Source organism: Oncorhynchus masou, chromosome 16 (genome assembly GCF_036934945.1).
Source record: "Oncorhynchus masou masou isolate Uvic2021 chromosome 16, UVic_Omas_1.1, whole genome shotgun sequence".
Lineage (NCBI taxonomy): Eukaryota > Metazoa > Chordata > Actinopteri > Salmoniformes > Salmonidae > Oncorhynchus > Oncorhynchus masou.
In genome coordinates this window covers 19,939,218-20,225,493 of record NC_088227.1, presented here as the reverse complement: position 1 = coordinate 20,225,493, position 286,276 = coordinate 19,939,218, and the positions used below count along the sequence as shown (strand labels likewise).

At 43.6% G+C, this 286,276-nt stretch overlaps 10 protein-coding genes, 1 non-coding gene and 1 pseudogene across 24 annotated transcripts in view; 4 read left to right on the top strand and 8 right to left on the bottom strand.

The window, feature by feature from the left end:
• Positions 1-32,488, bottom strand: part of LOC135557632 (mitochondrial peptide methionine sulfoxide reductase-like) — a 105,609-nt gene extending 73,121 nt beyond the window's left edge. The window contains exon 1 of one of the 2 annotated variants that reach the window (XM_064991097.1): positions 32,288-32,488. In XM_064991097.1, the coding sequence (XP_064847169.1) occupies positions 32,288-32,423 (136 nt within the window). In that variant the 5' untranslated portion in view covers positions 32,424-32,488. The remainder of the gene's footprint in view (positions 1-32,287) is intronic. The other variant, XM_064991095.1, reaches the window with a different exon arrangement.
• Positions 32,489-45,901: 13,413 nt separating this feature from the next.
• On the bottom strand, positions 45,902-73,599 carry ift172 (intraflagellar transport 172). The gene is made up of 47 exons (XM_064991094.1): positions 73,405-73,599; positions 72,353-72,496; positions 72,052-72,164; positions 71,905-71,944; positions 71,725-71,790; positions 71,528-71,607; positions 71,353-71,440; positions 70,976-71,190; positions 70,727-70,850; positions 70,463-70,558; positions 70,084-70,245; positions 69,582-69,635; positions 69,268-69,371; positions 68,813-68,898; positions 67,335-67,447; positions 66,866-67,033; positions 66,391-66,527; positions 65,502-65,609; positions 64,427-64,511; positions 63,835-63,927; positions 63,616-63,693; positions 63,224-63,472; positions 62,560-62,638; positions 62,231-62,351; positions 61,261-61,405; positions 60,932-61,021; positions 60,604-60,701; positions 59,780-59,915; positions 59,506-59,622; positions 58,203-58,345; positions 57,709-57,802; positions 57,394-57,458; positions 56,642-56,822; positions 54,092-54,201; positions 52,806-52,935; positions 52,506-52,604; positions 52,053-52,162; positions 51,237-51,300; positions 50,529-50,615; positions 50,191-50,418; positions 49,951-50,067; positions 49,765-49,860; positions 49,398-49,457; positions 48,985-49,083; positions 48,575-48,728; positions 47,148-47,239; positions 45,902-46,680 (listed from the first exon to the last, which is right to left on the bottom strand). Exons 1-47 carry the CDS (start codon positions 73,441-73,443, stop codon positions 46,591-46,593), a joined length of 5,247 nt encoding a protein of 1,748 aa, XP_064847166.1. The 5' UTR covers positions 73,444-73,599; the 3' UTR covers positions 45,902-46,590.
• A 193-nt stretch (positions 73,600-73,792) lies between these two features.
• Positions 73,793-73,864, bottom strand: trnaa-ugc (transfer RNA alanine (anticodon UGC)). The gene has a single exon. It is a non-coding gene; the product is annotated as a tRNA-Ala (tRNA).
• Positions 73,865-84,976: 11,112 nt separating this feature from the next.
• On the top strand, positions 84,977-107,093 carry LOC135557630 (multifunctional protein CAD-like). Of its 2 annotated transcripts, XM_064991092.1 has the most exons (43): positions 84,977-85,401; positions 86,255-86,394; positions 86,530-86,659; positions 86,794-86,936; positions 87,124-87,265; positions 87,491-87,662; positions 88,217-88,402; positions 88,935-89,044; positions 89,125-89,267; positions 89,374-89,505; positions 89,705-89,938; positions 90,118-90,339; positions 90,974-91,162; positions 91,769-91,893; positions 91,999-92,132; positions 92,300-92,412; positions 92,506-92,756; positions 93,042-93,288; positions 93,378-93,476; positions 93,699-93,923; positions 95,475-95,657; positions 95,845-96,063; positions 96,237-96,404; positions 96,497-96,679; positions 96,770-96,874; positions 97,027-97,272; positions 97,392-97,473; positions 97,648-97,814; positions 97,961-98,125; positions 98,215-98,346; positions 98,676-98,877; positions 99,869-100,059; positions 100,224-100,460; positions 100,591-100,729; positions 101,466-101,540; positions 101,944-102,119; positions 102,392-102,466; positions 105,241-105,453; positions 105,629-105,754; positions 105,984-106,139; positions 106,286-106,387; positions 106,471-106,565; positions 106,683-107,093. In XM_064991092.1, exons 1-43 carry the CDS (start codon positions 85,320-85,322, stop codon positions 106,780-106,782), a joined length of 6,756 nt encoding a protein of 2,251 aa, XP_064847164.1. In that variant the 5' UTR covers positions 84,977-85,319; the 3' UTR covers positions 106,783-107,093. The 2 variants fall into 2 exon arrangements, with proteins under 2 accessions (XP_064847164.1, XP_064847165.1); XM_064991093.1 differs by lacking the exon at positions 101,466-101,540.
• Positions 107,094-111,576: 4,483 nt separating this feature from the next.
• LOC135557629 (dnaJ homolog subfamily C member 5-like) lies at positions 111,577-143,106 on the top strand. 3 transcript variants are annotated; one of them, XM_064991089.1, is made up of 7 exons: positions 111,577-111,946; positions 131,942-132,108; positions 132,849-133,062; positions 133,946-134,102; positions 135,502-135,743; positions 138,342-138,381; positions 140,313-140,396. In XM_064991089.1, the coding sequence occupies exons 2-5, from the start codon at positions 131,951-131,953 to the stop codon at positions 135,738-135,740; spliced, it is 768 nt and encodes a 255-aa protein (XP_064847161.1). In that variant the 5' UTR covers positions 111,577-111,946; positions 131,942-131,950; the 3' UTR covers positions 135,741-135,743; positions 138,342-138,381; positions 140,313-140,396. The 3 variants fall into 3 exon arrangements, with proteins under 3 accessions (XP_064847161.1, XP_064847162.1, XP_064847163.1); XM_064991090.1 differs by lacking the exon at positions 138,342-138,381 and having other exon boundaries at positions 140,313-140,395; XM_064991091.1 differs by lacking the exons at positions 135,502-135,743; positions 138,342-138,381 and having other exon boundaries at positions 111,766-111,946; positions 140,313-143,106.
• A 5,920-nt stretch (positions 143,107-149,026) lies between these two features.
• Positions 149,027-158,855, top strand: LOC135557288 (tripartite motif-containing protein 54-like; annotated as a pseudogene).
• A 2,386-nt stretch (positions 158,856-161,241) lies between these two features.
• On the bottom strand, positions 161,242-164,756 carry LOC135557203 (UI). The gene has a single exon (XM_064990404.1). The coding sequence runs from the start codon at positions 164,751-164,753 to the stop codon at positions 164,256-164,258; it is 498 nt and encodes a 165-aa protein (XP_064846476.1). The 5' UTR covers positions 164,754-164,756; the 3' UTR covers positions 161,242-164,255.
• A 1,588-nt stretch (positions 164,757-166,344) lies between these two features.
• Positions 166,345-198,325, bottom strand: LOC135557628 (protein Mpv17). 2 transcript variants are annotated; one of them, XM_064991086.1, is made up of 8 exons: positions 198,242-198,325; positions 197,459-197,544; positions 185,044-185,159; positions 180,241-180,333; positions 175,978-176,073; positions 169,708-169,740; positions 169,566-169,618; positions 166,345-169,436 (listed from the first exon to the last, which is right to left on the bottom strand). In XM_064991086.1, the coding sequence occupies exons 2-8, from the start codon at positions 197,529-197,531 to the stop codon at positions 169,367-169,369; spliced, it is 534 nt and encodes a 177-aa protein (XP_064847158.1). In that variant the 5' UTR covers positions 197,532-197,544; positions 198,242-198,325; the 3' UTR covers positions 166,345-169,366. The 2 variants fall into 2 exon arrangements, with proteins under 2 accessions (XP_064847158.1, XP_064847160.1); XM_064991088.1 differs by having other exon boundaries at positions 197,459-197,539; positions 198,242-198,324.
• A 148-nt stretch (positions 198,326-198,473) lies between these two features.
• si:ch211-243j20.2 (uridine-cytidine kinase-like 1) lies at positions 198,474-227,692 on the bottom strand. 2 transcript variants are annotated; one of them, XM_064991085.1, is made up of 16 exons: positions 227,544-227,692; positions 227,046-227,071; positions 226,296-226,502; positions 223,627-223,733; positions 222,602-222,772; positions 218,706-218,777; positions 211,154-211,343; positions 210,933-210,994; positions 208,574-208,590; positions 206,888-206,986; positions 206,628-206,721; positions 206,446-206,508; positions 205,783-205,905; positions 205,225-205,332; positions 202,632-202,788; positions 198,474-200,699 (listed from the first exon to the last, which is right to left on the bottom strand). In XM_064991085.1, the coding sequence occupies exons 1-16, from the start codon at positions 227,633-227,635 to the stop codon at positions 200,638-200,640; spliced, it is 1,650 nt and encodes a 549-aa protein (XP_064847157.1). In that variant the 5' UTR covers positions 227,636-227,692; the 3' UTR covers positions 198,474-200,637. The 2 variants fall into 2 exon arrangements, with proteins under 2 accessions (XP_064847157.1, XP_064847156.1); XM_064991084.1 differs by lacking the exon at positions 208,574-208,590 and adding an exon at positions 207,755-207,774.
• A 10,731-nt stretch (positions 227,693-238,423) lies between these two features.
• On the top strand, positions 238,424-252,464 carry LOC135557287 (proton-coupled zinc antiporter SLC30A2-like). Its single transcript, XM_064990473.1, has 8 exons — positions 238,424-238,509; positions 249,446-249,657; positions 250,234-250,380; positions 250,571-250,724; positions 250,916-251,159; positions 251,485-251,590; positions 251,799-251,933; positions 252,319-252,464. The coding sequence occupies exons 1-8, from the start codon at positions 238,424-238,426 to the stop codon at positions 252,462-252,464; spliced, it is 1,230 nt and encodes a 409-aa protein (XP_064846545.1).
• Positions 252,465-257,402: 4,938 nt separating this feature from the next.
• On the bottom strand, positions 257,403-276,423 carry gtf3c2 (general transcription factor IIIC, polypeptide 2, beta). 3 transcript variants are annotated; one of them, XM_064991081.1, is made up of 20 exons: positions 276,303-276,423; positions 275,043-275,536; positions 274,622-274,735; positions 274,119-274,482; positions 273,470-273,785; positions 273,206-273,300; positions 272,990-273,067; positions 272,763-272,861; positions 272,427-272,654; positions 272,152-272,263; positions 271,798-271,915; positions 264,772-264,803; positions 264,441-264,570; positions 264,147-264,291; positions 263,061-263,324; positions 262,773-262,860; positions 262,436-262,564; positions 261,845-262,015; positions 260,044-260,151; positions 257,403-258,282 (listed from the first exon to the last, which is right to left on the bottom strand). In XM_064991081.1, exons 2-20 carry the CDS (start codon positions 275,518-275,520, stop codon positions 258,067-258,069), a joined length of 3,285 nt encoding a protein of 1,094 aa, XP_064847153.1. In that variant the 5' UTR covers positions 275,521-275,536; positions 276,303-276,423; the 3' UTR covers positions 257,403-258,066. The 3 variants fall into 3 exon arrangements, with proteins under 3 accessions (XP_064847153.1, XP_064847155.1, XP_064847154.1); XM_064991083.1 differs by having other exon boundaries at positions 263,061-263,222; XM_064991082.1 differs by lacking the exon at positions 276,303-276,423 and adding an exon at positions 275,920-276,290.
• Positions 276,424-276,601: 178 nt separating this feature from the next.
• Positions 276,602-285,118, bottom strand: LOC135557624 (zinc finger protein 512-like). 6 transcript variants are annotated; one of them, XM_064991079.1, is made up of 15 exons: positions 285,073-285,118; positions 284,108-284,261; positions 283,812-283,867; positions 281,884-281,942; positions 281,467-281,789; positions 280,667-281,362; positions 280,312-280,436; positions 280,130-280,216; positions 279,953-280,051; positions 279,591-279,758; positions 279,106-279,300; positions 278,898-278,999; positions 278,713-278,775; positions 278,414-278,512; positions 276,602-278,257 (listed from the first exon to the last, which is right to left on the bottom strand). In XM_064991079.1, the coding sequence occupies exons 2-15, from the start codon at positions 284,232-284,234 to the stop codon at positions 277,832-277,834; spliced, it is 2,625 nt and encodes an 874-aa protein (XP_064847151.1). In that variant the 5' UTR covers positions 284,235-284,261; positions 285,073-285,118; the 3' UTR covers positions 276,602-277,831. The 6 variants fall into 6 exon arrangements, with proteins under 6 accessions (XP_064847151.1, XP_064847147.1, XP_064847152.1 ...); XM_064991075.1 differs by lacking the exon at positions 285,073-285,118 and adding an exon at positions 284,424-285,066; XM_064991080.1 differs by lacking the exon at positions 285,073-285,118 and adding an exon at positions 284,424-285,066 and having other exon boundaries at positions 280,667-280,807.
• Positions 285,119-286,276: the final 1,158 nt, after the last annotated feature.

Genomic DNA, 286,276 nt, shown 5'->3' with positions numbered 1-286,276 from the left:
GAGGACTGGGAGGGGAGTCTAGTGGGTGTTGTGAGGTGTGGAGCTGAGCAGAGCAGAGCTGAGGAGGGGAGTCTAGTGGGCGTTGTGAGGTGTGGAGCTGAGCAGAGCAGAGCTGAGGAGGGGAGGGGGGGGGGGTTAACATTGGCTGCAGCCATCAGGTTTGGTTGGTTCATATGCACCAGCAATGGTGTCTGTCTGGGAGTGTAGAATTACTACCAGACATGCTGAATGAGTGTTACACTGCACAAACAGACACATATAGACACATACTAAACATACACTATATATACTATATAGAACATAGGTTGCTCACACACACACACACACACACACACACACACACACACACACACACACAGCGCCATTATCATTAAAGAGCCAAGGACCCATCATTGGCCCTATATAAGTGTGGCTCCATGCTCATCTTCCACTGTGACTAACTGTTGCTAATTGTGATGACACACTCTGCAGGGGGACAATTACTCCCTTTTCATATTCACACACAAATCAATTCAGAAAAACAACATGCTCACTAAATTAAAATTCCCCTTATCATCCCCCTTGATCTTGAAACATTCACTCACACTCCAACCCTGTCAACCCCGTCCACCCTGTCAATCCTGCCACATCGCTGTAACAGAAGTGCGGTGTGATTAGAAGCGTGTTTAACAGCAAATGACTTTCTCAACACTTCTTCCCAGTAGACTGGGCGGGGCTCTCTCTGTGTGCTGCTGTGTTAACCCAGTAGAGCTATAAACACACAGCAGAGCATACATATAGCTGTGTGTGTGTGTGTGTGTGTGTGTGTGTGTATGTGTGTGTGGTGTGTGTGTGTGTGTGTGTGTGTGTGTGTGTGTGTGTGTGTGTGTGTGTGTGTGTGTGTGTGTGTGTGTGTGTGTGTGTGTGTGGTGTGTGTGTGTGTGTGTGATGTGTGTGTGGTGTGTGTGTGTGTGTGTGTGTGTGTGTGTGTGTGTGTGTGTGTGTGTGCGTGCGTGCGTGCGTGCGTGCGTGCGTGCGTGGTGCGTGTGTGTGTGTGCGTGTGCGTGCGTGTGCGTGTGCGTGTGTGTGTGTGTGTGGTGTGTGTGTGTGTGTGGTGTGTGTGTGGTGTGTGTGTGTGTGGTGTGTGTGTGCGTGCGCGTGTGCCAAGCAGCATCGATTGCTCTGCAGTACTCTGATGGAGGATGAGAACGTGCTCAAACACCCAATAACAGCTCCGACACCTCACACACCCAGCTAGAGCTAGTGTATACCTCAGTTATCAGCATCTTAGTCATCGAGCCGTAAAGAAACTTGTTAGCAGAAATATACTAGATTTGTTTGCTTTCAATGATATCCTACTTCCGATCTTACATGATGTGTGCATTGATGACTATTCTATGGGTCGTTATTGTCCAACACCAAACAGCTTTAGCCTCCACCAAGCCACAATACATACAGTGGTGGTACGAGGTACACAGTGGGGTATTCTGAACACATACATATTAGAGTCATGTCTGGTGTGCACTGGGCATCAGGAGGCTGAGAAAGAGGTAGCTCGGCTATTGACAGGTGTGGCATGCTCCATCGCCCAGAAAGCTTGACACACTGGCTATTGATTCTGTCAGACAAGATGAGTTTGGATGCAAAATGGGTTCAAATACACAGGACAGACAGAGTTGCTGTTAGGGGTGTAGAAACAACGCACATTAGAACAGATCTGGGCAAAGAAAAAAGTCAAAGGATGGATTAATATTCAGCTTGCATATGGAGGTTGAAAAAATGAACACTGCACTATGCTTACATCCCGGGCACCACGAGCGCGCCAGAGCGAAGGAAAAACACTCTATCCACAATAAGACCCGGAAACAAACACTTTGAAAACCTACCTGACATCACATCCTCCTACTACACAAAATACTATGAAATTGGTTCAGAAGTTGAAGACAAAACAATAGCCTTCGACACCATTACCTCTGGGTAGAGTATAAGCAATGGGTTTAAAGCAGGGATAATGAGACTATTAGAGGAAGGATGGTGATGAAGTCCTTGTGCCCCCCGCCAGCATGGCTAGACCCCACCCCGCCCCCACACTCCCCCAGGGAGTCTCCCTCCCTATGAATCCAATTTAAAAACCCAGCAGGAGTCTAACCAGCGTGCCTCTAATGACTCTGCTGCTTTTAATTCAAGGCTGAAACTCAGTTAAAATGGCCGCCGCTCCTTTTCTCTTTGTTTGCTCTTTCTCTTTCCTCTCCCTCAGTAGCAAAGCGTTGCGCTGATTAGCTGTGTTGATCTCCGTTCCTCACATCCTCTCCGCGGGGTATCTCTGACCACCTTGACCTGCCCGCCGGCCGGCCGGTCAGGCCGTGGCTCGCCCTTATGACATAATCGCAGGAAAGTGGGGTTGTGGGAAGGGTCATTGGAGAAAGTAAGTACCTCCTGTAGGTTAACAAAGTATCCTGACTTTAAAGTGTTCATTAACCCTACCTACCCAGAGGATGGAACAGTGAAAGGGATGATTGTTTCAACAAGCCCAATATACTACATGAAAGGCCGCTTAACCTATTCCAATTCTGAGGATCAGATATCTAATTTCGCCGATAAAATAACGCCCTCTTGGGTCAACATTTCAGAGAATATAAATATATCACAATTATTTTTTATTTTATGCAATACCTTTTCTTGAATGATGTTTCAATATGATGTGAATATCCTTTTAGAATTGTATGACTAGTAGACTAATCTACATGGTAAAGATTGAAGCCTCGAATGTGCAATAAGCAACGTCAAACTAATTCGTCAAACTAATTGCACACCTTGAAGTGGCTGAGGGAACAATGGCCACTGAGTAGAAGGCTAAACATTACAGAAAGACTGTTGTCATGGCTGTCAAAGTATTCCCCAGCGGCATCTCAAACAATGTTTAAATCAATTGATCAGCATCTCTTTTCCTCCCTGCAGATGGGCAGACCGTTGGCTGCTACCCTCTCTCTCTCTCCCCCCCCCCTCTCTCTCTCTCTCTCTCCCCCGCCCTCTCTACCCCCCCCGCTCCCCCCCCCCCCTCTCTCTCTCTCTCTCTCTGTTTGAGCGACACCTAGTTTATCAGCTGCCCTCCGCAGCGGTCACCGCCCTTGTTCTGATTGTCAACGGTAAGGGCGGGGAGAAGGGAGGAGGAAGTGTGACTGACAGCTGGTGTGAGTGACACGCACAGGCTATGATGGATGAGCTGCAAGCGTGACTCAGAGAACCAGAGAGGGTCAGAGGTTAAACATGTCACTGCTGTCCGTCCTCTTCCCCAGGGCCCTGCCCTTTGGGCCCCCCCCCCCCCCGAAACCAAGGAGCGAGGAAGAGGGGGGGGGAGGAAGAAAATGCACTCTAGACTTAACAAAAGATGGTGGTGGGGGTGGGGGGTGTTGGGAGGAGTGGAGGGGCCGGGGTGATATGTGAGGCGCTAGGCACATGCTCTCTCTGGGTCTCAGTCAAAGCCAGGGCTGGACAAAGCCCCCACAGCCCTAGGAGCAAAGGCGGAGCTCGTCAATGGGCACTGGCTCAGGCAGGAAGGTTCCTCTGAAAGAAACCATAGGCACGGGGGCAATTAGCCGTCCTTAGAGCCACATATATCTCCTGCAGTCTCTCTGGAACAACAAAGGAGAGAGCCATTCAATTTGCACCCCACACTGCCAGGCCTTTTGTCCCAGCTAAAGGGAGATGCTGGGTGAATAGGTGCACTAGTGTATTTGCCTCCACACTGCTTTGTAGAGAGACCTAGCTTGGCCTCATCAGAAAGGGAAAGGCACAGGCAATATTCAACGGGCTCTGTTTGTGTCTGCGGCTGGCTTGCTAGCTGGCCCAGGGCTCCTTGATTAAGGTACACGTACAGGCTTGTAAAGACGAGAAGAACTTGAGCATGCTGCCGCTTTCACAGCACACAGAAAAGACTGAGGGTCGACACAATGGCTGTATGACTTTATACTCCAATGCCTCAATGTTTAAATGTTGCCATATGCCTTTCTGCACGGAAATTGAAATCATTTGAGCACTTTTGGTTGACAGCCTGTGACATATAAAAAACAGACAGGTGTAATTTAATAGAGAATCTTAGCTAAACATGGTGGGTATTCAGTATAGATAGAAGCCTACACAAACCATAGGGTTGAAGGCTAAAGGCATCTGAATGCTTCCAAACCGAAACAGTTTGTTAGAGTTCATGCATGTATTATAATTACATTTTTTAACATTTTGGTTCGTTCTGGACTTCGGTGAAGGTTTTTTCTGCTGTTTGGGGACACATTTTTGGGGGGGAGGCAAGCCGAAGATTAGAGGCGAAGTCCACGCCCCTTCGTCTGTGATTGGTCAACAGTAGGGATTCTTTAATGAAGTCTTTGTTGTCATTCAACGAGAGACAACTCGTTTTAGTGCACATTTTGTAATTGAAAAATACTGCACCAAACATCTTAGATGTAAAATTGCACGCCTACAATCTCCTTACTGCAGAAACGTCCAAATGAATGACAGATTTCTGGAGTTATCTTAGATTAATGCGGACTATTTTGAGGAAGTGTATACTGGCTACGGTGTCTCAAAATGGACACACAGTACTATTGCCGCTTTTTTTCCATATTCAAGAGAAGGTCTATTAAGGGAGTATGCAAGGCGCCAGCCGAACTGAAGCATGTTGACGCCTTAAGGGGTGGAAGTGGTGGAAACAGTCGCAAGTCTTTCAGATACAATCTGTAAACCATTTACTATCTATTTGAACCCCTAAAAACAGCAAAAATCACAAGTAAATTCTTACTAAGCGCTAACCAGTGTAGGCCTTGACTAGACCATTTTAAAGCTCTGGCGACGTTGCGTCTTTAAAGAGTGATGCATCTGCTCAGTCTTCCACAGAGCCAATGAGTGTGCGTCCCCACCCATCACTCAGGAAGTCAATAAGTAATAACCATTCACCTTGGCCGGTTCCACACCATTACACAAGGCCTGTCCTGATGATGACTCAGGAGACACGACGAACGCTGCCTGCCTGAAGAACCTACCCGCCTGCAATCACTGACAGATTGTAGTGTAAGAGAGAGAGAGATAGTGGGAGACACAGAGAAGGAGGGGGGGGGAGAGAGACGGGGAAGAAACACAGAAAGAAAGAGAAAGGAATAAAGAGAAACAAAGGGAAGGAGGAACGGAAAAAAGAGGATAAGAGAGAGGAGAGAGAGGGAGAACATGAGAGCCTTTAAAGGGCTCTATGTTATCCAAACACAGGAGCAGATCTGATGATATGATGTAGGAGCGTGGGAAGCCATGTTACAGATAGCATAGAGGCGTCGCTCTGATCTTAACAACAATCCAGGAATCAAAACAACAGCTATTGTAACACTGTGTGCATGTCTCATTGTTTCAGGTGATTATTGATGCCTTATCTGTGTGTGTTCGAACAAAGCGAACGCATTATAACGAGCCGCCAGCGAGACAAAAGCCCCCTGGATGAGCGTGGGAGGTGACAGCCACATCTACCATTTCTATCCCATCTATCTACCATTTCTATCGCCTCTTCTACAATCTTTTCTCTTTTCGTCCTTCCCTCTCTCCTCCTCTCCTCTCCCCTCTCATCCACTGTCATTTCCTCTCCTCCTCTCTCCCCTCCTATCTTCTCCCCTCTTTTTTCCTCTCTCTTCCTCCTCTCTCCTATCCGGTCCTCCTCCTCTCCTCTGCTTCCCTCTCATTGCAACATGGCATGATCAGCAGTTAAAATAAATGATGTGTGTTAGCCTTAAGACCACTTTACAGTATCCACAAGAAGGGAAACTGGCCACAGACAGACAGCCGGTGTAAATATACTGCTGACATGCCATTCTAGCCTGGCCATTCTGTCATCCATTACAGTCAATGGTGGAGTGGAGAAACGAGAAACACACACACGCTCGCCTCACAAAGGCAATGTCATCCGGAGTGCTTTTAATGTTAGGCCATTAAAGTGGTCAATAAGCCCACTTGAGTATCCTGTACTGCTTCCTCTACAGTATATTCTCCCAGCTCCATGACTTCATGGCTCTAATCCAACAAGAGGTCTGATATCAAACAAATATGTAAACTGAGAGCACTGGGTGAGTCCCCTGAAACCAGGACAAAAATATATAATAATTTGGGGGATTTTCAGGAAATCTAGGAAGGATTGCTGACATTTATTTGACATTTGTATCTAAAAGCATAATTGAGAAATTATTCACCAAAGTTGGCATATTCATTACATTTTGGCCAGGCCTTCTTTAAAGGGACACTTTGGGATTTTGGCAAGGAGACCCTGTATCTACTTTGCCAGAGCCAAATACATTTGTGGATACCATTTGTATGTCTCTGTGTCCAGTATGAAGGAAGTTAGAGGTAGTTTCAAAAGACAATGCTAACTAGCGTTAGTGCAACGGCTGGATGTCTATGGGTATCTACTAGCATGCTGGACACACAGACTTACAAATAATATCCACCAGTTCCTCTGACTCTGGGGAAGTAGATAAAGGGCCTCATTGCCAAAATCATAAAGTATCCCTTTAAGACTCAAAAATGTTTAATCTGTAGGTGCTACAAAGCAAATATTGGTGTCATATGAAGCTTTACAGCTTGCTCTGTAAGATGGGTAGTATTTTAATTACATTAATTTATGAATATTGAGAAATATAAACATGAATATTGAAAATATACCATATTTGATTTGGCTAATTTATCAACATTTTGTTGAAACTAATATATTCTATGGGTATATCAAGGTTCTATAGTGAGATCTCTGCTAGTTTTATAGTTATGGCCCATTTTATACAGAGACATTGGCATAGTAGGCAATTTAACCAATCACAGCCCTCCACTTGCTTGTATCATTGCACATCATGCAAATCACCAGCAGAGGGGGACCACTTTGAGTCCATTTTCACATTCACTCTGTTAGTAATGCTTACAAATGGGATCATAACTCATAACTGTTTTTCAATATTCATATTTATATTTTTCAATATTCATTAATAATGTAAGAAAATTGAAATCAAAATACTGCTCGTACAACAGAGCAAGCGGTAAAGCTTCATTGAAGTGTTCCCCTATATTCATTTAGCAGCAGCGCCCTCCAAAAAAATATGATCGTTTTTGGGGGGATTATATTATGATTTATTTTTATATTTCTGCCGAGACGTGGCTTTAAAAGGATTTTTCTACTTTCCCATTTTTAATGTCTCTGTGTGCAGGTTGAAGGAAGTTGCTAATTAGCATCAGTGCAATTTTTAACTGACGTTAGCGCAATGACTGGAAGTCTATTGGAACAGCTAGCATGTTACCAGTCAATGCGCTAACGCTAGTTAGCAATGGCTCATATCCAAATACCTTCAAACTGCACGCAAAGACACAAAAATGGTATCCATGAGTTCATCTGTCTCTGGGTAATTAGAATAAGGGCTTCATTGCCAAAATCTCGCACTGTCCCTTTAAGATCAGAGTGACAAGTTACAACATACAGTATATCAGTATATTTGTAAACAGAGCGATCAGTGGCTCAAATGACAGCCACATGGAACATAAATGTAAATTAATGACATTTTCATGCATTTTGGAGTAGAACGTTCTTTTAAATAGAAGGCACCTTCTCACAACCACCCTATATGTCAACAATCCTTCCTCCAAAGGAGCATTCTATGGATTAAAGATGACCGGGTTTCGTAAGGTATTACCCCACTTCACATTATTTACCATCGTTGGCTGTGTTGTTCAGGCCGGTGTTGCTGCTTGGTGTCACTGGGTAGATGGAAACATGAAACATCAACAACAATGAACCACTCAAACAAAACTCCCTGTCATGGACATTTGCTTGCCACAAACCTGAAGCCATGGAAGATGGAGAAAGAAAAATCACGCGCGAGAAAGAGAGAGAGAGGTGGTTCTGGCACCAACTTAGGAGGGCCTATAGCAGCACTTAGATCTTCTGCACAGATTCAGCCAGACCTGGGCCCGTACAGTAAATCTCAGTAAGACAAAAATAATGGTGTTTCAAAAAAGGTCCAGTCACCAGGACCACAAATACAAATTCCATCTAGACACCGTTGCCCTAGAGCACACAAAAAACTATACATACTTCGTACTAAACATCAGCGCCACAGGTAACTTCCACAAAGCTGTGAACGAGCTGAGAGACAAGGCAAGAAGGGCCTTCTATGCCATCAAAAGGAAAATAAAATTCAACATACCAATTAGGATCTGGCTAAAAATACTTGAATCAGTTATAGAACCCATTGCCCTTTATGGTTGTGAGTAGAGGTCGACCGATTATGATTTTTCAACGCCGATACCGATACATTATGAAACATGTTCAATTTGGTTTAAATAATGCTAAAACAAAGTGTTGGAGAAGAAAGTAAAAGTGCAATATGTGCCATGTAAAAAAGCTAACGTTTAAGTTCCTTGCTCAGAACATGAGAACATATGAAAGCTGGTGGTTCCTTTTAACGTGAGTCTTCAATTTTCCCAGGTAAGAAGTTTTAGGTTGTAGTTATTATAGGAATTATAGGACTATTTCTCTCTATACCATTTGTATTTCATATACCTTTGACTATTGGATGTTCTTATAGGCACTTAGTATTGCCAGTGTAACAGTATAGCTTCTGTCCCTCTCCTCGCCCCAACCTGGGCTCGAACCAGGAACACATCGACAACAGCCAACCTCTAAGCATTGCTACCCATCGCTCCACAAAAGCCACGGACCATGCAGAGCAAGGTGAACAACTACTTCAAGGTCTCAGAGCGAGTGACGTCACCGATTGAAACGCTATTAGCGCGCACCCCGCTAACTAGCTAGCCATTTCACATCGGTTACACCAGCCTAATCTCGGGAGTTGATAGGCTTGAAGTCATAAACAGCTCAATGTTTGAAGCACAGCGAAGAGCTGCTGGCAAACACACAAAAGTGCTGTTTGAATGAATGCTTACGAGCCTGCTGCTGCCTCAACCGCTCAGTCAGACTGCTCTATCAAATATCAAATCATAGACTTAATTATAACATAATAACACACAGAAATACGAGCCTTTAGGTCATTAATATGGTCAAATCCGGAAACGATCATTTTGAAAACAAAAGTTTTATTCTTTCAGTGAAATACGGAACCGTTACGAATTTTATCTAACGGGTGGCATCCCTAAGTCTAAATATTGCTGTTACATTGTACAACCTTGTCACGTTCTGACCATAGTTCTGTTATTTTATTGTTTGTTTTAGTATGGTCAGGGCATGAGTTGGGGTGGGCGGTCTATGTTTGTTTTTCTATGTTGGTTTTTGTGTTCGGCCTAGTATGGTTCTCAATCAGAGGCAGGTGTCGTTAGTTGTCTCTGATTGAGAATCATACTTAGGTAGCCTGGGATTCACTTTTGAGTTGTGGGTGTTTGTTTTCGTGTGAGTGTCTGTTGCCACACGGTACTGTTTCGGTTTCCTTCGTTTCACGTTTATTGTTTTGTAGTGTTCAGTTTGTCTTTAAATAAACGTTATGGACACTTACCACGCTGCTCATTGGTCCTCCGATCCTTCTCCTCAGAAGAGGAGGAGTGCCGTTACAAACCTTCAATGTTATGTCATAATTATGTACAATTCTGGTAAATTAATTACGGTCTTTGTTAGGAATAAATGGTCTTCACACAGTTCGCAACGTGTCAGGCGGCCCAAACGGCTGCATATACCCTGACTGCTTGCACGGAACGCAAGAGAAGTGACACAATTTCCCTAGTTAAAAGAAATTCATGTTAGCAGGCAATATAAACTAAATATGCAGGTTTAAAAATATATACTTGTGTATTGATTTTAAAGAAAGGCATTGATGTTTATGGTTATGATCAAATGATCAAAATCCGTTAAATTCTACGACCACCCAAACCTTCCATAACAAAGCCATCATACACAGAGAGATGAACCTGGAGAAGAGTCCCCTAAGCAGGCTGGTCCTGGGGCTCTGTTCACAAACACAAACAGACCCCACAGAGCTCCAAGTCAGCAACACAATTAGACCCAAACAAATCATGAGAAAACAAAAAGATCATTACTTGACACATTGGGAAGAATTAACAAAAAAACAGAGCAAACTGGAATGCTATTTGGCCCTTAACAGAGAGTACACAGTGGCAGAATACCTGACCATCGTGACTGACCTAAACTTGACTATGTACAGACTCAGTGAGCATAGCCTTGCTATTGACAAAGGTCACCGTAGGCAGACCTTGCTCTCAAGAGAAGACAGGCTATGTGCACACTGCCCACAAAATGAGGTGGAAACTGAACTGCACTTCCTAAATTCCTGCCAAATCTATGACCATATAAGATACACATATTTCCCTCAGATTACAGATTCACAAAGAACTCGAAAACAAACCCAATTTTGATAAACTCTCATATCTACTGGGTGAAATACCACAGTGTGCCATCACAGCAGCAACATTTGTGACCTAACCAATGAAGTACAAACACCATTGTAAATACAACCCATATTTCTGTTTTTTTATTTTCCCTTTTGTACTTTAACTATTTGCACATCGTTACAACACTGTATATAGACATAATATGACATTTGAAACGTCTTTATTCTTCTGGAACTTTCATGAGTGTAATGTTTACTGTTCATTTTTATAGTGTGTTTATTCGTGTTTATTATCTATATCACTTGCTATGGCAATATTAACATATGTTCCCATGCCAATAAAGCCCCTTGAATTGAATTGAATTGAGAAAGGGAGAGAGAGAAAATGAGAGAGAGCACCCATTGCCATTATCTCTCCATGCACATAAACAGTGACCTCCAGAATCCCCCCACAGTCAGCCCACTGTCATACAAAAACAGACAACATCAATACAAACACACTCAGAGCACTCCCCATTATCATGTTACATCCTGGTCTCTCTCCACTTACAGACGCCTGCTTAGCTGTTGGCCAGCCAGCCAACCCATCAACATGGCACACAGCCAGGGGAAATGGGCCCAGGCACAGATGATAAACACTGTGGCTTCACATTTCACTCTGACCTAAATCTACAGAGGGGGTCAGCCTGTCGGTCAGCTGGCCTCGAGGAGAGGAGAGTAGATGAGAATTTAAATTAACATACACTCGTGTGTTTGTGTGTGCCAGTGTGAACATGTGTGAGTGTGTGAGAGAGAGAGAGAGAGAGCGAGAGCGAGAGAGAGCGAGAGAGAGAGAGAGAGAGAGAGAGAGAGAGAGAGAGAGAGAGAGAGAGAATGTATATGTGGGTGTGTGAGAGAGAGAGAGAGAGAGAGAGAGAGAGAGAGAGAGAGAGAGAGAGAGAGAGAGAGAGAGAATGTATATGTGGGTGTGTGCATGATTGTACCCACAGGAGAGCATGTGCCCATTTGAGGCATTGTAAAAATGCCAAACTGCCTCAATGGAGGAAAAATGGGCTTATTCATTCTTTGAAAAAACGGACAAAGCATTTTAGACATCCCACAGGGACCGAGAAAAGCCCAGGTTTGTTAATAACAGAGCTTAGTAGTGCAATAAAACCTGCTCAGCTAAGAATCATTAGAAAATAGCCTGACTCCGTTTAATTGTAAATCAAGTTCAAGAACTGCCTGGAGAGTCATCACTCAGTGCATCCAATTAATAAAGGAAAAATCCATTATCTGGCAACCGTTTTATGGAAACAAAAATTCCACAACAAATGGGGATGAGCAGGGGGAGAGGGAGAGAGGGGGAGGAAGGGAGAGCGGGAGGAGGTTTGGCCATGCGGCCCGGGCGGATCCTGAGGGCGTGAGCGTTTTGTGCGAGAGGGAGTGTAGCCTGGACTCGGCAGAACACTTGGCATGTGCCAACCACTCAGGTGACAGGCCATCTCACTCCAGCTCCTCTCCTCTCCCCTAAATTCACGCCCTCGCGTCTTTTCTATGTTCAGGCCATTGTCTGAACAGGGCCAGCTGGGTGGGTGTTCCAGGGCTCCAGCAGGACTGCCTGGGTTAGTGGCTGGGTCAAACGGTCAAAGAGGGGGTGCTTATATTTGTCCTGTTTCACTGCATGTACAAGTGCTAACCTGTACGAGTGCGAGGTGTGAAATGGAAGTGTGTTTTGTGCATATCCCAAATTCCCCTGAGACACCCTCAGAGAGTAGCGTCACGGCCAGGGATCAGCCATTATTGACGGCGACCCTGGAGCAATTGGGGTTAAGTGCCTTGCTCAAGAGCACATTGACAGATTTTTCACCACGGGGATTAGATTACTGGCCCAACACGCTTAATCGCTAGGGTACCTGCCGCCCGCCCTACTAGAGGGCTACAGGGCCACTGCCGACTGGGTGGGGGGCAGGATCCTCGGGATCCTTGTTCAGAACAGACAGACTACTACTGAGCCAGCCTGGGGGACAGAGAGCAGAACAGAGGGAAGGATGTAGGACTGGGCTGCCATCAGGGTGGACTGGGGCTCTCAGCTTCTCTTTGAATGGAGGAGTGAGACAGAAGAGCAGTGAACGTCTGATGCCTTCTGGCAATCGGCTTAATATGACTTTGTTGATAGTCCTTCTATTCATAACACTGATGATTAATGGAGTGAGTGAGCCGATTGCATCAGCGAAGGAGAAAGTAGGGATACATTTACCTTGTGTGAATCCTCGCAAAATCCTTCAGGTTTCTGAGTCTCTGGTTGACAGTGAAAGATTCTTCAAAGATAAACAAGGACTTATCGGGGGGGGGGGCTTCATTTTTGGAGACAAAAGAAAGAAAAGGTCCATGTCACTGGTCCCTGTGAGGCAGGAGCCTGGGAGGGGAGCGGAGCATGGCACTGAGGAAGGTGGAGGCAACAGCCACAGGCTCTGACATGTGGCACCCTGCCTGCCTACCTGCCTGCCTGGCTGCCTACCTACCTGTCAGCCTGCCTGCCTTCCTACCTGCCTGCCTACCTGCCTGCCTGGCTGCCTACCTACCTACCTACCTACCTACCTACCTACCTACCTACCTACCTACCTACCTACCTGTCTGCCTACCTGCCTGCCTGCCTGCCTACCTGCCTGCCTGCCTGCCTGCCTGCCTGCCTGCCTGCCTGCCTGCCTGCCTGCATGCCTACCTGCCTGCCTACCTGCCTGCCTACCTGTCAGCCTGAAATGAAAGCAGCATCACATGCAGGTTTTCTTTGCTCCCCTCCTGCCATTGTGTAAAGCTTTCGGCTGACGGGGACTGTGAATAAACAACAGTGCTTCTTCTGCATGGAGAAGAAGAGGTGGAGAGGAGAGGAGGAGAGGAGGGTGCTGAGGCGGGCAGCAATCACACAGACTTTGTTCTGCTGGGGAATAATAGACAGTTTAACAGCCAGTGCTTTACCTGCAATTAAAATAAAAAGATAATTGTGTTAAAAGCATCCAGTCTGTCAGCTGCATCTTGGGATATTGTCCCTTTGTCGTGGCGCGTGGAAGACAAGACAACACATTCCACTGTCAGTGATATATATACTGTACCTCTCTGGGCTGTCACACGTTATTGAGCAAACAGGGAGCTATGACAGGGCGGGGGTGGGATAATTCCTCTTAAAAACATCGCTGGGTGAACTATTGTTCTTTGGTTTCTCTGTGAAGGCACAACACTTCTTTACCTTTCAGATCTCAAAGCACTGCACTCCTACTGCACGCCACCATCTCAGGACTCCAATCCAAAATGTAATAATGGTGCTAGCGTTCCTGTAATGGGGGGGGGGTGAGACAGAGAGAGAGAGAGGAAAAGAAGAGAAAGAAAGAGAGAGAATGAAGAGAGAGAGAGAGACGGAGGAGAGAGTGTATTTCCCAGGATGGGTTCTCTCCAGGGCCGACCCAACACTTCCTCAGACAGCAATATCATGCAAAATGGTCCAGCTGTGCTTTCATCTCCTAATGTCATTACAGTGAGCAGGTAGAGATCAGGGATTGCATTCTCCTCCTCTGCAATGTGGTTCACAGGCAGCCTCTCCGCTGCACGGCGCCTGACACACTCTTTGCATCTCCAAAGAAGCGATAGCTTAGAAAACATAGGAGAGGAATCGCTTCCCTCCTGTGCTTCAGACACATCTCAGAGTCTCCTCTTAACGCATGTTCTTCTACCCATAATTCAGCAACACATGCATTATAAGCAAAGCAGAGAAGCAGAGATCCGTCTCATGGGGAGAGAGAGAGGGTTGTCATGCGCTGCCAAAGCTCCAGATTCACATTCTCATATTCATATGTAAGACTGACTGTTAAAATAACCCTCTGTCAAAGAGCTAGAGAAACATATCTCAAATATGCTATGTTTGGTATTTCATAACCTTGCCCTGGGGCGATGTAGGACGACTGGTGAGTTCAACCTGCCCTGGGGCGATGTAGGACGACTGGTGAGTTTAACCTGCCCTGGGGCGATGTAGGACGACTGATGACTTTAACCTGCCCTGGGACTATGTAGGACGACTGGTGAGATTAACCTGCCCTGGGGCGATGTAGGACGACTGGTGAGTTTAACCTGCCCTGGGGCGATGTAGGACAACTGGTGAGTTTAACCTGCCCTGGGGCGATGTAGGACAACTGGTGAGTTTAACCTGCCCTGGGGCGATGTAGGACGACTGATGAGTTTAGCCTGCCCTGGGGCGATGTAGGACAACTGGTGAGTTTAACCTGCCCTGGGGCGATGTAGGACGACTGATGAGTTTAACCTGCCCTGGGGCGATGTAGGACAACTGGTGAGTTTAACCTGCCCTGGGGCGATGAGGAACAACTGGTGAGTTTAACCTGCCCTGGGGCGATGTAAGACAACTGGTGAGTTTAACCTGCCCTGGGGCGATGTAGGACGACTGATGAGTTTAACCTACCCTGGGGCGATGTAGGACAACTGGTGAGTTTAACCTGCCCTGGGGCGATGTAGGACAACTGGTGAGTTTAACCTGCCCTGGGGCGATGTAAGACAACTGGTGAGTTTAACCTGCCCTGGGGTGATGTAAGACAACTGATGAGTTTAACCTGCCCTGGGGCGATGTAGGACAACTGGTGAGTTTAACCTGCCCTGGGGCGATGTAGGACGACTGGTGAGTTTAACCTGCCCTGGGGCGATGTAGGACGACTGGTGAGTTTAACCTGCCCTGGGGCGATGTAGGACGACTGATGAGTTTAACCTACCCTGGGGCGATGTAGGACAATTGGTGAGTTTAACCTGCCCTGGGGCGATGTAGGACGACTGATGAGTTTAACCTGCCCTGGGGCGATGTAGGACGACTGATGAGTTTAACCTGCCCTGGGGCGATGTAGGACGACTGGTGAGTTTAACCTGCCCTGGGGCGATGTAGGACGACTGGTGAGTTTAACCTGCCCTGGGGCGATGAGGAACAACTGGTGAGTTTAACCTGCCCTGGGGCGATGTAGGACAACTGGTGAGTTTAACCTGCCCTGGGGCGATGTAGGACGACTGGTGAGTTTAACCTGCCCTGGGGCGATGTAGGACGACCGGTGAGTTTAACCTGCCCTGGGGCGATGTAGGACGACTGATGAGTTTAACCTGCCCTGGGGCGATGAGGAACAACTGGTGAGTTTAACCTGCCCTGGGGCGATGTAGGACAACTGGTGAGTTTAACCTGCCCTGGGGCGATGAGGAACAACTGGTGAGTTTAACCTGCCCTGGGGCGATGTAGGACGACTGATGAGTTTAACCTGCCCTGGGGCGATGAGGAACAACTGGTGAGTTTAACCTGCCCTGGGGCGATGTAGGACAACTGGTGAGTTTAACCTGCCCTGGGGCGATGAGGAACAACTGGTGAGTTTAACCTGCCCTGGGGCGATGTAGGACGACTGATGAGTTTAACCTGCCCTGGGGCGATGAGGAACAACTGGTGAGTTTAACCTGCCCTGGGGCGATGTAGGACAACTGGTGAGTTTAACCTGCCCTGGGGCGATGTAAGACAACTGGTGAGTTTAACCTGCCCTGGGGTGATGTAAGACAACTGATGAGTTTAACCTGTGCTCTCACCATTATATTCGACATGATGAAAGCTGAATCTGCAGCGAGGAGGGCGATGATAATTAATGTGAAGGTGCCAGGCAGGCTGTAACTCTCTCTCTCACGCACATACACACGCACGCACACCACACGCACTGACACCCCCCCACACACACACAGGAAATGGCAGAGTGGTGCTAGCGCTGCAGAGTGAGAGTGACTGAGGCAGATCTGGAAGTAACCGGTTGTAATGAGCCAGTGAGGCAGGGTGAACAGGAACGGGAACAGGAACAGGCCAGGCCTGGGTAGGATGGAACAGGAAGAGGAACAGGAACAGGCCAGGCCTGGGTAGGATGGAACAGGAAGAGGAACAGGAACAGGCCAGGCCTGGGTAGGATGGAACAGGAAGAGGAAGGGGAACAGGCCAGGCCTGGGTAGGATGGAACAGGAAGAGGAACAGGAACAGGCCAGGGCTGGAGAGGATGGAACAGGAATAAGAACAGGAACAGGCCAGGCCTGGGTAGGATGGAACAGGAAGAAGAACAGGAACAGGCCAGGCTGGGTAGGATGGAACAGGAACAGGAAGAGGAACAGGTCAGGGTAGGATAGAACAGGAAGAGGAACAGGAACAGGCCTGGACTGCGTAGGATGGAATATGAAGAGGAACAGGAACAGAACTCTCCCTAGGACGCTGAGCTCCCCTCTCCCTGGGACACTGAGCTCCCCTCTCCCTGGGACACTCAGCTCCCCTCTCCCTGGGACACTCAGCTCCCCTCTCCCTGGGACACTGAGCTCCCCTCTCCCTGGGACACTCAGCTCCCCTCTCCCTGGGACACTGAGCTCCCCTCTCCCTGGGACACTCAGCTCCCCTCTCCCTGGGACACTCAGCTCCCCTCTCCCTGGGACACTGAGCTCCCCACTCCCTGGGACACTCAGCTCCCCTCTCCCTGGGACATTGAGCTCCCCTCTCCCTGGGACACTCAGCTCCCCTCTCCCTGGGACACTCAGCTCCCCTCTCCCTGGGACACTGGGCTCCCCTCTCCCTGGGACACTCAGCTCCCCTCTCCCTGGGACACTGAGCTCCCCTCTCCCTGGCACACTGAGCTCCTCTCTCACTGGGACACTGAGCTCCCCTCTCCCTGGCACACTGAGCTCCCCTCTCCCTGAACACTGAGCTCCCCTCTCCCTGGGACACTGAGTTCCCCTCTCCCTGGGATACTGAGCTCTCCCTGACCCAGTTTAGGCTAGCACTGAGCTGCTCTGGGGGCTGTTCTGGGTTTTTTTTGGATGGGTTTACATATGTCCCGTCCAGTGGCATCACAGTGCTGCAGCTAACAGGGGAGGGGGCTAGACACAGCATTCAGCTGGGCCCTGTCCCAACGCAGCAGCCCCTCTCTCTCCCTCTCTTTTTCTCCCTCTCTCTTCACTCATCGACCAGCTGACAATTATAATAATGCCTACAGTGTGTGTGTATGTGTGTGTGTGTCTACAGGATATGGGAAAGGGAATGTATAAAAATTGGTGAGAGAGAAAGAAAAAGAGAGGGAGAGGGAGAGAGAAAGAGAGGGAGAGAGAAAGAAAAACAAAGGGAGAGAGAAAGAGAAAGAGAGGGAGAGAGAGAAAGAAAAAGAGAGGGAGAGAGAAAGAGAGGGAGAGAGAAAGAGAGGGAGAGAGAGAAAGAAAAAGAGAGGGAGAGAGAAAGAAAAAGTGAGGGAGAGAGAAAGAGAAAGAGAGGGAGAGAGAAAGAGAAAGAGAGGGAGAGAGAAAGAGAAAGAGAAAGAGAGGGAGAGAGAAAGAAAAAGAGAGAGGGAGAAAGAAAGAAAAAGAGAGGGAGAGAGAAAGAGAAAGAGAGGGAGAGAGAAAGAAAAAGAGAGGGAGAGAGAAAGAGAAAGAGAGGGAGAGAGAAAGAAAAAGAGAGGGAGAGAGAAAGAGAAAGAGAGGGAGAGAAAAAGAAAAAGAGAGGGAGAGAGAAAGAAAAAGAGAGGGAGAGAGAAAGAGAGAGAGAGAGAAAGAGAAAGAGAGGGAGAGAGAAAGAAAAAGAGAGGGAGAAAGAAAGAAAAAGAGAGGGAGAGAGAAAGAGAAAGAGAGGGAGAGAGAAAGAAAAAGAGAGGGAGAGAGAAAGAGAAAGAGAGGGAGAGAGAAAGAAAAAGAGAGGGAGAGAGAAAGAGAAAGAGAGGGAGAGAAAAAGAAAAAGAGAGGGAGAGAGAAAGAAAAAGAGAGGGAGAGAGAAAGAGAAAGAGAGGGAGAGAGATAAAGAAAAAGAGAGGGAGAGAGAGAAAGAGAGGGAGAGAGAAAGAGAGAGAGAGAGAAAGAGAAAGAGAGGGAGAGAGAAAGAAAAAGAGAGGGAGAGAGAAAGAAAAAGAGAGGGAGAGAGAAAGAGAAAGAGAGGGAGAGAGAAAGAAAAAGAGAGGGAGAGAGAAAGAGAAAGAGAGGGAGAGACAAAGAAAAAGAGAGGGAGAGAGAAAGAAAAAGAGAGGGAGAGGGAAAGAGAAAGAGAGGGAGAGAGAAAGAGAAAGAGAGGGAGAGAGAAAGAGAAAGAGAGGGAGAAAGAAAGAAAAAGAAAGGGAGAGAGAAAGAGAAAGAGAGGGAGAGAGAAAGAAAAAGAGAGAGGGAGAAAGAAAGAAAAAGAGAGGGAGAGAAAAAGAAAAAGAGAGGGAGAGAGAAAGAAAAAGAGAGGGAGAGAGAAAGAGAAAGAGAGGGAGAGAGATAAAGAAAAAGAGAGGGAGAGAGAGAAAGAGAGGGAGAGAGAAAGAGAGAGAGAGAGAAAGAGAAAGAGAGGGAGAGAGAAAGAAAAAGAGAGGGAGAGAGAAAGAAAAAGAGAGGGAGAGAGAAAGAGAAAGAGAGGGAGAGAGAAAGAAAAAGAGAGGGAGAGAGAAAGAGAAAGAGAGGGAGAGAGAAAGAAAAAGTGAGGGAGAGAGAAAGAGAAAGAGAGGGAGAGAGAAAGAGAAAGAGAGGGAGAGAGAAAGAGAAAGAGAGGGAGAGAGAAAGAAAAAGAGAGAGGGAGAAAGAAAGAAAAAGAGAGGGAGAGAGAAAGAGAAAGAGAGGGAGAGAGAAAGAAAAAGAGAGGGAGAGAGAAAGAGAAAGAGAGGGAGAGAGAAAGAAAAAGAGAGGGAGAGAGAAAGAGAAAGAGAGGGAGAGAAAAAGAAAAAGAGAGGGAGAGAGAAAGAAAAAGAGAGGGAGAGAGAAAGAGAGAGAGAGAGAAAGAGAAAGAGAGGGAGAGAGAAAGAAAAAGAGAGGGAGAAAGAAAGAAAAAGAGAGGGAGAGAGAAAGAGAAAGAGAGGGAGAGAGAAAGAAAAAGAGAGGGAGAGAGAAAGAGAAAGAGAGGGAGAGAGAAAGAAAAAGAGAGGGAGAGAGAAAGAGAAAGAGAGGGAGAGAAAAAGAAAAAGAAAGAGAGAGAGAAAGAAAAAGAGAGGGAGAGAGAAAGAGAAAGAGAGGGAGAGAGATAAAGAAAAAGAGAGGGAGAGAGAGAAAGAGAGGGAGAGAGAAAGAGAGAGAGAGAGAAAGAGAAAGAGAGGGAGAGAGAAAGAAAAAGAGAGGGAGAGAGAAAGAAAAAGAGAGGGAGAGAGAAAGAGAAAGAGAGGGAGAGAGAAAGAAAAAGAGAGGGAGAGAGAAAGAGAAAGAGAGGGAGAGACAAAGAAAAAGAGAGGGAGAGAGAAAGAGAAAGAGAGGGAGAGAGATAAAGAAAAAGAGAGGGAGAGAGAGAAAGAGAGGGAGAGAGAAAGAGAGAGAGAGAGAAAGAGAAAGAGAGGGAGAGAGAAAGAAAAAGAGAGGGAGAGAGAAAGAAAAAGAGAGAGGGAGAAAGAAAGAAAAAGAGAGGGAGAGAAAAAGAAAAAGAGAGGGAGAGAGAAAGAAAAAGAGAGGGAGAGAGAAAGAGAAAGAGAGGGAGAGAGATAAAGAAAAAGAGAGGGAGAGAGAGAAAGAGAGAGAGAGAGAAAGAGAGAGAGAGAAAGAGAAAGAGAGGGAGAGAGAAAGAAAAAAAAGAGGGAGAGAGAAAGAAAAAGAGAGGGAGAGAGAAAGAGAAAGAGAGGGAGAGACAAAGAAAAAGAGAGGGAGAGAGAAAGAGAAAGAGAGGGAGAGACAAAGAAAAAGAGAGGGAGAGAGAAAGAAAAAGAGAGTGAGAGAGAAAGAGAAAGAGAGGGAGAGAGAAAGAGAAAGAGAGGGAGAGAGAAAGAAAAAGCGAGAGGGAGAAAGAAAGAAAAAGAGAGGGAGAGAGAAAGAGAAAGAGAGGGAGAGAGAAAGAAAAAGAGAGGGAGAGAGAAAGAGAAAGAGAGGGAGAGAGAAAGAAAAAGAGAGGGAGAGAGAAAGAGAAAGAGAGGGAGAGAAAAAGAAAAAGAGAGGGAGAGAGAGAGGAAAAGAGAGGGAGAGAGAGAGGAAAAGAGAGGGAGAGAGAGAGGAAAAGAGAGGGAGAGAAAGACCTGCATCAGATCAAAAGTAATTATTCACAACAGGAGGCTGCAGAGTTAATTCAACCAATCAGAGTGCATGTGGGGGATGGGGAGAGAGAGATGGGGAGTGGGAGAGAGAGATAGAAATACATATCTATATATATATATAGAGAGAGAGAGAGAGAGAGAGAGATGGGGAGTGGGAGAGAGAGATAGAAATACATATCTATATATATATATATAGAGAGAGAGAAATACATATATATATATATATACAGAGAGAGAGATAAATATATATATATATATATAGAGAGAGAGAGATAAATACATATATATATATATAGAGAGAGATAAATACATATATATATATATATATAGAGAGAGAGAGAGAGAGATAGAAATGCATATCTATATATATATAGAGAGAGAGAAATACATATATACATATATATAGAGAGAGAGAGAGAGAAATACATATATATATATAGAGAGAGAGAGAGAGAAAAATACATATATATATATATATATATATATATATATAGAGAGAGAGAGAGAGAGAGAGAGAGAGAGAGAGAAATACATATATATATATAGAGATACATAAATACATACATGTATATATATATATATATATAGAGAGAGAGAGAAATATATCTATATATATATATATAGAGAGAGAGAGAGAAATACATATCTATATATATATATAGAGAGAGAGAGAACCCCTGTTTATAGGAATCACTTCAAAGTTACACTTGTTCTAGTTTCTCTTCACACAGCACACTCCAAAAGCACCATCCTATAATTGAAAAGGGTAATGATCATGGGTAAAACTCTCTGGCCTCTGTATTCAGAATGTTAACAGTGCAGTCATAGCAGGTTCATGAGGAAGTGGTGATTCCACACCAGGAGCTACATTACAGCTATCATTTCTAAAATGGCTGGTACCAGTTCTTTTGTAATGTCTTCACTGCTAGCAAGTCAGGTGATTTGTCTAAGAGGAAGCTCTCTTTGCTTCTGCCCAAGGAATATGTGATTGACTGCCTTCCAAGCACCAACACACACTAGCTTTACCCTTCACTATTAGAAAAAAAGGTGCTATCTAGAACCTAAAAGGATTCTTCGGCTATTCCATAGGAGCACCCTTTGAAGAAACCTTTTTGGTTCAAGAGGGAACCCTTCTGGGTTCCATGAAAGACCCTTTCCACAGAGGGTTCTAGATGGAACCCAAAATGTTCCTATGTGGAATCAAAAAGGGTTCTACCTGGAACCAAAAATGATACTCCTACCCTTTTGGAACCCATTATTTGACAAATGTATCTACCCCTACAAAAATGTCTATAAATTATAATCCACATAATAATTCACATTTCCTGTTGCTGCGGGATTATTTTCCTGCTGTAGCAAACTGGCTCAAATTAAGAGCCGACATCTTTAAAATTAAGTTTTGCTTCCCCCAGAGGTAGAAACACTGGAAAGAAAAACAGTTCAGGACTCAGGACACAAGCTATCTTTAATTGTGTCAGTTCTTTGTTCAGATGTGGTGTATTTCTTCAAAAGGATGGTGAGAGGAGAGGAGACTAACATTCTAGTTGTACTGTCTGTGAAGGCCAAATCCAATACTTTACTTTGTGTTATTCTAAACCCGGTGAACCTCCTCCTCAGGGGTGTAAATCCAAATTCAATCAAGGGCAGTGCACCATTATGCTAGATTATCCACACCAGAGAACATGTTGATAATGCTAAAGAGATATGTGTGCTTTCCGAGCCAACACACAAAGAAAGTGGATATAACCTGTTAAGCATGAACAAATATGCATATTTTGTGACAAAGAACACAACGTTTTTACCAACAGCAACTCTAAGTTAAGAGTAATCAAGATATCGCTTCAATGGGGACATTTAGTTTACAGTATATACCATCAAATAATATACCCACAAAACTGTAGCAAACACTTAATCTGACCCCATAGCTCTGGATACTGCACAACACAACAATAAACGCCAGAACATATGATTTAAGAGCCTGGCTTCCAGCAGCACACCACAGAGCAGCAATAATCCAACCCTTCACAGTCGGCAGCAGCAGAACTAACTACTGCAGTAGAGGAGGAGGTCTGGGTCACAAGCCAACAGCCAAACATTCAACCAACGCTTCGTGTCGATGCATCAAAGCATCGCTCTGTTCTAAGAGGACACAAAACAGAGTAGCGAGGATACACAGGTAGCCATCAACCTTATGTGTAATGGCAATCCATTATGCGATCAAGAGAGGTTACGCAACGAGGGTAACGAAGGGTTAATCAGCCATCATGCCACTCCACCAAGCAACGCCATAGCAATACCTCTACACATGGCAACAGCACAGCATCAGTTGCTATTGGAACTCTGGAATGAGTGCATGGGCTGAGAGGGGGAGAAAGGTATGTTTTGTGTGTGTGTGTGTGTGTGTGTGTGTGTGTGTGTGTGTGTGTGTGTGTGTGTGTGTGTGTGTGTGTGTGTGTGTGTGTGTGTGTGTGTGTGTGTGTGTGTGTGTGTGTGTGTGTGTGTGTGTGTGTGTGTGTGTGTGTGAGGATGAGGAAGGCTTTTCACACAGGCCTTCCTAATGGCATCTCGGGAACAGTATGCTAAGCTCACACTGAAACCTCCAGCACTCCCGCCCACTGACAACTAGAGTAGAGTTCAAGTAAGTTATGCAACAGACAGCCCTGCTCAGAACCATCATGAGAGACGAGAGATGATAAAGAGAGATAGAGAGAGAGAACGAGAATGAAAGAGAAAGAAAGAGTGAGAGAGAGAGAGAGAGAGAGAGAGAGAGAGAGAGATAGAAAGAGAGAGAGAGAGGGAGGGAGAGAGAGAGAGGGAGAGAGAGGGAGAGGGAGAAACAGAGTCCACTGAGCTATAATGAGAGAGCTCAACAATGTCACAATGTGTTGAGGTGAGAGCCCAGTTCTTTGACAAATTAACCAAGATCATTAGGCAGATGATCCTCTTAATGATAATCATTAAACAAATTATAAGAACCAGGAAATGGTGCTGATTTGCTTCATATGTTCTTTATCCAACCAGATGGTCTCTTGAGAAAATATGCTGCGACAAAAACATCAGTTTCCTTAGCTGGAACCGTGGTGTAATAGCAGAGGGCCGTGGTGTAATGGCAGAGGGCCGTGGTGTAATGGCAGAGGGTCGTGGTGTAATAGCAGAGGGCCGTGGTGTAATGGCAGAGGGCTGTGGTGTAATGGCAGAGGGCCGTGGTGTAATAGCAGAGGACCGTGGTGTAATGGCAGAGGGCCGTGGTGTAATGGCAGAGGGCATTGGTGTAATAGCAGATGACCGTGGTGTAATAGCAGAGGGCCGTGGTGTAATGGCAGAGGGCCGTGGTGTAATTGCAGAGGGCTGTGGTGTAATGGCAGAGGGCTGTGGTGTAATAGCAGAGGGCCGTGGTGTAATGGCAGAGGGCCGTGGTGTAATGGCAGAGGGCTGTGGTGTAATAGCAGAGGACCGTGGTGTAATGGCAGAGGGCTGTGGTGTAATGGCAGAGGGCCGTGGTGTAATAGCAGAGGGCCGTGGTGTAATGGCAGAGGGCTGTGGTGTAATGGCAGAGGGCTGTGGTGTAATAGCAGAAGACCGTGGTGTAATGGCAGAGGGCCGTGGTGTAATGGCAGAGGGCCGTGGTGTAATGGCAGAGGGCCGTGGTGTAATGGCAGAGGGCCGTGGTGTAATGGCAGAGGGTCAGCTAGTTAATATAGGGCTAATATGAGCAGTGATATCCCGTCTGTGTAATCCCTCTCAGTAATGAGATGAGCCAGGTCACATAAATATCTCTCACGACCACCGCACGCTAATGAATACAGAGCTGTGGCTTTCTGAATATCTTTCTTCCAATTTGTTTTTAAGAGACTTTTTAAAGACTTTGTAGAATACCATTAGCATTATCATAACATAATGAATCGTATTAATAACCCCCACCTGGTGGGTTTGAGGTTAATGAATGAATCTATAATTTGTTACATATAATCTTTTCATTTAATTAAAGTTGTGTGCCCAGGGCTAACATAATGAATCTTGATTACACTCAACTGTTTTCAAAGCGGGGGAGTCGTCGTTAATGTATTGCCCTCCTACAGCACTTCCACCTCGGTTTCAGAGACATGGACTAGGGCAACCAGGCTCACGAAATTATTAATAGATACACCTTTTTTGCTTGGTGTTTGTATGAGTAGACACCGAAAGTCCCTTCTTCCAATCCAGTCAGACACAAAATGTAAAGAAACTGGTCCCAGTTGGGTTAGATTCTACATGGGACCATTCTGTCCGTAAATGTTTCCTGTAAGCTGGATCGTATTGTTTTGATGATTGCGTTGTACTCTTCAAATGTTGTAATGTTGTATCGATTGCAGCTGCCTGCTTCGCCAGGTTTCCCTTGCCAAACAGACCGTGTCTCAATATGCTTCTCATTGGATAAATAAAGCTTCAACTGAATAAAGCAATTCCTGGTTCCTGAGCATCTAAAAAACTGGATCTAGCCTGAAAGACAAGACAACCATGACTAACAGACATCTTAAACTGAGTTTACACTCAGTAGATGGCCAACTGTGGTGGAGAGGGATGAACCTCAGGTGAATGACAGGTAATCTACATTCTCTGAGGCGTGAGCGGCAACTATTTTGTCTCCCGAGGTCATCCGTGTCCGTGTAAACAAGGGACATTTGTGGCAAAATCCCCTGCATGTCACCAGAGTCTACGCCAGCATTAGCCAGGATCATTACTCAGCCTGTGACAAATTAAGACAGCTCTCGGTACAACAGAGGCCGATAAGCCTTTAAATTCACTTAACATGCATGCTCAAACATGATAAACTCTGTAATATTGCTCACGGGCAACCCAAGTACTCCTTCTCTGTCACTGGATTGGGGTGGAGATTTGCGCTGTGTTTGCCGGGAAAGTTCAAGTCAAAAGGCAGAGAGAGAGAGAGAGAGGCTCACAGAGACTGCTGGAGTACAGTGACCGGTGGAGATGAGAGCTTTGTGAATAATTCATAGGCAGGCGGAGGTAGCCATGCATGCATGGGTGGACCTGAGTGAAGCCAACCTTGGAGAAAGCTGAGTTTCCTCCTCCACTGCGTCATCTCCCTCCACATCAGTGAGCACTGGAGGCTAGAACAGAGCTAAAGTCCAACCATGACCATCAGACACAGTCACTCACAAACCCAGCAACCAGCCCTGCTATCTGGAGACTTCAGATTCTTTGAAAAAGTCAACCATTCTCAAGTTCACTGGACTTCTTAGGTTACTTGTGGCAACACTTTCATAGCAGTCGAGACTTTCGATAGGGCCAGAATCATGTAGCTATTTTTTTAGCGTTAAATAACAAAGTAGACATAAGTCTGCTAAGCAGGGGGAGTAGCAACTAGCTGGATAGCTAGCCGAGCTAAAAGACAAGGCCCAGTATGTGCTAGTAGTGCTCGTAGTCATGGCCTAACTTCCTGCCCTGAACCTCCTTTAAAAGGCTGACCTCGTGTGTCAGGTTACTTGGGTCCATCAGAAAGCCCATCGGGAGCAGAGAGCTTGTGTGTTAATGCATCAGCACTAGGCCTGTGTCTCCCCTCATCTCCCTCCCCATCCTGTCAGAGCTGGAGACTGAGGCCCTCAGCCCTACATGACCCTGCACTTCTGATCAGGAGGACAGAACAGCAGCACTCCAACTCTAAACAGCATCTCCTCCAACCTTTATGTACATGTACGGAACCTAAATCTAAAGGACAATGAGGAACTTCTTAATCACCATTGTCTTGATTCTGTGATTCGAGACTTTGGAGAATTGTGATGTATTAATGCTTCATCAGTACAGTTATAGCCTAACCACAGTCTAACCACAGTCTAACCACAGCCTAACCACAGCCTAACCACAGTCTAACCACAGCCTAACCACAGTCTAACCACAGTCTAACCACAGCCTAACCACAGCCTAACCACAGCCTAACCACAGCCTAACCACAGCCTAACCACAACCTAACCAGTCTAACCACAGCCTAACCACAGCCTAACCACAGTCTAACCACAGCCTAACCACAGCCTAACCACAGCCTAACCACAGCCTAACCACAACCTAACCAGTCTAACCACAGCCTAACCACAACCTAACCAGTCTAACCACAGCCTAACCACAGCCTAACCACAGCCTAACCACAGCCTAACCACAGCCTAACCACAACCTAACCAGTCTAACCACAGCCTAACCACAACCTAACCAGTCTAACCACAGCCTAACCACAACCTAACCACAGCCTAACCACAGCCTAACCACAGCCTAACCACAACCTAACCAGTCTAACCACAGCCTAACCACAGCCTAACCACAGCCTAACCACAGCCTAACCACAGTCTAACCACAGCCTAACCACAGCCTAACCACAGCCTAACCAGTCTAACCACAGCCTAACCACAGCCTAACCACAGCCTAACCACAGTCTAACCACAGCCTAACCACAGCCTAACCACAGCCTAACCACAGCCTAACCACAGCCTAACCACAGTCTAACCACAGCCTAACCACAGCCTAACCACAGCCTAACCACAGCCTAACCACAGCCTAACCACAGTCTAACCACAGCCTAACCACAGCCTAACCACAGCCTAACCACAGCCTAACCACAGTCTAACCACAGCCTAACCACAGCAGTGAGCTGGGCATTACTTTTCATATCACTGCTGCCTGCTTTCTATTGTCCATAATTTGAATATAAGCTAAATATAAGGACAAGTAATGATAAAATCACTGGAAATATACCAACACGACAGAGACAAGCAAAATATGATGTTCCCACAACAAACTTTCATAATTATGAGAGCCAGCACAGTACACCTGCTAACTCCACCTGCTATCTGCCGAAAACACATCTGGCAGAATCTAATTTGCCTTGGCAGCGGTTCAATATAAACCTCGAGGCGAACATTTCTTACTTTTCTATTAGCGTTTCCCTACGGTTATTAATCAAGCGCCAGACACGAATCAGAAACCATCATGCACAGCGCTTACCAAGGACGACAGGGGGGACAGGGCACTGCTGTGCCCATGACAGATAACAGGAAGGGAATATCAGCCACACGGTGGAGATGAGAAAAGCCGCAGGTCTGGGGGGATTCGGAGACAGGGAGACCACTCTTTCTGAAGGGGCTGCAGTCAGTGTGAAATTCAGAGGCGAGGACGTTGATCGTGGGAAAGCGGTAGAATGGTAGACACAACCGGGTCCTCTGGGGAGAGATGGACGATCCTTAAGGAAACGTTTTAAATCGTCCCTGACAATCCCCAGGCTCTGTACGTTAAGTGCCTTCCTTTTTCATATAGCAGGGAAACACTGCTAGACTCACTTGTGAAGTGCCCCGGGAACAACAACACAGCTGGCAAGGAATAACTTACCACGGTGGGAACACCTATGGTTTATTTCTGGTCTAATGGGGGTTTAAGTAGAAATCTATCTGTAGAAAACAGATATAACATATAACTTACCTTACACAGTACCACACTCCCAATGTGAAGCTGAGAATTCATTATTTTGAAAAAAAAACATTATGTAGTAGCAAAACAACACTCAGGCCTGCATAACTCCAGCCATTTTCAGCTGAGAGTAGGCAGCTTGAGGCAACTGCACTAGTTCAGTGCCACCCTCACATAAACTATTATAGATCCATTGGCCTCAGATCTCAAATCCAAACGCTGGAAAATCTCAGTCCTTTGAAGGCGAGATATCTTCACATTTTCTTCAGATAGTCCAACTGTGAGACACGATGGAAAACTAAAGCTTGGTCAACGAGCACTTGGCCTGAGTAACCAGTCGCTGTTGCGTTGCTGTAAAGCCCTCTCACAAAGAGGTCAACTTAGTGACAACAGAGGCAGTTAAGTTGATGTCATCAAACTTCGGACACTGGCGGCGTATTGCGGTCAGCAAATTTTTACAATCACAATAATTTTGAAGGCGAAATCTACTCCGGGTGATGTACTGATGGAGACTTCAAGTTCGATCAATGAAAAGGCAAAAAACTTTTTGGGCCACAACAGTTCTGGCAGTCCTTGATGGAGAAAATCCAGGTCCACTTTTGAGATTCCTTTTGTGTTCAAAAACATAGACCGAAAAGAAACGCGGCAGCTTCGTTCAACTTGAAATTACAAAGAAAGATTGAGTTCAAATGATCATGGTCATCTCTTGGCTCAAGTAACTTGCTCCAGTCACGAAAAGAAGCATTGTGAAGTGTTGCTGGATGTTGAAAATCGCTTTTTGGTGACTATGCTTGCGCCCCATTCGCCCTCGGCGTCCTCTAATTTTTCTAAGTAGTTTTCTCGCCTTGTTTTCTTGTTTGGTTTGGGGGGGGGGGGTTGCGTTGAAGCAGAGCTCCTACACCCTGGGTATTTTGGATTTCCTTAACGCAAAGCTGAGCAAACAGACAAAGGGAGCTGCGATAGAACCCTGCCAAGTCTCGTCTGGCTTTTTCTCTTCCTCTCTTCTCCCTCTCTGCTCTCTCTCTCTCTCTCTCTCTCTCGGCATGGCAACCTTCCCGAGAAGCCTTGGCAGAGCTCCAGCCTGTCTGCCTGTCTACCCCCCAAACACCCACACACCCCCTCCGAAATAAAACTGTCGATTTGGGCAAATATGATCAAAACGAATCTTAGATTAATTTTTCAGCCACGCCACTCCCTGGCACTAGACCATTTCCTGCATCCCCCCCTTCCAGATGCACACAATCACACAGTGTGGTACTTGGTATCCTTGCCAACCAATACTTCCCAATGCCTACCCACACACTCCCTTAACCTCCCCACACCCACACAACAGCCCATCCTCCTCTCCTCTCTCCATCCCACCCTCACCCAAGCAAGGCACCCAGGGAGTTCCTCCATGTCTCTCTCGAAGACACTTCCCGAAAAAGTCTCTGGGACGTCTTTACAAGTCCTGAAGCCGCTTCGCTTTTTCAATGCCGGGGTAGTCTATTCATTGTGTGCCAAGGCACAGCACCTCATGTCATTCTGAGGGGGGCACCTCGGTGCCCACATCGCTGGTGCCAACTCACCACTGTCTGTCTCCATGTTCCCACCATCCAGTACCACATACCCACACCCCCTCACCATCCCACACCACAGCCTAGCCTGCTGGAAGTAGGGCTGGCAGATGCAGGAGCGGTCCTATAGGGAATACATAGGACAGAGCAGAACAGAGGCTGTTGATTGGCTGTCAATTTCTCTTAAAGGCATTTTACTACTTTATTCATTTGTGGATTTCCCCGAATGTTTGGGACATTAGATTCAAATGGATGTTAAGCTGTGTAGCTACTAGACTACAAAACATGCAAATGTTTACAAAAGGTAAAATCCTTTGTAAGATATCCTTATGTCCATTCAGTGACTAGAGGTGATGCAGCATGTTTTTTTTTGTGAGGTGGAAGGAAAATATGTATTGCCTTGCAATTTCCAACTATGCAGCTCATTATTCCTGATGACGAAATAAAACTGACAACACACTATACAACAGGCAGACTCCATCAGTATCCCTGACTATTCCAGAAGAGGACTGTGGGTGGTATGGTGCAGTATACACCTTTACACAATCACACTATTTCAAATGACCACATAAATCAGGATTTACCACTATTCTCGTTCAGTGGAAGCTGCACTACACAGAATTAGAGTCATCTGGGATTGGCACAATACCAAACAGCCAGTCATATGCCTCTCAGCAACCACTGGGATTTGGATGAATTTCACCACGTCCATAAAATGCCTAACAGATAACATGACTACTCTGTTATCCAGGACATCATAAGCCACTTAGTTCTGACCCGTCATTCCTCTTTCCTCACAGCTCCACCGCCCCGTCATGTGTGACCTTCAGCAGGCTAACAGCAACATCAGGATGTCTTGACAGAGAGAGCAGAGCCACGTGCGTTGGTGTGGTGCCTGTCTGTGTTGCAGTGCGTACGTCTCCTGGCAACCTGCCAGCTCTATAGTGCAGTGCTGTTGCCATAGGGAAAGCCTGGGACTGAGGAAGGAGACCAGAGCTGTATGGGGCTGGGGCTGGTAATCAGACCACTGCAGTCCTGCGGGGTGGATCCCTTCGTGCCATTGCACACAGTGCCCATGTGAGCCGCATCTCAAGCAGCCTGCAGCTGCTCCCGCCAGCCAGGCCTTTCACCCTCTCTCTCTTTCTCTCTGCACACACATAGACACACAAACGTTTTACAAGGGCTCTCTGCTGGATAGCCCGGACAGCCATGTGACTGCGATATGAACGTCTAATTTGGGGCAATTCTAAAGAAAGGTGAAATGCCGTTTACAATATGACGGGTTAACTAGGTATTGTGTTAGACATCCACTCAGGTGGCGCCCGTTTCTAAGAAATATGCAGGACTCGAGACAAATTACAGTTATCATTTCCCTTCCTATGTTGACAGGAACCAAGCAACACAAGGTACTGCCATCTTTTTTCTCTCTCCTGCTTTTTTCTTGCGATCGATGTTTGATGTCGTCTGGATGAAGCTCATGTGACGAGCTCCTAGTTCTCTCTCTCTCTCCTCTCTCTGCCTGCAGTGCATCAGCTACAGTGGCCTAGGCTATATGTTCTCATTCTCAACACTGCAGATAGCACCCCGCTACCCTGCCTGGTACATTTCCATTTTTATGGAACTCAACTTGTGTCAGCCGTTAACCATCAAACTGGAAGTTTTTCCTTTTTTTCCATCTTCTGAGAGTCAGACAGGAAACACAATTCATCTTTAATCCAAATGGAGTGTTGGAGATAGCATTTTTCTTTATAAATACCTGAAAACAAGTTCTTGTCATTGGGATTCAGTAAATATTCAGTCACTTTGAGGGCAGTGATATGCAATGAAAATCTCCTAGGTATAAGACCTACATATTTGCAATTTTAATAGTGATATACTGGGGGGGAAAGGGGGGGGTTGATTCAAGGTACAATTAAGGCAACCAGCTGTAATAGGATTGTGAGTTTGCTCAACAACATTTTCACACACAAGCTTTTTGTTGTGAGTTTGCTCAAGACATTTTTTGTTGCGCAAACTCACCAGCCTATTGCATCTGGCTGCCATACAATTGCACGTTGAGTCAACTTCTTCTTTTTTTGTTACAGTGTATGCATTATCATTTCCCACAATGGTTTCACCTCTTTTAACAAGCTTGTGTACAGGTTGCCTCAGTCAGGTGTGTGTGTGTGCGTGTGCGTGTGCATGCGTGCGTGTGTGTGCAGGGAGGAAGAGACATCCACTCTACTATTTCACTTGTTTTCCATGCCAATAAAACTCTTAAATTGTATTGGGAGAGAGACACGACTACATAGTGATACAGTTTATGATAATTGCAGGAAATAGTCCAACTGGAAACTTTGTGATGGACAATGTCTGTGGTTAAATCAGCTCTTCTTGCATCCCTTCGTTGTGGCAAAGAGTTGATTATCTACCCTGATTATCTAGACACTTTTACACAACATTTAAGACATTTAACAGAAGCTCTTATCCAGAGCGACTTACAATAGTGGGTACAAACACTTTCATACTGGTCCCCCATGGGAATAGCACCCACAACCATACCGTTACAAGCGCCATGCATTACCATCGGAGCTACACGCATTTCAATGGAAAGTATACACCTGGCGCATGTGAAAATATTCAAGTCAAATGAAATGAAATTGTATTTTTCACATGCGCCGAACACAACAGGTGTAGCTCCTGTTGCTCTTTACAGTCATAGCGCCGCATAAGTGTTGTCGAACTCGCGCAACACATAAGTGCAGTCTTACAACAAAGGAAATAGGGCTTCTTTGCTGACAGAAATAGAAGCTATTCGCGCTTTGTGTTTTCGTTTTCTTTATGCATTATATAGGCCTACGTTTTGGGAAGCTACTCTGTAGCCTAGCTGCTAAAGGCTATGGTTATGTTATATAGCTACCGAGGAAACCATGCCGCACAGACACGGGGGAAGTCGCCCTACCTGATACTTTTAAACTTTCACTTCTCCCGGGGAGAGCGGTCTCTGGAGTCGGCATCTGTGTTTTGGAAGACATATCTCTCGTTCTACTGTGGGTAAAATGACGCCAAATCAAACGGAGTCTAGTCGTTGCGACCATTGAGCTCAGGGTTGGCAGTCCAACACTTCCTGGTGCAGATTCAAAGTAGCCTATATAGCTACATAACAACTTGTGTAATGCGACAGTTTTATAAACGTGTTATACAACTGGCAGAGCGTTTCCGATTACCAAACCCGTACATCATTATTTATTTTATTTAGCTATAGGCCTCTGTAGGCCTGTCTAACTCGTTTCAGCAAGTGTAATAATTGACAAGTTGAGTTTACACAAATACTTTATTTTATGAATAGGCTGTTATTATAAGGTCTACAAATGGCCCACAAAAAAATACCGAATGAAATGTCGACCTAAATTATGTCATTATCAGAATAGAACGTAACCACTTGGTCAAGAGCAGCCTTAAAATGTGTCTCTGCTCATCTGTGGCTCAGCATCTTGTGTAGCAATCATGTTTCAGTCTAGAGCCTACTGAGCCACTGAATTCTTCATGATCATTAGGCTACATTGTAGCAATTACAATAGCCTACATTTTAACATTACTAACACAACACATTGTAACCATCTGTTCAGACACAAGTCAGGTTCTGGTCGTTTCAGTAAGCTACTTAAAATAGCGAAATCCATGACCTGACAAAAAATGTAGCCATGTAAAAAATATTGCTAGTCCTTTCATTTGAAACGTTCTATGTTCTGAATTAGGCCACGAGTAAATTGTCCATGTGACATTATTATGAAATAAGCATGTTGCCAGAGTTGAACCACTGCAGTCCACAATAGTGTGTTCTATCAGGCATTGGTGAAAATGCCATGTGGGATGCGGGGGACATGTCCCCCCAAATATTCAGAACAGGTCGATTCCTCCCCCACAATCATTTCTTTCAAATAAAATGACAAAAATTGGGTTAGGGGCCCGATAGCATATGAACACATCATAAGCAATGATAAAATGTGTAGAATTGCAGGAAATTTGCTTTAACCGTGGACAAAAAATTGTCAACTCCTTTTTTTCCCCCATTTTTTTCAACAGAAATGGGTTTGCCTTTGGTGTGTCTATGTGTCATTCTGGTCATGTGCGCTGCGACCAACATAGCTAGTTTGTTAGCTAAGCTAGCCACGTGTAGCTAGCCAGTAACTCCTCCAGTATGTGTTGACATTGTTTCACAGGATTTGTTTTCGGACGGAAGCGGTAGAGATCGGTAAGAAATGGCATTTCTGTAGCCAAATATCTTATTCATAAAAAAGCATTAATAAATGACCTGGTATGATGGTGCATTCATCAATTATACAGTTTAAAGGCATTATTTTTTGCGTTTTTGCACCAAGTACATCTTTAAAGTAACGGTCCAGTGTTTCCAGATTTCTATGAAATAAGATCTATATTTAATTACAATACGAGTGAAATATTTTTCCTTATCAAAATGTTTCATTAAGTATGTTTTTCTGTGTTGGAATAGCTTTTCTGTGTTGGAATAGTGTGGGCGTACCCCAACAACAGAACGGTGTGGCCATATAGCAGTCATTAAAAATATTAATGCGAGTAGACCGCTGATTGGCCAGCTCGCATCATCCTCTATGAGGAAATAGCAAGCACTTTGGCCACAAATACGAGTAGAGGATGAGTCAACAACATTATTTGGGTATGAGTTAACATTCACTTTTTAAAGTGAGATTTTCACTGGACAGTTACTTTGAAAGTGCAAAATCTTCTCTCATCCTCATGGCAAAATATGAAGAATAGCACGAGATGAGCTACAAAACACTTTTTTTCTCTCTCTGCGACATGGCAAAATGTGTAGAATTGCAGGAAATTACCTTTAAAACTGCAGTTTTCTCTCAGACTCATGACTAAATGTATAGAATAGTATTATAAAACTGCTCATTTTTCTCTCTGCCCCATGGCAAAATGGGTTAAAATGCATTTTTTATTTTGTCCCCCCAAAAATATGTTTTAATTTGGGGGTGGGGTGGTTGGTGGGCCATCCACTTATCCTTCCACTTATACTGTGTTTTCAAAATTCCCCACACGTAACACTCAAAATACCCCTCTGGAGAGGCATAATAAGTCACGTCAAAATGTGTAGAATTACAAGAAACGCGTTTTAGAATTTTTTACAAATTCTCTGGGGCCCTACGTTTACTGTTTGTCCACCCCGATATCTACACCACAATTTCGCCCTTGCGTTCAAGGGATTTATTATTGCATTTTGCATTCGTAAATCATTTAGAAATAGTATGCATTTAATGATGTAAAAACATAAATAAAGAAAATAATACATTGGGAAAGCTTGCCTATCTGTTTATTTATCAGGCTTTATTTGCTGATAAAAAATAACCTACTGGGCACAGAGGTCAATCCAACGTCTATTCTACATTGGTTCAATGTAATGTCAACCAGTGTGTGCCCAGTGGGAAGTCTGTCAAAGTTATTAACAAAGTTACTAAAATGAATATGAAAGAGGGTTACAATTGAGCAGGTTTGAATTAAAAAGGATTTGCCTCTTCATGTGTGGAGAAACTCGAATGTAGCTTTCAGTTCAAGGCCCTTGAACACAGCGCTGTTCGAGGGGCTTTGGGTACCATGCCTGAGCAGGCAACTAACATTGCCATTTAGAGATTTGTGTAAACTCGTTTTCAGCAGATAAATATGCAATAATCTGGAGTTAAAGTAGACAATTGTGAACGAGTTTAGATCATGTATAAACTTCAATTGCATTTTTACTTTATTGTTGGCCTTTTAAAAAAAATGATATTATTTTGCCTACATTTCTCTGCGTAGCACTCACATCTGTATCCATGAAGTGCTTTGAAAGTCTGGTCATGGCTCACATCAACACTATCATCTCAGACACCCTTGACCCACTCCAATGTGCATACTACCCCAACAGATCCACAGGTGACACAGTCTTTATTGCACTCCACACTGTCCTTTCCCACTTGGACAAAAGGAGCACCTATGTGAGAATGCTGTAGTTGACTACAGCTCAGTGTTCAACACCATAGTGCCCGCGAAGCTTATCACTAAGCTAAGGTCCCTGGGACTGAACACCTCCCTCTGCAACTGGATCCTGGACTTCCTGACGAGCCGCCACCAGGTGGTAAGGGTAAGCAACAACACATCCGCCACGCTGACTCTCAACACTGGCACCCCTCAGATGTGCGTGCTTAGTCCCCTCTTGTACTCCATGTTCACCCACGACCATGTGGCCACACATGACTCCCAACACCATCATTAAGTTTGCAGATGACATGACGGCGGTAGGCCTGATCACCGACAATGATGAGACAGCCTATAGGGAGGAGGTCAGAGACTGCCAAGACAACAACCTCTCACTCAATGTCAGTAAGACAAAGGAGCTGATCGTGGACTACAGGAAACAGAGGGCCGAGCACGCCCCCATTCACATTGACAGGGTTGTAGTGTACCAGGTCGAGAGCTTTAAGTTCCTCGATGTCCACATCACAAAGGATCTATCATGGTCCACACACATCAACACAGTCGTGAAGAGGGCACGACAACGCCTCTTCCCCCTCAGGAGGCTGAAAAGATTTGGCATGGGCCCTCAGATTCTCAGAAAGTTGTACAGCTGCACCATCTTGGCTGACTGTTTCACTGCTTGGTATGGCAACTGCTTGGCATCTGACCGCAAGCCGCTACAGAGGGTAGTGTGTATGGCCCCGTACATCACTAGGTCCGAGCTCCCTGAAATCCATGACCTCTATACCAGGCAGCGTCAGAGGAAGGACTCCAGCCAGCCAAGCCACGAACTGTTCTCTCTGCTACCGCACAGCAAGCGGTACCAATGCATCAAGTCTGGAACCAAGTGGACCCTGAACAGCTTCCACGCCCAAGCCACTTCTAAACAAGACTGCTAAATAGCTAATCAAATGGCATCCGGACTACCTGCATTGATCCTTTTTTGTATTAACTCTCTCGCGCACACTCACAGACACACACTTTCACACTCACCACACATGTTGCTGCAACTGTCTATTATCTATCCTGTTGCCTAATCACTTTACCCCCTACTTATATGTACAGTACATAGCTACCTCAATTACCTCATAACCCTGCACATCGACTCGGTACTGGTACTCCCTATGTATATAACCTTGTTATTTTCTACTCCCTTTATATAGCCATGTTATTTTCTACTCCCTTTATATAGCCTTGTAATCTTCTACTCCCTTTATATAGCCATGTTATTTTCTACTCCCTTTATATAGCCATGGTATTTTCTACTCCCTTTATATAGCCTTGTTATTTTCTACTCCCTTTATATAGCCATGTTATTTTCCACTCCCTATATATAGCCATGTTATTTTCTACTCCCTGTAAATAGCCATGTTATTTTCTACTCCCTTTATATAGCCATGTTATTTTCTACTCCCTGTAAATAGCCATGTTATTTTCTACTCCCTTTATATAGCCATGTTATTTTCTACTCCCTTTATATAGCCTTGTTATTTTCTACTCCCTGTAAATAGCCATGTTATTTTCTACTCCCTTTATATAGCCATGTTATTTTCTACTCCCTTTATATAGCCATGTTATTTTCTACTCCCTGTATATAGCCATGTTATTTTCTACTCCCTTTATATAGCCTTGTTATCTTCTACTCCCTGTATATAGCCATGTTATTTTCTACTCCCTTTATATAGCCATGTTATGTTCTACTCCCTTTATATAGCCTTGTTATCTTCTACTCCCTGTATATAGCCATGTTATTTTCTACTCCCTGTATATAGCCATGTTATTTTATACTCCCTTTATATAGCCATGTTATTTTCTACTCCCTTTATATAGCCATGTTATTTTCTACTCCCTTTATATAGCCTTGTTATTTTCTACTCCCTGTAAATAGCCATGTTATCTTCTACTCCCTTTATATAGCCATGTTATTTTCTACTCCCTTTATATAGCCATGTTATCTTCTACTCCCTTTATATAGCCTTGTTATTTTCTACTCCCTGTATATAGCCATGTTATTTTCTACTCCCTTTATATAGCCATGTTATTTTCTACTCCCTTTATATAGCCATGTTATTTTCTACTCCCTTTATATAGCCATGTTATTTTCTACTCCCTTTATATAGCCATGTTATCTTCTACTCCCTTTATATAGCCTTGATATTTTCTACTCCCTGTATATAGCCATGTTATTTTCTACTCCCTTTATATAGCCATGTTATTTTCTACTCCCTTTATATAGCCATGTTATTTTCTACTCCCTGTATATAGCCATGTTATTTTCTACTCCCTGTATATAGCCATGTTAATTTCTACTCCCTTTATATAGCCATGTTATTTTCTTCTCCCTTTATATAGCCTTGTTATCTTCTACCCCCTGTATATAGCCATGTTATTTTCTACTCCCTTTATATAGCCATGTTATTTTCTACTCCCTTTATATAGCCATGTTATTTTCTACTCCCTTTATATAGCCATGTTATTTTCTACTCCCTTTATATAGCCATGTTATTTTCTACTCCCTGTATATAGCCATGTTATTTTCTACTCCCTTTATATAGCCATGTTATTTTCTACTCCCTTTATATAGCCATGTTATTTTCTACTCCCTTTATATAGCCATGTTATTTTCTACTCCCTTTTTATAGCCATGTTATTTTCTACTCCCTTTATATAGCCATGTTATTTGTATTTGTTATTCACTGTGTATTTATTCCTCATGTCATTATTTATATTTGTTATTTAATTTCTTATCTTTAATTCTGCATTGTTGGAAATGGACCCGTAAGTAAGCATTTCACTGTTAGTCTACACCTGTTGTCTACGAATCATCTGGTTGTGCATCAGCAGTTCTTCTCTTGTTATTTCAGTCACTGACAGTCACTTAATTAGCCTGTGTCATCTAAAAAAATGTTTTAGATTGGTAAGTTTAGTCTAGCTAGCTATTTAAACTGGTATTAATCATATTAAAAACTGCAAACATTTATCTCCACCCCATGGCAAAATGAGTAGAATTGCAGCAAACTTTCTTTAAAACTGCACCATTTTCTCTACACCAATAGCAAAATGTGTAGAATTGCATGGAATTAACTCTAAAACTTCAAGGTGGTGGAGCCCCCCATCAAAATGTAACTTAGGGCCCCCAACAGGCTAGGGCCGACTGAGATCGCATGTGTGGGTATGATGAGTTGAGATTTTTTGTGTCAGCCACCCCATCAAAGTTCCCCATCCCTGGCCTAGCTAGGTCTATAGGGCTACATGTTGCCTAAATAATGGGAGACTGGTGGGTTGTTAAATCATAGGCCTAAATGGATATACTCTTAGAAAAAAGGGTTCCAAAAGGGTTCTTTGTGGAGGGGTGGGGTTCTACCAAGAACTGTTTTAATCTGAAGAACCCTTTTTGTAAGACAAGGGTTCTTTGTAAGCCAAAGGGTTCTACCTAAAACCTTTAACGTCCTAAGAACTGTTTTTGGAAGAAAGGGTTATTTTGATGATTATTTGGAAGACAAGAAGGATTCAGTAAAGAACAATATATAATATTTCCCAGCATGCTCTATTGCATTGAGATTTTCAGAATTGTTTGTTTTACTGTAATATCTGTGTTTTTGCATGTACATTGAGTGGTTGATTTATTTATTGCTATACAATAATAAATAACATACAATTTTCTAAACTAATTCAATCGGTTAGTAATTGGATTTATTACTCCCATTACTGAAATGGTTGTCTGAGTTTAGATGATGGAGGTAGTCTCAGTGTTCTATCTTCCCTACCCTGGCAGTTATTTTAAATGCAGTTTGCAGGTGATGAACAATTCCCCTGGTTGTATATCCTAACTCTGGCCAGATTATAATGGGAATTACACATCACTTTGCAAGACAGCAAAATGTGACTTGCAGGTCTGATGTGGTCAGTAAACTAGGAGATTCCTAACAACACTGTGTTAGGGTATGACTCGACCCTAAAATGAAGACCTTATGATATATGTAATGTATTGTCATAAATCGTGTAATTTTAAAGGCCAATAAGGCTGGTAGAACAGTTCATAGATTGTTCTAGGAAGAACTTTTACTGACGGTTCTAGGAAGAACCTTTAGATTGTAAAAGGGTTCTAGGCAAAACCCTTTATAGAGGGTTCTAGGTAGAACCAAATACAGGGGGTTATTTGAAAAAACATCTGTAAAGGGTTCTACCCAGCAACAAAAAGGTTCCCGATGGGGACAAACCGAAGAACTCTGTATGGTTCTACTTAGCACCTGTTTTCTAAGTTTAGGCCTAGACTACACTCAGGAGAATTATCTCATGTAAAGAAAAATCACAAATAATAAACAATTGCATTAAAACATACATGTACATGAGTTTTGTCACAAACCAACACATAATTACGTGAAACATTTTGTTTATGGAAATTACAGTTGGCCATGGCGTGCAGAGATGCTTGGGTTTGAGAAAAGGATTGTCTGTGGAGATCGATGTTGACGCTCTAGCTGAGACCATTGTGTCTTTCATTTGTGAAATCAGAAAACCTTTACGTCTGTATATAGGCTTTATAAAACTGAATAGCATTGCGTCACGTCGCGATCACATTGGCATATTTCCACATCGTTGAAAACGTGATGATGATGCATAAAGGATATGGTAAATGCACCTGTCTTGTGTTACCGAAGTCACTGTAGTCTTCAATTCAACACCAATATAATGTACACATTCTGTGTACCCTATTTTCGCCTGCAGGCCTAAACGCCGCTGCTCCGTTTCACTGCGGGACTCGCTGGATTGTTTGGCCTTTTTGCCCGCATGGAAGGTCTCTAAATCAGATAGGCTTTATCCATTACTCTGTAATATAGGTCAGCATAAAGGGGTGGATTGCAGAGCTTTGTTTACCCTACAGGCCATCTGGAGTTCACTGCGCGTCGAATCTGCTCACGGGAGGCACGCGTCCGGCAGACGACCCTTTGGGTAATAATATTGCAGCGTGAGAGGGGGATAAGGAGACCTCTGGTGACCTCAACCAAATGCAGGCAGATGCATGGGTGTTCACTTTAGAACTGAATAGGTCTGGGTGTATGGTGCAGCTAGACTACAACGTCGCCTTTGTTCTGCAGTGCGCCTTAGGCTGAGCCGCTGATGCATTATATTACAGACATTGAAAATAGTAGAACATTGATATTTGAATGTGCATTATTCGTAACGAAATTAAGCCTGATCCTTTTCAATGTAGTTCAATGTATCTTATCATGGATAGCTCCTATTCGGACTAGGCATACATTGTTATTTTTTTAACAAAAAAAATATTTTGTCATTTAATTCAACGTTCGAATGAATAACGAAAGAATCACAATAAATCAATGCGCTTCGTGTGGGACCGGACAGGACAGGGCGGGTGGGGGGTTGGGGAGAGAACGAACAGATGACAGGCCATATGGAGACGGACCATTTGGGGTGGGCATATTTTGATTCCCAAAACTTCATGAAGGTTTCTCGCCATGTCAGCTAAATATTTATTTGACGTATGATTGGACGAGTATGAAAATACAACGGTATAGGCCTACATGGACACAGGTCTTGAGAAACATAAATAATTCATTATTCGACCAGGCAAACGTGCAGTTTGATAATTGTACATTCCGCAAGAGCCGAGATATAGTCGAGAGAGATGGTGACTTCATTCTTCCAGATTTTGTTAAAAAGGACAGACTTTGGTCATATCAGGCTATGCCTACACTTATTCGTGGTTATACCATTAGACCCCTATATATTATGGTTTGGCTTACATATATTTCGTACGGTAGACTTTCGTGCTAATTGAAAATGTTACCTATAAAAACGAATTCGAATATCACATTTGTTTTCACACGTCGATGGTAATTGTCAGCAGAAAAAATGATGTCAATGCAAAATGTAATGATTGTGGCAATTGGGTGTATTTTTCTGCCCAACAACATGTCTATTGTCCTTATGCATTTTGCAAGGTGTATAGCTAAACTGGTAATATCGGTAATGTAAATTACAAGAGTGAGGGAAAAGGGGAGTTGGAGTGTCCCATTTCGAAACCCCTCCGATTTGTTTAGTAAACCGGCAGATGCTACCTCTTCCCCTCTGAATAATTCTCATATGAGAAGTGGTTGAACAGCACAAGGGAGAGGAGCAGGGGGACCGCGCTTTAAGCTGTGCACGGCGATGATAAACTGGGTTGCTCTCCTCCTCTCTGTCAGATGGCTCTTTGCATCAGACGCTTTTGCCTGACAGTCTCGGCTGGCTCTGCCTCCAGACTGCACCAAAGCTCTCTCCTCTCAGTGTGTGGCTTAGATGTAGCCTGTCCTTTTAGCATTTTGCCCATCTTTTGAACAGGTCCGGAGGGTCTTTTAGAGCACAATCAGTGGAATATATGGGTGTTTTCGTCATGGCACCAATTTCCACCTTTTGCAGTGCGCAGACAATACAGCAGAATCGATGTCACAGGACATTTTTGTTCAGCATCATCAGCGGAGGAGATCATCCTTGGTACCCAACCGGATGTACGGACTGTTTTGATGTTGGTTTGGGGGAATTGAGAGTTGATTGTAAAGGCATCTCGGCAAGGCATTTCTGTAAGTTGTTCCGCTGAATTGTTGCAATGTAAAAATATATGTTTTCCTCTGCGTTTTGATACACTATTCTGTTTTTGTAAAGGGCGAACAACTAATTTAAATCTGCATAGACCTTAGGCCTATGTAGGCTAAATATGCATGCTTTTCGTTCTTTTTGTAGCCTAAATAAAGTGCTATTAGGCCTACTAAAAATGGGATTGTTGTTATATAGACTAGCCTATATTCTTTACATTTAGCACCTTCTCCGTTACGTGACAATGTATTCTTGATTATGTCAATATGGCTTCTGTTTATCCCCAAAACCAATGTGTGTGTGTATGTCAGCTTTGCCAAATTGTATCTCCCACTGTATTTATTCAATATTGAGCGTACCCCCTTATGATGCTGGAGCGTTCAGTCCCTCCACATCCTAACCCAGCCCGCCCGACCCCCACAAAAGGAGGGGATGACTCTCGTTGAGCCCAACAGCCCCCCCCCCCCCTACCTCTGCTGCATTGTGCATGAGCTATCTAGGTCATTAGTATTTTAACGTATGCAAGACTTGACAAAGCTGATGAGAAGCCAGATGGGCCCTCTTCTATTTTTTTGTGGGAGTTTAGCAACAGGACCGACTGCAGCAAACCAGCAAAGCCTGTCTTTTCGCTGCTGTCACTTGGGCCTGGCGTTCGTTGCACCATGGATCTCGCCATCTATATCCGAGATAAATAATACAATAGGCTAGGCCTACATCTCATGCACTCGGGAGGTTACCACTGCCAGGATATTCAGGCTAATATAATATGACATAACAGTTATTTGTGTGTCTTTTTATCTTATCAGTAGAGTTTAGTCTTATTATTTGTCATGTCCACCCGCATCTTTACCCCCTCAAGGGGTAACAGTAATGCCACAGTGAATGACAAGGGGTAACAGTAATGCCACAGTGAATGACAATGCACGCCCATTACTTTATTGGATAACACCCTTCGCCAGCTGGTGAAATACGTAGTCGAACATATTGGTGCAAGATCGCTGCTTTCAAGGTTTCCCTCCTCACGCGCACTGAAACTCGTCAGGCAGATGTCACTGTACAGTAGCTACGCTGTTACACTGACACAGAGAAAGACTAAAAGGGCCCGGTCTCTCCTCGTGTTCACAGCGGACCTTGATTTAAATGACCATACAATTAAGGCACGCGGTGAATGCCAAGAGAGAGGGTACATATCATCGAGATGTTTCGTTGAGTGTGCGTTAAATGTTTTGTCGTTATAATGGGTCGTCAGACAAGCCTCATACTTCCAAAGTTGAAAGTTATTTATTGAAGGTTCTTTCATGTGCGTTGTGTTAGCCATTTTGCAGGAAGCGATTGGAGCGCGCCATTCAATTCTCTGCTATAGCCTGCTGTAAAGTCGAGGTGAAATCTCATCCATAGAAGGGAGCACGCTGCGTCTTGCGGATAAGGGTGGAGTAGGAAAATGTAGATCTTTATGGTTTCCTCACTGGGACACGTAGAAGCTATAGAAGTGACTCTGGATGGTAATAAAACGCAAATTAACATGACAATATTAAGTGAAGGCCTGTGAAATGGATTGCATAACTTCATATAATGGAAAGAAAGAAACAAACACATGAATGTGCACAACGTTTTTCGTGATGTATGGTCAACCTGAGATGCGTAAAAGCAAATTCACAGTAGAAATCAGGACATCATTGACAATTCGTGTGGAGGAAATAGTAGTGCGGCCTAGCAGTGCATGTCAAGTAGAATATAGTAGGCATTTGTCTTACATGTTTCAGGTCAGAGTAAGAGGAATTGTGCAGTTATGTGATACGAACGACCTTTTCAGCCATGCAAAACGCAGTGATTAAATTCTCTCATATCAGCAGAGATTCACAAAAGGTTTGTGGATTATGTGGATTACGTTTTGTATGCATGCACATTTTGCAATGTTCTGCTATTATGATTATTGTTGTATACCAATCTGTTGGCAATAAAATCTCACAATGCACAAAATAATGTTAAGAATATATTTTGTTAAACCACATAAATTATGCATCAGTTTAGCTTTTTGGGGGGACAATCCACAAATGTGAAACTATAAAATGGTTTGTCAAACTGCAATGCAGAATGCTGACAGTTAACATTTGCATAATGTAACTCATTTTCTATATTTCTGACAACATTCCTGAAATGTTTCTGGTGGTAAAGTGCATTATCACAAACGTAAATAGTGGCATAGCTTATATTACGTTTAATAAATCTGTCATTTATAGTATTTTTCCTTTCGACAGATTCTGAATTAAGAGAAATTCAATGTTGACGCCAGGTATCGTTTTGCAGGCAAATCAAACGAAGGAGCATAACCTACATTTGTAATTTTGCATTTTTTCCATGCAATATGGTGTGAACGTCAGCCCAATTAAGGGTTCCTCTGAAAAGGACTCCAGGAAAACATGAAAAAATGTATGTTTTTTATACTTTGTTTAGTTTATGTTTTACCTCTAGGCCTTTGTATTCATAAATAAACCCACAAAGAGTGATTACAAGTACAACAATACCGAAGCGTAAAAAGTTCTGATTATTGTAGTTTGAGATAATAACTCCTAGTACTAATACCAATTTCAAAGCAATGAGCGCGTTTGGTTGAAAAAAATATTATTCATGCAGGCTATTCAAATTTAACATATCTATAATATAGCATGAAGACTGTTAAATTGTGTCCATTCTGACGCTTACATTTTAAGTTGTTTTTATGCTAGTTTATTCGGTTTCTTTGCAATAAAAATGTATGGTTATTTTAACACAGGATTTCAGATGCTTATCGTAAGAAAAAACAAAGACTAGGCCTAGGCTGCCATTCTATCATATTTAAAACAGATGAAGAAAATATTGCATCAAATTATGTAAAATGTCCCTATGCCAATTTGATAGTAACATTTTACACAGGCCTGACATGCCTATATGTATCACATTAGGTCCATTTCATTTTGGGCAAAAAAAGTTATTTCAATAAACTGATTTCTATTAGGCCTAGGCAATTAAAAACATGTGGATATGTGTTTGGTATCTGACACGGGACGCTGTATTGACTTTCAATTAAAACATTGTGACAAAAGGAACGTTATGTATAATTCTAAATATGCAGGCAATATCTGAGACAGTTCAGTCCGTATTCATGCAGCCAATATGAAATTGGGCCTATACGGAATAGTTGAATGTGCCTCAGTTTCTTCAACGCTTTTCTGAATTTTTAGGCCTCAAACACCTCATAGCCCAATTTAGAGCGGACACTGATGGCAAAATTTGGTGAACTAGGCGTTCTTTTTTATTGTTGGAAGTAGCTTAACTGAGGAGGCACTGTGAGAAACACATTTGACGGTGCGTAAAAGTAAACTGTATATGGTTTTACGCACTGCATTGAGGTAGGATAAGCCTGTATTTAATTCAACCTTTATAGGCGCGGGTTATAGTTTTTTTTGTATAGGCTAATCTAATTATAAAATCAGATAATTTGGGACGGAACAGTTATATCATACCATAGGTTTTCTGGAATAATTTGTATGGATGATAAAATGGTAGGCTGCCTAAACAAATAACCAACATAGAAAGATGCTGAGGAAAAAAACATTGTCATGTATGAAGACAAACATAGGTTGGGTTCCCTGAAATATTTGGACAAAGACGATATCTCGGTGCTACCTTTCTGAGGAGATACATACACTCAATGCAAGACCTGCCCATCACACAGCGGCTGTGCTGACCTCGGTTCTGTGAATTTATCATTTTCACACAAGCAATTGAAATCTCTTAAAATAAAAATGTTCATAAAAATCTATATTATGTTGGGAAGAAGTCAATGATCCGTATTTGGATGGGTACACAAACTAAATGAGCAAAATCAATGGGGCCTAATGGTATAGTCATTTCCCAGGTGGACATACATTTACTTATATTATAAGTCTAATAAAGAAGAAATTGGTTCAGAATATTTTTTTATTTAACTATATTTCCAACATATGAAATACATTCAAAACTGCATATAAACCAACAATACATAAAGCCAATACAGAATTCTAAAGTGCATTATGATAAATTCTCCTATCATCCAGAAACACAGAACAAAGAACATTAATTACAGATAACAGCACTTCTGATTATGAAGATACATCACCTTAAGCGTAAAGGCATCTTTAAAGTCTCTCAACTAAATAGAAACACACACGTTGATTGTAGCCTACCCCATTTCTCCTACACTACCAGGAGCATAAGAGAAAATGGGAATGAAAAACTCAAAACATAGATACACACATCACAAAGGTCACAAAGAAGAGAGGAGGACTTTTCTGCTGAATGATATAGACACAGGAACCTGGCACCAGGGGCTAAGTAACCAATGGGAGGCCGGTACGGACTGCGCTGATGTCAGCACTGTAGAAATGAATGAAGCAGTAACACAGCAGGTCATCTCATATCAGTCTATCGTTATGGAATAATGTGAACTGTTTAACACTAAAACCAAACCCGAGATGGAGATGGAGAGGAGTGAGGATGGATTCAATAATTCAGAGAAGGCGGTGGCTCTGAGCAGATGGTAAGTTACTGTTAGTGTTGGGTACGCTGGTGTGTGGTACACTGGGCGGAGATGACGTTTTCAGCAGCCTGGTCCTGTCAGTGGAAGGAGAAGCCGGAAGCGGGGAGCCCTCCACACCACTGACTCACAAACTTCAGCACATCCTGGCACTCCGGGCTGTGAGTGGTCTGGGAGGAGGACACACACAGACCAGCTAATCACATATCAGATCACACACATACAGGGAACCACAAGGAAGACTGTATGTGTGTGAGTGTGTGTATGTGTGCGTGCGCTATTTGTGCCTCTGTGTACATGCGAGCAGGCATACATGCAAAAAGTGGGTCTTTAAATCTCTGTTTGTGGAAATTAGTCCATTTAACTAATCACACTTCCGCAATCCAAATCACACACAGGAAGGATGATGAAACACACTGAAATGAAATGGGCCGATCTCTGGCCCCTAAGACCCTACTCTACACAGTGTAACATTCTAAACCTGTGTGAGTGCCCATGATCAAAAATGTGGATTCATAATAAATCAAACCAAGTGTTTCATGCGGTTAAGGGCTGATGGACGAGCAGCTAAATCAGCAGAGCAGGTAACAAGCACAGTTATGTAGACTCCAGAGCTAACATTAAAAAAACTCCTTACTTTTGTGGCCATTATGAATTTATTCCAGTCATCCTTGTTTGCTGCCTTGCCAGGTCCTTTGAACTCAATCTTATTCCGCAGGACCGGATAGCCTGGGTTGCATAGAGAGAGAGCTTTCATTATGATTGCATTCATATTAATAGTCAACCAATTAACAGATCTGCCATCGTACGTGGGTCTGTTAACTGCCTCCATGAACACAACACACTCCTCTGGGTGTTGTGGGAGACCAGTCTGTCCCTGTATCTCTGGATAGCACTGCATCTCTGTACTGTAAACTAGCGGTTATACGCCACTGTGTCTTGTCAGTGACACTGCCTTCAGAAAGTATTCATACCCCTTCACTTACTCCACATTTTGTTATGTTACAGCCTGAATTCAAAATGGATGAAATATTTTTTTCAATACATGTTCTGCTATTTCAATACATGTTAGAATAACTTTTGGCAGTGATTACAGTTGTGAGTCTTTCTGGGTAAGTCTCTAAGAGCTTTGGACACCTGGATTGAACAATATTTGCACATTATTATTGAAATAAATTCTTCAAGCTCTGTCAAGTTGGTTGTTGATAATTTCTAGACGGCCATTTTCAAGTCTTGCCACAGATTTAAGCCCATTGAAGTCAAAACTGTAATCAGACCACGGAGGAACATTCCATGTCGTCTTGGTAACCAACTCCAGTGTAGATTTGGCCTTGTGTTTTAGGTTATTGTCCTGCTGAAAGGTGAATTTGTCTTTCAGTGTTTGTTGGAATGCAGACTGAACCAGGTTTCCCTCTAGGATTTTGCCTGTGTTTAGCTCTATTACGATTATTTTTATCCTAAAAAAACACCCTTGCCGATGACAAGCACACCCATAACATGATGCCGCCACCACAATGCTTAAAAATATGAATAGTGGTACTCAGTGATGTGTTGTGTTGGATTTGCCCCAAACATAACATGTTTTATTCAGGACAAAAAGTGAATTTCTTACCTACATTTTTTTGCAGTTTTACTTTAGTGCATTGCTGCAAACAGGATGCATGTTTTGGAATATTTGTATTCTGTACAGGCTTCCTTCTTTTCACTCTGTCATTTAGGTTAGGCGCAGGCCTCCTCTGAGCAAGCAGGAGTCAGCACCCTGGACAGCACCTCTGCTCTGACTACCAGTACAGTATACACTCTCACCTCCCATCAACTAGTTAGGTTGAAGAACCACATATGTTCATATGAAACCATGTGAATGCAAGCAAATAACAGTAATAACATGGCAATTATGAAATAATTATCCAAGGTAAAAGACTCTCCAGTAATTGCCACCTCATACAAACCCACCAAGACTTTTCACGCCCCTGGAGTAGATATGGTACAGTCCCAGACACCAGGGTAATGCAATAGAGACAGGAGAGGGTAAGGTGCTCTGTAGGGGGGGGTTCTCCCACCTACCTGTGATGACGCAGGGCAGGGAGCGGATGCCCGTGTTTGCTGCCAGTAAAGAGGCTTCGTAGGTGTCTCTTTCGTCTTTGGGCAGCACCTGCTCCACCCGCTGGTCCATGGACACCGTCAACACCCAGTCACGGATCTCCTCACGCTGGGCATCCTGGGACACGACAACAAGATCAACAGCAGCCTCATAATAATACAATCACAGCCTATTGTCACAGGATAGTCCCAGTACAGCATCATTACACACAGTCATTATATAGTTACATAGCAAAGCCAACAACATAACCACACAGTGATATAGAGCTATCAAACTAACACAGGCACAGGGCAGTCACATGACCACAACATTTCAGACCTGTCATGCTATAAGACATTATAATGACACAGCAAAAAATCTATTTGTGCCTTACAGTGACGTGTAGCTTAGCAGGGAAAGGAACCTCGAAGGGGATGTCAGTGTCTTGGAAATCAGAGTGGTCCAGAGTATCTAAGTTTCCTTCCTCTATCCCCTGGAAACACCACAACACAGACAACAGGCACCAAGACAGCATTCACTCACTAACTCTTCTTCAAACAATCTAATTAAAACACAATGGATAAAGCAAAAATGTGATGTGGGATAGTTACTCATACCACTGTTGTTATGATGAAATCTATATTGCTATAGATCATATAAGCTACTTGTGAAGATTTTATGCTCAATGAAATAGTCTGCAGCTCTAGGTAAAGCTGAGGTGAAACCCCCTCAGTTAACGCTGAGGTGAAACCCCCTCAGTTAACGCTGAGGTGAAACCCCCTCAGGTAAAGTTGGGTGGAGACTCACATCAGACAGATCCAGGAAGCGGTTGAGGAAAATAAAGGCCATGTTCTCCCAGCCCAAAGCCTGTAGAGAGAATCACATTTATCATCATCAACCTGACATTCACAACTAAATGCCAATAATGAAGTTGAAAAAAACTGATTTTACATTTCCACAAATAATTTCATTTTGAACGTGGAACGATAGGCTACTTCACAATGCAGTTTATGCACAAAATTATTCATAACCCCTCCAATGGGTCTACCTGGAGCACAGACAGACTCAGGGGACATTGAGCCGAATATTTCCCATGGGGCTAGCAACACCAACCCCCCCAAGCCCCTCTCTGCTTCCCGTGATTGGCTGAGGCTCATATGAGCAGTTATCTTACCCTGGCAGCCATGCCTGCCTCGTAGAAGGCCTTGTCAGCTGGGATGAGCTCCGTGTGGCGCAGCAGGGAAATGGACAGCTTGGCAGCCACGCTGACCTGGAGTGATGGGGGATGTGAGTGTGTACCACAGCTAATACTATACAAAAACAGGCGGAGTAAAATAAAAGATGAGTACAGTATGTATACCAGGTCAACCCCGTTGGCAGCGGATCGCATGGCGTAGTAGTGAGAGATCAGCAGCATCTGCTCAAATTCTTCGTGGGCAGGAGAGTTGGCATCTGAAGACTTGGTCAGGTTCTCACACTGCAAACAGATTAGACAGCGAGACCATGAAAAAAGGACCCATACACATCAAATATGGTCATTATACACTGTGACCAGATACTGTCACTATAGTCCCCTGTCGCTCTCTGGTCCTGTACTCACCAGCAGAAGCATGACGTCTCTCAGGTCAGCCCACATGCGGAAGGACTCAGCGCTGTCTCTACCCAGCAGGTTCAGCAGGTCCAGGAACATCCTCTTGTAGATGTTGAAATTCTGTGGGTTGGCTGGGGCTCCGTGCTGGGCGTACAGATTCAGGGCCTTTTCTGCATGGCCCTCTTTGATCAGGTGGGTGGCGTACAGGGCCACATACTTGTGGAGGATTTTGTAACTCTACAAATATTACAGAAATAAAAACAGTAAGGGAATGAAACTGAAGATACAGCGAAAAGGATGAAAGACAATTAAACTAAAAGGAGGAGTGTTGACGGTAGACACAGTACTTGTTTGGAAGCCGTCTCTATGCACTTCTCCCATTGGCCTCTCTCAGCATACATGTCCAGAGCTGCCATGACATCCACTCCTACCAGCTAAAACCAGAGAAGATCACCATTTAGTGGTTAAGAGTATACACTTATCTAGAAACACTACTACAGAAGGACATTTGGTAGTTTTATAAGGTAATGGTATGAAGCCTTGTAATAGTCTGCTTTCTGAAACTTTGAAACACGTCTCAAAACCAGCCTGATGGTTACAAACACCCACATTATGAAGTCTTGGTGCATTATGTAGACAATATGCACAGTCCCTCGGAATATGCCATTCTCTTTTCAGCAGGCAGACTTCCTTATTCAACTAGAGACATCAGTGCTACTGAGCCACATTGATGTGGCAAAACAAAGAGAACAAGGACTGTGGATCCAGTTTGTTATTCAGCTCTGATTTCTGAGTGGATGGAATATAAGCCACCATCTCAATGATCTCCTACCAACAGTAGGGGGGCAGAGCAGGACGAGGCAGGGAGAGTTGAGGAATTAGAGGTGGGCATACGCTGTGGCATGATACAACGTCTTAACAGTACACCACCGCAAAAATCACAAGCTTATTCCTAAAAAAATGGATATTGTAAGTTATACTGTACTTGCTAAGCACGACTGAGAAATCGGCTTATTATTTGCGATACGTATTATCGTTCAGTTGTAGCTACTTACCGAATCTGCTTGGCCTTGGTTTTTCAAGTGTTCTTTGTATCGCTGGTCCACATAATCTTCAAACCTACACGAATATATTACGATTAAAAAAAAAAAGGTATTTAACTTCATCTCAAAGCGCTTGAAAACGGCAAAACAATCAAGAATCAAATAAAACAGCTACAGTATATGATAAGGACTATAATTTTCAGCCAGAGTTGAATGTTTTGAGTGTTTCAAGCCTCCAACAGACAGAGCCGTTAGGACAGACACACAATGTAGAAGGAAAGTAAATGATCCTCCGTTATGTAGGATGACGGAAGCAATGCAACCATGTAATAGTCCCCCAGATAGACAAATCACAACACAAATGCACTGTACTAAAGCAGCATAATGAGACTGGCATCACAGTAATAAGTGGGAGCAAGCAGGGATGTTGAGACAAGGCTAAGTCAAGCATGACAACAGCCGTGTGAATTTCGCAATCACATTGTCTAATCGAATAGGCTTCAACAAAATGTACAATAAATAACTAAACCATTGCAAAGTTAGCTATTGTCATTCAGTCTGGATAAGATCCTAAATGACTATAATGTAACATACAGAATAGATGAAACAGCAATCTCATCCCATTCATTAACTGGAGGTCTGGAGCTACTTCTGTCCTAGGCCTTGTGTTGTTTTCAAGAGGCAGCAACAGCTGACGGGTGCCTGTGAGGCCTCTGTGTGTTTTCTCTTTCTGTAGCCTAATGACAGATGAGGTATTCTAGCCGGCTAGGCTTGTTGTTAGGGGCGACCAGGCAGAGCCGTAGTGGTGGGCCTGGCCGACAGGCTCACCTTGGATCCAGCTCCTTGGCCACTCTCTTGGCTTTGTTCCATTCTTCTCCCTCAATGAATGCATCTATGGCTTCCTTAATGAGGTCCAGGTTGAGGTACAGCTCAGCCGCCTGAGGAAAATAAAACATTTGGAATCTCAAAAGATTTCTTGAAGGACGCCAGAGACGAGGCATAAAACATGGACGCCTTGGTTTTGGGAAGACTTTTTTTCAATCAACACACTCGCACCAAAACCATCGCTGGGGTCCTGTCTACAAAATCATTGGTTGGATACCTGTCTGCTACACTCAATAATAATATACTTTCTAAAAAGCCTTTTTTCCAATAAAATGTCACATACCTGTTGACATACAGCAGCCTAAAATCATGCATTTACAAAATAACACTAAATAATCAATATCAAAAGCCTGTTAGTATTGAGGGATCAACAGCAGGAAGTGTGTGGTGACTTACAGCGCTGTACTTCCTGAGCTGGGTGAGGCGAGGGCCCACAGAGTGGATGACATCCACAGCTCTCTCCTGGGTCAAGAACTTGATGGCCAACTCAGCAGCCTATGGGAGGTCACATACACAGGAAACAATGAGGCACTCCACTCTGGGTCACAGAAACACACAGGGAACATCACATGGCACGACAGTCATCCAAGGCCACAGATAGAGGCTTGTGTCATACACCAGTCGGTTTGTAAGGACAGCACGTGTGGGTTAGGTTATAGTGACATTCATTGCCAGTCGTGGAGTTCTTTTGAGCACCTTCATCCAGCACTTCTCCATAAGGGGCCCGTTGGTGGAGTCCTTGACCTTGAGGTAACACTCCACAGCCCGGGCGTACTCCCCAGACAGCTCCCATTCCTTGGCCTGCTCCACCATGCCTTCAACCCCTCTGCACACACACACAGAACACACACAGACACAGAACCTTGGCACTATGAATTAACTATAACTGAGCTGCATTGTTAAGCAACCGAGGGACCAGATGGATGTGTAGGGAATAACAGAGCTGGAATGAAAGACTTGGAAGCCCATTCTAAGAACAGAAATAAAACTGTACATGTCTGTTGATGTTAAAGTTAAGGAAGTATTCTAAAACACTACTGTGAAGGCAAATACAAGACATTTTGCCCCCCGGGGCCACATTCGGTCTTCATCGAGGTCCGGATGGCCGCACTGAAAATGTGTTAAGTTTTCTCGCTGTCAAAACGTGCAAAAAATGGTCCTCTATCCATCTTTTTTTAATGCTCCCTGACTGTCTAGTTTTCATTTCAGTGATTATTAGCGAGCTGGACATTTTTCAGGAAACCGTATGAACGTAGGTCCATTATCATTTATACACCGTTTCGGTTTGGTGTTAGTCATTTTAAAGTATATTGAGTTTGTTTTCACCCCCCAATTGGACCCCCTTGTTGGCAGTCTCTTTGACATCCCTGCTCTACACAGTGCCCTGCACACAGACTCACCCCGTTAAAATCTTAGATCTCTCATCCACTGCGCTACAAACCCAACCCTTGTGATGTTAAAGACAGAGACAAGAGTCAGAGTGAAAGGCAACATGTGTTCGAGAGTTCTGGCTCTCAATTGAGCATGACTGACAGTACAAGAGGGCCGAATTACTCTCAATTGGGGCCTGAACTGAAGACTGTGCAAAATAAATGTCCTACTTTCCTTTTTTCCCCTGTCCTTTTGACATGCCTTTGATGTTTTCCCACAAGTCATTAAAAGCAGGGAAATGATGGTTGGAGACGGATAGAGGCGCTGCGTGTCTGCACTCTAATTAGCTGCTCATTATGGATTTAATTTAGGATAAAAAGATGCCATGTTTTAATAACGCACCGACCCAATGAGCATCTAGATTAATAACAGACCACATCACAACAGTGTGTACATAGACCTTTCTTTCTTCTCCTTCTCGTTTAACATGTAACATTGAGACACATTTTCTCTGCCTCTCCAAGACCAAGAACAGAGTTATTAAAACGTTAAAATAACCAGGAACATGTGATGTAAAAAAAAACACAGGTGTTATTGTGTGTTTTGCTCACCGGGAACCCTTCTTGGCAGCCTCCTTCTCGTACTCCTCTTGGAGGACGCTCAGTTTGTTGGGGAGGTACTCTTTACAGATCCGCATGGCATCACTCCACATCTCCGCGTCCTGAGACAACAAAACAACAACACTCAAGTACCCGGGGGGCACCAAACTCTGCAAAGCACATCCAGCAAAACAACCAGTGTGAATTATGGAATGAAAACATTGCGGAGCGCAGTATTCTGTTTAACCTGTAGTGTTCTCTGTAAAGCTACCACCAGATAGCAGAACACAGGGAATGGTGAATTAACTAGATTATGAACCTTCTGATTGAAAAAAAACTCTAGAGTCGATGTCCGTGTCTCCGCGGAAATTTTATTAACATAACACATTAATTCCCATAAAAATCTGTCAGTTTAAACTAGAGATATTTGTTTAGTTCCACTGGACGCTTCTCAATCCCCCGTATCTGCCGATGTTGCACTTCCGCAGCTGTAGTGAAAGGTGACAAAGCTAGAGCGGTGTTTGTCAGACCATGAGACATCACGAAAATCGGTCTTCGCACAAAGTCATCAGGTTGGCCTACAAACTATTATGACCCCTCTATAGAAAGACGAACAACATGGATTTCTCTGTTTTGCTCTACGAGCGTCTTGGGACTCGTCTGAAGTCGGTACAGCCGATCTACCAACTTCTGCCTGTAGCGTCCCAACACTTTGGGCTACTCGCTAATATGACCCTCTGTGGAAAGGTGAGACTCTCCCAAACACGTACAGTGCCTTCAGAAAGTACTCAGAGCCCTGGACCTGTTCCACATTTTGTTACGTTACAGCCTTATTCTAAACATTATTAAATTAAATCATCAATCTACACACAATACCCCATAATGATAAAGTGAAAAACAGGGTTTTTAGAAGAAAAAAAACGGAAATATTACATTTACATAAGAATTCAGACCCTTTACTCAGTACTTTGTTGAAGCACCTTTGGCAGCGATTACAGCAGTCTTCTTGGCTATGACGCGACAGCTTGGCAACACCAGTATTTGGGGAGTTTCTCCCATTCTTCTCTGCAGACCCTCCAAGTTAGGTTAGGTTAGAAGGGGTGCGTTGCTGCACAGCTATTTTCAGGTCTCTCCAGAGATGTTTGATTGTGTTCAAGTCCAGGTTCTGGCTGGGCCACTCAAAGACATTCAGAGACTTGTCCCGAAGCCACTAGTGCGTTGAGTTGGCTGTGTGCTTAGGGTCGTTGTCCTGTTGGAAGGTGAACCTTCGCCCCAGTCTGAGGTCTTGATCACTCTGGAGCAGGCTTTCATCAAGGATCTCTCTGTACTTTGCTCCGTTCATCTTTGTCTCAATCCTGAATTGTCTCCCAGTTCCTGCTGCTGAAAAACTGGATGGTGCCAGCCTTCCTCCAGACGTGATGCTTGGTATTCAGGCCAAAGAGTTCAATCTTGGTTTCATCAGACCAGAGAAATCCAGGCAGTCTGTCATGTGCCTTTTACTGAGGAGTGGCTTCTGTCTGGCCACTCTACCATAAAGGCCTTGTTGGTGGAATGCTGCAGAGATGGTTGTCCTTCTGGAAGGTTCTCCCATATCCACAGAGGATCTCTGGAGCTCTGTCAGAGTGACCTTCAGGTTTTTGGTCACCTCCTTGACCAAGGCCCTTCTCTCTCGATTGCTAAGTTTGGCCGGGCGGCCAACTCTAGGAAGAGTCTTGGTGGTTCCAAACTTCTTCCATTTAAGAATGGTGGAGGCCACTGTGTTCTTGGGGACCTTCAATGCTGCAGAAATGTTTTGGTACCCTTCCCCAGATCTGTGCCTCGACACAATCCTGTCTTGGAGCTCTACGGACAATTCCTTCGACCTCATTACTTGTTTTTTGCTCTGACATGCACTGTCAACTGTTGGATCTTATAGACAGGTGTGTGCCTTTCCAAATCATGTCCAATCAATTGAATTTATCACAGGTGGACTCCATGGGTACTGTATGTAAATTACTGAGGAACTTTTTTTATTTAATCCATTTTAGAATAAGGCTGTAATGTAACAAAATGTGGAAAAGGTCAAGGGTTCTGAATACTTCCCGAAGGCACTGTACATGTAGGTTGTTTTGCTCTAGGTCGCCCACAGGTGTCTGAAGGTCCCTCAGTACCAGTAAAACACTTTTTTTTATGGACGTCTATATGGAGACTGTTTAGTAGAATGCATAAAAATGTACATTTGAGAAGTACTGCGCACTCCCATGCTACAGTGGACATTGTAGGTAGTTTTAACATGTCGAAATGAACAGAGCATGTATTAATTAAATGTGTCGAGATCAAATATTGTCAGGCAGCATATAAGATGTGAGTAGGCAACTTTTCCTTCCGAAGCCAGAGAAGATTTTCGCTCGCTTCAGCTCAAAACCAGCCACCATTGTTTGCAATACATTTTGTGGCGGTTTTTAAGTGGTTACAACAATTCAACAATCCTGGTAATATTTTCAGTTGAAACTTGCCGTTCCGTGTTCTAATATGCGTGATCGGAGCACGGTAACGCATATTGAGAAACAGCCAGTCTCTTACTTTGTAGTACTTGATGGCCAGCTCTGGCCTCTGAGCCCTGAGGAGGAAGGCCTCAGCCTTCTGGAAGTCCTTCTGTTCGAAGCAGAACTTGGCCTGGCCCACCAGCACGTCTGATACACTGTCAGGGTCGTTGGCCTCCGCCACCCTCTGGGCTCCAACCCAGTCCTGGTTATGGACGTACCTGTAAGGGACACACCGGGCTGTGATTTAACCTCCCTCGTGTTGTTGCAGGTTCAAGTTCAACATTTTGTTTATCAGATTGCAGACAGCAAACACTCTCTGAAATACTTGTTATTCACAGATTAAAGGGCTCCAACTCCAGTTTATATTAGCCAGACGATATGCCACTAAAAACACTAATGTTGTGATCTTCCAGTAGCCCTGTCATACTGTAGGTCTGTCTACAGTATAGAGTACAGTTCTCTCCCAGCCTATACACCCCCACCCCTCTCCAGGAAGCAGACATCAAACAGTCTCGGTGACAGGGCTCCAGTTCCTCTGCTACCTGTGTGAGAGTTGAGCTCCCCTCCAACCACACCTGTCTGCCTGCACCACCACATCATCTCACACTCACTTAATAGGTGGTCTATAACCAATGTACAGAGAAGTGAGGGGAAGTTCTGAAGGGGAAGAGGCAAGAGCTGTGCTGGCACCAGCGCTCCGTTTGAAGTCGACTCAGGGAGGCTTGAAGCTTTGACTTCTGTAGGGGACACATGCCAACGCCACAAGAGAAAAGCTCCTGATACACTTACATCAACACTGCCTCTTTTGGCTTCCCCGCTTTGATGAACTCCGACTCGGCTTCGGCGAACTTGCCCTTGAAAAATGAAACATCACGGCTCAGTGCTCGGTGGTGGAGGGATTAATAATGCATGCGTGACATTTAATGGCTGGAGAAGGGAGAAACACTGCGCTCAGACCCAAATTTGGGCAGGCAACGGAGTAAATATTTTTGAATCTTTGAGACGATGCAAGCTGCAGAGTAACCTTGAATGACTATGAGTGTGTGACTGGGATTTTGAGGAGGAGTTGGAAGTGGTGTGTGTGTGTATATATATATATGTTACCTCATCCTCCAGCATCATGGCGTTTTTCAGGTGGATCTCAGGGATCTTGTTCTTGGTGGAGAGACGAGCCAGCTCAAAGGCAAAGTCAAAGGCGCTGGGAGGAGGACGAGAGAAAGGTCAAAACCAGTTCCCTAGTCAAGGTCACAGAGGTACAGCAGCTTCATCAATACTGAGTCCTAGGAATGAATGGGGAAGGTCTTCAACAGCTTATGCCTATAGAATTCAATGCTTCAGACTATGAGTAAAACACCACAATAAAAGCAAAAATAAAGACATTTTCAAATTCTGTGTAGATGAACATTTCAAGCTATTGCATAGGCTTCATACTGAGTCAATCAGAGAACAAATACATCAGATACTTCAAGTACCTCCCAGAGATGGACACTTGACTACAGGGACATTCCTAATCACCTCGTAAACATGAAAGCAATATTGAAGAGCATGGGTTTCCAGGCAGTACAGTAAAGTGCAGTCCAGTGCATTGATCTGCTCACCAGTTGTCTGCTGCAAAGTCGATGGCGGTCTCCAACAGACCGAACTTGTTGAGCAGTTTGACGGCAGCCTCCCCTCCCAGACTCTTGGCCCACAGGTAGGCCACCTGCTTGTGGGCACTGGCTCCCCCGTGGCTCTTCGCCACCTGCCACACACGTAGGAGGGGAAGAGGATTAGGAACAACAGATTCATACCATCAACCGCCTCACGTGTCGCTCACTGCACATGCTGAGAGCAGGGAGCGAGCCAAATAGGGGAGAGACAGAGTGAAGGAGAGAGAAACTGTGAGAGAGGAGATCGCTGTAGAGAGAGCAAGATGAATGGCATTTTTGTAGTGAAGCTCTTAATAAATGGATGTGCAACTGAGTGTTAATTAAAAGAGGGTGTGCGTGTTTAAAACATTAGGAACTTTTAGGAGCTCTTTCCATGACATAGACTGACCAGGTGAAAGCTATGATGCCTTATTGACGTCACTTGTTACGTCCACTTCCATCAGTGTAAATGAAGGGGAGGAGACAGGTTAAAGAAGGATTTTTAAGCCTTGAGACAATTGAGACATGGATTGTGTATGTGTGCCAATCAGGGTGAATAGGCAAGACCAAATATTTAAGTGCCATTGAACAGGGTATGGTAGTAGGTGCCAGGCGCACCAGTTTGAGCGTTTCAAGAACTGCAATGCTGCTAGGTTTTTCAAGTTCAACAGTGTCCCGTGTGTTTAAAGAGCGGTCCACCACCCAAAGGACATCCAGCCAACTTAACACAACCGTCGGAAGCATTGGAGTCAACATGGGCCAGCATCCCTGTGAAACACTTTCGGAACCTTGTAGAGTCCCTGCCTTGACAAATTGAGGCTGTTCTGAGGAGAAAAAGGGGTGCAACTCAATTTTAGGAAGGTGTTCCTTAGTTTTTGTACACTCAGTGTATGTGCCTCTACAGTATAGTGGAGGGCCAGAAAGGAGGAAGCCGAAGTAGCAGAGTTGCAGCCAGGTGGTGATGTTTTTACAGAGAGTGTTAGGAGGCCTGTAGGCAGTGAGAGGTATTGCAGTGTAACACGTCCATCCTGTGCTGCTGTGTTCGCACAGACCACTGTCCTCGATACGGCATTACAGGCCAAGCCAGGGGTGTCATAATCACACTGTCACACTGTCCTGCTGTTCACAGACACTCACTATCTCAGGGACTCTCAGAGAGAGACGAAAGACAACTCATGATGTGGGCTAGAGCCCGACCGATATATCGTTACACACACACACACACACACACACAAAAAAAACATATCGGTCAAGCTCTAACGTGGACACGTACCCTGTACGCCTCCTCCCACATGTCGTTGACACGGTACATGTTGACTGCACCCTTCCACTCCTGGCCCTCCATATAGTGGTACTCCGCTTCTGAAAACCTGGACTCTGTCTCCAACTCCTGGAATAAATATTAGACAACGCAGACTCAGTAACCTGACAAACTAATTATCCTGGCTAATTTAAACCACATCGAGTCCCTCTCATAAGATATTTTTCAAATTGATACCAATATGATATTTATGTTTTTTCTTTCGACAACGCCCCCTATCGCCGACCTTGGCCAGGTGCAGGTGAGTCTCAGACAGCAGGTCTGGGTGATGTTTGGCCACCAGTCGAATCACGTCGTCAAACATCTTGTTCTTCTTATACATGGTGATGGCCAGGTCCGGCTCCTCCACTGTCGCAAACAGCCTGCGAATATTCCAGTCACATACACAGTTGATTGCATTGCTCTGCACTAAAATGGAGTCATTCTTAATCTCGGATTACATTAACCGCAAATTAAGCACGAGCAGAAAATATAAACTTCTCATCACAAAATGAAGTTGCCCTTTGCTGATGATGAATTCTGCTCCACATTTGTCACAGTAGAGATCAATAAAATAGACAGGTATTGGGATGACACAGAGTTGGGGGCACGTGGTGACACACCGTCTTTGTGGCAGGCTGGCAGCGTGTGAGGGAGATGACTCTGTCTAATATGGAAAGGCACAGGCTCCTTTAGAGGGCGAGAGGGGTTGTTCAGTTAGGTGTAATGATTATGTTTCAGACACAACGCAGCCAGGGCATCTTATTAAAGTCCAATTTGCTATCAATGCACAGCAATTGAACACTTTTGTTTGTCAATTTGTTGCAGTAGAACCTTGACCTGAACTGCAACAGACAATGTTCTGGATAAAGTGACTGTTAAATCAGGCCCCTGTAGCCCAATGTCAGCAAACTTTGCCCGTGATAAAATCCATAATTAATTTGGCAGCAGGGTTTTGGTCGATACGGGTTGAAAACAGAGGAGGGTAATGAATGATAGAGGATGGAGAGAGAGAGGAAAAGAAGAAGAGTGGGGAGGAAGAGATGAGGTAGAAAGAAAGAGACAGGTTACCTTTCCGCCTCCTTGTATTTCCCCTCTCCCTCCAGGTCCTGGGCTCGGCTGATGTACAGAGTCGACACGTCCTCTGGGGTCATACATTTCGCTGCCAGCTAGGACACAATGTGTGTGAGTGTGCATGGACACCGTACCAAGCGTCACTTTAACTCACTGTGATTGTCATTCCAATTCACTGTGCATAACATCCCACTTTAAAAGAACACACAGGCCTGTCACAGCTAAACACAGAAAGCACAGAAGTGTATCCTGTTACAATCAACTGCCTGCCATTTTAAGCTGGGCGAGCCAGATGATAAGACGGGACATTGAGGAGGATGCATACCTTATGAGCCTGCTCCCACCTCCCAGCCACCGTGTACATATCGATGGCATCTTTGATGTGGTCTCCCTTCACAAACAGGGGCTCTGCAACCTGGGTTCGCACAGAGAGAGAGAGCGAGACATACTGTACATTCCTTTATGTGCATTCCAGCTCTCAAAGTAAGTAATGCATCAATACTTTAATTAATTTATGCAAACATGCAGCACAGAGGCAGCAGGGAGTCAGGTCTGAAATAAGCAGGCGTCGCCAGCTGCCACGTTGCAAGGCCCCTGACTCATCAGAACAGCCGGAATAAGGCTGCGTTTCTCTCCTTCCCTCCCTCCTCTTACCTCGTACTCCTGGATGGAGGCGTAGTACTGGGCTATCTTCAGGTAGTACTTCCCTCCTGACCGGTCTTCCTGTAACTCCAGGATATGGACCGCCTTCTTCCACTGGCGAGCCCCTATGGCAGCCTCGATGGCTTTCGAGGAACAGCTACGATAGTGAGGAGAAGAGGGGGGTAGAGGAGAGGAGAAGAGGGGGGTAGAGGAGAGGAGAAGAGGGGGGTAAAAGAGAGGAGAAGAGGGGGTAGAGGAGAGGAGAAGAGGGGGTAAAGGAGAGGAGAAGAGGGGGTAGAGGAGAGGAGAAGAGAAGTGGGGGGTAGAAGAGAGGAGAAGAGGGGGGTAGAGGAGAGAAGAGGGGGTAGAGGAAATGAGAAGAGGGGGATAGAGGAGAGGAGAAGAGGGGGGTAGAGGAGAGGGCGAGAGGAGGCGTTTGCACCATCAAAGGACATAGAACTAATCAAAGAATACAATACAAAGCAACTTTATTCATCCACTTGGAACAACTAATAGGCTATGTCCAGCCCAACCAGGGAGCAATTAAGACTAGAATGGCAATTAAGACTCAATGTTACAATCCTGTCAAACCACATTTATTGGTTATTTTTTCAGTTGATTCCTGTGTTGATTCCCAGCAGTAAGTGATTAGTAGGGGATGGAGCTTTAGCGAGGCCCATTATGCCAGTCAGTCAGACCACCACAGTATTACCAGAGGGCCAGTCATCCAATGAGCATCCAGTGTGCTATCTAAAGCAGCCTGCCCTCGGGACTGGAGCCCTGCGCTGCCTAAAGAACAACACCTCCATTTGATTACACAGGAAATGAATCATTCACTTCACTATAAACAAACCCCTCACACCACCTCCTCCTGCCTCCCAACTCCTTTCATCTCTATCCGTCACTCTATCACTCCCTCTACACCTCTCTTCCTCCCTCCCTCCTTGTAGTACGTGATGGGCAGCCAGCAGCGCTGACTCACCCAGCCTCTATATAGTGGTTGATGGCCGCGTCCAGTTGTTTCTGCTGGACCAGGTAATCTCCCCAGGCCTCCTCCAGTTTCACCACGTCAGCCGGGAAGGCAACACGAGCCAGTTCCACAGCTCCGATCAGGGAAAGACGTCACAGTTACATTAACGTCAATACAGTTCACAATTTATTCTCCAAACTCATATCCAACTCAGTCAACAACATAATGACTGGGCTATTAATGAAATAACTAATACATACTGTATGAATGGTTTCGTCCTAACCACTACACACTGGCGATATTCATTCTTATATTCACCCTCAGTGCTGTGTCAGGCCTACCTTTCCTGAAGGCGTTACCCTTGCGGTAGCAGTCCAGAGCCCTCTGGTTGTTCCTGATCTTCTCAAACAGATCTCCTGCCTGATCACGGGAGAGAGGAAAGTTACTTAGTTCAACTCAACTTCCTCCCTCTCATTAAGTCACTTACAGCGCCTCTGGTCCATAACCAGATGGTTCAAGATCAGAAAAAGAAAGAAACAGAGTGGGGAGAGAGAGCAAGAGAAAAAGAGCAGACCGAGAGAAAAACAGAAGGCCGACTAACATCCTCCCAGACAAATCCTTTATTAAGACAGACATACAATTTCCCTGACATCGGTTCTGAGGAGAGGAGTCATCCACCACAGAGACACAGGCAGGAAACAAAGGTTCACGCTGTACACAGAGACACTGAGCTAGAACACATCTGTCTCTCTCTGCACCAACTTCACCTGCCTTAACAGAGACAAACCAACTTCTCTATCACACACAAATCACATTGCGAGACAATCACTCCGAGTCGCTCTGGGCCTCTCCATCAGGAGCGCATGGCGGGATCTAAGCAACCTTTCACCTCATTCCATTAAGACTTTTACTCTGTCACTGGACACGATACTCGTCTTGAAGAAGCCTCGTGTAACAACAGCCGCCGAGTTCGCGGTGTGATTTTGCAGCAGTCATGACACCCACCCTCTCATAGAACTCTCCCTTGATGAGGGCAGCCGCGATCCTGTTGATGACGTCAGAGTTGGTGACCAGCTCCTCGCGGCTCATAGCCAACCGGGCGGCCTTGGCCGGTAGGCCCGCCTTGAGGTAGAGGTTGATGGCGCCCGTGAAGTCCTCCTCCCCCTCCTTGACCTCGCCGGCCTTCTCATCCTGGTTGGTCTCCATCAGCCACTGGTAGTAGCTGTGACGCAGGTTGTCCAGCTCTGGGTGGCCCTGGGAAGACACTCCTTCAATAAGGGCTATGTTGCACAGTTTCATGGGGGAAAAGCTCTGTTATTATTAGTAATTGTTTTGCAGATAGCTGATAAAATAACAATGCCGTGTGCGGGTAGTACAGTCTCTCAGTGTTTGTTTACCTTGGACTCAGCCACAGCGATGCAGTCGTCCCACATGTGAAGCTCCTGATACATCTCCATCACCTCATCAATGGCATTCTACAGAGCGGTCACACAACACATCGACACACATCCCGGTGAGACTGGGGAGGCTCTTCAAGCTTTCCCTACAGACCAAACGCTTCACTGAGTTGTATAGTGTTAGACAGACATTCCAACATTCAAGTTACACCCTCCTACCTGCTCCATATAGTACATCTCAGCCAGTTTGTAGTTCTTGTCCAGCATGGCGAGGCGTGCTTTGACTTGGTAGAACTCGGTACCATCACCACCCTGGAGATTAGACAAGGCAAGTGTCACATAAGATCAACTTCAACATGTTTCTGAAAGGCTACAGAGAATAGCATGTCCTTTCTAGCAGACTGGGGCAGGGCGCCCTGCATTCAACAATGGTAAACAGGTGCTGGGGGTGCGTGTGTGGGCATGCATGTGTGTGATTAGCATTAATGGAGTTTAATAGCCCAGTGGAGCAGAGTGATGTAATGGATGGATTGACTGGCATGGCCAGTCAGGGAGCAGCTGTGCTGGCAGGGGTGCCAATGTGTCCATGCTCCAGGGGGCAGAGAGACCCACACAGGGGCCCCAACAGACACCCAGGGCTGAGCCCCGTGGCCCCAGATGGGACACCTGGATTGGATTGCCTCCAACTCAGGGCCTGGATAACGATGGACCCAAACTAGAGCCTCCAACACTACTCAGTATATCTACTGCCAGTTATGAAGGGAGGTGTGGACTGGCGATGCATGACAGACCAACACACTACAGTACGTACGTATTCCTTTGAGACTTGGTCAGCGATGTTGTTCGTCTGGTTCAGAAAGCGAGCTTTGGAGACATCCCCCAAGGCAGCGAAGCACCTAAAAAACACACAAGACAACTTAAGGCACACTGAGGGCGCAGCAAAAACAAATGTGTACAGACAAAAAAAACTCTTGACATAACCTCTAAAACAAACACCAAGGGCGTTCTATCGACAGCCTTTAGCCATGCTACAGCGCCTGGGTGAACATTTCAACGGCTTTCCAACTTAGGCCGTATCTGTATCACCAGCTTTTCGGGGAAGTTGCATCACACTAATAAGCTGCGTTCGCAATCAAAAGAGGAGCATCTCTTTTTAGCTACCTACCCTCCTTCATTTACATTCTCCTCTGCAGACAAAACCTTTTTTTTCCCCCTCTGCATGATTTATGTAAATCAACCCCCATACATCAGGAACGGCCGCTGCGTTACTGATGCCATGCTACAGTCAAATCTAACTTTCACCCTGCAGAAAAAGCGAGACAAAGAAGAAAAAAAAAAATCACAAAAGCTTAAGTAAGCACAACCAGAGTAAGTTAAGTGAGTCCTATTGAGAGAGAGGTAGCTTTTTCTAGCCAGGGACACATCTTTCAACGTGACACAGAGTACTCTCAGTTCTGGGCGAACTGCTTAGCGCTGTACTACCCCCCCCCCGTCCCCCCCGTCACGTACGCAATAGCTCAGATAAAAACACTGAGGAGGCTGCTCCAGGCTAAACGTCTTCACGGGAGGCGAGTCACTTTTCACGAGTTAAAACGGAGAGAGAGCGAGAGAAAGGATTGTATTAGAAGATAAGCCTAACGGTGCTGTTGTTTAGGTCTTACCGAGCCCCCTTGGGGACACGCATGACGATATGAGTGGATTGTGTGTATGTGTATGTTGAGGCATGAGTGGAGTGTGTGTATGTGTATGTTGAGGCATGAATGGAGTGTGTGTATGTGTATGTTGAGGCATGAGTGGAGTGTATGTTGAGGCATGAGTGGAGTGTGTGTATGTGTATGTTGAGGCATGAGGGATGCAGTATGCCAGTGGTCCCCCGTTGTGCTGACCTCTCTGCAATGTGGAGCTGGCGGGCCTCCAGAGACAGTTTGCTCAGAGTTTTCCACATGGCCTCCGTCTCCGAGGACATCTCCAGAGTCTCCAGGAACGCTGTAGCTCTGAGGGAACACACACACACACGTGAGTCACACAGCAGGACCATCCACAGGGACAGCTCACAGCAGGAGAGAGCAACAAAGTGTAACTAGAAAAAACAGATTCAACAGAAAAACAACCCTCTTTTTTTGCAGCTATAGGGTGACAGTTTGAACACAGGGATTTTTCTGCCTTAGCATTTTTTCGGTCCTCCTATGTCCAAACGGTGTACAATTAAATTTTCGGGACAGAAATATATATATATAATATAATATAATCTTTGAGAACTAACAATCACCAAAATAAAAGCTACATTGTCAGGGAGAATTTAAGATTCCCAAAACAATGAATATAGCAGTATTCATTTTGTGAGTATGTCTGAGCAAGATAACACAGTATTAGCCATGGCCAAATGAATAGAATTCATTGTATGAAATGTTCTGAAATGCACACATTTCTCTACAGTGTCAAGATGGTGGCTTGTAAAATTTTCTACAAAATTCAGCCGCTCAGAAAGGGGTCGACAGCACCCATTGCCACGACCCCACCACCTAAGCCCCTCTTTGAAGAAGAAAAGTGGCAGTTGTCAAAATAGACTACATGCACTTCAAATAGGCGGCATTGAGTGTGGAATGCGGACCAAAATAGTTGCATTCTAAACCCACATTAATTCCACCCTGGATGTTGCACAATTAGGGATCTAATCAAAAAAACAGTTCAGCAACTAGAATTGTAATACATTGTAAGCTGCCCCTTTTGTGCATTCCGAAAGACCCACTGCATTCTTACAAGGTAGATACTTACCTATAATAGTCGCCATCGTCAATAGCTGTTCCAAACTCGATAAGGCCCTCGTCCAAGGTGTAGGACACAGTGTTGACCCCCTCAGTCACAATCACCTCTGTCTTACCATTGGACCTCTCCAGATCCACCACATCCCCCTGTGGAAAACAGAGAGGCCAAATCAGCCCTATTCTCAGCCCTTATAGTTCTACCTGCTAGGAGATAATTACACTGTGTGCCTTTCACTGCACTCAGAGACTTAATCAAAGGTTCGTCAAGACAGAGGAGGACAATAAGAACACAGGCATTACTAAATGAATGTTTCTGAGCGGCTGGGGGGTGAAAAAGAAGAGCGACACACAGTCGGTCACATTGGGTATTAAACTTCAAGGTCTATAAACAGAAAGTAGTCAGCTCAGTAGTTCAGCCACACGGTGACTAACGTTAGCCCTGCCAGTAGCATATGAGCTGGCCGGACCCCCCCCCCTGCCCTCACCCTGAGGGGGAACATGGTGGCTCTCTCTGGGCTGTCGATGTTGTACCACACACACAGGTTGCCTCTGTTCTGGCTCACCACCACGTCACTGCCAGGTACCCACTGCACGTAGGAGCAGAAGCTCAACACTGTGGTCTTAACACTGCTTTCTATGTCATACAGGTGGAGCTGAGAGATAGAGAGATGGAGAGATAGAGGGAGAGAGAGAGAGAGAGAAGCAGGTCTGTTACTCAAATAAACTCAAATCCGAGCAGTAATGCACCTTTCAAAACCAGAATTTCAGCTCTACTGGGTCCTCGACAACAAATTCTAAACCATAGCGAAACATCTGAGTACAATGAGTTACTTTTCAGTCAAAAGCTCCCAAAGGGATTCCCAATTAAAATGCTTGGCATCCTTTGCCCAGGGCGAGCACATCAAACAGGCATAGCTCGAGGCAGCCCGTTACTTTGAGCTGCTGCTGCCTCACCCGCAGCTTCTTGTCCCTGAAGAGTAGCTTGCGCCCCGTCTCATTGAGCTCCAGCCAGTCAATCTTGGAGTCGTGGTTGATGGTTCCCAGGTTGTATCCGCCGGCCAGATCCACTGTGAGTGGGAGGGAGAGAGATTACCTGAGCTGTGCCTCGAGGTCGTAGCAGCAATCAATGACTGGTGGCATTGAGAGACCGAGAAGGAAAACATTCTCAACTCCAGAGTTTGTACTACTAGGTGGTGTATCGTGTTTAAAGCCACATTATATATCTATATATCTGCTAGAGACAAGAGATAAAACGGTATGTTGTAAGTGAGGGGCCTACAGAACAAAGCCATGATGCCATATGAATATGTCAATGTTCACAGTAGTATACATCCACTCTGACAAACATCTATGATTCTCTAATGGATCATGTGACAGAGAGGTCTGGCATCGCTTCTCCTTTTATTCTGTAATCAAGCTTCGGAGAAGCTAAAAAAGCATTTTCCAATTTACACTTTCAGAGCGAGGGAGGGAAGGAAGGAAAGAGGGAGGGGAGAGGGAGGGAGGGAGGGGAGAAGCGACAAAAAAAGAGAGAAACTGCTCCTGTCATTGAAAGGGGAGAAATAAATTGGATGGAGGTTGTTTCTCATTTTCACCACCTGAACAAAAAAACTGTTCGGCAGCGACAGAAGGACATGCCTGGACTTAATTAGCACAGGAAGTGGACAGGGCTTGGGCAGATGGCGCTCAGCTCAGCCCTGCACTGTGGCGGGGTCTGGGCTTGGGCCGTGCTTTAGACTCTACACCGCCGTCCACCACCCCGCCCACCATGGGGTCAGCGCCTAATTGAAAGGCCCGTTATCTGGAAGCGGCCTGTTTGTCTCAGCATCATTCTCTACCGGCCCTCACAGGCGCTAGCGTCTTAAGTTGCCCCAGGGGAGAGAGGGGAGGAGTGGGGTAAGAGAGGGATGGGGTGGGCCCGCTAAAATCAAACAGTCGTTTACCTAATCAATACCTAGCAATGTGGGGACCAAGTCGCTCGGAGCAGCGCCTGCCTTCCTTTACATGAATGGGTATCATCCATCACAAAAAGGGCAGGTCAGCGTCTTTATGTGTTAGACTCTCTTTATCTGCAAATAAGAATGGATGGGAGGGCTGGGCTGGAACTTGGCCTTGGAGTGAAGGTGATCGACACTTTTAGTTAAAATATTTAGCAATTACTTCACACGGTCACTCTGGATGCAAATTCCTTCACTAGATGGTAATAGCCTAGATAAAAACACATGACACGATTTTACATTTCTGGAAAAACTAAAGGCCTGAGAATAAAAGCTGTAGTCAACAAGCACCAGAGTCATAACCTTGGCTTGACCTTGACCAGAAGACAACCCTTCTGCAGCACAGAAGTCATGTTTTCGTGTCCTCGGTTAACCATCTCAAGGAGCATAGACTCTGCATCACACACATTCATGACATGACACACACACACTTACCAATGGCAATGGTCTTGATGTCAATCAGGTAAGCTAACTTTTTGTTGCCTTCAACCCCCCTCTGTTTCCTCTCATTGAGACGAACACTAGAGATGCAGACAGTAAGCAGAGGGGGAATGTTAAAACTGAACATCCAAACATGAGCACAGAAATATCTCCAATCTGACAATCTTGACAGCCTGAATACATTAGGATGGATTTGTAACGGCTAACTGTGTGCACTGAAAATGGACTTGACAGCTGCATGCAAAACGCTTACCCTTCTCATGCTTTCAAAGTTACGCCCGACTGTCATGTGCAAACAAAAGCTCAACACTACCACCTAGTGACCATTCTTGACATAACAGTAGAAGACAAGCAAACAACGTCTCAGTGACGTTAGAAAATGCAACTGCTTTCTATAATATAATATGCTATAAATATATGCAGTACGAGGAGAATGAGTGAAAGCCAACCTGATGAGATGTGGGTTCATGAACTCAGTTCTCACTGATCCCAGGATGTCGTTGCTGCCGTACTCCACCAGCGTCAGCTCTCCAGCGTTGAAAACCATACACACCTGACACAACACATCACAGTCAGCAGCTGACTCCCTACCATTAGGAGAGAATTCGGAAATCCTATGTTCAAGAAGCAATGACAGGCAGTTAACAGGGACATGACGTGTATTTTATTATTCATAAGTTGGGATTGCAGAACCTGAAAACTCCTCACTACAGCACATAAACTGCAGACAAGGCTAAACAGGGACAGAAGAATGGAATCGTACCGTTTCATTTTCAAAGAAGAATTTTTCATTCCCCCCGGAGCCTTGCCATGCAACCTGAAAAAAGAACGGCAGAGGGGTCTTTGTTTACCCGGGGCGAAGTGCGGTGGGCGTCACTTCCTGCTTTACACTCCATCACACACACATACATACTGCAGCCTGTTATCGCGTATGTCTGTCATTTTCGACAGCAGCACTCCAGCTCCAGTGAAGGCTCTTTGAGAATTCTCCGTTAAACAGGGATTAGCACACCGAACCGTGACAGCCCTCGAACTTTTAAAACAAGTCCTTGGAACTTCTAATAGAGAAATTTGTTTCTCACTGTGCCACAGACAATATGGAAGAATATTCGCACAGAGGAGGGGACATCTCTTGCACTTAGTGTCTTGATTCTTCCAACGGCTCACTTGAAATTCAAGTCTGTATACCACACACATGAGCAGGTAGAGAAAGAATTACCTGAACTAGCAGAGTAAAGGTTTTGTGAATGGCCAGACCATCATACCTCACTGAGCTTGTTGGAGGCCAGGTCTCCCAGTAGCAGGGTATCAGAAGTGTGGCCCACCAGATAGCGGTCCTTCCCCATGATCTTCACCTCATCTATCTCATAGCCGTAGTGGGACTTCAGCACCACCCGCATCCCTGTAGACAGGTTCTTTACAATCACCTGGAGACACATTGTTCAGTTAGTAAGTCAGAGCCTCAAACCCGCAAGGAAATAAGTGACAAAGAACTGTTGGGAGGGTGGTGTGATGATAAGTGAAGCTCAATACAACCATGTCTCTGAGCCACAACTCAAGGACTCAAGTTGAACACACCCCGTCAGATTAACTGCAGTGCCCCGCTATCGTTCTGAATTGAAGGCGGTGAATATCACAACGTACCTGACTCAGTCCCACATAAGTCATCTCAAATTTGTTCTTGTAGATGCTCCTCCGTAGGCAGCAGTCAAACTGTTCCACACCCCCACACAGTGTTCCCTGAACACAGGGATTGACAAAAACATGTTTATGAAGCTGTCACAAAAGTTAGAATTGCGAAAAGCTGTGAAAGGCAACGTGTAGTCTACTTTCTACAGTACTGGGAGCTAAATCAAGTATTTCATTACTGTTGCGAACAGGTGTGTTCGTTCATGTATGGTTACTCACTGCACAGAGGCGTGAGCCATCCTTCTTCCAGGCCAATGCAGTGATGGTGTACAGGTTTGGAATCTCTTTAGGGGATGCTTCGTCCCATGCACCTTTCCGAGGACCCCAGTTGAAGACTCTCAATCTGAAATTATATAATTTGAACAAAACAGTTTATCACTCAGAACTTCTTGCTTCCAAGCAATGTAAGATACGTTTGTAATATCATGCTTATTACTTGTATACTGATGTATCAAAATGAAGACTGACCGGTCATAGCTGCCGATGACCACAGACTGTCCACTGGGACTGGTGGCAGCCACAGTGAACTCTTTCTCCGAGCGGTCTCGGCTGTAGTCAAAAGTCTGCTGGATGTGACCCTCCCTGCCATAGGCCACTATCTTCTTGTCACATCCAGCCACTATGATGCTATTGGTGCCCCATGCCAAGGCATATGGTGGGCAAGGGTGGGTCAACAATTTGCCCTGTAAAAAGATTGGAGAGACATGCATCAACGCATCTACCTGATAAAATGTTTGTTTTTTTAACAGTGAAATGTGAGAGCAAAAGGTTTGACCCAAGGAGTACTATGAGAAAATTCCAAGGGACACATTGAAATGATTTAATGTCAGTATTGGGTACAGTACCTGAGATTCTCCTGAGCCTTCGTCATCAAAGAAATATCTTACAACAGTCCCGTCTGCATGGCCTGAGAGCATGCCCTTCCCAGAAACACTAGCAGACAGAGAGGAGTACAAATTAGAGCTACAACATCAGACTATAACTTTGAATGAGAGGGTTTAAAGAAAGAAAGGCACATACTTTGATGTCAATGAGACAACATAGGAATCTGTTCCGTAGACCGTAGAGGACTTGTTTGTTTTTGTGTTGGCAAGGCGAACCTGGGAGGAAGCAAACAAAACTGATCAAGATCCAACACAATGTTCTGAAAACTCATAGTACTTCCTGTTATTGAAAATACTGGTAGTAAAAAAACATTGATTGGGTAAATTACTTACCTTTCCCTCCGCTAATCCAAAAACGATAGCGTGTTCTGCTGGCCATAGCAAACAAGTCAGAGCACTCTGTAACACAATGAGATTGGTTTTAAATTGACTGTCGTTTTGTATTTTGGTAAGTAACTCAAAAGAGAGCTTGGACATAGTTCTATCTCATCCCAGAAATGTGTGATTACTTACTGTCTGTACAAATTTGTTGCAGATGACCTTTTTCTCACCCCTGTGAGAAATAAAGAAGAAACATCACACTTGAGACAAAGAGATGGTAGAGAGGGCCATCTGTGAATCCAAACCCAGCCTAAATACAAATTCCAGAAGCATTCTTACCATTCCTCTCCGATTTTGTAGACATAGATTATGTTATCAGTTTGGGCAATGGCAATTTTTGTTGAGTCAGGAGAAAATGCCATGGCCTTGACAACATAGCTCTTCTTTCCATACTGCAAAGAAGATACATTTCACAAGAACCTTATCACTCTATCGAGAATCCAGATTCAGTTGCAAGCCGTGTGTGAGTGTTTCTGGGAAAAGCTTCCGGTATCAAACTGGTCAGACAAAAAGTTATGTACACACCATTGATGAGAGGATTACATGATGGTCAAACTTGACAACTGAGATGCCTACTAACCTTAGAGTCTGCAGGCTTAGTAGAGAACTTATCTCTTTTCTCTCCTTGCTCATCGTACAGTAAGACCACTCTGTCCACAGTGCATACAGCAAATTTGCCATTATTCGGTGCCCATGTCATACAAGTCACTTTTGCAGCTCCCTCCTGTGGTAAAGGGACAACAAATTGGATACTATGTCAGTATAGTTACTTCACACGGGTAACTAGCTGTAACCTTAGTGAACCTGGCAGTGTTTTTCTTCAATCCTGCCTCTGGACACACACCAAAAAGTCTACACACCCTGACCTCTAGGACCTTCAGTTGAAGAAAAATAATGGACATAAGTTAGCTAACGTTAGTAAAATAGTTATCTAGCTAGTTAAGGACACTTGCTGAGGCTTGCTAGATATCAAGCAATCAATCAAATGTATTTATCAAGCCCTTTTTACATCAGCAGATGTCACAAAGTGCTATACAGAAACCCAGCCTAAAACCCCAAACAGCAAGCAATGCAGACGCACAAAGACATTGTTCATCTGGATATCGCCACATGAAACCGAATCTCATCGGGATCCAGTTGTATACATTTCACATCTGTATTACTCTGGATTATTGACGCTGGTGAAGAAACCTATGCTGTTCCCTTTTAAGGTGGGAATTGAATAAGTAACTGTGCCTAAGTTACAGTATACTCTGCACCACATGTGTGCCACCAGACCATCCGAAAGACATGATCATGTTGAGAAAAGTGCTGTGAGATGAAGGGACAGATAACAGCAATAGCCAAGGTTGGAGACCTAAAGGCACTAAGTGTGGAGATTTCTGTTTGATGCAGGAAAATAAGAGACTGCTATCCTGTAATACTGACTTTCAATGTGGGGCTGGTGGCAGCAATATATACATTTACGGTGAAGCTGGGGGTAGAAAATTCAGTACATAACACATTGAGGCATACTAGGGCTAGCTAGCAGCAAGCTAACGTTAGTCATCAAAGCATTCTAGTTTGTTAGCTAACGTTAGCTGTGGTGGTTAACGTTACTAGCTACTGTAGTAGTAAAATGGCCGAGCTTACTTGGGGCGTTAAAAGCGTCTTCAGATGCTTTAGTTGCATGGTTGAAATCTATACTAATCTATGTAACTGATGTAATGTGTAGTCTTTATAATATAATCCCGAAGTTACTGCTGTTTACGTTAGCTAACGTTAGAATTGGTTAAGTTGATAAGGGAGGCAGACATTTTTCAAAACATCCGTTCACCCTGGTTACAGTTGTCTGGCACGTATGTGGGCGTGTTACCCAAAAACGTCTGACGACAGCACGCACGACAGTATGCAGAGCTTGGATATATATATATTTTACATTTTAACTATAAGATATTTGTAAATATAATAACAGCTAGCAAAGCTAGCTTTACATCGAAACGCATCAAATAGAACAGTGCTATGGAAATGCAAAAACAATTGGAGATGCCGGGGATTGAACCCGGGGCCTCATACATGCAAAGCATGCGCTCTACCACTGAGCTACATCCCCATTCTAACGCTTAGACTCTGAAAAGCTGATATGATATGGCTATTAATTGTTCAAGATGGGTGAAAACGTGAGATGTTACACGATTAAACAGTGCATCATTTTTTAACCCTCCGATTATGTTGCGGGTCAATTTGACCCATTTCCACGTTTTAGTTGTCTAAAATACTAGCTACCCTCTTTTTCTCCATGAAATTAAATGACTTTTCATCATTTAGGGTCATGAACCTAACTTCAAAATGTGGACACGCTGATGTCTTGTGGAATGTCTGTGTAGATTGTGTACACAAACATGATGTTGTGGGTAATTTTGACCTGGAGGCTTTCATGTGTATAGATATTTGTACAGGTCCAAAATAAACAAGTGTCTTTGATGTATTTGGTTTTGACCGGTTCTGGTTGTCGTTTTATAATTATGTTTGAAACGTCTCTTAGTGCGGGAGCAGCAGATCTCTGACATAGACAGAAAATGCTTTGTTTGTGAGAAAGGAATTTTTTTAAACAAATAGTTCTTAAATATGTCGTTTTTGAAATCAAATGTTGTATTTCTTCTTTCTGAAAGGTCTGACAAGATAAAATCAAGTTTTGGCTGTTTTTACTTGGTTCTTTGACTGTCTTGAGTAGGTTTAAAATGCGGGTCAATCTGACCCATACCATAATGGATATGATATTTTTATATGGATATTTTTTTTCCAGCAAATCACAAAGGTTAAGATATGAAATTGAATTACTAGAAAATGACATTTCATGAAGAAAACGTTTCTTCTTGAATGTTTTGAAATATTTATGGTTGTGAAATAAGTTGGGGGGTTAAATACCTTGCTTTGTAAGGTTGGTCTTCTGGTATTTTGTGGTGGTTTGTTTAAGCAATAAGGCACAAGGGAGTGTGGTATATGGCCAATATACCACGGCTAAGGAATGTTCTTTTGCGTAGGTCCTGGTCACAGCCCTTAGCCGTGGTATATTGTCCATTTACCACAAACCCTGAGATGCCTTATTGCTATTATAAACTGGTCACCAACATAATTAGAACAGTAAAAATAAATGTTTTGTCACACTGTATATAAAATGTAACATTGGGATGCAAACTTAAAATTGAATACATTGTATCTCTATATTTGACATTGAAACAGGTGTCTTCTTTTTGCTAAGCCCATAACATGTGTGTAAGGTGTATACTTTTGTTTCAAAATATATATGTTTACCAAGAAACACTATGTGTTTAGCCCGATGCAGTAAAAGGTTAACAAAAACACACAAAATACATTAAACTAAGTATGTCTTTGTACTTGGTACAAATCAAGTCCAAGTAGCAAGCAATAATGTGAGCATGTGGTTCTGGGCAAGTGTCGTCGTTGTTTGTGTGTGTATGTACATATAAGTTGTTCATATGTATACGTTTGTATATGGAGGGTTTGTTTTACTTTAAAAAATATGATTTAAAAACAGGTGCACAAATATCATACACCCCCAAAATGCTAACCTCTCCTTTATTGTAATGGTGAGAGGTTAATATGTCTTGTGCATTCAGGACTATCTGCAATCATGGTGGCATCCACATTAATGTAGAAGTGTTCAGAAACATATTCAATTCTTATTTACAATAAAAGTGACTCCAAAATGACAATACATTATTTACCATTAATTTCTATTGGACACAAAATAATCTGAAACACAACCAAAACAAACAGCAAATGCATCCAACAAGTTTGTCGCTACTTTTATGTTAGTTTTAGTGCTACATTCATTTTGATTACTGCATTGTTGGGTTTGGAGCTTCCAAGAAAGTTATTTCACAGTACTTGTGCACGTGACATTAAAACTTGAAACTCAAGCTTCACGTCACTCACCAGTGCCATGATGATCTGAAGGAGACTGCCAAATCAAGGCAAAGGTAAGAATCTCTGGATTATGAAACAGATGGAGATATTTGTGATGTTCCTTTGGGTACAAGCTCAAGTGGGAGTAGAGGGGAATGAGGAGGTGGATGTGATCGCCAAGCAGGCTCTTAAACATCCTAACGTTGAGCTGGAATTGTCAATCAGTAAAGCAGAAGCCAAGGAGTTGATAAGAACAGTGGTTAAAAATAAGTAACAAGAGTTGTGTAACAGGGAGAGGAAGGGAAGACCCCTGTATACGATCCAGGAAAAGGTGGGGGCAGGGAGATCCTCAGGCCAAGAGAGAAGGAAGGAAAGTGTAGTCACAAGGCTGAGACTGGGACACACAAGGCTCAATAGTACATTGAAATTGGTGGGGTAACAACCGACTGTGATCATTGTCAAGAGGAGATGGAGACAGTGGAACATGTTCTATTACAGTGCCAGAAATATGGGAGGGAAAGGGAGCGATTGTTGTTCGATTTGAGGAGTAATGGGGTTGAAGAGCCAGGATTAAGTGAACTGCTGGGAAAATTTTCAGGGGATGTTGTATTTATTTCAGTGGCGATTTTAGCATGTATATCCTGGTGGGGCAAACAAAAAACAAGAACATTGTAGATGCATGCCAGCAATTCCACTACACAACACTAAACAATACATTAATTGCACTATAATGGTGACAAACGGTGCCCAACAGCAGTCCCAACACCTTACAACTGCTACACCTGACTATCAGTGGAGCCTTGTCTGGCAGCGAAACAGTTCATTCAGCCTCATTTACTGCCTTTGAAAAAAACAGCTGATATGGCTGACTTTCTTAAGCAAATGTGGTTTCTACTGACAATTGAGATGTACAAACGATGCCATAAGGGAACGACGAGTGGATAAGAGGCAATCCGTAATTTCGAAGGACGGACTTGGTCAATACAACTATTTATTCAGCACTTTTGAAATGTACAGCAACAGAATTCAGAATATGGACAGTTCTTACAATTTTCTCACTGTACACCAAGTCAGAACAGTATGATAAATAAAGGTGGCATATAAGCAGACAATGAAAGCTCTTACAATATTTGATGATTACATTTCTCTAAAACAGACTATAGGCTACATGTGCACTACCAAGTCAGAACAGTAGGCGAAAGTAGGGGAAACGGGGACAAATTATTAGGTTGAGGCACATGGGCTACTAGCAGCTTACTACACAACATACACTTAATATTACTTTCTTAGCTACCATATACATATCTCCCTGGTATATTACATCATTTAGGCAGCAGCATACAATACATTTTTGTACTCACCTTGTTGTGCCTTGGACTTCACAGATAATGAGGACATCTTATTCGTCTGCCTGTTTTCAAACATCTTACAAGGTAAGCTTCGATTTGGTCTGTGTTTGAGATATAGCTACATGGGGGGCATCAAATTATTCCTTAGGTTGTTAGGAACCACACCTGACACCACTTACTAAAACATCTGCCCATTTCTAGTTAGGTCTATCAAACCCATTTTTTCCCTGATATTTTTCACGTGTTTCCAGCTCTAGTCAGCAATAATTCACTTATAGCTTGTCAATGAAAGATTACTTTCAAAATAAAAATAAATGTTATTTTGTGTGTGCTTGAGCTTGTTTATTCTGAACTATATACTGTAACTCCTATCTTCTGATAATTTCCTCATAATCTTCCAGATGTCATCTTTCCAAATATACCAAGTTCTTGCATGTCAGAATCATATACTTAGACATGAAAAGCAGTTACTTTTGGGTATGCCTATTTAGGTGGAAATCTACATTTTGCCTTTACATTTAAGAGGATATATTATCAAATGGCAATTGAACCCTGAGAAATCACCTGCTGTGTGTAGAGACCAGCGGTCCCGGTTGCTGTCAGCTGGAATGTTGTCATTAATGCATTGTTTGAGTCGTTAACAAGATGCATTCTGGTCGGCGGCCAGTCACCACAAACCGTGCCGCTTGCAAAACTGCTTGCGTTTTTCCGCCCACCACCCTATTCCCATTGAAGTCTATGAGGCCTCTTTGCCACTTACCGCAGCCTGTCTGTAAGAACCTTAAGTGTTGTGGTGTTCTGTTTTTTTGCTACCGTATTTCCCAGTTGTATAATGCTGTCCTCCTGATTATTCTAGGGTTCAGATTGAATGCAGTGGTAAACGTGCTGCTCATAATTGACAGCAGCAATATAAATTGACATAAATTAGGCATGGCGGAATTCCTTGTTTTGAGTCTGTGTTTCTCTCATTCTGCTGGAGTTTACCTAGTATTTCATAATAAAAATACCTTACATCCAGTTGTTTCTCCATTTGTAACTCACCCACCTATCAGGTATCAAGGTAAGACCCAGATGCAGACCGTGTCGAAGTAACAATGTTTATTACAGCAACAGGGGCAAAGGTACAGGACAGAAGGCTCAGGTCAGGCAGATGTCAGTAATCAAGAGGTGGGGCAAAGATACAGGACTGCAGGCAGGCTCAGGGGCAGGCAGAGTGGTCTGGCAGGTGGGTACAGGGTAAGGACAGGCAAGGGTCAACAACCAGGAGGCTGAGAAAATAGAGACTGGGAAAAAGCAGGAGCTTACACAAAAACACTCATTGGCTTGACAAACTGGCAACAGACAAACAGAGTTCACAGGTATAAATACACAAGGGATAATGAGGAAGATGGGCGACACCTGGAGGGGAGTGGAGACAATCACAAAAACAGGTGAAACAGATCAGGGTGTGACACACCAAAAATCACAATATGCTGTTTTACATTTTGTGCTATTTATGCTTGTCTAATTCCTAAAATGGAAAAGCAGAAAAATCTATGCGCTCTTGTATAGTAATAAGAGTTCATATGTTGCTATTCGATATCCCTTTTTGGCATTGATGAATAAATCATTGAATCTTTACTTCAAGTCAGATGTTTATATGTTATGAATAAAAAGCATATCTATATAGATTGTTAAATATTTAGATTTCTTTAAAACAATGTGATTGTTGAAGTTCAGGTGTTTGACGTGATTGATGGGCGACTAGGTGTTTTTGTCAAATAAACATGCTTATTCATGAATGATTATGAGTTCATCTGGCTTTGAATCTGCAAAAGAATGTGTCAAGTTAGTTCTGAACAAGTTAATACAGCAGGGCATTCTGACATCATGAACTTAAATACATTTCACCTCCTTCATATATTTGGCAGACATAAAGTGTAATAACGGAGCTGTGAGTTGGGAAGCGGGTCCAGGTGAAACATTTAATAAAACAACAAAACCAGGAGTGAGACAAATGCTTGTGGCTAAATGCCGGGACACAAGGATAATACCAACTGGTGAGAAAACATAAGAGACATATAAAGGGGAGGAAATTATGAAGGTAATGAAGTCCAGGTGTGAATCATAATGATTCAAAAAAATTTAACCTTTATTTAACTAGGCAAGTCAGTTAAGAACAAATTCTTATTTTCAATAACGGCCTAGGAACAGTGGGTTAACTGCCTGTCCAGGGGCAGAACGACAGATTTGTACCTTGTCAGGGGTTTGAACTTGCAACCTTCAATGAGGTGACGTACAGGTTACAACTACCCAATCACTATCGTATCTCACCCTCTTTTCATGTCTCCCTTCTGTCATATCCTTTCCTGCTCCTCCCCTCCGCCGTACGACGTCGCCAGAATACTCACCACCGGTCCTGGGATTCATGCACGTAATGATGAGTGCCATGTGTGCGTAATGATGAATCCCAGGACCGGTGGTGAGTATTCTGGCGACGTCGTACGCCGGAGGGGAGGAGCAGGAAAGGCTATGACAGTACCCCCCCCTCTGACGTGCGGCTCCAGCCGCAGGACGACGCCGACCAAAGGGACAACCCCGAGGACGAGGAGTGGGTAAGTCCCGGCGGTGAAGGTGGAAATCACAGATGAGGTTGGGTTCCAGAATGTCCTCCACCGGAACCCAACACCGCTCCTCTGGGCCATATCCCTCCCAGTTTCACCAGATACTGGAGCCGACCCCCACAATGTCGGTAGTTCAATAAGGATCTGACAGAGTACGGCGGACCTCCCTCAATGTCCAGGGGGGTGGAGGTGTGTCGTTGGGGGACAGTATCAGTGAGGGCACCAGGAACCACTGGCCTGAGAAGGGAGACATGAAAAGAGGGTGAGATACGATAGTGATTGGGTAGTTGTAACCTGTACGTCACCTCATTGACCCTCCGGAGAACATTGAACAGCCCCACAAACCGGGGGCTCAGCTTCTTACAGGGCAGGCGGGGTGGGATGTTCCTGGTAGAGAGCCAGAAGCGGTCCCCAGGATGGAACACAGGGGTCTTCACTGCAGTGGCAGTATGCCTGTTCCTTCTGACGATGGAAGGAACCACTCATCTACCGCAGGGGCTGAGGTCTGGCCCGGTTTCCACGGGGCCAGGGCCGGTTGGTAATCCAAAACACACTGGAAGGGGTCAACCCAGTGGAGGAGAGACGTAGGGAGTTCTGAGCGTACTCTGCCCAATCGTGCCCACTCACCCTGCCGGTCCAGACAGTGACTCCTCAGGAACCTCCCCAGCTCCTGGTTCATCCTCTCCATTTGCCTGTTGGACAGAGGCTAATACCTGGAAGTGAGGCTGACCGTAACCCCGAGCTTCTCCAAGAAGGCCCTCCAAACTCGTGAAGTGAATTGGGGGCCACGGTCAGAGATGATGTCCTCGGGAAGGCCATAATTCCAGAAGACCTGCTGGAAGAGTGCCTCAGCAACCTGGAGAGCAGTGGGGAGACCAGGAAGATGGATTAATCGACATGACTTTGAAAATCTATCCACTACCACCAGAATGGTGGTGAAACCATCAAGAGGTGGGAAGATAGGTTACAAAGTCAGTGATAGATGTGACCAAGGTCAATGATGTGACCAAGCGGCAGGAGCTTCCCTGCTGGAGCATTCCGGGGGGACTTAGTTTGAGCACATACGGAACAGCAGTTCTATAGGACTCTCAACCGACGTGGCTCCACAGGGGACAGAGAAGCAGGTCTTCCGGGCATTCAGATGACCAGTCTGTGATTTTCATCCTCGACCATGAGATTGTAGGGTTATGGCGTTGGATCCAAGGGAGGCCGAGGATCGTTTTGTGAACTGGTGCACTTGAAGAAGGAGATGCAGTTACCAGCCCTTTCAAGCTTAACATCCTTATCATTTATCGCCCTCCAGGTTCCCTCGGAGAGTTCATCAATGAGCTTGATGCCTTGATAAGCTCCTTTCCTGAGGACGGCTCACCTCTCACAGTCCTGGGCGACTTTAACCTCCCCATGTCTACCTTTGACTCATTCCTCTCTGCCTCCTTCTTTCCACTCCTCTCCTCTTTTGACCTCACCCTCTCACCTTCCCCCCCTACTCACAAGGCAGGCAATACGCTCGACCTCATCTTTACTAGATGCTGTTCTTCCACTAACCTCATTGCAACTCCCCTCCAAGTCTCCGACCACTACCTTGTATCCTTTTCCCTCTCGCTCTCATCCAACACTTCCCACACTGCCCCTACTCGGATGGTATCGCGCCGTCCCAACCTTCGCTCTCTCCCCCGCTACTCTCTCCTCTTCCATCCTATCATCTCTTCCCTCTGCTCATACCTTCTCCAACCTATCTCCTGATTCTGCCTCCTCAACCCTCCTCTCTTCCCTTTCTGCATCCTTTGACTCTCTATGTCCCCTATCCTCCAGGCCGGCTCGGTCCTCCCCTCCCGCTCCGTGGCTCGACGACTCATTGCGAGCTCACAGAACAGTGCTCCGGGCAGCCGAGCGGAAATGGAGGAAAACTCGCCTCCCTGCGGACCTGGCATCCTTTCACTCCCTCCTCTCTACATTTTCCTCCTCTGTCTCTGCTGCTAAAGCCACTTTCTACCACTCTAAATTCCAAGCATCTGCCTCTAACCCTAGGAAGCTCTTTGCCACCTTCTCCTCCCTCCTGAATCCTCCTCCCCCTCCCCCCCATCCTCCCTCTCTGCAGATGACTTCGTCAACCATTTTGAAAAGAAGGTCGACGACATCCGATCCTCGTTAGCTAAGTCAAACGACACCGCTGGTTCTGCTCACACTGCCCTACCCTGTGCTCTGACCTCTTTCTCCCCTCTCTCTCCAGATGAAATCTCGCTTCTTGTGACGGCCGGCCGCCCAATAACCTGCCCGCTTGACCCTATCCCCTCCTCTCTTCTCCAGACCATTTCCGGAGACCTTCTCCCTTACCTCACCTCGCTCATCAACTCATCCCTGACCGCTGGCTCTGCTCTCATCCTTCTAGACCTATCGGGTGCCTTCGATACTGTGAACCATCAGATCCTCCTCTCCACCCTCTCCGAGTTGGGCATCTCCGGCGCGGCCCACGCTTGGATTGCGTCCTACCTGACCGGTCGCTCCTACCAGGTGGCGTGGCGAGAATCTGTCTCCTCGCCACGCGCTCTCACCACTGGTGTCCCCCAGGGCTCTGTTCTAGGCCCTCTCCTATTCTCGCTATACACCAAGTCACTTGGCTCTGTCATAACCTCACATGGTCTCTCCTATCATTGCTATGCAGACGACACACAATTAATCTTCTCCTTTCCCCCTTCTGATGACCAGGTGGCGAATCGCATCTCTGCATGTCTGGCAGACATATCAGTGTGGATGACGGATCACCACCTCAAGCTGAACCTCGGCAAGACGGAGCTGCTCTTCCTCCCGGGGAAGGACTGCCCGTTCCATGAACTCGCCATCACGGTTGACAACTCCATTGTGTCCTCCTCCCAGAGCGCTAAGAACCTTGGCGTGATCCTGGACGTTCTCAACTAACATCAAGGCGGTGGCCCGTTCCTGTAGGTTCATGCTCTACAACATCCGCAGAGTACGACCCTGCCTCACACAGGAAGCGGCGCAGGTCCTAATCCAGGCACTTGTCATCTCCCGTCTGGATTACTGCAACTCGCTGTTGGCTGGGCTCCCTGTCTGTGCCATTAAACCCCTACAACTCATCCAGAACGCCACAGCCCGTCTGGTGTTCAACCTTCCCAAGTTCTCTCACGTCACCCCGCTCCTCCTCTCTCTCCACTGGCTTCCAGTTGAAGCTCGCATCCGCTACAAGACCATGTTGCTTGCCTACGGAGCTGTGAGGGGAACGGCACCGCAGTACCTCCAGGCTCTGATCAGGCCCTACACCCAAACAAGGGCACTGCGTTCATCCACCTCTGGCCTGCTCGCCTCCCTACCACTGAGGAAGTACAGTTCCCGCTCAGCCCAGTCAAAACTGTTCGCTGCTCTGGCCCCCAATGGTGGAACAAACTCCCTCACGACGCCAGGACAGCGGAGTCAATCACCACCTTCCGGAGACACCTGAAACCCCACCTCTTCAAGGAATACCTAGGATAGGATAAAGTAATCCTTCTCACCCCCCCTTAAATGATTTAGATGCACTATTGTAAAGTGGCTGTTCCACTGGATGTCAGAAGGTGAATTCACCAATCTGTAAGTCGCTCTGGATAAGAGCGTCTGCTAAATGACTTAAATGTAAATGTAAATGATGCTCTCCTGGTGATTGTACTCCATGGTGAGGGTGAGTGGTTGAGTGATGTGTGTGATGGTCCCAGATCTTAATGGCCGACAATCGACACCTTGAACCGTAAAAGGAGAGGAGAGCAGGTAGATGGTAATGTTGAGGGAGGAGGCAAGGGTCTGATCCATAAAGTTCTCTGCAGCGCTGGAATCCACTAAAGTTGTATACACAGGGCATGAGGGACAGTCAGCCAGAGTGAAGGACACCAAAAAGAGTCTAGCATGAAGAGCTGAATCTGGAATACTCACTCCTGATCCAGGGGATGAAACATCACGTGACTGTCCCTCTGCTCTAGTGGATCCCAGATTCTGACATACTTGTGTGGTCAAGGAGGGCTGATCCCGAGTTCTCGCCGAAGGAGGGAGAGAAGCCGGCGGATGGCCATCGCAATGAGTGCGTCCTGGGTCAGGTTGTTGTCCCGACAGGCCATTTCCCTCTGGACATTCTCGCGCAGACCTCTTCGAATTAGTGTGCAAAGCACCGGATCATTTCATTCACTGGAAGCTGCTACTGTCCGGAAGGTGAGCGCATACTCAACCAGGTCAGTAGAGAAATAACCTTTTCTCGGAGAACGATCTTGTGGTAATGGCTGGAGCAGAATGGGTGGAATGGTATCAAATACATAAAACACATGGTTTCCATGTGTTTGATGCCATTCCATTTGCTCCGTTCCAGCCATTATTATGAGCCGTCCTCCCCCCAGCTGCACTGTAGGCATCAACTTTTGAACAATCCCCTTGTTTGAATTGGTCTTAAAATCTTCTTCTTCTTCTGTGAATTTTATATGGGGGTTGGCGACCAACTTTAAGCTGCATTATCACTACCAACTGGACTGAAGTGTGGACCAAAGACAGTGAAGGTCTAATCCTACCCAATAATCTTGTTTCCCTAAGAAATACTTAATTAAATACTACATCCCCTGAAGATTTCCCCAGCAGTTCACTTAATCCTGGCTCTTAAACCCTGTTACTCCTCAAATCTAATAACAATCGGTCCCTTTCCCTCACATATTTCTGGCACTGAAATAGAGGGGCTCCCGAGTGCCGTAGCAGTCTAAGGCACTGCATCTCAGTGCTAGAGGCATTGATACAGACCCTGGTTTGATCTCAGGCTCTATCACAACTGGCGAGATCGGGCATCCCATAGTGAGGTGCACAATTGGCCCAGCATCGTCTGGTTAGGGGAGGTTTGGCCTGGTAGGCCGTCATTGTAAATAAGAATTTGTTCTGAACTGACCTAGTTAAATAAATAAAAATAACATGTTCCACTGTCTCCATTTGACAATAATCACACCACCCAGTTGAAAGTTTCTCCATCAATTTAAATATATTATTGTGCCTTGTGCGTCCATGTCTCAGCCATGTCACTACGCTTTTATCTCTTCCCTTGTCAGTGCACCTGAGGACATCGCTACCTCCACCTTTTCCTGGATATTATACAGGTGTCTTCTCTTTCTCTCCATGGTTCTAAAATCCCCTATGGGAAAAATGAATGATGTGAATACAATGAAAAAAATGCATTGATGTGTAATATTGTTATTACTGTAACAATAAAATAAAAATAATATATAAATTAAATATTAATGATAAAATAACGATTGGAACCATTTCCGTGTTTGACCGCTAGGGTTTATGGGTATTATGACGTTTTCACTGTGGGGTTCTATGTAAACACCGTGAGGTCGGTGAAAAGTTCCACACTGTTAGTGCGGCTTGCGGACCGAGCGCTCAGTTTTCGGCATACAACATTCATTCATGTCGTTTTTGACTCTTTATTTTGTTTGCAAATAAACCAACACAATAATTTGTCTTTCTTTTAACTTAGCCATTTTCAAGCTAGATTTTTGCTCGTGCATCCTCATTAGCATCTGGCCAGCGTGTGTTTCACGTGGGCAAAAGCATTGCGGAACTGAAGCATCGATCCGACAAAAAGCTGATATTGCTTCCCATAATCGAATCGAAGACTGTGTAGATTCTGTACAATTACATTATTGACAATTTTATTTAAAAAAAAATGGCAACCCTGATTTTAGAAGATGGGACCACGTTCAAAGGCCGCCTTTTCGGGGCAAATGCGTCAGTGTCTGGTGAAGTTGGTAAGTCGTATTTTCTGAGGAGAAAGCTAGTTAGCCCATCGCATTGCAACATCTGTCTAATGTAGTTATGTTATAAGTTATACAGGTATTCTAATTGGTAACGTTAACTACCTATATGTTACCCACAAAGTCAAATTGTATAGCTAAACGCAGCTCTATTCACCCAAAACTCTTGCCGGTGTGCGCCTAGTGGTCTGCATGTAACCCCCAAAGTTGCGCGTGCCCTGTAGTAGTATGACCCATAACCTCTGACCCCTTAATTTATCCTTATTTCGGCGAAGCATTTTAGCTAACCCTGTTCCTAACTATAACCTAATTCTCCTAACCTGCTACGAAAAGTCACTTCTGGTCATCGCTGTATTCCATCAGAACTCAATTTCAGTCAGTTTGAACAATTTATGAACATGTTTCTCCTATATTGTCCTTGCTGTTTATTTATTTTGTATTTTTTAACCCATATTTAACTACGCAAGTCAGTTAACAAATACAATAATGGCATACCCCAGGCCCTATGGGACTCCCAATCACGGCCGGATGTGATACAGCCCGGATTCGAGCCAGGGACCCTAGTCTCTTGCACTGAGATGCAGTGCCTTAGATCGCTGCGCCACTCGGGAGCCCACCACTGTACCGTGTCCCATACATTGTAATGGAGATGTAGCTAGCATTAATTTAGATTGTAAGGTCTAGTTCTTTCAATCCACGTGTACTAATAAATGGAGCACAGTGCACATTTCCAAAGTTCAAGTTGCATCACCTTTTTCAAAATGTGCCAAATCTGAATTGAATCACTTCTCACTAATTTGCATTTTGCTATGAAAACTGACAAGTTGACCTGATGATTTTTTTCCAGTGTTCCAGACAGGCATGGTTGGCTACCCAGAGGCCCTGACTGACCCGTCCTACATGTGTCAGATCCTCACCCTTACCTACCCTCTGCAGGGCAACTATGGCATACCCCAGGATGAGGAGAGCGACTTTGGACTCAGTAAGGTGGGTGGAGTTGGCATGGAGTCAGCGTTTCACAGAAGCGTCCCAACAGAAATAGTGGGTGGAGAAAGGTATATTGCCCTCGTTGACCCCAAGCACCTGTTTGAATGGAATGTTCTATTATTTTTTTCCTCTCAGTGGTTTGAGTCTTCTAAGATCCACGCTGCAGCCCTCATCGTCGGAGAGGTCTCCCAGAACCCCAGCCACTGGAGCTCAGCCATGTCTCTGGACCAGTGGCTCAAAGAGCAGGGCATCCCCGGCCTAGAGGGTCAGTAGAGTTATCATTGTAAACATCCTGGTACTGTATCAGATGTTGTCTGAATCTGTGTTTTGATATGTGCTGTCTACAGTAGAGCCTCTACACTAGAGGTTGCAGTTAATGCTCTTGCTGTGACACTGTAGGAGTTGACACCCGTCGTCTCACCAAGAAGATCCGCGAGAAGGGTACAATGCTGGGGAAGCTGGTTGTGGATGGAACGCCCGAGGCCAACGTTCCATTTGACAACCCTGACCAGAGGAACCTTGTCAAGGAGGTGTCCATGAAGGTACGGTGTTGCTATGTTTAAGCTTGACCCTGTCATGCTTTTTTAGTGTTACGATCCTGAAACTTCCTGAACTAGCTTAACAGATTGCAAGTCGGTGAAACGCCAAATGTTTTCTCTCACCACAGTGGTTAGGCAGATGCCTAATCCTTCTCAGGATGTAAGTACCTTTTCTGTCTGTGTTGAGCAGGAGCCCCGGGTGTTCAACCCCAGTGGTGCTGTCAGGATCACAGCTGTAGACTGTGGCATTAAGTACAACCAGATCCGTTGTCTGTGTCAGAGAGGGGCCTGTGTCACTGTGGTGCCCTGGGATCACCCACTGGACAGCACAGGTTAGTCACAGCTGGTTACCGCACTGGGTTTCATATACAATTCAGAGATTTCTCCCTGTTCCCTTGTTTAGCCTCATCTCTCCCCTGCCTTAATCTTTACCTTGGAGCATCTGACCTGCAAAGTCAGTTCCATCCATGATGCCATGAAGTTCTATTGTATGTGAAATAATAGTTTGTATTATATTATTTTTTTCGCTATGCTGACAAAGTTGTGGTCCTTTTCAGATTTTGATGGGCTGTTCATCAGCAACGGCCCTGGGGACCCCCAGTTCTGTAAGGAGACCATAGACAACGTGAGGAAGGTGGTGTGTGTGGACAACCCCAAGCCTGTGTTTGGTATCTGCCTGGGCAACCAGCTTCTCTCCCTCGCCATCGGAGCAAAAACCTACAAGATGAAGTTAGTACAGGGACAGGGCACTACAGGGTTGTTCTGACTTGTCACTTTCTCTTTCTCAAGACCTCCTCAGGTCTTAAGTTCTGCTTACTGTCTTTGTTTGGTTTCAAAGAGAACAAAGCCAGTGGTGCTGACTGTTTTTGCTATTGTTTGGCCCCCTCCCTCGGATGTCAGTTCTCCCCAGGCCCCTCTTTATTTATCTGGGAGCGTTCTGGTGTGAAATGAGCATTCCTGCTTAGCGTAACAGTTTGGATATAGCCTAGTGCATTGCTGGGTTGCTGGAAAGGCCTGGTTTGTTTTGGTAAGACTCCTGGGATTGTTATGTTGTTAGCGTTCCGTTAGTCTCAAGGCCAGATGAGATGCCAGCTTCCTTTTGTCCCTCTGGAATGCCATGCAGTCAGTCAGTGGAAAGCAGAACAGTTTAGAGGATTTAAAGCAAGATCTTTGCATTGTGCAGGTGTCAAGTAAGGATTCTGCAGGAGCACTATGAATCTGCATCTGGAAGAGAGCTCAACCATTGAAGAAAGAATTTGACTAAAAACACTTGTCTGTTTCAGGTATGGGAACCGTGGCCATAATCAGCCCTGTATCCACAAGGGCACAGATCGCTGTTTCATCACATCTCAGAACCATGGCTTTGCTGTGGATCCCCTGACCCTGCCACAGGGCTGGGACGTGCTCTTCACCAACGCCAATGACCAGACCAGTGAGGGCATCGTGCACAACACCAAACACATATTCAGGTACCATCTACCAATGGGTACTCATTCGCTGCTTCCAGCCTTTCAACTTGTTTAAAGGCCCAATGCAGCTGTTTTTTTTTACATCAAAACATTTCTGGGTAACACTTTAAATGTTTTATTAAAATGTGCAAAAATAGCTTTTGAGACAAACTTTCTCAAGCAAGACTTTTGCTCGGACTGTCTGAGGGGGGGAAACTATCTGGCAGAGAGGTTTGGAACTCTTTTGTTATTGGTCCATTAACCATTTTACCGCATGGTGACGTCACTGTGGAAAGCCGAATCTCCTGCCAATGCAAACCTCTTGATTGGAAGGTCCTGCGTATATTGTATTTTCAACCAGCAACTATCAGGAAATAACACTGATCAAATGTTTTCACACTTTTACAGTGTTTTCATCAGCTGTTATACAAAACACAGGAAAACAGAATTGACTGCACTAGGCCTCTAATTGGAAAAGATGGCAGACAACAAAATAACCCTCCAAGATACAAGAAGTTGAAAACCAGATATTGTTTTACCCATGTCATTCCAGTGTCCAGTTCCACCCAGAGCACATGGCAGGCCCCACTGACCTGGTCAGTCTGTTTGACGTGTTTCTGGACACAGTCAGAGACCACAAGGAGGGCAAGAGTGGCAAACCAGGTTAGACATGCGTTCCTCTCAACTGTTCTTACATATGTATTCCACCTGTAGGGTATAGTAACACCTCTCCCTTCCTCTAGTGAAGCAGAGACTGACAGAGCACCTGACCTATCCTGGATCTACCAATCCGGAGGAATTTGTTCGGCCACGCAAAGTCCTAATCCTGGGTTCTGGAGGCCTCTCCATCGGACAGGCTGGGGAGTTTGACTACTCTGGCTCTCAGGTGAGACACACTACCAATTCCAGTGACGATCCAACAGCAGGTGTTAGGAGCAGTATCATTTAAGAGTATTTGAACTAATCAGACACTATGTCCAACCCTCCCCCAGGCCATAAAAGCATTGAAGGAGGAGAACATTCAGACTGTGCTCATCAACCCCAACATCGCCACAGTGCAAACCTCCAAGGGTCTGGCTGACAAGGTTTACTTCCTGCCTCTCACCCCGGAGTATGTCACTCAGGTAAGGAAGGCTAATGGAATGGCCACTGCTACATGCGCCATCTTCCAGTCTCTGATCAGTGCTCAACAAGCAAGCCCTGTTTATTACATCTCTCAGGTACTCAGAACTGATAGAAGATCAGTAAGGAGCATGGTTGACCTACGGTTGATATTCATTCAATGAGTGAGAACTGACCCTCTGCCCTATTTCGTCTGTCCAGGTGATAAAGAATGAGCGTCCAGACGGGGTCCTCCTGACCTTTGGGGGGCAGACTGCTCTTAACTGTGGGGTGCAGCTGACCAAGAGGGGAGTGCTGAAGAAGTATGCAGTGCGTGTGCTGGGGACGCCGGTGGCTTCCATCGAGATGACTGAGGACAGGAAGATCTTTGTGGAGAAGATGGAGGAGATCAATGAACACGTGGCGCCCAGCGAGGCCGCTGTGTCTGTGGAGCAGGTAAGGAGAAGGGCTTGGGACAAATGTCACGCACACTCTCCTTCTCACACACACATTGACCCATACTGATTGTCACTTGTACGTTGATTGGAATCAGCCTGTTAATCTGTTTGACTGTTGTGGGCTTTTGCTTTTTGATGTGTATTTTGATGTTTTCTGGTCTTTTCTGTGTGTCCTAGGCGGTGGCGGCTGCAGAGCGTATTGGCTACCCTGTCCTGGTGCGCTCGGCCTTTGCCCTGGGCGGACTGGGCTCTGGCTTTGCCAATAACAGGGAGGAGTTGACCTCTCTGGTGACATCTGCCTTTGCCCACACTTCCCAGGTCCTAGTGGACAAGTCCCTGAAGGGCTGGAAAGAGATTGAGTATGAGGTGGTCAGAGACGCCTACGACAACTGTATCACCGTAAGTAGAGGGATATCACTATGCATATATTTGTTACTATGTAAGTACTATGTACAGGTAACTGTCAAAATAAAGGAAACATCAAGTATCTTAATAGCCAGAACGGCTTCAATAGGCCTTTGCATAGATTCTGGAACTCTATTGGAGGGATGCGACACCATTCTCCCACAAGAAATTCCATGATCTCGTGTTTTGTTGATGGATGTGGAAAACGCTGTCTCGGGCGCCAATCCAGAATCTCCCGTAAGTGTTCAATTGGGTTGAGATATAGTGACTGAAACAGCCATGGCATATGGTTTACATTTTCATGCTCAACAAACCATTCAGTGACAACTCGTTCCCTGTGGATGGGGGCAATCTCATCCTATGGGGGCATAGCCATGGTAGCCAAAATAATGGCCTGTCCAGCATTTTTATACATGAACCTTAGCATGATGGGATCTTAATTGCACCAACTTTTAATATACTTTGTATACCTCATTCACTCAAGTGTTTCTGTTATTTTGGCAGTTACCTATATATTTGTTACTATACGTTTTTGTTTTCAATTTTATTATGCATTTGACTGTTATGGCTAAACTTTATACGTCCTTATTTGTTTAAACGTGAATGATTTATCATTTCTATCCTGTAGGTATGTAACATGGAGAACATTGACCCTCTGGGTATCCACACTGGGGAGTCCATCGTGGTGGCACCCAGTCAGACGCTCAACGACTATGAGTACAACATGTTGAGGAACACCGCCATCAAGGTCATCAGACACCTAGGCATCATTGGCGAGTGTAACATCCAGTACGCCCTCAACCCTGAGTCTGAGCAGGTAATGGTCCATACTGACATTGTGATCGTTTATACTAGTGTTAACCCGCCGAAACATCAGTGTTTCCCATAAATTGTGTCCACTGCAAAGACAATGTATATTTCGGGATGGTTAAATGTTTTCAATGTGAACTTAAACGACTAAAACCAGATATAAAGTATGTAGAAAAGGTGATGGAGCTATATATTTTTTAAAACAAGATCACCTAAATAAACGATGGAGAGTCAGGGAGAATCTAAAATATCATGGCATGGGCCCCCCATTTGATTTTTGTTGTAATTGAGTCACTCCGATAGCATACAAACACAGCATAAGCATGGCAAAATGTATAGAATTGCAGGAAACTTGTTTTCAAGCAGTAAATTATATTTTTTCCACGTGACAATGTTTAGAATTCCAGGAAATTAGATTTAAAACACCGACATTTTGTCTCTGCATCCAAGAGGAGGGCCTCTAAAACCGCGCCTTTGCCTACGCCCACTGTCCCCCCCCCATCCTAACTTTGTCACGGCTGAAAAAATCTTGTGGGGGAAACGCTGAACGTATTCTGATATTTTAAAATGTTTCTACTGTATAGCAATCTAAATCAGTGTTTTTGTGCTGCAGTACTACATCATTGAGGTGAATGCCCGTCTGTCTCGGAGCTCAGCTCTGGCCAGTAAAGCTACAGGATATCCCCTGGCCTACGTGGCTGCCAAGCTGGGATTGGGCATCCCGCTACCTGTCCTCAAGTGAGTTTATTCACGTTTTGTGGCCTGATGTCAGGTTAAGAATTGTATTTTGGCATTGATCTACTAATACCATGGTTTTAACAGGTAATGTTTGTTATTGTACAGGAACTCTGTGACCAACCAGACCACAGCTAACTTTGAGCCCAGTCTGGACTACTGTGTGGTGAAGGTCCCTCGCTGGGATCTCAGCAAGTTCCTGCGCGTCAGCACCAAGATAGGTAGCTCCATGAAGAGCGTTGGTAAGAGGACAAGCACTTTTTTTTATTAATGATCGAATTTGGGAGCAGCAGAGTGCCTTATCTGCCTGCTATCTGTAGGGGCAGATGATTCTACCACCACTCGGGTTGCATTGCAAGTTCACACAAAGGAGTTGGTTAACACAGTTTTTGTCTGTAACCTTTTGCAGGAGAGGTGATGGCCATCGGCCGCAGCTTTGAGGAAGCCTTCCAGAAGGCTCTACGGATGGTGGATGAGAACTGTGTGGGCTTTGACCACACCATCAAACCAGTGTCTGACGAGGTAAGCTCACTCACCTTTTTTTACCTGTCTTATTCCTCTTGGCTGCATTTTATGTGAACAGTTCTGACATGCCTCTGTCCTGTGGTCTTACAGGAGCTGCAGACCCCAACAGACAAACGTATCTTTGTTCTGGCGGCTGCTCTCAGGGCGGGCTATACAGTGGACCGCCTTTACGACCTGACCAAGATCGACCGCTGGTTCCTTCACAAAATGAAGAACATCACGGACCATGAGAAGGTGCTGGAGTCGTACAACCAGGACGAGAGCGCCATGCCTCTGGAGGTGATGAGGAAAGCCAAGCAGCTGGGCTTCTCCGACAAACAGATCGCCCTGGCTGTGCAGAGGTACAGTACTGTGATACTCCTGAGAATGGTAGCCCGTTGTTTACATCTCAAAACATCATTAAAAGTTGAGGCGGGTACATGAAAAACATACAAAATAAATGAGAGATTCTTCATTGATACGATGACGAGTCGGAATGAGACGCATTCCGTCTGGGGTATGTTTTGTGTGTCTGGGTTCAGTTCCTCAGAGCAGTGAGAGGGGGGAAAAAAAGACTTGGTTTGAAATGTCTGTTTTTAAAATGAACTTGTCTGAACTCTGACCTTTAAACCTATGTCTCTCTCCAGTACGGAGCTGGCGGTGAGGAAGATGCGTAGAGATTGGAGCATCCTGCCTGTGGTAAAGCAGATCGACACTGTGGCGGCAGAGTGGCCCGCCCACACAAACTACCTGTACCTGACCTATAACGGTACGGAAAACGACCTGGGCTTTGGAGATCCCCATGTCATAGTAATTGGCTCTGGGGTTTACCGCATCGGCAGCAGTGTGGAGTTTGACTGGTGCGCTGTGGGCTGCATTATGGAACTCAGGAAGGTAAGTCGATTTCTGCTTTGTGCAGAATAGCTCTCATTTATTAGAAGAATGTTGAACAAAAGCTGATATTGTCATGATATGCTGTTTAGATGGGCTATAAAACCATCATGGTGAACTATAACCCGGAGACTGTCAGCACAGACTACGACATGTGTGACCGTCTCTACTTCGATGAGATCTCCTTTGAGGTAAGAATGCTCGACTGATGGCATGGTCCCAACTCACTATCTTTCAAACATTTTATTGTCGTTTTTCATCGTACAATAATCAACATTCAAAGGTCCGAACTTACTTGATCTAATGCTTTTATCACCTGAGCAAAGGGCCTCAACACCTCGCCATCAAACCCTGTTTCATGCATGGTATGTTGCCATGACCATAAAGCTCCATTATCTCCTCCCCTCCTCCAGGTTGTGATGGACATCTATGAGATGGAGAACCCAGAGGGAGTGATTCTGTCCATGGGGGGTCAGCTGCCCAATAACATCGCCATGTCCCTCCACAGGCAGCAGTGTCGTATATTGGGCACCTCCCCGGAGTTCATTGACTCTGCTGAGAACAGGTTCAAGTTCTCCCGCATGCTGGACACCATCGGCATTAGCCAGCCCCTGTGGAAGGAACTCACTGAGATTGAGGTCAGCGCAGAACAGGGCTTCTAATCCATTTTGAATTTCAAACCAGTAATGAAGAGGTTATAGGTCTTGGTTGCAGATGAGTCAATCTCAAGTTGGATAGAAATTGTGGCACACACTATCCCATAACGGAAAAGTAAAAATGTTTTTATAAATGTTTGCAAATGTATTTAAAATTAAATACAGAAATATCTCATTTACATAAGTATTCACACCCCTGAGTCAATAGATGTTAGAATCACATTTGGCAGCGGTTACAGCTGTGTGTTTTTAAAAGCTTTGCACACCTGGATTGTACAATATTTGCACATTATTAGCTCTGTCAAGGTGGTTGTTGGTCATTGCTAGACAGCCATTTTCAAGTCCTACCATAGACTCAAAACCGTAACTAGGCCACTCAGGAACATTCAATGTCGTCTTGGTAAGCAAGTTCAGTGTATATTTGGTCTTGTGTTTTAGGCTATTGTCCTCCTGAAAGTTGAATTGGTCTCCCAGTGTCTGTTGGAAAGCAGGCGGGACCATATTTTCTTCTAGGATTTTGCCTGTGCTTTGCTTTATTGTATATTTGGTAAAAACATATATTTTATTTTATCCTACAAAACTCCCTAGTCATTGCTGATGACAAGCATACCCATAACATGATGAAGCCACCATCATGCTTGAAAATATGAAGAGTGGTACTCCGTAATGTGTTGTTGGATTAGCTCCAAACATAATGCTTCGTTTTCAGAACGGTTTTTTTTTTCTTGCCACATTTTTTGCAGTTTTACTTCAGTGCCTTAATGTAAGCAGGATCCATGTTTTGGAATATAAAAACAAATCTGTACATGCTTTCTTCTTTTCACTCTGCCATTTAGGTTAGTATTGTGGAGGAACTACAGTGTTGTTGATCCATCGTTAGAATAAATCTATCACAGCCATTAACCTGTGTAACTGTTTTAAAGTCACCATTGGTCTCAATTTGAAATCCCTGAGCGGTTTCCTTCCTCTCCAGCAACTATCTTTATAGTGACTGGGTGTATTGATACACCATCTAAAGTGTAATAACGTAACTGTGCTCAAAGGGATATTCAGTCTTTTTTTTTCTGCCAATAGATGCCCTCTGCGAGACATTGGAAAACCTCCCTGGTCTTTGTGGTTGAATCTGTCTTTATTTGAAATTTACTGCTCGACTGGGGGACCAGATAATTGTATGTGTGGGGTACATAGATGAGGTAGTCATTTAAAAATCATGTTAAACACTTATTGCATGCAGAGTGAGTCCAGGCAACATATTATGTGACTTGTTAAGCAATTGTTTTTTTCTCCTGAACTTATTTAGGCTTGCCATGACAAAGGGGTCGAGTACTGATTGGCTCATTTTTTTATTAATTTCACTTTGACATTATGGGATAGTGTGTGTGTGTGTGTGTGTGTGTAGGCCAGTGACACACAAGCTACATTTAATCCATTTTACATTTGGGCTGTAACACAACAAAATGTGGAAAAGGTCAAGGGATCTGAAAACTTTCTGAAGGCACAGTATGTTATTTTGTATCCTCCTCTCCTCCCCAGTCAGCCATGAAGTTCTGTGAGACTGCGGGCTACCCCTGCCTGGTGCGTCCCTCCTACGTGCTGAGTGGAGCGGCCATGAACGTGGCGTACACGGACAGCGACCTGGAGAAGTACCTTAGCAGCGCTGTGGCTGTGTCCAAGGAATACCCCGTGGTCATCTCAAAGTTCATCCAGGAGGCCAAGGTACGACTTGGGAAATTCTTTACTACTTAGATTGAAATGCCTTACTGCTTTGTCATTTTAAAGGGATAATTCACTTTATTTTCAATTTGCAAAAAAAAAGTGAACGATCCCCTTTTAAAAAAAAACCTATGATAGCTCCTTTAGTCAACTATAGTCTGGACCTGACTGGCGTCTCTCTTTGCTCCAGGAGATAGACGTGGACGCGGTGGCGTGCGACGGCGTAGTGATGGCCATCGCCGTATCGGAGCATGTGGAGAATGCCGGGGTGCACTCTGGGGACGCCACCCTGGTCACGCCCCCCCAGGATATCAACCAGAAGACCATGGAGCGCATCAAGATGATCGTCCACGCCATCGGACAGGAGCTGCAGGTCACCGGGCCCTTTAACCTGCAGCTCATCGCTAAGGTAAAGTCTAAAGGACATTTTTTGTTTTTGGAGTTTCAAATCGGCGGTTGCCAACCAATAGCATGCCAAACAGAATGTCACCCACAACCATACAAGTGTGTTTCTGTTCCCTGTGGGATTTCCAATGGCTGTCCGGTTGCCTTTAATTGCAAACAAATGTGTTTTCTGGACAGGATGACCAGCTGAAGGTGATCGAGTGCAACGTCCGTGTCTCCCGCTCCTTCCCGTTCGTCTCAAAGACTCTGGGAGTGGATCTGGTCGCCCTGGCAACGCGCGTCATCATGGGAGAGAAGATGGAGCCCGTGGGCCTGATGAAAGGAGTGGGCATCGTGGGCGTCAAGGTAACCCAACTGATGAGTCCACAACTGTAAAATAATCCAGTTGAATTATTGTTTCACCGACCATACACCAACTTGGATATGTTGTCTCTTAGGTCCCCCAGTTCTCGTTCTCTCGTCTGGCCGGAGCTGATGTGGTGCTGGGGGTAGAGATGACCAGTACTGGGGAGGTGGCCTGCTTTGGAGAGAACAGATACGAGGCCTATCTGAAGGCCATGCTCAGCACAGGCTTCAAGATCCCCAAGAAGAACATTCTGCTCTCCATTGGCAGTTACAAGGTACTGACTATAATGCAAAGAGCTAAACGTTTTCATGGAAATTCATTTCGAGAGGCCAGTGGTGCATAAATATTCATTGTATCTTTGCAGAACAAGAGTGAGCTGCTGCCTACTGTTCAGGCGCTGGAGAGTCTGGGCTATGACCTGTATGCCAGTCTGGGGACTGCTGACTTCTACACTGAGCATGGAGTCAAGGTACTTCACATCTAGGATGAGTGGGCTCTTCTCAACAGGATCCCAGAATGAGCCATTTTCAATTCACAACGTCATTTTTTTTCAATTCACAACGTCATTTTTCAATTTGCTTCCTGAATTTGACCAACTTGTTTATGTTCGGTCTCTTTCAGGTGATGGCGGTGGACTGGCCATTTGGGGAGGAGGAGAGTGACTGCCCCAACAAGGACAAGCAGAGGAACATCTTGGAATACCTGGAGGACCACCACTTTGACATGGTCATCAACCTCTCCATGAGGAACTCTGGAGGCCGACGCCTCTCCTCCTTCGTCACCAAGGGTTACCGCACCCGCCGCATGGCCATCGACTACTCTGTGCCCCTCATCATTGACATCAAGTGCACCAAGCTGTTTGTCCAGGTAGGTTAGTTAGGGGGCTGTGATGGGATGTTAGCCACTGCTGATGTTTGACGTAGCTGTGTTGATTCTACATAGATTGTTGACTGTCCTGATTGAAGCATGTGCTCCTGTAATTGTAGGCGCTGCGTCTGGTTGGCGGCTTCCCGCCCGTCAAGACTCACGTGGACTGTATGACGTCACAGAAGTTGATTCGCCTGCCTGGTAAGCAGTAAGGTTGGGCTGTGCTAAAAAGTCAAGTCTGTTCATTTCAAATATAAGCACCTTGTTTTCTTCCGGTATTTGGACAATACATGATAGCTCCTTCAGTCAACATGTGGAACTGCAGTGTTTCTGAACAGTACTCATCGAGTCCCCTCCCCCTGTCCCCGGTGCCAGGTCTGATAGATGTGCACGTCCACCTGCGGGAGCCGGGTGCCACCCACAAGGAGGACTTCTCCTCGGGCACAGCGGCTGCCCTGGCAGGGGGCGTCACCATGGTGTGTGCCATGCCCAACACGACACCTGCCATAATCGACCCCAGCTCCTTCGCCATGGTCCAGAAGGTAATGAGAAGATAGACATTTACCACTGGATATTTTAAATTAGTCTGTTCCAAAATATGAAATGATGCCTTTTTATAAAATGGGTCAAATCAGTACCTGAAGGTTTACTCCTGAGCTGTTCCTCTGTTTTGTCTCTGTCGTCTCAGCTTGCCAAGGCAGGGTGTCGGTGTGACTATGCCCTTTACGTCGGAGCGGCTTCAGACAACTCCACCATCTTGCCCTCCATCGCTAACTCTGCCGCTGGGCTGAAGATGTATCTGAACGACACCTACTCCACTCTGAAGATGGACAACGTCTCAATGTGGATGGAGGTAGGTATCAACTGAACGAGGCCGTTGATAGGTCGTTCACATTGATCTGTTTGAGCTGACCAGTTGCGCTGTCTCTTTGCGTGAACTAGCACTTTGAGAAGTGGCCCAAGCACCTGCCAATCGTGGCACACGCAGAGAAGCAGACTGTGGCAGCCGTCTTGATGGTGGCCCAGCTGTACCAGAGAGCTGTTCATATCTGCCATGTGGCCAAGAAGGAGGAGGTAAGATGGCCGCCTGGAACATCACATACAGATATAGCACTGCTTTGCCTTGATGTGTTGCCCGTTCATTGTCTCCAGGGTGAATGAGGTGTCAATCGAAGCACGCAGAAACCTTGTAGTTTTTTTGGGGGGGAGGAGTCCTCACTGATTGCTTTCATTAAGATGAACTGCAAGAACACACACCTGTAGCTAACAAATGAGCTTTGTGCCATTTGAAGTGAATAATTTTAAGACCAACACATCAGAACACACATAAGATAAAGAACCATGTTTTCTGTTCTACTAGTATGTAATGAATTGGCATCTATTCCACCCTTCCCTTCCCCCAGATCCTGATCATCCGTGCAGCCAAGCAGAAGGGCATCCAGGTGACGTGTGAGGTAGCTCCCCACCACCTCTTCCTGTGTGAGGAGAATGTGGTGGGCATTGGGGACGGCCGGGCACAGGTCCGCCCTATGCTGGGCACCCGGGAGGACATGGAGGCCCTCTGGGAACACCTGGACATCATTGACTGCTTCGCAACTGACCACGGTGAGTAGGGCTACACCATAAATCCATTATAGTTTACTCCGTTTGTCATATCTTCCGCCCTGCGCCCTCTATCTACAAACACCAAGCCTCGTCCCCTATTACTCAAGCAGGCAGCATTTTTCCAGAGGTTTTGTTCAACGAACCTTGGTGGAGTTGGTGCCTACTATTAGATTCACTCTCGTCTGCAGGCTGCTCTAGCTAAGCCAATTCATGCAGTCAAAAGATTTATTTTAAAAAAAACAATGCTGCTTTTCACTTTGCCTCTTTATATAAATCCACATGTTTTTGGGGTATTATACTATTAGTTTGTGTAGCTATTTATCTCTCTGCAAAACACTAGTTAGTCTGGGCAAGCTGCTCATGTACCGACCACAGGAGGCTGCTGAGGGGAGGACGGCTCATAATAATATCTGGAACGGTATCAAACACATGGAAACCATGTGTTCTATTCCTTTCCAGCTATTAATGAGCCCGTCCTCCCCAATTAAGGGGCTACCTGCCTCCTGCAGTGCCAAAAAGGATTTTGTTAGCTGCTAATACTAAATGCTAAAATGTGCTGTGCTAGGGCAAATCTGTCTAGCAAACGTTAGCCCTAATACAGGCTGCTAATACAGGCTGCAAGTTCTGAATCAGAGGAATAGAAGAAGCATATTCTAAAATGTTTGTCAATGTAACATCTATTCAACTGCAATTCGGGTCCCCTGGGAAACACTGACCAATACTCCTACTTTAAAATAAAATAAAATAAAAAGTGCTGTCTTGCCAATCAGCACTGTATTCCAAGTTCCTACTTTATTACAACCATATAATTTCTATGATTCCTGATGTTTTTGATCTATAACGCAAGTAAAAATATATATATATTTTGTCCATATCGTGAAGTCCTAAAGGTGAGGGCTCCGTTAACCCCTACTTGTTTTTTTATCACACAATTACAAGATGAGTGTTGCCATACAAAAGTTCTGATATTTCTGTGTGTTTTGGCTAACAGCCCCCCATTCAGTGGAGGAGAAGAACTCAGAGAAGCCCCCACCAGGTTACCCCGGCCTCGAGACCATGCTGCCCCTTCTCCTCACCGCCGTCAGCGATGGGCGCCTCACCATCGACGATATCATCAAGCGCCTGTACGACAACCCCCGCAAAATTTTCTCCCTTCCCGCACAGGACAACACCTATGTAGAGGTAGCTACAGGCACACACCACCGAGCGTTTTTAACCATGTAAAATGGGCAGCACGGCAAGGATTTATATCTTTGGGTTTCCACGTTGAAATACAAAGAGGGATTGAAAAGATGATCAATGTTTTGGCTTTTCAAGAACATTGTAGGCCTGCTCTCTCCCACCAGGTGGACCTGGAGCAGGAGTGGGTCATCCCCGAACACATGCAGTTCACCAAGTCCAAGTGGACACCCTTTGAAGGCATGAAGGTGAAAGGCAAGGTCCGCAGAGTGGTGCTCAGAGGAGAGGTGGCCTACATCGACGGACAAGTGCTGGTCCCTCCTGGCTATGGGGAGGATGTGAAGACTTGGCCTGCACCCATCCCCCTCCTCCAGCCCCCTGAGCCAATGAAAGAAGTCCCAAAGGTACAGTCCTACCCCTTTCAGCTCCGCCCAGTCAGGATAGTGTGCGGATACAGTAATATGTGCTTGTGTAGCATACTAGCAAGCATTGTCTGTGGCACTAAGGCTGTTGTATGTCTTTTGTGTGTGGCAGACCCCAGAGCACCCCCGGCTGACCCCTCCATGTGAGGGCATCCGTACATGCGCCCAGAGTCCTCGCCGTCCCGCCGGGGACGGCCGCTACATGCTCCCGCCACGCGTTCACAGGTCCTCCGACCCAGGCATGCCCCCAGGTACTACAGCCCCAATGTTTTCTCTTGCCTAACTGAGCTCTTGCTTGCGAGTGGCAAAATGCTGTGTGAATGTCCGTTTCAATAAATGCTATATTCACTGTCCATTTACAGGTTTTAGGACGATGCACACAAAATGGCACTTGGATGTCATTGGTAAACCTTTTTAATCTACATCTCTGAACCCACTGATCCTGTGATTTTTAAGCGCACCGTACATGAAGCGTTTGAGAAAGCGAAGATCGTATAACGAGTGATTCCACTGTCTCTACTATAGGCTGCATGGTCATCATGACAGATTGATTGGCTGAGTACATTTGCTGATTAAATGAAATGTCTAAATCAGGGGCTCCGCCTATAGCTCACTCTGCTGCGGAAGACCTGGGACTGTGCTTTATCGATGGATACAAGTGTATTGTTGAGAAGGGAATGAAGGAATGAAAAGCCTTTTTGTTTTGGTTGGCCATTTGCTATGTTCTTCACCCATTACTGAGACTGTATGATCACAGCCCCTATCAATGTCAAATCAACGATGGAAGTTGTTTGATTCTCACATTTATTACTTTGATGAAATGACGCTCAGTGCCGTATCAATCTGAAACGTATTTACAACCCACTGTCGATAGCTTTGAATATGTCAGTACACTGGCTAATTGCTGTGGTATTGGCTAAATACCACAGTTTTGTATCATCTCTCTAACACTTGTGTTCTAACGTTTTGTCATGAAATTCTAAGCAGCTGAAGATTCAAGGGCGAGAGCATTAAGAAGAGCATTTGAAGAAGGTTTCAGAGAAGGTTTGAAGCTTGACGTAGGTCAGCTGTTACGCATAATACATTTCCTAGCTCTGCTACCGTTAAGGCTGTTTGGCGTAATATTCTGGCAGGCCATTTCAATGGAGTTATACTGGTAGCTGCTTTGAATAGCTGGACTACTTGGTTGTAGAGATGCTAGAAAAAGGTTGCAATTCCGTTCCTTCTCATTAGTTGCTGCACTACCCATGTCTCTTTGCTCTGAGCCGACTGCTTTCCTAATGCTTGGATCGCTTTGAAAGAAAACGCGTTGAAATATGGTGTAATAATCCATGCTTTTCGGGTGTTTGTCATGTTTCATCCTCAGGGAATAGAAAAGACTGCAATCCTTTTAAGATAATTAATTTCCACACGTGTTGGATTTTTCCTGTGGTATTTGAAGCGTTTAGTGTTCCTCTGTCCCCAGAGATGGCCCCTGCAGCTGGGGACGGTTACAGCCATCCCCCTCCCCTGGCCAGGATCTTGTCCCCTCGGGCTGAGGCAGCGGCAGGGCAGCCCCTGGCCCACCTCCAGACCTCCCCAGTGCTCCACCCACTAGTGGGACAACACGTCCTCTCTGTCAGGCAGTTCAGCAAGGAACAGGTACTCTACACCAGTGTTTCCCAACCCTGGTCCTCAAGTACTCCCCACAGAACACATTTTTACTGTAACCTGATTCAACTTGTCAACTAATCATCAAGCCCTCAATGAGTTGAAGGAGGGGTTTGTTAACGGCTACAACAAAACTACTGTTGGGGGGTACTGGAGGACTAGGGTTGGGAAACGCTGCTCAACTCACATAGCCAGGGACATTATTTACTAAATAACTTTTATTTATATATATATATTTAAAAAATTCTAACTCTTTATTTCAGATCTCTCACATGTTTAACGTGGCCCATACTCTTCGCCTGATGGTTCAGAAAGAGCGAAGCCTGGACATCCTAAAGGTAAAAATTCTTTCCTTTTTTGTTTAAAACTCTGATTAATCTAAAGAACAACTGTGTGAGTATTTCTGTGATTTGTCACAGTATAAATTGCAGGAGAGAAGCTCATTTCAGAGTAGCCGGTCAGGCCATTCCAATAAGCCCAGTGTTGAGTCACCCAGGGTTTGAGTAATCTACTTCCGGAGGCAGCATAGTTCTTCCTGAGCCATAGTCATTCAGCTTAAACGTGGAGGAGCAGGTGTGTTGTATAAAATAACAACAAAACAACTACCGGAAATGATTACTCACATAGGAGTTGATGACATCACCTGATTCAGAATGGAATACAAGCAACACCTGCTACCTGTGTGCATCTAAGCCTAAAGACCTCATAAAACAAGTTTTCTGAATGTCTCATGGTGTGCCACTGTTAGTAAATCTGAGTTGTAAGAATATATTCTATAAAAAAATACATATATAAACTCTTTTTTCAGGACCCAGTCTTTCAAAGATAATTTGTAAAAATCCAAATAACTTCACAGATCTTCATTGTAAAGGGTTTTAACACGGTTTCCCATGCTTGTTCAATGAACCATAAACAATTAATGACCATGCACCTGTGGTACGGTCGTTAAGACACTAACAGTTTACAGACGGTAGGCAATTAAGGTCACAGTTATGAAAACTTAGGACCCTAAAGAGGCCTTTCTACTGACTCTGAGAAACACCAAAATAAAGATGCCCAGGGTCCCTGCTCATCTGCGTGAACGTGCCTTAGGCATGCTGCAAGGGGGCATGAGGACTGCAGATGTGGCCAGGGCAAAAAAATTGCAATGTCTGTACTGTGAGACGCCTAAGACAGCACTACAGGGAGACAGGACGGACAGCTGATTGTCCTCGCAGTGGCAGACCACGTGTAACACCTGCACAGGATCAGTACATCCGAACATCACAGGTACAGGATGGCAACAACAACTGCCCGAGTTACACAAGGAATGCACAATCCCTCCATCAGTGCTGAGACTGTCCGCAGTAGGCTGAGAAAGGTTGGACTGAGGGCTTGTAGGCCTTTTGTAAGGCAGGTCCTCACCAGACATCACTGGCAACGTCGCCTATGGGCACAAATCCACTGTCGCTGGACCAGACAGGACTGACAAAAAGTGCTCTTCACTGAAGAGTCGCAGTTTTGTCTCACCAGGGGTGATGGTTGGATTCGTGTTTAACATCGAAGGAATGAGCGTTACACCGAGGCCTGTACTCTGGAGCGGGATCGATATGGAGATGGAGGGACCGTCATGGTCTGGAGCGGTGTGTCACAGCATCATCGGACTAAGCTTGTTGTCATTGCAGACAATCTCAACGCTGTGCCTTACAGGGAAGACATCCTCCTCCCTCATGTGGTACCCTTCCTTCAGGCTCATCCTGACATGACCCTCCAACATGACAATGCCACCAGCAATACTGCTTGTTCTCTGTGTGATTTTCTGCAAGACAGGAATGTCAGTGTTCTGCCATGGCCAGCGACGAGCCCGGATCTCAATCCCATTGAGCACGTCTGGGACCTGTTGGATCGGAGGGTGAGGGCTAGGGCCATTCCCCCCAGATATGTCCGGGAACTTGCAGATGCCTTGGTGGAAGAGTGAGTTAACATCTCACAGCAAGTACTGGCAAATCTGGTGCATTCCATGAGGAGGAGATGCGCTGCAGTACTTAATGCAGCTGGTGGCCACACCAGACTGTTACTTTTGATTTTGACCCCCCCTTTGTTCAGGGACACATTACTCCGTTTCTGTTAGTCACATGTCTGTGGAACTTGTTCTGTTTATGTGTCAGTTGTTGAATGTTCATACAAATATTTACACATGTAAAGTTTGCTGAAAATAAACGCAGTTGACAGTGAGAGGACGTTTCTTTTTTTGCTGAGTTTATTTATATATATTATATATAAACACAACGTGCAACATTTTCAGATTTTACTGAGTTACAGTTCATATAAGGAAATCATTAAATTTAAATCAGTTCATTAGGCCTTTGAAATAAATGAATTAGGCCCTAATCTATGGATTTCACATGGCTGGACAGGGGTGCAGACATGGGTGGGCCTGGGAGGGCATAGGCCCACCCACTGGGGAGCCAGCCAATTAGAATGAGGTTTTCCCCACTAACGGGCTTTATTACAGACAGAAAATGTCCTCAGCACCCCCCACCCCCTTCAGACGATCCCGCAGGTGAAGAAGCCGGATGTGGAGGTCTGAGGCTGGCGCGATTACACGTGGTCTGTGGTTGTGAGGCCGGTTGAACGTACTGCCAAATTCTCTAAAATGAGACGTTGGAGATGGATTATAGTAGAGACATTTACATTAAGTTCTCTGGCAACAGCTCTGGTGGAAGTTCCTGCATTCATCATGCCAATTCCACGCTCCCTCAACTTAAGACGCAACAAAACTGAACATTTTAAAGGTGCACCCGTGTTATGATCATGCTGTTTATTCAGCTTCTTGATATGCCATACCTGTCAGGTGGATGGATTATCATGGAAAAGGAGAAATGCTAACTAACAGGGATGTAAACAAATTTGTGCGTGACCTTTGAGAGAAATAAGCCGTGTGTGTGTGTGTGTGTGTGTTTGTGTGTGGAACATTTCTGGGCTTTTTTTGTTTCAGCTCATGAAACATGAGACCAGCACTTTGCATGTAATGCTGTGTGCCTTGAAATGCCTGAATGCTGTGCTCAAAGATGGATCTGTTGTATGCCAGTCTGTATTCTTTGTCTTAGACCCCTGTGTGTTACTCTCTCAGGGTAAGGTGATGGCTTCCATGTTCTACGAGGTCAGCACGCGCACCAGTAGTTCATTTGCAGCGGCAATGCAGCGTCTGGGTGGCTCCGTGGTCCATTTCTGTGAGGCCACCTCCTCGTCGCAGAAGGGCGAGTCTCTGGCGGACTCGGTCCAGACCATGAGCTGCTACGCTGACGTCCTGGTGCTGCGACACCCCACGCCAGGGGCTGTGGAGGTGAGCAGCGGTGTCGATACGCCGCGTTACAACTTCACTTGAAAACTTGTCATGTTCATTTAGGCAAGATATTCTGAGAGAACACTTTGAAAACGAGGTGCTACCACCTAAACACCGACCGCAAACCTTGTTGTACTTGCTCGGCTGTATCCGACTTGTTTATTTCCACCTGTAGTCTGCAGCGAGGCACTGCCGGAAGCCGGTGATCAACGCTGGGGACGGGGTCGGGGAGCACCCCACGCAGGCCCTGCTAGATGTGTTCACCATCAGAGAGGAGCTGGGTACGGTCAACGGCATGACGGTGAGACCTCAACACACCCATCTCCCCTTCAGGGATGGTAGTCATGTCTTCGCAGCAGTACTAGTGCTAATACCAATTTAGAAGTGATGGTAATGCAAACCGAACTGTAAGATCTGGAACCTGACTGTGTAGGTTGTGATGGCAGCCTCCTTTTTTTTAAGTTAACATAGCCAATGCCCAATGGCCCTCCAGTTTTCATCCAGTTGTCCTGACTATTGTCTGTCTGTAGATCACCATGGTAGGGGACCTAAAGCATGGCCGCACAGTTCATTCCCTGGCCAGGCTGCTCACCCAGTACAGGATCACTCTGCGCTACGTCGCCCCAAAGAATCTCCACATGCCCTCCGAGATCATTGACTTTGTGGCCTCCAAAGGCATCAAGCAGGTGGGTGGATCACAAGTTTTTTTAGTGGTAAAGCTGATGGCTCTGTATCTAAATCTCAATGGCACTGCTGCTGGTAGGTAGGTGTCCTTCACATATCGAATGCACTACATAAAGCGCTAGACTACTGTATGTCCTTGTGGTTGCAGGAAGAGTTTGAGAGCATCGAGGAGGCCCTGCCTGACACTGACGTCCTCTACATGACCAGGATTCAGAAGGAGAGGTTTTCCTCAGAGGAAGAGTACAAAGCTGTAAGGATGGGATGGGGTTTCACTAACCTGTGAGGCCTTAGTGTTTGATCAGTGCTAAAATCACTCTTTTTTTTTTTCTCCAGTGCTTCGGTCAGTTCATCCTCAGCCCACACATCATGACTGGAGCGAAGAAGAAGATGGTGGTGATGCATCCTCTACCAAGAGTCAATGAGATCAGGTACGGATGTTCCCCTAGATTACAACGGATCTCTCTTCATTATACTCCCTTTGATTCACTAATGTTCGCAGTCTTATGCGGGATGATCTGATTTCATGTTGACTTTCTCTCTTGCAGTGCGGAGGTGGACACTGATCCTCGTGCTGCCTACTTCCGGCAGGCTGAGAACGGCATGTACATCCGCATGGCCCTCTTGGCCACTGTGCTGGGCAGATGATCGGTAGATGATCGGTAGATCGGACACACCCCACTGTTGGGATTGCGAGACCAAAATGAACCAAATGTATTAAGGTCTCGGTAAGAGTGAGGGGACACTACTGGTGATCACAATGATGAAACCACTCCAACAGTCTATATACAGTCACATGTTTAGTGTGTACTCCTCTTCAACCCTGGTATTTCTCCCGGAATTAATTAGTACTATCACTTAACAACAATTACTGTTACATGTTACAAATATCGGTATGTAGTTCATAGAATACTTTATTTTTGTATCACCGACTGGAGTCGTCTGTGGTGTTGATTGTATGGGGGTGGGGTGGGGGGGGGGGGGAGATACATGCTCCTCATCAAAGGTGGAACCATTGCAGAACATCCTTTTTAAGCGAGAAATAATTGTTAAAGCCGATTTGTTGGACTCTTTTTAGGTGTTTTATAAATTAATAAAATGTGAATGGGTTTTGTAGATGGGGTTTATTTTATTAACTACAGGAAATTAAGCTGCTATCATGTAAATGTTTAGTGAATGGTTCTACCCAGCGGTGTATTCATTAGTCTGTTGTTAAACCTGCACATATCGATCAAGATAGCGAAACGCAAGTACAGGGGCAATGTAGAGGAGCAATCACGGATTACAAAAAGAAAGCCAGCCACATTAGCACACATCAACGCCGCCCGACTGGATGAGCTAAACACCTTTTTGTAATACTTCAAGCACAACGACTGAGCTGCCGAGGAGAGCCCCCGAGGACAATGAGGGCTACTTAATTACTGTCTCCACGAAGGACGTAAGAACGTTTTGCCTACCGCCCTGACAGATACACAGACGACGCAATTGCCATTGCACTGCACACTGCCCTCACCCACTTGGACAAAATAATTGCTTATGTGAGGATGCTGTTCATTGACTACAGCTCAGCCTTCAATACCATAGTGCCTTCTAAGCTCACGGGCCTGGGACTGAAGTCTGTGCAATTGGAACCTGGACTTTCTGACGGGCCGCCCCCAGGTGGTGAAGGTAGGCAACATTACCACCTTGACACTGATTCTCAACGTGTGGGACCCCATAAGTGTGCGTCATCAGTCCCCTCCTGTATTCCCTGTATACCCACTACTGCGTGGCCTCACACAGTTCCAACTCATTCATCAAGTTTGCTGGTGACACGACAGTAGTAGTCCTTGATTACCAACAACGACAAGACACCTACAGGGAGGAGGTAGGCACTGATGACGTGGTGCCAGGTGAAACAACCTCCAACTCAACCTCCACCAGGTCACCTACAACACAAGGTGTCTCAGGAAGGCCAAGAAGGTCACCAGGGACCCCAGCTACCCGAGCAAGGGCTTGTTCTCTCAGTTTCCATTACTCCTATACTACCTGCATTGGAACATCATAGCAACAACTGCAAGACTGGCCAATAACCCCCAGACCATCAGGCTGTGGAAGAGCCATCACGAGTCAACTACCTTGTCCCCCTCCTGTTCTCTGCGGACATTACCTCCCCCTCAACTAACTTTTTAGCCTGCCCCCACCCCAATGGACATTTTGTCATGGCTACAGTTTGGTATGCATATGTTTTATTGCATTGTTTTATTTAACTTTGTCCTGCATTGTTGGAGCTTGGATCTTAACAATTTCACTATACATGTGACTATTTAAATAATCGAATGTTTTTGCAACAGAACATTTAGCAACAAACTATTTTCTATTGGATACATTCAGATAGGTGTCAGGTCAAATCAAATTTATTTGTCACATACACATGGTTAGCAGATGTTAATGCGAGTGTAGCGAAATGCTTGTAGCGTAGTGGTTAAGAGCGTTGGGCCAGTAACTGAAAGGTCGCTGGTTTGAATCCCCCAAGCTGAGTAGGTGGAAAATCAGTTGATGTGCACCTGAGCAAGGCACTCTGGATGACAGCATCTGCTGAATGTCTAAAATGTAAATGTAGGTTCCTAGTTTGACAAAATATTTTCAAGTGTATACAGCTAATGAATACACCTCCAGTTGTCTTCAAACACCAGGTGGCAATGCAAGCAAGGAGGTGGGCAGAGCCAAGTACGAGCTAATGTGATCCTATTGGCGTGTTCTGGCACATATTTGGATATTTCTGTTACATACAAACCTTTTGACCTAAGAAGTTGTTGTTGGTATCCTAAATTAAATGTATAAAATATACAGACCACAAATTACAATTGGCTATACTTAAACTCTTTAACATCATACTCAGCTTTGGCATCTTCCCCAATATTTGGAACCAAGGACTGATAACCCCAATCCACAAAAGTGAAGACTAATTTTACCCCAATGACTACTGTGGGATATGTGTCAAAAGCGAACATGGGAAAATCCTCCGCATTAACAGCACACTCGTGCATTTCCACAGGGAAAACGATGTAAATATTAAATTGGCTTTTTACCAAATTACCATACAACAGACCACGTATTCATTCTTCACACCCTAATTGATAAACAAACTAAGGCAAAGTCTAAAATATACAACATTTTAAAATGTACACCAACAAGTATGGGGTTATGGGGTGAGACGGATGCAGCTTGAACATATCAGCAAATGGTCGAGGGCACTAGAACAGAACCCGACCCTCACCCAACTAGAATCTGAAGTCAAGTGTCTGTTTGCTGATTATCTGGCGCTCCTGTCAACCAACCAAGGAGGGTTTACAGCACCATTTAGAACTTCTGCACAGATTCTGTCATACCTTGGCCCTGACAGTAAATCTCAGTAAGACAAAAATAATGGTGTTTTGCTAGGACCAGTTGCCAGGACCACAAATACAAATTCCTCCTCGACACTGTTGCCCTAGAGCACATAAAAAAACTATGCATACCTGTGGCGCTGATGTTTAGGCCGAGGTAACTTCCACAAGGCTGTGAATGATCTGAGAGACTAGGCAAGAAGGGTCTTGTACACCATCAAAAGACACTTAATTCGACAAATTAGGATTTGTCAACAAAACATACTTGAATCTGTTATAAAACCCATTGCCCTTTTATGGTTGTGAGGGACAAAATGAGACAAACACCCAATTGAGACTTCACGCAGAATTCTGCAAAAACATCATGTGTGTACAACGTAAAACTCCAAATAATGCATGCAGAGCAGATTTAGGACGATACCCGCTAATTATCAAAATCCAGAAAAGAGCTGTTAAATTCTACAACCACCTAAAAGGAAGTGATTCCCAAACCTTCCATAACAAAGCCATCAACTACAGAGCGGTTAACCTAGAGAAGAGTCCCCTAAGCAAGCGGGACAGAAACACATTTAGACCCAACCAAATCATGAGAAAACAAAAAGATAGTTGACACATTGCTCTGTTTTTTTGTTAATTCTTTCCAAACTGGATAGCTATTTGGCCCTAAACAGAGAGTACACAGTGGCAGAATACCTGACCACTGTGACTGACCCAAACTTAAGGAAGCTTTGACGATGTACAGACTGTGAGCATAGCCTTGCAATAGAGAGTCCGCTGTAGGCAGACCTGGCTCTCAAGAGAATACAGGCTATGTGCACACTGCCCACACATTAAGGTGGAAACAAAGCTGCACTTCCTAACCTTCTACAAAATATGTATGACCATATTAGAGACACATATTTCCCTCAGATTACACAGACCCACAAAGAATTTGAAAACAAATCCAATTTGGATTAATTCCCATATCTATTAGGTTAAATACCATAGTGTGCCATCACAGCAGCAATATTTGTGATCTGTTGCCACAAGAAAAGAAAAGGGTAACCAGTGAAGAACACAATTATTTATTTTAACATTGTTACAACACTGTCCATAGCCATAATATGACATTTTAAATGCCTCCATTCCATTGAAACGTTTGAGTATAATGTTTACTGCTAATTTCGGATTGTTTTTCACTTTTGTTTATCTATTTCACCTGCTTTAGCAGTGTAAACATGTTTCCTATGCCAATAAATATCTTTGAATTGAATTGATGCCTATTCTAAAGTGGCTTGTGCAATAACTCAATTTTTCCTTGCAATATTTTGAAACTTTGAAACTTCTCAAACAGTAAAGTCTACAAAATTGTACACTGTTCGTAAAATATTATAGTTTCGGGAAAATAATTGTATTGAGAGAATGTTTCATCGTTGAGTATTTGCAGAATGTCGACACAAATCTATCTCGCTCCATTTTATTCTTCTCCCAGCCACTGGGCTTCCTCTCATCACCATATTTGGTGGTGAGTAGAAACGTCAACCGGATGCTTCAGATTTATATATCCAGTAAACATCTGGCTCATTGTTCTATATATTTTTTTATAACTAAACCAAGACAGACAACAGCCCGTCGTTTCAAATGGGAACAAACAAGCCAAAGTGGACAGAACAAGCAAGGAGGTGTACAGAGCAAAGCACGAGCTAGCGATATCCTATTGGCGCGTTCTAGCATTCAATTGCATATTTCTGTTGGGGAACGCCTACTCTGAAGTGCGCGTGTCCAATAACTAAATTCGCCTTTGCACTCCTAAACAACGCACTTTTTAAAAACTTTGGCAAATGGTAAAGTCTACAAAACTTAGTCCACACTGTTCGGAACATATTGTAGTTTTGGGAACAGAAACCTGTATTGAGATCAAATGTTCTATCGATGAGTAAATTAGCATAACGTCTGCCAATATCCATCTCGTTCAAACTGGACTTCTTCTCACTGCCATATTTGGTAGTGAGTGGAAACGCCAACCGGATGCTTCACATTTATACAACCGGTGAAAAATCTGTCTTATTGTTCTGTCTGTGACTAGTGTGGTAGTGGTGGTCCAATTATAAGACCATTCCAGAAACCTGACTTAACTAATCATAGTTAGTTGTAACAATTTTATAGTTTTCATAGACATATTTACAGTAGTTAGAAAAACCAAGATGCATTTTCTTTGAATTTAAACATTAATTTCAAATAATTCCTGTAACGACATGACGACGCTGTCCCCTACTTCTGAGAAGAGGGAATCAACCAATCAGACCTCGCTTGTCTGTATGGCTAACAGTACTGAAACGATAGTCTATAGCTGCTAGCATTTTTAGGAGGGGCAGAGACATTCTGAGCCATTATCTGGCATTCTTGAAATACAAAGTGGATGCCTCTATGATCCAGCTACAGCGAAATATACCTCTCCGTACAAGGTAAGATACGCCGTAAAGTCACCCTGACCTGAGCCACGGGAAATTATTTCGAGCTACGCTAGCCGGTTTTGGCTAAATGGAGAACTAGCCGCGAGCTAGTGTGTCGCGAGCGGTCTCTTCAAAGATGGTTTCCTACTAACGTTACTATGGTCTCGGTTTAGTCTCTGGGTGCTTAGTGGGTGACAGTCCATACTCCACACCTAGAAGACAATGGGCATGGTGGAAATCCAAGCAACGTATTCTGGCATGGGGTTGAACAGTGTTGGATTGGTTAAATATAATTTATTTTAACGTTTGAACGTTCGCTAGCTAATTGTGACATCGAGTAGCAATCATCGTAGCGAGCTTGTTAACGTTAGCTGCTAAATTACAGCGAAGCAGCCCGTAGGCTTTTGCAGTTGAAACACATTTAGAAGTATCGGTTGATGTCCATCCACCTGTTTCGCATTACTAACCAACACAATCGACCACGTCAAGCATGAATCTGATCATATTAGTTAGCTAGCTAATAGCTAATCACTCCCCAAACGTTGACAGCATTGATTGACAGAAAGCCTACTAACGTGATCCATGTGCGAAGAAAATAGAAATGTTATTACTAGTTCATTAGCTAGCTAAATAACGTTAGATGGCTTACTACATCTGCAGTACTAACGTTAGATCATTCAATAACAATGAATGGGGTAAAGACAGGATGTAAAAATTGTTTGTAATTCTCCATGTGGAGATTAGCAGGGGATTATGGTTGTGCAAGGACACAGCAGTGGTTACACGTTTTCACTGAGTCTGTATCCACTAAATCAGATTTCACAGTCAAATTCCACAGCCACAAAATCTAAATTGGCTACAAACATTTGCTTGTTGGTCTTAATTTATATGGGCAATCCTTAGGTGCTTCATCCATTTTTGGACATATAATTTTTTTTAAGGCAATTATTCGTTATATTATTCAGGAATCAATGGGTACGTATGTCATACCTGCATACGTCCAAAAATGGATGTAGCATCTAAGGATCGCCCATATAAATTAAGAGAGCTATTGTGTGTGACAGATGGCTAGATATATCTATCTCAGCAAAAAAATAAAATATCCCTTCAGACGGTAGGCAAATAAGGTCACAGTTATGAAAATGTAGGACACTAAAGAGGCTTTTCTACTGACTCTGAAAAACATAAAAAGAATGTGCACAGTGTCCCTGCTCATCTGCGTGAACGTGCCTTAGGAGGCATGAGGACTGCAGATGTGGCCAGGGCAATAAATTACAATGTCTGTACTGTGAGACGCCAAAGTCAGTGCTACAGGGAGACAGGGTGGACAGCTGATCGTCCTCGCAGTGGCAGACCACGTGTAACAACACCTGCACAGGATCGGTACATCCGAACATCACACCTGCGGGACAGATACAGGATGGCAACAACTGCCCGAGTTACACCAGGAACACACAATCCCGCCATCAGTACTCAGACTGCCCGCAATAGGCTGAGAGGTGCTTGACTGAGGGCTTGTAGGCCTGTTGTAAAGCCTACAAGCCCACAGTCTCATGACCAGGCAGGACTGACAAAAAGTGCTCTTCACTGACGAGTCACGGTTTTGTCTCACCAGGAGTGATGGTCTGATTTGCGTTTATCGTCGAAGGAATGAGCGTAACACCGAGGCCTGTACTCTAGAGCGGGATCGAGGTGGAGGGTCCGTCATGGTCTGGGGCAGTGTGTCATCGGACTGAGCTTGTTGTCATTGCCGGCAATCTCAACGCTGTGCGTTACAGGGAAGACATCCTCCTCCCTCATGTGGTACCCTTCCTGCAGGCTCATCCTGACATGACCTTGCAGCATGACAATGCCACCAGCCATACTGCTTGTTCTCTGTGTTATTTTCTGCAAGACAGGAATGTCAAGTTAATTGACATGAGAAAATAGCAACTCTACAAATCGCAATGACTACAATGAATAGCTAAATTACTTCGGGAAACTAGGCGTCTGAATGCTTCCCAGCCCATAGTGTTTGGTAGAGTTTGTGCATATATTATGACATTTTGTGACATTGTCGTTTGTTTAGGATTTAGATACTGGTTTTCTCGGCTGTTCGGTCACATTTTTTTTCTGGAGGCAAGCTGAAGTTCAGAGGCGAAGTCTATGCCTCTTTGTCTGTAATTGGTCAACATTAGGGATTCTTCAATAAATTATTTGTCATTCAACTAGAGACAACTCGTTTTCATGAATGTTTTTTTTCATTGAAAAATACTGCACCATATCTTAATTAGATGTAAAATTGCGCTACTAAGATCTCTTCGGCAAAAACGTCAAAATGAATGACTGATTTCTTGTTCTTTTAATTCTGACTTTTTTTGAGGGAGTGTATACTGGCTATGGCGTCATTAAATGGACAAACAGTACTTTTTCCGCTATGTTCTCGTTTTAAAAGGAAAGGTCTTGGAGTGCGAGCACACTCGTTCTGCCAGCCGAGTTTGACTAGGTACCAGCTGAACTGAATGCATGGGTCCGCAGAGCTCCTCATCCTCTCCACTCTATGCTTTTACTAACTGCAAGACATAATTAAGATTGAGGAATCCATTCAATCTCTTATCTGTAGCTAGTAATGTTACAGCTATGGGTTTATGTTGTGTGAGCTAGCTTTTGCATAATGCTGCTGATGATCACACCCTTACAGGCAGCCCTCACTGCCATGTTTCCTAGCAACGTGTAGCTGCTGTGTTTCCACAATCTTCTGTCACAGAAAATATAGCTCAAACTGTTTTCTTTTATTGCCCTTTTGTCAGCAGGTCTATCTATTAGTGAAACAAATTTGGGTCTGTAGTAACATATGGTATGACAATGATATTATTCAATGCATTTGGAAAGTATTCAGACCCCTTGACTTTTTCCACATTTTGTTAAGTTACAGCCTTATTCTAAAATGGATTAAATAGAATAAAAAATCCCTGTCAAATCTACACATAATACTCCATAATGACAAAGTGAAACAAGTAAAGAAATTAAATGCCTTATTTATGTAAGTTTTCAGACCATTTGAGCTCAGGTACATCCTGTTTCCATTGATCACCATTGAAGGTCGCCAAGAGCACAGTGGCCTCCATTCTTAAATGTAAGAAGTTTAGAACCACCAAGACTCTTCCGAGAGCTGACCGCCCAGCCAAGGTGACCAAGAACCTTGGCTGGGCGGTCAGGAAGGTGACCAAGAACCAAATGGTCACTCTGATAGAGTTCCTCTGTGGAGATGGGCGAACCTTCCAGGAGGACAACCATCTCTGCAGATCTCCACCAATCAGGCCTTTATGGTAGAGTGGCTAGACGGAAGCCACTCCTCAGTAAAAGGCAAATGACAGCTGGCTTGGAGTTCTCCAAAGCCAGCTCTCAGATCATGAGAAACAAGATTCTCTGGTCTGATGAAACCAAGATTGACTCTGTGACCTGAAGGCCAAGCGTCACTTCTGGAGGAAACCTTGCACCATCCTTATGGTGGTGGTGGTGGTGGCAGCATCATGCTGTGGGGTTGTTTTTCAGCGGCAGGGACTGGGAGACTAGCCAGGATCAAAGGAAAGATGATTGGAGCAAGGTAGAGAGAGATCCTTGATGAGAACCTGCTCAGGACCACAGAATGTAGCTTAAGAAACAAGGTTTATGGAATTAATAACTTGCTAGTAACAGATGACATTTATATTTTGAATAGATACAGTGGTAGCAATACAAGGTTATAACATTTACAGAAAAGACAGAAGTGCCAGTTGTGGTGGTATTGCTGTTTATATTCAGAACCACATTCCTGTAAAGCATAGAGGATCTCATGTTAAATACTGTTGAAGTAATATGACTACAGGTTCATCTGCCTCACCTAAAGCCCATTCTTGTGGGAAGCTGCTATAGACCACCAAGTGCTAACAGTCAGAATCTGTATAACGTGTGAAATGCTTGATATTGTATGGGATATTAAGAGAGGTATATTTTTCTGGTTGATTTAAATATTGACTGGCTTTCGTCAAGGAAAAGCTTCTAATTGTAACCAGTGCCTGCAACCTGGTTCAGGTTATCAGTCAACCTACCAGGGTAGTTACAAACAGCTCAGGAATGAAATTATCAACATGTATTGATCACATCTTTACTATTACTATTAGGCTGGGCCTAATATAGTGTACAGTCGTGGCCAAAAGTTTTGAGAATGACACATTCATTTTCACACAGTCTGCTGCCTCAGTTTGTATGATGGCAATTTGCATATACTCCAGAATGTTATGAGGAGTGATCAGATGAATTGCAGTTAATTGTAAAGTCCGTCTTTGCCATGCAAATTAACCGACCCCCCCCCCCCCCAAAAAAACAAAAAACAAAAAAAACAATCCACTGCATTTCAGCCCTGCCACAAAAGAACCAGCTGACATGTCAGTGATTCTCTCGTTAACACGTGTGAGTGTTGACAAGGATGGAGATCACCCTGTCATGCTGATTGAGTTTGAATAACAGACTGGAAGCTTCAAAAGGAGGGTGGTGCTTGGAATCATTGTTCTTCCTCTGTCAACCATGGTTATCTGGAAGGAAACACGTGCCGTTATCATTGCTTTGCACAAAAAGGGCTTCACAGGCAAGGATATTGCTGCCAGGAAGATTGCACCTAAATCAGCTATTTATCGGATCATCAAGAACTTCAAGGAGAGCGATTCAAATGTTGTGAAGAAGGCTTCAGGGCACCCAAGAAAGTCCAGCAAGTGTCAGGACCATCTCCTAAAGTTGATTCAGCTGCAGGATCGGGGCACCTCCAGTACAGAGCTTTCTCAGGAATGGCAGCAGGCAGGTGTGAGTGCATCTGCATGCACAGTGAGGCAAAGACCTTTTTGAGGATGGCCTGGTGTCAAGAAGGTTAGCAAAGAAGCCACTTCTCTCCAGGAAAAACATCAGTGACAGACTGATATTCTACAAAAGGTACAGGGATTGGACTGCCGAGGACTGGGGTAAAGTCATTTTCTCTGATGAATCCCCTTTCCGATTGTTTGGGGCATCCGGAAAAAGCTTGTCCGGAGAAGACAAGGTGAGCGCTACCATCAGTCCTGTGTCATGCCAACAGTAAAGCATTCTGAGACCATTCATGTGTGAGGTTGCTTCTAAGCCAAGGGAGTGGGCTCACTCACAATTTTGCCTAAACACAGCCATGAATAAAGAAAGGTGCCAACTAGAGGTCGACCGACTAATCGGAATGGCCGATTAACTAGGGCCGATTTCAAGTTTTCATAAGTCGGAAATCTGTATTTTTGGGCTCCGATTTTATTTATTTTTTAATAATATTTTTCATATACCTTTTATTTAACTAGGCAAGTCAGTTAAGAACACATTCTTATTTTCAATGATGGCCTAGGAACGTTGGGTTAACTGCCTTGTTCAGGGGCAGAATGGCAGATTTTCACCTTGTCAGCTCGGGGAACCAATCTTGCAACCTTACAGTTAACTAGTCCAACTCTCTAACCATTGCCTGCCTGTTACACGAATGCAGTAGGAGCCAAGGTAAGTAGCTAGCTAGCATTAAACTTATCTTATAAAAAACAATCAATCATAATCACTAGTTATAACTACTAATCCGTGTTAGCAGGCAATATTAACCAGGTGAAATTGACATTTCTCTTGCGTTCATTGCACGCAGAGTCAGGGTATATGCAACAGTTTGGGCAGCCTGGCTCATTGTGAACAGTTTAGGCAGCCTGGCTCATTACCAGCCTGCAGTAGCAGGCTCGTAATCATTCATTCAAACAGCACTTTCGTGCGTTTTGCCAGCAGCTCTGTTTATGACTTCAAGCCTATCAGCCTAATGGCTGGTGTAACCGATGTGAAATGGCTAGCTAGTTAGCTGGGTGTGCGCTAATAGCATTTCAAACATCACTCGCTCTGAGACTTGGAGTAGTTATTCCCCTTGCTCTGCAAGGGCCGTGGCTTTTGTGGAGCGATGGATAACGATGCTTCGAGTGTGGCTGTTGTGTTCCTATTGACTCTTTGCATCAACTTCATGTAATTTTCGATAAAAGCCTTTGACACTTATGAAATGCTTGTAATTATACTTCAGTATTCCATAGTAACATCTGACAAAAATATCTAAAGACACTGAAACAGCAAACTTTGTGGAAATTAATATTCTGAAATATTTTGGCCACAACTGTATAAGAGGTCATACAATAAGTTTTGTAGTGATTCCCATGTTGTTGATGTAAATAATATTTGTTGGGCTATGGTGTGTAATTAGGAGCAAACGGATGCAGATGCTGCACTTGACACATTTATGAAAGTGCTTATCCCAGTTACTAATAAGCATGCACCCATCAGGAAAATGACAAACTGTTAAATCCCTGTGGGTTGATGAGGGATGAGACAAAAGGTATGGAAAATAAGTCTGGCTGCACAATCGATTGGCGAATGTACTGAAACATGTGATGAAACTAAATAATAAGAAACTACACTATGAAACAGCACCTCAATGACATTTTGGTAAAAAATGCAAACTCCGCTCCATCATTCATTGAATGATGGGTCATTGATCACAAAACCCACTGATAATGCCAACTACTTTTACATTTAAAAAAATAATTGACAAGATCAGGAAACTTAACTTGATATGCCAGAAATAAACACTGACAGTATACATCCAAGTATTATTGACCAAATTTATGAAAGACCAGCATTGTAATTTTGAGTTCAGTAAAGTGAGTGTGGAAGAGATGAAAAAATTGTCTATTAACAATGACAAGCCATTGGGGTCTGACAACTTTATGGAAAATTACTGGGGATAATAGCGGACGATATTGCCGCTTGTATTTGCCATATATTCAAGGCTACTAGAAAGTGTGTGCCCTCGGGCTTTCCTAAAAAATAGTAAAGCCCCCTTTACCGGCTCAAATAGCCGACCAATCAGCCTGTTACCAACCCTTAGTAAAGTTTTGGATTTTTGGGGGGACCAAATACAATGCTATTTTACAGTTAACAAATTGACAACAGACTTTCAGCATGTTTATAGGGAAAGACATTCAACAAGCACAGCACTTACACAAATTACTGATGATTGGCTGAGAGACATTGATGATAAAAAGGTTGGGGGGGTCTGTTTAGTTAGACTTCAGTGCAGCTTTTTACATTATCGATCACGATATGCTGCTCGAAAAACGTATGTGTTATGGCTTTACATTCCCTGCTATACTGTGGATAAAGAGTTACCTGTCTAACAGAACACATAGTGAGTTCCTTAATGGAAGCCTCCAACATAATCCAGGTAGTATCAGGAGTTCCCCAGTGCAGTTGTCTAGGGCCCTTACATTTTTTCAGTTTTTACTAACGACATGCCACTGGCTTTGAGTGAAGCCAGTGTGTCTGTATGCGGATGACTATACACGTCCGCTACTACAGCGACTGAAACACAGTGGCAAGGAATAAGTTCATCCTAAATATTTCAAATACAAAAAAAGCATTGTATTTGGGACAAATCATTCACTAAACCCTAAACCTCAACTAAATATTTTAATAAATGTGGAAATTGATTGAATTCAGACTGTAATGGTCAAAACATATTGATACAACAGTAGCTCAGACGAGAAGTCTGTCCATAATAAAGAGCTGCTCTGCATTCTTAACAGCACCATCAACAAGGCAGGTCCTAATACCCAACCTATAGACAGAAACTAAAACAGGAAACGAACGTGCTCATGTCTGTTCAATGCTGGTCCGACCAATCTGATTCCAGGCTTCAAGATTGCTTCGATCACGTGGACTGGGATATGTTCCGGATAGCATCAGTCAACAACATTGATGTATACGCTGATTTGGTGAGCGAGTTTATTAGCAAGTGCGTCACTGATGTTGTACCCACAGTGACAATTAAAACCTTCCCCAACCAGAGACTGTGGATTGATGGCAGCATTCGCGCTAAACTGAAAGCGCGAACCACTGCTTTTAATCATGGCAAGGCGACCGGAAACATGACCGACTGTAGATAATACAAGTTATAAACATGGAATTACAGATATACCTCTCCTTAATGCAACCGCTGTGTCAGATTTCAAATCAACTTTACGGAAAAAGAAACGCATGCAATAATCTGAGACGGCGCTCAGAACAATAGAATAATAGCCTACATGTTGGAGTCAACAGAAACCAGAAAATACATGATAAATGTTTCCTTACCTTTGATGAACTTCATCAGAATGCAGTCCTAGGAATCCCAGGTCCACAATAAATGCTTGATTTGTTCAATAATGTCTGTTATTTATGTCCAATTAGCTACTTTGGTTAGCACGTTTGGTAAACAATTCCAAAGTCACAAAGCGCATCCACTATAACGTGACAATGTCCAAAAGATCCGTAACAGTCAGTAGAAACATGTCAAACGATGTACTGATTCAATGTATGTAATGTTGTTTACATACATCTTGAATAACATTCCAACCGGAGAATTAGAATGATTTCAAATGAGCGGTGGAACGCAGGTCCTTCCTTTGTGAACGCACATAGTGAAAGCATGGTCAACTTGTGGCAGTGGTGACTACTTCCTGTCTCATTCGACCCCCCCCCCCCCCCCCTTGACATTAGAGGCATCAGACAAAGTTCTATTGACTGTTGACATCTAGTGGAAGGCGTAGGAAGTGAAAACTCATCCATCTCTCGCTGTAATTTCAATGAGAGCTAGGTTAAAAATCTGCCACCCCCAGAAAAAATCCAAACAGGAAGTGGAATTTCTCAGGTTTTTGCCTGCAATATAAGTTCCGTTATACTCACAGACATAATTCAAACAGTTTTAGAAACTTTTACATTTACATTTAAGTCATTTAGCAGACGCTCTTATCCAGAGCGACTTACAAATTGGTGAATTCACCTTCTGACATCCAGTGGAACAGCCACTTTACAATAGTGCATCTAAATCATTAAGGGGGGTGGTGAGAAGGATTACTTATCCTATCCTAGGTATTCCTTGAAGAGGTGGGGTTTCAGGCGTCTCCGGAAGGTGGTGATTGACTCCGCTGTCCTGGCGTCGTGAGGGAGTTTGTTCCACCATTGGGGGGCCAGAGCAGCGAACAGTTTTGACTGGGCTGAGCGGGAACTGTACTTCCTCAATGGTAGGGAGGCGAGCAGGCCAGAGGTGGATGAACGCAGTGCCCTTGCTTGGGTGTAGGGCCTGATCAGAGCCTGGAGGCTCTTCAGAGTGTTTTCTATCCAATACTACTACTAATAATAATAGGCATATATTAGCAACTGGGACTGATGAGCTGGCTGTTTACAATGGGCACCTTTTCATCCAAGCTACTCAAACTGCCCCTGCAGCCATAAAAAGTTAACTATAATCAACAGAGAAATATGAGCCTTAGGTCAAATCCGGAAACTATCACCTCGAAAACAAAACGTTTATTCCATATTTTAACTAATGGGTGGCATCCATGAGTCTAAATATTCCTGTTACATTGCACAATCTTCAATGTTATGTTATAATTACGTAAAATTCTGGAAAATTAGTGCTGACTCTGCGTGCAATGAACGCAAGAGGTGACACAATTTCACCTGGTTAATATTGCCTGCGAACCTGGATTTCTTTTAGCTAAATATACAGGTTTAAAAATATATACTTGTGTATTGATTTTAAGAAAGGCATTGATGTTTATGGTTAAGTACATATTGGAGTAACGACAGTCGTTGATTGATTGTTTTTATAAGATAAGTTTAATGCTAGCTAGCAACTTACCTTGGCTTACTGCATTCGCGTAACAGGCAGGCTCCTCGTGGAGTGCAATGTAATCAGGTGGTTAGAGCTTTGGACTAGTTAACTGTAAGGTTGCAAGATTGGATCCCCTGTCGTTCTTAAGCCGTCATTGACTGACTTGCCTAGTTAAATAAAGGTGTAAAAAAAAAAATCAGCACCCATAAATACCGATTTCCGATTGTTATGAAAACAACTTGAAATCAGCCATTCCGATTAATCGGTCGGCCTCTTGCCCTAACCCATCTGGACAAGCGGAATACCTATGTAAGAATGCTGTTCATCGATTACAGCTCAACATTTAACACCATAGTACCCTCAACTCATCATTAAGAGACCCTGGGTCTCGACTCCACCCTGTGCAACTGGGTCCTGGACTTTGTGACGGGCCGCCCCCAGGTGGTGAGGGTAGGAAACAACTCCACCCCGCTGATTCTCAACACTGGAGCACCACAAGGTTGCGTTCTCTGCCCTCTCCTGTACTCCCTGTTCACCCATGACTGTGTGGCCATGCACGCCTCCAACTAAATTATCAAGTTTGCAGACGACACTACAGTGGTAGGCTTGATTACCATCAACGACGAGACAGCCTACAGGGAGGAGGTGAGGGCCCTCGGAGTTTGGTGTCAGGAAAATAACCTCTCACTCAACGTCAGCAAAACAAAGGAGATGATCGTGGACTTCAGGAAACAGCAGAGGGAGCACCCCCTATCCACATCGACGGGACAGTAGTGGAGAAGGTGGAAAGTTAGAGCGCCTCTTCAACCTCAGGAGGCTGAAGAAATTTGGCTTGTCACCAAGAACACTCAAACTTTTACAGATGCACAATCGAGAGCATCCTGTCGGGCTCTATCACCGCCTGGTATGGCAACTGCTCCGCCCACAACCGTAAGGCTCTCCAGAGGGTAGTGAGGTCTGCACAACGCATCACCGGGCAAACTACCTGCCCTCCAGGACACATACACCACCCAATGTCACAGGAAGGCCAAAAAGATCAAGGACAACAACCACCCGAGCCACTGCCTGTTCACCCCGCTATCATCCAGAAGGCAAGGTCAGTACAGGTGCATCAAAGCTGGGACCGAGAGACTGGAAAAACAGGTTCTATCTCAAGGCCATCACTGTTAAACAGCCATCACTAACATTGAGTGGCTGCTGCCAACATACTGACTCAAGTCTCTAGCCACTTTAATAATTAAACATTGGATGTAATAAATGTATCACTAGTCACTTTAAACAATGCCACTTTATATAATGTTTACATACCCTATATTACTCATCTCATACTGTACTCTATACCATCTACTGCATCTTGTCTATGTCGCTCGGCCATCGCTCATCCATATATTTATATGTACATATTCTTATTCATTCCTTTACACTTGTGTGTGTATAAGGTAGTTGTGAAATTGTTAGATTACTTGTTATATATTACTGCACGGTCGGAACTAGAAGCACAACATTTCGCTACACTCACATTAACATCTGCTAACGATGTGTATGTGATCAATAAAATATGTTTTGAAGACTCGAGGCTGTAATCGCTGCCAAAGGGGCTTCAACAAAGTACTGAGTAAAGGGTCTGAATACTTATGTTAATGTTTATTTCCATTTTTTATTTTTGCAAAAATGTCTAAACCTATTTTTGCTTTGTCATCATGGGGTATTGTTTGTAGGTGGATTATTTTAAAAAAAATATATATATATTTTTTTTTATAATAAGCCAGTAACATAACAAAATGTGGAAAAAGCCAAGGGGTCTGAATACTTTCCGAATGCACTGTATGTTGGTATAAGTCAGTGTTGATGGTTAATGTAGATATTTTAACCTTATGACATCAATATCCCTATTTGCCCAGCTGTAGTGGCTGCAAAGGTTGAGGTCAAAGGTGAGCTGTCATAGCAAAATCATGGTGTGTTATTTCACATATTAGTAATTGATTGTCAATATTTTTTTATTAACTGTTTGTAGCACCTTGCAGTTTAGGTTAAAAATGGTTAGGCTTAGTTTCTACTCTGTTGGTTATGAGTAGGGGTGCAGATCAGATGTTGCTATGCCATAACTGTCTGTCCTGCTACCTAGGCCTACTTGTCGTCTTGCTCATTCAGTTGTCCTTACGCCACACTGAAGCATGCCTAACATTGTAGCAATGTTATAGGCCTCAACTTGTATTTAGTTTTATACCTCCACCTTTAATCAGGTTGCTGCCAATAAAGTTTATGGTGGCAAATAAAAGCAGATACGATCCTTTTCCGTTGACAATGTAATGAAGTAGGCTGGACGTTTCTCTTCTGAAGTAGCTGTCATCCCTGAGATGACAGCTACTTCAGAATAAAAGTACTTTGAGGCAACATACGTCTCTCAAATCATTTGTGAATGGCAGCCAAAAATAGCCTTTCTGTGAGAAACAAGAGGATTGCAAAGAAATACAAAATACTTAATTTAGCCCAGTACTGACAAAAGGCATTTTTGGCTGTCACATAGTGTTAGTGTCTGTGCTGAAAATTTGGTTGATCTTTCCATCTCTGACAGACTGTTTGAACACTGAACAAAAACGTAAACATGTAAAGTTTGGTTTCATGAGCTGAAAGAAAAGATCCCAGAAGTTTTCCCTAAGCACAAAAAGCTTATTTGTTCACATAGCTGTTAATGAGCATTTCTCCTTTGCCCAAATAATCCATCCACCTGACAGGTGTGGCGTATCAAGAAGTTGATTAAACCGCATGATCATTACACAGCTGGGTACAATAAAAGGCGACACTAAAATGTATAGTTTTGTCACACAACGCAATGCCACAGATGTCTCAAGTTGTGAGGGCGCGTGCAATTGGCATGCTTACTGTAGGAGTGTCCACCGGAGCTCTTGCCAGAGAACTGAATGTTATTTACTCTACCATTTATCATACTGAAATAAGTGGAGTATTTTTCTCTACGGTCACTAAGTAGGCAAGGCCTACTTCTGCCCAAAAGACTTCTCTTTTTTAATCAATCAATGTGATTTTGTTTCACTGAATCTCCATCTGTAGGCTATATTTGATTAGTTATGATGCTGGGCAAATAAGTTGGTGTAGCTCATCAATTTGTTTGCACATCTATTACTGATTTTTAGAAACACTTAGCATGCAATGTAAATCAAGTGTAGTCCTATTATTGAGCTCACGTATAGGAAACTTCAAAAGCCCGCGGAGGTTGTGAAATATGAACATGAGACGCGAATGCTTTTGAAAATATACAGTGCCTTGCGAAAGTATTCGGCCCCCTTGAACTTTGCGACCTTTTGCCACATTTCAGGCTTCAAACATAAAGATATAAAACTGTATTTTTTTGTGAAGAATCAACAACAAGTGGGACACCATCATGAAGTGGAACGACATTTATTGGATATTTCAAACTTTTTTAACAAATAAAAAACTGAAAAATTGGGCGTGCAAAATTATTCAGCCCCTTTACTTTCAGTGCTGCAAACTCTCTCCAGAAGTTCAGTGAGGATCTCTGAATGATCCAATGTTGACCTAAATGACTAATGATGATAAATACAATCCACCTGTGTGTAATCAAGTCTCCGTATAAATGCACCTGCACTGTGATAGTCTCAGAGGTCCGTTAAAAGCGCAGAGAGCATCATGAAGAACAAGGAACACACCAGGCAGGTCCGAGATACTGTTGTGAAGAAGTTTAAAGCCGGATTTGGATACAAAGATTTCCCAAGCTTTAAACATCCCAAGGAGCACTGTGCAAGCGATTAATATTGAAATGGAAGGAGTATCAGACCACTGCAAATCTACCAAGACCTGGCCGTCCCTCTAAACTTTCAGCTCATACAAGGAGAAGACTGATCAGAGATGCAGCCAAGAGGCCCATGATCACTGCAGAGATCTACAGCTGAGGTGGGAGACTCTGTCCATAGGACAACAATCAGTCGTATATTGCACAAATCTGGCCTTTATGGAAGAGTGGCAAGAAGAAAGCCATTTCTTAAAGATATCCATAAAAAGTGTTGTTTAAAGTTTGCCACAAGCCACCTGGGAGACACACCAAACATGTGGAAGAAGGTGCTCTGGTCAGATGAAACCAAAATTGAACTTTTTGGCAACGATGCAAAACGTTATGTTTGGCGTAAAAGCAACACAGCACATCACCCTGAACACACCATCCCCACTGTCAAACATGGTGGTGGCAGCATCATGGTTTGGGCCTGCTTTTCTTCAGCAGGGACAGGGAAGATGGTTAAAATTGATGGGAAGATGGATGGAGCCAAATACAGGACCATTCTGGAAGAGAACCTGATGGAGTCTGCAAAAGACCTGAGACTGGGACGGAGATTTGTCTTCCAACAAGACAATGATCCAAAACATAAAGCAAAATCTACAATGGAATGGTTCAAAAATAAACATATCCAGGTGTTAGAATGGCCAAGTCAAAGTCCAGACCTGAATCCAATCGAGAATCTGTGGAAAGAACTGAAAACTGCTGTTCACAAATGCTCTCCATCCAACCTCACTGAGCTCGAGCTGTTTTGCAAGGAGGAATGGGAAAAAAATTCAGTCTCTCGATGTGGAAAACTGATAGAGACATACCCCAAGCGACTTACAGCTGTAATCGCAGCAAAAGGTGGCGCTACAAAGTATTAACTTAAGGGGGCTGAATAATTTTGCACGCTCAATTTTTCAGTTTTTGATTTGTTAAAGTTTGAAATATCCAATAAGTGTCGTTCCACTTCATGATTGTGTCCCACTTGTTGTTGATTCTTCACAAAAAATACAGTTTTATATCTTTGTTTGAAGCCTGAAATGTGGCAAAAGGTCGCAAAGTTCAAGGGGGCCGAATATTTTCGCAAGGCACTGTATGTTACTATTATTTTCTATGGGTCTCATGATGAAGATACTTTACTCCTGCTTCTTGACGAAGCAGAGTTACGGTAGGAAAAGAGTTGAGACGTGGATCAAAAAAGCATGGGCTTGCCTTGGGCTCCTTTCCAAAATATCACTTTTTTTGGTTGGCATGAAGGAAGTTATGGGAAAAATATTATTTTTTGATCATTTTTATATATTCTTAGCCTACTATAAAATGTGTGTTGTATGTGATCAGGGTAGCCTAAGTGTGTCTTGTCTTTTTCATGGACAAATTAACTATTTATTTCATGCGCATGGTGCAGCCATATAAACTTACACACTATTCCTATACATATTCTTATTTCCAGTACAGTTACATTAATCTTTAGAAAGAGGAGAGGTGGTGTGGTACAATTTTGTATGTTTTTTTATTTTTTTAAAAAGCTAAACTAGCTTTTTGCCTGTTTGTAAATGGTACAACATGAGAAAACGGGAGCAGGAGATTCCAGCTGTGTATTGACAGGTCGTGTTTTATATTGAAAGTAACTTTTTTTTGCTTCAATGGAGTGACCAGAGGCGTGCTACTGTAGTTTTCCTTTACAGGAAATACATTAGTGCAACAAATTCAGTAGAAAATAACTTAATTTTCATCAGATGACAACAGAAGTGCAACGCTATTTGGCTGGCAGCCACACAAGTAAATGAGCTTACACTGCAAATGTAACCCTGTGCGCTGAGAGTCGGGAAGCAAGTTCAGGGAGTGACTGTTTTATTAAAAAGAACACAAACACTAACAGCACACAGACATGAAACTGGAACAAAAACTCCTGGGGAAGGAACCAAAGGGAGTGACATATATAGGGAAGGTAATCAGCGAAGTGATGGAGTTCAGGTGAGTCTTACGACGCGCAGGTGCGCATAACGATAGTGACAGGTGTGCGCCATAACGAGCAGCCTGGTGACCCAGAGGCCGGAGAGGGAGCACACGTGACAGCAAAAAGGATGCGTTGCCAATGTATTTCTAATGTTTGCCATAAAAGGAATGTAGCCAGCTACATTTTTATTAAAGTTAATTGTGCATGTTTACCAGAGAAAAGTAGCTCCACATCAGTCATAGCGCTGTCTGCTGATAGAATGCCAATTGGTGAATTAGTGTAGAAGTGCAACTGAAGCAAAAAAATTGTCTGAGGTGGAGCAGATATTACAGTAAGAAGCATTTTAAATCTGTGTTTACAAAATGCAGACATATTTATTATGCATTCTTATTTTTCTGTGTGGAAAAACACAGAATTCTGTGTTAACTAGCAAATTACACTTAGGGTTCGTGTTATCTGAGTGGCTGAATTAATAAGGAGACGGCACATCGTATAGTGTTAGCATTTGTTTTTGTTTTTTTAAATAAAAGAAATTGTGGTACTTTTACACCTTTTTCTCCCTAATTTTGTGATCTCGAATTGGTAGTGGTACAAGGAAATCCCGGCCTGCCAAACCCTCCCCTAACCTGGACGACACTGGGCCAATTGTGTGTCGACTCATGGATCTCCCGATCACGGCTGGCTGTGAAACAGGCTGGGATCAAACCCAGGGCTTTAGTGACGCCTCAAGCACTGCGATGCAGTGCCTTAGACCGCTGTGCCACAGAGGGGGCCGTGTTCGCTTTCTGCCGTGTTTGAGAAGTCATGAGTTATCTATACAGCTGCCACTGCTATCTGGATTTTTTTGCGTTTCCCTCTCCCTATTCTCCAAGCAGGGCAGGCAGCCCGTTGCTGTCGCAACTCCAGATTCCACACAGACACAGCGTGTACACTTGCTGCACCAGAGATGGTACTGTTCTTCCTTCAGACAAGTATGCGTCAAAGCCTTGTTTATTTGCACAATGTCTCTAGTTCACAGTCTAAACTCACCAAAAATGACATTTGGTAGCTCCTACCTATCTGTAACTTATGAGCTGGATTGCCTGTCTTTGCAATTAGTTTTTTTACCGTTTGTACTTGTTAGCATATTTAGCTTAGCAGCCTCCATGGAAATTGACTATTACTTGTGCTAATTTTGACAGCATTCTGGTAATAGATGCCGATTGGGCTTTTTTTTGTCGCCCACTTGTGTATTTAACCTGTAATACCGCAAATCCTGAGATGAGAGAAGGATGTTATGAAAATCTGGGTACCGCCCAACCCTACTGCAATGCACAGGAGACCATTATCTTAGGCCTCCAGTGTTTGCCCCATATGCATTTCAATCGTAGACGTCACTGTAGATGTAAAGATGTATCCCCCAGGGAGATCCATTCACCCCCAAGCAAGAAGCCCCCTGCTAAGTCTGCCACTGCTGTTGGGGAAAAAAATCCTGGAGGAAACGCTGGGCGTCAGTAGGTCCTATTTGACATGATGGATGCCTCATATGCCGAGTCCCTTTACCCCCTTTACACAAGTATTTGTGAAGTCCTCTTTCTCTACAGAAATGGATAGACTGTTCACAAGTAATTTTATTTGAACTGATTAGAGTTGAGGCTGGACCTGAGCCAGTGGAACATTGGAGCTGGGGCTTTAGTGAATGGCCTACAGACAGGCCAGATAGCAGAGGTAATTCATGGAAACAAGCTTTACTGGTTAAATGTCTCTGCTTGTCCAAGCTTTGGAAGTGTGGTTGTTGAGCAGTTGGAAACCCTTGACTTGGCTACTGACCAGTTCCAATGTAGAACAAAGGTGATTACAAACAGACTGCTTTTTCAGTGTTGGGGCACCACCGGCTTTAAGGGAATCAATGGGGTAAGCTTAGTTTACTGCTAGTCTGATTTTGCTTGTAGCCTTGTGCCACCATTTACTGTTTCCCCTCACAACAACCTATAGAAAAAGGTTCCCCCCCAGCCCAAACCACCTCCTAAGCCTCTCCCTGCTTGTCTCTGGGCTGTGCTGGCTGTTCAGAGGAAGTCTCTCCAGGCCACAGCCAGTCTTAAGATTTCCCCATGTTGATCTGTGTGAGATCAGCAATATGTAATCGTCTTTAGCTCAAGCTTCCCCAGGGCATTAGTAGTCACTGTGTGCGTGGCTGAATGTGGTGTGTGTGTGTGTGCCCCAGCAGGGCTAATGTCCTGCTCAGCAGAATGTGGTGTTGAGTTTCACTGCTGCCTTCTGTTAGGCTTTGTTTTAATCAAATGGATTTCAGATAGAGGCTCTACAGTTTATGTATTTCATTATTCATGTTTGCCATGCTGCTGCACTTTACTACTCAGTCTTGGAGCTTAATCCCAAATTAATATGTGCTGGTCTACTTGTCAATAGTGTATTGTGGTTGTAAATGATCTGTAGGGGTTTTGTGTAGGCCCAACCTTTACATACAGTGCATTCGTTACAGCCTTCTAAAATGGATTACGTTACATTTTTTCTCTCATCAATCTACACACAATACTCCATAATGACTAAGTGAAAACAGGTTTAGACATTTTTGCAAATGTATTAAAAATAAACATCACTTTTTTATTTAGGAAAGTATTCCGACGCTATGGGGCATCCTGTTTCCATTGATAATCTTTGCGATGTTTCTACATCTTGATTAGAATCCACCTGAGGTAATTTCAATTGATCGGACATGATTTGGAAAGGCAGACACCTGTCTATATAATGTCCCACAGTTGACAGTGAATGTCAGAGCAAAAACCAAGCCATGAGGTCGAAGAAATAGTTCGTAGAGCTCCGAGACAGGATTGTGTCGAGGCACAGATCTGGGGAAGGGTACAAAAACATTTCTGCAGCACTGAAGGTCCCCAAGAACACTGGCCTACATCAATATTAAATGGATTAAGTTTGGAACCACCAAGACTCTTACTAAAGCTTCAGACCCCTTGACTTTTTCCATGTTTTGTTACGTTAGACTTATTCTAAAAATGATTTTTTTTTCTCAACAATCTACACAAAGTACCTCATAATGACAAAGAAATGTTTGCAAAGTTTCTCCCATTCTTCTCTGCAGATCCTCTCAAGCTCTGTCAGGTTGGATGGGGAGCATCGCAGCACAGGTCTCCAGAGATGTTTGATCGGGTTCAAGTCCGGGCTCTGGGTGGGCCACTCAAGGACATTCAAAGACTTGTCCCGAAGTCACTCCTGCGTTGTCTTGGCTGTGTACTTAGGCTCATTGTCCTGTTGGAAGGTGAACCTTCGCCCCAGTCTGGGGTCCTAGTTTTCATCAAGGATCTCTCTACTTTGCTCTGTTCATCTTTCCCTCGATCCTGACTAGTCTTCCAGTCCCTGTTGCTGAAAAACATCCCCACAGCATGCTGCCACCACCATGCTTCACCATAGGGATGGTGCCAGACATGACGCTTGGCATTCAGGCCAAAGAGTTCAATATTGGTTTCATCAGACCAGAGAATCTTGTTTCTCATGGTCTGAGAGTCCTTTAGGTTCCTTTTGGCAATCTCCAAGCGGGCTGTCATGTGCCTTTTACTGAGGAGTGGCTTACATCTAGCCGATCTACCATAAGGCCTGATTGGTGGAGTGCTGCAGAGATGGGAGAACCTTCCAGAAGTACAACCATCTCCACTGAGGAACTCTGGAGCTCTGTCAGAAGGACCATCAGGTTCTTCACCTCCTTGACCAAGGCCTATCTCCCATGATTGCTCAGTTTGGCCGGGCGGCCAGTTCTCGGAAGAGTCTTGGTGGATCCAAACTTCTTCCATTTAACAACGATGAAGGCCACTGTGTTCTTGGGGACCTTCAATGCTGCAAAAAATGTTTGGTACCCTTCCCCAGATGTGTGCCTCGTCACAATCCTGTCTCGTAGCTCTACGTACAATTCCTCATGGCTTGGTTTTTGCTCATACACTGTCAACTGTAGGACCTTATATAGACAGGTGTGTGCCTTTCCAAATCATGTCCAATCAATTGAATTTTCCACAGGTGGGATTCCAAGTTGTAGAAACATCTCAAGGATGATCAATGGAAACAGGATGCACCTGAGCTCAATTTCAAGTCTCATAGCAAAGATATACTTATGAAATAAATAACTTTTTAAAAAATGTTTAAAAAAATGTTTACCTGTGTTTGCTTTGTCAATGTGGTATTGTGTGTGTGATTAAAAAAATAATAATAATAATAATATTTTTTTTAGAATAAGGCTGTAATGTCATAAAATGTGGAAAAAAGTCTAGGGCTCTGAGTACTTTCCAAAGGCACTGTATATACTGGGACTGCTTGACACACATCTGTCGACCCAACAGACTATGGACCAAATAATCGACCAGTTGACTATTTGGAATCAGCCCTTATACACACGTAGTTACTTGTTTTGAAAAACAATGAAAGATTTAAGAACAGGTCTTTTAAATACTTCAGGGTGAATGTCTGTTGCTGCAATGACAACATACTCGGTGCCACACCTCCTGTGTGTGTGACTCAGTGCTAACCTCCTGTGTGACTGTGTGTGTTTTTTGCCAGACTTCAGCCATGGCCACGGCAGGCGCAGGACCAGGCGCAGGACCGGGCACAGCAGAGCCAAATCGGCCAGGCCCGCAGAGGAAGATGTCCACCACAGGGGAAAGCCTGTACAAGGTGCTCGGCCTGGAGAAAGGAGCTTCCGCTGATGACATCAAGAGAGCTTACAGGTAACATGCTCTCGTGGTATGACTACCATTAATGTGATGACTGTTGTTTGATCAAATTAACTATGTTTAATTATTACGTGATTAAATTAATCATGTAACAATGAACTCATTAGCAGTCTTGGGGCACCACGGGAAAGTTATTTAACGAGTTGCTATCTCCCGACTTAAACTCTAAAGGTATAAATATCTCTTACCTCAATAACAGTCAATTATGAATTATTATTACCTCATATCAGTCTTATTCTGAACGTCATTGACCGCACAGAAATACTAATAATCGCACAGAAATACACAGTACAGATTATATTGATTACTAACATAATGCAATGTAAAGTCCCAAATTGACTAACAAAGCATGACTGGGTGGGGGGCTGCTACTGCTGCCATCTTTGATTCTCACCCAGGAGTGAGAGTCATGACAGTCCCCCTCTGGTTGTTTTAATCTTGTAATTATCTTGCAAGTTGCACACCACCATAAAAATGTCCACGAGATGTCCTGGTTGTGGATCCAGGACATCCCGTGGGGGGGGACAATACTCAGGCTGTCTCTGGTTGTTATAGCCACATAACTGGTAAGCCTGTTTCTCCATTTCCCAATGAATTGGTCCATCAGATGCAAAAGAATGGACTTCTAATGAGTTATAAGCTCTCTATAGGATTCAGAGTTTCATATAATTCATATGTGACGGTGTGGACTAAGATGACTGAATTCATCCATCTGTCCATCCATCCATTTACAGGAAATTAGCATTGAAGTACCACCCAGACAAGAACCCAGACAACCCGGAGGCTGCAGATAAGTTTAAAGAGATAAACAACGCCAACTCCATCCTGAACGATGACGGCAAGAGGAGGATCTACGAAGAGTACGGCTCCATGGGTCTCTACGTGTCCGAGCAGTTTGGAGAGGAGAGCGTCAAATACTACTTCCTCATGTCCAAGTGGTGGTTTAAGGTGAGAAAGAATACCTCATAACCCCTCTAAAAACCACCTTTTAGTCTAACAGGGCAATATTTGAATACTCTGTTGACCTTGACCCTCTGGACAGGTTATCCTGGGTGTAGTCAGGACTGCAGTAGCCTCTGACAGTGGGGTGATTAACCCATCCTGAGTCCCAGCCTACTGTCTCTGTCTGTGATGACACACTGACTGGATTGCTTTTACAGCCATGTCACCCACACACTCATCACACTGTATTAGACATTACTATGTCTACTCCATTCATTAGACACCCTTCTATCTTGTGGTGGGAGTGCATTGACAGTCTATTAATTCAAGACTTGTGTGGAAGTGTATTATTGCTTTGAAAGGTGTCATCGTTACCTCCCTCTGAACCTGTCAGTGTACTGTGTTTTTTGCAAAGCGGTCTTTATTTAGAACTGTGTTGTGTGTAGCTGTGCTCAGTCACTCTGAGATGTGAGGCCTTTGATGCTGGGTAGAGTACAGTAAGTAGAGTGGTTGAGATGCAGAGGGGACGATCCAGTGACTGTCTCACAAACCTCACTCTGCTTTCATCTACAAAGAAAAATACAAAGCACAGGAAATTACAGGGAGAAACCAAACCGCCACACGTATTTATACCCTAGAATGCACAGTGCAATAGGATTATTAAGCGCACCACACATATTACATTGGATATGTAGCATTGAAAAGCAGAGAGCTCTGAGGGCAAAGCCACTGTCTGAGCCAGGAGGTCTCTGCTGCTAGCATCCACTAGCTTCTCTCACTGGGCCACCCTGTAGATCTGAGGCCAGATATGTAGAGGTTCTCATGGGAGCAGGATGACGGCGGGTGGCTGTCCTGACTGACAGCTGTGTGTTCTGTCCTTGTGCTGCAGACCATGGCCGTGTGCTGCACCGTCTTCTCCTGCTGCTGTTGCTGCTGCTGTTGCTGTTTCTGCTGCGGGAAGTGCAAGCCGCCGGAGGAGGATGATCACTACCAGTATGTGGACCCAGAGGACCTGGAGGCCCAGATCAAAGCAGAGACGGACGGAGGTGAGAGCACGCTGGGATGGGGGGGGGGGGTTTGTATGAGAGTGGAGGGGGGATTTTGGTTTGATGGTGGGTAGTCTATGGGAGAATGTTTGGGGCACCAGTAGGTGGGCTGGGGACTGAGAGTGTGGTGCTACACATGCATGTATATTATAGACTCTCTGCTATAGTTGGACTAGAGGTCATGGGGGGAGGGTAGCCGATTTAAATGCAGTATGCCCCTCGGTCCCTGTCCTTCTCCTGAGTCCTTGGCCCCTCCACTGTACCTCAGCGGCAGGCAGCCTCGCAGATGTCGGTTTTTCAGCCTGAATTAACGCTGTCACTTCCTTTCAGAGCATAGGAGCCGGAGAGAAGCCGATTAGAGGGAGGAGAGGCGGGGAAACCGCAGAGCACAGATGGGGCTAGAGCTGCCAAACAGAGATGGGGGGGAGAAGCGTCAGTGTCTAGCTCTGCTAGGCAGAACTCCCGGTCTACAGCACCTGATCCTGCTCTGGAGGTTGTGGCTGAAGGCTAGCCCATAGATTACCTTAATGAAGCAGAACAGCTAAAAGTGCATGTATTTATAGCTCACACACACTGAATGAGAGACTGCTGGCTCATATCACAGAGGATATGTGCTTTGTATGACAATCCTCCTTTACCACAAGGATACAAATCCTTGTGGAAATGTTGTTTGGTATTTCTGCAGGTCAGCTTTCTGTTTGAAAGCTATGGATGTAGTGTACAATAACGTAAACATTAACCGTTAGAAATGTCAAGTGTTACTTTTCTGCCAACATTTCAAACTCGACAAGAAGCTTTGTTTTACCCTCTACCATCCAGGTCAGAACAGGGACAGGGGCTGGGACAGAAGTGAGATGAGGATGATTAATAGCACATCCTCAGATCTGACAGGACTGTATTGTCTGCTTCTGCCTCCTGTGTCGTGTCCTCGACTGGTTGGTCTGAGGACATGACTCGACTCCTTGACTCATGTTGCCTGTAAACACGGCAGCAGGAGAGCTCAGATCACTCAATAGCAGACAGTCCCAACGACTATACTTCTAAATGCCTTGTCAGAGTGATCAGCGACCACGGTGACCCTATAGTCATGACCCTAAGCCCAAATTGCTGTCGCACTTTCAGTATAAGAAGTTATGAAATGATAATGCATTGTAATTTACTATTGGTTTCAGAGATATTTGAATGTTTAGGCGAATACCTAGGTGACATGAGTAACCTAACAAAAAACAGGAACTGTGCTTCATTTACAGTACCAGAAAGCTAACCAGGACATGACAAGCTAACAACCCCAGGGCGGTATGGGGATAACACATCAGTATACTCTGTCCCAATGAGCAGGACAGGTTAATCTCGTTCTGACAGAGTGGTGTTTTTGTACGTTTCTGTTTTGATCTACCAGGTGACACGGTAATCATTGTCCAGCCCATACCTGTAGCCGTACCTATAGCTGTATCGAGCCCTGTGGCTGAGAGCATCAGCCTAGGCCCTGCCATCAGCCTAGGCCCTGCCATCAGCCTAGGCCCTGCCATCAGCCTAGGCCCTGCCATCAGCCTAGGCCCTGCCAGTCCAGTAGGTGACAACCCGACCAGTCCAGTGGCTGCTGAGAACCCAGGCGAAACGCTGCCGGAGTCTAAATGACTCGTAAGCCCCCAACCCCGTCTGCCTGATGTACTGGCTGTACTCATCCCATCTGCATGGTGTTGTCCATCCATTACGCCCCAGACCAACCCGTTTCACCGTACTGTATTAGTTCGTAGTGACACATGTTCTGCTGTTTGGTAGTTCGACTGGCTCACTAACCATCTATTCTGTTTGCCTGTCAGTGCTGCATGATGTCATGGCTGTTACTTCTAAATATTTTCAGCATGGCCACATGAGCTTACCTTGTCTATAATGTCTCTGCAACCTTTTCACAACAATCATTTCAGTGAATTGATTGCTAAGTATTTTGATTGTGTTTGGTCCATCATGAATGTATCTGCAGTAACTATTTGCTGCCTTGGTTATAAAGTGGATGTCATCTCTTTATTAATTAGGCCTAGTAAATGGTAATTAGATAAAGCCTAATCTCTGCCCAGTATCCCATTACCTTAACAGCAAGAACACAGTGGCACTTAGGGCTGGATTCAATCCGGAAGATCCGCGTTAAAATGTAAAGGTAATTTGTGATTGATTTAGACATTTTAACGTGAATGCAGTCTCTGCCTGAACATTGCCTTTAAATTTAAACTGAGCTATACGGCATTTTCCGCGAGGAGACTGCGATCACGTTAAATGCTGCATATGTCGGCTCAATCGGAAATTACCTTCAATTCCACCATACGGATTGAATCCAGCCCTTAGGCAACACAGGGCCCCACAGCAGCCAAGTATTCACTCAACCCACAACACATTAGCTGCCTTCAATAAACAGTAGCAGTCTATTTATATGAAACATCAATGAAATGTCAGGCTGGTTAGTTGAAAACCTAGCCTGTGGGTATGTGCAGGACAGAGAGCCATGTTCTAAAAGCACAGTCCCTTTTTGTCATAAGCTAACACAACCCTGGGATCCCCCTGGGGCCTGACGTAGAGGTAGCTGACCGCTTGGCTGAGCCAGTCCACTGTGGGTTCAGCAGCTAAAGTGTTGGCACTGTATTCAGACTGTACCTTAGAACTCTAATGAGTCATTCTATTTCTCTGATTCATGCTCTCCCTTCATAGTGGTGGTGATAGACTAACCGTGGTGGTGTTGGTGAATGACTAACCGTGGTGGTGGTGGTGATGGACTAACTGGTGGTGATGGACTAACTGGTGGTGATGGACTAACTGGTGGTGATGGACTCACCGTCGTGGTGATGGACTGGCCGTGGTGATGGACTAACCCTGGTGGTGGTGATGGACTAACCCTGGTGGTGGTGATGGACTAACCCTGGTGGTGGTGATGGACTAACCCTGGTGGTGGTGATGGACTAACCCTGGTGGTGGTGATGGACTAACCCTGGTGGTGGTGATGGACTAACTGGTGGTGATGGACTGACCGTGGTGATGGACTGACCGTGGTGATGGACTGACCGTGGTGATGGACTGACCGTGGTGATGGACTGGCCGTGGTGATGGACCGGCCGTGGTGATGGACCGGCCGTGGTGGTGGTGATGGACCGGCCGTGGTGGTGGTGATGGACCGGCCCTGGTGGTGGTGATGGACCGGCCCTGGTGGTGGTGATGGACTGGCCCTGGTGGTGGTGATGGACCGGCCCTGGTGGTGGTGATGGACCGGCCCTGGTGGTGGTGATGGACCGACCCTGGTGGTGGTGATGGACCGGCCCTGGTGGTGGTGATGGACCGGCCCTGGTGGTGGTGATGGACCGGCCCTGGTGGTGGTGATGGACCGGCCCTGGTGGTGGTGATGGACCGACCCTGGTGGTGGTGATGGACCGACCCTGGTGGTGGTGATGGACCGACCCTGGTGGTGGTGATGGACCGACCCTGGTGGTGGTGATGGACTGGTGGTGGTGATGGACTAACCCTGGTGGTGGTGATGGACTAACCCTGGTGGTGGAGTGGTTTTTCACTTGTCACTGATGCAGGGTTGAAACTCTATCCTCACAAGACATGCCTTCATTAACCTACAGGCTGTAGGCTAACTCTCATGGAATTACAGAACATTCTAGTATGTTAGTCAGGTGCCTACCACTTTAGGTTAAGAATATTAGTAGTGTTTCCATTAAATACGGGGGTTTAGAGTTCCTAGATAGTCTGGAATATACCATGATACCCACTGGGTACTATTAATTTGAAAGTTTGTTCATGGGGTTCTACTGTCACCTGTGGAACTACCACTTCCTAGGTACAGGTGTGTATCCAGTGCACTGTTGAGACCAATGCCCCATAGACCTAGACGGACCACCGCTGTCCTGTCACATCCATCCATGTGTTTTTGTCATCTCACCTCACACCTACTTCCTCAGCACCGTCCTCTCTGTTCGTGGTCTGTTTCTTCAACACCATGACACCTGTTGACGTGTCAGTCTGGTTCTCTCTTTAACTATACCAGAGCGATTGCTTGAAGCTTTGAGAGACAATGGCTATATAATGATGTTGGGATAGTAGTGAATCAGTACTGTCATCGCATTATACTGTCATCTGATATAGTAAGGGTAGTCTATATAGTAGTCTACCACTAATAGTAGAAGTACTTTCAAAGCAGTGCTCTGTGCTCTCCCTCTATGCTGCATTTTGGATGGTGTCCTCTATAAGGACAGTGACAGTGTGGATGAGCCTCGCCAGGGGAGGGCAGGTAGGTTCCTGATACACACTTGGTTATGTTCAGTAGGGTGCACCGTAGCAAAACGTTTTGCAACGGAAAGCACTCTCGGGTAACACTTCCTTGTTTCAAAACTTTTTCCACCTACTGAACATGACCTTTGTGGAGTTTCAACACTTCAGGGCAGGTTAAACAAGGGCCCAACTTGAGGTCATGCCTTCTACTAATAATACATTCCCTTGTCCGTTGTATCTGAGATAAAACAGGCTATTACTTGTGAACTTTTTATTTAACATTTTCACTCAGCAAGTAGCCTAAATCATGACAAACTAGTACAAGATAAAATCGTGTAAGACAGCGCATTAACAAAACAACAATCATAAAACATGACTTGCTGGATTTTGACCTCTGTATTTTCAGAAGATGTCACTTTTTTGATAACATGATTTATTGCCGCAAAGCTAGATGAGGATTGGAAGCTTCCAGTCAACAGGGTTTACAGAGCTGTAGATCCAGCTAGTAAACACTCTGTGTACCTGGCAGCCAAGGCCTTGCCCTTGTAGCCTCAGCCTAGCTGCTTTATCGTTTAAAGTTGTACAGTAGTCACAGACCTTTGACTTGTACAGTCTGCATGAACCACAACCTGTACTGATATTCCTGTTTGATTTATCGTTGGCATCATGTCATTAGTCTAAATCTACAGAACCCTGATATGTAATTTGGTGTTTACAAAGTCATCGTCATTTGAAAGTCATTGAGATCATTGTTACCTGTCTGTACATGCCTGTTGGTTATTCATTTGACTTCAGAATTTGACCTTCTTAGTATTATACAAACAATAGAGAATTATTTGACAGGATATGTAGCATAGTCCTTTACTCACTCCATTAGTATAGAGTGGGGCATATAGCTAACATACAGCGCTTTCAGAAAGTATTCACACCCCTCACATTTTGTGTTATAGGCTGAATTTAGAATGCATTGCATTTAGATTTGTTTTGTCACTGGCAATAGACAATACCCCCATAATATCAAAGTGGAATTATGTTTATTGGAATTTTTACAAATTCATTAAAAATGAAAATTGGAAATGTCTTTTTTGCCTTTATGGCAAGCCTAAATAAGAAGGGCACCTATTGGTACATGGGTAAAAATAAAGGTACACTATGAAGATACAGGCGTCCTTCCTAACTTAGTTGCTGTAGAGGAAGGAAACCGCTTAGAGATTTCACCATGAGGCTAAAGGTTACTTTATATCAGTTAAGAGTTTAATGGCTGTGATTAGAAAAAAATAATGAACGGATTGGAGGTAAGCACAGGAAAAATCCTAGAGGAAAACCTGGTTGTCTGCTTTCGACCAGACACTGGGAGATGAATTCACCTTTCAGCAGAACAATAACCTAAAACACAAGGCCAAATCTACACTGGAGTTGCTTACCAAGAAGACAGTGAATGTTACTGAGTGGCCAAGTTAGTTTTCACTTAAATCTGCTTGAAAATCTATGGCAAGATCTGAAAATGGTTGTCTAGTAATGCTCAACAACTCATTTTGACAGAGCTTGAAAATTTTGAAAATAATCTTGGGCAAATGTTGCACAATCCAGTAGTGGAAAGCTCTTAAAGACTTAGCCAGAAAGACTCACATCTGTCATCCTGCCAAAGGTGCTTCTACAAGGTATTGACTCGGGTGTGAATACTTCTGTAAATGAGATATTTCTCTATTTGATTTTCAATAAATTTGCCAAGATGTCTAAACATGTTTTCATTATGGGGTATTGTGTGTAGATGGGTGAGGGGGAAGAAAAACTATCTAATCCATTTTGAATTCAGGCTGTAAATTAATAATGTGGAGTAAGTCATGCAATATGAATACTTTCAGAAGGCACTGTGTCAACTGTCCTTTTCTCTATATTGAGGGTTATTTTTTTCTAATGAATCTGACCCAGTCCCTTGTCTTCCTGCAGGTCCGCGTGCCCCTATCGTGATCCAGCCGCATTCCATCACCGTTGAGGTTCCAGAGACCTCCCAGCCTGCAGCCAGCCAGCCCACCTCCAAGCCCCAGCAGTGACCCTCCCCTCCCAGCCCCGTGTACCCGCTGGAGCCCTCCCCTTAGGTGGGCACGGCCCCCCGTGGGCCCCACCCTGGAGCCCCCAGCAGTCAGCCAGGCCAGCCGTCACCACAGCCAGGACTCACCAGTGCCAGTCAACCAGCCAGCCAGTCAACCCCCCATACTGTGGCAAAGGTCCAACCAAATGGACATGAGCGGCACGCTGCCAAGAGACCAGGACTTCTTATGACTTGATATATATATGTCTATCTACCAAACTGAGGATTAGAACAAACTCCTATCACTCCATTTTATCCCTCTGTTTCAATCCTCCCTCGTCTATCCTCCCCTGCTCTCTTTCTCCCTCTTGGACTCTCGTCTCTGTCAGAGCTCTGGGATTGGAGACTCTTCAAGTTCAGTCTGAGTTTTTAGATTTAAATAGCCTGACTCAAACCTTCCACCTCCCGGAGACTAAAGCATGGATCAGAGGATGTGCATGTGTTAAGTTTGATCTGCATGCCCCTACTGTACAACACTGGCACATACATACCCCTCTACTACAGCCACCACCACCATCTTACCCCTGTCAGTGATTCCCCCAGCTCCAGCCAGGTGCACTTACAGAATGCTGCACAACCAAGGGTCTCCACCTCCACCTGAATGAGACCCAGAAGTGGGGCCGACATTTGAGAACAGTGAAAATGTCCTGTGGAAAACTTCTGCATTTCTAACAGAAAAATGTGCTGACTGCTTTATTTAATTGCTAATTGATGTGACAATTATGTTAGTTAGACCAAAGCCAAACTACATGCCACTAACTCCATGCGTTCAGTAGCCACTAGTTACTCCTCATGCCACTAGAGCCAACCTGAGAGGATTGTGCCATTGAGGTGTATGCATTTTAGTCTACTATGCACTTTTGAAACCTGTGAATTGGGTAAATGGTAATTTCTGATGGACTGTCGGCTATCTTATGGGTCCAGCCAACCAGCACTGCTTACTGAAACAGTCAGCACACTTCTCTCTGTATTCGATGGAACTGACAGATGGAAACAGCTAGCTGACTGCAACCCGGCTACTTATCAAACGTCTCCCCTCTCAAATGGTGGTTTTGCTTTGCGTTCTCATAGTCTGATGTTGTAACATGGAGATACAGGTGGGTATGTACTGTAGGGATCTGTGTTTGACCCAGCTACTAAGTGCACTCTATGCCACATTCTAGAGTGACAATTATGTTCTCTGTAACGCCTACAGAGAGATCCCATCACCAATGATTTTGAGACTTTTCAGATGTTGATTTGACTTTGAAGAAATAACACACCAGGGTGTTTTCCATGGGGTTTTGGTGGACTGAGGCATGTTGAGTATTTTATGGGCTAAAGATGCACATGCCTACTATTTACAACTAGGCATTAGTCCTCCCGTTCACTCCTTTCTATAGTACGGTCTCTGTGATGAGATGATGCAATGTCACACAGCAGGGTTAGGGTCTGTACAGATCACACAACCGGCCATTTGTACTTCAGTACAGCTCTCTTTAGGATCCTGGGGGTGCAGAGTCGGCGCTTTCTCAAATGTACTGTAATCAGAATAGTGAAAAAGTGAAGCGAATGGGTGCCACATTGTTATTGCGAATCAGTCAGTCCCAGTGGTGGTGGGGGGGGGGGTAGAGCATTGTACAAAGTCTTTTGGTTTGTTCATCTAGTGCTGTGGTCAGTCAGTCATCCCCTCCCAGTTTCTTTGTGGTTGGTCATTTGAAAAGGGCATTCTGTGTTTCCTAAAGAGGGACTGGTACATGGTGTTAACCACCTCGTGTATTGGCTGAAGAACAACCCTAAAGTTAGACTAAACTAAAATCATGTCATCAAATGATGTCAAGCGTTTTGTAGCTTTGGATGTTTTTTTCTCCTGAGTTTTCATAGAAGTGATTTATCAGTAGCTTCAATTTCTTACTGGAATTTATGGCACTTTTTTCTCCCCTTCATTTCACTAAGTTAATAGCCAAACCCCTCCTGATTTTTTTTTTTTTTTTTTCAGTCTGTTGGTTATGCTTTTTCGAAAACGATAGTAAATCGGATGCATTTCAACATAACAGTGCAGTATCTATCCCCAGGGTTCAGAGAGGAGAAATACCTTTTATTTATTCTGGTGATCCTTATCTGCTGTAAATAATAATCACTATGTGTGTCACATGCAAATAACATTGTAATAAGGTTGTTTTGAGAATCTTTGTTGAATGGAAAATGTTTTAAGAATCAACCCCATATACATAGTGTACATTGTCTATTTTTTATTTATGTCAAACTGAAAGAGCTGTTAAAAAAAAAAAGTTTAAAAAAAAAAACAAAACAAGTTGACAGTTGGGAAGAGAGGACCCTAGACTAGCCAACATGGTCCTCCCAGGAGGCTGGGCAACTGGTTGACAGAGGTAGGCAGGCTGTCCTAACTGGCTAGGCCACCATGGTGCTGGTCTACAGTAGCAGACAGACAGGCAGTGTGTATCGGTCTGCCCTGAGTGTAGGGGGCAATGATGTCTCCATCTCATCTCTCTTCTAGGACACAGGGTAATGTATGATGACTCTGCCACTGAAATGATTGATTGTAGTTTTGTCGATGTTTTCATTGTCATTCATTCATCATGTCTCATGGACAAAAATTATCTGTAAATGTGTATTTATATAATGAAATTAAAAGAAGGGGGATTTGTACAATGTAATCTGTGTGTGTCATTGTGGACTCTGAATCCTTGGTATTTTATTAGGATCCCCATTAGCTGTTGCGAAAGCAGCAGCTACTCTTCCTGGAGTGTTTTTATTTATATATACACACATATTACCAGTCAAAAGTTTGCACACACCTACTCAAGGGTTTTTTTATAATTTTACTATTTTCTACATTGTAGAATAATAGTGAAGACAAACTATGAAATAACACATGGAATCATGTAGTAACCCAAAAAGTGTTCCTCAAAATATATTTGAGATTCTTCAAAGTAGCCACCCTTTGCTTTGATGACAGCTTTGCACACTCTTGGCATTCTCTCAACCTGCTTCACCTGGAATGTTTTTCCAACAGTTGAAGGAGTTCTCACATATGCAGAGCACTTGTTGGATGCGTTTCCTTCATTCTGCGGTCCAACTCATCCCAAACCATCTCAATTGGGTAGAGTTTGGGTGATATTGGAGGACAGGTCCTCTGATGCAGCACTCCATCACTCTCCTTCTTGGTCAAATAGCCCCTACACAGCCTGGAGCATTGTCCTGTTGAAAAACAAACGATAGTTCCACTATGCGCACACCAGATGGAATGGCGTATTGCTGCAGAATGCTGTGGTAGCCATGCTGGTTAAGTGTGCATGAATTCTAAATAAATCACTGACAGTGTCACCAGCAAAGCACCATCACACCACCCCTCCATGCTTCACGGTGGGAGCCACACATGAGACCTACTCTGCGTCTCACAAAAACTGGTTGGAACCAAAAATCTCAAATTTAGACTCGGACATATTTCCACCGGTCTGTCCAACGCTCAAGTTTCTTGGCCCAAGCAAGTCTCTTATTATTGGTGTCCTTTATTTTTTATTTTTTTAACTAGGCAAGTCAGTTAAGAACACATTGTTATTTAGAAAGACAGTCTACCAGGGAACAAGTGGTTAACAGCCTTGTTTAGGAGCAGAACAATAGATCAGCTCAGGGATTCGATTAAGCAACCTTTCGGTTACTGGCCCAACGCTCTAACCACTAGGCTACAGTTTAGTAGTGGTTTCTTTGCAGCAATTCAGGCCTGATTCACGCAGTCTCCTCTGAACAGTTGATGTTGAGATGTCTGTTACTTTGTTTATTTGGGCTGCAATCTGAGGTGCAGTTAACACTAATGAACTTATCCTCTGCAGCAGAGCTAACTCTGGGTCTTCCTTTCCTGTGGCGGTCCTCATGAAAGCCAGTTTCATCATAGCGCTTGATGGTTTTTGCGACTGCACTTGAAGAAACGTTCAAACTCTTAACATTTTTCGACTGACCATGTCTTAAAGTAATGATGGACTGTTGTTTCTCTTTGCTTATCTAAGCTGTTCTTCACATAATATGGACTTGGTCTTTTACCAAATACCCTACTTTGTCACAACACAACTGATTGGCCCAAACGCATTAAGAAGGAAAGAAATTCCACAAATTAACTTTCAACAAGGCACACTTGTTAATTGAAATGCAATCCAGGTGACTACCTCATGAAGCTGGTTGAGAGAAAGCCAAAGTGTGCAAAGCTGTCATCAAGGCAAAGGGTGGCTACTTTGAAGAATCTAAAATATATTTTTGGTTTAACACTTTTTGGGTTACTTCATGATTCTATATGTGTTATTTCATATTTTTGATGTCTTCAATATTATTCTATAATGTAGGAAATAGTAAAAATAAAGAAAAACCCTTGAATCACACACAGAATGAGCAGTATGGCTGGAGGGTCACGTCAGGATGAGCCTGCAGGAAGGGTACCACAATAGGGAGGAGGATGTCTTCCCTGTAACACACAGCATTGAGTTTGCCTGCAATGACAACAAGCTCAGTCTGATGATGCTGTGACACACCGCCCCAGACCATGACGGACCCTCCACCTCCAAATTGATCCCACTCCAGAGTACAGACCTCGGTGTAACGCTCATTCCTTTGACGATAAATGCAAATCTGACCATCACCCCCAGTGAGACAAAACCGCGACTCGTCAGTGAAGAGCACTTTTTGCCAGTCCTGTCTGGTCCAGTAACGGTGGGTTAGTGCCCATAGGTGACATTGTTGCCAGTGATGTCTGGTGAGGACCTGCCTTTACAACAGGCCTACAGGCCCTCAGTCCAGCCTCTCTCAGCGGACAGACTAAGCACTGATGGAGAGATTGTGCGTTCCTGGTGTAACTCGGGCTGTTGTGTCCCGCAGGTGTGATGTTCAGATGTATCGATCCTCTGCAGGTATTGTTACACGTGGTCTGCCACTGCAAGGACAATCAGCTGTCCGTCCTGTCTCCCTGTAGCGCTGTCTTAGGCATCTCACAGTATGGACATTGCAATTTATTGCCCTGTCCACATCTGCAGTCCTCATGCTTCCTTGCAGCATGCCTAAGGCACATTCACGCAGATGAGCAGGGATCCTGGGCATCTTTCTTTTGGTGTCTTTCAGAGTCAGTAGAAAGGCCTCTTTAGTGTCCTAAGTTTTAATAACTGTGACCTTATTTGCCTACCGTCTGTAAGTTGTTTGTGTTTTAACGACCGTTCCACAGGTGCATGTTCATTAATTGTTTATGGTTCATTGAACAAGCATGGGAAACAGTGTTTAAACCCTTTACAATGAAGATCTGTGAAGCTATTTGGATTTTTACGAATTATCTTTGAAAGACGGGGTCCTGAAAAAGGGCTGTTTCTTTTTTTGCTGAGTTGATATAAGGAATGGCTCTGCATGAATCAGACAAAGTATGTCTGTTCACAGAAGAATGCTATCTTTTCGTTCTGTTCTCTCAAGACTAATAGAACACTGCAATCATTGGTGAACATAAAATTGGACCAAATACCAGGAATAGCAACGTTTTCTGCTGTTACAATATTTGAAGACATTATCCAAGAGTCTGTCGACATTTCACAATGACAACAAAGCATCAAGCTAAATTGTTGCCACTAGCCACATTAGTGAAACTAGCTACATATTTAGAGGGTTCCTTCCCGTAGGCTACTCCAGTAAAAGAAGGCAACAGGCAGCTAGAGTAAAGTACAGTAGGGTGTGTGTTTGGCTTACTCTGCACAAAGCCTCCATGTCCTATAAAAGTCCCCTTAAGCTTATTAGCAGCTTAGCATTACCTCAGCAATTACCTCATCTGTTTAGTAACCAGGAAGTGGAGGGTTAAGGGTCATGGGCCACTTGTCAGAGGGTGTGTTGCAGATAAAGTATTTCCGGGTCAGTTAATCAGCTGAGGCATTTTCTTATAGGCTCACATTCCAGCTTGGATCTTTTGAATAGTTTGGATATTTTATCCGTCACTGATAATTACGCTTAAAGTGTTGGTCCCATGTTTCCTGAGCTAAAAGAAAAGATCCCAGAAATGTTCCATAAGCACAAAATAGTAATTTCTCTCAAATGTTGTTTTCACATGCCTGTTAGTGAGCAATTCTCCTTTGCCAAGATAATCCATTCAAGAAGTTGATTAAACAGCATGATAATTACACCTTGTGCTGGGGACAATAATAGGCCACTCTAAAATGTGCAGTTTTGTCACACAACACAATCCCACAGATGTCTCAAGTTTTGAGGGAGCGTGCAATTGGCATGCTGACTGCAGGAATGTCCACCAGAGCTGTTGCCAGAGAAGTGAATGTTAAGGTCTCTACCATAGGCCGCCTCCAACATTGTTTTAGAGAATTTGGCAATACGTTCAACCAGCCTCATAACAGCATACCATATGTAACCACGCCAGCCCAGGACCTCCACATCTGGCTTCATCACCTGCAGGATGGTCTGAGACCAGCTACCCGGGCAGCTGATGAAACTGTGGGTTTGCACAACTGAAGAATTTTTGCACAAACTGTCAGAAACCGTCTTGGGGACATTCATCTGCGAGGTCGTTGTCCTCACCAGGTTCTTGACCTGACTTCAGTTCGGCGTCATATCTGATGTCAGTAGGCAAATGCTCACCTTCGATGGCCGCTGGCACGCTGAAGAATTGTGCTCTTCATGGATGAATCCTGGTTTCAACCGTCCCGGGCAGATGGCAGACAGCATGTAAGGCGTAGAGTGTGTGAGCGGTTTTCTGATGTCAACATTGTGAACAGAGTGCTCCATGGTGGCGTTGGGGTTATGGTATGGGCAGGCATAATATATGCACAACGTTTTATCATTGCCAATTTGCACAGTGATACCGTGACGAGATTCTGAGGCCCATTAACATGCCATTCATCCACCGCCATCACCTCATGTTTCAGCATGATATGTTGCAAGGATCTGTACACAATTCCTGGAAGCTGAAAATGTCCCATTTGTTGCATACTCACCAGACATGTCACCCATTGAGCATGTTTGGGATGCTCTGGATCGACTTGTACAACAGCGTGTTCCAGTTGACGCCAATATCCAGCAGCTTCACATAGCCATTGAATAAGAGTGGGACAATATTCCACAGGCCACAATCAACAGCCTGATCAACTCTATGCGAAGGAGATGTGTTGCGCTGCATGAAGCAAATGGTGGTCACACCAGATACTGACTGGTTCTGATCCACGCCCCTCCTTTTATTTAAGGTATCTGTGACCAACAGATGCATATCTGTATCCCCAGTCATGTAATAATCCATATATTTGTCACGCCCTGGTCTTAGTATTTTGTGTTTTGTATGTGGTGTGTTTTGTCTTGGGGTTTTTCACAGGTATTTGAGATTGTAGCTTAGTGGGGTGTTCTAGGTTAATCTATGGCTGTCTGAAGTGGTTCTCAGAGGCAGGTGTTTATCGTTGTCTCTGATTGGGAACCATATTTAGGCAGCCATATTCTTTGAGTGTTTCGTGGGTGATTGTCCTTGTTTCTGTCGTGTGTTAGTTTGCACCAGTTTACGCTGTTTCGTGTATCGTTTGTTGTTTTCGTATTGATTCGTGTTTTTCCTTGTTTCATTAAAATATGAATCACAATAGCCATGCCACATTTTGGTCCGACTCTCCTTCGCATATAGAAAACCGTTACAATATTAGGGCCTAATTAATGTATTTTAATTGACTGATTTCCTTATGTGAACTGTAACTCAGTAAAATATTTGAAATTGATGCGTGTTGCATTTATATTTTGGTTCAGTGTATTATTCATAGAAGGCACATTGAAAGTTGAAACGTTGAAGTAGAAAATATTCAGATGAGCATTATATGAGCCTGCTAATCCCCGAAAGTATCAACTGATAACATACTGGTAGGCAACCATATAATTGCTGCCCATTGCTCAAGTAATGGTTTTGGGTAACTGACGAGTATCACAACATGTACTGTGGAGTGGAGTCATTTGTTTGTTGTGATGCCAACAGCAGTGAGTGACTGCCTCCAGTCTGGCCTGAGTTCAGCAGGCTTTAGATTGATGCTGTGTTACTGACGTGGTGTTAAAATGTTTAGTGCCTCATGCCATCGGCACCAGCTATCTCTCTTAGGCCCAGTGACTCAGGGGCCTCCAATACACCCTGACCCCACTGAATATTCCAGTGTGTGCCCACAAGGGCCTTCCTGTCTGTTACCCTATCAGCTTACTGCAGATATAAAAATGGACAAAGGAATCTTTCCCTCCTCTCTTCTACCACGCCAATGGTTTGGGTTTTGGATCTGGGTTAGGAATCCGAGTTGTCCAGAGTGGCATGCAGTTCGACAGTAACCCCACTCAGAACAAACAAAGGCTAAATATATCTCTCTGGCAAGGAGGGTCTCTAAGCTGGAGGAGAGACAGGCAGCAAGATCGAGGGACAGAGGGATAGAGAGGATCGAGAGTAGAGGCACAGGAAGATCCCCAGTTCTTTCTTCTTGAGAGCTTCACAGAGTCAGAGCTTCAGAAGGACTCAGAGCTTCACACAGTCCAGTGTTTGGGATGAACTTTGTGCTGGGCTAAACCTGTGCAGCTGGAGGAGTCAAGCACCATGGATAACCTGGAGAAGCAGCTCATCTGTCCCGTCTGCCTGGAGATGTTCACCAAGCCTCTGGTTATATTGCCCTGCCAACACAACCTCTGCAGGAAATATGCCAACGACGTCTTCCAGGTAAGAGTGTAGGACGTTTTTTTGTTGCTGTGCTGAAGCCATGTGTGGTCCATTAGTGGTCTATTAGTGGTCCAGCAGTGGTCCAGCAGTGGTCTGTGATTTTGGAGCCATGATTCCACGGTTTCTAGGTCCTGAGCAGAGTACATGTCTTATGAGTAGTGGTGTTTAGCTTTGACTGCCCATGACACCCATAGTTACTTGTGAAAGGAAAAAATACACAGTGAGGTGTTCTGGCTCTAAGAGGGATCACAGTGTTAGAGCAGGACATTATCTCTATTTATCATGGCATAAAATGAACCTTGGAGTGCCATTCTTTGTTACAATCATATCAGTTACTCTCAAAAACCATAAAGGGGGACTCCGAGTGTACACCGAGTGTACAAAACATTAGGAACACCTCCCGAATATTGAGTTTCATACCCTTTTGCCCTCAATTCGTTGGGGCAGGGACTCTACAAGGTGTCGAAAATGTTCCACAGGGATGCTGGCCCATCTTGGCTCCAATGCTTCCCACAGTTGTGTCAAGTTCAATGGATGTACTTTGGGTACTGGACCATTCTTGATACACACAGGAAACTGTTGAGCACAAAAACCACAACAGCGTTGTAGTCCTTGACACACTCAAACCGGTGCGCCTGGCACCTACTACCATATCCCGTTCAAAGGCACTTAAATATTTTGTCTTGCCTATTCACCCTCTGAACGGCACAAATACACAATCCATGCCTCAATTGTCTCAAGGCTTAGAAATGGAAGTGGACTTAACAAGTGCCAACAATAAGGCATTATAGCTTTCACCTGGATTCATCTGGTCAGTCTATGTCATGGAAAGTGCAGGTGGTCCTAATGTTTTGTACACTCAGTGTATATCCAAAACAGACATTACTGCAATAGTATGTTCAGATTCCCACTCCCTCACCGGTTTGAGTCTGTCAAGAACTGCAAAGCTGCTGGGTTTTTCACGCTCAACAGTTTCCCGTGTGTATCAAGAATGGTCCGCCGCCCAAAGGACGTCCAGCCAACTGTGGGAAGCAATGGAGTCAACATGGGTCAGCAGCCCTATGGAACGCTTTCAACACCTTGTAGAGTCCATGCCCCGATTAATTGAGGCTCCTCTGAGGGCAAAAGGGGTGCAACTCAATATTAGGAAGGTCCACCTATCTTTTTTTTACACTCAGTGTATATCTTTGGTCCTGTTGACTGTTCGAACTGAAGGAGCCATTCAGATATGAGAGACTCCAACAGCTGCCTCAGTCCTGGGGGACAGGATGCAACAAGGTCTGCCTCTCAGGCCGAGACCATTAAATGACAGCAGAGGAGGCTGGTGGGAGGAGCTATAGGAGGACAGGCTCATTGTAATGGCTGGAAAGGAATAAATGGAATGATATCACAACAAACATATGGAAACCACTTATTTGACTCTGTTCCATTGATTCCATTCCAGCCATTACAATGAGCATGTCCTCCTATAGCTCCTCCCACCAGCCTCCTCTGGTGAAAAGTGGTCTACTTGTCACAGACCAAGACAGGACAAACAAGAAGAGTCCAGCAGGTCAGAGGTGTGTGTGTGTGTGTGTGTGTGTGTGTGTGTGTGTGTGTGTGTGTGTGTGTGTGTGTGTGTGTGTGTGTGTGTGTGTGTGTGTGTGTGTGTGTGTGTGTGTGTGTGTGTGTGTGTGTGTGTGTGTGTGTGTGTGTGTGTGTGCGTGCGTGCGTGCGTGCGTGCGTGCGTGAGGGGTACGTGACTGCCTTCTGCAAGCATCCACCTGAACCAGAATGCTCACCAAGTGTCAACATCATACATACAACTACACTTCTGCTGACCTCCGTTGACTTGGCATGTCAACAGTAGCCATGTCAACAGTAGCCATGTCAACAGTAGCCATGTCAACAGTAGCCATGAGCACAAGGTGTGTGTTATGTGAACTCCGCCATGAAATATTGTTTCCAAAATATTCACCATTCATGCAACAGACATAGGCACATCTGACATCTGTTTTCATTCTAATGGTGTCACTAGAGCTTCTGTGTGTGTTCATAAGCTGCGTCACGTCAACATACCAGGAATATGGAAAGCTCAGTCCCTGGCAGTGTCCTCCATGTTGGTGTTATAACAAGCACACTTTATCCCTGCCTCGATGGAGTGGTAAACATGAGAACCATGTGTCCTCTTGTGGCATTGACACAGCTACAGACGTATGTATCTGGGGGTTAAGTACCATATATTTTATATTTGGGAAATGTTGCAATTACTGTAGGTGCATTGTATTACCATTCTAGGGTTAGGGTTAGCACTTATATCCTACTTTCTGTCCTAATCCTACCAGTCTTTGGACCCGTAAGGTGCTGGATTCGGCTCAGTCTGGCTTTCTCTTTGACCTAAGGCTCAATTTAGCCACTGATGTGGTTCGCAAGAGGGAGTGAGAATCTGAACCCCCCCCCCCCACCCGTATTTCAAGACACATTTGCAACTTATTGTGCCTTCAAACACATTAAAAAGTCATTAGGTTACATATAAAAAAAAGAGATAAAAATGTATACACTTTAATGCCGTAAAACATACTATAGCCTAACATTTCCAGGTGATTGGGTGATCTCAAGTGCTGGGGTGAGGTAAAGAATCTGGAGAGGTTCGAAATAGTATACCATCGGGCAGTAATGTGTGTTTACCAGTAGAGAGCAGTACTGTAATCTGTTACTACTGGGTGTTGTAAAAGCGCATTACGGCCATATTTAAAAGCCGTTGGTCCTTTTGACTGTAAACAAACTATATTGTTTATTACATCATATATATTCCATCGCTGAACGTTATAGTACGTGGCATATTTTTTGTTCAACGACAGAACTAGGACCCATCTCTGAGTACACATTCTCACTTTGTATACATGGCCACTGGGTGGCAGTCTTTTCCAATATTTTGTTTAATTTAGAACGCTGTACATTATCACAGCTTTTTCATACCTTGTCACTTGACACGATAAATATAAAAAAATATATATAATTACATCAAGGAAAGTACTTTAGGTCTGTAACACAGATTTGAGCAATATGAACAATCTATCTAGTTACACTCCAAATTATATTCCACAATGACTTTTATCGACTTTGTAAATTGGCTTGCAGTTATTTGATGTTATAACACCTTAACCCAGCAGAGCAAGGGAGAGGAATGAAACATTACCAAAGCTAGTGTATCATCAGCTGTTCAAGTGACTGTGAAACAAAGCGTGGGGAGAGTGGACTTCTCCCCTGGAGAATGGTGGTCAATAGCTGTAAATTACATATGAGGTAAACTGTTGGTGAAATCCTTGTAAGTGCTGTTCCCATAAGGATATTTCCTCAGTCATGGACAGAAGTGATGAGTCTCATAAGACAGAGGCAGTTTTGTGTGTGTGTCTGTGTGATTGAGTGTCTCTATAACAGGTCGTTCCTTTACTTCTGTGTCCCTGCAGGCCCCTGAACCCCACCAAGGTGGAGCAGCTGATGTGTGAGGAGCATGATGAGGAGAAAATCAACATCTACTGCCTGAGCTGTGAGACGCCCACCTGCTCTAGGTGCAGTGTTTGGCCAGCACAATGACTGTGAGGTGGCCCCCTTGCAGAACGTCTACAAGCGACAGAAGGTAAGGAAGCACCCTGAGTCAGGTTGTGATCTCACTCAATATCTCTATAGGCTGTCTGTCTTCCTGTCTGGTAGTCTGTCTGCCCGCCTGTCTGTTAGATTGTCCTTACAATGAAAGTAATTATCCAATATAACAGCTTACTTACTTTGTCACTCTCTGTTCACCATGTCCCCCAGAGAGAGATTTGAATGTTATTTAAAGTGTAGAGCTAGTGTGTGTATGTGATCTGCCTGTGTGTGTGTAGTTTGTCTTTGAGTGCTGAGTGAAGTGACAGCAGACAGATGTATTGAGTTGGAGCTGCCCTGCGGGGGTTCTCACACTGTGAGGGTCGGGTTTCATCTCACCTCACATGCACACACGCACGCACACACACACAAACACACACACAGCCTGGTGGCACGACAACAGCTAATGTTGTATATCACACCTCTGAGTCGTGTGCAGCATTCGTGTCTGTCCTTCATGTGGACACACACACGCACGCACGCACGCACACACACACACACACACACACACACACACACACACACACACACACACACACACACACACACACACACACACACACACACACACACACACACACACACACACACACACACACACACACACACACACACACACACACACACACACACACAGCGGTGTTCTGGCCTGCTGCCATTAGTCCTTACTTCTAATTTCTACTCCCTCTAACTCATTCACTATAAACTTGTCATCTCACCCCCCTCTCTCTTAAATCTCCTCACCCTCTGTCCATGCTGTGTACTGTGGGCCCAAGCAGAGAGGGACATGCCTGACCATTAGCTCCCATAGTTCTCTCTCTCTCTCTCTCTCTCTCTCTCTCTCTCTCTCTCTCTCTCTCTCTGTCTCTCTCTGTCTCTCTCTGTCTCTCTCTGTCTCTCTCTCTCTCTCTCTCTCTCTCTCTCTCTCTCTCTCTCTCTCTCTGTGTGACTCATCCATCCACAGCAGTGGGACTTGAGTCATTCTCCTCTGAGCTCAAGTCACAGGCTCAGCTCCTCCCTCGCTGCTGGCTGCCCGCTAACTAGCTCTCCTCTCCAGCATCCAGGTGAACAGTGACTAATATCAAAGTGAGAGTCCCACCATACCAGCATGGTGGACACCATATGGTGGGACTCAACTGAAGGTCACTTGTTAATGATGGACAATGTGTCTGGCTATTAAGTAAAACTGAAGGGGAACGCCACCCACACAAACATGATACATAGGGTTTACATATGTACTGTATCTACTTACATAAGCTAAAACAGTACGAATGGACCATAGCGACAGACATGTTATTGAGCAGATGGCAATTTTCTTTGCACAACATTTCTCACTCGCTCTGTAAATCACTCAACATTACAGATGCAGATGAGAAACGTTTGGGATCAACTTCACCTTCACCTGATGTTTTATGCTTTGTTAAAAAACAACACTTTTTCACTCATCACAGTTGTGTGAACTACATTAGGTTAGGGTTTCCCATCCCTCTACTCGGGCCCTCCCAGATTATTTCACATTTTAGTTTTAGCCCTAAACTGGCACACCGGATTCAATTAGTCAACTAATCATCAAGCTTTTAAGTAAATGAATCCGGTGTGCCAGTTTAGGGCTAAAACTTGTGAAGCCCTGACTTAATGTGTTAGTGCAGGGTTGGAACAAAAGCCTTCTTATCCTGTATTAACCCAGGACCAGGGTTGATGGCCACTGGTGTAGTAAGTACAGACATTGACCCATCATGCTCTGTTGTGATTGGCTCTACACGGTGCTGAGCGACAGCATCGCCATCTTGGTGGCGGGGAACAACCGTATCCAGGCCCTCCTCTCGAAGATGGAGGAGATATGCAGGACCATCCAGGTGAGAATGTCACCCACTACAACCACTCACACTTCTCACCTCAAAGTCACAATCACTCACTGTGGGGTCACAACACACATTACTCACATCACTGTTGAAGAACCTGTTATATTGTAATAACTAGCATGAATAAGTAGTAATACATTATTTATTAACTATTTCTACACTGAACAAAAATATAGTGTTGGTCCCATGTTTCATGAGCTGAATTAAAAGATCACAGACATTTTCCATATGCACAAAAAGCTTATTGTTAGTGAGCATTTCTCCTTCGGTAAAATAATCCATTCACCTGACTGGTGTGGCATATCAAGAAGCTGATTAAACGGCATGATCATTACATAGGTACACCTTGTGCTAGGGACAATGAAAGGCCACTCTAAAATGTGCAGTTTTGTCACACAACACAATGCCACAGATGTCTCAAGTTTTGTGGGCGTGTGCAGTTGGCATGCTGACTGCAGGAATGCCCACCAGAGAAATGTTCTGAAACAAAGATGAAAATGTCTTAGTTCTTCCATGGCCTGCATGTCACCCATTGAGAATGTTTGGGATGCTCTGGATCGACTTGTATAACAGCGTGTTCCAGTTCCCGCCAATATCCAGACTTGCCTCGTTAAATAAAGGCTCAAATTTAAATATACGTTGTTATTTTTATAAGAAATAACTTTGCACAGCCATTGAAAAGGTGTGGGACAACATTCCACAGGCCACAATCAACAGCCTGATCAACTCCATGTCAAGGAGATGTCGCTCTGCATGAGGCAAATGGTGGTCACACCAGATACTGACGGGTTCTTTTCCACGTCCCTCCTTTTATTTAAGGTATCAGTGACCAACAGATGCATATCTGTATTACCAGTCATGTGAAATTCATAGATTAGGGCCTAATGAATTCATTTCAATTGACTGATTTCCTTATATGAACTGTAAATCAGTAAAGTCGTAGAAATTGTTGTACGTTGCATCTATATTAAGCATTTCTAAAGGCTTATTCATGAAAAGTCATTCTAAAGTGTTCAATGGGTGTCTGTGTGCAAGAGAACGGGCATCATCAGAAGCAGAGTCGGTGTGATAAGTTTAACGGGCTGTATGCCATCCTGGAGGAGAGGAAGGCGGAGCTGGTGAGGATGATCAGCCGCCAGCAGGATGACAAGATGGACTACATCGCCACGGAGACCACCTGGAGTGCGCGGGTAAGCTTGTGGGGACAGCCATCCAGTCTATGAAGGAGCCACAGATGGCCGTGTTCCTACAGGTAGGCACTATGGATGGAACACGAGCCCTGAACCTGGGTGCACGGTCTGGCCTCAGTAACTGGACCTGGGTGCACGGTCTGGCCTCAGTAACTGGACCTGGGTGCACAGTATGGCCTCAGTAACTGAACCTGGGTGCACGGTCTGGCCTCAGTAACTGAACTTGGGTGCACGGTCTGGCCTCAGTAACTGGACCTGGGTGCACGGTCTGGCCTCAGTAACTGGACCTGGGTGCACAGTATGGCCTCAGTAACTGAACCTGGGTGCACGGTCTGGCCTCAGTAACTGAACCTGGGTGCACGGTCTGGCCTCAGTAACTGGACCTGGGTGCACGGTCTGGCCTCAGTAACTGAACCTGGGTGCACGGTCTGGCCTCAGTAACTGGACCTGGGTGCACGGTCTGGCCTCAGTAACTGGACCTGGGTGCACGGTCTGGCCTCAGTAACTGGACCTGGGTGCACGGTCTGGCCTCAGTAACTGGACCTGGGTGCACGGTCTGGCCTCAGTAACTGAACCTGGGTGCACGGTCTGGCCTCAGTAACTGAACCTGGGTGCACGGTCTGGCCTCAGTAACTGAACCTGGGTGCACGGTCTGGCCTCAGTAACTGGACCTGGGTGCACGGTCTGGCCTCAGTAACTGAACCTGGGTGTGTACCAGTATGTTGTTGAATGGAATGGAATGATGGTCATTACAGTACAACTACCGGTATATGTTAAGATGTAACTTCTTGAGCAGAAAACGTTCCTGTTTCAGCCCCTCGGAACCTGCACTAGGATCAGAGTTCTTGCAGGTGTTTCACTGTCTTATGATCAGTATCCCTACAGCTAGCATACGTGTATGAGTCAGTGGGCCCTCAACAACTGACTGTAATATGATCAATTGTTTGATCAATGGCTCTGGGTCAGTTGTGAGCTGGCCCCAATCCACATGAGACATGATAAGGCATAAAATAATAACAGTGACGATGAGTCACAGACACCATAGAGACTGTAGTCCCCCCGCTCTCACCCCTGACCTGAACAAATAACAGTCTACTTCACATCCTGTACATGCTGGGACCAGGCTCAATGATATGCCCAAAGACACAGTAAAGGATCCTTTCATCCTTTAAATCAGGTTTAGAGAAACCTTCACTATCGATGATCAATGGGGTGTCATGCAGTGCTTCGCCTTATTGAGCAGGAGTGGAGTGAAGAGCTGAAAGCCCAGCAGGGGAGCCTCATCGGCGGGGACGCTCCTTTTCAAAGCAGCCCTAGAAACTCTGGTCCTGTGATTCTCTGATAACTCACACTGTAACCCTGTGGAGGTGATTGACACCTCTCTCCATCAATACACTAGAAGTATTCTCTGAGTTCCAGTCCCCAGAGGCCAGGCATTGCTCAACTAGTGACAAACCTACACATAGGTCTACACACACACACACCTCCCCTGCGGGGGACACGTGCCTCATCCTTTGACCGCTGGCCTACTGGCCATAAATATTGTCCTTGTAATAGAGCCAGGTGGGATGACGTGCCCCTGCTGCAGACCACAGGTAGTTTAAACCCCCGCCAGGCGAGAGATAGATGGTGCCATTTATGCCATTCATCCGACGCTCCTTTCCTCCACTCAGGTCCTTGCTTTATAAAAAGCTACAGTTTGAGTGAAGGCTCGCAATTTAAGTGTCTCTTTATTCAACTCCTTCACCGTCCACGCTTGCAAGCACTTTGTTTTGTCAACCAGTTTAGGGCTCTATTCACTCTGTAAACCTGAGTGATACAGATTCCACGATAGAAATGTAAAAGTAATTTCCGATTGAGCCGACATTTGCAGCGTTTACTGTGAATGCAGTCTCCGCTATAGCGGAAACGTTGCCTTTAAATGTAAATTACGCTGTAAATCTGAACTTCCGCGATGCGGATTGAATAGGGCCCTAACTGTTAGCGCTAGCGTGAGTGTCAGGACGGTGGCAGGTGCACGTTTTATGAATGACTCAAACTGAGCGAGTGATTCAGAAGATTGAGAGAAGAGGAGGCTATAGAAATTAAATGAATTGTAAATGAATAAAAATTATATAAAACTCAAAAAACTTATTCTAGAGTATATATAGCACTAATTTACCTCAGAAATTGAAGTGCAGGAATTGAAACTAAACGCAATAGCCTATTGATCATTTATTTTCTCCACAGAGCATCAAGGATATATTTAAACAGAAAGTAAAATTCTTCTTTTCATCTGTATAGTGTTCCATTCTGCTTCTTATGGGGTGTTTAGCTGGAAAGTCACAAATTACATTACATTCACTAACACAAGCACTAAAATAAACTAACACACCAATTGCAATGACTGTAAACTGAAAGTAACTGCATGGGAGATGTGTGTGGTTGGCAGTAATGTGTGATTGCTGGCTGCTGATAGCTAATGCATTATAATGAAGCTCTCCACTTGTAGAGTTATCGAGCAAACCCACCCAGCCTGCGTCACTACCAGCCACAGGGGGACAGGGGACGCTGCCGTCCATCGCTGTCCGTCATCTCCTATTTGTTTGTCTCTGAGCTGTGACCTCCCCACTGTGTCCTTGTCAGGATCTCTGCCACCTCCAAGGCGTCCAGCATGGAGCGTCCAGAGCCGGGTTATGAGAGCATGGCCCATTTTGTTACCAACACAGAGGATGTGGCAGACATGCTAAGGACCATTGACTTCAACACAAGTAGGGCCTCAGGTAGCTGTACAATACAACCATATATGGAGAGTTTGGCCATTAACGTTTCTCTATATTTGACTCTAGCCTCAGGGAAGTGACGTCAGCTCCAAACATTACCCCTGAAATCGCATGTTCAAGAACAATTCCCTTGTTTTTGTTGGTCTGTCTTAATGTGCTGCACTGTATGTGGTCGCAGGTTCTCACAGAGAAGACGGTTATGATCTGGATGAGGGGGCCAGGACCTGGCATCACTGCAACGGTGGACATAGACTATGGGAGATACCAGTAGTTGAAAAGGATCCCTCAGGTTAATATCAAAAGACAAACCAGCATATAGTATGCTGCTCCTCTGATTTATTCCTGTACCCACATTTACAACGCTTAGGCTACAAACCCAAAGGCTTTTATATATAGTTTCTTATGACATTAGTAAAAAATATTGCCATAAAGGCTGAAATCAAGTGTTTCATGTCCAGAATATGGATCACTTGTCTTGTTTACCTCACAGTACACTCATTTCAAATGGAAAGACAATGCATTATTTTTCCTCTGTGATGAATCAATTCCATATTCCCCTAAGCTACCTACAAAAGGTTTAACGATGCTGCTTAAAACCAGGGGACCCATCAGCCTCACAGCGTCACTGTAACATTCCAGAGATTAATGAACTGGAAGCACACATTTCATGAATGACCACGATCAGCTAGTCCAGGGAGAGATTGGGGGGGTTATTTACTGGGCTGTCATTTATACATGATTATGGGTTCATCCAGAAACTCCCAAGTGAGGAGTTTGATGTAGCCTGTTGATTGGGCTTTAACTTGTTGTACTGACTATGACAATTCTTGTGATTTTGGCTTAATATACAGTACTAGTCAAACGTTTGGATACACGTACTCATTCCAGAGTTTTTCTTTATTTAAAAAAAACTATTTTCTACATTGTAGAACAATAGAGAAGACATCAACACTATGAAATACACAAAAAAGTGTTAAACAAATCAAAGTATGTTTTATATTTGAGACTCTTCAAAGTAGCCACCCTTTGAATTGATGATAGCTTTGCACACTCTTGGCATTCTCTGAACCAGCTTCATGAGGTAGCCACCTGGAATGCATTTCAATTAACAGGTGTGCCTTGATAAAAGTTCATTTCTGGAATTTTTTGAGCCAATCAGTTGTAACAAGGTAGAGGTGGTTTACAGAAAATAGCCCTATTTGGTAAAAAACCAAGTCCATATTATGGCAAGAACAGCTCAAAAAAGCAAAGAGAAACGGCAGTCCATTATTACTTTAAGACATGAAGGTCAGTCACTACTGAACATTTCAAGAACTTTGAAAGTTTCTTCAAGTGCAGTCGCAAAAACCATCAAGCGCTATGATGAAACTGGCTCTCATGAGGACAGCCATGAGTAAGGAAGACCCAGAGTTACCTCTGCTGCAGAGGATAAGTTCATTAGAGTTACCAGCCTCAGAAATTGCAGCCCAAATAAATGCTTCACAGAGTTCAAGTAACAGACACATCTCAACATCAACTTTTCAAAAGAGACTGCGTGAATCAGGCCTTCATGGTCGAATTGCTGCAAAGAAACGACTACTACTAAAGGACACTAATAATAAGAAGAGACTTGCTTGGGCACCAAGAAACACAAGTAATGGACATTAGACGGTGGAAATCTGTCCTTTGTTCTGATGAGTTCAAATTTTAGATTTTTGGTTCCAACCGCTGTGTCTTTGTGAGACGCAGAGTAGGTGAATGGATGATCTCTGCATGTGTGGTTCCTACCGTGAAGCATGGAGGAGATGGGATGTTGTGGGGGTGCTTTGCTGGTGACACTGTCAGTGATTTATTTAGAATTCAAGGCACACTTAACCAGCGTGGCAACTATATAATTCTGCAATTATACGCCATCCCATCTGGTTTGTGCTTAGTGAGACAATCATTTGTTTTTCAACAGGACAATGACGCAACACACCTCCAGGCTGTGTAGGGCTATTTGACCAAGAAGAGAGTGATGGAGTGCTGCATCAGATAACCTGGCCTCCACAATCATCCGACCTCAACCCATTTGAGGTGGTTTGGGATGAGTTGCATGAGTTGGATCATTACTTATAATACATAGTTAGAATTAACTACTTCACCACCTTGCATGTGATGGGTGTTTTTAGGTTGTTGTAGATATATGGACCTGACCCTGAGTCCTCACAGGAGCTGACCTTGTCACTGGGGCTGTCGACCTCTCATTGATTGTAGGAAGAGAGAGAAATAAGTAAGGGGGAGGAAAGTGAGAGGACACACACGAGGGAAGAAAAGGAGCCGGGACAGGGAGTAATTGATCAAGAATTCTGGTGTGTGTGTGTGTGTGTGTGTGTGTGTGTGTGTGTGTGTGTGTGTGTGTGTGTGTGTGTGTGTGTGTGTGTGTGTGTGTGTGTGTGTGTGTGTGTGTGTGTGTGTGTGTGTGTGTGTGTGTGTGTGTGTGTGTGTGTGTGTGTGTGGGGGGGGGGGTGAGAGTTGCTGACTATGAATGGAGACAGATCACTGGAGGCCGTCAGACATGTATCAGAGTTTGACGCATGCCGTTTTCTGGCAACAAGCTGTTCCAACATTAACTCTTCACACTACAAGAAGGATAAGACAGAACAGAATGGCCAATTCCATGGTCCGTGACATGTACATGAATCAAATCAAATCAAGCTTTATTTATACAGCACATTTCAGACATGGAATACAACGCAATATGCTTTACAGGAAAAAAACAATAAAAAAACAATGGAAATACAAGCTGAAATATTTACTACACAGCAAACATAATATAAAAAACTAAAGTATGACAAACTGAACTACTAGAAACCACCCTAAAGAAATACAAAGCTAAAAATATGTTTTAAGATCTTTTTTAAATATGCCCACAGTTTCGGCCCCCCTCAGGTTTTCTGGCAGGCTATTCCAGAGGCTGGTGGCATAATATCTAAAGGCTGTCTCTCCATGCCTATTGGTCCTAGAATAGTTAAAACACCAGTGTCAGAGGACCTGAGGGACCCACTGGGTACATCATTTAAAAGCATGTCTGACGTGTTGGCGTGCACAATCGTGGATAGGTTTAAAAACCAATAGCGGGTGTTAAGTGGGGTTTCTCATGGAATCTAAGGGGAAACCATTGTCTTGCTCATATTATGATTTTTGGCCTCCGAGATCTGTAGCAGACATAGCTGAAGACTACACGGGCAAATGTAACATTTCGGAACAGAGCATAAAGCTCAAACATCACACAGTTGAAGGCCTCCCTTGCCACCCACCAGATATACTGTATGTACAAAAACATGTGTGTAAATATGATAAACTAAGAATAATCAAATTAAATGTATACCACTGTTGGTTTGAATTGCGCATGTTGTTAAGTAGGAAGAATACATTGTTGTGTCATGTTTTTATCTCACCTCACACTCCTACTAGTGCTTGAACCAAAAGGCTGCATGTTCGAATGTCTGAGTCGACTAGGTGAAATCTGTCTATCTGCCATTGAGCAAGACACAACCCTAATTGCGCCAGGGTCACCGTCAATAATGGCTGATCTCTGGCCGTGACCCCACTCTCAGGTTCTCAGGGGGAGTGGGATATGCAACAACAACAAAAATATCTAATTCACACACCACACACTTGTACAGGTTACACACTTGTACATGTGTGAAACAGGACATTTTGACTTCCTCTTCATCTTACAACAACCTTAACGAGTTCCACAAGTATGACTAATATTGTAGAGACCGAAGCAGCTGAAAGACTACTCATGAAAGTGTAAGACAAAACTAAATGATCTGACTGTATAGCATATGCACATTTTAGCTTCAGCTTACAAAATTGTATACAAAAAGAAAATCTCATTTTGATATCCCCTCTCTCCTTTTTTAGCAAATGTTTGTGTTACCAACCCTGACCTTGAGCTGCTGCTGCTGCTTTGATCTCCAGTGGGATTTGAGGTGGTGTTAACCACAGAATTAATCATTGAATGCATCGCTATGGTGTTAACACAGTGAGGAACAAGGCAGTAGGTCCACCACCATACTGACAGTCTGAGTCATAGAAACACCAGGCTTGGGGGGCATTTTGATGAGTTCTCACAAATTCACAGAGACTCTCACCAACCATTACACCATTCTCTAAGCTTCCACATGTTATTATTTTAAAAAGAAGACGGGCAACTGCTGTAAAGTTACATTTAATGAGAGTTAAAGGCAATAACTGCAATGATTGTTTGGCCATGGAGGTTAGATATTTGGCCATAGGGGTTTTGCAATGAGTGTTTAGCCAGAGTTTAAGTAAATCTGCAAGGAGTTTATTTATATTTCAATAGGCAATAAGATATTCAGCAGCATCTGTTTACAGATGTAGGAATAAATTATTTTGGTAGACAAGTCAGCAGAATAGTTTCCTTTATTACATTCACTACTGTACGAGACTATGACAAACTCAATGGACATATTTTCAGTACTGTTTTTTATTAAAAAATATAAATGACAAAAAAGCTTTTCTTTACTGATAAACCATGTGATCATATGATATGTCCATGATTGGGGCTTTGACAAAACAGTCAACATAAAATTAACCATTAAATGTTTTTCTTAGTTTAAGGTAAGCATGCTAGGTACAGTACAGAGGATAGTGTACTTGCTTGGATGGAAAGATAATAAGGAGAGTGGAAGTGGCGTTAAGTGTAGGATATGTTCACTTTGTCTCAGATTAGATTGGAGATTAGTTGTATCACAGAAACCTACGGGCAATGCCAGACCCCATACCTGAAACAATGTGAAAAGGCTTCTTCTGCTGGCTAGATGGCTGCCTGCCAAGTGAGCTAACAAACCAATGGCAAATTGATAATCACTGTAAATTAAACAATTGGCATACAGCAAATACAGTAATGAAATGACAATATTACATGAGTGCTTTACCTGATTTGTTTTAATCTATGCCGGTGATAAGGCCCTAGTTCAATCTTTTTCAGTTGTTGAACAAAAATACATCTCAGGAAAAGGACACAATGTATCTATATTGACTGAGCCTTGTCCCTTAAAGTGAGCAACAAAATGAGTCACACAACTAACCATTGAAAGATCACATATGGGTAGCCAATATCAATTTGCACAGCATTATTTTTCTCCAATGTGTTATAAAAGGCCTATCGCATGTAATGCCGGAAACAATGACTAGCCTACCTGCCTTTGTTATTTACCTAGTACCAACCATTTAGACTACGACTAACAAAACATGTTGCACTTATTCCACATGAGGGCAACTTGTAACTCAATTTGTGTCTGGCAATATTATTGTTGTAGGCCAACGACAATGCTCCGGACATCCAAAGGTGAGAATACACTATAGAGGTGTGAGATCCGGAGTATTCACACTATGCCATATGTTAGGGAATCGTAGTCAAGGCGCCTCACTATGAATCCATTGTAGATGGGGTCTTCTTGGCAGTCAATAATGTATTGCCCGTTGATTTTTGAAAGGCTTTTTGGACAGATGGGGAAGTTATTTTTATGCATCTTATGATGAAGAATGGCAGAGAAACCAACGGTTAATAAATCAAAATCTAAACTATTTCGTGGGTCTGAGAGTGCCAGGGGCTTTGCTGTTTTCTGTGAGATGTTTTATCTTGATTTTTTCTCACTTGTTGACGACACTTGCTGTATCACTTTCCAACTTCATCCAGATACTTGCGGTTTAACTCCGCTTGCTCCTTCTGGCTCTCGATCCTCGCCATTTCGATCATATTTCTCAGAAGGTGGAAAGTGAGGTCGATGGAGATCGGGGGGTCGTCGTTTCTCTTGGTCAGCTCCACGAACTCTTCCAGGCTGTTGCCCTCCTCAGGCGCGCGCTGCTCCTCCGAGGGCGGCAAACTGCGCGTCAGGTGACCAAGACCCCTCGAGCCCAGGGGCGTCACCTCAAAGGGAAACTGTGGCGGGAGACCTGCCTGCAACCGGGGATTTCTTTGCAAATACCTCAGTATCTTTTCTCCTATAAGGTAGGAAATGGCGTTATCACCAGCCTTCAGCAACACCTCGTCCAGCTGACTCTTGTAGCCGTGGCTGTCGAACATTGCCAGGTCCCGTGGTCGACAGACACTGGGGGGGATGTGAGAGCTGAGGAGAACGGTGGCAAGGAGCAGGATCAGGGGAACAGGCTTCATAGTGCTGGACAGACGGACAAAACGGTGCCCTGTTACGGAGAGAGGTGTACAAATGTTAGCAAAAAGCACTGGAACTCAAAGTAGACTCAAACTTTAAATTGCACGTATTTAACAACTGTGTTCAAAGCAAAAACAAATAGGCTATCACATTTAAAAAAAAATAGTCTAAAGGCAATCGTAACATAAACAGTAATAAACAACAAACGTAACAAAATAATATGTTTCTCTTTATATTATAAACATATGCATGTGAGTAGGCTATTTATAGGCGTGGTTAATTGTCACACAATGGATACATACATCGTTGAGTGACTGAAACAAGCATGCACATGCTTCTTCAGCTTTGTAAAGAAGTAAAATAAACATACATTGTTTTTATGATACAAAAATTACCAACGAACTGCTGTGTGTACTTGATATTCTCAATTCAGCACCAGAACTCTCAGCACCTCAAACTAAAAAGGTGAAACAAAAGAAAGCTAAATAAACCACTTACCGGTACTTTGTCTCCTTAATGCTGAAAAAGTTGCACACCGGCTAGAAAAGTGGCAATTGAGACCCCGGTCCGAAAAGTCCCGCTAAATGTCGATTGGAGAATAACGCCTCTTTCTTAAGGGTTATATATACATCCAACATCGTTCCATTGACGTCAGTGCAAGTGCATAAACTGCTTGTAAATGAGGCGACTCCGTTTGAAGTAAAGGCAAGTGTTTTGAGGGACAGCTTATTATGCTGCAAGCCAAGGTCTGCTCAATAACATTTCAAATGTTTCCATTTGAGTCATTTAGCAGACGCTCTTATCCTGAGCGTCTAACAGCAGTGAGCGCAAACATTTGAATATTTTTTTTCAGGACAGTTTGTCGATCTGATATTCTATTTTTCCATACAATTCTTAAGTTAGCCTACCTCAACCTGTCACATTATCCCTAATTAAGTCCGCAAGGCAAAACCAGTTCTTGTTTCACACGGTGTTGGTACGCCTCCAGGGAAACTAAAATAACAGAACGCACCGCAAAAAAACAACACACTTACTTATTAAAAACAACCAATTGTGGAAGTTATAACAAAGTGATTCGTCAAAGTATAAAGCTGCTCCATGTACCATGAATCTGGACTCTGAATAAACTAGTCTAGAAATGATGAACTGTTGTCGTGATGCCTTTATGCATGGTTTAACATCTAAGCGAGGCAGAGCAGAAGTGCACAGCAGGGAAACGTGCTGAGGGCGCAGAGAACTGTCCATGGTACTGAAAAGGTTTATGCCCGTGATGCAAGTTCATTCTAAATGAAAACTACACAAAATAGAGGAATATTTCATATTTATCTGATACAATCCGAGAGCTGTACAAGCTTCACTTAATATGACTGTAGGCCTATTAATGTAACTATTTTTCTAACACACTTTTTTTTCTCGCTTGGAGAAGTGTGGCATATTCAACAATGGTACAAAGTTGGGGTCAAAGCCACTCATGTCACCTTTTAAACAGAAGTTAAATAAATAATTAGATATTAAAGAACAGGCAGATATGGCTTTAATATTACAATTCCTTGTACATTTTAAAAGTATAGTGTATACAATTTAAGCTTAATACAACATTTTAACATTGTATGTTTAATACTGCTGGTAATGTCATACATTGAAATGAGAACACAGAAATCAAGTAAGCTACTGTTTAACAGCAGAGTGAGTCACTGAACAAAGATATAAATGCAACATGCAACAATTTTGAAGATTTTACTGAGTTACAGTTCATATAACGAAATCAGTCAATTGAAATAAATTCAATAGGTCCTATTCTATGGATTTCACGACTGGGACTAAAGATATGCATCTGTTGGTCACACATACCTTAAAAACAAGGTAGGGGTGTGCATCAGAAAACTAGTCAGTATCTGATGTGACCACCATTTATTTGCCTCATGGATTTGCATATCGGCCTGTTGATTGTGGCCTGTGGAATGTTGTGCCCCTCCTCTTTAATGGCTGTGCAAAGTTCCTGGATATTGGCGGGAACTGGGAACATACACGCCAATCCAGAGCATTCCAAACATGCTCAATGGGTGACATGTCTGGTGAGGAAGAAGGCCATGGAAGAACTGTGACATTACCAGCTTCCAGGAATTGTGTACATGTCCTTGTAAAATGGGGCTGTGCATTATCATGCTGAAACATGAGGTGATGGGTCGGATGAATGACAACAATGGGCCTCAGGAACTCGTCACAGTATCTCTGTCCATTCAAATTCCCATCGATAAAATGCAATTGTGTTCTTTGTCCGTAGCTTATAAATACCCATACCAGAACCCCACCGCCACCATGGGGCACTCCGTTCACAATGTTGACACCAGAAATCAGCTCGACCACATAACTCCGTGGTCTGCGGTTGTGAGGCAGGTTGAACGTACTGCCAAATTCTCGAAAACAACGTTGGAGGCAGCGTATGGTAGAGAAATGTACATTCAATTATCTGGCAACAGCTCTGGTGGACATCCCTGTAGTCAGCATGCCATTGCACGCTCCCTCAAACCTTGAGACATCTGTAGCATTGTGTTGTGTGACAAAACTGCACATTTTAGAGTGGTCTTTTATTGTCCCTAGCACAAGGTGCACCTGTGCAATGATCATGCTGTTTTTTCAGCTTATTGATATGCCACACCTGTCAGGTGAATGGATTATCTCGGCAAAGGAGAAATAAAAGGGATGTAAACTAATCTGTGCACAAAAAATATTTGAGAGAAATAAACTTTTTGTGCATATGGAAAATATCTGGGATCTTTTATTTCAGCTCATGAAACATGGGACCAACAATTTACATATTGCGTTTATATTTTTGTTCAGTATATATGTCAACTACAGTCTGCCTGACTATAAACTTTTTATAGCATTAATAGTAACTTTATATACGCTACCGGTCAAGTTTTAGAACAAGGGTTTTTCTTTATTTTACTATTTTCTATACTGTAGAATAATAGTGAAAACATCAAAACTATGAAATAACACATTTAGAATCATGAAGTAACCAAAAAAAGTGTTAAATAAATCAGAATTAATTTTATATTTGAGATTCTTCAAATAGCCACCCTTTGCCATGATGACAGCTATGCACACTCTTGGCATTCTCTCAACCAGCTTCACCTGGAATGCTTTTCCAACAGTCTTGAAGGAGTTCCTACATATGCTGAGCACTTGTTGGCTGCTTTTCCTTCACTTTGCGGTCCGACTCATCACAAACCATCTCAATTTGGTTGAGGTTGGGGGATTGTGGAGGCCAGCTCATCTGATGCAGCACTCCATCGCTCTCATTCTTGGTAAAAATAGCCCTTACACAGCCTGGAGGTGTGTTGGGTCATTATGCTGTTGATAAACAAATGATAGTCCCACTAAGTGCAAACCAGATGGGATGGTGTATCGCTGCTGAATGCTGTGGTAGCCATGCTGGTCAAGTGTGCCTTGAATTCTAAATAAATCACAGACCGTGTCACCAGCAAAGCACTCCCACACCATAACACCACCTCCTCCATGCTTTACAGTGGGAAATACACATGCAGAGATCATCCTATCACCCGTTCACCCACACTGCGTCTCATAAAGACACGGCTGTTTGAACCAAAAATCTCAACAAAAAAAAATCTCAAAAATCTCAAACTTCTTATTGGTGTCCTTTAGTAGTAATTTCTTTGCAGCAATTCGACCATGAAGACCTGATTCACCCAGTCTCCTCTGAAAAGTTGATGTTGAGATGTGTCTGTTACTTGAACTTTGTGAAGCATTTATTTGGGCTGCAATTTCTGAGGCTGGTAAATCTAATGAACTTATCTTCTGCAGCAGAGGTAACACTGGGTCTTCCTTTCTTGCTGCTGTCCTCATGAGAACCAGTTTCATCATAGCGCTTGATGGTTTTTGCGACTGCACTTGAAGATACTTTCAAAGTTCTTGACATTTTCCGTATTGACTGACCATGTCTTAAAGTAATGATGGACTGTCGTTTCTCTTTGCTTATTTGAGCTGTTCTTGCCATAATATGGACTTTCTGAATACCCCCCTACCTTGTCAAAACAAGCTCAAATGCATTAAGGAAAAGAATTCCACAAATTAACTTAAGAAGGCACACCTGTTGAAATGCACTCCAGGTGACTACCTCATGAAGCTAGTTGAGAGAATGCCAAGAGTGTGCAAAGCTGTCATCATGACAAAGGGTGGCTATTTAAAGAATATATTTTTATTTGATTTGACACTTTGTTTTTTGTTAAACACTTTTTTGGTTACTACATGATTCCATGTCATATTTCATATTATTCTACAATGTAGAAAATAGTAAAAATAAAGAAAAACCCTTGAATGAGTAGGTGTCCAAACTTTTGACCAGTCTTGTAGATGTGACAAACTTTCACAAAAATCTTTCACTATGCAAAAGTTTGAGTTTCAAGTTTCTTTTTTTTTCTTTTTAAAGTTTGAATATTTCATAGTGTTTGTTAACAATTTTTTTTCCTGACCACTAACTTAAGTGTGCGATTCACAGCTTTCTGGATTCAGTGTATCACACTATTTGCAGGTGTAAAAGTCTCATTGATAGTCCTATATGTGTGAGGTAGGGCGGGTCCTGAAATAGCCATCAAATCTTATTGGCTTTCCAGGACAAGTAGGAATTCCAGCCGATAGCTACAATCTGGACCACAGCCAATCTGCAAGACAAGAGTTAAATACTGACACATCACAACTGAATAAATAGATCAATGCCATTGAATAGATCAATATGGAAATAAAATGTATATGGACTACATTGATGTCACTAAACCATCCCAGGTGCTCACCGATGGTGCAGTGGGATAAAATAGAAGTTTGCAATCTGGACTGCAGGCCATAGCTGAAAAAGAGCGGAACACATTCAATGAAACATTACAGAGTGGTTCATACCGTAAATAATATTTTAAGCCTTTCACAGGGATAACTTACATAGTAATTTGAGATCAAGGCATCTGTGTAGTCCTGCAGAGAATAAGATAGACACAGAGACCTTTACGTTAGAGCTTAGAATGATTGTGTATTTCTAATAAAAACATCTTCACTGACCCTCACCCGGATGCCTTCTTCCAGTTCACACCTGTGTTGACCTCTAAACCTGACCAGGTAGGTAGGGGCTATCAGTCAAGCTGTGAGGGGTTACAGTACGTGTTGGCCCCCATCTGGGCCAGTCACAGTGACAGCTGACAGCTCAACACCATAGTCTCAAGTTAACAACTGTGGGTCAGTGTCTTGCTCCCTCACATCACATGGCATATAAAACAACCAGCCATCTGGAACAGCCAGGACCCTCACTAAGCCTGGCCCATCTCCCAAAAGGTCAATAATGTCTTTATTGGGAAAGACTAGGTGTGTAAAATAATCCAATGTTCCCAGAAATGTTGTCTTTGGCGTAACAGTTCCTAATTACTAGAAAAAAAGGCACCGGCCACCTGGGGTGAAAACACCGCAGTACTACAACATCAGAGACACACGGTGGCGTTACCAAAATCCTTCCCCTTTGGAGAGCGGACATCTTTCATTCTTCTTCTAGGGCTGAAGAGACAACTAACTTCTTTGAGCTCACGAGGCTGCAGTTATGCGTCCATGGAACTGTTTGGCACACCATATGCTCACTTAATTATGACACACTGAGCTCTGAGCATGTCATAAAACCATCAAACTGTCACATAATGAAAACGGTAATAGGTAGACGAGTTGTTAGTAGTTGTTTTTGTGTTCCCAGTAGGCAGTGTGTGCTTGACCTTTTTGCTTCAGTGTCAGCATTCAGCAGCGCGGAGAAGAGAGACTGACCGCATGTGTAGAAGAATGGCTGCACTCAAAATGGACATCTCCGACCTTCACGTTGTTTCCAACTCATTCATCGTCTCATAAAGGAGGGAGGTCAGAGCTATGACATACATTTTGATCTAGCTCTACAGGAGCTATAGAGGAGGTAGGTACTGTAGCATCTGAGTGGCCATCAAAATAAGCCACATTAATAACCAAGTGTTCCCGGGGAGAGCTTGACCCACACTATAAGATGAGGTGAAGTGAAGTCATAGTTGGGATGGGCGTGATTTGACACCAGAGCGGCTTGCCACTATTGAAGAGCAGGGCTGAGGACTGAGGAGGATGCTGCATATGGAAGATTCCACACCAGGAAGGCACCAAAAATATTTTTGGTTTTTGGTATCTCAGATTGTTCTGGCTATTCTCACATAGAAACTTGATTGGAAGGAAGGTTGTTTGTTATTGTTTTTACATTTGTATCACAAACCATTTTTGAGAAAATCATGATGAAAGTGGCCATTTTAGGTCTCTTGTAAGACTCCATGAGCCATGAACCGCACATGATACAGACAACATCTTGGTGTCCTCATACGCCTTACAGTATGTGCTAAAATATGGAGTGTCTAGATAGTGAAATACAATTTTTCACATGAATTTATTCAAGATTAACAATATTAATATCTCATTATATTTGGAACAATATTCTCTTCAAACATGTCAAATTTCCATATCTTAAAGATATGACCCATTTTATACATAGACATTGATATCATGGTCATTAACCAATTACATTCAGCAAGTCACCAGCAGAAGAAAGTATGTACTAGAAAGTGTGTGCCCTCAAGCCTAAAGGGAAGCTAAAGTAATTTCACTACCCAAGAATAGTAAAACCCCCTTTACTGGCTCAAATAGCTGACCAATCAACCTGTTACCAACCCTTAGTAAACTTTTGGAAAGATTGTGTTTGATCAGATACAATGCTATTTTACTGTAAACAAATTGACAACAGACTTTCAGCACGCTTATAGGGAAGGACATTCAACAAGCACGGCACTTACATAAATAACTGATGATTGGCTGATAGAAATTGACGATAAAAAGATTGTGGGAGCTGTATTGTTAGACTAATGCAGCTTTGGACATTATCGATCATAGTCAGCTGCTGGAAAAACATATGTGTTATGGCTTTACATCCCCTACTATATTGTGGATAAAGAATCTAACAGAACACAGAGGCAGTTCTTGGAAGTCTCAACAACATAATCCAGGTAGAATCAGAAATTCCCCAGGGCAGCTGTCTAGGGCCCTTACTAATGACATGCCACTGGCTTTGAGTAAATGTATGCAGATGATTCAACACTATACATGTCAGCTATTACATTAAGTGAAATCACTGCAACACTTAAAAGATCTGCAGTTAATTTCAGAATCGGTGGCAAGGAATAAGTTAGTCCTAAATATTTTTATTACGAAAAGCATTGTATTTGGGACAAATCATTCACTAAACCCTAAACCTAAACTAAATCTTCAAATAAATTATGTGGAAATTGAGGAAGTTAAAGTGACTAAACTGCTTGGTGTAACCCTGGATTGTAAACTGTCATGGTCAAAACATGTTGATACAACAGTAGCTAAGATGGGAGAAGTGCTCTGCTACTGTTGATAAAGCATTACTCTGCCTTCTTAACGACACTATCATCAAGGCAGGTCCTACAGGCCCTAGTTTTGTTGCACCTGGACTAATGTAAATGTACACGGAGAGCTAACATTAATAAAATACATGTAAATCTCTCCTGGCTCAGAGTGGAGGAGAGATTGACTTCATCACTACTTGTTTTTGTAAGAAGTGTTGACATGTTGAATACACTGATGTGTCTGTTTAAACTACTAGCACACAGCTCAGACACCAATTCACCTCCCATAAGACATGCCACCAGAGGTCTCTTCACAATCCCCAAGTCAAGAACAGACTATAGGAGGCGCACAGTACTACATAGAGCCATGACTACATGGAACTCTATTCCACATCAGGTAACTGATGCAAGCAGTAAAACCAGATTTAAAATCCAGATTAAAAATACACTTTATGGAACTTCAGGGACTGTAAAGAGATGCACACAAACAGGAACATGCATACGCACACACACGCACGCACGCACGCACTCTACACACACGTACATTCTAATATTGTTGTATGGTGGTATCATACATTTTGTATTGTAGATATGTAGTGGTGTAATAATGTTATATGATATACTGTTTTATATTTGTTTTATGTGTGATGTAAGTGCCTTAATGTGTTTGGACCCCAGGAAGAGCTAATGGGGATCCCTAATAAATACAAATACAAAATACATTTTTCCATTCATTGTGTTGGTGGTGCGCATACAATTAATCATAACTTCAACAGTAGCAGAGCATCAACTCTGACAATTTGATATACTTGAATAGTACAATCAAAAAAGGTACTTTTGAGGTAATCATATTCATATTTTTTTATGTTGAATAAATTAATGTGAAACATTTTATTTCAGAATCTAGACATACTCCATATTTTAGAGCACACTATAAGGAGTATAATGACACCAAGATGTTGTCTGCATCATGTACGGTTCCCGGATCATAGGGTTTTACAGGAGGCATGTATAGGTCTGAAAAGTGCTTAATATGGCCACTTTCATCAAGATTTTCTTAAACAATGGTTTGTGATACAAATGTAAAAAACATGTCAAACACCCTTCCTCCCAATTCAGTTTCTATGCGAGAATTGCCAGAACAATCTGAGACACCCAAAATATTTTCGAGCCTTCCTGGCGTGGAATCACCCATATGTCTGCGAACATTCCCACGTGTCACTAATGTCCATTTTAACTAGTACTGTCTATCAGACTAAGTTCCATCTGGCTTTAGATGGGGAAGGTGTGGTCACATTATTGCCTTTCATCAAACATTTATTTCACATCACAGTCTTGCCTAATGAGCACAATTGCCATTTGTTTTCTGTCTATTCTGACATTTTGGTGACTGCCCTTTCGGCCTCATTTAAACTCAAGAGCCTTTCTTACATAAATATTTGATGGTCCGCCGAGCAAGAAGAACGGTGGATGAACCCCCCCCCACACACACGGAACCTTCTCTAAGACATGAGTCACCAGCGCTATTTCAACCCTCCTTCCCTTCATTCCTTCATGGGAGAAAATAGCTTTAATTATACTGGGGCAGAGATGGAGGTCACTCAGCTTGTTTCCTGGAGAACACAGAAGAGGAGAGGAAAGGAGTTCCTTTCAGTTTGGGAGCTACAGGGGTAGCTACAGGGGTCTGACAGTCCCCGGGCTCCAAGGTCAACGCCACACACCTCTGTCTCAGACCACATGTTGATTTTTTGTGATTACAAAAATCAGCATGTACAGTTGGAGTCGGGAGTTTACATACACTTAGGTTGGAGTCATTAAATCTCGTTTTTCAACCACTCCACAAATTCCTTGTTAACAAACTATAGTTTTGCCAAGTCGGTTAGGACATCTACTTTGTGAGTGACAAGTAATTTTTCCAACAATTGTTTACAGACAGATTATTTCATTTATAATTCACAGTATCACAATTCCAATGGGTCAGATGTTTACATACACTAAGTTGACTGTGCCTTTAAACAGCTTGGAAAATGTCATAAAAATGTCATGGCTTTCGAAGCTTCTGATAGGCTAATTGACATAATTTGAGTCAATTGGAGGTGTACCTGTGGATGTATTTCAAGGCCTACCTTCAAACTCAGTGCCTCTTTGCTTGACATCATGGGAAAATCAAAAGAAATCAGCCAAGACATCAGAAAATAAATTGTAGACCTCCACAAGTCTGGTTCTTCCTTGGGAGCAATTTCCAAACGGCTGAAGGTACCATGTTCATCTGTACAAACAATAGTACGCAAGTATAAACACCATGGGACCACGCAGCCGTCATACCACTCAGGAAGGAGACGCGTTCTGTCTCCTAGAGATTAACGTATTTTGGTGCGAAAAGTGCAAATCAATCACAGAACAACAGCAAAGGACTTTGTGAAGATGCTGGATGAAACAGGTACGAAAGTATCTATATCCACAGTAAAACAAGCCACTGCTCCAAAACCGCCATAAAAAAGCCAGACTATGGTTTGCAACTGCACATGGGGACAAAGATCATACTTTTTGGAGAAATGTCCTCTGGTCTGATGAAACAAAAATAGAACTGTTTAGCCATAATGACCATCGTTATGTTTGGAGGAAAAGAGGGAAACTTGCAAGCCGAAGAACACCATCCCAACCGTGAAGCACGGGGGTGGCAGCATCATGTTGTGGGGGTGCTTTGCTGCAGGAGGGACTGGTGCACTTCACAAAATAGATGGCATCATGAAACAGGTACGAAAGTATCTATATCCACAGTAAAACAAGCCACTGCTCCAAAACCGCCATAAAAAAGCCAGACTATGGTTTGCAACTGCACATGGGGACAAAGATCATACTTTTTGGAGAAATGTCCTCTGGTCTGATGAAACAAAAATAGAACTGTTTAGCCATAATGACCATCGTTATGTTTGGAGGAAAAGAGGGAAACTTGCAAGCCGAAGAACACCATCCCAACCGTGAAGCACGGGGGTGGCAGCATCATGTTGTGGGGGTGCTTTGCTGCAGGAGGGACTGGTGCACTTCACAAAATAGATGGCATCATGAGGATGGAAAATTATGTGGATATATTGAAGCAACATCTCAAGACATCAGTCAGGAAGTTAAAGCTTGGTCGCAAATGGGTCTTCCAAATGGACAATGACCCCAAGCATACTTCCAAAGTTGTGGCAAAATGGCTTAAGGACAACAAAGTCAAGGTATTGGAGTGGCCATCCCAAAGCACTGACCTCAATCCTATAGACAACTTGTGGGCAGAACTGAAAAAGCGTGTGCGAGCAAGGAGGCCTACAAACCTGACTCTATTACACCAGCTCTGTCAGGAGGAATGGGCCAAAATTCACCAAATTTACTGTGGGAAGCTTGTGGAAGGCTACCCGGAACGTTTGATCCAAGTTGAACAATTTAAAGGCAGTGCTACCAAATATTAATTGAGTGTATGTAAACTTCTGACCCACTGGGAATGTGATGTAAGAAATAAAAGCTAAAATAAATCACTCTCTCTACTATTATTCTGACGTTTCACTTTCTTAAAATAAAGTGGTGATCCTAACTAACCTAAGACAGGGAATTTTTACTAGGATTAAATGTCAGGAATTGTGAAAAACTGAGTTTAAATGTATTTGGCTAAGGTGTATGTAAACTTCCGACGACTTCAAATTTATATATTTGCAACTCATGCTTAATGTATGTTATTTAATGATCTTATTCTTTGACGTTTAATGTATGTTTGATTGAAATCAGTGGAGAAAAGCAATGATGAGATGAGCCTTACCCTCTTGAGCTTGGCAACGTTCTCCTCCACAGTCAGTCCATTCAAGGTTCCAGAGATCCCCAGGAAGGCACCCAGGAAACACGGTGCAAAGCCCAACTGTTGATACATGACAAGAACAAACACTGTTTTATCAGTCTGTGTACATGTGTGTGTCTGTGTGATGTTTTTTTGTGTGTGAATGTAGATGTTTATATAAATGTTAATGTGCGTGCAAAATGAGTGGGAAAAAAGCTCAGTGACTTAATGGAAGCATACCTTTTTCCATGGACACTGTGCATAAAAATAAGGATGCACACTGGCCACTATTAAAAGGTTTCAAAAGAAAATTGGATAATTGCAATGATTATGATGAGTCCAGTTGGGCCCTGAAAGTAGAGGGCCTGTAGGATGTTGTTACCTCTGCAGGGTTCTGCATATAAGCCAATGACGTCATAATACATATTTACGGAAGAGAAAATGGCCATTTCTAAAACACAGACCCAGGTAGGTTTTTATTGATCTTTGAGGCAACATTTCTCAAACCAAAAGCATAGTCACTGAGGCAATGGTTATACAATGTCTTACTTGTATAACATACACTATATATACAAAAATATGTGGACACCCCGTCAAATTAGTGGATTTGGCTAGTTCAGCCACACCCGTTGCTGACAGGTGTATACAATCGTAAAATCGAGCACACCGCCATGCAATCTCTATAGACAAAACATTGGCAGTATAATGGCCTTACTGAAGATCTAGCTCAGTGACTTTCAACATGGCACTGTCACAGGATGCCAACTTTCCAAGTCAGTTTGTCAAATTTCTGCCCTGCTAGAGCTGCCCCGGTCAACTGTAAGTTCTGTTATTGTGAAGTGGAAACGTCTAGGAGCAACAACGGCTCAGCCATGAATTGATAGGCCAAACAAGCTCACAGAACGGGACTGGCGAGTGCTGAAGCGCGATGTGCGTAAAAATCATCTGTCCTCAGTTACAACACTCACTACCGAGTTCCAAATTGCCTCTGGAAACAACATCAGCACAAAAACTGTTTGTCGGGAGCATCATGAAATGGGTTTCCATGGCCGGCAGCCGCACACAAGTCTAAGATCACCATGCACAATGCCAAGCGTCGGCTGGAGAGGTGTAAAGCTCACCCCAATTGGACTCTGGAGCAGTGGAAACGCGTTTTTCTGGAGTGATGAATCACACTTCACCATATGGCAGTCCGACGGATGAATCTTGGTTTGGCGAATGCCAGGAGAACGCTACCTGCCCCAATGCATAGTGGCAAATGTAAAGTTTGGTGGAGGAGGAATAATGGTCTGTGGCTGTTTTTCATGGATTGGGCTAGGCCCTTAGTTCCAGGGAAATCTTAACGCTACAGCATACAATTACATTCTAGACAATTCTGTGCTTCCAACTTTGTAGCAACAGTTGGGGAAGGCCCTTTCCTGTTTCAGAATGACAATGCCCCAGTGCACAAAGCGAGGTCCATACAGAAATGGTTTGTTGAGATCAGTGTGGAAGAACTTGACTGGTCTGCACAGAACCCAGACCTAAACCCCATTCAACACCTTTGGGATGAATTGGAACGCCGACTGTGAGCCAGGCCTAATTGCCCAACATCACTGACCGACCTCACTAAAGCTCTTGTGGCTGGATGGAAGCAAGTCCCTGCAGCAATGTTCCAACATCTAGTGGAAAGCCTCCCTAGAAGAGTGGAGGCTGTTATAGCAGCAAAGGGGAGACTAACTCTATATTAATGCCCATAATTTTGGAATGAGATGTTCGACGAGCAGGTGTCCAGATACTTTTGGTCATGTAGTGTATGTTGTGAGCAACTATGCTGTTAGCAAACTCGAGGACCCTACCTTGCACTGTTGTATAATTAAGAGGGAGAAATTAATTTTCATTTTTTTTTAAGTACTCGTACAACCCTGTTAATTAATGACATTAAGGTCCTGCCTCTGTCACTTACAGACCAATGTGGGGATCCATAAAAAGCCTCTATGAAAGTTTCATCACACTAACCAACTGGGATGACTGACAAAAAATGTCAGAGGAACAGAGGAGGATAAGATAGACGTTGACAACTCAGACATATTTGATTGACAGAGAAATGAACTTGACTGTGACTTGGGGCATGATTTAATTAAGCAATAAGGCACGAGAGGGTGTGGTATATGGCCAATATACTATGGCTAAGGGCTGTTCTTAAGCACGACGCAACGCGGAGAGCCTGGATACAGCCCTTAGCCGTGGTATATTGGCCATAAACCACAAACCCCAGAGGTGCCTTATTGCTATTATAAACTGGTTACCAACGTAATTAGAGCAGTAAAAATAAATGTTTTGTGATACCCCTGTTATACAGTCTGATATACCACGGCTGTCAACCAGACAGTTCCTAATGAGCTTTATACAGACAGGGGCTTCCCTTAACAACTGTACTATTCATACCTTTCTTTCAGATCACTGAGTAAATCATCTAAGTCAGGGAAGACCCTGTTTCTTAACACCATCCAGCTTTACCGATCAGTGACCGTGATACATGGAGCTGCATCACTGTGGTTAGGACTCCCCCTGTAAAGCTTACCATAATGTCATCGCCTGACTTACGACAAATAATGAACTTCATCTAGACAAGGACCACCAACATTAAATCCCCAGGTTGTTGATGAGAGAGGTCAAAGGAGAATGGCAGGAAACTTTGCAAGCTAACAGGCGGTCCACAAACAGGCAAATAATGGAGCAGTACAACAGTGATGTGTAGAATGGCATCTCGGAATGCACAACTCGTCGGTCCTTGTCACGGTTGGGCTAGTGCAGCAGATGACCACACCGGGTCCCACTCCTAACACTGGACAATTGAGGAGTGGAAAAACATCACCTGGTCCGACGAATTCGGGTTCCTGTTCCGTCATGCTGATGTCAGAGTCAGGATTTGGCGTAAGCGGCATTAATCCATGGTCCCATCCTGCCTGGTGTTAATGGTAGCAGGCTGGTGGCGGTGGTGTAATAGTGTGAGGAATGTTTTCCTGGCACACGTTAGGTCCCTTGATATTAATTGAGCAATGTTTGAATGTCACACCTTGTAGAATCCGTGCCCCAAAGAAGTCAGGCTGTTCTGGAGACAAAGGGGGGTCTGACCCGGTACTAGATGGGTGTACCTAACAGACTGTATAGTGACAGGACATATTTTGGGGGGGAGGGGGGGGGGGTCTTTAAGATCACAAATTTGCCCTGGAATCACTGTTTCGTGTGTGAAAATAGCTGTGCAGTGAAAGGAGAGTGTGGGGAGTGTGCATCCTTCAGAGTGTACACTAATCCCTCCTCCAGGAGAGGGCCGTGCGGTGCTCGCCTCTCATTGTCCTCTCTGATCCTGTGCATTCACAGATCCCAAATCATGTTAGCTGCGTATTATGCAAGCAGGCGTTTGTTCCCCCACCTGTCAATGCAGGGATTGGTTGACAGACGCTGAAGGGGGCTTCAACCTTTAGGGGAACAGGCAGAAATAGATTCCTCTGATGCATGTCACACCTATTCACTCAGCTCTGGCTGGCATCACAGTGACAGGCATTTTTGATGGCGCCTTAACCTGGGGTCCATTCATATTTGGAATGTTTGTTGATGTAGCCAGCAGCATACCACCCTGCATACCACTGATGGCTTGCTTCTGAAGCTAAGCAGGGTTGGTTCTGGTCAGTCCCTGGATGAGAGACCAAATGCTGCTGGAAGTGGTGTTGGAGGGCCAGTAGGAGGCACTCTTTCCTCTGGTCTAAAAAATATCCCAATTCCCCAGGGCAGTGATTGGGGACACTGCCCTGTGTAGGGTGCCGTCTTTCGGATGGGACGTTAAACGGGTGTCCTGACTCTCTGCGGTCATTAAAAGATCCCATGGCACTTCTCGTAAGAGTAAGGGTGTTAACCCCGGTGTCCTGGCTAAATTCCCAATCTGGCCATCAAACCATCACGGTCACCTAATAATCCCCAGTTTACAATTGGCTCATTCACCCCCCTCCTCACCCCTGTAACTATTCCCCAGGTCTTTGCTGCCAATGAGAATGTGTTCTCAGTCCACTTACCTGGTAAAATAACGGGAAAAAAAATAAAATAAATTGAAAGTAAGATTTGTGAGTAGAGGAGTCATATACAAGGGTTAATAACCAGCCCATTAGAGGACAGAGAACTTACCTAAAGCAATATAAACCATGTTAAATGATCTATTCATGTAAACTGGCTGTCTTTTTACTTAATTGCAGCCACCCAGATGCCCCTCACCTGATCGAAAAGCATTTTCTTCATGGCAGCACTTTTAGTCCCCCCAGTGACCAGCTTGTCCAGAACCTTGTACCAGCTACCTATTGCAGGGCCCTGGGGTTGAAAAAAGAACAATCAGGATACTTCACACAGATTCATCATGAAAAGACTGATGGCGTAACAGCAGGAATCAATCATGAAAAATTATTATGCTTTCAGAACATTCCGGAAACAAATATGTTAGACAACAACAGGGTTGGTGTCAATTCAAATTGAAAAGGCACACACACACACACACACACATACACACACACACACACACACACACACTGGTGAGGCACAGTAATAGAGTTTCTCAGCTTTCTGTCATGTCAGTCATGTCACCGAGTCTGTGAGAAGGAGTGTTTGAGAGGGAACATCTGTGTGTGGTGTGTCTAGGAACCTTTGTGCTGTGGCCTGGCCTTGGGTGGTCCTTGGGTCAAATCAAATTAAATCAAATTGTATTTGTCGAATGTGAAATGCTTACTTACAAGCCCTTAACCAACCATGCAGTTTTTAGAAAAATAAGTGTTAAGAACAAAATAGATCAGTAAATAAAAAAAATAAAGTAATAAATAATTAAAGAGAAGCAGTAAAATAACGGTAGCAAAGCTATATACAGGTAGTACCGGTAGAGTCAATATGTGGGGGCACTGGTTTGTCAAGGTAATTGAGGTAATATCTACACTACCAGTCAAAAGTTTTAGAACACCAACTCATTCAAGGGTTTTTTCAAGACATCAAAACTACGAAATAACACATATGGAATCATGTAATAACCAAAAAAGTGTTAAACAAAACAAAATATATTTTATATGAGATTCTTCAAAGTAGCCACCCTTTTCCTTGATGACAGCTTAGCACATACCCCAACCATAAGCCATGGATTACAGGCAACGGCCGCACTGAGCTAAAGGCTAGAGCTGCCGCTTTCAAGGAGCGGGACACTAATCTGGATGCTTATAAGAAATACCGCTATGACCTCCCACGAGGCATCAAACAGGCAAAGCATCAACACAGGACTAAGATCAAATCCAACTACGACGGATCTGACGCTCGTCGGATGTGGCAGGGCTTGCAAACTATCACAGATTACAAAGGGAAAAATAGCAGGGAGCTTCCCAGGGACCCAAGGTAACCAGAAGAGCTAAATGCCTTCTATGCTCGCTTCGAGGCAAGCAACATTGAACCATGCATAAGAGCACCAGCTGTTCCATACGACTGTGATAACGATCTCCGTAGCCGACATGAGTAATACCTTAAACAGGTTAACATTCACAAAGCTGCAGGCACGTGTCTTCACTGACATTTTAACCCTCTTCGTGACCCAGTCTGTAATACTTACATTTCAAGCAGACCACCATAGTCCCTGTGCCACCATAGTCCCAAAAACGCCAAGGTAAACTAAATGACTATCGCCCCGTAGCACTCACATCTGAAGCCATGAAATGCTTTGAAAGAATGGTCATGGCCCACATCAACACCATCATCCCAGACACCCTGGACCCACTCCAATTTGCATACCGCCCCAACAGATCCACACATGACGCAATTTCTATTGCACTCCACACAGCCTTCTCCCACCTGGACAAAAGGAACACCTATGTGAGAATGCTGTTTATTGACAGCGTTCAACACCATAGTGCCTTCCAAGCTCATCACTAAACTAAGGTCCCTGGGATTAATCAACTCCCTCTGCAACTGGAGGCTGGACTTCCTGACGGGCCACCCCCAGGTCGTAAGGGTAGGCAACAACACATCCACCAAGCTGACCATCAACAAAATGGCCACTCAGGGGTGTGTGCTTATTGTCCTCCTGTACTTCCTGGTCGCCCACGACTGCGGCTATGCATGACTCCAACACCATAATTTAGTTTGCTGACGACACAACAGTGGGAGGCCTGATCACCGACGACGATGAGACCGCCTATAGGAAGAAGGTCTGAGACAACAACCTCTCCCTCAACGTCAGTAAGATAATGGAGTTGATTGTGGACTACAAGAAATGGAGGGCCGAACATGCCCCCATTCACATTGACGGGCTGTAGTGGAGCGGGTCAAGAGTTTCAAGTCTAAGAATCTATAAATGGTCCACACACATCAACACAGTCGTGAAGATGGCAAGGGACCTCAGATCCTCAAAAAGTTCTACATCTGAACCATTGAGAGCATCTTGACTGGCTGCATCACCGCTTTGTATGGCAACTGCTCGGCATCCGATTGCAACGTGCTACAGAGGGTAGTGCGAACGGCCCAGTACGTCACTGGGGCCAAGTTCCCTGCCATCCAGGACCTCTATACTAGGTGATGTCAGAGGAAGGCCCTAAAAATTGTCAAAGACTCCAGTCACACAAGCGGTACCAATGCCCCAAGTCTGGAACCAACAGGACGTTGAATAGATTCTACCCCCGAGCCATAAGACTATTAAATAGCTAGTTCGGGAGGCAATTTGGTTATCTGCATTGACCGTTTTAGCACAAACTTTTTTTGGGACTCATCACATACGCTGCTACTGCTTATTATCTATCTTGTTACCAAGTCTTTATTTCTAGTTATATGTACATATCTACTTCAATTACCTTGTACCCCTACACATACGACTCGGTACTGGTACAGTGCATTCGGGAAGTATTCAGACACTTGACCTTTTCCACATTTTGTTACAGCCTTATTCTAAAATGTTTTAAATAAAACATTTTCCTCGTCAATCAAAACACAATACCCCATAATGACAAAGCGAAAACACCTTATTTGTTTTTTATTGTTATTTATTTGATGTTTTATTTTTTAATGTAATTTGTACTTGTACCCCGTGGGTATTGAACCCACAACCCTGGCGTTTCAAGTGACATGCTCTACCTACTGAACCACACAGGACCTAGAAAATACCTTATTTACATAAGTATTCAGACCCTTGGTTATTCAGGTGCATCCTGTTTCCATTGATCATCCTAGAGATGTTTCTATAACTTGATCGTCCACCTGTGGTAAATTCAATTGATTGTAAAGGCACACACCTGTCTATATATGGTCCCACAGTTGACAGTGCATGTCAGAGCAAAAAACATGCCATGAGGTCGAAGGAATTGTCCGTAGAGCTCAGAGACAGGATTGTGTTGAGGCACAGATCTGGGGAAGAGTACCAAAACATTTCTGCAGCATTGAAGCTCCCCAAGAACACAGTGGCCTGGAATAAGTTTGGAACCACCAAGACTCTTCCTAGACCTGGCCGCCCGGCCAAACTGAGCAATCGAGGGAGAAGGGCCTTGGTCAGGGAGATGACCAAGAACCCGATGGTCACGCTGACAGAGCTCTAGAGTTCCTCTGTGGAGATAGGAGAACCCTCCAGAAGAATAACCATCTCTGCAGCACTCCAATCAGGCCTTTATGGTAGAGTGGCCAGACGGAAGCCACTCTTCAGTAAAAGGCACATGACAGCCCGCTTGGAGTTTTCCAAAGGCACCTAAAGGACTCTCAGACCATTAGAAACAAGATTCTCTGGTCTTATGATATCAAGATTGAACTCTATGGCCTGAATGCCAAGCGTCACTTCTGGAGGTAACCTTCGATCATCCGTACAATGAAGCATGGTGGTGGTGGTGGCAGCATCATGCTGTGGGGATGTTTTTCAGCGGCAGGGACTGGGAGACTAGTCAGGATCGAGGGAAAGATGAACAGAACAAAGTACAGAGAGATCCTTGATGAAAACCTACTCCAGAGCGCTCAAGACCTCAGACTGGGGCGAAAGTTCACCTTCCAACAGGACAACGACCCTAAGCACACAGCCAAGACAAAGCAGGAGTGGCTTCGGGTCAAGTCTCTGAATGTCTTTGAGTGGCCGGACTTGAACCCGATCGAACATCTCTGGCGAGATGTGAGAATAGCTGTGCAGCAACACTACCCATCCAACCTGACAGAGCTTGAGAGGATCTGCAGAGAAGAATGGGAGAAACTCCCCAAATACTGGTGTGCCAAGCTTGTAGCATCATACCAAAGAAAACTCAAGGCTGTAATCGCTGCCAAAGGTGCTTCAACAAAATACTGAGTAAAGGGTCTGAATATTTATGTAAATGTGATATTTAAGTTTTTTTTGTTGAATGAAATAGCAAAAATATCTAAAAACCTGTTTTTGCTTTGTATTGTGTATAGATTGATGCGAATGGGGGGGAACAATGTAATTCATTTTAGAATAAGGCTGTAACCTAACAACATGTGGAAAAAGTCAAGCGGTCTGAATATTTCTGAATGCAATGTATAGCCAAGACATCATTACTCATTGTGTATTTATTATTACGTGTAATTACTTTTCTATTATTTCTCTATTTTCTTTCTCTCTGCATTGCTGGGAAGGGTCCTTAATTAAGTAAGCACTTCACTGTTAGTCTACACCTGTTGTTTAAGAAACATGTGACAAAGCAAATGTGATTTGATTTGTCCCCACGCTTCCCAGCTGTTCTCTCACTCCTTCAGAGACCTACTGATACATACTTGTGGTGGCTGCTATTGACGCACAGTCACAGATCTATTCCCATATAACAGCTGGCCATTAGAGTGTTTGTGACAGCACAATGATCCTCTCCATTTAACATGACCACAAACAAACCTCCTCTCCCGTGTGTGTGTGTGTGTGTGTGTGTGTGTGTGTGTGTGTGTGTGTGTGAGAACAACCCAATATGCATGTGTGTAGTAAAAGTGAAGTCAAGACTGATACACTGGAACTAACCAGTCCTTTGAGGTGAGACAGTGAGTTAAAAGAGAAGAAGAGTGAGGAAGAGGAGGACTCACGACGAAGAAGAATCCGATGCTCATCATCTTGGCCGTTCGTGTCACGTTGTGATTGGCCAGACCCCGCCTCTCAAGCACCTGCTGGGAGATGACATCACCCACCCCCACCAGCGTGCCTGTAGGAGAGAGAGGGGAGAGAAAAGAGGGAGGGAGGTGAGAGGAAGTGAGCGAGAGTGAGTAACAGAGAAGATCATTGGGATGTGGTCATCTGCCGCTCTGTGCCAGCAGCCAGGGGACACGTGCTTAGACAGACACATGCCAACCTGTGATGGTGCCAACGACAGAAAAAGCAGTAGAAGCCCATTCAAAGACATCAGCCCCCATTAACCATTAATACCCTGTACACCTACAGACCTTCACATGGTTCACAGACAAGCCCCCTGCCTCTCTGCTTTACTGAGAACATCCGACGTCACAACTGATGATTGTCAAACATAATGTACCTAAAAAGAATCAACATTGACTCACCACATACACCACTACTGTTATAATTGTTTTAACGAGTGTACTATAATAAATCTCTATGGTTTTGAGACCTAAATATACTGTAGTTACACTGGTGCAGAGGAATTGTTGACTGGGCATTTGTCCTACTCTACACATGTCCACTCCTTACAAAGATTGTTACATTTACATTTTAGTTATTTCGCCTACGCTCTTCTTTATTCTGTATCAGCAAAAAACAAAATTTTTACCACACAGTGAACACTGAAAGTCTATAACCAAACTGGCTAAAACTCTGTTGTTGGCCAATAGTAGGTACAGCTAGCCACATGCTTAGCTGAGTGCTACTATTAGCTAGCAGCAGTAAATCCAGGTAAATGGCTAACACAAACATTGGCTACCATGATATCCTGCAAGTTATAACGGCCAATGAAGATCAGGCAATTCAGCAAAAATATAGACATACCTTGAAATAAACAATGACATTAATCCGATTGGCATTTCACCATTAATTTCCACAAAACGTGCAGTATTCTGTTGATGGAGTTGTTGTAGTTAGCTTGCTTGCTAGCTAGCTAGCTTATTCCCAGCTATTGCTCAAGACTCTTAGATCCATTACATTACACATAAAAGTAATTGGACGAGGCCTCCCAAGTGACGCAGTGGTCTAAGGCACTGCATCGCAGTGCTTGAGGCATCACCACAGACCCGGGTTCGATCCCAGGCTGTTTCACAGCCGGCCGTGCTCAGGAGACCCATGAGGCGGTGCATAATTGGCCCAGCGTTGTGCGGGTTAAGGGCAGGCCGGCCGGCTGGGATATCCTTGTCCCATTGCGCTCTAGCGACTCCTTGTGGAGGGCCCGGGAGTTGGCAAACTGACTTCAGTTGCCAGCTGGATGGTGTTTCCTCTGACACATTGGTGCGGCTGGTTTCCGGGTTAAGTGAGCAGTGTGTCAAGAAGCAGTGCGGCTTGCTTAGCAGGGTTGTGTTTCGGTGGACGCATGGCTCTCGACCTTTGCCTCTCCTGAGTCCATAGGGGAGTTGCAGCGATGGGACAAGACCGTAACTACTGTTTGTTGAGAGCCGTGACTGAACAATAACATGCATCTCTTGCTGTACCGTATCTTAGCTGTTTCAGCCACTGCCTGTCATCAAGGTAGGCTCCACGCTCTTCTCAATTTACATCAACAACATAGCTCAGGCGGTAGGAAGCTCTCTCATCCATTTATATGCAGATGATACAGTCTTTATACTCAGCTGGCCCCTGCCTGGATTTCGTGTTAAATGCTCTACAACAAAGCTTTCTTAGTTTCCAACAAGCTTTCTCTGCCCTTAACCTTGCTTTGAACACCTCCAAAACCTCTGAGGGTTTAGAGCTTGAGGTAGTCACCTCATACAACTACTTGGGAGTATGGCTAGACGGTACACTGTCAGCACAGTGTACCATACATATCAAAGCTGCAGGCTAAAGTTAAATTGAGACTTGGTCTCCTCTATCGTAATCATTCCTCTTTCACCCAAGCTGCCAAACTAACCCTGATTTAGATGACCATCCTACCCAAGATATATTACGGAGATGTAATTTATAGATCGGCAGGTAAGGGTGCTCTTGAGTAGCTAGATGTTCTTTACCATTCGGCCATCAGATTTGCCACCAATGCTGCTTATAGGACACATCACTGCACTCTATACTCCTCTGTAAAACTGGTCATCTCTGTACACTCCCCTATATCTGAGATATCTACTGCAGCCCTCATCCTTCACATACAACACCCATTCTGCCAGTCACATTCTGTTAAAGGTCCTCAAAAGCACACACATCCCTGGGTCGCTACTCTTTCAGTTCACTGCAGATAGTGACTGGAACGAGCTGCAACAAACACTCAAACTGGATAGTTTTATCTCAATCTCTTAATTTAAAGACTCAATCATGGACACTCTTACTGACAGTTTTGGCTCCTTTGTGTGATGTACTGTTGTCTCTACCTTCTTGCCCTTTGCACTGTCTGTGCCCAATAATGTTTGTACTATGTTTTGTGCTGCTACCATGTTGTGTTGCTACCATGTTGTTGTTATGTTGCTACCATGCTGTGTTGTCATGTGTTGCTGCATTGCAATGTTGTTGTCTTAGGTCTCTCTTTATATAGTGTTATGTTGTCTCTTGCCTTGATGTGTGTTTTGTCCTATATTTATAATTTATTTATTTAACATTTTTAATCCCCCGTCCATGCAGGAGGCCATATGCCTTTTGGTAGGACGTCATTGTAAATACAAATTTGTTCTTAACTGACTTGCATATTTAAATAATGATTAAATAAAATAAAAAATATATAAAATGAAATCTTTCATATCGGCGAGAAATAATTTTCAAAAAACAAAATATTAAATTCTATCACACCTTTATATGGTTAGGGTTCCCACACAACCATATTTCCAAGTTACAGAGCTTGTTTACAGAAAACAGAGTGGACTACCTGTGCTAATTAGCTATCTGTCTCCGAACACCTGTGTGTAAACGGAAGACTGACGCCACAAACGTTTCGTCACTGGAAAATGCTATCGGTTGCAACTGTGTTAAAACAGTCTACAGTACGTATTTCGCATTTGGGAAATTATTTTGATGTGTTATGAATGTAGTTGGATTTTTGTTTCTAGAACCTTACCACATTTAGATGGAGTATTTGGCTATTTTGGCTTCCAGACCCAATTCAGCCTTTAAACAGAACATGTAAGGTCATTGGACTAAGGAGTAACATTAGCCTCGTTTAGTACAATATTGGGCAAGCTTATTCCATCCTCAAACACCATGCTAGATTCGCGTGACTGGGTCAGTTCATTTTGCATGGCCCGGTGCACTTAGATAGCTGGCTATCTTCGTGTTTTATAATCTACTAGCGACATAACATGACAACTCTTTGGGCACTTTAGTACCTGCTTATCCGATTCACATCCATCACCGAAGCCGCCAGCCGTGGTGCTGTAAGTAACACCGGCGGCATCAGTGGAATTGGAGCCTACATTGATTGTGGCCAAAGAACCGATTTTTAGCTTCAGCTTCATGTTGAACCTACGCTTCCACTGTTGGTCACCGTTGTAATTGTATAAGTGAGGTCCGCATATGACTGAAGCTCCCCTGACCCAGTCTGCCCGAAAGCGGTAGGACTTCCTTCCCATCTAGCTACTCACATTTCGACCAAACATGCATGCCGGTAAACAGTGCACTGCCACCACCACCAGTTCTTCTCTTGCGCCAAACCCGCAATGTATTATTAGTATATGAGTTTTAATAAATGTCATTCAAATTGTGAAAACAGAAGTGAAATTTTAAGGGGGGATACATTTTTGCAAAAATAACGTTTAGATGGAATAACATCAATCTACGTTGTTAGATTTGTGGAAATATATTGTGCAACCTTCCCTTTAATATAGCTAGGTGGGACAACCACATATCAGTAATAGTAAGAACATTTTTCCTCAATAAAGTAGATATCAGCAAAGTCAGTGGGAAACAAAAGTGTCAAGTGCGAGTGTTAGTTCATAAAAGGCAAGTGATTGACAACTTTTTTAGCCACTTGTATATCAGACAAGCAGGACTGATTTTTTCTACTTGTCCAAAGTACAAGCTCAAGTCGCTCGTCCCCCAAAAATTAAATCATCTGTAACACTATGGGCCAAAACAATGACGTAAAATTGTATTGTATCATGCAAGGAACTACTTATTTTCACTGGTACTGACAACGGAAGACTGCTGGTCTCTGATGCCAAGTATTATATCTCCTGCCGTTGTGGCCTTGAGCAAGGCACTTAACCCCCCACAAAGTAAAATACTGCACCGATAGGCTACTGTATAAAACAGTAAAAATATACAGTGAGTGCCAAAAGTATTGAGCCAGTGCCACATTTTTGGTTGTTTTGGCTCTGTACTCCAGCACGTTGGATCTAAAATGATACCATGACCATGCGATTCAAATTCAGGCTGTCAACTTTAATTTGAGGGTATTTTCATCCATATCGGGTAAACTCCTTAGAAATTACAGCACATTTTGTACATAGTCTCCCCATTTTAGGGGACCAAAAGTATTGGGACAAATTCACTTACATGTGTATTGAAGTAGTCAAAAGTTTAGTATTTGGTCCCATATTTACTACTGTACATCAAGCTTGTGATTCTACAAACTTGTTGGATGGATTTGCTGTTTGTTTATGTTTTGTTTCAGATTATTTTGTGTCCCATACAAATTCATAGTAAATAATGTATTGTGTCATTTTTTAGTTACTTTTATTGTAAATATGAATAGAATATGTTTCTAAACCCTTCTACATTCATGTGGATGCGGCAATGATTATAGATAATCCTGAATGAATCGTGAATAATGATGAGTGAGAAAGTTAGACGCAAAAACATCATACCCCCAAGACATGCTAACCTCTCACCATTATAATAACAGGGGAGGTTAGCATTTTATATCATACCCCCAAGACATGCTAACCTCTCACCATCACAATAACAGGGGAGGTTAGCATTTTTTGAGGTGGTTTGATATTTATGCCTCTAACTTTCTCACGCAACATTATTCACGATTCATGCTATAACTCACAAATAACTCACTAACTAGCAATGAAAATCAACAATCCGAACACGCAGCTTGCATTGATCTCAAAAACGTATCTCGCGACTTCATGATTGAAAGACCACTCCTGCCTGTCAATGCAGGCATATAATAATTCTACTGCGATGCGCTCTGCAGAGATTGGGAGGACATTGGGCAATACATCACATCCGGAGGACAGTTTGATCCAATTCTGATCAGAGTAGCCTAATTGCTTGATATTGTGATTTTTGCCTGATTAGGACCACTTAAATCTATAATCTGCTCGTCCGACAATTAGTTGTACTTGCCCTGAAGGGTGTTTAATTATGATACTCTTTGAAGAGGTAGGGTTTCTGATGTTTTCAGAAGATGGGCAAGTGGAATTTGGATTGTAGTACATTTGTGACAATGTGTAGATTCATGTGAACAAGTGTCTTGCGGTCACAATGATATGTCAACAAGATGAGACCACATCTAATAGGCTAATATCATTAGATAGAGGCACTAAGCCAATTTAACCAATATAGCCATTAATATACATTTATTTTATACATGCACTGAAATCCAATAAAGACAATTTTCCTACACCTTCACAACCAAAGAGATGTGCATCTTAAAAATGTATAATTACACAATTTTGTTTTTTTCTCTCCAAATCCATTGAGGTGATTTAGCAACGGCGGATTATCCTGATTTAGAGTCACATGCAATAAAACAAAACACTTAAAAAGTTAACTCTTGTCCTCTGGCCTCATCAACAAAGCTCTGACTGAATGAGTCATCCTAAAACACACTGGTCCTGTAGGTCATTGGCTTTGGAGGGCCTTACTGCCACACATAGGGATTACTGACGCACTGAAGTGTGTCTGTCCCGGTCACAGAGGATAGGTCAGAAGCTCCTTGCTCTGTAAATACTTCTGCACTAGGGGGGGGGGCTTGTACGGTGTCATTTTATCAATGAGAGTGACTGATGGAAACGTATGCCATTGCTAGATAGGCCTCAGTGGGACATGATAGTGTCCTGCGTGTGTGTGTGTGTACGGTGCTTAAAGAAAATTTTGGGGTATCTCAGATTGTTCAGGCAGTTCTTAGATAGGAGGAAGGATGTTTGACACTTTTTACATTTGTATCACAAACCATTTTTGAGAAAATCATGATGAAAGTGGCCATTTTAGGCCCCCCCCTAGACCTATACATGCCTCCTGTAAGACCCTATGATCCGTGAACCGTACACGATACAGATACATTATAATCCTTATGGTAGCGGTTGGCAACAGGCGGCCCGACGAGCAAATTTTGGTTTTAGGTTTAAAAAAGTACTGGAAATTACTAGGAATTCAGCAAAAAAATATATATATATATTAAGAAAGTCTGTTCCCAAGTATTCCCACAAATAAATAAAACGCCTCAAATACAATCTCTTTTTGGGCTTTGTTGTGGTCAATATCTCAAAAGTATATTTTTTGATTTTGTTCATTTTAAGACATTTTGTTTGGAACAATATACTATACACAAAGATTGTTTGATCATCATTATCCCTGTTTTCCTGAACTTCCAATCCCTTTGATGCATTTGAATCACTCCAAAGCATACCTTCTTCAGACTGAAATATGCCATTACCTGATCTTACATATCTTTGTACTATAACTTTTATTGCGATAAATGGCAATAAGGTCAGATTAAAAAATGCATCAAATGATTTTTTACATATTTGTTGCTGATATCCCCAAGTGACATAAAATAGAGAATCAGAGATTTAAATAGCTTGATAGTACATGTTAATAGTATCTTAAATATCATGCATGAATCCATTTGAGATCATGCAGTAGGCCTATGAATCAATTTTACTTTCTGACCCCCCCAACCCTCATTCTCCGATTGTTATGGTGGCTCGCCCAGTGATTTTGTTTGACAAAAGTGGCTCCTTCAGAAACATTAGTGACTACCACTGACTGACCTATAATGTCAATTTCCATGTATAAATGGGTCATATCATTAAAAGTACCAGAGAGGCATTCTGGAAATTTGACGTGTTTGAAGAGTAAAAATAAGCTTTCGATACATTAATAATATTCTGAATGTTGAACAAATGAATGTGAAAAATTGTATTTCAGAATCTTGACATTGTCCATATTTGAAAACACACAATAAGGACTATAATGACACGAAGCTGTTGCCTGCATCATGTACGGTTCAGATCATAGGAGGCATGTATAGGTCTAAAAGGGCCTAAAATGGCCACTTCCATCATGATATTCTAAACCATGGTTTGCGATACAAATGTAAAAAGCATGTCAAACATCCTTCCGCCCAATGAAGTTTTTAAACGAGAATTGCCTGAACATTCTGATACCAAAAATATTTAGGGCCTACGCTGGCATGGAATTGCACGTGACCGCGAGACCTCCTGTCAACACACACAGGGAGTGCCAATCAAGAAGACAGAGCCGTCTCCTCCAATCTGTTGGAAATGTCACGGGTCCCATTCCCTTCCGCTGTCCAGAGTCTGGCTGGGCTTGGGGGCATCGATCCCCTCGCCCCCACGCAGGAAGGAAGGAGGGGGGAACAAACATACACATGCATTATTTATACATGCTTAAACAAACAACGGCCTCGCGTGTCTCTGCGGAGATCTGCTCATATGGGGAAATCTACAGCAGAGGATGCAAACATTTGATTTAGGAGATGAATATGACTGAGCGAGATTGGTTGATGATAAAAACATACCCATTGACTACATTACAGCCTAAAAGTATGGTTTCTTTGCGGGGGGGGGTCCTAACTAAAGAGTTGCGAAAAAGATGACTCCTCTCCACCATGTCTCTGACTAGAAAACATCTGAGAGGAAAAACATTTCCATCAATACTCTGCACAACAAACAATACAGGCACAGACCAATGTTTTCTAGCCTTTGTTGACATCACGACAAGAGACAAAGCAACACAAATGTGTTCTCTCTGCGTAAGCAAAAATCGCCAGTATCTCGTTTGATATGGGCACAAGCCAATTTCAGGCTCAAAACATTCCTCTTTGTGACACTCTCTCACTGGCAGGTCTGAAGAGTCAGACAAATGCCAGCTCTCACCGAGCAGTTAATGAACAGAGTCATACAGATACAACACATGTGGCGAGAGAGCGGGTTTCATGGAGGTTCATAACAGAGGAAATTGTGGATTCTTGTAAACAACTTTTGGCAGACACTAGGCCTGCTAGATAAAGGAGTAAACAGTCTGTATGTGTATGTGTGTGGCGTGTATGCTACTTATCAGGAGGAATAGAGATGAGCAGCCCTGACTGTAGACAATGGGACAGAAAGATAACAGGAAAAAGGGGTGATGAGACACCATGGAGAGGGAGAATCCCCTCCCCTACAGAGAGGGAGAGATGGGAGCGTATTAGACCACTGCCCAGTGCCCACACCTCCAGTCTGTTTCTAGGGAGCGCTGCCTGGGCCATAGCTTACACCTCTAAAAATCCAGAACAGCATCCTGTTTAAGATGCAGGATGACCAGGCTAGGCGTTGAGATGCATGACTCGGTGAGGTGTGAGAACCATGGCTGAGACAGACAGCCCATCCAGCCACTGACGGCAGAGCTCCAGATTTAGTGTGCTTCTGTTTTTAGCTTGGCCGTTGTGAAATGATGATGCTGCGTGGTGCGGCGGGGACTAAGGAGTGAGCAGAGAAAATGACCAGGTTTAAAAACAGTTTGTTCTGGGCAATGTGAGCTTGACTGGCCCCTCAGGCCACTCCTCAAACAACACACAAACACTAGAGCACGCACACACATACACACACAGGGCCTGGGTCAGATGACCTTCACCTCTCTTGGAGGAAATGAATGGAAGGACAGAGAGATGGAGGAACACAACCTGAGTATCATAACTCAGGATAAGACCCAGATGCAGACAGCTAGAGTCACAGATGTTTATTGACCCAAACAGGGGGCAGGCAAAAGACAGGTCAAAGGCAGGTAGAGGTCCATAATTCAGGGCAGAGTCAATAAGGTACAGAACAGCAGGCAGGCTCAGGAAAGGCAGAGGTCCGTAAACAAGTCAGTCAGGCAGGTACAGAACGGCAGGCTCGGAGTCAGGACAGGCAGAATGGTCAGAACCAGGGAAACAGAACTTGAGAAAGCAGGGAGATGGGGAAAACACGCTGGTAAGACCTGACAAGACTAACTGGCAACAGACAAACAGAAAACACAGGTATAAATACACAGGGGATAATGAGGAAGATGGGCGACACCTGGAGGGGGGTGGAGACGAGCACAAAGACAGGTGAAACAGATCAGGGTGTGACACTGAGGGGGACATTGATGGACAGGGGACACACACTCACCCCATCAAACTATGGAGAAAACTGAGTGGACCCTATGCTCTCAGATCTGCAGGGAGGAGGTAGTGAAATGTGGATAGATTGGTTTGGAATCAGGCCATGGTGGAGCCCCAGTCTACAAACCTCCAGCTACATCAGCAAAAGGATGAGGTGTTGTGGTACTCATGTTTGACACACTGAGCAGGGAATTTTCACCTGAAGTCAGCTCAGACCTGCCTCTACCTCCCACAGTCAAATATCATGTTTTAAAAAGGACATTGGGCCTTAATAATAATGTAGGCAGAGAAGCCCTCTTTGTATGATCTATGTTTTTCTTAAAATGTCATGGAATAACTAATAAGGCAGTTGGGAAGAGGGTGGAACCTTTTATGTGCTTTTACTGGAGCATCTACAACTCGACCTTAACATAACACGCGTGCACACACACACACCTTGACTGGAGTGTGTCCTTCATTGTAAAACTTTATTGTAATAACTGGTCCTTTAAGAACAGAACAGAGCAGCCATAAACCCTTGAGAAACCCGAGGCTTATCAACACTACATGAGCTCATCCTTAAACACAGCCAGACACTACCCTCTTACAGCTACCATTTCTCTTTTGTAAGGTCCTTTGTGAGTGTTCAGTGATAAAACCACAGGACAGGTGCAACAAAAACATCTTTCCTCCCAACTTTAATACCATATCTATCTAGCTGGTAGCCACCATCTGATGCCCACTGAGACATGGTCCCGTAGCTAGTCAAGAGGTGCCAACGAGCTTCCTCTCCCCTCCTTTATTGAGAGTGCTGATGTCAGCACTAGCTAGCTTGGCAGGCTGGCTGCGGCTCTAGGGGCCCGTCCTTGAGGGAGAGCCAGAGCCTATAGAGGCTAATGGGGCTGATGGTGATTGACGTGGCCCAGGCTAAGTGAAGTGATCTGGGGGAGAGTTGGCAGGCGTTCCCCCCGGGGCCTGATGGTTGTTCCACTGGGGAGGGAGTGGACCCACTGAGCCCTCAGATGCATTTAACTGATGAAGCCAACCCAGCCTGACCCATCCCCTCCAGGTAGGAGTGACTCTCAGGATCCACACTCACAACTTGACTTTGGGATTCAGCTACTGCTACTGTAGCTCACTGGTGTCCTGAGATCTCCCTTTTTCCTCATTAATTGTTTGTTGTTCAATCATTCATCCATTGATCAATTCATTCATTGACTGACTGACTGACGTCAGGTACTGAATTCCATGTATCATACAGGCTATAGGTAAGCAGACCTAGAGCTAAGCTAAACAAGAGGTCAGAAAAGTTTGGATGTGTCTGCTGTGTCTCTGCCTTTTTAGAGCAGATCTTCATTTGTCTGAGGTCTGGTGGTCCCCTCAGTAGGGAGAACACACACACTCGTTATCTCGCTTTATCAGGTGTCCTCTCTCGCTCTTCTGAAGGTCTCCAGTGCACTACAGTAGATAAAAACGGCATTTCCACACAGCTACAGTAGCTAAATGTAAAACAGTATACTTTCTCCCTTCTCTCTCTCTCCAGTGAAAACTAAGATGATGAGTCACTCTTCAAGTCGGACATCTTAATTACATAAAATGCTCACTCTGCCTGCAACCCCTTAACCCAGCTGCCTAGGAAGGGCACTAATGCATTCTTATTACAACCAGTCTTCCCTGTACCGGGTATCTCCTTCAAATCTACGTGGACACATTCCAGAAGAATATCAATAATCAATGAAATTGTAATCTCATAGCACACCTTTGTTAATAATGGCAAAGAGAGAGGACCGCTTTGCCACTGCCAGGCTTCTGGGCAGTTTGACACTGGCACTCCTTATGCAATCAGTGAGGTAATGACTGAGGCAGGGGTGTGGCCCTTCCCTAATTAGCCAATTGTTACTCCTAGTAAAAAGACAAGTGTTGAGGCATGACATCAGATTTGGAAAAAAAGGAGTTAGGCCTACTTACTGTGGAAAACAAAACACTCATAACAGTGTCCAGTTTTCATCATCCCATAAAGGTTGATATGACAGGCAGTCTCATGTAGCCGTGGCAGCACATTGTCGCTTGGTTGTATAAATAGGGATGTTGTTGACGTTTCCACTCTGAATCGTTATCGGTCACACAGACACAGCTTTGCCTCCGAGAGGAGAAACACCAAGGTAACAAATTAGGGAAACATCAAAGCCTTTTTACACTGACAGTGACAATATAGACTTGGGTTATCACTGCAGTACAAGTTATAGAGGAGCGAGTCAGCCACATATTCCTATCAAATCAGGGTGAAATATCTGAACACATATTGATTAGATTTAATTGGCTATCAAAACAAGGCTGGCACCTAATCCTGACAAACGCATCATCTCAAGGATCTACAGTATAGGCTAGTGATGGTAGTAAAAAAGACTGTTCTTCACTGCCATCTTGTGTTAACAGAAAAAAATAGTGTGGGCATGTAAATGTTGGTTAATGAGACACTTCAGCATTATAGGAGGAAAAACACTTATTCTACAAGAGGACATAAAACTATATAGAAGGAGAACATTATGATTTACCTGTCTTCAAGGCAATTTCCACACCTATATAAAAATAAAACCTAATCAAAATATCGATGAAGTCATATTGGCTTGGATCCTCTGATTAGTAGTCACAGTGATTCCTATGTTTGCAACCACAATCTACACTGTCACAGAATCAACAGGAAACATGTCAAATATTTACAGAATACAGACAGGGCTCCATTTTAGGGTACAGCACAAATCGAACAACCCCATTCAAACCACGAGCTCTCATCCAACAACCCCATTCAGACCCGAGCTCTCATCCATAAACCATGGAATAGGGGGATTGCATTTGTAAACATTTGGACAGACACAGTCTGTGAGATGGATTTGACATCAGAGCTGAAAAAGTTGAAGCAGCTGAAATCAGGTGAAAGCCTAAGACAACATTTTGGGGGAAATTGACTATCTTTAGTGGAAATTATGGCAGTAGCTTTGCTGTAGAGGCAGACAGTGGACATAGTGTAGTCACTGTAATGTAACCTAGTGTTGTGGGTGTTTTATTACCGGCTGTGATTATCTGGACAGTCCATGGATGCCTGGTCATAAGAGCCTGGTAGGATCTCCACAGGCCCGCCATTCTCCGCTCTATGCTGGAACACAGACGATCTAGTCAGAACCGTCATAACCCATATGCCTTGCCATCAACTGATTGTGTGTGGACATTAGTAGTTCAATATAGAACTTTAGATATGAGAAATGACTATTTTCATTATGACAATATTCTGACTTGAAAACAGCTAATGGTTGGGTGATATCTGTACAGTTTCTTGATATCACGAAGTAGACAACCAAACGTTTCTTTACACAGACGAAGTTACTGCGGCCATATGGGAAACGTAGGCTAGCCTACTCTGCAGCTTATGCAATGGAATGTCTGACGCGTGCTGCCGCACATAACGTTCTCCACGTTACCTGATCACGGGGGAGTCAGCAAAATTGGATTTGGACAACTTTACTCCACTGTAACTAGTTACTGCTACTGCAGTCATACTTGCCGTACTTAATGTAACCCTGATAGTTAACATATTATTTATTCAACATAGCCCTGTTTCCTAGTCAACCAGACGTAAAGCATCCTAATCCTAGCCTTGCAACCTCATTAGCTAACGTTAGCCGATTTAGCTACTCTCTGGAGTTCTGCCGCCGACGTTACTCTGCCACCAATAAGAAACGTGTCATGCAGCTCTAACATTACAGTCAAGTCGGTCATTTCTCCATAATAAAAACGGTACAACTAGACAATGAAAGTGTTACAAAGCGAAAAGATAGAACACAATTGTTACATGCCTTCCTTAATACAGCTCCAACTGAGACACACACAACACAGACTACTCGAACCGACGTCACTTCCACAACAGCGTCAGATGGATTATGTCACCCTCTGGTGGTGCAAGGCTAACCCTATGACAAGTAACCAACAGAGTGACGATGAACTTCTGTCCTTGATTTCTATTTTCCAAGCACTCAGTTCTCTCTCACGGACAGTTGAACATGAACAGGGTAACACAAAACTAAAACATTCAGTTCGCATGATTTTATTGTTTCTTGGACATGAAATGAAAGCATGAAATATTGCAGTGATTTGTGTGTGAAGATTCCTTTTTGATAAGGGAACACACACAACAACAAAAAAGCCCAATCAAGCCTGGTCCTTACATCATGCTTTAAAAAAAAAGTCTAATCAACAAAAGGAACACACAAAAAAAATCTAGATTCATAGAACATTGTTGAGCATATACATGTAACCAAGCTGTGTCAACCACACAAGCAGATATACAGTAGTAAGCAGACACCCATGGACAGTTCAAGCTATACAAAACAGAAATGCAGGTGAGGTAACGAATATAGCTAAAGCTGATCCCCTATAGAGAAGCCTTATTTGACACATGGAGACCCAGCAAAGACAAACACTCCCCCTAAGGGAAATATATAGATGTTTTTATTATATACACACACACAACTGGACAAATATGTAACACTATGCTTACCATCCAAATGTCTCTTAGCTAACAATATGCATATGCATAGTTTTGGCAAAAAAAAATGCCTGATGAGATCTTGAGTATCCTCTTTTTTTAAGACACTATATTTAAACACTCAAAGCCACGGAATCCTCAAGGTTCTGCCTTGCAATCCTGTAACTATGAAGGCCAGAAAACAAAATATGTACATGGTCAAGCTGGTCAGCCTATTAAAACAAGATACAGATGATCCATGATGGTTTCATTTGAGTAGTTTTACAGTCAGAGCCACCTCTCCTGCTGTAAGTTCTTAATTATACTACAAAATACATTGTACGGCCTTTGTGAACTAACCAGGGGTATCAATTTAAATGAGAAAACATTAAATACACAAGGAAATCATTTACACAGGAAAAATATTCAAGTATAAATAGTGCTAAGTCGTTCAAATCGGTAACAAAATAATTAAACTATCTGCACTGACCGTTTTGCACCAACTTTGACTCATCACATTTATTATCTATCTTGTTGCCTAGTCACTTTATTCCTAGTTATATGTACATATCTACCTCAATTGCCTCGTACCCCTGCACTTCGACTCGGTACTGGTACCCTGTGTACATAGCCAAGTTATCGTTACTCATTGTGTACTTATAATTACTTTTCTATGATTTTTTTCTCTTCATTGTTGGAAGGGCCCGTAAGTAAGCTGTTAGTCTACACCTGTTGTTTATGAAACATGCGATAACATTTTATTTATTACCCAGAGAAATGGCTGCAAAGTTACAAAAAAAAAATCTGCATCAACCAACCTATAATATATAAGTGAGAGGAAATTGAATAAAATCCTTATAATAAAAACAGCCTCAAGTACTAAATAATGTTAAAAAAAGCCAACCATCTTAAACCATAATAAAAAAAGTCATTTTTTTGCACGAGACTTTTGTCACAGCTAAGGCAACAGCACACAATCTCCAGAGAGGACAGTCCATAATGTCCATAGATGTATATTAAGTAATACTAAGGCTATGTTGAGCTTAAAGCTACCCATGAGCTATACGACCTTATATTTTCACTACCTACCTGGTCCATTGTACCCTCAGTCTGTAACTTGCTCCTCTCAGTTATAATACAAAGTCTCCCTGTGCATAACAATGGTCATCACCATTATATTCACACATTATTCAAGCACAGCTGAGATCTGGCACTAACAGCCACAGACTGTCCTACTCTCATCTTCCCTGATTTCATACTGTGGTGTGATTTGTCATCTTAACTATTTCTATGGGTCAACTCAACAGGAAAACATCAAAAGGACTAGAAAAGAGGCTTTTTATTTCTCTTGATTATTTCTCCAACTTTACAGGTCCTGCTGCGTCAACAAATATCAAACAAGCAAAATCACAAATCAAGTATTTTTTTTATCAGTGGATAGATATGTATGGGCTAATGGGCATCGCTAGCAAAGCCAGGCTAATATCACATTTCCTCCTCAGGAGGGTAGGTAGCCTTATGACCTTTCACCCTGATCAGAGAGGGTAGAGTTGGCACAGGGGCAGTGCCCAGGACATCATGAAATGATAAGCAGCAGAGGGGCGCTGACTGAGGGGGAATCTTTAGCTCTTAGGAGCTGATCAGTGGTTGGCTGGCATGGCTAAGTGCTTGTGTGATATCCCCCCCCCCTACTTCCCCCTCAGCAACTTCAGCTCAGTAGTCCATCCTTTAATCACTCTCCGTCCAGTCCGAGGGAGTGTCCGTCCCAAAGTAGCGGTCCCCGAAATTACCTGGAAGAGAGGAGAAGAGAGAGCCGTCAGTCATATTGTCATTGTGAATACATGAGTTGGACTAGCGTCAGTGAGAATTGTGTGATCAGTGGCAGTGCTGATGGAACATATGGGTTACCACAGCTATCAACTGGCTCATTCATCCCCCCCCCTCCCCCTCCCCTGTTACTATTCCCCAGGTTGTTGCTGTAAATGAGAATGTGTTCGCTGTCAACTTATGATAAAAAAAAAGTGTTAAATAAAATTAAAAACCGTCAGTCTGGGGTGATTCATAACAAAGCCCACCCACTTGGGCCTGAATGGCTGTGGCAGCAGCTACGGTGCATTTGGAAACTATTCAGACCTCTTTACTTTTTCCACATTGTTATGTTACAGCCTTATTATACAAATGGATTTAAGAAATAAAAATCCCCAGCAATCTACATGTAATACCCCATAATGACAAAGGGAAAACAGCTTTTTAGAAATGTGTACATATTTATTACAAATAACAGAAATACCTTATTTACATAAGTACTCAGACCTTTTGCTATGAGACTCGAAATTGAGCTCAGGTGCATCCTATTTCCATTGATCATCTTTGAGGTGTTTCTACAACTTGATTGGAGTCCACCTGTGGTAAATTCAATTAATTGGACATGATTTGGAAAAGCACACACCTGTCTATATAAGGTCCCACAGTTGACAGTGCATGTCAGAGCAAAAACCAAGCCATGAGGTTGAAGGAATTATCCGTAGAGCTCTGAGACGGGATTGGGTCGAGGCACAGATTTCGGGAAGGGGGCCAAAACATTTCTGCGGAATTGAAGATCCCCCAGTGGCCTGGAATAAGTTTGTAACCACCAAGACTCTCAGGGAGGTGACCAAGAACCAAATGGTCACTCTCCATCATTCTTAAAATGGAAGAAGTTCGGAACCACCAAGACTCTTACTAGAGCTGGCCGCCCGGCCAAATTGAGCAATCGGGGGAGAAGGGCCTTGGTCAAGGAGGTGAACAAGAACCTGATGGTCACTCTGACAGAGCTCTAGAGTTCCTCTGTGGAGATGGAACCTTCCAGGACAACCATCTCTGCAGCGCTCCACAAATCAGGCTTTTATGGTAGAGTGGCCAGACAAAAGACACTCCTCAGTAAAAGGCACATGACAGCCCGCTTGGAGTTTGCCAAAAGGCACCCAAAGATTCTCTGGTCTGATGAAGCCAAGATTGAACTCATGGGCCTTAATGCCAAGCATCACGACTGGAGGAAACCTGGCACCATCCCTACGGTGAAGGGTTGTGGCAGCATCATGCTGTGGGGATGTTTTTCAGTGGCAGGGCCTGGGAGACTGGTCAGGATTAAGGGTAAGATGAATGGAGCAACGTACAGAGAGAGCCTTGATGAAAACCTGCTGCAGCAACGCTCCACATCCAACTTGACAGAGAGGATCTGCAGAGAAGAATGGGAGAAACTCCCCAAATACATAAGTGCCAAGATTACAGCGTCATACCCAAGAAGACTTAAGGCTGCAATCACTGTCAAAGGTGCTTCAACAAAGTACTGAGTAAAGGGTCTGAATACTTATGTAAATGCGAGCAGTTTATTTTTTATAAATTAGCAAAAATTTCTAAACATTTTTTGTCTTGTCATTATAGGGTATTGTGTGTATATTGAAGTGGAGAAAAAACTATAATACATTTTAGAATTAGGCTGTAACCTAACAAAATGTGGAAAAAGGCAAGGGGTCTGAATACTTTGCGAAGGCACAATCTGACAACCTGGACGTTTTTAACTTGTGACGGTCATATCGCTAATGATCATTCACACCACAAACAGCAGACTCACTGGATCTGCATTAGGACACCGCTTTGAAGGGAAACCCACATTAAGTGAGAGTGACTGAGAACAATGTGTGTAAGAGAGCGAGAGACAGCTAGATAGCAGAAGCACCCACCAATGCCAGGGATGATGTGAAACTCGTTGTTGACCTTCTTATCGACGGCGGTGGTGATAATGCGGACCTTAGGGAAGGCGTAGGCCACAGAGTGGACGCCCATCTCAGCCATCAGTAGAGACAACAGGAAGATTTTATCCTCCTGGACATCATGGTCCTACAAAAGGTGACAGACATACGCAAATTGTGGCCTTCAATCACGATTGAAGAAAGAGTGGTGGTTAGTGGGGAGTTTGTGACAGTAGCACAATATGTAAGGAGAGCAAGGCAGCCACTTCCAGACCGGTTGGGATCTCAAGCTCTTCCCATTCCCACAGCTACCTGTCAAAAGGGACTCCTTAGTAGCACAATATGTAATGAGAGCAAGGCAGCCACTTCCAGACCGGTTGGGATCTCAAGCTCTTCCCATTCCCACAGCTACCTGTCAAAAGGGACTCCTTAGTAGCACAATATGTAAGGAGAGCAAGGCAGCCACTTCCAGACCGGTTGGGATCTCAAGCTCTTCCCATTCCCACAGCTACCTGTCAAAAGGGACTCCTTAGTAGCACAATATGTAAGGAGAGCAAGGCAGCCACTTCCAGACCGGTTGGGATCTCAAGCTCTTCCCATTCCCACAGCTACCTGTCAAAAGGGACTCCTTAGTAGCACAATATGTAAGGAGAGCAAGGCAGCCACTTCCAGACCGGTTGGGATCTCAAGCTCTTCCCATTCCCACAGCTACCTGTCAAAAGGGACTCCTTAGTAGCACAATATGTAAGGAGAGCAAGGCAGCCACTTCCAGACCGGTTGGGATCTCAAGCTCTTCCCATTCCCACAGCTACCTGTCAAAAGGGACTCCTTAGTAGCACAATATGTAAGGAGAGCAAGGCAGCCACTTCCAGACCGGTTGGGATCTCAAGCTCTTCCCATTCCCACAGCTACCTGTCAAAAGGGACTCCTTAGTAGCACAATATGTAAGGAGAGCAAGGCAGCCACTTCCAGACCGGTTGGGATCTCAAGCTCTTCCCATTCCCACAGCTACCTGTCAAAAGGGACTCCTTAGTAGCACAATATGTAAGGAGAGCAAGGCAGCCACTTCCAGACCGGTTGGGATCTCAAGCTCTTCCCATTCCCACAGCTACCTGTCAAAAGGGACTCCTTAGTAGCACAATATGTAAGGAGAGCAAGGCAGCCACTTCCAGACCGGTTGGGATCTCAAGCTCTTCCCATTCCCACAGCTACCTGTCAAAAGGGACTCCTTAGTAGCACAATATGTAAGGAGAGCAAGGCAGCCACTTCCAGACCGGTTGGGATCTCAAGCTCTTCCCATTCCCACAGCTACCTGTCAATAGGGACTCCTTAGTAGCACAATATGTAAGGAGAGCAAGGCAGCCACTTCCAGACCGGTTGGGATCTCAAGCTCTTCCCATTCCCACAGCTACCTGTCAATAGGGACTCCTTAGTAGCACAATATGTAAGGAGAGCAAGGCAGCCACTTCCAGACCGGTTGGGATCTCAAGCTCTTCCCAATCCCACAGCTACCTGTCAATAGGGACTCCTTAGTCTGATAGGTCTTCTGCACTCATCACATACTTCAACCAATGCTTCCAGTAAAAACACACACCCCCGTGACTATCTTTTTAAAGCTAGAATCCCTATTCGAAACATTAACAAAGCGGTCACCCCGACCTCTGTTTTGGTAAGAAGCTGAGGGATGGACCTGGAGAAATGTAACCATTCAAATCCAGAGACAGAGCTACGGATGAGAAGACTGACCATCCATGATATAAATTATAGTTTTAACCATGTTGTGAGGCTATACAGTGTTTGTTTACGTTTACATTGTTTACAAACATTGGTGTAAAACAGGCTTATTTATTTTGGGTTATGATGGGGTACGACAGTTGAACTAAACTCATGAGGCATTTATAGAAGTTAAATTCTTCAAGAATCAATGGGTATGTATAACTACTTTATAAGCCCAAAAATGTATGCAGTAACTAAGGACTCTAGCTTCAAAAAGAGATAGTCATGGAGGCAGTAAAGTTTGCTTTTGGAGGACAAACAAAAACCACAGACTTTGGCCGCCATAGTGGATGGCGATAATTCTCCCCAGATGTTTACACTTCACAAGGGGCGAAGGCTGAAAGCACAGGACCTGTACATTTAGACCTCTAGTCTTATCACAATGAGGAAAAAGGACCTCAAACTCGCTGGACTCAAACTGTGTTTTATGACGGCAAACAAGCATCCCGATCTCTCCTTAATCTCCTGCTGCTGTAGCCGTCCAGTCTCCACTAGTAGAGCTGCTGCCCTGCCATCTCAACAACCAACAAGGACAACTCTGCCATCTCAACAACCAACAAGGACAAGGCCTACTCTGCCATCTGTCATATTCAGCCATGTCTCAGTGGTAAACAACATTATCTGGATGCAGAACCATAGATAAACCCCCCAAGCCCGAACGTCTCATCAACATAGGTGTGTGGTGGAGAAGACAAACATGAGAATATTAGACTTCTACTAGAAGCTACTATTATATTTCGATTTAACTATAATACCCAACTAATGCTGAATAGACTCGACCAGAGGAGTAGAATGAGATAGAACTGACCAGCAGCACTCGGACGGCCATGAGAGCAGCAGCCCCAGTGGACACAGTGCTGTCCATCAAGATGACATAGTCCTCACTGATGTCCTTAGGCAGACGCAGGTAGTGGAGCTGGACAGGGGCGATAGGAAATGTTAAATACAATGGGACGTTTTATACAATTTTTTTTCATTTGGGCATTTCATGAACTTAAAATGTCACATTTTGAGCATCTGTGGTGAATGAAACCAGTAAAGCTGAAGAAAAAAGGTGCAAAGCTTGAAGGCTACAGCTGGCATAGACATCACACACACAGTAGATCTCCCAAGTATGGCTGGTCTGCGATTCTGATGAGGCAGTGAACCTGAGGTCAATGAGGCCAGTGTGTATCAGTTAGCCCAGAGACTGACACCTAGCCTTGAATGAAGTTACTAAGCAAAAAAAAGATGACCCCATCCACTCCTTGTTTATGATCTTCGCGTTGAAGAGTTCATGTCTGGGTGTGTATGCAGCCTTACGGATAAGAGGGCCAAACACACACCGAAGACTTTTTGAACTACATGACTGGTTTCTGTGTGTTACCTCAGGCTCTCCAGTGTCATGGTTGGTCTGGATGAGGATCTTCCCCAGCCTAATGTCTTTACACACATGCATCAGCGCCTGCTCCATGGTCTCCCCTGCTCTCAGTATGGACACACCTGTGATCTACACACACACACACACACACACACACACACACACACATTATACTCTTTCACAGTTTAGTTTAGAAGTACACTTCCATTGAGCAACCTGAAGGACCAGCATAGTGAGAGCTCAATGTTACCGAGCCTGATGGTAGGAGATATGACTATTACTCTACTGCAGATGTCTAACAACCCTGCTGCCTCACAGAGCTGCTCCCACTGAGAGCCACTCAAACACATCACCATAAAAAGACTGGAATGAACGATCCTCTCAGGCCTATCCACACACTTTATGACTCGAGGGTTTTCACTGCAGGTGTCTAGTAAAACGAATGTTAACAATGCCTATAGTGCTTTATGTATGGTGATGAATAAAAGGACTGGAGAGATAAACTAGTCTAATCACTGTACAATATTCAGCCAATAGTTACAAGTAGCAATCAGAGTAATTGTGACAATGTAGCTGCAATGTAGTATCGGGGATGACATTGATACTTTATTGCAGTTTAGGGCCCAAAACCCTCTGTGAAAGTGGGGAGGTATCTGCATAGAGCCTTACCCTTTTACCACTGAGTCTCTTCCCTTCATAGATGGAACCTTGGGGAGTCTCCACTTGCACAGGCTAGAGAGGATGAGAGGAAAGGACGAGAGAAGAGACCAGTGTTAGTGTATGATTGTGCACAGGGCGTCGAAGGCAATATAATATTGGTCATGCGTCTGCAGGCATGCAGGGCCACTCACCTTGAGGGGCAGAAAGGAGAGGGCATGTTCTATCAGGAGCCTCATTAACCTCTTAGAGTAGAAGATGAACTCATCACGATTAGTGTCCTTATTCCTGCAGGCAGGCAGGCACACACACCAGGGTTAGGGTTCAGGAAATGAGCGTGAGGGCTGTGTGTGTGTGTGTGTATATTCATTATAAACTTGTGGCAGTGCAGAGTCAGTGTTGAGAGGGTGAGAAACCGGCCTCCCAGCGGTCAACCAGAGCTCTACGACCTTACCTGATGATGGTGTGCATGCCGCGGACCTGTGGGGTGCTCTCCAAGACGCTGAGGGTCTTAGGTAGGGGCTGTCCCTGGTGGGCCGAGGCCAGAGCAGACCTACACAACAGAGAGACAGTCAGACCACTGTCCCCTGCTGGAGTGACCACAGCACAACAGACAACACTGCCCCCTGCTGGAGGGACCACAGTACAACAACACAAGACGTCACATCAAACCAGTGGGACAAAGGTAAGATACCACTGGGATATTTTACGTTCCTCCTCGTAAACATGTATTGCAGTATGGTGGTCACAGATGCACAGCCAGGCAAAGTTGGGTGGGGGAATAGTGTACAGGTACTGGCAACAGCAATGCTTTAACAGGCTCCTCTCGCACTGTCTGGAGCATATGGTGCTTTACCGGCAGACAACTCAACGTGACATCACTAGGACCATTTCAAATCTAGAAAATAACTATTATGTTGTACTGTTCTAAACAGTGGTTCTGTTGATAAATAGAAATGCCATAAAGCAATTGAGCACGTTGCTATGTGTTCTGCATTGTTGTTGCCAATACTCAAAGCCAAGACAACTCACTCTCTAAATACTGTAGTACTGCACTGAAATTAGTCTTTTGAACGTATATATCTGGTACCAAAATACAGGATAGTTAAAACTGTAGAAATCATAGCGAAAACTGAAAGAATCAGGCAAATTGGTTAAGAGGTAAATGAAAAACAATATCTTGGAAAAATAGCAATGACAGCAAACAAAGGTTGTTAGCTTTTTTTGTCAGGGGGCTATGTTACTAAATCATAAAAGAGGAGCAGATGAGAGGGGCGATAAAACTTAAGAGAAGGAGGAAGATGCAGGAGTTTATCCTCACATATCCCAGCGGAGCTTCCTCTGGAGAAGGTGACAAATATTCATTTTGCGAGAACAAGAGTGATGACAAAGAGGAAAGAAAGAGGAAAAGAAAGAAAATACATCCCAATTAGACAGCAACAGGACAGAGTAGGGGCCCTATGATATCTGTGGAGGAGAAGCTGAGAGGTGTGACGGCCCCTGGGGGAGGGGGGGGGGGAGGGGGGTCAGGGCCCCTGTTCAGCTCAGCGAGGGGACGGCTTCAAGACCAGACGACATCACCATGGTTATGAGCTCTGACTGGGCGTAGTTAAAAAAATAATCATCTTTGCAACGGCCTTAGCGAGAGGTCCTATGATAGACATGTAGGGCTAAACTCAAGGTCATACTCTCTCCTTGGTTAATGTGACGTTAGCTTTCTGATCTTTCGGTAAAAAGGAATTCATGACATCAGCGACTCCCAGCTGTTTTTTGTTTTTTTTTAGGCCTTAACCAGAGCTCAGTGGAACCATAGCGATGTCATCCTTCTGGTGTTAGCGATAGCTTTCATGACTGACGGTGTGGAAGAAAGAGAAAAGGAGCTGCACAGCCTCATTTAGCTTTACACAAAACATTTTCCTGGGCGCCTTGATTAGTTGATCATGTCAACATCAGTGGGGGGGGGGAAAAAAAGAAGCCAAAATGGTAAAATAAATAGTAACATGATTATTCTGTCAGACTGGGCATATCTCCTTTTGTCCTTCCTGTGCTCTCTGAGCTTCTGCTGAGAGGAAACAGAATGAAAGAGAGAGGCAGCACGAGACAGAGACCGGTAGAGATATGAGGGGTGTGGCAGTCATACCTCACTGTGATTTCACGCTGAGACGGTTAGAGTGCATTATTCGGTCAGGGTTTAGCAAGTATTTGATTACAAACACACACACAGGGAGGAGAGAAATAAAAACAAAACTCATGAAATGAGACAAGCCATTCCAACCCTCCAAACAAAGCCAAATGTCCCCAGTCCCCACCGCCCGTTTAAATAAACACAAACACCAGGCAATGAGATTACATTCCCCTCCATTTTGCCATGAATCAGACAGACAGTGTTCCATCAGATAAGCTCAGTGCCTAAACAGGTACCTCTTTCTCTGTACAGGTTCTACTCCTGCATTAGATCAGGCTAAATTATGGTGCTCTGATCTCACAACAAGGCCCAGTGCACAGCATGGGAATTTAATTTGAAATGTAATTTTATGGGCAATAAAAACAAATAGAAAGTCAAGTGTTCTGCTCCTTCTCCATATGGAAACCCCATGGAGGTGCATCATATTTGATTTACTCCTTTTATCCATTAGTCTGAGAAACTAAATCGTTCCTACATAGTATCTAGTACATATCAAACAGAATGCCCCAAAGCTAATGGCAAAGTGTGGCATCCTAACCAAACCAGGGAGTTTCCTAACCAGAAGTACTATAGTGGGCCCAGTGGTAGTAGTCTTGCCATATGGAGGGTGCGATGGTTCATTAGGCTACAACAGGCCCTGTCCTCATCAGTCACTCACTCTATGGAGGACGAGCTGCCGCTGTCTCCCCCCACTCGACACCATTCATTACTTGATCCACACAATGGCCTTTTATTAGAGATCCCTTAATCCACAAATCCTCACACACTATCTGCTTTTGCACACGCGGTGGCCTCTCTCAATCTCTCTCACACACACACACACCCCGACGGGTGAGACTCTGAACGGGAATGGCGTACACTTTAGACAGAAGTCACATGATCATGTGTCACTCCCCACACAACCCTCTCCAAAAGAAATCAAAGTACAGAGAGTCTGTTAAATAGTGTAACTGAGCACCTTTGAGCTTGTCTTTGAAACCTTCCAACTTATCTCTCTCTGTGACAGATGGTTTGTCACATTACAGTGATGATGGATCAGGACACCACAGGGCCACACACACTGAGTGGGAAAAACATTAAGAACACCTGCTCTTTCCATGACAGACCGACCAGGTCAATCCGGCTGAGCGCTATGATCCCTTATTGATGTCATTTGTTAAACCACTTCAAAATTAGTGTAGATGAAGGGGAGGAGACGGGTTAAAGAATGATTTTTAAGCCTTGAGACAATTGATACATGGATTGTGTATGTGTGCCATTCAGAGGGTGAATGGGCAAGGCAAAATATTTAAGTGCCATTGAGCGGGGTATGGTAGTAGGTGCCAGGCGCACCGGTTTCTGTCAAGAACTACAACCCTGCTGGGTTTTTACAAGTTCAACAGTGTGTATGTATGTATCAAGAGTGGTCCACCACCCAAAGGACATCCAGCCAACTTGATACAACTGTAGGAAGCATTGGAATCAACATGACGCACTGGACACCTTGTAGAGTCTATGCCCTGATAAATTGAGAGTGTTCTGAGGGAAGAAAGGAGGTGGGGGGGAGGTGCAACTCAATATTAGGAAGGTGTACTTAATGTTTGGTGTACTCAGTGTAGATCATGATTTGTAGGGACTTAAAAGGGGCCGTCTGACAACAGAAAGCACAGTGTTAACGATGCCAGTTAGGATTTATGGGTCATGGAACTGACAGATAAGTTGGGTGTCCTTGACGCATGCATGTCCACACACAGGTGTGCCTTTCAGTTATAAATCCTTTCTTGTTACGTTCCCTTGGTGTACAGAGGGATGGGTTCAGCCTGATACCAGAGACTGGCAATGTACATGACAAATTCATAACCTATGGTGCTGAATCCCAGACACTAGATTGGAGAAGTGAGTTGGGCAACTGGTTGGGTCAACTTCTACGTGGAGACCAGCCTCTGGGAATTCAGGATTACCTTGGAACTACCAGATTGAAACAGTGTAGATAAGATCAGCAGACTCCTATAGCTGTCCTAATAGGACATATAGTCTTGAGAGATCCTATGAGAATGAGACTCGTCGTTGATCATTAATCCAGTACTGACCCACCCATGTTGAGAGATAGGACAGGGTTCAGAGGTCATGGGTTAGGTCAGGAGTTTTTCCTGGTAGGGAAGGTGGTCAGGAAAAACTCCTGGCCCAAATCATGAACCATGGGATAGGGATCATGCAAAAACTGAGCATGGTGTGAGCCGAAGAGACGACACCATGTACAGAGATAGGTACATGCTTTTAGGTTAGGGTCTATGGGCAGAGGTATAGGAGATAAAAGCCTATTATTGACACATACCTTTTCAAGCTGACTGTGAACATGCTGCACAATCAGATCCAAGGCAACAAAGTTCTCTCCCCCTAAAATAACCAAACACACACGTATCTTTTATAGCAGAATCACTACAGATATCATTTGTAAAAAGTTTTTAAATGTTCTGAATTGCATCTAAAGACTCTATACATAGAAGCAGTGTTTCTAACACACTGGTAGTATGCATCTACCTACAAGCCACTCACCCCTGGGGACCACAATATCCGCCACCTGCACAGTGGGTTCGATGTACTGCTCAAAGGACGGCTTGACAAACTTGTTGTACTGCTTGATGACCCCGTTGATGTCCCGGCCGCGGTCCGATATGTCCCTCTTCAGACGCCTGACCAGACGGATGTCCGAGTCGGTGTCCACAAACACCTTCATGTCCAGCAGCTGGGGGAGGAAGATGGACAGAGAGGGAGAGACAAAAGGGTTAAGAGAGGTCATGTACATAACCAATGGCAGAAGTTCTCAACATGACAGATCTGACTTTTAATAGGGCAGTATTTCCCAAAGATCATTTCAAGGACGGGGTGCTGGGTAAATGCCCCCACAGCAACATTCAGGGTGGCGCACCTACATGATGGTTGGAGAATCAATGTCCTAGGGTCAAAATAAATTCAATGGGAATCTGACGGCCTATTGGGTCTTTGAAGCTCTTTTCCTGAACACACATCAACAGAGATACAGCTAGCCAGTCAGTCAGGGGAAACTAAAGCCAGAACTCAAAGCTCCAACCTCAGCAAAAACTAAAGTGAGGAGGATTAATGGTCAAGCAGCACCACTGTATGTGACGGAAACACAAGAATAGGCAACAACTCAAAAACAAGAGCTATTGATGACTATCTGGCCATTGAGTGTTGGGAGCGTAAACTCAGAGAACCAATGAGACTGTCAGTCATTGGGAAAGTAAATCTGCTTCCTGACCGACCGGGCCATCACAGCTGTCACCCTATAGGAGGAGGGGGATGAGGAGTGGGGCTCCAGCCGCTCCACCATGATCAGACTCAGCCTTCCCCTCTATTGCTCTCTCTCTTACTGGAACCTCTGTCAGTGTGGGGAAAAACTAGAGCAGGGCAGTTTAGCAACGTTTTACACCACTGCAGCTTAAAGATGGCAGGTCATTGCCGTGCCAGAGAGGACCTGACTCTTGGTGCAGCCAGCACGGTAATGTTTGTTGGAGTCATGACAAAGGGTTGAGAGGGAGCCAATTTATAGGAAAGTAAATTCACCGGTTGATAAGAACATTTAGTACTAAGTGAGCCACAATAACAAAAATAATACAACACTTTATTGAAAGAATGAAATTGAAAGTACATCCAATTACCTGCATTGTTTGTTTGGCTTATCATCCTAGCCCAGCCTCTCTGTACAATAGCCGAATTGATAAATCACCTTCCTGCAACACAAACTCAAAAAAGTTCTGGGACACTGTAAAGTCCATGGAGAATAGGAACACCTCCTCCCAGCTGCCCACTGCACTGAAGATAGGAAACTCTTTGTCACCACCGATAAAACCACTATAATTGAGAATTTCAATAAGCATTTTTCTACGGCTGGCCATGCATTCCACCTGGCTACCCCTACCCCGGTCAACAGCACTGCACCCCCCCACAGCAACTCGCCCAAGCCTTCCCCCAAATCCAGCCAGCTGATGTTCTGAAAGAGCGGCAATATCTGGACCCCTACAAATCAGACGGGTAAGACAATCTGGACCCTTTCTTTCTAAAACTATCAGCCGAAAATGTTGCAACCCCTATTACTAGCCTGTTCAACCTCTCTTTCGTGTCGTCTGAGATTCCCAAAGATTGGAAAGCAGCCGCGGTCATGCCCCTCTTCAAAGGGGGGGACACTCTAGACCCAAACTGATACAGACCTATATCTATCCTACCCTGCCTTTCTAAGGTGTTCAAAAGCCAAGTCAACAAACAGATTACCGACCATTTCGAATCCCACCGCACCTTCTCCGCTATGCAATCTGGTTTCAGAGCTGGTCATGGGTGCACCTTTGCCACGCTCAAGGTCCTAAACAATATCTTAACCGCCATCAATGAGAAACAATAATGTACAGACGTATTCATTGATCTGGCCAAGGTTTTGTCTCTGTCAATCACCACATCGGCAGACTCAATAGACTTGGTTTCTCAAATGATTGCCTCGCCTGGTTCACCAACTACTTCTCTGATAGAGTTCAGTGTGTCAAATCGGAGGGGCTGTTGTCCGGGCCTCTGGTAGTCTCTATGGGGGTGCCACAGTGTTCAATTCTTGGGCCGACTCTCTTCTCTGTATACATCAATGATGTCGCTCTTGCTGCTGGTGATTCTCTGTTATGGGATTTTCATGAATAATGACTAAATGATGTATACGTTTAACGTAGAACTATAACTAACAGAATTCTACTCTGTCTTTATATAATGATAAATAATGTTTGTTCATTAGGAAGGGTTTATGTAGCATAGACCTAGGAAGAAAGGAATGTATGTGTGTGTCGAAAGAGAACGAAGAGGCCCATTAACCTATGTTTGAACCGACCCGGCTGTAACTCTGGGGAGATAAGATAGGACAGGGAGAGCCCCTCCAGAGCTCTCGTATCTGGGGGAGACTGGAACTGTCAGCTGAGTGGTAATAAACTGTGGTGAGACTTTATGAGTAAATCTCACGGTTGGTGTGTATGTATGTGTGTAGGTTAAGAGAATATTATAAAAGGAACATCTTTGTATATATAGTGGGGCAAAAAAGTATTTAGTTAGCCACCAATTGTGCAAGTTCTCCCACTTAAAAAGATGAGAGGCCTGTAATTTTCATCATAGGTACACTTCAACTATGACAGACAAAATGGGGGGGGGGGGGAATCCAGAAAATCACATTGTAGGATTTTTAATGAATTTATTTGCAAATTATGGTGGAAAATAAGTATTTCGTCACCTACAAACAAGCAAGATTTCTTGCTCTCACATACCTGTAACTTCTTCTTTAAGAGGCTCCTCTGTCCTCCACTCGTTACCTGTATTAATGCCACCTGTTTGAACTTGTTATCAGTATAAAAGACACCTGTCCACAACCTCAAACAGTCACACTCCAAACTCCACTATGGCCAAGACCAAAGAGATGCCAAAGGACACCAGAAACAAAATTGTAGACCTGCACCATGCTGGGAAGACTAAATCTGCAATAGGTAAGCAGCTTGGTTTGAAGAAATCAACTGTGGGAGCAATTATTAGGAAATGGAAGACATACAAGACCACTGATAATCTCCCTCGATCTGGGGCTCCATGCAAGATCTCACCCCGTGGGGTCAAAATGATCACAAGAACGGTGAGCAAAAATCCCAGAACCACACGGGGGGACCTAGTGAATGACCTGCAGAGAGCTGGGACCAAAGTAACAAAGCCTACCATCAGTAACACACTACGCCGCCAGGGACTCAAATCCTGCAGTGCCGGACGTGTCCCCCTGCTTAAGCCAGTACATGTCCAGGCCTGTCTGAAGTTTGGTAGAGAGCATTTGGATGATCCAGAAGAAGATTGGGAGAATGTCATATGGTCAGATGAAACCAAAATGGGAACATTTTGGTAAAAACTCAACTCGTCATGTTTGAGGACAAAGAATGCTCGGTTGCATCCAAAGAACACCATACTGTGAAGCATGGGGGTGGAAACATCATGCTTTGGGGCTGTTTTTCTGCAAAGGGACCAGGACGACTGATCCGTGTAAAGGAAAGAATGAATGGGGCCATGTATCGCGAGATTTTGAGTGAAAACCTCCTATCAGCAAGGGCATTGAATATGAAATGTGGCTGGGTCTTTCAGGATGACAATAATCCCAAACACACCGCCTGGGCAACGAAGGAGTGGCTTTGTAAGAAGCATTTCAAGGTCCTGGAGTGGCCTAGCCAGTCTCCAGATCTCAACCCCGTAGAACATCTTTGGAGGGAGTTGAAAGTCTGTTGCCCAGCAACTGCCCCAAAACATCACTGCTCTAGAGGAGATCTGCATGGAGGATTGGGCCAAAATACTAGCAACAGTGTGTGAAAACCTTGTGAAGACTTACAGAAAACGTTTGACCTCTGTCATTGCCAACAAAGGGTATATAACAAAGTATTGAGATAAACTTTTGTTATTGACCAAATACTTATTTTCCACCATAATTTGCAAATAAATTCATTAAAAATCATAGTGTGATTTTCAGGATTTTTTTTCTCATTTTGTCTGTCATAGTTGAAGTGTACCTATGATGAAAATTACAGGCCTCTCATCTTTTTAAGTGGGAGAACTTGCACAATTGGTGGCTTACTAAATACTTTTTTGCCCCACTGTACATGGCAGAGCTCTCTAAATACACATTCATGACTGAGGCTGGCCTCCATCTGATTCATTCCAACCAGTTTCCTACAAATTCTGGGTTTCAGGCCGAGTAATCAATTCAATTGGGTTTATGAACACTGAGAACATAATTCTCGTGACAGTCTCTGATACACCTCTACGCAGACAACACCATTCTGTATACTTCTGGCCCTTCTTTGGACACTGTGTTGACTAACCTCCAGACGAGCTTCAATAGCATACAACTCTCCTTCCGTGGCCTCCAACTGCTCTTAAATACAAGTAAAACTAAATGCATGCTCTTCAACCGATCGCTGCCTGCACCTGCCCGCACATCCAGCATCACTACTCTGGACGGTTCTGACTTAGAATATGTGGACAACTACAAATACCTAGGTGTCTGGTTAGACTGTAAACTCTCCTTCCAGACTCACAAACATCTCCAATCCCAAGTTAAATCTAGAATTGGCTTCCTATTTCGCAACAAAGCATCCTTCACTCATGCTGCCAAACATACCCTCGTAAAACTGACCATCCTACCGACCCTCTACTTTGACGATGTCATTTACAAAATAGCCTCCAACACCCTACTCAATAAATTGGATGCAGTCTATCACAGTGCCATCCATTTTGTCACCAAAGCCCCATATACTACCCACCACTGCGACCTGTACGCTCTCGTTGGCTGGCCCTCGCTTCATACTCGTCACCAAACCCACTGGCTCCAGGTCACCTACAAGACCCTGCTAGGTAAAGTCCCTCCTTATCTCAGCTCGCTGGTCACCATAGCAGCACCCACCTGTAGCACGCGCTCCAGCAGGTATATCTCTCTGGCCACCCCCAAAACCAATTCCTCCTTTGGCCGCCTCTCCTTCCAGTTCTCTGTTGCCAATGACTGGAACGAACTACAAAAATCTCTGAAACTGGAAACACGCAGCTCCCTCACTAGCTTTAAGCACCAGCTGTCAGAGCAGCTCACAGATTACTGCACCTGTACATAGCCCATCTATAATTTAGGCCAAACAACTACCTCTCCCCCTACTGTATTTATTTTGCTCCTTTGCACCCCATTATTTCTCTCTACCTTGCACATTCTTCCACTGCAAATTTATCATTGCATTGTTTTACTTGCTATATTGTATTTACTTCGCCACCATGGCCTTTCTTTTTGTCTTTACCTCCCTTATCTCACCTCATTTGCTCACATTGTAAAAAGACTTGTTTTTAATACTGTATTATTGACTGTATGTTTGTTTTACTCCATGTGTAACTCTGTTGTTGTATGTGTCGAACTGCTTTGCTTTATCTTGGCCAGGTCGCAAATGTAAATGAGAACTTGTTCTCAACTTGCCTACCTGGTTAAATAAAGGTGAAATAAAATAATAAATCACCCGGAACAGAAGTGCTTTCATCACGATTCTTAGTTGCTGATACGATATGCATTGCGATTCGATGTTCCAAACATATTGCTCACCATATGTCTGCTGCAGAGAGACAGAGCCATGAGAAAATGAGTTTACCAAAAACAAATGGTCTCCCTATGTAAAAAGACGATGGAGAACAAGCTATGAAAGAAAAATACTGGAGTGCTGGTTCAGGTACAGCCAACTTGCGCAAAAATAATATTGCGACATTGTCAAAGAGAAACATCGGCAAAAATAATATCCTGATGTGTAACTATAATTTTATTTTACCCCATCACTACCAGACACACACCCTCTAGTTCAGAGGTCTCCAACAGGTCCACCTATGAGTTGCCTGCCAAACAATTCAGAAAGTATATGTCATTTTTCCATTGCATGTGTTCGATTGCAAACTGTCATAAACAAATCTCACAAGTATCAGACACCGCAAGCTCCCAGGTATCATCAACGCAACATAGACATTATACCACCCCTGGTTAGCCACTATTGGCTTAAAATGCCAAACCTAACTATCTGCCAATTCATTTCCAGCAATATTGCCCGTCTGTCTGTGTTGTGCACCCGTTTGTCTATTGCTCCGTGTAGCCCGTTGATATGATAACAGTCTTCTGGGTTGACAGAAATGCTTTCCCCAAATCCTTCATTTAAATGTTAACTGCAAAGTAGGCTTACCTGGCAGAAGTCTATCATGAGTAAGTATACTGTATCATTTGCATCTATTAGCTGACTTTTCCATGAAATGAGCAGCAGCAGTACAAAACCATCGCTAGACCAAGATATTAGACACATTCCCCGCGCTCTAGATGTGCAATTAAAAGGGGGAATTACACTCAAATCCATTTGTTTTCCATTTTCCAAATTGTCTTCTGATTTAACCATTGACATGGACCCAAAACATCTAATGTGGTTGTTTCTTTATGAACAATTGTAATTTTGATAGTGAAAAAATAAAAATAAATTAAATAATGAAAAATAAAAATGAGAAAATATAATTTTGGGAAATATACAAATATTTTATATACCCCCCCTTTATTAACCATTATTTTACCAGGTATATTGACACAAAACATAGTATAGATAAAGTAGTGCACGATGGACCTGGGGAAGAGTTGCAGGGAAGAGAAGAATGTGCCTATTTGAAAGCTAGAATCATTTTTTAAAATAATTTCACTTAGCTTAAAAAATAAATTTAAAAAAAGCTAAGTCCCGCTCATGCTAGAGAAGGTTGGAAACCCCCTGCTCTAGTTATAGTGAAGAGGCAAGGAGAGTCCAAGGCAGGCCACAAGTCCAGGACAAATGTGATTGGGTCTATCTGGTCACCTCATGAATCATACTTGTCTAGATAGTTCATGGATTTAGATGAGCCAACATGGTCTTTGTGAAAAGTTGTATACCTACGTTGTAAAGAGGACCAAGACAATCAAAGCTGACAAGGGCTGCCTGAAGAACTGCCATCAATTCTACTACAACAGTACTAGTAGTATTGTTGCTTTGTTCTAAAGAGAAATGATTCATGCATTCTTCTCTGAAGAGAGCTGGGCTTCAGGTTAGTTATGTTTTACTCTAGCCAAGATTGCTGCAGCACTGGGTTCCCAACAACACCCCACCCCCTCCATTTCTATCAGTCATTCTCCAGCCCAGTCACCCATAGCCAGCCCCTGCCTGAAACCTAATCATAGCAGATAGCTGTGAGCAGGGGAAAGTAGAACAGTGAATACAGAGCCATCCAGCAGAGAGAATCCATCTAATTTCCCTGAATCTGCTTCAGGATGGCAGCGGCACTCCATTAATCAGCCTGGCTGGCATCTCTGCAGCATGGCAGAGTAATTAATCAGGTCTGCTAGGCTGGTGGGGTAAGAGGGAGGAAGAAGAGAGGAGCAGGAAAAAGATAGCAGGGAGCGGGGGATGACTGGAGACCAGAGAGAAGACCAAGTACTGTAGAAAGGAAAAGTGAGCATTTCATCTTCTTACACTCACCTTAAAAGCAGGTTAAAATAACACAGCCTCACCTTCAAAAGCTCCTTGTTGGCAAACGCCAGAATCCCCTCAAATATGACAACATTGGCACCGTAGACAGTTTTCTGAAAAAGAGAGAGAAAAAAAACACCATAAAAGAGTTTCTCACCACACAAAGCGGATTATTATGTACAGTGTACATAATTAGACAGACAGACAGCATATGGCAGACCGGGGACTGGGCCTTATGATAGATGTGCCCACCAGGTGTGCCAGGTAAATGCGTGGGCAAATGGCTGGCAGGGGGAGACCGGTGGGTTGACGAGGTGTGAGGGGCACAGCACCCGTCTGCTGTCCTGTCAGCACCACATTCACAGCTAAACTAAAATGTTTGTGCGCTGCTCCAAATCCCCCCTCCCATTCCTCCAGCCTATCCCCCTCTAATTAACAGCCCTTTATGTGCTGTAATTTCCACTGCAGCCATCTGATGTGATTTTGTTTTTGCACCACAGAAAGTAGTCCCTGAGGTGGCAGAGCAGGTCCAACTGACTTGTCAAGATCTGATGTTATCAGAATTAAAAATAAAGATGTCCAAAACAAGAGATGGACTGTCAGTGACTCAAAAGGCCCAGATTTAACCGTGTGTGTGTGTGTGTGTGTGTGTGTGTGTGTGTGTGCCGGATACGGAGCATAGACATGTATCACTCAGGTAGTACTGCCTAGTCAGGGAGCTACAGACTGTCACAATCCCATTCCAGGAGTCTGACGAGCTCGGAGCTGCAGTGAATGACCAGGTTACGTCTGTATTGATCAGAGAAAGAGGATCTCGTACAGAGAGAGAGGTTTAGTGTTCATGTTTCATTCATTTATCACATTATTACCCCCTGGTGATAGAAAACTGTTTTTTTTGTTACAAGTAATGTTATTGTTTTCCTGGATAGATGTACTTCTTTCAGCCATGAAATTACATTGAGTCTTGAAAGTAAACATTAAAAACGCAATTCTCATAACAATATACTCATTGTTGATAGTCAATACATGCAGTGGTTTAAAATTCATACAAGCATTTTCTTTGAGATTACTGCTGAGACACAAAAGACAATCATTGAAAGTGTCTTCACACACCTACTCATTCCAGCGTTTGTCTTTATTTATTTTTTTACTATTTTCTACATTGTTGATGAATAGTGAAGACATCAAAACTATGAAATAACACATATGGAATCATGTAGTAAAAAAAAAAAAAAGTGTTAAATCTAAATATATTTTATATTTGAGATGATTCAAAGTAGCCACCCTTTGCCTTGATGAAAGCTTTGCACTATTGGCATTCTCACAACCAGCTTCATGAGGTAGTCAACTGGAAATGCATTTTAATTAACAGGTGTGCCTTCTTAAAAGTTCATTTGTGGAATGTATTTCCTTCTTAATGCCATTGAGCCAATCAGTTGTATTGTGACAAGGTAGGGGTGGTATACAGAAGATAGCCCTATGTGGTAAAAGACAAAGTGCATATTATGGCAAGAACAGCTCAAATAAGCAAAGAGAAATTACAGTCCATCATTACTTTACGACATGAAGGTCAGTCAATGCGGAACATTTCAAAAACATTTCAACATTTTTCTTCAAGTGCATTGCAAAAACCATCAAGCGCTATGATGAAACTGGCTCTCATGAGGACCGCCACGGGAAAGGAAGATCCAGAGTTACCTCTGCTGCAGAGGATAAGTTCATTGGAGTAACCAGCCTCAGAAATTGCAGCCCAAATAAATGCTTCAGAGTTCAAGTAACAGACAGATCAACTGTTCAGAGGAGACTGTGTGAATCAGGCCTTCATGGTTGAATTGCTGCAAAGAAACCACTAATAAAGGACAGCAATAAGAGACTTGCGTGGGCCAAGAAACACGAGCAATGGACATTAGACCGGTGGAAATCTGTCTTTTGGTCCAAATGTAAGATTTCTGGTTCCAACCGCTGTGTCTTTGTGAGACACAGAGTAGGTGAACAGATGATCTCTGCATGTGTGGTGTGAAGCATAGAGGAGGTGTGATGGTGCTTTGCTGGTGACACTGTCAGTGATTTATTCTGTAGCAATACACCTCTAGGCTGTGTAAAGGCTATTTTATCAAGGAGAGTGATGGAGTGCTGCATCAGATAACCTGACCTCAACCCAATTGAGATGGTTCGAGATGAGCTGGACCGCAGAGTGAGGGAAAAGCAGCCAACAAGTGCTCAGCATATGCAGGGACTGCTTCAAGACTGTTGGAAAAGCATTCCTCATGAAGCTGGTTGAGAAAATGCCAAGAGTGTGCAAAGCTGTGATCAAGGAAAAGGGTGGCTACTTTGAAAAACCTAAAATATATTTTGATTTGTTTAACACTTTTTTTTTTACTCCAGCAAGAGCACAGACTTGAACCCAATCGAACATCTCTGGAGAGTCCTGAAAAAAGCTGTGCAGCAACGCTTCCCATCCAACCTGAGTTGGAGAATCTGCAGAGAAGAATGGGAGAATCTCCCCAAGTACGGGTGTGCCAAACTTGTAGAGTCATACCCAAGACTCAATTTAGTAATCGCTGCCAAAGGTGCTTCAACAAAGTACTGGGTCTGAAAACTTAAATAAATGCGATTTCATTTTTTTATTATTAGTAATTCATTTGCAAAAATGTATAAAAACCTGTTTTTGGTTTGTCATTATGAAGTAGTGTGTTTAGATTGATGAGGGAAAAAAATAACTTAATCAATGTTATAATAACGCTGTAACGTAACGAAATGTGGGAAAAGTCAAGGGGTCTGAATACTTTCGAAGGCACTGTATTGCCATAGCAATGTCTGAATGCACACAGACAAATAGCAGGATCAACTTGGTGAAATTGTAGACTCCTACATTGATAGTGCAGTTTGTTTAGGCGATTTTACAGCTAGCCAGCTACTTCATATGCTGATATTGACTTTGGCATTATTGTGTGTAGCTACTTTTGCTAGCTACCGAGCTAGCCAGCCAGCCAGCCCAGAGAGAGAGCATTGCATTGTGGGTTTTGTAGTCAACTTGAGTATCAATAGATTTCCAGTGGCGTAAAGCACTTAAGTAAGAATACTTTAAAGTACTACTTAAGTAGTTTTTTGGGGGTATCTGTACTTTACTTTATTACATTCCTAAAGAAAATAATGTACTTTTCACTCCACATTTCCCCCCCCCCGACAAAAAGCACTTGTTACGTTTTGACAGGAAAATTGTCAAATTCACACACTTATCAAAATAACATCCCTGGTCATCCCTACTGCTTATGATCTGATGGACTTAAACACAAACGCTTCATTTGTAAATTGTGTTGGAGTGTGCTGCTGGCAATCAGTCAATAATTTATTATTTTTTTTTTTAAATTGTGCCACCTGGTTTGCTTAATATAAGGAAATTGAACTGATGTATACTTTTACTTTCAATACTTAAGTACATTTTATCAATTCCATTTACTTTTGATACTTAAGTATATTTAAAACCAAACACTGACTTTTACTCAAGTAGTATATTATTGGGTGACTTTCACTTTTACTTGAGTAAAAGTAAAGATACCTAAATAGAAAATGACTCAAGTATGACAATTGACTACTTTTTCCACCAATGTAGACTTCCACAACGTTTTTCACGAATCTAGCAAGGTTGTTATAACAACAAAATGAAATGTTTTAAATGAAAACAGGTGCCCCTACACATTGACTCTGTACCGGTACCCCCTGTATATAGCATCACTACTGTTATTTTTTTGTTGCTCCTTAATTATTTGTCATTTTAATTTACTTTCTCTCTTAAAACGGCATTGTTGGTTAAGGGCTTGTAAGTAAGCATTTCACTGCAAGGTTGTATTCGGCGCATGTGACAAATAACATTTGATTTGAATGCGTGGTTTTGGGTGGATTATTGCTTTAAGACAATTTACTGAGTCTGCCTTACCCACTCCTTGCGGCGGCAGTGAGAAGTGAAGTCGTAGACGGGTACTTTGATGCTCTTGCCCTTCTTCAGCTTCCTCAGAACAGTCACCAGCAACTCAAAGTCAAAGGCCTCTGGGTGATCAAAGTTATACTCATTCTTAGCTGCCAGCTCCTGCTCATCTTTGGTCAAAACCTGGGGGGGAAACAAGGTCACAATTCAGGAATTCAATTACACTCTTGCCTGACCTGCATTTGTGTAGATCTGAGAGGATTGGATTGGTTGAAGCAATATGGCAAACATTCCACCTAGCCTATCAAAGGGCAAGATGGAGCTATTTAAATACTCCTACTGTCCATGCCTTTGCGATATGCACAGGTACCGAGGTGTGGGGGCCTATTTGGGCAACAAAGCATGAGTTGTTAGAGCCATTCCCTTGTCACTAAAAAAAACAAAACATGGCCGCTACAGTAAAACTTACTTAAAAGCCATCGACTTTTGTTTCCAACACAGCTAGGGACATAATTGACATGAAAGATTCCATTAGTTCCCTTATTGGTTAGGGGTTTAAAGCTAAAATCAGGGTTAATTACTGACCGTTTGGAAGGTTGAGGACAGAGCAGGGTACACACAACCACGAGGCTGTTGGTCTGCTTCACTGATCAAGTTAAGCAGAGGCAACTTTCTTTAACAACAGGGAACCAATTCAATCAATCTATTGGAGCAGCTGCAGTGGTCTCAGAATGCGATTGAGTTGAGTGGTTCTGTCTGGGTAGACTGAGGATGCCTCTAGAGGGTACTGATAGTTCTGTGCTCCCTAGGTGTTGCTGCCTCTATACTAAATCAGAAGGGGAGCCAATAAAGCATTCAGCATGAAGCGGGCCGTGAAATGACATTCATTGGCTAGTTTACCTTCAACAGAAGGTCTTATAAGTATACCCAGGAGTTATTCCTGAACCTGTGACCTCACCAACGATAAACTCCAGGCCATACTTATAAACATAGCTTATTATGCAAGTTTACCTTATAGAACAAGCCCTATAGTTTACCTTATAGAAAGAGTCCATGGAGAGGAGGACCACCCAGGGAACATCTAGAGCCTCGATGATCTTATTGGCCACCGTGGTTTTTCCAGAAGCACTTCCTCCACAGAGGCCTCCAGAAAGAAACATGAGGGGGTGAGACAGGGCTCCTGACAAACGTACACTAGGAACCCAAAACAACAACCCTGGGAGTAATTCCAACAATACATGCTGTGGTTGTGAAAATCTGGATGCAGTGCTTGTTGTGTTTGCTCCTGCACAGGCGGTGGAACCCTTATCATAATGTACTGAATACATCAACCAGAGAGGTGCACATAACACAGAGTGCAGTTCAAAACTGCGGAGTTAGGCTATAAACTTGCACAGACAAAATATTCAAGATAACAAAATGGAACTGAAAACTGTCTGGATAAGCTGTTTTTCAAAATATTTTACTTCGAATTGAGCTATGTTGACACAACAAATGAAACTCGGCCATCAGACGAACTGACACAGAACATGGAGCAACCCATCCAGCAAATTAAATTAAATCCGTCTGGAATTGTTGCCTAGAGACAATAACAAACAGCTCTGGCTCTGATGATTCAGGGCTCCTTTTATGTGCTTACCATCTCTCCTCTCCCTCAGACCTCTGAGGCAGGTTGGTTATTCTACATGAGCAGACTTTCTAACCTTCAATCAACAGAAGCAGAGTGCTGGCCAGAGCAGAACAGCAGGATGGCCTTTTTACAGGAATCATCAACCAAAGCACATCCAAGTGTGAAACCTAACCAGTCAAGTCCGGCTCATTGAAAGTAACAGATTGCGTATTAAAGATAGCCTTTGTCTCAGTCAGCAGCACTCAAGCCAATCAGATGTGTTTAAACAAAGTATGGTCCGGCTGGGTAATTCATACACATGGTTCATTTCATTATGGTGTAACGCGTACAGGGGTGCCTTACTGGGATGACCAGAAGGACCCCGGCCAAATGTAGAATATAAGCTACAACCTAAGCTAGCATGGAGGTTGCCCTGAGCACTGATGATGAGATCCTATCATTTTAGGATTTCTGAAAACCTTTTTCAAAATGTCTCTTCAATTTCCACACTGCCTATCAACTCTCCAGGACAATGTCTGGTGACTGACCATTGCCGTGCATGTCATTTCTGTTCATTAAGTTGAGTTTGAGGTTGCAGGTAATGAGTCATGACAATTAGAGCCCTGCACGGACATGAATTTTCAGCAACAACAGTACTACCCATGCCTACCACTTTCAGGCCCTGCCCTACCCTACCCAAGCCTGATTTCTTCTGTTACATTTTAGGCCCTAGCCGAAACAACTTTCTCCATTAGTAAAACCATTAACTGCTCCTCTCTGTCTGTCACTTGCTCCATGTGCAGGCAGCTCGCTCTTCATGCGCACTGCTAATGGAGGCACTGAGTCTGAGTAACCATAGCAATGGCTCGCTTGGGCTGCTCTGCCAGAGATAATTAGAGAAAGGAGATATGAATCCCATTGGGCAATGTATGGAGAAACGTATAACACCACACCCACAACCAGCAGACTGTCAACCAATCGTGTTCACGGTGTCATGCTGAGCCATGTAGTTGCTAAGCTAATCGTCACGTAACCCCTTCTCAAAGTTAGGGTATGAGTCAAGAAACCTGCCTACTTTCCTCAAAAGTACGTAATGTCACGATTCGAAAGCTCACAGATAAGTTACTTCTCACACTTCAGAAAAGATTTGTAATGTTGTACTTACTAATATTGGGTTATCCTTGAGAGCTCTCCTTGTCCCAGAGTCGCCTAGAATGCACCGTGCAGCCCATTGCCGTACCATGGGCAACGTACACAATGGGCGTTGATACTATTTCAATGGAGTTTCCCCATCTCCAAAAGTATCTCTGGCTCATAGCGCAGTGGTCTAAGGCACTGATATCTGTGCCACTAGAGATCCTGGTTCGAGTCCAGGCTCTGCCGCAGCCGGCCGCACAATTGGCCCAGCGTCGTCCGGGTTAGGGGAGGGTTTGGCCGGCAGGAATGTCCTTGACCCATCGCGCACTAGTAACTTCTGTGCTGACATGGTCGCCAGGTGTACGATGTTTCCTCTGACACGTCAGTGCGGCTGGCTTCCGGGTTAAGTGTGCATTGTGTCAAGAAGCAGTGCGGCTTGGTTGAGTTGTGTTTTGGAGGACGCACGGCTCTCGACTTTCGTACGGGAGTTGCAGCGATGAGACAAGACTGTAACTACCAATTGGATACCATGAAATTGGGTAGAAAATAAAGAATATATATATATATATTTTTTTTTTAAGTATCTCTGGCTCTGCTCAACAATCAAAGAGACGAGAGCATTTAGCTGTTAGCTTCTTTTGGTCACTCTAAACTCCGACAAAACTCAAGGAACTTTATAATTTGAAAAAAATAATTTATCCTGTCTTATCTTTGACGAGATTGAAGCACTTCTGACACCATGTTATGATCTTAGTCATATAGGACTGTCATGCTCAAGAGCAAATAGCTCAGCTTCAAAATGTTAGTGATCAATTTAGTGATACCTGAGCCCTACCCTACCCTGGTTATTGTGGAAAAGAAAACAGGCCCTACCCGACACCAACTCAAAGTATAATGTTGGGGCCTTCTGGGCTCGGGTAGCCGAGCACTAATAACAATGTCAAATGACAGCTCTCTTACCAATAACGAAAGCCTCTTTGAAGGTGGTCCCAGTGACATTGTACCAGGGGGGCCTTCCTGCAGTGTAGATTGTCCTCTTGTTGGTCCTCAAGAGAGGTGGCTCAGTCTTGCTCTGGCTGGTGGTCCGTTTCCGTGGAGACAGTGAGGGGGTCAGAGGGCAGCGGGGGTGTTTCGGAAGACTGCCCAGAGAATCATCTCCACTGCCACAGGTGAACAACAATAACACAAGGGACAAAAAGGTTAGTTCCGCTCAAATTCTGCCAAGTCATTACTTAGCACTCTTCACTGGATAACCCATAACCCAGATTTTCCATTGAAGAGGATTGTATTATAGCTATTAACTTTGATTAATCTGTGACATGAATCACTTCAAACATCCACTCACAAAAGCCATCATATCCATATATACCATCAGAGATGCCGTTTAAGCTCATAGCTGCCCCATGATTATGATCAGGACAATGATCTGGGCAATTTGATTACAATGCGTCTGTCCTGTGGAGAGAAAAGAGAGGGGGTCCATACACTTAAGGAACCCTCATCAGTAGCGCTCCGCAGTTCTGTACTGTCTGTGTAGGTGAGGGAGAATGGGGGAGAACTTGACCACCCTGTCCAGGAAATCACACAGTTGCTGGGGGGCATGGGGCAGGCACTCGCATGAGTAAGGCTGTCATCATTTGGACAAAGAGAGTAGAAAATCGAAATGTGTGACAACAGCTGGACTGTATGTCTAAAAGTGATTTCCTTACCTACTTTTCCTCTTCACCTGCACTGATCTGAAAACACAGGACAAGTGAAAAAATGTTGGTAATTCAAATAGGCGAAAGAGAGAAATACACTTTAGACTATTGAAATGAACACCTGGATGTTCATTTTCACTGTTGCTACTCTGTTATAATGCCAACTCGGCATATGAGATCTGAATCATTGCACCCACATTCACTGCCACGTCTATGTGACTGTGCATTAGCTAAGGTTTGCTAATGTAGCATTATAATGAAGCGTTATTCTAGCCGGCTTGCTAGCTAATTCATTGAGTACATACACCATAACTAAGCAACATACTTAGCTTGCTTCCATCGTTGTAGCTGAGATATTGAGTATAAGCTACCAGAAATCATTTATTTCAAATAAATATTAGCTTTGCCTGGCTAATGATAGCTGACTGGTTAGCATGCCAACCCACACGGCACACTCTGTATTGCTATCTTTGTTAGCCTGAAACTTTTATAAATTATTTATACATACCTGTCAGATCTAGACATCGACCGGTCTTCTTCTTTCTCCCCCTCTTCTTTTTGTGGCATCTGGACATCGTTTTGGTTAATTTTCATTGCCATGTTTCCATCTCGTAGACACCGGAGACCGCGCGTAAACAAACACCGGATGAAGCGTCCTGACGTCACCTTTTGTGTACATGTGCGTGCGTGGAGTGCTCTCCATCCTCACTTCACCGTGGTAAAACCAGCTTCTAGTTAGATATTCGCGCATTCAAACCTCAATAGCTTTCAAACCACTTGATTTGTAGTTTTGCATGTCTACTTTGACGCTAAATAGCATTTTCGAATATGAGAATAAATAGAGCCAAGACACCTTGTCCGAGAGAGATTTACATGGTTATCAAAACGTCACATCAGGGCAAGCCTACACGAAACACAGCCCTTATTTGAAGTTTTTCTAAAATACCTTTTGGAAAAAACTATTGTGACCGTTTCCCTGTTTGACTGCTAGGTTTTATGGGTATTATGACACCTACACTGTGAGGCTCTGTCGTCTGTTTGTGTTGTTGGTCTTGGCTAGTTTAATATTCCTGTTGGTTGTTGCAAACCTGTCGCTCAAATTGCGTGTATACAGTGCAGAAATACTTTTCAAACATCCTGGAATACACACGCCAAAATCACCTTTCACGTGCCCACAGTACTCCCCACCCACTACAACAGGATAGGAAAAGCCTGTCTAAACTGCATTGGTGACGTCGATGCCCAAACTCAGATTTTACAGAGGAGTTCCGAAATTTAACGAAGACTGGATTACTATCAAGGTAAAGTTAGCCTAGCACAAACGAGCAAATGCTTAATTTACAGTTTATCACCCTATATGTTCACTATTTGAATTGCAGCACGAGTTGAACGTTTCTCAAAATGTTTCACTGGTTCAGCTTGGTTACAACTTTATTTATCATGAAAAAGAAGATCAGCTAAAATTAACAGGAAAAACATGAAATAATGGCAATAGAAAAAATAACTCATGATCTACAGCAATTCTTTAAGTGGACCACAAAAAAAATGAAATACTTAGGCAGCTTAATAAGTGACAAACAAAAAAATACAGTTGAAGTCAGAAGTTTATACATTTCAACTCAGTTTCCACAATTCCTGACATATAATCCTAGTAAAAGTTCCCTGTCTTAGGTCAGTTAGGATCACCACTTTATTTTAAGAATGTGAAATGTCAGAATAATAGTAGTATTTATTTCAGCTTTTATTTATTTCATCACATTCCCAGTGGGTCAGAAGTTTACATAAACAATTCTACCAAATACTAATTGAGTGTAACTTGGGTCAAACGTTTTGGGTAGCCTTCCACAAGCTTCCCACAATAAGTTGGGTGAATTTTGGCCCATTCTTCCTGACAGAGCTGGTGTAACCAAGTCAGGTTTGTAGGCCTCCTTGCTCGCACATGCTTTTTCAGTTCTGCCCATACATTTTTATATAGGAATGAGGTCAGGGGTTTGTGATGGCCACTCCAATACCTGGACTTTGTTGTCCTGAAGCCATTTTGCCACAACTTTGGAAGTATGCTTGGGGTCATTGTCCATTTGAAAGAACCATTTGCGACCAAGCTTTAACTTCCTGACTGATGTCTTCAGATGTTGCTTCAATATATCCACATCATTTTCCATCCTCATGATGCCATCTATTTTGTGAAGTGCACCAGTCCCTCCTGCAGCAAAGCACCCCCAAAACATGATGCTGCCACCCCCGTGCTTCACGGTTAGGATGGTGTTCTTCGGCTTGCAAGCTTCCCCCTTTTCCTCCAAACATAACGATGGTCATTATGGCCAAACGGTTCTATTTTTGTTTCATCAGACCAGAGGACATTTCTCCAAAAAGTACGATCTTTGTCCCCATGTGCAGTTGCAAACCGTAGTCTGGCTTTTTTTGGCGGTCTTGGAGCAGTGGCTTCTTCCTTGCTGAGCGGTCTTTCAGGTTATGTCGATATAGGACTCGTTTTACTGTGGATATAGATACTTCTGTACCGGTTTCCTCCAGCATCTTCACAAGGTCCTTTGCTGCTGTTCTGTGATTGATTTGCACTTTTTGCACCAAAGTACATTAATCTCTAGGAGACAGAACGCATCTCCTTCCTGAGCGGTATGACGGCTAAGTGGTCCCATGGTGTTTATACTTGCATGCTATTGTTTGTATAGATGAACGTGGTACCTTCAGGCATTTGGAAATTACTCCCAAGGATGAACCAGAGTTGTGGAGGTCTACAATTTTTTCTGAAGTCTTAACTGATTTCTTTTGATTTCCTCATGATGTCAAGCAAAGAGGCACTGCGTTTGAAGGTAGGCCTTGAAATACATCCAAAGGTACACCTCTAATTGACTCAAATGATGGCAATTAGCCTATCAGAAGCTTCTAAAGCCATGACATCATTTTCTGGAATTTTCCAAGTTGTTTAAAGGCACAGTCAACATAGTGTATTCAACTTCTGACCCACTGGAAATGTGATACAATGAATTATAAGTGAAATAATCTGTCTGTAAACAATTGTTGGAGAACATTACTTGTCATGCACAAAGTAGATGTCCTAACTGACTTGCCAAAACTATAGTTTATTAAGAAGAAATTTGTGGAGTGGTTGAAAAACGAGTTTGAATGACTCCAACCTAAGTGTATGTAAACTTGTGACTTCAATTGTATTTTGAAAAGTTGATTCTTCTTGGCTTGACTATATGTCCTTTCAACTTGCCATAGACCAGCTGGGGGAGACAACTCTACCAATGGCCCAAGTAGCCTATGGTGATATTTTTTAATTTAAAAAAATCTTTATTTAAGTAGGCAAGTCAGAACAAATTCTTATTTACAATGACGGCCTACCAAAAGGCTAAAGTCCTTCTGCGGGGATATGGACCTGGGATTAATTTATTTTTATTTTTAAATACAATATAAATATAGGGCAAAACACACATTGCAACAAGAGAGACAACACTACATAAAGAGAGACCTAAGACAACAACATGACAGAAATACTCATCATAAACTTTTTATGAAAGATACAAGTGTTATGCAAAGAATTAAAGATAAACTTTTCCTTAATGCAACCGCTGTGTCAGATTTTTAAAAAACTTTACAGCGAAAGCACACCATGCAATAATCTGAGTACAGCGCTCAGCCACCAAAACAAGCCATACAGGTACCCACCATGTTGTGGAGTCAATAAAAGTCAGAAATAGAATTATAAATATTCACTTACCTTTGATTTTCATCGGAATGCACTCCCAGGAATCCCAGTTCCACAATAAATGTTTGTTTTGTTCGAAGTTAATCTTTATGTCCAAATACCTCCTTTTTGTTTGCGCGTTAGGTTCACCAATCCAAATGCACAAGGCGCGGGCACTAAGTCCAGTCAAAAAGTTTCACTGTAAGTTCCATTACAGTTCGTAGAAACATGTCAAACGATGTATATGTAGCTCCCTCCAGTAACCACGAGCACAACCGTTCCTTGATTTTAACTGGCGGCTTTATTCTGTAGATTTAGTCAGAATTATCACCTTCCGTGAGAACTATAAAGTAAATTAAAATACAGTTAAGCACACTCTTACAACCTTATCTTACGAGTGACTTATTAGCTTGGTATAACTCTGAAGTGCTTACATACATGAACAGTTTAGCCGGCGCTATAACAGTATCAGATTAAAAGCATGAATAAAGGAAAAATACCTCATTGGCTGCTTATTACAGAAGGGAGGAAATCAAACTTCACACTTATTATTCCTGGCATGAATTCACACTTCATCCTTAATTATTATAACCTTACCATCCTAACATACACACTTCAACCTTTACGAACTACACCCGATGACATGAAAACTTAGCTAACACAGCGCGGGATTGCCTTCCCTCCAAAAGTGTGTTGCTACAATAAGGATCCCCGTTACAACAGTTATCAGCTACGTAGTTCTGCTTGTCTTATCATTTCCCCCGTACATCAAACACGTAAACAATTTTTAAAAACAACAACGACATAGACTTACAGGTTAACTGTCAGTTACAGTATATAATCAATCTTTAGGATATTTTTATCATAAATCTTCAATAATATTCCAACCGGACCATTCCTTTGTCCGGTTGGAACGGAGCTCGTGTTCACGGCCGCATGCGATAAACAACTCAAGGCTTTCTGCCAGATCCCTGGTTCAAACAACTCTCATTCGCTCCCCTTTCACAGTAGAAGCCTGAAACAACATTCTAAAGACTGTTTACATCTAGTGGAAGCCTTAGGAAGTGCCTATATGACCCCATTTACACTGTATATTGGATAGGCAATCACTTCAAAAACTACAATCCTCAGATTTCCCACTTCCTGGTTATATTTTTCTCAGGTTTTTGCCTGCCATATGAGTTCTGTTATACTCACAGACATCATTCAAACTGTTTTAGAAACTTCAGAGTGTTTTCTATCCAAATCTACTAATATTATGCATATCCTACCTTCTGAGTAGCAGGCAGTTTACTCTGGGCACGCTTCTCATCCGGATTTGATAAATACTGCCCCCTATCCCAATTAACCTACCCTAACCCTAACAGAATGTGACTGGCAGAATGAGTGTTGTATGTGGATAATGAGGGCTGCAGTAGATATCTCAGATAGGGGGGAGTGAGGCCTAAGAGGGTTTATAAATAAGCATCAACCAGTGGGTCTTGCGACGGGAATACAGAGATGACAAGTTTACAGAAGAGCATAGAGTGCAGTGATGTGTCCTATTTTATTTTTAATTTTTTAATTTCAACTTTATTTATCCAGGTAGGCAAGTTGAGAACAAGTTCTCATTTACAATTGCGACCTGGCAATTAAGGAGCATTGGTGATAAATCTGATGGCCGAATGGTAAAGAACATCTAGATTTAGATTTAGATTTAACTTTAGCCTACATCTTTGATATGTGCTGGAGAAGGACAGTGTACTGTCTAACCACACTCCCAAGTACTTGTATGAGGTTACTACCTCAAGCTCTAAACCGTCAGAGGTAGTAATAACACCTGAGAAGAGGGGCATTATTCTTACCAAACCACATGACCTTTGTTTTGGAGGTGTTCAGAACAAGGTTAAGGGTAGAGAACTTGTTGGACACTAAGAAAGCTTTGTTGTAGAGCATATAAGACACAAAATCCGGGGAGGGGCCAGCTGAGTATAAGACTATCGTCTGCATATAAATGGATGAGAGAGATTCATACTGCCTGAACTATGTTGTTGATGTAAATTGAGAAGAGCGTGGGGCCTAAGCTTGAGCCTTGGGGTACTCCCTTGGTGACAGGCAGTGGCTGAGACAGCAGATTTTCTGACTGTATACACTGAACTCTTTGAGAGAGGTTGTTAGCAAACCAGGCCAAAGACCCCTCAGAGACACCAATACTCCTTAGCCGCCCCACAAGAATGGAAAGGTGTACTGTATCAAAAGCTTTGGCCAAGTCAACAAAAATAGCAGCACAATATTGCTTAGAATCAAGGGCAATGGTACATCATTGAAGACCTTTAAGGTTGCAGTGACACATCCATAACCTGAGCGGAAACCAGATTGCATACCTGAGAAAATACTATATTCATCAAGAAAGCCAGTCAGTTGATTACAGACAAGTTTTTCCAACACTTTTGATAAACAGGGCACAATAGAAATAGGCCTATAACAGTTAGGATCACCCCTTTAATTAAAGGACGAACTGTGGACTGGACCCCTTTAACTGCCGAGACGGAGCCCCGCCGATCCATCATGACTGGTCTACCGAAGTAATCTGCCCGAGGGGGTTTTTCAACTGGCTCCTCCATCGCGATGTCCCTTGAATGCCCATCTACTTGCCTGCTAGCCGTCTAGAGCATGTCGGATTGTTAGCTGAAAAGGCCCATCGGACAATTTCTTTGGCCACTATACCTATTTTGCCAATTGGCCTGGACCCTTTTACCACACGGAGCCCTGCTGATCCATCACGACTGGTCTGCCGACGTAACAGCACGAGGGGCTACAACAGCCTTCTTCTGTCGCGACGTCCCTTTAAGGCCCTTCTGCTAGCTTGCTAGCCCCGGCCTGCTAGCTGTCTGAATCGCTGTGTCTCCAGCACACCGAGCTACTCACTGGATCCCTATGATCACTCGGCTACGCATGCCTCTCCCTAATGTCAATATGCCTTGTCCATTGCTGTTTTGGTTAGTGATTATTGCCTTATTTCCCCGTAGAGCCTCTAGCCCTGCTCAATACGCCTTAGCTAACCCCTTAGTTTCACCTCCCACACATGCAGTAACCTCACCTGGTTTAAATGATGTTTCTAGAGAAAATATCTCTCTCATTGTCACTCAATGCATATGTTTACCTCCACTGTATTCACATCCTACCATACCTTGTCTGTACATTATGCCTTGAATCTATTCTACCGTGCCCAGAAACCTTCTCCTTTTACTCTCCGTTCTGAACGTACTAGACTACCAGTTCTTATAGCCTTTAGCCATACCCTTACCCTTCTCCTCCTCTGTTTCTCTGGTGATGTAGAGGTTAATCCAGGCCCTGCGGTGCCTAGCTCCACTCCCATTCCCCAGGCGCTCTCATTTGTTGACTTCTGTAACTGAAAAAGCCTTAGTTTCATGCATGTTAACATTAGAAGCCTCCTCCCTAAATTTGTTTTATTCACTGCTTTAGCACACTCTGCCAACCCGGATGTCGTAGCCGTGTCTGAATCCTTGATTAAGAAGACCACCAAAAACCCTGAAATTTCCATCCCTAACTATAAAATGTTCGGACAAGATAGAACTGCCAAAGGGGGCGGAGTTGCAATCTACTGCAGAGAAAGCCTGCAGTGTTCTGTCCTACTATCCAGGTCTGTGCCCAAACAATTTGAGCTTGTACTTTTAAAAATCCACCTTTCCAGAAACAAGTCTCTCACCGTTTATTTTATTTAACCTTTATTTAACCAGGAAGATTTAAAATCTCTTTTTCAAGAGCGTCCTGGCCAAGATAGGCAGCACCAAATCATTACAAACATTACAGACAAACAACATGAAAAACTACAAGTAATCTAGTAAAACCCATAGAATTCACAAGAGTATAACAAAATCAAAAGCAGCTAATTTAAAAACATTGACAGGTCAGGGAATCAGTCTCAATATCATTCATCAGTGATTTAAAAATACCAATCGGGACAAGTTCTTCCAGTTGAAAAGTATTTTGTAAGGTGTTCCAAGATGATGGCGCAGAGTACATAAAAGCCATTTTACCACATTCAGTTCAGACATTTGGAACAGTTAGCAGGATAAAGTCCAGCGAGTGAAGAGAGTACCCACCACATTTCTGAACAATAAAAATGCCCAAATAAAAAGGTAGTAAACCCAAAATGGCTTTGAAAATAAAAGTATACCAGTGCCTGAGCCTATGAGTGATTAGAGAAGGCCAGCCAACCCTGGTATACAAAGTGCAGTGTTTACGTAAGGGTTGTGCCATGGTAAAGGGTGTCAATTGATCTCAAACACTGAGCGGAAGCATTCATATATAAAATATCCCCATAGTCTAGTAAAGGCATAAATATATCTGATACTAGCCTCCTTCTGGTTTCAAAAGAAAAACAGGCCTTATTACTAAAATAAATTCCCAATTTCAGCTTCAATTTTTTTGTAAGTTGTTGAATATGCAATTTAAGAGAGGCCGTCATCAATTAAAATTCCAATATATTTATATGAGGTTACAACCTCAATCTCCTTGCCCTGACAGGTAGTAATAGGTGAAAGGTTCAGAGGTCTATTTCTTTCTTTAGAAAACACCATTAGTTTAGTTTTGTCAGTATTGAAGATAAGCTTCAATTGACACATGGTATGTTGAACAGTATACAAAGCAGTTTGCAAGTTCTGGAAAGCTTTTGTAAGAGACGAGGCACAACAGTAAATAACAGTATCATCAGCATAACATTATTATCGGCAGACTTAACAGCCTTGGTTTCTCAAATGACGGATTCACCAACTACTTCTCAGACAGAGTTCAGTGTGTCAAATTGGAGGGGCCTGTTGTCCGGACCTCTGGCAGTCCCTATGGGGGTGCCCCACAGGGTTCAATTCTCAGGCCCGACTCTTTTCTATGTATACATCAATGATGTCGTTCTTGCTGCTGGTGATTCTCTGATCCACCTCTAAGCAGACGACACCATTCTGTATACTTCTGGCCCTTCTTTGGACACTAACCTCCAAAGCTTCAATGCCATACAACTCTCCTTCCGTGGCCTCCAACTGCTCTTAAATGCTAGTAAAACTAAATGCATGCTCTTCAACCAATCACTGCCCACACCTACCCGCCCGTCCAGCATCACTACTCTGGACGGTTCTGACTTAGAATAGGTGGACAACTACAAATACCTAGGTGTCTGGTTAGACTGTAAACTCTCCTTCCCAACTCACATTAAGCATCTCCAATCCAAAATTAAATCTAGAATTGTCTTCCTATTTCACAACAAAGCATCATTCACTCATGCTGCCAAACATACCCTCATAAAACTGACTATCCTACCAATCCTTGACTTCGGCGATGTCATTTACAAAATAGCCTCCAACACTCTACTCAGAAAATTGGATGCAATCTATCACAGTGCCCTCCGTTGTGTCACCAAAACCCCATATACTACCCATACGCTCTCGTTGGCTGGCCCTCACTTCAAATTCGTTGCCAAACTCGCTGGCTCCAGGTCATCTATAAGTCTTTGCTAGGTAAAGCCCTGCCTTATCTGAGCTCACTGGTCACCATAGCAGCACCCACCTGTAGTACGCACTCCATCAGGTATATTTCACTGGTCACCCCCAAAGCCAATTCCTACTTTGGCCACCTTTCCCTTCCAGTTCTCTGCTGCCAATGACTGGAACAAACTGCAAAAATCACTGAAGCTGGAGACTCATATCTCCCTCACTAACTTTAAGCACCAGCTGAAAGAGAAGCTCAAAGATCACTGCACCTGTACATAACCCATCTGTATAATAGCCTATCCAACTACCTCATCCCCATACTGTTATTTACTTGATTTATTTTGCTCCTTTGCACCCCAGTTTCTCTACTTCCACATTCATCTTCTGCACATCTATCACTCCAGTGTTTAATTGCTATATTGTAATTATTTCACCACTATGGCCTATTTATTGCCTTACCTCCCTTATCCTTCCTCATTTGCACACACTGTATATAGAATTTTTCTATTGTACTATTGACTGTATGTTTGTTTATTCCATGTGTAACTCTGTGTTGTTGTTTGTGTTGTTTTGCTTTATCTTGGCCAGGTCACAGTTGTAAATGAAAACTTGTTCTCAATGAGCCTACCTGGTTAAAGAAAGGTGAAATAAAAAATATATAAAAAATGTGTATCTCTACCAACTCGGTTTATCCTCACTGCTTGATGTACGCCAAAGATATAGCGGATATGACCAATGACGTATATAAACCCTGGATTGCTGATGCTATGTATTTGCCATTGAGAGGCTTTGAAGTCCCGGTCCAGCCATATTGGCACTCCCTAGTAGGAGCAATCCTCCATAGGAATTAATTTAATTCTACAGTATTTCAATTAAATGTAATACAAATACAAACATTAGTGCTTTCAACAACAACAAAAATACTTCAATCTCTATGGGACGGTTGTTGCTAACGCGCTGATGTGACTAGAATGACATTGTATACAACAGCCAACTTTCTGGGACATAGACATGTCTTATTTGGGCAAAAGCTTAAATTCCGGTTAATCTAACTGCAGTGTCCAATTTACAGTAGCTATTACAGTGAAAAAAATACCATGCTATTGTTTGAGGAGAGTGCACAACACAACTTTTATTGACAACTGGTTTGATACATTCAGCTCTGAATGTCAGCTCTCAGGTCCTGAGCTACAGGCAGTTAAATTTGGATATGTCATTTTAGGCGAAAATTGTAGAGAAAAAAGGGTACGATCCTTGATGGAAAATGTTTTTTGTTTTTTATTTGTATGTTTAGCTCACATAATATAATTAAAAACTATGCATTAAGGTGTATGTAATAGAATAAACGTGTCAAAAACGAATGCAGACATTAACAAATGCATTTCTATAGATTCCAAGATACAATTGAGGAGTACCAAGGTGGCTGTGTGCTGGCTTCAATACAGCGCCACTTGTCAGTCATCCAGAGTTTTATACACGTCATTGGATATGACTCAGAATCTTTTTCTGGACAAAGCATTAGAAGAAAATGTCGCATGGTTTTACTGTGGTGTGCTCCTGTCACTGGTCTAGTTGCAACTTGAAATTGAATTAGCAAAAAAATACGTTTTTTTTATCCTTTGAATGTCTTATACTATTTGCATGTCGTGACAATGTCGTTTAATTTGGAAATCGTTGTTGAATAAACTATAGGCTATGGTCAATATCCACGACGTTAATTGAGCTTTCAATAATAGGTAGCCTACTTGTAGCTACAGGCTGTTGCACGGCACCGAAGGACCCAATCACAATTCTGAACGTGCTGTTCCTCTCAATTAGCATAGTCTAGCTGCAGAAACATCTTGCACATTTTTTGACGTCGATACCTTTATGGGCTTGGCTGTTTCCAGACAATTGTTACTTGTAGCTGCACCAAAGCAAAGCCTGCACATTCAGAGCCAAGTTTATCATAGCCTATACTACAGCAGTAGAATTGAGAGCAGACTACTTACTAGTCCGTATCGGGTCCCATATTTGCAAACGGTGATACTTATTGCCATGAATAATTTAATTAGTTTTATTAGCACAGTTGGAATGGTTTGGACGAATTTTATCCGTGTCATTTAAGATAAAGTAAGACTGATCTCCCTGAAACTCGTGCGCATCTTCAGATTCTGTTTCATTTGCCAGATACAACCGTGACAAGAATCAGCCATGGATACCACTGTGAATTCAGAAATGAATTCAGAGAAGTCTCACCTCGTTAGCGAGAAGAATGGCAAAATGTATTCACTGAAAAGGTAATGCAATTTTTTTCCATGTTTGTGCAGTGATCATTTTATATCAAACTAAATAATCTTCAGTAGATGTTATATCTTATAGGTTTTAGGTTTATTGTAGATGACATGCTGATAGAATGCACAACCTAACAGCATTCTTCAGAGGGAGTATTTCATTTTAATTTATAAATACAATTATACAGCCATAATTGTGTAGACCTCTCTCTATATATATTTTTAAAATGGAGACAAGGGTTTATTAAACTGAGAGCATGTATAGACTAAGGTGCAGGGCAGTTGGTGTAAACTATGTATCTTGTGCTGCTAGTGTAGTGTTTTGTAATTGTTGTAGATCTATATGTAGGCTACAAAAATCAAACCGATAGAATGAGTACATAGAATGAAACAATCGGTATTGCAACGAAAATGTATCTTACCATGAAGTAACATGCGGGGCAAAGCTCATGCAAATAGAAGACATTCACATAGCCTACAATTTCCAAGGACACAGCATAATTGAACTGTGTATATCTATAGTAGCCTAACGTTGCTTTATTCACGCCGAGTCTTTTATTATGTTGTCCGTGTGTGGAATGTTTTATGGGAATGAACAAATGCATTTCCATGCTTGGCTTCGTTTTGGACAGTAGGCTATTTGACGGATAGCCGGAGGGAAGTTCATTGAGCACTGGCAAAAACTCATCTTTCATTACGAGATCTGATGTGGGGAATGGTGAAACACCCCTGAATAGCTATAGACTATTTTATTGGCTATATTATTCGAATGAAAAAACGCATAGTCATTACCATGTGCTGCCAAAGAGAACATAAAATTGATTTAAGCACGTCAAGTTTAAAAAATAAATACATGTTAAGTGTAATACTACTTATCTAATTATCTAATCGTCTTTTCATATTTATTTAATGGGGGAGTCCGGTTTAGTTAGTTATATTCAACATTTAGGCCTATATTGAAAATAACAAAGCACCATACATTACATTAGCTATTATAATGAGTCACATTTGTTTAATTTAATCTAAAACTACCAGTCTATTCTTTGAGTATATCGTGTTTGATAATCGATTCCCTAAATCAAGGCAAATTAATTGTAAAGGCGAAAACACAAATGAGTGAAGGGTATTCGATTTCGGCATGGACAGGGAAGAAGAAAATTTCTTTGACAAATGCTCGTGTTTTGTGGCACTCAAGTTCACTATTTTACATGAAATTAAAGAATGCACCCCTGTCACAGCAAGTCATATAGAATCCTTGATGTTTTATTGATTTTGGAAATGTATTACAATACAATGAATAATAACATTAGACCTAGGATCGGATAAGTAATCCTTCTCACCCCCCCCCCCCCTAAATGATTTAGATGCACTATTGTAAAGTGGCAGTTCCACTGGATGTCAGAAGGTGAATTCACCAATTTGTAAGTCGCTCTGGATAAGAGCGTCTGCTAAATGACTTAAATGTAATGTAAATGTAATGTTATGGAAGTTCATGTGGCACCCGGATCATCACAAGGGTTATTAAGGCCTATCCTGGATTGGGCGAGACCTGACTAGGTCCAATTAGATGTGTTAAACACTAGCCAAAATAGATATCTTAATCATATCATAAATATCTTAAATGCCCCCGATATTAATATATTTTCCTTGTGTGAATGCTGTGTAGCCTACTTAGTTAAATTGCAGTAAAGAATGGCAATATGCCTGCGCTTAATTAACCCCGTAGATGCACCCATCATGTTCCCGCCTACAGCATTTTATTTCCAATAATGTAAAAATAGCCAATAATAGCCTTATAGGCCTAGGTCGCAGATTTGATATAACCTAATAACGATTTCAATGTCTGCAATTACTTCAAAATACGTGTAATGACCCGAGACCGAAACTATTTGGAAATACGACATTTTAATAACATGACTTTCATTTTAATTGTTTTAATGGTCAAAGTTATTGATTTCGACCCTCCATATGCACCAGCACATGTGCCATTCTGCTCGCTCTTACTAAACAAGTGTCAAAAACTGTGCAGATGATTAGACTAATTGGGTCCTGTTAGGAAAACTACCAGTGAGCGCAGTGTGCATTCAACAATGACAAGAGGACTTTGAAACAATCTTTCTGAGCTTTGATTAAATTATTTGCAAGACAGGAGTACAAATTAAAGTTAGGTTGTTTGTCAACGCAATGCATGCCATGTCTGATGTAATAGCTATGAGAGAGATTGATGATTCAGGAACCAACAACCCCTGGAAAGCATTGCAGCATGAAATGGAGAATGTTTATGGCATGTTTGTGTGCAGACCCTATCATCTCGTTCTAGTTATTTGGTGCAGACATTATGTGGGGGTGGGATGGGTTTGTTGCAGTGTCACCATGACTTCATGCCAGATCAGCAAAGCAGGATGGTCGGTCTACAGCCACAGAGCCACCCATGCATTGGAAATCATCGCTGCAAGCTGTGCATGTAGTCTATTCTTGAAACCAAGATGACCATTTGGAAGAGGATGAAACTGGAGTCAATAATCTGTTTTTAAATGGACGAATTAACACGATATTTGAATACATCGAATTAGGAGAGAACAATTTTAGCCTATAAAATGTTGAAAGCAACAGCAGATCCTTGTTGCAGTGAAGGCTATACTGGCTGGGACCCAGCATCAGACTCGGGTTTGTAGGCAGGCTGAACCGGGCAGTATTGTGTCTGAGAAATGGTAGATTATAACTATTTTTGATTAATCACTCTTGAAAATGGGCCTCGCTAGTCTGTCTAACAGTAATGCTAATTGGCCTTGTGATGATAGACCTATTTCGAACATCCCTCAATAGAAGGCACTAAGGTTACATGAAGCCTATATAGAGGGCTGGGTAGGTTACTTTTGAAATGTAATCCGTTACTAGTTACCTGTCTAAAATTGTAATAGTAACGTTAATTTTTGATTAGCTAAACTCAGTAACGTAATCTGATTACTTTCAGTTACTTTTGGATTACTTCACCGTAAAACACAAAAGAAGAAAAAAGGATAATTACTAATTTAAGAACATTTATTGCACGACACATCACAAAACATTACGACAAAAATGTATTTAAGCCCTGTATACAGTACCTGCCTCTAACATGCGTCCTTCATCCCGATCTGGTCCATTTACACCTATAAGATCTGGTCACAGTCAGACCTTTGGCTCCCAAGGCACTGCATCTCAGTGCTAGATGCGTCACTACAGAACCTGGTTCGATTCCAGGCTGAATAGGAGTCCCATAGTGCGGTGCACAATTGGCCTAGTGTCGATCGGGGTAGGGTTTGGCCTGGGTCGACTGTCATTGTAAATAAGAATTTGTTCTTAACTGACTTGCCTAGTTAAATAAAGGTGAAATCATATATATATATATATATATATATATATATATATATATATATATATATATATTATATTATATTTGCCATATATATATATATATATATATATATGTCAGATATGTGGTACATCCCAATATTCATAATCATAATATACATCATAATATATATTATGAAACGTATAACATGAGACCTGAAGAGGGCGATTTGGTCACTTGACTGCAGGAAATGGGGTACTCCTATTGTGACCACCACTGTGAACAACACTGCACCATCTGATATATTACACAATGTAATAGATCACATGTCAGGTTAGGGAATATACATGTTTTATTAAATCAATAAATGTGATGTGCCAAAGCATCTAGTGTCGTTGATCTAGTGGCAACAGCTCTCCAGAATGAACAAAGCAAACATAATTTTGTTAATTATCCAGCTGATTAAACGTTTGCTAACTAATAATCTAAACAAGTAAAAACTGTTTGTCTTATAGTCTGTTGTAAATGTATTTAGTTAATTGTGCTCACATGATCTTAACGCATTTGGTAGGGTGTCCACCCACTCTGCCCAGACTAGTGAAAACCCTCCTTTGGTGATGACATTTCAAATAAAAAGCTTGAAGTACGTTGACATTTCACAGATCTACTCCTGTTTTTGTGAACATTCTTTGAAAAAGAACAGGAATTTCGCATTAATATGAAAACCGTATACTAAAATACTACACGTATTGTGTCACAATCATTATGTATATATCTAATCTCCATAACGTTTTATGAGAAGAAAGATGACGAATTGTAAAACTTGTCCGGAGCTTTAATTCTCTCACAGCATCCAGCCTAGATTACGAGATGCGATTTTCCTGATTTATGACAAAACATTTTTATCTGGCCTCCATGGATTTAGTCGCTCTAATTTTGACCAACCTACAAAGGTTAAAAACTCAATCCAATTCATATTGAACGGATTATGATAGAGACATGAGGTTTGGACCATTGGTTGTTTTTAGAGGATTACACAATGAACATATTATTAACCCATTGGTAAAAAAATAAAATAAATAAAAGATGCGTTTTTGATTAGACACCCTCTTTTTATTTTTTTATTTCACCTTTATTTAACCAGGTTTATTTGGCTGAATAAATTATAATGAAAGTCAACATGAATATTTTTTCCTTGCTCATAGCCAATTGCCAACTCTGTAATAATGTCATGTTTTTGAAGAATGCTCATACATTTCGGATCATTTCATGCACTGCGGAGTCTCTCCTCAGGCAGGCCCTTTAGTCTGCTTGTCTTGAGCACAGAAACCTGGAGATACATTTGCTCACGTTATTCTACACCAAATACATAATATTTGTATCTTTACTTAAAAAAAAACTATTGCATGATGATTTAAATGAGCAACAACATTTATTGAATTGAGCCAGGGAACGTTTATGTAGAACTCTATACAGTGTGAAAGTTACTATTTAAGAGGAACAAGATACCAATGTTGTACAAGACATTGCTTTATAACCCTTGAGGAGTACATTGAACCCACTTGCATTCATTCTAAATCTTTGTTCTAAAATGGTTCCAGATAGGACAAGATGTAAATATTGGTTGTGTATAAGACCATCCATGTTTTAAACAGTAATGAGCCAGTGATGCTGATTGGTCAAATCTTTATTTTCTTTGTAGGACAAAGATGTTTTGTTAGTGTAGCCAACAGTATGGTGTAATGCCAAGAATGACAAGATACTGCACTGAATCAGAAGATATCCTGCAAATGGACGAGTTCACATGACAGGGAAAATGGACAGGTTTCATAGGATTTATCCTGATTTGAAGATGGCAACAAGCTAGATTACGTAAAGCGTTTTATTTATGACCTGGGCAAGGACACACCAACTGATTGAAATTGGAAAGGTTTAACCTGACATAGATCCCTTCTTTGAGAACTGCTGTATAGAAATCCCCAAAACATATTCATTCAAGACAAGCCCTCCATTTGTTCAATTGAATGGAGTCGATCCTGAGGTTAACCAATCATGTTTGCTCTGCAGTGTTACGCTATGTGTTGATGTAAAGTGTGTGTGTGCGTTCACAGCGAGGGTTTATGTTATGTTTGTATATATTCTCGTGTGTGTGTGTGTGACAGACGGACATTTTGAATAGTCTCTGCGTTGGGTTAGGATGGGAGGGGGTGTATTTGCTCTCGTCTCCCCATGGTGTGATTAAACAGAAGCAGTTTTCCACTCGGCCGACTCCTTTCAGCCTTCGTGTCCCTGGGCTCTGGACTGATGGAGTTGCGGCCCAAAGCTGGGTTATCTCCTAGAAGCCAAAATTGCGTTTTTTTCCACCTCATTAGTCTCATCATCCTGCTTATCCTCATTACACATGGCGAGAGAGAGAGCGGGGGACGGCCTACCCAGCATTTGTTATACTGGTTTAATTTGAATCTGATCTCTTACGGTGACGTGGGAGTGTCCTATTTATGTAATTCTCAGGTGATACAAACACAGTTTGGGAATATCAAACCTACTTCATAAAAAAACGTTATGTTGATGAATTTATTCATACTATTTCATCCTTCCACACGATACAGTCCCGACACAAATCTAGGGTTGCTACCCAAGTCGCCTGGTCGTTCGCTCTATCTGTTCTGACAGAGACAGGGCCCATTAGTTCAGTCTTTTTGTTCTGTATCTATGGACGCGACCCGATCGTTCGTTCAAAATGTTCCATTGCCATAGTGGCTGGCAACGTTCTTATCCCTTTCTTGCTAGCCAACCACGGCTAACTTAGTCATGTCAAAAAGTCCAGCCAAAATAATAGCAAAGTAGCTGCATTTGTTTAAGCTGTTTTCTAATGACATTTATTTGGATACATCCATAACAATGAGTTAATGAGGTTCGATTTCGCTTGGCATAGAAAATGTGCTCACTCATCAGGACACTGTTGTTCAGAGGAGCTAGCCAACAACGCAGCTAACACAACCACTTCAAACTGAAGCTGGAAAGACTGCTGCACTTCGTTGCGTTTGACCTTTTTTCACATGGTATTTCTTTTGTATATATCCATGAAAATGATGACAACTGATTCATGATTTCAACTGTCTGAGAAACGCTGCCTGCCTGTCTCGTCCCAACTCGTTCATTACTATGGGACAGCTGGAGATTGAATTTGAATATTTAAACAATGTTGCAAATGTTGGCAGACAATAAGGTTTATACAAATCTCCACTGTTGAAAACAAAATGTTAGTCTAAAAGAAATGTAAGATAATGTCTATATGCTTTTTATAGTGGAGATGAAGTGTATAAATTGTCTGGCTGGGCTGATGAGACAGTGAATTGCAGTCAGATGGAGGAGAGTAAATAGACATTTTAACATAATTGATTTAGCCGGTGGTAATTAGTGAAGTAGACACCTGCTGGAAGATTTTTAACCAATCACCATTCAGGATTAGACCCACCCATTGTATAATACATATATATTAAAAAAGCCAGTTCCACTGCAAGTCCATTCTATAGCGTATAGTCTACATGTTGTTATGCAGCATCATCTTTTATGAAAATATGATTCTATGATGGGGCAGTAGACTTACTGTAAGTATGCTATATAAATGCTATATATAGTGCATTCAGAAAGTATTCAGACGCCTTGACTTTTTCCACATTCTGTTATGTTACAGCCTTATTCTAAAAATGTATTACATTTTTTTTTCATCGTCAATCTACAAACAATACCCCAAAGCGAAATCTGGTTTTTAGACATTTTGCAATTGTTTTACAAATAAAAAACTGAAATAAATTATTTACAAGTAATCAGACCCTTTGCTATGAGACTTGAAATTGTGCTCAGGTGCATCCTGTTTCCATTGATCATCCTTGAGATATTTCTACAACTTGATTGGAGTCCACCTGTTGTAAATTCAATTGATTGGACATGATTTGGAAAGGCACACACCTGTCTATATAAGGTCCACAGTTGACAGTGTATGTCAGAGCAAAAACCAAGCCATGAGGTCGAAGGAACTGTCCATAGAGCTCCGAGACAGGATTGTGTCGAGGCACAGATCTGGGGAAGGGTACCAAAACATTTCTGCAGCATTGAAGGTCCCCAAGAACAATGGCCTACGTCATTCTTAAATGGAAGAAGTTTGGAACCACCGAGACTCTTTCTAGAACTGGCCGCCCGGCCAAACTAAGCAATCGGGGGAGAAGGGCCCTTGTCAGGGAGGTGACCAAGAACCCGATGGTCACTCTGACAGAGCTCCAGAGTTCTTTTGTGGAGATGGGAGAACATTCCAGAAGGACTACCATCTCTGCAGCACTCCACCAATCAGGCCTTTATGGTAGAGTGACCAGATGTAAGCCATTCCTCAGTAAAAGGCACATGACAGCCCACTTGGAGTTTGCCAAAAGACACCTAAAGGACTCTCAGACCATGAGAAAAAAGATTCTCTGGTCTGATGAAACCAATATTGAACTCTTTAGATCGAATGCCAAGCGTCACACCTGGAGCAAACCTGGCACCATCCGTATGGTGAAGCATGGTGGTGGCAGCATCATGCTGTTGGGATGTTTTTCAGAGGCAGGGACTGGAAGATTAGTCAGGATCGAGGGAAAGATGAACAGAGCAAAGTACAGAAAGAACATTGATGAAAACCTGCTCCAGAGCACTCAGGACCTCAGACTGGGGCGAAGGTTCACCTTCCAACAGGACAAAGACCCTAAGCATACAGCCAAGACAACGCAGGAATGGCTTCAGGACAAGTCTTTGAATGTCCTTCAGTGGCCCAGCCAGAGCCCGGACTTGAACCCGAACAAACATCTCTGGAGATACCTGGAAATAGCTGTGCAGCAACTCTCCCTATCCAACCTGACAGAGCTTGAGAGGATCTGCAGAGAAGAATGGGAGAAACTACCCAAATACAGGTGTGCCAAGCTTCTAGCGTCATACTCAAGAAGACTTGAGGCTGTAATCGCTGCCAAAGGTGCTTTATCAAAGTACTGAGTAAAGGGTCTGAATACTTATGTAAATGTGATATAAAAAAAATATTTTCAATTTCTTAACCTTTCCTACGAGTATTATTTATTGACTGACCAATGCTTTCCAAATCGCCCAACACTGCTATTTGTAAGGTTCATTTTAAGTGCACATTGTGATTTTATAAAATCATTCCTGAACCTGTGACCAGAAACAAGCTACATAAGGGGCAATACCAGAATCAATTATCTATTGATTCTGTTTCATCGCAACAAAATCTACAGAGCTGAGATTGTTGTATGCCCCACATATAGAGTTGCTGCACAGCTATTTCCAGGTCTCTCCAGAGATGTTTGTTCGGGTTCAAGTCTGGGCTCTGGCTGGGCCACTGAAGGACATTCAAAGACATTCAAAGACTTCTCCTGCGGATTTAAGAAAAAACTTGCATTATTAGAAAAATATACCAGTTTCCTCAGAGGACAAAAATGTTGACAGCTGTGCCATACAGGTTGCAAAATAAATGGGATATTTTCGATGTACCAATTGCATGGCACATGGTTTATGAACTGGTACAAAAAACTACACTTGATTCAAAACAGAGTTTTTCAATGTAAATTATTATATAACATTCTTATGTTGGTGGCAAGAATGTTATATAATAATTTAAAACTAGAGTCAATTTAAAACTTTAAAACTCAGCATACATTGACACTTTTATTTTTGTCCCCTGGATTTCTATGCTATAGCATTATGTTGGTGGCAAGAATGTTATATAATAATACTAATTATGTCTACTTCCTCATCCGCCCATTTTTTTGGTAAACTACAAGGTACTGTAAACACTGTATTTTTTTAGAGATCCAATACATACTATAGTACACATGTCATAATTAGATTTTAATCCAGAGAGGCTAGAAAAGTGATATTCAAGATATTCGATGAGACTGTGCATGGTTCCAGATTGTGGATTTAAGAAAAACCTAGAGTCATCAGCATACATTGACACTTTTATTTTTGTCCCTTGTCCCCTGGATTTCTAACCCCTTGATCTTCTTGTTGGATCTAATTTTAATAGCTAACATTTCAATGGACATAATAAATAGGTGTGGAGACAACGGACAGCCTTGTTTTTTACTCATCTTAAAAGCTCAATAGTTTCTGAGAAGTAACTACTATTTTACATCTGGGGTTGCTGTACAGAACTTTAACCCATTATTGTATAAGAGATTCACCAAAATGTTAAGTAATCCAGGCATTTATAAATAAATTCTAGTCATACTTTATCAAATGCCTTTTCTGCTATGAAGACTAGACATCTTCAATGTTTCATAATGTTAAATTGTTTCAAGTAATTGTCGTATATTATCTCCAATCCATGTTAAAAAAAATGGTCTGATCAGGATGAACAACATCTGGTAAATCCTTTTTTATTCTATGTGCTATGTGATGTGAAAATCCTGGCGAAATACAACATTGAAGTGTTAGAGGCCTCCAGTTTTTTAAATGGACTGGATCTTTATACTTATCACCTGGGTCCTGTTTTAGTTGTAATGAAATCAGACCTTCCTGTTGAGTACCTGAGTCTACCAGTTGTATAATAGTAATTAAAACATGCTAATAATGTATCTTTGAGTACATAAAAAAGGTATGATATACCTCTACTGGTATACCATTAAGCCATAGTGTTTCTGCAGACTGAAAATATTTTATTGCCTCAAAAAGGCCCTCTTCTGTAAGTTGGCTTTCACACAGGTCTTTCTGTAAATGTGTTAATTTTACATTATTATTATTATTAGTATTAGTATTATTAGGAAAGAAATCCTTACAATTAACATAATTCTGTGGAAATGGAGGAGACTGAGAAAAAAAAACATGCTTAAAATATTTTGCTTCCTCTTTCAAAATATAATTTGGTGAATCATGGATAACTCCATTTGTAATGAGGTTCTGTAAATTATTTTTGGTAGAATTTCTATGTTGAAGATTCAAACATTTTGTGCATTTTTCACAATTTTCCATTCAGTTCATTTTATTTTTGTCATACATTACACTTAATCGTCCTTGAATAAGTACCTCCATTTCTTTTTGTTTTTCCTCTAACCTATTTTGTGCCTCTATAGTACAGTTTCCATTACCATCTACCTGCGCTGTTACTTCTTCTATTTTCTTTATTAGTCTAATCTCTTTTGACCTAAACTACTTTAGTTTTAACGATGAGCATTGTATTGAATGGTCTCTAAAAGTACATTTGAAAGTGTCCCATACAATAAGGGGATCTGCTGTACCTATGTTGTACAAAAAAAGTAAATTATGAATTATTTTATCTTAGTTAAGAACAAATTATCATCCAATAGGTTTAGATTACATTTCCTATATCCCTGTCCATGTGGAAATTCTGTAAGAGTTATATGGAGGCCAATTAGATGGTGGCCCGAATGCATTCGGTCTCCTATTAATACTTTTTATACTTTTGATGCCAGCAAGAACGAAACTTGGAAGTGATCAAGACGGCTAGCTTGGTTAAGCCTCCTCTATGTAGATCTCACTAGGTCAGGGTTTTTCAACCTCCATATATACACTAGTTCTAATGTATTCATCATCTTTGATCTTTTTCAGTTCCTTTCCAGAATCCAAAGAAGACTATCCCAACTTCCCGTTTGAAAACGGAGATGCGACTGGTGCCACCAAGCTGAAGAAGCAGCCTGTTGGTGCCCATTGCCATGGTAACAAAGCAGTGAGTGAGGAGAACCATGACAAGCTTCTGGCTAAGAAGAAGCTGTACGTCGCCTCCATTGTGTGCCTCATCTTCATGATTGGAGAGGTCATAGGTAAGGCTGGAAGATAGCATTTTAGACTGATTAATACTATTTCATACCTAGGGCCAGGAGCTTTTCCTGACCATGTGACGTGGCCACCAACTATAAATTGTAAAAATGTATATACAAATATTGAAAGCATTTAATGAGAACTTAGAGGTGTGCAACATGAAAATATTGTCTCATTTACATTGTGCAATTTATTGACAACCCCTAACTAACCCTGGAGATAGGAAACCCAAAGCCAAACCAATTTTGCCACAGTCACCAGCCAGTTAATTTACGAACACACAAGAGACACCAACATCAAGCCACACCCTGAAACCAACTCACGTTTGAATTCAGACATGGTCGCTAGCATTTCTTAATTTAATAAATGTAAAATTAGGCCAAATCAGGAAGTTCAGCCGCCCTTTAAGTGAAATTTGATTTAGCTGTCATTGTAATCAAAATATAATAGTTTAGTTGTTCAAAAACACAGTCTGTATTTTCCATTCATGAGACCTAGTCATCATCAATAGCATCTAAAACATGGACCTGATGTGCGCCTGCCTCTGAGACATCTCCATTGTGTCAATGTGTCTATAGGTGGCTACCTGGCCCACAGTTTGGCTATCATGACAGATGCAGCTCACCTCCTGACTGACTTTGGCAGCATGATGGTCAGTCTCTTCTCCCTGTGGATCTCCTCCAGACCGCCCACCAAAACCATGACCTTTGGATGGCACCGCTCAGGTTAGGCCCATGACATATCACCTTAAAACATCTGTGAATGTACTTTCTCTTTTACCATTTAAACTCCAGATTACATGGCGAATGTTGTAATAGCTGAATGATAATAGCCACGGTCACAATGCTCTAAAATGACCTTTCCAGGGGTCATTGGATGTGCGATACTGATCGCCACTGTCTCCAACCCCCACAGAGATCCTAGGAGCCCTGGTGTCAGTGATGTCCATCTGGATAGTGACTGGGGTGCTGGTGTACCTGGCCATCGAGAGGATAGTCAGGAACGACTATGAGATCAACAGTCAAGCGATGCTCATCACCTCCGGCTGTGCCGTCATAGTAAACATCATGTGAGGGGTTCACTATCACGGCTTGATCTGGAAAAACTACACAAAGTGATGCAAATAACAGCTGGAGTCAGACATGTATTGCATCCAACTATGCTGTCTTTTCCCCCCAAAGCATATGAATTTAAGAAAAACTAAGAGGAGGAACTTTAGACTATTGACATGTAGCATTCTCTGTTCCCTCTGTCCTGTAGCATGGCGTACATCCTCCACCACTCTACCACCTTCCACGCCCAAGGCTCAGGCTACCAGCAGATAGACGAGAACGGGCAGAGCCCTGTGGGTCACAGCCACTCCCATGTGGGTCACGGCCACTCCCATGCTCTTCTGGGTCATGGCCATGGCAACACCAGTGTGAGAGCAGCCTTCATTCACGTGTTGGGAGACCTCCTACAGAGTGTTGGGGTCCTAGTGGCTGCCATCGTCATCTTCTTCAGGGTCAGTAACAAATACTAGTGTTTACAAACATCTTACAGTACAAATTACATTATGGCATATTGTTATACTGTATTTATTTACAGTGCAACAAGTGTATCCCTTATATTTATATTTACAGTCTCAATAGGAAGGGGTTTAACTCATTTCATCACCCTGCTGGGTAAGACAGAATTGGCTGGGTATATATTGCTCTTCTGTTAAAAACCCTCCCTGTGATCTGACTGGCCTAATGTGTTATGACATCAGTAGAGCAGCACCCCATCACCAGCTGATACCACTCCCCTCTGCTCTCCTCATACTCTCTCCTGTGGACCTTCTGTTGCAGCCTGAATACAAAGTAGCAGATCCCATTTGTACCTTCCTCTTCTCCGTGTTTGTCCTGGGGACCACCATCACCATCCTCAGGGATGTCTTCAGGGTACTCATGGAAGGTAAACTCAACTCAACAGCCTTTTCTGTTTCTCTTGCTCTGACCTGAGTCCAGGTGAATTCAAACAATAAAATGTTTATCCAGACATTTTCCTCAGTTTGTAAAAATCATTTATTTAAGGAGAAATACATCAGTAGAACATGGCCGTGAGTTCCATGAAGTGAATGAACTATTGATGTAATACTCATCTGTCCTCAAATCTTTTACAGGGGCTCCTAGGGGAATAGAGTTTGACTCCGTGAAGGAGGTGTTGCTGTCTCTGAAGATGGTGAAGTCTATGCACAACCTGCGCGTGTGGGCCCTGACCGCAGGACAGACCCTGGTCTCTGTCCACGTAGCCATCGGTCAGAAACCAACTTTACTCAATCTGGCACATCCATTTAGATTGTGCACATACAGTCTAGCATGTTCATTCACACACATTGCCAATTGTGGCCAAAATAAAAAAATATCATACATAACTTCACAGTTAGACATTACGGTATGGGGCGACAGGTAGCCTAGTGGTTAGAGCTTTGGGCCAGTAACTGAAAGGTTGCTGGATCGAATCTCTGAGCTGGCAAGGTAAAAAAAAATCTGTCGTTTTGCCCCTGAACAAGGCAGTTAACCCACCGTTCCTAGGCTGTCATTGTAAATAAGAATTTGTTCTTCACTGACTTGCCTAGTTAAATAAAGGTTAAATAAAATAGATGATTGTTGACATCTGTTATGGTCATTGTTGTTTTCCAGAGAAGAATGCTGATCCCCAGAGTGTCCTTAAGGAGGCTACAGAGATCCTCCAAACCAAGTTTGGTTTCTATAGCACCACCATCCAGGTGGAGTTGTACTCTGACGACATGGCCTACTGCACACACTGCCAGGACCCTATGGGCTAAGACACATACAGTCACCATGGGGACAGGAGAGTTTGAAAGGGAGTGGGCCGGGTTTGGCTTCTCTAAAATGTTGCCAGTCAATATAAAGAACATACAGCACACATACACAAGCATCATTGAGGACGTAAGCTACGAATGGAAACACTGTGGAAAAGCCTCACCATGAAACCAAGAAACATTTTTGATCCATCATCAGCTTTACAGGACCCAAACAAATGTACGACTGCACCGTGTGTATATTCACCATATCATACCAAAGATTCCCACATTAACACCATTCATTCAGGAGATATTGATACTTAAAAAAATAGTTTCCATGCCCTAAGAGGGCTACCAATTATCATAAGAAAACTATCACAAGAAACTGCATTTTAGGGAGACAGACAGACATGAAGATATTATGGTACATGTATCAGGACATGTTTTGAGTACTGTATGCAACCACTTCACCAGTTGGTGCTGATGTACTGCAATGTTCGACAGCCGTTTGGCTTTGTTTGACTTTAACACTCCCTCACTGGCACTGTGCATTAGGGCAGCAGCACCGTGTAATGGCTTGTCTCGGAGTTCTTTGGCGTAATACATTGATATTGACGTGAGAACCTTAAAACCAATTCTGTCTTACTCAGCCTTTTATATGTGCTTCAGCGAGGGTGTCTGCCAAATGGAAGCATTGTATTGTTCACAACTGAAAAGAGTTCGGGTACAAATGATTATGTCAGTGTGAGAAAGCATCCTACAAGCTCACTCAGAAGAGGAAGCCTCAAGACAGGCCAATTTACAAAAGGAGTTGGTCGATTAATTTTAGCATTGTGGGCTGTATTAATCTATGCCCCATGATATGCCCTAAGCAGAGCTGGCAAATAGACTGGCTAAGACTCAGACAGTGCTCTGTCCCTAATTTGAAACTCACTGACGATAGGCTATAGTGGTACATGTTGTTAAATTACGCTTCGAGTCATAGCCCCAGGATGGACGTTTTCTTGCACTGTTATGGGTTTTCAGAAGAGAGAGGTCAGATAAATGAACCCCATCTCTATACTCTCACCTATTCACACTCTTCAAAAGCACATCCATACACCCTCCTCACCCACTCCCACGCTGTCATAGGCCTACATGCCGTGGAGCTTTGCACAGGGTTTCTGTTTGTTGTACCAGTAGTTTGTTAGTTCCATCCAGTTCCTCCACACGGCCTCCAAACAACCTTCCTAAATTCTGGGGAGGCTCAGTTGGTCAGCTTTCTACTCCATAACTGTCCCCTAACAACCACACACATGCGCACACACCTGTTAGCTTCATCAAAAGAAATGCACCAACACATAAATGTAGTGGAAAATCTCCTCAAATGTATAGTGATAAGTGTATTGTACAAAAAAAGTCTGTGTGAGATGCTGACACAATGAAATATAAAAGGCACTCGTCCTGCTTGTCGTACTTTGATGCCTACAGTGAAGTCTCAATGTTGTAACCTGCACAGAGAATGAGCAGAAATTGACACGTTCTTTATCAAACACTTGCATGAGTGTTGTTTATAATTCAGATGACGTAATAAGGATATCTTCATATGCTGCCAATACAAATATTTGAGACAAATTCTACTTCTTAATGTCACCAAAATCCTCATTAAACAAATCTATATTTTCATCACTTTTGATAACTTTGGAAAGTATATATTAACTGTACATATATTGTCATTTGTAAACCATATGGAAATTGAACAAAGAAAGATCCCACTGTAAGGACCTAAAATAACAGGAACGTTACAACCAATGTATTACAGGCAAGAGTCTACTCAAATATTTTGTTCACCAGCTAAGTGTAATGTTTCAGAGTGCTGTCTTGTACTGTATGAACATTGTAAATATGCCAAATATCAGTATTTCCTGTAGATTTTGTGTAAACGTGTAAATACATTTGATTTATTGTATAAAATAAGTAAAATGTGTAAATGTTTGTTTGATATTTAATTTCTACGTATGGTACGTTTTTTGTAAAACTGAAATAAAAGTATGCAGATAAGTGGTGGATTATTTAATTGTTTTCAGAGGTCTAAAAACTTGTACAATATTTCAAGGCTTTGCGTTGAAATCTCGCTTTACCAATAATACTCAATTCTCAGTGATCCCAGATAATGCAGAGACAATCTCATGGGCTGTTAATCTCCAGTCCCAATCAGAGACAACTAATTACATCCGCAGTAGTGCACAAGGCAGCAGCAGGAAATATGGCACAACAGATTATCACAAAGTTTTGTTGTTCTAGGGCACATCCATTTGACTGCAAAAATGATCAGCAACCACAAAAAAACAGATAAAGCCAAGTAATGTTGGTGCAAAGTATTCGGAAAGTATTCAGACACCTTCACATCTTCACATTTTGTTACGTTACAGCCTTATTCTAAAATGGATTCAATTGTTTTTTCACCCTCATACACACAAAGTGTAAAAAATACAAAATGATCACATTAACATAAGTATTCAGACCCTTTACTCGGTACTTTGATGAAGCCCCTTTGGCAGCGATTACAGCCTGGAGTCTTCTTGGGTATGACACTACAAACTTGGCAATCCTGTATTTGGGGAGTTTCTCCCATTCTTCTCTGCAGATCCTCTCAAGCGCTGTCAGTTTGGATGGGGAACTTCGCTGCAAAGCTATTTCAGGTATTTCCAGAGATGCTTGATCAGGTTCAAGTCCAGGCTCTGGCTGGGCCACCCAAGGACATTCAGAGACTTGGATGGTGCCAGGTAGGGATGGTGCCAGGTTTCCTCCAGGTGTGACGCTTGGCTTTCAGGCCAAAGAGATCAATCTTGGTTTCATCAGACCAGAGAATCTTGTTTCTCAAGGTCTGAGAGTCCTTTAGATGCCATTTGGCAAACAAGCGGGCTGTCATGTGCCTTTTACTGAAGAGTGGCTTCCGTCTGGCCACTCTACCAAAAACGGCCTGATTGGTGGAGTGCTGCAGCGATGGTTGTCCTTCTGAAAGGTTCTCCCATTTCCACAGAGGATATCTGGAGCTCTGCAGAGTGACCATCGGGTTCTTGGTCACCTCCCTGACCAAGGACCTCCTGGATTGCTCAGTTTGGCCGGGCGGCCAGTACTAGGAAGAATCTTGGTGGTTCCAAAATTATTTCACAGTGGAGGCCACTGTGTTCTTGGGGACCTTCAATGCTGCAGAAATGTTTTGGTATACTTCCCCAGCTGTGCCGCGACACAATCCTGTCTCGGAGCTCTACGGACAATTCCTTCGACCTCATGGCTTGGTTTTTGCTCTGACATGCACTGCCAAATGTGAGACCTTAAATAGACAGGTGTGTGCCTTTTCATGGCCAATCACGTTGTAGAAATATCTCAAGGATTATCTATGGAAACAGGATGCACCGGAGCTCAATTTTGAGTCACATAGCAAAAGGGTCTGAATACTTATATAAATGTACGTAATACATTTGCAAAAAATTCAAGAGTAGTTTTTGCTTTGTCATTAAGGAGTATTGTGTGTAGATTGATGAGGAAAAAATAAATTCAATCCTTTTTAGAATAAGGCTGTAACATAACAAAACGTGGAAAAAGTCAAGGGGTCTGAATACCTTCCGAATGTGCTGTATATAAAGCAGGCAGACAGGCATCCAGTTACTGTCCGCCTGAATGTTAAAATGGGCAAAATGAGGGACCTAAGAGACTTTGAGCGTGGTATGATCGTTGGTGCCAGATCCAGTACCTTAAAAACGTCCGCCTTCCTGGGCTTCACACACAACAGTGTCTAGGGTTTACTGAGAATGGTGAAACAAACAAAAAATATCGTATCAGTGGCAGTCCTGTGGGCGAAAACAGAGAATGGCAAGACTCATGCAAGCTAACAGGCGGGCCACAAACAGACAAATAACGACGCAGTACAACAGGGGTGTGCAGAATGGCATTTCAGAACGCAGAACTCGTCAATCCTTGTCACAGATGGGCTATTGCAGCAGATGACCACACGGAATCACACTCCACAATCAGATAAAGACAAGAAGTGGCTCCAGTGGGCATGCGATCACCAACACTGAACAATTGAGGACTGGAAAAACACTGCCTGGTCCGACAAATCCCAGGATCCTGCCTGGTACAGGCTGGTGGTTGTGGTGGTATAATGTTGTGGGGAATGTTTTTTCTGGCACACATTAGGTCCCTTGATACCAATCGAGCAAAACAAACTTTTCTCTCACCTTGTAGAATCCATGCCCCGGAGGATTCAGGCTGTTTTGGAGGCAAAGGGGAGTTCGAGCCAGTACTAGATGGATGTACTAAAAAAACTGACTGGTGAGTGTATCTAAGAATAACCATACAAAATGTGGTGAATGCAGATGATTCTGAAGCTGAAAAAATGAGTTGGCGTGTGGGAAGTGACTTTCAGGAAATGGCAATTAAAGACAGAACTTAGACCACTAAATGCCAATTTATACCCAATCACCATCTCTCCAAAGTAAGTTACTAAATATCGTCCAGTTTGTAGCTTTATCAAATGGGTTTTTCAATTGTAATTCATGTAGTGACTTTGAAATCATTGATGCAGGTCACAAATTCATGAACATTTTCATAACACTAGTATGGTAAACTAAAGAACATTGAGTCTCCATTCTATCCGCTGAGAAGAGATCAATGCTTCACCGCTGATCTGCTGCAGCCGATAAGACAGTACTGCTAATAGTCTTTTACTGCTGCTGCTTTCTTACCGCCGGGTCCCATCCTCCCTGGACTATTTTCCACCATCATCAGCTCTTAAATAAGGTATAAGTCACATAGAATGGAGCCTCTATCACACAGGGATGGATCACCGCAGCGATAACCTAGTTACACACATCCGGCTTTTATCACAGTAACCAAGTCCACGCTTAACAGACTTTCAGTACATTTACTAACTACAGGAGTCCTTGAGACTTGGGGAAAAAAAAACAGGGAATATGAGATTTAGAAAAGACTGAAATTATAATTTTAATAAGCAGACATTGACAGACAAAATACTTAGAGACTCATTGGCTCAGAGACAAATACATCTAAAACGTGGTTTATACCTGATATACAGAAGTCATGGACCTGAAAGTGTGTGATAGAAAAGGAACAGCGGCAAGAAAGGCAGAATAGAATCAGAATGAATGAACAGAAAAACCCTAAAGTGCTTATAGCTTTGCAATGACGCCAAGTCTGGGTTCTATAAGAACCCTTCAAGTCAGTCCTCAGTTCACAATGTATTCACACCAACAACAACAAAAATGTTTATATAAAAATAATAGTAAAACATTTACAAGTTCTAGCAAAATAGCATGAATTTTTTCCGTCTTGAAATAAGTTAAATATAAAAACATTGTGGTCTTGCAGAAGATAAAAACACAGTGGGCTTACTGTCCAAACAAAGCAGCCAATCACATTCCTTGGGAGCTGGATCCTACCATGAGATCCACTCCTGTAACTCAAACTTCCATGAAAATCTCATTTTGACATGGATGTTCTATGGGTGGATCCAAAGTTAGAACGAAGCCCTAATTTGAGTCTTTAGGAAGTTGGGAGTGGTGTACACTGCAGTACACTGAGGGAGCGCTACAGGGAGCAGCCCTCCAGGAACCTACACCTACAGCTTTTCTGTGGTGTGTCTGACGGCACTGGCGTCCCCCTGGCTGTCTGTCGTGTCCTGGGGGAACATGGTGCTGAACTGGGCCTGGCTCTCCTGCACCATCTTGTTAATGTGAGAGCTGTTCATGGCCCTGAGGCAGTGGGCTCTTACCAGGCCCGCCTGGCCCCCAGACAACACCCAGCTCTGGGCACACAGGTTGGGGTTGAAACGGACCTACAAAGAAGAGAAGGAGAACAGGGTGGGAACAGTCAGAGAACACAGATGATGGTTTAGGATTATTTACAGATGGCTCAGATGTTTGAAGCATGGTGTTTGAGACACCAGACATGTAGGTTTGATTCCTGCATGTGCAACTAACTGGATACAAATGAACATGTTTATGTTCATGTCCTCAACTCAACAGTCACACATCCAAAACTAGAAATATCCCTCTCCCAATAAAACATACATGCCATGTTTAAAGGGAATCGGCAAGGATGAGGGAATAAGGTGAGCCTGTCAACCAATAAATAACCGTGCTTGTATTTGAGACAGTGGAGATTGAGTAAGTGTGCTGTTAAAACAACTGTCCAGTGAAAATCTGTCCAGTGAAAATGGTCATATTGTGTTAACTCATACCCATATTATGTTGTGGACTCATCCTATGCTGTTTTTGTAGCCCAAGCATAAAATAGAGAACACTTAAAAAATGATAAACACCTTAAAATATCATCCTACTGAGGAGAATGAGCTGGCCAATCAGCGGTATACTCATGAATACTTCTTTATGACCAGTATACGCCCACACCACTCCAACACAGGAAGTACGCTTTTCAACATACTTATTCATCACAATTTTGGGGATGGAAAACTATTTAACTCATAGAGTAATTCAATTATAGGTTATATTTCATAGAAATCAGAGACACTGGACAGCTACTTTAACTCAACCAAATCCACAGCTCTGCTCTTTGAAGCCATGGCTGCCATTACTTACTTAACTAAGCAAGTCAGTGAAGAACAAATTCTTATTTTACAATGACGGCCTACCCCGGCCAAACCCTCAACCAACCCGGACGACGCCCGGGATCGAACCAGGGTCTGTAATGACACCTCTTGCACTGAGATGCAGCGCCTTAGACCGCAGCGCTATTCAGGAACCCTGTTAAGAGAGGGCTAATGTTAAGACAGGGCTAATGCACTCTGACGCCAGCGTTGAGCTCCAGTGCAACTCTTTACCCAGCTGGGCAATTCCCAATCAGGAGATCTGCTCAAACCACAGCTTAATCCTGCCTGGCCAGCATCATTAGACTAGATAACAACACTACTGATATTTCTATTAGCACTAATCTAGAGTCACTGCCTGGCTCCATGACCAGTCCATGGGCTGCTATCACTGTTATAGCATAGTGCCTTAATTGGAAATGTTTGTCAACGAGTCGCTGTGGCCCTCGAAAAACGATTTCTGTGAATAACCAAAGAGCTCTGCAATAGTTCTAAGTTCAAATAATTGCCTAAAACTTTTACTTTACTGAACATACAAGAAAATGCATTTCAAATAAGACTAAAGGCTCAGTGGTACAACAGGCTGGTTTAAGAAGTGACTTTGCTATGATGAATAGTGGCCTCCGGTTCTCCTCTGTGTCACCTGGGAGAATCCCACCCGTTTCCATCACTCCATAGTGAAACGACAGATCATCCCTATGGCACTCTTCTCCTCGCATCCCTCCAATCAAACCCGGGGTGACACATTCCTCATTTTACAGCTCATTACTTTCTGTCTTTATCGCTGCCTGGCCATCAGAGTCTCTCCCTCTATCCCAGCTGGGCCTAATGCAGACTGGGAGGGGGGGTCTGATGATATCTTCCGTCAGAAGAGATCACATTCACACAGCTTTCAGCTTGGCTGCTCCAGCAAGTAAAAACATTAACTACGGAAGAGCTGTTGAAGGTGGAATGCAGTCAGAGAATCATGTTTTTTACTCTTAGACATACCTTAGTTAGTGAAGCCAAAGGCATTAGGTCCAGGCACGGTCCCCCTTTGGTCTCTGCAACCTGCATGTGCTTCCACGGAGCTCGGCTCTGGGCATTCTTAAACGTTCTCTGGAAGAGAAAGAGTTCAATCGTCTGATTACAAGCTAAAACACCACAAAACAGACACACCCAAATACAGAGCTATCAAACAATAGTCACTGTATCACAAATTAAGATGAATTTAGATTTTTTTTTTTTTTTTTAAATCTCTGTGTTGATGTTCTTTTTATGTTCTTTTTATAAGAAACATTAATGTGTTGAAAATCCCAAATGGTTTGCATAGTCACTTACACACAGCTCTGACACACACACTTACCCCACCAGACATGCCACCAGGGGTCTTTTCACAGTCCCCAAATCCATAACAAAATCAAGAAAGTGTACAGTATTATATAGAGCCCTTATTGCATGGAACTCCCAACTCATATGGCTCAAATGACCAGCAAACCTGGTTTCAAAAAACAGATAAAGTAACACCTCGCGGCACAACACCTCTCCCCTATTGGACCTAGATAGTTTGTGTGTATGCTTTGATATGTAGGCTAAGTGTGCCTTTAATTTTTTTTTATGTAGTTCTGTCCTTGTCTATTGATGTTCTGTATTATGTCATTCTGTATTCATGTTTTGTGTGGAACCCAGGAAGAGCAGATGCTGCTTTTGCAACAGCCAATGGGGATCCTAATAAAATACCAAATGCTCCTCATCTCTACTGACCTATGCTGTAGCAGTGGCCCATGGTAAAATGCCACAGCCCTCTGAACCCTCAAAGAGTCAACCTTAGCATGTTGTTTTCCACACTGGACAGCCGGGGAGACAGATTGAGGCCATGAGAGCGCTTCTCTCAGGGGTTGAGTAAGTGGAGCGTTATGTCAAGCAGCAAGAATAAACTCCACTGCCCTGGCCATGACATCCCCCGCTCCTCCCTCCCTAACAAAAGGCCCTAGTCAGGTGACATACGTCAAAGGTAAGTGGGCCGTGGCCCGATGGGTTGTGGGTAATGGACGTGCTTAGGCCACGGCGACTCGGGTGGTGTGTGGTATGTGTGTGTGCAGGGCAGTGACAGGGCCGGTGGAGCGGAAGGCAGGGGAACAGATGGAGGAGCCCTAGAGAGGAGCGGTGGCGAGGGGGAAGGAGGGTGCGGTATAAATTAATGAAGGGTGCAACACTTAATCAAGCCCTAACCAAGGAGTCGGCCGTCGCTAAGGGCCACGGCTAGATGCACTTCTGGGTTGTTGTGGAAACCGACGGCACCAGCGTGTGAGCAGGGATGGCGTTTTGCAGATGCGCCCTGGGCCCTTCGGTTCCCCCAGGTGTGTCAGATACAACTCATCTAATAAATCTATTGGGTCTAGCAGACCACATGTGCTCTGTGCATAAACACACCGGGCAGGTTCATGTCATCAGCTGCTCATGGACTGCAGTCTGGTCCTGACACACAAACACACAATCCCCTACAATGCAGGAGGGGAACCGAAGGGCCCAGGGCGCATCTGCAAAACGCCATCCCTGCTCACACGCTGGTGCCGTCGGTTTCCACAACGACCCAGAAGTGCACCTAGCCGTGGCCCTTAGCGACGGCCGACTCCTGGGTTAGGACTTGATTAAGTGTTGCACCCTTCATTAATTTAGACCGCACCCAGTCTTGTGCTTAGAGAGAGCACAACCGGTATCCCATAATTTAACACACACTCAAAACGCCGAATGTGTTTGTGCGTAGACAGTATCTTCATCATCTCCTTCCTCTGTATTAACCCTAACCCACCATGTCCATGTCGTGGTAGTGGAGGTAGTACTTCTGGGCTGTCTCTCTGTAGGTCTGAGGTGTATGATGGGATGTTCCGTTACTGGTGGAACCACTTCCTTCCTCTCCAACTCCTCCCTCATTCTCCTCAACTTCTTCTTTCAATTGGACCATTTCGGTTCTGAACACCGGCTGAAAGAATAGAACAAATGTGATTGAAGAGAAAAGATGGACCCATTTCGATTAACATTCATACTGCAGTCTTTAATGTGTAAGTCAATGTCATGAAATATGTGTATAATTAAGTAATAAGGCACCTCGGGGGTTTACGGTATATGGCCAATATACTACGGCACGACACAACGCGGAATGCCTGATACAGCCCTTAGCCCCCCGAGGTGCCTTATTGCTGTTATAAACTGGTTACCAACGTAATTAGAACAGTAAAAATATATGTTTGGTCATACCTGTGGTATACTGTCTGATATAAAACGGCTTTCAGCCAATCAGCATTCAGGGCTAGAACCACCCGGGTGGTAATGGCGACTTTAGAATTGCTAATTTTGGAGATATCTGTGTGTGGTGCGAGGCCGGCCTGGACAGGGTACTTACGAATCTGCGATCGATGGTTCGTTTGAGGTAGCAGGGGTTGTTGAACAGGTTGGGTATTAGGACCATGATCACGTCTCCCACCGAGTCCGCCGTCACAGCTGTGTTCAGCCAATCAGAGATCGACAGGCTCTGCAGAAATACCAAGATGGACCAATCAACACGAGGAAGGGGGTTGGACCAAGAAATGGTGTGCAGCCCAAAATCAGCTCAACCCCTCGTCCCTCTACACTAAAACAGATATGGAAGGATTTGAGAGGTATAAGCAGTCTACAGAAGTGAATAGTGGAAGGGACTATAGTGGAATTGGTCGTGTTTCTGTCCCAGTTTCCCCACTTACCCACATGGTCCCTTTCCGTGGCACCAGAAAGAGTGGCTTGAAGCCCAGATACCCTGAGTCAAAGTAATTGAGTCCATGTTGGCCAAACCTGAAGGAGGACACGAAAAATTAAACAGGTCCCCTGACAAAACAGACAGAGAACAAAGCGTGATACAATAGAACACCCTTCACAAGCACAAGGTATCGATTACACAAGACACACAGAGGGGAATGAGGGGTGGGGGGGTAGGAGACGACAATGGAATGGTAAGATGTCGATTGAATTGGAAGGAGGAGAGAGGGACTCACGTGGCGTAGGTGCTCTCCTGAGAGATGAAGACCCCAGCCCAGTGCAGGGGCCAGGCCGCCTCGGTGGAGAGGAAGCGCTTGAAGGACTGGCAGGGCTCCCAGGTCCTCCTCAGGTCCCACATCTTCACCAGCCTGTCATCACCCGCCGTCACCATGAGGTCTCTAGGAGGAGGAAGGGCAGAGGAGAGGGAGGAGAGAGGAGACGAGAGGAGGGGATAAGGAGAGGAAAGAACAGCAGGAGGGAGGACAGGGAAGACAGCGGAGCTGATGGAGAGTAGAAAAGGCAGAGATAAGATGGCAGACAGTCTCACCACAAAAGAGAGGGAAATGGAGGTGGAAGAAATGTGGGAGGGGACAGCTCCAGTCAGCCAGCCCAGTGTCCTGTACAGTAGCTCTTCATTATCCCTCATTAAAACCCAGCCAGCCAGATAAGATGGAAGCCTGTAGTCTGTCCCCTCTAGAGTCTGTACCCAACAGAGCATCTGGAGTGGGGCAGGATTGACAGCTGTGTGCCCCTCTCCCCTCCCTACCTCCACCCTCACACGTCGATATGTTTACACGAGTCGCGACATCACAGAGCGTAACATCTTCCTACCCCTCCTCTCTGCCCGCAGATCCACCATCTGTGTACCTCTCTGCTCCCCCTCCATCCTCCAATAATGGGAATGTGTTTTAGCAGAGAGAGTGTTTATTAGAAATCCGGAGGTAGCGAGATGTGACGTGAGCTTTACACTTGACTTCATCCACCACCCACTGTTCCTGCTCTCCCTTCCTCCCTCCCTCCCTGACCCAGCCAGCTAGGAAAACCAACTTTGCTGCTTACCTTCCAGCAGACTCAGACAGCCGCAAGGCGCAGCGCAGAGCTCACTGCCAAAAGGTCACTGCTTATTACATCCTACATGCTCAGAATGGTAATGGTGGCTCTGGTCTCTGAGCTTGATGCAGTCTCATACTACGGATTGAAGGCATACTGCATGGTGTTTCTTCCTACAGCTTTGGTGCAGTTGGTCGTGATGCTGGGCAGGCTTTCAGAACCTAGTGGTTGGAGACGGGCCCTTGAATCCTCTGCTCTGATCGGCTGCTTACCTGGATGCGTGGCAGAAACTGAGGGCGCGGGTGGCGTTGTCGTGGGCGATGAAGCAGTGGTAGGGGTAGAGGGTGAAGGAGCGGTCTGGAGCACGCACCCGCTGCAGAATAGACTTACTGGACAGGTTCCACAGGGCCACCGTACCTGCAGGGGGAAGACAGCAGGACATGGATACGAGTCTGTGGGGTAGAGTCTGTAGGCTCAAGAACAACGGTGACAGTCACACCCCAGGACGCCCGTTTCACAGGTGACACCTCATTGGCATCCTGGACTATGATGTGTTGTCGTCATACCATCATAGAAGCCAGCAGCCAGGATATTGTGAGGTTTGACCGGCAGCCAGTCCATGGAGAGAACCTGGTTATTCTTTTCATCGTGGTTGGTCTTGAAGGAGCCCCGCTTCAGAGTGATCACACCCTGTACCTACACACGCACACGGACGAATGACAATTAGATTTGTACACACCAGCAGGACAAGCATCTCAAAAGATTTCAAATAAAACATTTTGTGTGTGGACAGTGTTTTCTCTTTCTCATAATTGCTGAGAGTTGAAGATGACACTTGGGCTAAATTAAAACGCTGTAGCCTTCTCTATGAAGAGGTGAGATCAGATATTAGCCTACCTGGCAGATCATCAGTGTTGGGCAGGCTCCACCTATTGGGAAACACATGAATATTATTTATTAACACTGATTATTAATGGGAACTCAATACATGAACACAGATTTATTACGGATTGTAATTTAACAAACTTGGCTGTGGAGTGTGAACACACACTTAAATCAACAATCTCATTCACCCTGCGTTCAGTGCAGTCAGACAACACAGACAGAGAGAGACCAAGACAAGGAGCTGAGCAATCACAGTCCCTCTCCAATAGAAGCAGACACTCAAGAGTCTGAACCTTCTTCTCCTGGCATTACACCAGATCTGACTGGCCACTCTGCTGGCCAAGACCCAGAGAACCAGTCTCCTTCCCTGGATGTGTCCAGAGATCTGGCTACTGTTAGGATGTTAGGATCCTGCGTCTGTCGGTCTATTAGCTCAGCCACTTAAACTAGCCTGATACCGAGGCATTTGTGGCTGAAGATGTATTTATTTATTACAAAAGGCTGTAATAACAACATGGCGTTGGAATATGTACAATACTGGAATGTTCACGACACGTTATATCTAACAGGAGGCATTCGGCAAAGGTTGGGTGTCTGACAGAGTAGTGTTAGTCTGTGGAGGATTTCAGGTCCAGCTACCTCTCCTGTGGTCTCATCCCTCTCTACCCCACCTCTTCCACCCCCTACAGGTCGATGGGGGTCGATACAGCATCACGCCTCACTGCCCCCCCCCACCCCATCTTCGACCCCCTCCACCCAAACACAGCAGCCTCCTTTCCCCATAGGCTGATTGAGGCCTGTGTGAGTGACAGGTTTGGGGGAGAAAGGTGTCGGGTACTAGGCTGAAATTCATGGCTTCCAACACTAACAACTGCGTAGCGATGCATCTTCTTTGTCATTTCAATTATAGATCCTTGTCTGATGGAACGAGCTAGTAAATTATCTTCATTGAGCAAGGAGGAGATAGGCCCTTTTTGTTTTACCCGGCAGGTTTTTTACGGGCACTCTCACGCACACCAAAAGCTATTTGTAATTATCTGCCCCAAACAGTCACGCAGATAACGCACAAGCATCTGATCCCTTAACCCTGTCACTTCTGAACAGAGACTAGGCTGGCTCACATTAATGCTAAATTACAGCGACGGCATTACAGAATGGGTATTTGATGATCTAATTTGCATTTCATCCAGCCATTGTGGCGCGTTTTCTATCAGTCTGTTAAAAGCCCCCCCCCCTCTATCTCTCTAGCTCCATGGCTAAATGTAGACAACTCACTACATTCCTTCTCCTAGCCTCACACCTGGCCCTCCAGAAAGGCAGCACAAGGTGCCCTAAATGTCACTCGTCACAGGTGTGGCTGTCCCGTCCTGCTGTGACTCTGAGGGTTTCATAGTTCAGTGTAGTGACCCAGCTCTCCCAGACTAGCTCTTGGCAGGACATGAAGGACGACTAGCCAGGGCCCAGCGTTCCGTCTCAACAGTCCAAAAACCGAAATGTAACTTCTCAGGGCACTGACCATAAACTGTAACCTTTCATCCCCCAGCTCGGAAACATGGGGGATGGGGAGAGGCTGCTGTGGAACTGTGTACAATGGGGCATGACAACTATTAACTGATAGAAAGGGCACTAAAAGAGGAAAAGAACAGTCAGTGATTTTGGGCACTGAAAAAAACAAAACAATGCTGCATCCACAAACTGCTCAAAAGGAGCACCGTTAAATTTGGCCCCAACCTGATATACTGTAGGGAGCATTCTGACCCCATAGTGAATGACTCCAGCTTTCTGAACTGCCTGTATAGGGCCGACAGACACTTACAAGCTGTGACTCTATAAATATAAAACCTTTGAGGCAGAGTGATAAATTAAGACCGGTGCTATAGAAAGAACAAGGCTAAAAACGCAAGGTCCTGACGCTATACAGGTCCATGAATCAGACCCTCTCTGCAGTGCTGCTCTTATCTCCTGGAGTGAGCCCTGCCTGGCTGGCTACCCTGTGTCATATATATATATATATATATATATATATATATATATACACACAGTGCCTTACGAAAGTATTCAGCCCTCTTGAACTTTGCGACCTTTTGCCACATTTCAGGCTTCAAACATAAAGATATAAAACTGTATTTTTTTGTGAAGAATCAACAACAAGTGGGACACAATCATGAAGTGGAACGACATTTATTGGATATTTCAAACTTTAACAAATCAAAAACGGAAAAATTGGGCGTGCAAAATTATTCAGCCCCTTAAGTTAATACTTTGTCGCGCCACCTTTTGCTGCGATTACAGCTGTAAGTCACTTGGGGTATGTCTCTATCAGTTTTGCACATCGAGAGACTGAAATTTTTTCCCCATTCCTCCTTGCAAAACAGCTCGAGCTCAGTGAGGTTGGATGGAGAGCATTTGTGAACAGCAGTTTTTTGTTCTTTCCACAGATTCAGGTCTGGACTTTGACTTGGCCATTCTAACACCTGGATATGTTTATTTTTGAACCATTCCATTGTAGATTTTGCTTTATGTTTTGGATCATTGTCTTGTTGGAAGACAAATCTCCGTCCCAGTCTCAGGTCTTTTGCAGACTCCATCAGGTTTTCTTCCAGAATGGTCCTGTATTTGGCTCCATCCATCTTCCCATCAATTTTAACCATCTTCCCTGTCCCTGCTGAAGAAAAGCAGGCCCAAACCATGATGCTGCCACCACCATGTTTGACAGTGGGTATGGTATGTTCAGGGTGATGAGCTGTGTTGCTTTTACGCCAAACATAACGTTTTGCATTGTTGCCAAAAAGTTCAATTTTGGTTTCATCTGACCAGAGCACCTTCTTCCACATGTTTGGTGTGTCTCCCAGGTGGCTTGTGGCAAACTTTAAACAACACTTTTTATGGATATCTTTAAGAAATGGCTTTCTTCTTGCCACTCTTCCATAAAGGCCAGATTTGTGCAATATATGACTGATGGTTGTCCTATGGACAGAGTCTCCCACCTCAGCTGTAGACTTGATTACACACAGGTGGATTGTATTTATCATCATTAGTCATTTAGGTCAACATTGGATCATTCAGAGATCCTCACTTAACTTCTGGAGAGAGTTTGCTGCACTGAAAGTAAAGGGGCTGAATCATTTTGCACACCCAATTTTTTAGTTTTTGATTTGTTAAAAAAGTTGGAAATATCCAATAAATGTCGTTCCACTTCATGATTGTGTCCCACTTGTTGATTCTTCACAAAAAAATACAGTTTTATATCTTTATGTTTGAAGCCTGAAATGTGGCAAAAGGTCGCAAAGTTCAAGGGGGCCGAATACTTTCGCAAGGCACTGTATATACATTCAAGTTAACTTCAAATTGGCACAACTATGAGGGATGCAGCAGGTATTTTCTAGTGTAAATGATGGATGGGCCAGATAAACATCATCAACCTAATGACCATAGTCTTTATCACATCACCCCCAAGGCTGTTGAGCCTCATAGGGGAGGAGACTGTATGGCAGGTAGCCAAGTGGTTAGAGAAGCGAGTCAGCAACTGGAGGGTAGCCGGTTCGAATCCTGGGTCACATGGGAAATTGCTGCTATCAAATCATGACAGCACCCAGCATGGCAGCCTCTCGCACTTCTCCAAAACAACTTGTATCTGTATGCATGTGCATTTGACCAATGTTGTGAGCTTTATCTTAACAGGACAGTGCAGTGTCATCTGTAAGAGATACAGCAAAACACTTAGACATTTACCTCGCTACGTCAAGTCACTCCTTACAGTCTATGGTATATAATAAACTGGGTGGCTCGAGCCCTGAATGCTGATTGGCTGACAGCCGTGATATGTTAGACTGTATACCACGGGTATGAGAAAACATTTATTTTCACTGCTCTATTTACATTGGTGACCAGTTTATAATAGCAAAAAGTTACTGGTCTAATTACATTGTTAAACCATTTAGAATACAAATAAGGCACCTTATCGGCTTATATATATTTTTCTAAATTTAACTAGGCAAGTCAGTTGAGAACAAATTATTATTTACAATGACGGCCTACCAGGGAAGTGGGTTACCTGCCTTGTTCAGGGGCAGAACGACAGATTTTTACCTTGTCAAATCAGGGATTCGATCCAGCACCCTTTTGGTTACTGGCCCAATGCTCTAACCACTAGGCTACCTGCCACCTCTTAAGGCCAATATACCACGGCTAAGGGCTGTATCCAGGCGCTCCGCCTTGCGTTAGCTGTGGTATATTATTGCTTAGTTATACATTGTAACCATATTATACAGCTGATCTATCGGTATCTGTTTTAACTGCCAAGCGCTCACTGTTGCTACACACTACTAAAACGTCTACAGCTCCAGTCACTGAGGTGTAAAAGTCTTCAGAATTAGAATGTTAGTTGTCTGAGGATGTAGTGTTCGTGGTGTGGACAGTCCATGCATCAGCAAAACAATGGGAAAATAATGCAGTGTGTGTGTGTGTGTGTGTGTGGTTGGGGGGGGGGGGGCCCAGCCCCAGCCCCAGCCCCAGCAGAGGGACTATTAACTTGGTCAAAGATCATGTGATCCCAAGGGAGATTTGGAGAGGCAGGAAGAGGGGGACAGAAATGTGTAGGGCCATACAAGGAAAATTAAAACATGCGCACAGACACGAAAACATATACACACACACGCACACCTATTACGGAATATGTTAATATATTTTTATGGTAAATATCCTAAGGCATATGATTTAATAATAACATGATGTTTATGTGCCCTTACATAAAAAAATAAAAAAAATAAAGTGAATATGTACTTATGTGACTTGGCAAAAAAAAAAATGGCCACTTCAATGAGCAGCATGAAAACGGATTTTATAAAGACTTTTCTGCAGGACCAAGTTCAGGCTGTTGAATGACAATACTGCTCCCTTCTGGAACAGCACATACAACCACAACACCAGAGTAGGTTTGATTCCGACATGGATTACTGTTATAATATATCTATCACAAATGACTAATATATGTCTTAATTGTCAGTTGCTTTGGTCCAATGTGGAACTGACAGTGTTTTAGCAACATTAAATCTTCTATTCTATGCCTTTTTAAATATTTTTGACAAGCAATCATTTTCACATTTTCATAGAATGTTTGAGAATGACAGAGTAAGTCATTAGTGAAAATTCTATAGCAAAAAAAAATAAATATATATATATATATATATATATATATATATATATATATATAGTGACTATGGATAGATAATAAACAGCGAGTAGCAGCAGTGTGGAAACAAAGGGGGGGTCAATGTAAATAGTCTGGGTAGCCATTTGGTTAAATGTTCAAGAGTGTTACGGCTTGGGGGTAGAAGCTGTTAAGGAGCCTTTTGGACCTGGACTTGGAGCTCCGGTACCGCTTGCCGCGTGGTAGTAGAGAGAGCAGTCTATGACTTGGGTGACTGGAGTCGTTGACAAATTTTTGGACCTTCCTCTGACAACGCCTAGTATATACACAGTACCAGTCAAAAGTTTGGACACACCTACTCATTCAAGGGTTTTTCATTAGTGTTAAACAAATCAAAATATATTTTAGATTCTTCAAAGTAGCCACCCTTTGCCTTGATGACAGCTTTGCACGCTCCGTGACAAATCTTTTCAGTCTCCTGAGGGGGAAAAGGTGTTGGCGTGCCCTCTTCATGACTGTCTTGGTATGTTTGGACCATGATAGTTTGTTGGTGAACTTGAAACTCTCAACTCACTCCACTACAGCCCGTAGATGTTAATGGGGGCATGTTCAGCCCTCCTTTTCCTGTAGTCCACAATCAGCTCCTTTGTCTTGTTCACATTGAACGAGAGGTTGTTGTCATGGCACCACACTACCAGGTCTCTGACCTCCTCCCTATAGGCTGTCTCATCGTTGTCGGTGATCAGGCCTACCACTGTTGTGTCGTCTGCAAACTTAATGATGGTGTTGGAGTCGTGCTTGGCCACGCAGTCATGAATGAATAGGGAGTACAGGAGGGGACTAAACAAGCACCCCTAAGGGGCAAGAATGCGCGTGGCAGATGTGTTGTTACCTACCCTTACCACCTGGGGGCAGCCCATCAGGAAGTCCAGGATCCAGTTGCAGAGGGAGGTGTTTAGTCCCAGGGTCCTTAGCTTAGTGATGAGCTTTGTGTGTACTATGGTATTGAACACTGAACTGTAGTCAATGAACAGCATTCTCACATAGGTGTTCCTTTTGTCCAGGTGGGAAAGGGCAGTGTCCACGATTAAGATTGCATCATCTGTGGATCTGTTGGGGTGGTATGTGAATTTGAGTGGGTCTAGGGTTTACAGGATGATGGTGTTGATGTGAGCCATTACCAGCCTTTCAAAGCACTTCATGGCTATGGACGTGAGTGCTACGGGTCTATTGTCATTTAGGCAGGTTGCCATTGTGTTCTTGGGTACAGGGACTATGGTGGTCTGCTTGAAACATGTTGGTATTACATACTAAATCTGGGACATGTTGAAAATGTCAGTGAAGACACCAGCCAGTTGGTCAGCACATGCCCGGAGTACACGTCCTGGTAATCCGTCTGGCCCTGCAGCCTTGTGTATGTTGACCTGTTTAAAGGTCTTACTCACGTCGGCTACGGAGAGCGTGATCCCACAGTCGTTCGGAACAGCTGATGCTCTCATGCATGCCTCAGTGTTGCTTGCCTCGAAGTGAGCATAGAAGTGATTTAGTTCGTGCTGTGCTTCCCTTTGTAGTCTGTAATAGTTTGCAAGCCCTGCCACATAAGACGGGCGTCGGAACCGGTGTAGTATGACTCAATCTTAGCCCTGTATTGACGCCTTGATTGTTTGATGGTTCGTCGCAGGCATAGACAACCATGAAAAGGTAGGCTCTCTCCCTCAGTTGCCTATGCACAAGATCAACAACTAATGCTAGCCAAAGCGAGAGGAGCTAAAATCTAACAAGGGAACAGTAGATGAACACTCAAACATTTTCAGCATGATTGTCTGTCTGTTTCATATCTGCAAAGTAGTTAAAACACTGTCAGTTCCACTTTAAACGAGCATGCTAACCTTTAGCGGTGTGTTTCCTGCGGGCCATTAGTGTGTCGGGGTGAGGCAGGCTGTAGATAGTGATGTGACCATCTGATGTGGAAGCAGCCAGGAGACCCAGTCTGGGCATATGAGGGGCCTGCCAGAGAGAGAGGGAAGACAGAAGGAAAGGGAGAGACAAAGAGAGATAGAGGAGAGAAGGAAAGAGAGAGACAAAAAGAGAGGGACAGAGGGAGTCGTACATTTTTCTAATTTTTTGCGTGTTTTACACAGTTCTCTTTTACAGTCATGTGGAGCCATTATGCATTACTGACATTACTGATGTTGATTTAACACATCAGTTCTTTGTGTATTTCTGTGTGCTGCTGTTCCTACCTTCCTGTTAGTGGTGGGCAGCTCCCAGGCTCCTCCTGGACACCACTTCAGGTTCCACACAAAGCCTTTATCCTGGGCAATACCATAGGCCAGCCGTGGAGAGGACTGGGGACTGGGGAGAGATGAGGAGGGTGAGAGTGAAGGGATGGAGCAGAGAGATGGTGGGGGGAAATAGCCCAGAGAAAGTTAGAAAGATCAAGACGATTGTAGTGGTAGATAGAGAAAGACTGATATTACACTGATCCCCATTAACTGGCCATTGCCATGGTTCCTACCTGGTGTTGTACTGGAGTTGTCCCAGGTCCCAAATCTGGATGAGTCCAGGTTTGGTGTACAACTCGTTCATCCTGTGTTGGTCGTCCAGGTTCCTGTGGCAGTAGATGGCAGCGTACTGGCTGGCAGGGGCGCCATCGGGGGAGGGGCACCAGTCCATGGCCCACACCGGCCCGCCCGTATAGAATAGCATGTCCCAGCGCTCAGGGTGGGGTGGCAGGCACTCAAACCTGGACAATAAACAACAGTAAGATACTTATATATATACAGATCTCACGGCCTTGATCAAGACCTTGGTGTTGCAAGCACAATTGCAAATTGCGCTACAAAGAATCTACCTCTTCATTCTGTGCAGAGGAGTCTCCTCCCTGATGCCCTCTCTTGAGAAGGTGAAGGCTGTTGACATCATCTCCTGTGGTAGATACTTCTCAGCCTCACTGGGAGGGGAAACGCATAGCAAACATTTGATGTATTCCTGGGTTACTCGGTATGTGAGATGCATGTAATATTTTTCCCTGGGAGATCAAGTATAATGTAATAATCAAATTTGTAATGATATTTCTACCTGTCCGACAAGCAATGCCAATCCTTCTCTGAAGGCATCCACTCAGCAAAGACCCATTCGTTACAGTGTTCATCACGGCTGTCAAACACACAGAAAGAGCCAGGACCAAAGACCCAGGAGTGAATAATGTAATGCATTGAGCACCCCCTACTGGCAGGAAGCAATAACACCTACTTTTTGTATTATTGCTACATAGAAGACAGGTGAGCAACTTACAAGGTCTTGGTGGTTTTGGTGCACATCCAGATGGGTCCCATCATGTTGTTGGACAGTCCATTGGGGGAATTACCATGGTATCGAACTTGACTTGACTGAGTGACAAAAAATAGAACATGACAACGGTAACACAAAAGTCAATTTAGCTGGTCATTGGTCTCAGCCTGTGGTCGCCTAGTGGGCAAAATCCCTCACAATATCTCTCTGTCTGCGAGTCCATTTATCACAATCTACTGTAAGAAATAAAATAAAAATGCCACTCACAAGGCCTCTGGAAATGCGCCTGGATCTAAGGTCTTTCAGTGGTGTCTGCCTCTTCTCCAAGTCTAAGTCTTCTTGAGTATCTTCAGCCTCACTTTCCTCCTCAGTGTCTTGATTTTCTGGAACAAAGTCCACATCCTCTGCGGCGTTGTCACTGTCAAAATCAGGGGCCTTCCTCTTCTTGCCCTTGCCACTGGTTCGTTTCTGGGGCTGGGTTGAGCTGGGGCTGGGGACTGGGCTAGACTCCCAGTCGTTCTTAGTACCATTGTCAGGTTGGTTGTAGACCTCCTTGGCCAGGGTATGGAGGTACTGCAATGCACTGAGATGGAACAGAAACATACAACAATGGGTCAATTGAGCATGACCTTTTCCAAACTGAAATTGCCTTTGATGTGAAGAGATAAAGTTTGATTTGATGGCCATTTCTGATTGTTTTATAATCATGACAATCAAACGTGAATGAGATATTGAAACAGCATAGGGAGTCAAAGGTAGCTGTATAAAACACAGGCCAAACAAGAATAATACTACTGCTCATTCACTGAAATCCCCACTAATAGGCATACTGTATAGGATCATCTCGTTACCATCAAAGACTGCTTACTTGCTGTAACAGAATCAAAATGATGGGGGACTAGATGATGTCACATACGCTTTTGCTGCCCTCCGCTTGGGTCTGCCACTAGGGGTGGTTTCAGGCTCCTCTGGGGTCTCCCTCAGTACCGGGACTGCAGGGGCGGGCGTGGAGTTGACCTGTGGTGTTTCCTTTTGTATCTTCTTGGTAGAGGTCTTCTTGGCAGGGGTCTGTTTGATAAGCCCCTTGTCACTGTCTATTCTCGAGACCACTGGCTTTTTCTGTGGTGCCTTTTTCTGTGGTGTCTTTTTGGCAGGTGTCTTTTTGGGGGGTTTTGGGGTCTTTTTGTCAGGCTCCTGCTGGTCAGTTTCTGTGTTAGAGACTACGGATATTTTCAGGCCCATCTTTTTCCTTGGCTTTTTTGTTGAGTCAGGACATTGTACTATGCAGAAAAAAATTACCAAAATATAAAATCAGAGCAACAAAAGAGGCAAGTTGGTTTGCGCTATCATCTAGGCATATATTAGGCTACTGCTAGTACACAATATTAATAACCAGTTTATCTAAGTTCAGACACTCACGGTTGGTCGTGTCTGGTTCTCTCTGATATTTCGGATTAGGGACTCTTTTTCTCTGTAGACGATTTCCCGGGGTGGAAGATGGTACAGGAAGCTCTTCTGGAGGCACATCCTGGCCTGGGGAAACATAGGAACATTGTGGGGTCTGTACTCCACTATATGTAGTATGGAACGCAAAATTCCCTAAAAACACACCACTTCAATACAAATATGACAGGAAGTGACTGTTTTTGTAGTAGGTTAGGAGAACTTGCACAGCAGGTTAGGTGAATTATCGTTGCAGGTTAAGAGAATTAGGTCAAGGTTAGTTAAAGGGTTAGTGAAACGTCACTTCTGCTCATAGCTGTATTGAAGTGGCATGTTTTTAGGGAGTCCTGGGACACTTCACATTATTAAACAGTGTCACTCTCTCTCTGCTGCTTACCTTGTTCAGATGAAACACCGACAGCCTCCCCATTGGTGTCCTGTGGTTTTTCATGTGGATTGGTCTGCGCCTCTGCCTGAGGTTTTTCTTTTTCGTGTGGATCAGTCTGCTGCTCTGTCTCCTCTCCATGGGGTAAGCCCATGGATTCGCTACCCTGTTTGCCCAACTTCTGGGCAATGGTTGCCATCAACAGCCTAGACAACCTTACTGAGCAACGCTTTTGTGCCACAGGCAGAATAGATAACTTTACGGAGAACCTCTTTGTCACAGGTAGCCTACACAACTTTACGGAGAACCTCTTTGTCACAGGTAGCCTACACAACTTTACGGAGCACCAATTATCTGTCACAAGAAGCCTTGACAGCCTTACTGAGCACCTCTTCTTTATCACAGAAAGCCTAGACAAGTTTACCGAGTAACTCTTCTTGGTGAGAGGCAGCTTCAACAGCCTAACTGTGCAACTCTCTGTCACAGGCATACGTCCTACAGTATACCTGAGAGAGAGAGAGAGAGAGAGAGAGGAAGACTTCACCAGTTGAAACATGTGACAGTAGATACCGTAGTTTATTTGCATTTTTCACAGAATGACTGCAGTGTATATTGCATGATACAATTTCTTGCTAGTTAGCTAAACTGGCTATTGGCTAGTTAATCACACCACTCATGTTTGGCAGATGACTCGAGGGCACATGTAGTAGCCAACTAGCTTACCCAAATGTGGGAGAATGGGCCACTGACTGATTTGCATTGACTGATTGATTGATTCAAACCGATAATCGATTAAAAGTAGTAAAAAACGGACAAATTGTTAATGATGACAAAGCTAACGTTAGCGAACTGGACTTTTATGGCATAACTTGCTACAGTTGCTACTTACACACTTGCTACAGCAAGTTCATGTAGGAAGTGTCCGGCGTTAGCTAGTTAGCTAGCTAATGTCAATATGCTACACGATAGCTAGCTATGTAGCTACCAACTGTACATAGATTTTCTTGAGACGTCTGTCATAATACCGACTAAGACAGCGTCTGTGGTAAAAATGAGCTAACCGCGCAGACTCGTACAACACAAAAGACATCGGACATTTCTTCCAAGGTTCTATACTATCCCGTGGCTCATGGTTTGTAGACCTCGTTTCCCAGTTGGCCTGACTCGCGCCTCTACTCTAACCCCCGGTTCGAATCCCCATGTCCGTGCCAATATGGTTAGGTTACGATGGAATACAGATATACTGTGACATAAATTAGACACTATAGTTACCGATTAAACCTTCAAAGTCCTTATCGCCGCCACCAGCAATAATAACGTATTTCATCTGTAATATTCTCAATCGGTATTCTGTAGAGCGTGGATCTAGCTGGAGACCGCCTTATTTGTTGTGACGATATTGGCCGGTAGACTGCTGCCCCCTTCTGTTCGAAACTAAATATTGCCTTGGTGCATGGCTGCGGTACACCTTTCCTGCCACAGGTGGGGCCCGAAGTGGATACAACCAGAGCTCATTCAACACATGCAGGCATTAGTAGAACACTGTTTAAGGAAAGAAGGGCGAAAATTAGTAGCATTATGTTAATATTTTATTTCACCTGTTGATATAGCGAACACTCCTGGTAGTTAAAAATAGCAGCGAATTAGGCCTACAGTACTTCTAAAAAAAAAAAGTATAATGCATTTTGTTTTCTAAAACTTGAAACAATAGATTTTCCACAAATACAAATGTACACAAATGTGGAATTGTATTGTAATACCTTTCATTTTTTGACAAACAACAGTTGGTTCAAAACAGTGAAGACTGAACACGATATTGGCCGGTAGACTCAAGAAGCAGTCTAATGCCAAACAACAAATTAGGGCACACTTGTCACCCTTCACAAGGTTGGGTTATGGGAATGCCTATCGTTAGACTGAGCACTTCATTTCATTCAATATAAAAGTGCATGCGTAATGCCTCTTGTTTTAGTCACAGGAATCATGGACCTGAGCAGAGCCTTTGAACTGAAAGACATTGGTTGTCTAACTTATCTTAGTCGATTTTAAAAGGCATCAAATAGAGAAAACCTATCGTTTAACATCATGTGTTAGGGATCACTTAAAATGTCCAAAGGCCAGTTCATTATTCAATACTAAATAAAATAGATATGAATCTACTCAAAACCTAGCTTGAACAGAAGTGCGTGCACTGACAGAAATATCAACAGAAGAATAAACTAAATACATTCATACATCTGCAGAAACAGTATAGGGCCACACAGGAAGTAAATGAAATGACAACTGCCCCTATTTCCATCTGGACTGTGTACATCAACAAACAATGCAGCGTTAAAAAACATCACAGACAACTATAACCGACAACCACTGTATCTCAAATGTATCCTGTGTTATCATATCACTATCCAATATATAAAATACACACTACATTAACACCACATGCTATTGGTTAAATATGCATTGTAAAGAAGAGGTCTGATAACAAGTAAGATATAATAAAGGAGTTGTATGAAATAATAGATCCATACACTAGGCACAGTCTGAATCGAGGAGCACAAGCCAACACATAAGCACTTGTCAAAATAGGGGTTAAAAGATTAGTCTAAGTAAGCATGTCAGAAAACAAAGTTATCAAACTTATTAAAATAATAAAACACATTAAACGTTGGCTAAGATGACCTCATAGTTACAGTTGAAACACAGACTACACATCCCAGGACCAATGCACTTCTATCTGAATGTTCTGTAACGTTGCACCCTCCTGAACAGACCCCTGATCTGAAGTCAGGTGATTGGACGAACTAGGGGTTGCTTCTGGGTTGCTTGGCGACATCGGGGTGGGTCTCGATGATACTGGGTCTCTGCAGTGCCCATTGGTCAACGTCGTGTCTCTGGCCATCAAGCTCCTCTGTCTCTGATTCGCTGCTGGAGCTGCCGCTGCTGCTACTGCTGGAGTGGTCACTGCCAGTGAAGTCATAGCAGTCCTTCTCCTTCCCTCTCCCCTTCCCCCTCCTCTTTCCCTCTGCTGCCTCAGGGTTGGCCTGCAGGGCTGGCTCAGGCACCGCTGGTGGAGGTCCAATCGGCATGTCCTGCCAGGGCTCCAGGACAGGGGTGAAGACATGGAGGGTCTGGTGCTGGACAATGGGGTCGTCCACGGTGCTGTTCTCCTTGGTCTTGGCCTTCAGAACCTTAAAGTTCTTGGATTTTGAGGTCACCGCAAACCAGTCCTAAGAAAACACAGGACAAAGGAAATGAGTATAGCGTGCCACCAAAAATCACTACAATGTATTTTTGCAATACTGTATTCATATGGCAAAAAAATATAAATTCATATGATAGAGTAGGTCATCAAGGTGGTGAAAAGTCCTAAATACATTTCTGACCTGGGAGTGGACAGAGTTGATGTGGTACTTCACCCCACTCTCAGAGTTGAACTCTTTCTTACAGATCAGGCATTTATATTTCCCTGCTTCAAAGTCCCCCTGCATTGAGAGAGACAACATTTGGTTGAATTAGATGCTTAATAATGGGTTACATTTCTGCTAAAATTAGGTTTGAATGCTAAAATAAAACGTAAGAATTGACTCGGTTTCAGCTGAATAATTTTCACAGTATTCTGGATACGTTGCAGTACTTGGAAGTGAAAGAGAGGGGAGCAGTGTGGGGAAATCTATTCCGTTACCCTTCCGCAGAGCCCAAGGTGAGCCTTCAGTCCAGACACGCTGGTGTACACCGAGCCACAGCCCTGAGGGAATAAAAAAAAAAAAGCTTCCCAGTCACAATATAGGCAAAGTATAGTACAGCGAGTAAAATCTCTACTATAGGCAATATGGGATGAAAGATCATTTAGAGACGTATGGTTCGTACCAGGTTTGGGCACTGCACTTTCTTTTGCAGCTTCACTTCATTTTTCCACTTCCGAAGGACCTCCTGACTGAAGGCAGGCAGCCCTGGACGGGCATATCTCAGCTGTGGAACCCAACAGAAATAATGGTTCATCTGGAGGTCAATGTTCACACAGGAATAGATACATGAGCACAGCTCTAAGACCATCTTAGTGTTGAAGATCCCTCGCCTTCTTATCGTCGGGGACCAGGTCCCCGATGACCTTCCTCTTGGGCCACTCCTTGGCCAGCTCGTCATTAGCAATCTCTTGTAGGTGGAAAACAGCCACCTGGGCTGACATGCGTTTGACCCGGCCGCTGGGTGTCCTCTCAGGGTTGGGCTCTCTCTGGGACTTCACCTCATCCTCCTCCACATTCTGGGGCACCTGCGGGGGAGAAGGAGACAGCTGTCTATCATCTCCCACTCAAGCAAAGTTCAAATAAATGAGACTAAAAAGAGACTCAAAGGAATGTGGGGTCTTCTGGGAGAATGTGAGGGCGGATATACTGAGAAAAATTTGTGACATTGAAGTTGCAAGGATGTAACTGCTACAGATTGTATGCACAATGGCATGTTGTGTGATGGAACGTCTCCCAGTGAATTGTAACCTTGAAAGACCAACTCTCTTATTAGTGGAGAAGTATATACTATAAACGCAGTGCAATGGCAACTCACTGGTGCGTGCTCTGACTTGAGGTGGTACTCCAGGCCTGCCTTAGACTTGTAGACCTTGCCACAGTGTTGGCAGTTGAGAAGCAGCTTCTCCAGCTCAGACTCCTCCTTCCCACACTTCTTCATGTGGTACAGGTAACCCATGATGCTGGTGAAACTACCAGTACAGCCCTGTAATGTAACATACAGTCTTTAGAATGGAACAAAATCTTTAGTTCCCCTGCACTACCAATGTAGTCTCAGAAATCCCTGGCTCGTCAGAACATTGTGGGAGGCAACCCATCTGCCTAGGAAGACTACCAACAATGAGTTAAGGTGAAATCTGTACTACAGTTTCAGATACAGACGCCAGCAAGGAATCATACCTCTTTCGAGCATTTTAATTTGCCCAACCGTTTCAGCACCTTCCTCAGTTTTTCCTTCATGGACTGGTCATCCAGGCCATTTATGTCATCTGGCGAGGGCTGGAAAAACAAGACAGTTAACACCAATGTCAACATGGAACACACCAAAACCAGCGTCAGATGGGAGAATAGCCTTACCAGGTTATTGTGGTCTGCCATGATGTGGTACTTCATTCCAGTGGAAGATTTCAGTTGTTTCCCGCATTGTTGACACGTGAAGGGATTCTACAAAAAACATATTCGTTTAGTTTTTGAAATTCAGTTGAACCAATGTGAGTGCAACATGGGAGGCTGTTATTGTGAGGATGGTGCAGACTCACCACTCGGCAGTTCTCCATATGTTTCTTCAGTCCCTCCACAGTCTTCCTGCTCACACTTTTACACTTGGGGCACGTGACTCGCCCTTTCCCCAGGATCATCAGCTGCCACCTCTCCTCTTGACTTCCTGTTCCACACAGGAAGTAGAGTTTAAAATAATAAAATAAACATAGGATAAGGAACAATCCATACTCCATTACTATGCAATTCTCAAAGAAAAACGTAACATCATGCTAACACAACATTTATACTAGAGTAATTACAGTGTTATTACACAAGCATATGATCAACAAATAAAGTGTTGCCAGAGATTATATCTATGGTGACATTGCATTTGCTAATCCTTTGTCCTCTTACCTGGGGGGTAGACAGGAGGTTCTTTCTTGGTTGTGAAGGTGAAGACTTTAGATTTTTCTTCCTCGGACGGCTCTGCTGGGTGACTGTGACTGCTCTGGATAGCTACACCTCCAATAGAGTGACTGCTATGGACATGTCCACCTACAACAGAGTAACTGCTCTGGACAAGTCCACCTCCAATAGGGTAACTGCTCTGGAGATGTCCACATCCAATTGAGTGATTGCACTGGACATGTCCACCTCCAATCGAGTGACCGCTTTGGACATGTCCACCTCCAACCGAGTGATCGCTGTGGACATAGCTATGGACATGTCCACCTCCATGCAAGTGACCGCTGTGGATGTGGCTATGGACATGTCCACCTCCAACCGAGTGACCACTTTGGACATGGCTATGGACATGTCCACCTCCATGCAAGTGACCACTTTGGACATGGCTATGGACATGTCCACCTCCAACCGAGTGACCACTTTGGACATGGCTATGGACATGTCCACCTCCGACTGAGTGACCACTTTGGACATGGCTATGGACATGTCCACCTCCGACTGAGTGACCGCTATGGACATGGCTATGGACATGTCCACCTCCGACTGAGTGACTGCTATGGACATGGCTATGGACATGTCCACCTCCGACTGAGTGACCGCTATGGACATGGCTATGGACATGTCCACCTCCAACAGGAACTGGAACTGCATCAAAGGAAACATTCAGCATGAACTAAAACTTGAATACCTGTATGTAAGAGAAAGAGTCATAAAAGAAGAGATTGATGGTTGCAAGATACAATAACTACCTGTGTGTCTCACTTCCGGAGGGAAATTTGTAACAGAAGGTGCTCCGTTGTCCACCTCCACTCTCCGCATTTTCTTCATGGCAAAATCGGAGGGTGGAGGTGGTTCCTGACCCCGGCCCTGGGCCCTGCCTGTGTCTGGAGCCTGGTTGGGCCAACAGTCTTTAGCCACCAGCCTGTGAGGCAGTCTGGCAGAGGGAGGTGGAGGGGGAGGCAGCTCCCCGTTGGCTACAGCCAGGCTGGAAGACACCACGGAGCAGCAGGACGTCTCGCTGTTTGAATCCTCCACACCAGAGCCCAGGGAGACATTCTGCAGATCCTCATACCTAGAGGATTGAAAAGGTAGGAGTTGATTTCATTACACTGATGGGTGGGACAATTGATAGAAATGGACAATAAAAAAAAAGGAAACTCATTTACCTTTTTCTGCCATATGTTCTTTTCATTTTTTGAGTCACCTGGGCATGGGGGTCATCATTCTAGAATATTCAATTAGAGAACTGTAAAGCAGATACCCAGTGTCCTACAGTACCTTACATGGTTGTATTGTGAAAACTGCAATAAGGACTATCGTACTGGAAGTTAATGAAGAAGTACTTAATGCTCAATCATTTGTCGATCATCATATGATTGTCGTTATTTCAGTTTCATATTGAGGACTGGAATTAGTGCACCCATTCTTTGGCCAGAACACCCATAATGGCCAAGTAGAACTGGAACAAAATACTGTATTATCCTAGTCAAAAAAATCCTACAGGGTTCCAATAAATACATCCTATTAGAATCCAATAGAAAATACTATCAGATTTTGGAACGAATCCTATCGGATCTCAATAGGACTGGTTCCAAAATCTGATAGTATTTATTTATTGGAACCCTGTAGGATTGTTTGACTAAGGTACATTTTTTATTTTATATTATTATTATTTTTATAGGACAGATGCATGTACATATATGGAGACAGATATAGAGAGGGGTAGAGGGTGGTTAAGGACACAGTCGACGGAGGACATAATCCTATAGGAGTTCAATAGAACTGGTTCCAACATCTGATATGATTTTTCTATTAGATTCTAATTGGATCCTTGCATTAGAATCCTATAGGATATAAATGTTTTGTCTCCTATAGGATTTCTATAAATTTTGTAGAAGGAAATGTATAGATATGTACATTACATTCTAAAGGATTATCCTCAAAACTTGGCTATATTTGATTTACACTATAGCTAACTTGGCTGCTTAACATATGGCGCACCGACCCTCCAGCTCATTCATAGCTTGTTCTCCATCTTCTTTTTAAATAGGGAGCCTATTTGTTTTCAGAACTTTTATTTACATGACTGATCTAAACTCATTTTCTCATGGCTCTGTCTCTCTGCAGCAGACATATGGTGAGCAATATATTGGGACTATGGAGTCGCAATAAAAAGGTACAACCCTGGGAGCGAAGGAGTTGAGGGGGGGGGGTCCCTTTAATGTTTGTTTTTTCTTTTCATTTCCCAACATAAAGATGTCAAGGGAACATTCTCTGTTTTGTATTCATAGCTGACTATTATATATTAAAGTAAAGAAATTGTCATATATTTATGCCCCGTGTAAAGTGTGGCACTTGCAAAGCCAGGGTTGTGGGTTTGATTCCCACGAGGTACCAGTTTAACTACTGTAAGTCACTCTGGCTAAGAGCGTCTGCTAAATGACTAAAATGTAAATGTTACTGGACCTAAAAATGTATTTTCCTTCTACTTTTTAATTGCATATAAGCAATGTAAAGATGCTGTGCATTCTAAGGGGGAAACTCCCTAAAATATTGTGTTATTGTAAAACTGTATATAGCATTGTATGTCATATTGTAATGTCAAATTCAAAGACAGGAAGTTGAATGAATAAGGATCAAATCAAATAACTCAAGTGAGTTATTTTTTGAAAAAGGTGTACTGGTGGTCTTACTGCAAATGAACACGCAGCCTTGAATCACTCCCATATTGTGGTGGTGAATAAAACCAAAATTAATATAGAACTGCTGTTTCCGATCAACGAAAATGTTGTACTTAATGTTGTAGTATAGTACTGGAACAAATTACATCAAACTATAATTTAATGGGTTCAATTAAGATTTTTTTTTTTTTTTAATAATAGGCTTCTGATTGGGTTGACAAAATCCTACAAGATACATCAAAAACCTATAGGATCCAATAGGATTGATTTTGTTTTCCAAAAGGGAAAAAGTAGTCCAATTACATTCTGATAGAGGTGACACAAAATCCTATAGAATTGTGAGAATCCTATAGGATTCTGTTGTAAAAATGACTAATCCAAAAGGATTTTTTGACTAGGGTATTTATTCTTACCTTAGGTGGAGTACCAATCATACTCATCACACTCATATCTGACATCCTCTGGATAGCTGTTGGATGGGCACATTTTCATTAGTTCATCTCTTTTCCGACAAAACACTATTAAAAAGAGAGTTACATAAATGGAGACTACACAGGCAATAATAATCTAGATTAAAGACATTTGAAATTGCAACTGGCCAGAGACAGAATGTCATTTAGCATGTCATTGAGCATGTCATTTAGCTCTAAAGTTTGCTCAGTAAACTGACAATTTGTCAAACATCTAGTGATAATTTAGTGACATTTACCTGGTAGTGGAACACCACTTTTTTGTTTTGGCTGTGAAGCCTTCCTCTTCCTTGGAACATATGATGGTGACATGCTTCCCTGTGTGTGATGATGAAGTTGATGATGATGATGGTGATGATCATCCATAATTACAGCAGACCTCGCAGATCAGTACTGCAACACATAACACAACACCAGGCCTGAATTATTCAAAGACATATAGTGCATGCAAAATACATCATCCCTATCACATCATTGTCAAAAGGGCTTCAATATTATTTAGTCTGGAGAACATCTATTCTGGTAGTAGGCCACTGTATTTTGACGTGCACATACCAACCCTTATGAACACAGGATTAGCCAGTGTGTTAATCCAAAGGTAATATGAACTCCTTGATTCTGTTTGATTCAGCTCAGCAGTGCAACATTGTAGCCTACTCGAGCAGTGTAGCAGTAACAGTGTGTGATCGGAGTCCCAGCCACCATCATTGTCCACCACGGATAGCCACACAAAAAAAGGGAAACGCTTGCCTTGCAGCAAATCTACACTCTGGATGCGGATACAATGTAAGCATTATAACCGTGCACTACATGCGCCCAAACAACTTGGCTACATTGGCTAGCTACTGATTTTGTTTGATACACTCACATTGTGAAATGTCTACCCGTACAGTACACTCCCATTAGCAAGGTTAGCTGCCATTCCTCCCTGTTTTAGTCCCCCCCTGTCATTTTCCCCGACAACGACCCGCCTAACAAGTCTTTGCATCGACTCGGTTATTCGAATAGATGGCTATGCTGAAAATTTCAATAGGCTATCTACTTGTGAAAAATATTTACTAGATAAACAGTACAGTATCAATTATCTATATTCCATACCCTACACGAGATTACTTCATTCCCGAAACGCCCTCTTTGCGGAGACAACAAATGAGATTCCCATCTTATTCACCACGACTGGAGCAAAGATTTTTTTATAACTAACCCAAGATAGACCACAGCCTGTCGTTTCCACCAGGAGCAAATTGATCATAGTGGGCAGAACAAGCAATGGGGTGGACAATGACAAGCACGAGCTAGCGAGATCCTATTGGCGCGTTTTAGCACGTGTTTGCATATTTCCGTTAGGGAACATTTGCTATTTGAGGTGCGCATGTGCAACACGTTAACTCGCCCTTGCACTCCTAAACAAAGCATTAAAAAAAAAACTTTGGCAAAGGGTCGAGTCTACAAAACTTTGTCCATTCTGTTCGTAAGGGATTCTAGTTTTGAAAACAGAAAACTGTATTGAAGAATACTGAAGAATCATGTTTCATCAATGAGAAAATTAGCTAAATCCATCTCGCTCCATCTTCTCCCACTGCCGGCTACTGAGCTTCCTCTTATCACCATATTTGGTGATGAGTGGAAACGCCAACCGGATGCTTCAACATTATATATACAATTAAACATCTGGCTCATTGTTATGTCTGTGACTATAGCCTTTGCGGAGTCGGGCCGAGTCCACAACAACCGTATGTTCCGGTTTTCAGGGGAAATGGAAAGAAAGCCTGTGACGCTACTTCCGGGTTTGGACGTCAAATTTGACCGTCTTCGAGAGGCTCAAAACCCCAATGTATCATGTGTAAATTGTGACTGACTGACTGATCTACAAATAATAAAGAGTCTTTATTTATGATGCAAGGTGATTTGTATATCAGTCAGTCAGCAGTTGCCTGCAGTTGATTTTATTCTCTCGAACACGACCAAGGCAACATCCATCTTAAATCCTCCTCCACATATACTGGATTGGTTGAACAGCCAGAAGAGAACCTCCCCCAGCATTTTCCCCCTTCTCATCAAGTCCAGTATCTCTAAGACATGGTTCCTCAACTGGCGACCTGCAGGACGAATTTGGCCCAGGGGCGACCTGTCATTCAGGGCAGGTGCAGCAGAGCCCCACATTTTTTGCTTGCCTGTTTTGCATGTTATTTTGGCATTAAACGTGTCACACATCACTTTGCAAACAATGTAAAAAAAATAATATATATATATATATATATATATATATAACTGAGTTAATAAAGTTGAATACAAACATGGTCTCTTTTTTGATTTCTTGAGTATGGGAGCTCCAAAATGCAGGTGTTACAGCCTAGCTCACATTTCTGTGGTGGTGGGGCAAGCCAGCAGAGAATACGGAGCGTTGC

Excerpts from the sequence above, each read along its gene's own strand:
- ift172 (XM_064991094.1), bottom strand. The coding sequence starts at position 73,443 with ATGCAACTAAAGCATCTGAAGACGCTTTTAACGCCCCAA. Across the intron at positions 71,608-71,724 it reads TTGGATTAGCGGAGGGAAAG|GTTCGCCTTGCCAACACAAA; the intron begins GTAAGTAATTTA and ends GCTTCCTCCCAG. Across the intron at positions 49,084-49,397 it reads GCTTCCTGGATCTGTCTGAT|GGGATAGAGGAAGGAAACTT; the intron begins GTGAGTCTCCAC and ends TGGTGTTTCCAG.
- LOC135557630 (XM_064991092.1), top strand. The coding sequence starts at position 85,320 with ATGGCAACCCTGATTTTAGAAGATGGGACCACGTTCAAAGGCCGCCTT. Across the intron at positions 89,268-89,373 it reads TTGACTACTCTGGCTCTCAG|GCCATAAAAGCATTGAAGGA; the intron begins GTGAGACACACT and ends ACCCTCCCCCAG. Across the intron at positions 98,126-98,214 it reads ACGTCTCAATGTGGATGGAG|CACTTTGAGAAGTGGCCCAA; the intron begins GTAGGTATCAAC and ends TGCGTGAACTAG.
- LOC135557629 (XM_064991089.1), top strand. The coding sequence starts at position 131,951 with ATGGCCACGGCAGGCGCAGGACCAGGCGCAGGACCGGGCACAGCAGAG. Across the intron at positions 132,109-132,848 it reads GACATCAAGAGAGCTTACAG|GAAATTAGCATTGAAGTACC; the intron begins GTAACATGCTCT and ends ATCCATTTACAG. Across the intron at positions 133,063-133,945 it reads TGTCCAAGTGGTGGTTTAAG|ACCATGGCCGTGTGCTGCAC; the intron begins GTGAGAAAGAAT and ends CTTGTGCTGCAG.
- LOC135557203 (XM_064990404.1), bottom strand. The coding sequence starts at position 164,753 with ATGAAGCCTGTTCCCCTGATCCTGCTCCTTGCCACCGTTCTCCTCAGC.
- LOC135557628 (XM_064991086.1), bottom strand. The coding sequence starts at position 197,531 with ATGGCGGGCCTGTGGAGATCCTACCAGGCTCTTATGACCAGGCATCCA. Across the intron at positions 180,334-185,043 it reads GCATCGGATTCTTCTTCGTC|GGCCCTGCAATAGGTAGCTG; the intron begins GTGAGTCCTCCT and ends TTTCAACCCCAG. Across the intron at positions 169,619-169,707 it reads CCTTGATCTCAAATTACTAT|CTATGGCCTGCAGTCCAGAT; the intron begins GTAAGTTATCCC and ends GCTCTTTTTCAG.
- si:ch211-243j20.2 (XM_064991084.1), bottom strand. The coding sequence starts at position 227,635 with ATGGCAATGAAAATTAACCAAAACGATGTCCAGATGCCACAAAAAGAA. Across the intron at positions 226,503-227,045 it reads GCAGGTGAAGAGGAAAAGTA|GTGGCAGTGGAGATGATTCT; the intron begins GGTAAGGAAATC and ends TGTTGTTCACCT. Across the intron at positions 206,987-207,754 it reads AGGAAGCTCCGCTGGGATAT|GTCTGCTCTGGCCTCGGCCC; the intron begins GTGAGGATAAAC and ends TCTGTTGTGTAG.
- LOC135557287 (XM_064990473.1), top strand. The coding sequence starts at position 238,424 with ATGGATACCACTGTGAATTCAGAAATGAATTCAGAGAAGTCTCACCTC. Across the intron at positions 251,160-251,484 it reads CCATCGTCATCTTCTTCAGG|CCTGAATACAAAGTAGCAGA; the intron begins GTCAGTAACAAA and ends CTTCTGTTGCAG. Across the intron at positions 251,591-251,798 it reads CTTCAGGGTACTCATGGAAG|GGGCTCCTAGGGGAATAGAG; the intron begins GTAAACTCAACT and ends AATCTTTTACAG.
- gtf3c2 (XM_064991081.1), bottom strand. The coding sequence starts at position 275,520 with ATGCCTGTGACAGAGAGTTGCACAGTTAGGCTGTTGAAGCTGCCTCTC. Across the intron at positions 273,068-273,205 it reads ACCAAAACCACCAAGACCTT|CCGTGATGAACACTGTAACG; the intron begins GTAAGTTGCTCA and ends TGTGTTTGACAG. Across the intron at positions 271,916-272,151 it reads TGCCCACCACTAACAGGAAG|GCCCCTCATATGCCCAGACT; the intron begins GTAGGAACAGCA and ends TCTCTCTGGCAG.
- LOC135557624 (XM_064991079.1), bottom strand. The coding sequence starts at position 284,234 with ATGGATGATCATCACCATCATCATCATCAACTTCATCATCACACACAG. Across the intron at positions 281,790-281,883 it reads AGAACATATGGCAGAAAAAG|GTATGAGGATCTGCAGAATG; the intron begins GTAAATGAGTTT and ends TCAATCCTCTAG. Across the intron at positions 279,301-279,590 it reads TCAAGTCAGAGCACGCACCA|GTGCCCCAGAATGTGGAGGA; the intron begins GTGAGTTGCCAT and ends TCTCCCCCGCAG.